At 45.1% G+C, this 288,358-nt stretch overlaps 1 protein-coding gene across 8 annotated transcripts; it reads right to left on the reverse strand.

Annotated features, from left to right (window-relative positions):
• Positions 1-4,368: 4,368 nt before the first annotated feature.
• On the reverse strand, positions 4,369-209,561 carry LOC132391118 (CRACD-like protein). 8 transcript variants are annotated; one of them, XM_059963912.1, is made up of 13 exons: positions 209,156-209,561; positions 147,048-147,137; positions 89,002-89,078; positions 80,366-80,531; positions 74,914-75,052; positions 69,544-69,705; positions 62,485-62,553; positions 56,022-56,273; positions 51,568-53,161; positions 27,018-27,059; positions 20,215-20,396; positions 11,968-12,115; positions 4,369-8,789 (listed from the first exon to the last, which is right to left on the reverse strand). In XM_059963912.1, exons 3-13 carry the CDS (start codon positions 89,063-89,065, stop codon positions 8,626-8,628), a joined length of 2,982 nt encoding a protein of 993 aa, XP_059819895.1. In that variant the 5' UTR covers positions 89,066-89,078; positions 147,048-147,137; positions 209,156-209,561; the 3' UTR covers positions 4,369-8,625. The 8 variants fall into 8 exon arrangements, with proteins under 8 accessions (XP_059819895.1, XP_059819893.1, XP_059819896.1 ...); XM_059963910.1 differs by having other exon boundaries at positions 209,087-209,561; XM_059963913.1 differs by having other exon boundaries at positions 147,041-147,137; positions 209,087-209,561.
• Positions 209,562-288,358: the final 78,797 nt, after the last annotated feature.

Raw genomic sequence — 288,358 nt, forward strand, 5'->3', positions numbered from 1 at the left:
AGGCTCTCATGGAACTCTATTGAATGTTGACAGGCCTAGATGGAGTTTCCCATAGTGGGGGAGTTTAGGACTAGAGGGCACAACCTCAGAATAGAGGGACATTCATTTGGAATGGAGATGAGGAAGAATTTCTTTAGTCAGTGGGTAGTGGATCTGTGGAATTCTTTGCCACAGGTGGCTACGGAGGCTAGGTTGTTGGGTGCATTCGAGGTCAGAGTGTGAAATGTTGTGGGGAGCAGTCAGGAGAACGGGGTTAAAAGGGAAATGGATCGGCCATGATGAAATAACGGAGCACACTCGATGGGTGGAACAATCTATTTCTGTTCTTATGTCTTATGGTCATATCTTCCATCTTTCAGCCAACTCCAGCAAAAGTAGATGGCTACTAAACTCATTGTTGTGTGTAGGGCCTTATTAGGTGTAAGTCGGCTAGAGACAAAGCACTCCAAATGAAGTAGTTCACTTGTGTGAAGTGGTGCACTAAGTGAAATGAGAACAAACTGTAGGAATGAAGGCTTTTTCACCATTTCCTTGAGGTACTTTCAATCCTTGATTTCAAACTGCAACACGGACACTGCTGCAAGGACTTCATCCTGAATTGCCCTGGAGCTGGACGACTTCTGAATCCTGTTCTGAATCAGCCATGATGCTGTGGGCCTGGAGTAACGTGTAGGTGGATGCCACTGCCGTTAGAGTAGAGTGTGCGGATATTTGTTTAGGTTTCAGAGATACAGCAGTTACAGACCCTTCTGCCCAGGGAGCCCACACCACCCAATTACTCAATGTGACCAATTAGCCTAACCCCTACACCTTTAGAACGGAGGAGGAAACAGGAGGAAGCCCACACGGACGCAGGGGGAATTTACAACGAACTTTCTGACAGCGGCAGAATTGAAGCTGAATCATTGGCGCTGTCAAGAAGAATGTGCAGACTCTGCACGGACAGCCAGGGAGCTTGGGATCGAATCTGGGCCGATGGATCTACAAGGCAGCGGCTTCACTGGCTACACTACTTTGCTGTACCTCACAGGGAGTGTGTCTAACGACAATCCAATACCCTCACAGTTATCACTGCAATTAGTATATTTTCCTTTTCATATTTATCTGTATGATAGAAAAATTCCCAAGCTGCTATAGAACTGGATCCAGTTCTCCGGATTATACCACTGCGACGGTACAGCAGTGTAGGAGATAGCGCATTCACTTTACAGTGCCAGCAATCACCCATTGAGATTCGATTCCTGCTGCTCTCTGTGAGGAGCTTGCACGGTCCTCTCCATGACTGCATGGGTTTCGTCCAGGTGATCCAGTTTCCCCCCCACACTCTAAAGATTTACAGATTAGGTCTAGGAAGTTGCGATCATGCTACGTTGGCGCTGGAAGTGAGGCAACCCTCACGGGCTGCCCCAGCACAATCCTCGAGGATTTGGCTTGACACAAACAACACGCTTCATTGTACGTTTCGATGTCTCATCTTCTTAAGCCTATCACCCCTAATGGGGAATGGGCTGCCAATAGCAGCTCGCCAGATTCCTGTCCTGGGCCAGTCTTTCAAAGTGTAGCCCATCTTCTACTAGGTTTATCCTTTCTCTTCCAGGAATGAGGTCTTTGGAGCTTCTGTCGGTGTTCCAGTATACCTTCAGATACACTGGAATATCACCGTCAAAGCTCCGGGTTTGTAAACAGGATGAGGTTGCTAGCCCCATGCCCAATCCTCTTCTTCTTGCAGCCGGGCCTGGGACCGTCCATCGTGGAGTTTTGTTTCGATGGACATGTGACAAATAAAGCTAATCTTTCATTCACTGTTTCAGCAATATTCCAGCTATGCTCCCATCTCATAACACAGGGCAGCACTGGGCTCGTCATGGCCTTGAGCTGGCCTCCCTGCATTATTGTTACAGTCACACGAGGACATTACTGAACCCTCCACCAGACTACAGGTGCATCACAACTGTCAACCATACCCAAGGAGTCTGAACCTGAGGACTAACTCATCAACAAGAGACTCCGCAGAGACCTGACCTGCTGAGTTCCTCCAGCATTTTCAAGTTTAATTTTCATTCAACCATACATGGATTTCCATGAATATGGCCAAACGAAACAGCGTTTCTCTGGGGCTAAGGTGCAAAACGCAGTACCAACAGTCATACACAGCACAAGGCATGTGCAAGATAGCAGTAAACATAGTCGCATTAAAAAAAAATTAGCCCAAGTCCATGAGTGTCACGTCCTGTAGTTTGATGGTACATGGATGTTGTCAGCTAGAACTAGTCTGCAGACGAACGCAGTCCAGCTCATCTTCCACTGAGCAAACTCTGGTGGGAAGCAGAGACAGGATGGGCTAGCCCCCAAGCCAGCATGGACGCCGTGCCACACTGCCTCTGGTTTCTCCTCGCCTGGGCGTCTGCAACAGGTGACCCTGCGGCGCGAGGCCTAGCCCGTGCTACAACCGAGGCCACACAGCTCCCCCACCGTCGGTCTTTCCGACAAACCGGACTTGCAGTATCCTACATTACCACTGTCTAACAGGGCTTGCAATCACAAGAAAAGTGTGTTCTTCGATTGCACACCATCTTCACGCCAGGACTCTGACAATTTCTGGAGCAAGCAGCAACATGATCCACATCAAGTCCAACTCTCCGCAATCAAGCAATTGTCTTATGGGTTGACCTGAAGTTCTTAATACTCGGCAGTGCCTTGCAATTGTGAAAAAAAAAGACATTTATAAAAGGCAACAGCATCTTTGGTCAGAACCGAACAGGCCACTGTGTCCGGCCACACCATTATTTTACTAGAAGAAGCATTTTATGTGTTACCTGATGACTAACTACCCCTCATCCAGGATTATTCTGATGCCCAACTGTTAAAATAGTTGAAATATAATTAACAATGCAACTCGATGTAAATTAATTAAAACATTAATAAAAATGAAGTTACCTAAAAAAAAACACATAGCTGGATCTCTCTCTTCCACCCAGGAAAGTTACCCTGATCAATGAATGGGATTGTAGGGGTAGAATAAATCCAGGGATACAGAGCACATTAAGGACAGTGTATACTCTATCCCTGTACTCAGGTGGCGGGTTCTGAGGCTGGGTACCCGGTTCAGATACACTGGAATGTGACCTTCATCTTGGACAACAGGAAGACTCCAGCCTACACTTCTTGCTGCCTCAGGAAAGCAGTCAGCTTAACGACTGACATGGTAACATAGTGGTTAGTGTAACACTATACAATGCCAGTGACTCTGGCTCATTTGCCACAACGATCCGAAAGGAGCTTGCACATTCTCCGTGACCACGTGGGTTTCCTATGGGTACTCCAGCTTCCTCCCAATTCCAGGGACGTACAGGTTCAGATGCTAATTGGTCACATGGGTATAAATGGGTGGCGTGGGCTTGCTGGGCTGAAGTGGCCTATTGCCATGCTGTATCTCTAAACAAATAAGTAAATAATAATAAATAAAAATGCTTTAGCTTTTGCCACTGCTTGTGTGTGGGAGGGGTAAGGGGGACTTTGGGGTGGGGGGGGTTCTGATGTTTCAGTCATTCATTCTTTGGGTTTTTCCTGTTTTGTGGATGTCTGTGAAGTGTAAGAATTCCAGGTTGTACATGTTCTCTGATATTAAATTAAACCATTGAACCCTCCCCACCCCTAGCATTCTCTCTTCTCCCCGTTTCCATCCAGTAGAAGACACTGAAGCTTTCAAATACATACCACCAGGCTTCAAGTCAGCTTCTATCCCGTTGTTATAAAACCCTCTTGCATGTTAAAGATGAACTTCTCACAGCCTACCTCATCACATCCTCTTACTTTGCTGTCCACCTGCACTGCACTTTCTCTGTAAGTGCAACACCGTAACATCGTTATTACTGTCTTTTCCTTTGTAACATCTCAAAGTTCTTATGCTTTGAAACTTAACCTTGGCATAATTTGAATGGCTTACCAAACTAAGTTTTTCACTGCATCTGACAATAAAATAATACCTGTGATGATACTGTAGTTCTCCTCTGGACTGTTGTCAAGCTGTATCATGTGGATACAAGCCAGCATTGTACCTGTAACCACGAGCGGATAATTACGTTCGCTATCCAAAGACACTTAATGTTTGGATGGATAACTTTGAAGTCCGATTGTACAGCTGGTGTTTTTAACGTTAGGTGGATAATTGTGTCAACACCAGCATGAAGTTCCACTGAAAACCAATATCATAATGAAGTTCGGATATTTACCAGACGCCCATCACTGCATTTTTTTGAAAACGCAGCAACAGTGAAAGTTAGGCTGAGATACCATCCAGACACAGATAAACGTAAAAAAATTATAAATCGCTGGTTTCATTACAAAGAGTGCCAACTTTAGATTAGTAAAAAATAGTCCTTTAATTTCCATCATGATTTAACAAGTAGGAAGTTCTAGCAATATAAAAGTAAGGAGAGGTAGTGTAAATTTAGCAACACAAAGGCAAAGCTGTTTAACAGTCAAGTGCAGAACACAGTGATGTTAGGTGTCCAGTTGACTGGAGATCTTTAAGCCATAACAGCTTCACTGACATCTAATTGGCAAAGTTATGTGGTTTTAAAAACATTAAGCATACACAGCACGAACCCCTATCAAGGCATTGATTCGCAAATCTCATAGCATTTCCCAGGTTTGTTATTACAGGATTTTTGAACAAATACAGTGGGACACCACTGAGTAATCCCTAATTCCCAAATGGATTAACTGGCATGGAATGCAGTGTACATTTTAACGTTAGTTGGAACTACACGTAACCATCCACACTATAAGAATGCCTCAGAGTTAAATGGCTCACATTGTTCTGCAGAACGTTTTCTCAGGTATATAGTGATCTAATAGGGAAATTGCTTTATGGAGCCCACGTATTCTCCAAGCATCAACCCTCTCTGTTTAGAATGAGTTAAGTCCTTTGTTAAACTAGCAGGCAGGGAGATCGAGGGCAACATTTTCTGGAATGTTAGATCTCTGACAAGGTCACAGCTCATCCATAACTTTACACACGTAAAATGCTGGAAGAACTCAGCAGGCCAGGCAGCAGCGATGGAAAAGACGAAGTTTCGTGCCAAGACCATTCACCTGAAGGGAGCTGGGAGTTGGGCATAGCAAGAAAATCAAACCCAGGGTTAGATGTTGCCTCACCTACCAAGTTCCTCCAGCATTTTGTGTACGTTGCTCTGGATTTCCTGCATCTGCAGATCTCCTCGTGTTTGGCATCCTTAATTTTGCAGTCCCTCATCAGGTATGTGCCTGTACTTTGTTTCAAAGACATTCAGGCCTAGTTCAGGCTTCTATCAACTGTGTGGAAGTTTATATCTTTCCACAGTGGAATGCAATTACATCAATTCCAGGTCAAATTGTCTCACTCTGGAGATTAGACCAGTCACTTCCAGTCATGAATCACTCGTGTGATGATATGCTTCCCTTGTCAGAAGCACACATCATAAAATCATTCCCCAAGAAACTCTTGGATCACAATGCCACGCCCAGTTTTGGGCCACATAGAGCTGCTAGATCTGCAGTTGCACCATTTATAGGGGGGTTCCCCTGAGAAGGCTCCCTGCTACTGCTGGGACATAAACAATGAGGATTCTTCTTAACTCACCCATCACAGTACATCACCTAAGATTGACCCAATCACTCCCCAATCTTCAACCTCCTCCCATTTCTTAAACCCCGGCCTCTGGCCCACAAAGCATTGCTCCCCAATCCCTGAGTCACAACTTCCTGATCACATGCTGAGTCTCCAATTCTCTGAATTGACTCTTTCCCATTCTTCCCAACTCACCCCCCCCCACCCCACTCCTCCCAACCCAGATACACTGCTGTAAAAACCAGTTATTTTCCATGTATGCACCATACAAGGGCCCAGCACGCAAAGTGCATACGGCCATTCACGAGCAGTCCCTGGATGATTTCCATTTATTACGGGAGGCCTATAACTAAAATGGTTTTCAGCAGTCTGCGTCGTACACTTATGGATGCCTGTTTATTTCCAGAGTACTATCCTGAAACAGGAAAATCCTCCCTGCTATTTTCCCAAAATCGCTCTGGGTCATGCGTCAATGTGGTTAGGAGTTCACAGTATGCTTCTGTACCGAGGGCTCTGTGCGCTGGTCATCTGGATAATGAAAGACCAGTCTGAGGAGGAGTTCATTGTTTCCTGATCTTTCAGGGGTATTTAGCTTCACCCTGCCAATAGCCTATTGCACACAGGAATAAAAAGGAGTAGGGTACCAAATCTCCCTCCCACCGCTTTATGACATCCTAAATCAACTCAGCGTTGTTCCACCATTGGCCTACTTGTTCCATGCTAAGTCACTGAGAGAATGGTAAAGCAAGCGCTAATATTTTTTTGTAAAAACATTGGATCGGTCAGCCTTTATCAGTTTTGTAATTTCTATCCAACATTAAAATGCTATCACAAGTTTTAACGCTGTTCTCCTCTCTGGTGGGGAAGAAAAGGTGGGTATTTTTCATACTGTAACCTCTTTACTCATGTCAGCGTTCACTAAGTAGAATCCTGACTCTTTACTTAGAAAATTGAATCAGCAGTAGGGCACCACGTTACTACAGAGTGTTCTGAGTATTTACACTTCTCAGCAATTTACAGTACCGACAGAATTCACTTGTCCATGAAATATAAGTTACATGGCGTGGCGATGAAATTACAGAGTGTGCATGATTACACAGTACTCTAAATATATACACAGGTACCTGTACATACATACAAATATGTATTGAGATAAATTATTACATCACCAGTAACCATGCAGATGGGAAGAGCAAATGTAAGCTTGCAGAGATTTTGAGAGAACAAAAGATACTACACTAAATAACTTATGATTTACAAAACAGAAGTTTCACTGCTTATTTTTTGCATTGTTACTATGTAAACAGTTTAACATTGTGTTTTAAGTGTGGTGTATATTCAGTAGGACTATTACAGTTTTAGTACATGCATGATCGGAATCTACGAACGAAAGATACATGGTTTTTGAATTACAAGTCCTTGATGATTCAGCCAAAATATTTACGTTGTTGTACTAAACATACCTGTATTACAGTGAAAGATAACTTCTGGCAATTTAACAAAATAATTTGGCAGGTATATATTTACATACTAAAGTTCGCACTCCCTATGTATATGGTAAACAATTAGAAGGATAAGACTTATAGTGCAATTGCATTCCTACAAATATTTCAACACAGACTGAGGCAATATAATTCTTTATGCAATGAGACGAAATTCTTGAAAATATCTTATACAATTTCCTTGTGTAAATAGGTGCATGCATTGTGGTTAATATTTTTGGATATATGTGAAAGCTCTCTTTAAGCCAGGGAGTAACACTGTACTTCAGCTGAAAGTGCACACAGTAAGTCAGTAGACATGTTAAATGGACGCCTTATCAGCAGGTAGGTGCAGCATCGATGGGCAAGTAGAGCCTTGGGACCCAAGGCTCCCAAAGCTTTCCATATCTGGGGGTTTATTTGCATGTGTCTGGGTCCATTATGGGCCAACTGTCTGCAATGCAGTCAGTGACTCCTGTATTAGTAAAAGAATGGGGCAGATGGTGATCTAGGCCTTGCATCGTTCACTTAATCCCCTATTCCAAGCTACTGATTGTCCAGCCAATTTGTACAGCCAGATATCTGCTTCTTACTCACTTCAGCTGGGAGAAGCTGACATGATTTTAATGTCAGCTTTAATCAGTTAAAATCACCCAATTTGTTGATTATAGAAGCAAGCAACACATCTATCCCATGTCAATCTGAATCCCAGGCCTGGAACACACCACAGGGTAACCTGTGCACGCTGAAGTAAAAATAACAACTGGTAAAAAAAAGTGAGACGCTACAAAAACCCAAATACAAATACAGCCATCACTAACCAGATAAAGTATCTACACACCTTTCCCACATCTTGATATTGTTCTGCTTTTTTAAGGAGTGGAACTATAATACAGAATGACAAATCATTACAGAGAATTAGCAAAACTTAAAAAGCTTAGAAATATATTTTGTTTTTACACACCTGATCCAAAACACTCATTCTTTTAAATGCGAGAGAACGCTTTAGAAGACATCGAGACATTTGTGGATCACTTGAACTCAGACTTTTAAAGTGTTTTTGATAAAGGGAACAGCTCCGTATCTTTTTGTCTTGTCCCATTTTGTTCATCTCACATAATCTCCTGTACATCAAACAAATTCAGCAAGAAAATAATGAGACTAATTCTCTAAGTATAGTGATCAGCTGGGAGGCATAAGGTCCACGTGTGTTTTTATACACGGTAACATCCTGCACAAGACAGGAGATGGTTACGTGGTCGCTGGATCATCCCTTCTGGAACATGTAGTCAAATCAGACAGGCCTCCATATCTCTATCCTTACAAGAGCCCGGTGTCGTATTATGCTAGATGTAGAAGACTAAAGAAAACCTAGTTTTGTTCTTAAAAAGCCAGAGTGTTAAGGACCATCTACAGTTTGTCAACATGGGATTCTACCTTTCCAACAATCAACACTGCAGACAAACTAATGCATACCCAATAGCCAGTAGCTAATAAGTTTCCATGTATAGTTTAGAAGTTTCGTGTGGCAGGCTACTTGATGATTTGTGGCATATCACTCCAAGCTTTTGCCTTCTTCTTAGCCAGTTCCATCCACGATGGCTGGTTGGAGGAAGGGGAAACTTTATCTTTGCTGTGTTGATCTCTTCCATCCTTGTCACTCGTGTTCTGTGTCATTGCCGATGAATGTTTGCTTACTATAGGAAAAAGAAGATGTTTTTTAAAAAAAAAACTCACATGCATGTGGGGAGAAATGGAATTCACATATTACACTAATTAAATTAGACTTGCAATTTTACAGTGCCTGGTCTCATTTGTGAGAAACATTTTGAAACACCTCATGAAAAAGTAAATTGCTTTGACACACGGGGCTGTTTGTCATGTGGGGTATGGATATGAACAGAAAGTTATGTAAATAATGTTATTTTAAATATCTATCAAAATAATTACCAGCCAAAAATCAATTTCCTTCCTCTGCATACAAATATTGTCCTATTTGGGCTTTAAATAAATTTTATAATTAGCAATTAATAGTCATAATCAAAATAAACTTTGAACTATGATTTCTATTATCAAAACATTGCTCAGTTTAATTATTTTTTTCTACTTTAAATACAGCACCCCTTTAATTAAGCTGTCACAGTCCTTCTTAATTAGTTCTACACTTATGTTCCAGTGCTACTTGCTACAGGCTTAAAAGGGGAGGTTTACTGCAAAGTCAATCTCCAGTCATCTGCTCAATAAATTGTGCTAAAGTTGGGAAGAGACAGAAAATTAATGTTACAAGTCCTATTATATATTATTTTGGGGTGAGGTCATTTGGATGCTGGCCACTTCAAACTACCATACTGCTACATTATGTCAGTTGTACAAGCTAACAGATTGGTCCCCATCTCAAATCAGCAGATAATTTCAAGAATCACTCGAGGATAGGAAGGGGACAGTGCATTTGCCAGGAGTTTGCACAGAGGAGTCAGTATGTTATAGCTTTCTACAGTTTGCTGTGTTAGTTGCTGGACTAGGATAAGTCCCATGTCTGCCTGCTGGTGAGGCAGAATGCTCCACAATTGGTGTCTGGGCTGTAGGAGGTGAAAAATTAGACATCTGAGCTAATCCTATTTGCCTGCAATACAACATCTGCTGGAGAACTGCTCTCATTGAATTACACTGACTCCTTGATGCACAACAGGCAATACTTAACCTTTGATAGAATAGACAGCCAGTCGGTATCTTTTTCTAAGGACGAAAATACAACTGCAGATGCTGTGAATCAAAGATCAACTGCAGATGCTGTGGATCCAGCATATTATCCCCTGCAATTTCCGCCACCTTCAACAGGACCCCATCACCAAGCACATTTTCCCCCCCCATCCCTCTCAGCTTTTCGCGGGGATTGTTCCCTCTGCGACTACCTGGTCCACACGTCCCTCCCCACAGAACCCTCACCTGGCACTTATCCCTGCATGCGCAAATGCTACACCTGTCCCCACACCTCCCCCCCCTTACCACCGTTCCGGGCCTCAGACAGTCCTTCCAGGTGAGGCAACACTTCACCTGTGAGTCTGCTGGAGTCGTCTATTGCATCTGGTGCTCCCGGTGCAGCCTCCTCTACATCGGCGAGACCCGACACAGATTGGGGGACCGCTTTGTCGAGCACCTACGCTCCTCTGTCACAATAGACAGGACCTCCCGGTTGCCACCCACTTCAACTCTGCCTCTCATTCCCATCTAGATATGTCCATACATGGCCTCCTCTACTGCCATGATGAGGCCAAACTCAGGTTGGAGGAGCAACACCTCATATACCGTCTGGGTAGTCTCCAGCCTGGTGGTATGAACATTGAATTCTCGAATTTCCAGTAATTCCCTCCCCCTCCCCCTATTCCAGGTCCCCCTCTGCCTCTCTCCCCTTTCAACTTTCTGCTTCTTTATCTCTACAGTTCTTTCATGCTTATCCCCTCCCCCTCCCCCCTTTATCTTTCCTCTGATTGGTTCACCTGGCGCCTCTAGCCCTTCCCCCTCCCCTATCTCTACTACTGGGCTTCGGCCCTCTCTCCCCCCCCCCCATTCCTGATGAAGGGTCTCGGCCCGAAACGTTGGCTACTCTTTTCTCACATATGCTGCCTGACCTGCTGAGTTCTTCCAGCGTTGTGTACGTAATCTTTTTCTAAGGGTTTGACTGTCTAATGCCAGAAGGCATGGATTTCAAGTGAGAGGGTTAAGTTCAAAGGAGATATGCTGGCAAATTGTTTTTTTTTTATAAACACAGGGAGAGGTGGGTGTCTGGAATGCACAATTGGGATAGTGGTGGTGGAGGCAAATAAGAGAGAATTTAAAAGGCTCTCAGGTAGTATCATAACACAAAGGAACAGAATTAGGCCATTCAGCCCATCTCATCTGATCTACCATTCCATCAAGGTTGATTTATTATCCGTCTCAACCCCATTCTCTTGCCTTCTTCCATGTAACCTCCAACATCTTTACTAACCAGGAACCTATCAACCTCTGCTTTAAATATACCCAGTGACTTGGCCTCCACACCCATTATAGCAATGAATTCCTCAGACTCACCACCCTCTGGCTAAATACATTGCATGCATGAATAGGTAAAGAATGAAGGGATTGTGAGGAATATTGCATAGGCAGAAGCTAAGCATTTAATTACTGGGTTAATTAGTTCAGCACTATACTGTGGGACAAAGGGCCTGTTCCTATGTTCTAGTCTTCACTTTATTGAGAACAGATGTTTCTGCTGCATGGGTCCTAATCGTTCCCTAACCTCCATCTTCTTTCCCTCCCTTTAAGACCCAAAGAACCAACTCTTTAATCAGACATTTGCTTATCCCTTTGTATTTCACAGAGTCATGGAGCACAGAAACACACCATGTGGCCCATTTAGTCTAAGCCAAACTATTAATTCGTCTAGTCCCATCGACCTGCACCTGGACCGTAGCCCTCCATACCCCTCCCATCCATGTACCTATCCAAACTTCTCTTAAATGTTGAAATCAAACTCTCATCCCCCACTTCAGCTGGCAGCCTGTTCAACACTCTCACCACCCTCTGAGTGAAGATCCTCCTCAAGTTTCCCATAAGCACACCTTTCACCCTTAATCATGACCCCCTATACCTCTAGTCTCACCAGACTTCAGTGAAAAATGCCTGCTTGCATTTACCTACTATACCCTTTGTGAATTTGCATGCCTTTATCAAATTTCCTCTCAATCTCCTACGTTCCAGGAATAATAATGTTCTAACTTATTCAACCTTTAATATACATTGTCACCTACCTCTGCTTATAGAAGAAGTTCCTTGATGGAAATTTCTACAGTTAATGTACCAAACGAACAAAAAAGTTGTTGCCTTTGTTCATACCTGTCACAGGACTGGTTTTAGGAGAAGTTTTCTTCTGAGGTTCTGACACAGATGCCTTTATTTCCAATCTATAGTCTTGGGTAGGCTTGTTAATGGTCGATGACTTAGGGTGAGTGCTTTTAGATTCAATGGGTGCATTCGTGGCATCCTGAGAAGAAAAAGAACAGTGTAATTTGCAAATACAGTTTACAATTTTGTAAGGCAACATCGCTGTACATGCTAAGCATGAAAGGAATGCATTCCGGTGTAAGGCCAATAAAGGCAACATCACTATTACTAATGAAAATTTCAAGATTGTAGTAAACAAATACTACCTTTATGATTTTAGCTGTAATAATATATCAATGTGCTAGAACTGACTAATCGTGTGACTTAATACCATCTTCAACTCAAAGAAATGCAGAAGTAGTAAATTGAATGCTTCTTTGGCAATATAATTCTGATTTTTCCCAATCAGATTTATTATCCTGATACACGACAGCGGTGTAGTGCAAAGACATAAAATCTATTAATTAGAAAATTAAATAATAGTGCAAAGGAAGGACATGGTAGCGTTCAAAAATCTGACGGCAGAGGGGACTAAGTCGTTGAGCGTCACTCCTCAGGCTCCAGTATTTCTCCCTAGAAACCAGAGGACATGTCCTGATGGTAATGGTTCCTCCTTGAGGCACTCCGTCTCGAAGATGTCTTCAATATTAGGGAGTTCTGTTCTCATGAGCCTCTTGCAATTCTAGGCATTGGAATCTCCATACCAGGCTGTGATACACCAGTCAGAATGCTCCCCAACCTACATCTATAGAAATTTGCACGTGGTGACATACCAAATAACTTCAAACTCTTAATGAAGTAGAGCTACCGATGTGCCTTCTTTGTGATTGTGTCGCTGTGCTGGGCCCAGGATAGATCCTCTGAGATGCTAACATGCAGGAGCTTGAAACTGCTCACTCTTTTTCACTCTTTCCTCAATGTGTTCACCTAATTTCTCTGCCTTGAAATCCACAATCAGCTCCTGACTCTTACCGATGTTGAGTGCAAGGTTGTTACTGTACACCACCCCAGACAGCCAATCTATCTCACCCCTCTGCACCTCATGCCCCCAAGAACAGGGATGTCAGGGCGTCTGTTGATAGTGAGGAGGAGATCCTATTACGGAGCCACATTTACCATGCTCTCCTGGTAATGAAGTCGAGGATCTAGTTACAGAAGGAGGTACAGAGGCCCAGGTTCTGAAGTCGAGGGAATGATGGGGGTGAACGTAGAGGTAGGTGACAATGTATATTAAAGGTTGAATAAGTTAGAACATTATTATTCCTGGAGCATAGGAGATTGAGAGGAAATTTGATAAAGGCATACAAAATCACGAAGGGTATAGACTGGGTAAATGCAAGCAGGCTTTTTTCACTGAAGTTTGGTGAGACTAGAGGCATAGGGGGTCATGATTAATGGTGAAAGGTGTGCTTATGGGAAACTTGAGGGGGAACTTCTTAATCAGCTCCACACATACTGTAGCAGTTCCAAAGCCAAGTGGGCAACAAGTGAGATTATGTTTGCTTTAGATCTGTTGTGGTGGTAAACAAATTGCTGTGGATCCAGGTCCTCGCTCAGGCACAAACTAATTCTAGTTATAATCAACCTCTCTAAGTACTTGATTAAAATAGATCTGTGTGCTACCAGGAGATGGTCATTGAGGCAGCTCACACTGCTCTTCTTGGGCACTGGGATAACTGTTGCCCTTTTGAAGCTGGTGGGAACCATTGACTGCGGCAGTGAGAGAGTGAAGATGTCCTTGACACTGCAGCCAGCTTGTTGGCACAAGGATCATCCTCTTAAAGGATATTCGGGCATCAGTGTCCAAAACAGAGATCACAGGGTCACCAGGTTCTGCGGGAAGTTGTTCTAGTGTATTGCTAATCTCCCTTTTGAAGTGTGCACAAAAGGCATTGAACCTGTCGGTGAGTGAAGGATCACTGTCATTTACGTTGTTAGGTTTCACCTTGTAGGAAGTAATGGCATGCAATCCCTGTCTTAGCTGTCCTGCATCCAATTTTATTTCTAGGTTCACTTGGAATTGTCTTTCGCTCTCACAGTGGCCTTCTATAAGTCACACCTGCAATGGATTACTGTGCAAAGATCTTTTTTGTTCTGTTTGTCATCTGCGCACACGAGACTTCCTTATGCACTGAATAGCAGTAATGGGAGATGACAGGAGAATCTGAAATGCAGGAAGATCAGAGCAGGAATCGCCCACCAGACCCTTCCAGCCTGCCTCACCATTCAAGGTGATCGACATGTCCTCAACTCCTCTTCGAAAGCACAAGGAATTGTGAAGTCAAGAGTTCATCTTATCGGGCCAGGGAACCCTTTAATATTCTTACAACAGTTCTCTGGAGTCGGGTGATACATGCTTTCAGGCTTTTGCATCTTATGTCCAGTGGAGGAGAGGGTGTCTGCGACAGGTGGGGTCTTTGATGATGCTGGCTGCTTTATAGAGGCAAAGAGAGATGCAGAAAGAGTCCATGGTGTGATGATATGCTGAGCTGTGTCCACAACTATCTGCCGTTTCTTGTCGTCACAGACAGCGCAGTCGTGATACTAAGTTGCGATGCATCCAGATAGGATGGTTTGCAAGGTGCAATGATAAGAATCGGCAAGGATCAATAGGGACAGGCTGCTTCCTGGATTATTGATTAGTAGCAGTCCAACAGATTTTTTCTGTGAACAAAAGTCCTCACAGACAACCGGAATGGTTTGGAAATAAATTGCAAAGACTGGGAGATAAATGGAGAGCAAACACAATCCAGGACTCAGTTACAAAACTGTGTGACAATGATTAATGTTGAGGAAATTAAGACATTGCACAAATTCTACATTAGAGTTGCCGGCAGACTGACTGCTTGGTAGGCCAATTAATTTTATTGTCCCATGTATCAAGGTATAATGTAAATCTTTCTTTTACATTACTTCCATGCTGATCATTTTGGCACATCAGTAAGCTGAGGTAATACATGGGATAAGCAATAACAATGCAAAATGGAGGGTTACAGTTACGGAGAAAATGCAGCTGCAGTGGTCAATAAGGTGCAAGGCCACAGCAAGCTAATTTTTAAGAGCAGGAGTTCATCTAATCAGAGCATAGGATATAGGAGAAGAAGTAGGCCATTTGGCCCATCGAGTCTGCTCCACAATTTCATCATGGTTGATCCAATTTTCCTCTCAGTCCCATTTTCCTGCCTTCTCCCTGCATCCCTTCATGCCCTGACCAATCAAGAATCTATCAACCTCTGCCTTAAGTACACATACAGACTTTGCCTCCACAGCTGCCTGCTGCACTGAATTCCACAGGTTCACCACTCTCTGGCTAAAGAAATTCTTCCTCATCTCCACTCTAAAAGGATGCCCCTCTATCCTAAGGCTGTGCGCTCTGGTCTTAGACTCTCCCACCAAAGGAAACATCCTCTCTCTCAAGGCCTTTCAACATTCGATAGGTTTCAATGAGGTCAGCCCTCATTCTTCTGAATTCCAGTGAATTCAGACCTAGAGCCACCAAATGCTCTTCACATGACAAGCTGTTCAATTCTGGAATCATTTTCATGAACCTACTTCGAACCTTCTCCAGTTTCAGCACATCCTTTCTAAGATAAGGGGCCCAAAACTGCTCACAATTGTCCGAGCGAGGCCTCACCAGTGCTTTATAAAGTCTCAACATTACATCCTTGCTTTTATATTCTAGTCCTCTTGAAATGAAAGCTAACATTGCATTTGCCTTCCTCACCACAGACTCAACCTGCAAATTAACCTTCAGGGAATCCTGTCCATGTATTCCCAAGTCCTTTTGCACCTCAGTTTTTTGCATTTTCTCTCCATTTAGAAAATAGTCAATCCTTTCATTTCTTCTACCAAAGAACACGTACACTTCCCAACACTGTATTCCATCCCATTCTCTCAATCTGTTTAATTCAGTCTGTAGCCTCTCTACTTCCTCAAAACTACTTGCCTCTCCATCCATCTTTTCATTGTCTGTAAACCTTGCAACAAAACCATCAATTCCATCATCCAATTTAATGACATTTAATGTTAAAAGAATCGGTCCCAACATAGACCCCCGTGGAACATCACTAGCCACCAGCAGCCAACCAGAAAAGGCTCCTGTCAATCAGCCACTGGTTTATCTACACTAGAATCATTCCTGTAATTCCATGGGCTTGTAGGTTGTTAAGCAGCCTCATGTGTGGCACCTTGTCAAAGGCCTTCTGAAAATCCAAATACACAATATCAACCGATTCTCCTTTGTCTGTCCTGCTTGTAATTTCTTCAGAGAATTCCAACAGATTTGTCAGGCAACATTTTCCCTTGAGGAAGTTATGCTGACTATGACCTATTTTATCATGTGCTTCCAAGTATTCTGAAACCACATCCTTAATAATCGATCCCAACATCTTCCCAACCACTGAGGTCAGACTGACTGGCCTATAGTTCCCTTTCTTCTGCCTCTTTCCCTGCTTAAAAAGTGGAGTGATATTTGCAATTTTCCAGTCTTCCAGAGCCATTCCAGAATCTACTGATTCTTGAAAGATCATTACTAATGCCTCCAGAATCTCTTCAGCAACCTCTTTCAGAACTCTGGGGTGTACATCATCTGGTCCACGTCAACTTATCTATCTTCAGATCTTACAGATTCCAAAGAACCTTCTCCCTGGTAACGGTAACTTGACACACTTCATGACCCCTGACACCTGGAACTTCCACCATATTCCTAGTATCTTCCACAGTGAAGACTGATGCAAAATACTTATACAGTTCATCTGCCATTTCCTTGTCCTCCATTACTACCTCTCCAGCATTATTTTGCAGCAGTCCTATATCCACACTCACTTCTTTTACACTTTATATATCTGAAGAAACTTGTGATATCACCTTTAATATTATTGGCTAGCTTACTTTTGTATTCTACCTTTACCTTCTTAATAACTTTTTTAGTTGCCTTTTGTTAATTTTTGACTAACTTCCCACTATTTTTTCTCTATTATATGCCCTTTCTTTGGCTTTTATGTTGGCTTTGAATTCTCATTAGAGACGGTTGTGTCATCTTGCCTTTAGAAAACTTCTTCCTATTGGGATGTATATATCCTGTGTCTTCCGAATTGCTTCCAGAAATTCCAGCCATTGCTGCTCTGCCGTCATCCTTGGCAGTGTTGCTTTCCCAATCAATTCCTACCAACTATTCTGTCAGGTTTCTGTAATTCCCTTTACTACACTGTAATACTGATACATCTGACTTTAGCTTTTCCTTCTAAATTTTGGCGTGAATTTGATTATGTTATGATCACATACCCCTAAGAGTTTTTTTTTACCTTAAACTCTCTAATCAATTCTGGTTCATTGCACAACACCCAATCCAGAACAGCTGATCCCCTTCTGGGCTCAACCACGAGCTGCTCTGAAAATCCATCTCATAGGCACTCTAGAAATTCTCCCTCTTGGAATCCAGCACCAATCTGATTTTCCCAATTAATCTGCAAGCTGAAATCCCCCATTGTAACATTGTCCTTTTGGCATACACCTGCTATCTCCCATTGTAATTTGCAGACCACATCCTTACTACTGTTTGTGGGTCTGTATATAATTCCCATCGAGGTCTTTTTACCCTTGCAGTTCCTTAGATCTATCCACAATGATTCAATACCTTCTGACCCTATGTCACCTTTTTCTAAAAATTTAATTAATTTTTTTTTTACCAACAGAGCAATGGTATCCCTTCTGCCTTCCTGCCTGTTCTTTCGAAACAACTTGTATCCTTGGACATTAAGCTCCCAGCTATCATCTTCTTCCAGCCATGATTCAGTGATGCAGACAACATCATATATGCCAATATACTTAACAGTGCTAACAAGTTCATCTATCTTATTCCGTATACTGAGCACATTCAAATATTAACACCTTCAGTCCTGTATTCACCCTTTTTAATTTTGTCCACCTTTAAATTGCAGCTCATGCTATTTGCCCTATTATCAGCCTCACTGCACATTGCCACTGTTTGTAACCCAACTACCTCATCTTCAGCGCTATCACTCCAGTTCCCATACCCCTGCCTATTTAATTTAAACCCACCCAGCAACTCCACTCAACCTGCCCACAAGGATACTGGACCCCCTTAATTATGAAAATTAAGTGTAAACAATTTTAAGACCTGGTTAAACCAATTGTATATAGTGTTATAGAACAATTGCAAATACTTTTAATAATTACTATCTAAATGTATGGTTTAAAGTTATTGCTGCTAGCAAGGACAAATGACCTTATGTTGGGATAGCAAACCTGTGAAAAAGCTTCCTCAGTCCTTTGGTCTTGAACAGTTTGGTCTCATTTGCCGATTGCCCCCGCCCTAGACTAGACAGCAGGTAAATGGTGAACTGAATCCATAACTTAATTTTCCCATTTTTATGTTCTATTTGTTGTGTTGTAGTAAGATTCGCAGTCTAAAGGAGACCAGTGTATTTCACAAATTGCAAAATGAGGACCACATCCCAAACAAGGTCAAGTTCACAAGATTAGCTTTCCTCGTTTGGAGGAGATGTTCCTCAAAGTGTTGGGAGTTTCCTCAAAAAGGTTGGGACTTCCCTCAAAAGATTATCATCATGTTCTCCTCATTGTGTTTGCTGCAGCAGTGATCCTTCACTGTAGATTGACATGTACTCCTGGAAATCAGGAGCATTTACACCTTATCACTTACAAGAAGCTTGTCATTCCGAAGTGAAAATTAAATCATAAAAATTGTACTGTTTATAAAATTCAGCATGTCAGAACCTGTTAGGCATTAATAATTTTCCCTGTATTTGAGAGGAACTCCTGCATGTATAGGATCCAATTTGCTCCTTTTTGACAGCCATTTTTTCCCCTCCTCTCTCTCACTGAAGTATTTCTTTGCTGCAAAACTGAGCTGTCCATTATGAGAGAAGCATCTCCTTCAGTTTAAAGTGATGGCAAAAGCGAGGTTAGTGCAATCAAATCAACGAGAAAGCAATTGTGTCTTGTTCCTACAATCAGGGCTTCTGTTTAGTTCAGGTTTATTCATCACTGGCAGATGTCGGAGAAGCAAATGACATAGAACATTACAACACAGTCCCTTTGGCCCATAATGCTGAGCCAACCTTTTATCCTGCACTAAGATCAATCTAACCCTAAAGTTTTTTGGGTGCAAAGAGTTTGTTATGTGGTTCACCCATCTAGAGACCAAAGACCACACTTTGGATTCACACTTCACTGGGATAGAATATTTCATACCAAATATTTTTCTGAGAGTAAGATTCAAATAGAATCAACTATTGGCTACCAATAATCTCCAAATTAATTGCTTTAAAGATTGAAAAAGTGTTTGTTTTTAAACAACAATTACAATGAATGATTCTTCATTTACATTGGAATAGAAATCTATTTAAGATTCTGCTGTAATATAGAAGCTGACCATAATTTTACATTTATAAGATTATCAGTGTTAAATCTGAACATCAGGTATCAAATTCTGGGATTTTGTACAATTCTTATTTATATTCATTCATTACTTTGGCTGTACACACAACAGCCACAACCTTAATGTGTGAAACTTGCTTCCTAAGCCTCTCTGACTTGCCACCTCCTTCGTTACAATGCTCCTTTGAACCCAGTTTCTTTAACCAAAGTTTTTGATCATCTGTCCTAAAGTTTCATCTGCAGCTCAGTATCAACTTTTTAAGCACACCATTATTTTAACCACATTGGGATGTTTTGCTGCATAAAAAAGGCAAATCTAAACCAAAGTGACAGTTCGCTTTAATTATGTGAAAGGTATGTTACCTAAACATAAAACAAATTCAGTACAGTTCAAAGCTATACCCTAAATTCAACGTTACAGGTCACTTATTGAATGAGCAACACATACAAAGTGCTGGAGGAACTAGGCAGTAAGGTAGCATCTATGATGGGAAATAAACAGTTGACGTTTCAGTTCAAGACTTTTCATCAGAAGTCAAATGTCTCAGCCTAAAATGTTGAATATTTATTCCTCCTCATAGATGCTGCTTGATCTGCTGAGTTCCTCCAGAGTTTAGTGTATGTTCCTCAAGATTTCCAGTATCTGCAGAATCTCATGTTATTAAAGGAAATAGAGGACAATTTGGAAATCTGGCTTTTTGCAAGATGTAATTACAATCAATACATAACACAGGATATGAAATGGGACTGAGCCACGAAGGCAACATGGTACAATGTTACCTTATCACTCTCTTGTTGCTTCTCGGTATCAGCTTTGACTTCTTTGGCTGGCATTTTAGCTTCTTTGCCAATATATTGTTCTTGGTAACCCTTCTGCTTTTGTCTTGCCATAGTCACCCAAGCTGGCACAGTGGAGTCCTCAACAGATGATCCATTATCTTTGTTGAAAGGTTGCCCTTTGTCTGCAGAAAGATGATAAAAATCAATATTTAATTATTAAGATCTTTGAAGCTTTATTTGTCACATACTCATTGAAAAATGTAGCGAAACGTGTTGTTAGCGTCAAATCAAATCGGCAAAGATTATGCCGGGAAGTCGCAAGTGTTGCCAAGCTACTAGTGCCAATATAACATGCCCTGAAATCACTAACCCTAATCTGTACACATTTTGAAATGTGGGGTGACACCAGAGCACAAGGAGGAAATCCACCTGGCCAGGGGAGAATGTGCAAACTCCTAGACAGCAGTGGGAATCGAACTCTGATCTTACTGCTGATGGAGTAGTATCATTACAACAACCATCATGCTACTGTGCTGCCCAGCTCTCAACAACTTGCACAGATTCCCAATGCACCCAATGAACAAAGGACAACACCTCACGAGATGAGGAAACGCTTAATTAGAACAGATCTTTGATATATTAATTCCAAAGTATGCTTGATTAATTTTTAACTAATTTGTTTCAGTGCTTCTTTGCTCATTAGGTTGATTCCCCAGACAAAGTGTTGGTTTCCATGGAACAGCGAAGCAGATTCTGTCCAAGCTCCCTGGAGATTAGCAAAGAACAAGGTGGCCTAATTGAAACATACAAGACCCTAAGAGATACCGACAGGATAGATGCTGAGAGGATGGTTCTTTATTATTAAATACTGAAAGACCTAGATAGAGCGGTTGCGAAGAGGATTTCTTACAGTGGAGGAGTCTAGAGGATCAGAGGGACACAGATTCAGAATGGAGGGACATCCACATAGAACAGAGATGAGGGTGAATTTCTTTAGCCAGAGGGTAGTGAATCTGTGAATTTAAAGCAAAGGTTGATAGGTTTTTAATTAATTAGTGCATCAAAGATTATGGGGAGAAGGGATAAGAATAGGATTGAGAGGGATAATAAATCAGCCATGATGCAACGGCAGAGCAGATTCATTGGGCTGAATGGCTGAATTCTGCTCCTATGTCTGATAGCTTCATGGTCTAGAAATAGACAGGATTAGCCTAAAAAAAGTCATTCATTTCATGAATGTGGTAGTTTCAACTCTGAGCGTCACTTTAAACTCTCTAGCCCTGGGTGTTGTAGCGACCAAGTCATTGAGTGAGTACAAGGCTGTTGGACTACTGGGGAGTGTATACCTTTGAGGAACGGGTGAGAAAGTTGCGATCAAGGTCATATTAGCTAGAACCTTCTTGAATGACTAGAAAATATAATTTGTCTAGCTTAATGTTGCACAGCAGAGATAATGGGAATTTCCTTGGATTTTAAGTAAATGTCGATGAAAATAACCATCATCTTAGATAAACTGTTTTTTGTTTTAAAGGGAATGGGAAGAACCAGAGGTTTTTGCAGACCTGGGTGACTTCTTCGAATTTATCTGCAAAACAGTTTAAATCTCCTTTTCTCATGTCTTTTTTTTCCCCTTTTCAAGGTGACTGAGGTCCTGTTGGAGCCAAAGATCCAGAGCTGTGCTCAAACTACGTTCTTCACGGACGGTGGGTTCTCGTTCTTCGGAACCTGCTGAACAGCCTGTGCTTTGGGATCTCCAGGAGCAGCTTGAAAGATGTGTGCCTTCGGGGGTGCAGCCCCGAGGACGACCCAGTTCACTGCTGATGTCACAGATCAAAGTGTCACGGGAGAACATCGATACATTAGGCGCTGTTGTCAGATGCCTCTGCACTCGAACAATCGCTCTCTCTCTCTTGACAGTGGAAGAGAATCTGCTGATTCTCGAGTAGGGAAAAACTCGAAATAAGTGATGCTGCAGATTGTAACATCGAAACAGTGGGTTGCTGGCCTCCCCTCTCACTGTAGCAGGAACAGCATCTTCCCCTCTCCCTCGTTAGTGAGAGAAAGGGCCTATTGAGATGTCCACTCTCGCTTCTTTTACACTTCATATATCTGAAGAAACTTTTGGTATCACCTTTAATATTATTGGCCTGCTTACTTTTGTATTCTACCTTCACCTTCTTAATAACTTTTTTAGTTACCTTTTGTTAATATTTGACTAACTTCCCACTATTTTTTCTCTATTATATGCGCTTTCTTTGGCTTTTATGTTGGTAGTTTTTGATGAACTATACATTATGGCCTCTGGGAGATTAGTATTGCTTGCACGGTGGGGGGGGGGGGCTGATGCTTTTTTTTTGCTGGAACAAGCTGGGGGAGTGTTGCTGCTTGTGCAAAGGAAGGGGGAGAAGGGCTTTGGGGTTCTAACATTTCTCTGTCATTCATTCTTTGGGGGTTTTTTCTTTGTTTCGCAGCTGTCTGCGAAGAACAATGATTTCAGGTTGTATACATTCTCTGACATTACACTGAACTGGTGAAATAAATTTTGCTGTATTCTCTGCAGACAGTTTGAAACTGAGCCCAAAATTACACACACACACACACACACCCTTCAATATTATGGATTTGGTGAGCCTGAAGGATGTTTCAATGATAATTCAATATATCATTTCATATTCACTGATGACAAATAAAGCAGCCATTTCCAGCTCACAGAACATTCCTGGTTCCTCACCAACTTACCCAGTGACAATTTGTAGGGGCTGATTAACCCATCAATCCATCTGCTTTTGGGGGGTGGGAGGAAACCACCCAGCTTCTGAAGCTGAGAAGTTGCAGCTTTACTGTCTGCACCGCTCCACTGCCAAAGTATTTGAAGATGCCTTCCAGCTTTTAAAACATTTGGGGGCTAGGTAATTTTTTCTAAATTTTTAATAACAATTATAGCTAGGATGGTGGAACTTAAACTGGTATTTCAGCAATAACAACTTTAGTTGGTATCAGATTATTTGCATAGTGTTTAAGTATGGGGTTGCTCTACCTTGTGGCAATTAATGGAAAGTCCATGCAACAGGTTCACCTGAAATACCAAATAGGGACAAATTCTACTTCCAGATCACAGCTGTATTCATATACTTCATATGACACAGAACAGTGCAGCACAGTACAGGGTCTTCGGCCAATATTGTGCTGACCAGTTTAACCTGGTCCAAGATAATCTAACGTTTCTCTTCCGCATAGCACTCTAGTTTTTTTTTCATCCATGTGCCTATCTAAGAGTCTCTTAAAAGTCCCTAATGTACCCACCTCTACAGTGCACTGCATACACTTAACACTTTCTGTATAAAAACCTATCACTGGCATCCCTCTATACTTCTCTCCGATCATCTTAAAATTATGCTTTCTTGCACTAGCCATTGCTGACCTGGGAAAATGTCTCTGGCTGCCCAGAGAAACATAGAAAAACTACAGCACAATACAGGCCCTTTGGCCCACAAAGTTGTGCCGAACATGTCCCTACCTTTGAAATTACTAGGCTTACCCAGAGCCCTCTAATTTTTTAAACTCCATGTACTTATCTAAAAGCCTCTTAAAGACTCTGTTGTAGCCGTTTCCACCACCATTGCCGGCAGCCCATCCCACGCACTCACCACTCTCTGAGTAAAAACCTTACCCCTGACATCTCCTCTGTATCCACTCCCCAGCACCTTAAACCTGTGTCCTCTTGTGGCAACCATTTCCACCCTGGGAAAAAGCCTCTGACTATCCACATGATCAATACCTCTCATCAGCTTGTACACCTCTATCAGGTCACTTCTCATCCACCATCGCGCCAAGGAGAAAAGGCTGAGTTCACTCAACCTGTTCTCATAAGGCATGCTCCCCGATCCAGGCAACATCCTTGTAAATCACCTCTGCACCCTTTCTATGGCTTCCACATCCTTACTGTAGTGAGGCGACCAGAACGGAGCTCAATACTCCAAGTGGGGTCTGACCAGGGTCCGACCAGGGTCCTATATAGCTGCAACATTACCTCTCGGCTCTTAAACTCAGTCCCATGATTGATGAAGGCCAATACAGCACACGCCTTCTTAACCACAGAGTCAACCTGCGCAGCTGCTTTGAGTGTCCTATGGACTTGGACCTCAAGATCCCTCTGATCCTCCACACTGCCAAGAGTCTTACCATTAATACTATATTCTGCCGTCATATTTGACCTACCAAAATAAACCACTTCACACTTCTCTGGGTTGAACTCCATCTGCCACTTCTCAGCCCAGTTTTGCATCCTATCAATATCCCACTGTAACCTTTGACAGCCCTCCACACTATCCACAACACTTACAACCTTTGTGTCATCAACAAACTTACTAACCCATTCCTCCACTTCCTCATCCAGGTCATTTATAAAAATCACGAAGAGTAAGGGTTCCAGAACAGATGCACAATATGACCTGTCTACAACCACTCTTTGCCTTCTGTGGGCAAGTCAGTTCTGGATCCACAAAGCAATGTCCCCTTGGATCCCATGCCTCCTTACTTTCTCAACAAGCCTTGCATGGGGCACCTTATCAAATGCCTTGCTGAAATCCACCAGCACTACATCTACTGCTCTTCCTTCATCAATGTGTTTAATCACATCCTCAAAAAATTTCAATCAAGCTCTTAAGGCACGACCTTCCCTTTACAAAGCCATGCTGACTATTCCTAATCATATTATACCTCTCCCAATGTTCATAAATCCTGCCTCTCAGGATCTTCTCCATCAACTTACCAACTACTGAGGTAAGACTCACTGGTCTATAATTTCCTGGGCTATCTCTACTCCCTTTCTTGAATAAAAGAACAACATCCGCAACCCTCCAATCCTCAGGAACCTCTCCTGTCCCCAATGATGATGCAGAGATCATTGCCAGAGGCTCAGCAATCTCTTCCGTCGCCTCCCACAGTAGTCTAGGGTACATTTCGTCTGATCCCGTCAACTTATCCAACTTGATGTTTTCCAAAAGCTCCAGCACATCCTCTTTCTTAATATCTGCATGCTCAAGCTTTTCAGTCTGCTGCAAATCATTACTACAATCACTAAGATCCTTTTGCATAGTGAATACTGAAGTAAAGTATTCATTAAGTACCTCTGCTATTTCCTCCAGTTCCATATACACTTTCTCACTGTCACACTTGATAGATCCTATTCTTTCACGTCTTATCCTCTTGTTCTTCATGTTTTTGTAGAATACCTTGGGGTTTTCCTTAATTCTGCCCGCAAAAGCCTTCTCATGGCCCCTTCTGGCTCTCCTAATTTCCTTCTTAAGCTCCTTCCTAGCAGCCTTATAATCTTCTAGATCTCTAACATTATCTAGCTCTCTGAACCTTTTGTAAGCTTTTCTTTTCTTCTTGACTAGATTAACTACAGCATTTGTACACCACAGTTCCTGTACACTACCATAACTTTCCTGTCTCATTGGAATGTACCCATACAGAACTCTACACAAATATCCCCTGAATATTTGCCACATTTTTTCCGTACTTTTCCGAGAACATCTGTTTCCAATTTAAGCCGCCAATTTCCTGCCTGATAGCTTCGTAATTCCCCTTACTCCAATTAAACGCTTTTCTAACTTGTCTGTTCCTGTCCCTCTCCAATGCTATTGTAAAGGAGGTAGAATTATGATCACTATCTACAAAATGCTCTCAAACTGAGAGATCTGACACCTGATCATCTACTACACCTCCATTAAGTGATCTCTCATTCTCCTTCGCTCCAAAGAGAAAAGCCCGACTGTGCTCAACCTTTCCTCATAAGACTTAGAACAATATTGTATGCCTCAATGGGATGACCAGTGAAGTCTCACACCATGGCCTGGTTCAATGACATAATGTTTCTGTGATTCTGTTTAATTCATCTTGAGGGATCAAAAGACTTAAAAAGCATGGCTACCATCAATGATAATTCAATGAAAGCTGCAGGTTTCACCTGCCTCCATGTTCCCAATGCACCCCTCCATCTCCCACTCCTCATGTGGTTTCACCTGCTTCTGTGTGCCAAATGCACCCCTCCCTCTCCCACTCCCACATGGTTCCATCTGCTTCCATGTTTCAAATGCAACTCTCCCTCTCCCACTGCCCACATCTCTCCACCTGTCTCCGTGTCCCAAATGCACCCCTCCCTCTCCCACTCCCCTACCTGGCTCCATCTGCTCATCATCTTTCACACCCATTTAGCCCATCAAGTGCTTTATCGTTCCCTACCTCATCTTATGCCACATCATCACACACTCCATGTATCCTTTAATAAACTTTCCTCAGAAACAAATCAGTTCCTGTTTCAAACAATGGTTTACTTCAGAGAATAGCTCTTTGTGATCACGCTTTGTATCAGTTTTGTCAGAGACTTATCTCAGTTCCTTGAATGAACTGTGCAACTTTTTTGCTGAATAATCGTTATTACTTACTGCTAAGTTTATCTGCCTTGAACTCAATTTATGTTATCTATTTTTTTTCACATGGCTTCTTAGAAATAACAAATCTGAATGCAGCAGCAGTTGACCAGATTTGAACTAATCAGACTCTTTGTGGAATGGTGTGCTTTAACGGAAATTTGCATAAGCAGAGAATTCAGTGATTTGCATCACGATAAGAACTCGTTAGTGAAAAAAAATGATTATACAGTAATTTCTTCTGAAGTGTTGATTATATAGGTGATTTCCTGGATTTTCAGTGATTTTAGATTTCCAAATTCCCCAAAGTAAATCAATTGTAAATCTGACCAGAAATTAACTAGAAAGTTAATATTCCCACATTAATACCTTCTTCACAATATCCATCTTGCAAAACTTCAACACAGTTCTCTGGAAGAAAGGAAATCAGTTTATCTAATGAATGAATAATGGCAGTGTTATAATTTGTACACATTCGGAGAGCCTTACCAATCAACCATGAGACCAAAAGTCATTTTTATTGGCGAGTGAGCAAGCTGGGCACTCTGGATATTCTGTTCAATAAAAACTGAAAGAAAGATCGGGTCAATACAAGCAAGCCTTTTCCACTGAGGGTAGGTGAGACCACACCTAGAGGTCATGGGATAAGGGTGAAAGATGAAATGTTTAAGGGGAACATGAATGGGAACTTCTCAATCAGAGAATGGCAATATCTGCCAGCAGAGGTGGCAAGTACAGGTTTGATCTCAACATTTAAGAGAAATTTGGGTAGGTATATGAACTGGGGGGAGATTGATGGGTCTAGGTGGATTAATTGTTCAGCATGGGCTAGACGGGCCTGTTTCTGTGCTGTAATATTTTATGACACTATGATTCGAAACAGACCAGTGCAAGCTCAGAGGAGTTACAGATCTGAGACAGACCATTCAGTCTATCTGCTCCATGCTGGATTTCCATAAGCCTCCTTCACCACTTTCCACTGTAAAATATCTTATTTCCTCCTACTCCTTTCTCCCTCATCTGGCTTGCCATCAGTACATCCAGAATACTCACCTTAACCACTTTGTAAGTGGTGAAATCCACTCCTCCCCCATGCCAAACGTCCATGACCACACCCCCAATCCCAGAGACAGTGAGCTGCACTGGGGGTATCAATTGTCACCCTAGGGGAACATGTAAAACAAACTCGCTGACTGGGCTGCCTGATAACTCTCCTGGACTGGGTGTTACTTCACTAGTCAGCCATCTGATAGTTGAAAACTAGCCCTTCATTACCATAATAATGCAATACTGCCTTTGTCAATGGACACGAGTGACAAAAACTAGTCAGATTTTAATAGCAGTTTAGAGTTTGTACATAATGTAGTAGATTTTCAATTCAATCACTTAACCCTGAGTTACACCAGATTAATCTCTCACGGGTTATAATGACTGTACAATTTCCCCTTTCCATTGAAACCACACAAAAATTTTCGAACACATTGGTACAAAAGACAGCTGACACCCTCCAACTTGTGAAAGAGAGAGATAAACAAATCCCAAGGATCATTCAGACTTTTACAAAAATTGCCAAAATCCACAGCTGTGAGTTTGCACCTCTTCAATGGGAAAAAATAGCTGGAAGCTCAGTGTTTTAAAGTGTCTTTTCTTCTTCTTAGTTGGCTTCCCACCATTGAGATGACTTGTTTGCAGTCTGGTTTTGGAATTAGAATTGGAATTGGTTTCTTATTTTCACATACACACAGAGGGCATTCTATTAGGTACCTCCTCTACCTTCATACGTTCATGATCTTCTACAGGTGTAGCTCATCCATTTCAAATTTCAAAGTGTTGTGCAGTAAATAATCTTCTGCATACCACTGTTATAACACATGGTTATTTGAGTTACAGTCGACTTCCTATAAGCCAGAACCAGTCTGGCCATCGACTTTTCTCATTAACAAAGTGATATTGCCCACAGAACTCCCACTTACTGGAAGTTTGTGTTGTTTCCCACACCATTCTCTGTAAGTGCTAGAAACTGTTATGCATGAAAGTCCCAGGAGACCAACAATTTCTGAGATACTCAAACCACCCCATATGGAATCAACAATCATTCCATGCCGAAGACATTTAGATCACACAAAGTTCTTCCCCATTCTGCTGTTTGGTCTGAACAACAGCTGAACCTCATGACCATGTCTGCATGCTTCTATGCATCCAGTTGCTGCCACATGATCGGCATAAATGAGCAGGTGCACCTAATAAAGTGGCCACAAAGTGTACATTGAGACAGTGAAAATCTTAGTTTTGCATGATCATTTCAAAACATAAATACATTGAAGTACAAGATAAAGGCAATAACAGAAGGCAGTGTTACAGTTACAGAGAAAGTTCAATGCAAGCAGTCAACAAGATGCAAGGGCTATGACAAGTTAGATTGCGAGGTTAAGTGTTAAATAATGTACAAGTGGGTGTTCACAAAACTTATAACAGTGGGAAGGAAACTGTCCCTGAGGTTTCTGAGACTGATGGTGCACGTTCACAATTTCAGCCTGATTTGGGGGGGGGGGGGGGAGGAGAAGAGAGAAAAGAATGTCAGGGTGGGAGGGGTGTTTGATTTTGTGTGCTCTGAGGCGACATATGGGGCCAATGGAGGGACTGCAGAATAATGGGATAGGCAGCTGGGTAGTTTGTTACACGATGGATTTGTTCTGTGTGTGTTCTCAATGCTGTCCCGAATACTGCATCTTCGCTTCAACTGCATTCCCAGGAGGCAGTAGGGAGGTTGTATTTTTCCAGGCAAGCCTTGAGCATAAGTTTGAACCTTTTTCTCTGCCTGTCATTTCCCATGACAGTGCTCAGAAGAGAAAGCTTGAGTTGGGTGTCTGAAGTTGAGCATAAGAATAACATTACCTGCCCAATAATGTCGACCTGGGAAAGGAAATGTTGCCTCACCTTATCCTTGTGAAGTTCAAAGTAAATTCATCATCAAAGCACATCTACATCACCATATACTGCTCTGAGATTCACTTTAATGCAGGCATTCACAGTGGGACAAAGAAATACAATAGAATCAATGAAAGACTAGACACAAAGATAGACAAACAACTAATGTGCAAAAGATGATAAACTGGAAAAACAAAAAAAAACAAGTAATAATAATAAATGAATTAAGTAAATGAGCAATACTGAGAACATGAATTGTAGAGTCCTTCAAAGAGAGTCCACAGGATGTGGAATCAGTTGAGTTGAACTGAGTGAAGTTATCCATGTTGCTGCAGGACCCTGATGTTTGAAGGGTAATAACTGTTCCTGAACCTTTTGATGTGAGGTCCTAAGGCTGCCATACCCCCCTCCCAATGGCAGCAGAGTGAAAAGAGCAAGTCCTGGATGATGGGGGTCCTTGTGATGCATCTTGCTTTCTTGTGGCAGGGGTCCTTGGTCATCTGTGCAGAGGGCTTCATTTGTGATGGACTCCACTGGTGTTAAAGGGTTAAAGGGTTTTGCACATAGTATCTCCATCTGAACCAACAATTTCATTCATTAATGAACCATTTTCCATTTAACCAACCAAACATTGGTTAAGGATATTAAATGGAAATATCTATATGCAGGAGTCAAGACAATATTTTTAAAAGATGCAGCTCAGTAATAAGCACTTCCGACCCAGTAAGGCCAAGCCCCACTGATTACACCCATGTGACCAATTAACCCGTCTATCTTTGATTAACTTAACTTGTCGTATGTACATTGAAACATCAATATGTATAGTGAAATGCATCATTTTGCATTATCGACCAATACAGTCCAAGGCAACCCGCAGGAGTGGCCACATTTCCAATGCCAACATCGCAGATCCAGAACTTCCTAGTCTTGACCAGTATGTCTTTGGAATGGGGGAGGACACCTGAGCACCCATAGGAAAACCACATGGTCATGGGGAGAGCATATTAATTCCTTACAGTCAGTCATCGAATTGAATCTTGGTCGCTAACTCTGTAACAGCATAACACAGACTACTAAACTACTGTGCCGTCCCTTCAATGCCAAAACTTAGGAATTTTATGGAGAAAGGAAGTGAAAGAAAACTTGGATCCATCTGGAATAAACCAGTAAGCAGTGGTAATAAAATGGGAGGCAGCAAGGATAAAGTTCAGACAGGAAGTTAGGTGCAGCTTTTGCAAATGGGAATCAATGCTAACAAGTATGAGGTGATGCATTTTGGATTGGAAAGTCAAATGGGAGCAGGACACATACTGTAAGTGGTAGGCTGCTAAGGAATGTAGATGCACAGAGACCTAGGGCTCCAATCCCATAGTTCCCTGAAAGAGGCAACACAGGTTGATAGGGTAATGGGGAAAAAAAAGCCAACAGATTGCCTGCCTTTGTAACTCAGGCAGAGAATATCCTAGCTGGAGTATTGTGTTACAAGGCACAGGAGCACAAATGGGCCATGGAGCCTGCTCCAGCATTCCATCACGCCTGAATTATTGACCTTCTCATCCCCATTCTCCTGCCTTCTCTCTATAACCTTTGACATTCTTATCAATCAAAATCCTCCACTTTAAAAATTCCTAATGACTTGGCCTGCACATCTGTTTGTGGCACTGAATTCCGCAGATTCACTACTTTCTGAATAAAGAAACTCCTCCTCATCTCTGTTCTAAATGGATGTCCCTCTGTTCTGAGGCTGTGCCTTCTGGTCCCAGACTCCCACTATAGGGAACAATCCCTCCACATCCACTCTACCTAGACTTTTCAATATTTGATAACTTTCAAGACCAATATCACAACTTTACATAACACTGGTTAGTCCACCCTTGGAGAGATATGAGCAGCTCTGGTTGCTGTACTCTCGAAAGGACGTGGTTTTGTTGAACAGAGTTCATTCACCAGGACATCGGCTGGACAGGAGCACATCAGTTATGGGGAGAGATTGGACAGACTGGGCTTGTTTACTCTGGAATGAAGGTGCTTAAGGGGTGACTCGATAGAAATATTTAAGATTGAGAAGTAAATAGAAGGTAGATAGTCAAAATCTTTTCTCCCCCCTATAGTATAAGTACAAAAATAAGAGGACAGAGGTCTAGGTCAGGAGAAAGGAGTTTCAAGGGGTTCTAAGGGGTATGATTTTTATTTTTACCTATGAGTATGGGGCACTTAAACAGGCTCTTAAACAAAGCATGGGAAGAAATGGGAATATGGGACAAGGTCAGCAAATGGGATTGGTGTAGATGAGCAAAGTGTTTAGTACGGACTGAGAGAGGGTTCAGTTTCTGTGCTGTATGAGTAACATTGAGTTACATCCACCAACAATGCCAGGGAGAACTAAAATTCAAATCTGACACCAACTACCCAGGAGACCAACAAGTATAGATTAATTGATCAAAATGTCACGAAATTGAATTAAATTGGATCTGAAAGACAGATGAAGGATTCAGCCATCTGTCTGGGAAGCCAGCAGGCATCTTTTCAGCTCCAGGTGTGGAAATGAAAAACATCTTTTCTCAGTGGAAGATCCTCACATACAACGGTGTAAAGAGAAATGGTGCTTTCTTCATTCATTTCTAGCACCACATGACTGTGAGAAAGACATCCTACATTCAAATATGTTTCCTTGCTACAGTTTAGAAAGCTCTGTCAATGCACCCTTGAGTTCTTCCAAGTGCTGGAGGTGAACACTATTCATTGGAAGCTACCTCTGCCTCCCAGTTTGAAGATCAGCTTTATTAGTCACGTGTACATTGAAGCATACAGTGAAATGCATCGCTTACGTCAGTGATGTGCTGGTAGCCGCCCGCAGGTATTGCCACACTTCCAGCAGCAGTATAGCAAGCCCACAACTTACTAAGCCTAATTCATATGTTTTTGGAATGCTGAAGGAAACCGGAGCACCCGGAGAAGACCCACGCGGGCACAGGGGAACGCACAAACGCACAAATTGAACTCCAATCTTACAACTGGTGCTGTAAAGCACTGCGCTAACTTCTATGGAACTATGCCGCCCCCTTCAGTGCAAAATGACAAGACAAATAGAGTCAAAGTGGCATTACCATTGATAGGAGTCAATATACTTGAGGGATGACCATCTCCTACAGTCCAAAGCTTTTCAAGTCAGGAATGTGACAGCATACTCTCTGCTTCACTTGAGTGCATTTGCAACCACATAAAGAACTCAGCAACAACCATTATGGAGCAAACCACTTAATTACTACCACACCCTTCCCCATAAACATTTTTTCCTTCCACCATTAGTCACTGTGTTCCCTCTCCAACATACCACTGCAATTGCCTGTTTAGGCTGGGCTGAGAGGACATTCCGAGCACTCCCCTCTTGCCACAGAGGACAAGGGCAGAGGCACTTGGTTTTCACACGCCTCCTTCTGAGTCACATGTCATCCTAGGTTGGATATAGCAGGCCTTTCATTGTTGCTGTGTTCTGGGGAAGACGGTACAAAAATCTCTGTGTGGACATCTTCAGCAGAAGGCAATTCAGAAAGACAGCGCTAAAGCATTTTTATGTCAGATGTAGGTTTACAGAGCTCCCTAATGAATGGAAATGTCCTAGGTTTCCCCAATTGTAAGGACTAATGATAACTAAGTTACATTGTTCTCTACTTGTACATTTTCAGGAGAAACATGCAGGGAGGCACTCTCCCCAGGGAAACCGACAGACAAGGCCGCACATGGGGACAGCTAATAGAGCTGCCCCCTCACAATGCCAGGGACCCAGATTTGACTCTGGTGACACCTCCGTAGAGTTTACAATTTCTCCTCAGGTTTCCTCTCACATTTCAAAGCCTAATTTAAACCTGGCCTAATCAAGAGACAATTTACGATGACTAATTAACCTACCAACCAGTACATCTTTGGACTGTAGGAGGAAACTGGAGGAAACCCACGTGGGCATGGGGAGAACATACAAGCTCTTTACAGACAGCGATAGGAAATGATCCCGGGTCGCTGTAAATCGTTGTGCAAACTGCTATGCTACCGAGCCGCTGGCAGGAGGAGGCTACTCACTCCACTGTGTCTGTGACATCTCTGTTAAAGAGCTACCTGGCTAGTTCTAGTCCCTTGCTCCTTCTGCACAGCCCTAATATTTATTTTTCTCTGTTTACATCCGTTTCCCTTCAAAAACTTAACCATAAATCTGCTTTCCAATTCCATTTCAGGTGTGGATTCAAGATCAAACCACACAGGCTAATAATAGACCATTCCTGTCTCTCCAGCTCTCCAAGGTCTTCAGTCGTTGACCCTGGTGAAAATTAAAACCATTTTTCTTTAGTTATTTAATTGAGACCCGACAGTTTTGAATATATCTGTCGATCAATTCTGTTTTCAGAACTCTATCAGCTTCTCTGATCTCCCAATCCAACAGAAATCTTTCATCTTTTGTATGTATATTTCTAATAAATCTCCATCTTCTGTACAAAGGTGGAGTGAATGTCTTAAGTTGTAATGCAGGGCTGATCACATCCATTGTGGATCTCTGGAGAAATAAAGCACAAGTGAAGTCAGTTTCTCCAAAGAGCTGTTGCCATCTGGTCTACCATGACCTGCTTGAACAGTTAACAGCTCAAAATACATAACCCCTGGTAAAGTACAACTGACTACATGTAGCCATTCCTATCTCAATAATTATGGCCAATAACCAACTCTCCATTCACGCTCCCATGATACCACCTACCTAAATTCTGAAAATTCCAGAGTAGAAATCTGTATTTGGTTCTCAGCACCAAACCTGGAAGTGTTTCACCTACCTCAGAGAAAGGTGGTGCTGATACAACTTGCAAAAGCTGGGTATTATTCACAAAAATAAACTTTACTTTTACATTAAAACATGCTGGCAGAACTCAGCAGGCCAAACAGCATCTATGGGAGGAGGTAGTGACGACATTTCCAGCTGAAACCCTTTATCAGGAGTGAAGTAACATGGGATGGTAGAGAGGGGATAAGAAGTGGGGGGAGGGATGAAGTAGAAAGCTGGGAAGTGATAGGCTGAAGGGAAATGGGCTAGGGGGAAGGTGGAGAATTATGGGAAATAAAAGAGAAAGAAAGGTAGGGCTGGGGGGAGATTATAGTGAGGGGGAAAAAGAGAGAGAAAGAGAACCAGACTAAAAATATAGACAGGGATGGGGTAAGGGGGGCAGGGGTATTAACCGAGGTCTGTGAGTTGAATGTTCATGCCGGTGAGTTGATACCCCTGCCCCCTCACTTACCCCCATCCCTATCTATAATTTTAGTCTGGTTCTCTTTCTCTCTCTTTTCCCCCCTCACTATAATCTCCCCTCAGCCCTACCTTTCTTTCTCTTTTACTTCCCATAATTCTCCACCTTCCCCCTAGCCCATTTCCCTCCAGCCTATCACATCCCAGCTCTCTACTTCATCCCTCCCCCCACTTCTTATCCCCCCTCGACCATCCCATGTTACCCTTCCTGATGAAGGGTTTCGGCCCGAAACGTCGTCACTACCTCCTCCCATAGATGCTGTCTGGCCTGCTGAGTTCTGCCAGCATTTTGTGTTTTTATTTATTTCCAGCATCTGCAGATTCACTCGTGTTGTTTACTTTTACATTTCTGACCAAATAATGCACAAAGTACTAGAACAGCACAGACAAGATGCTGGAGGAACTCAGCAGGCCAGGCAGCATCAGTGGAGAAGAGTAAACACCCAACATTTTGAGCCAAGACTCTTCATTGAGATTGAAGACTGGAGAGTCTCGGCCCAAAATGGCAACTGTTTGTTCCTCACCATAGATACTTCATGCCCCTGCTGAGTTCCCCCAGCATTTTGTGCGCGTTGTTTTGGACTTCCAGCATCTGCAGAATATCATGTGTTTATGTTGAAGTACTAGTGTGTCATGAACGAGCCTATACTATGTTGCTGGGGCCTCAGTGATTTCTAAGTTAGTGGCTGGGTGACTGTAGCTATTTGTACAATCTGGTTCCTTCTCCTTTTCGTGCCAAGTAACAGACTAAGGAAGCAACAGACTCCCCGCTGTCTGTCAGCACCTCACTGCTGACACTGTTTCTGCTTGTGCTGTGGCTCAGTTTGGAGTACGCTTGCCTCTTAGTCACAAAGTCCCCCCGCAGAGACACCAGCAGCAAACTTCAGAAAGTGAACTACATTAATGGGCGGTCATACAAATATCAAACTTGAGCACTGCAGGTGAATAAACAATATCTCATAGCATCGTTTTCTAAGAAGAACAGCAGTTTGATGTCCTGGGAAATACTCATCCTTGACCAAAGCCTGAAGACACCAGACCTGTACTGTACTGGTATGTAGGAGCTCACATGTGAAAGTTTGCTGTCACAGGACATCTGAACTTAAAAAATCTAATTCTTGTGGTTACACTGTTAGCTAGCTGTTGCAAAAACCAATGAACAAGCAAAACAAGAAATGAAACCAAGGTTAAACACAGCCATCTATTTCGGGGAATTAAGTTGTTTACATTAGGACAATTTCAAAAATCTCCCTCACGCCAATTTCATGAGAGATGCTCTGTAATTACTTCTCTCTATTAAAGTGCATATACACTCGCACACACCACAGGTACTCCCCTTCCATGATAAGTACTCAAAGTGTAGAATTGTTATGGTTATACATGAAAACAGGCGCAGTATAGAAACACACACAAAAAAAATGGAAGAACTCAGCAAGTCAGGCAGCACCAATCGAGGGGACTAAACAGTCTGGAAGGAAATAATTTGTAATTGTTTTAAGTTAAGACTCTTCACCAGGACTGATGAGGGGTCTCGGCCTGAAACATCGACTGCTTATTCCCCTCCATAGGTGCTGCCTGACCTGCTGAATTCTTCCAGCATTTTGAGTACGTTGCCCTAGTTTTCTTGCACCTCCAGAGTCCTTTGTGTTAATGGGGCAGATGATAATAAATGTGTTAGTTACCAGGTGGTGTGTGTTCCTACGTAAAACAGCCTCACTCTCCACCCTTTTCATGCGTTTTCATTTTGTTCAGGTAACTAAAAGCTGACACTTCAAGTCCCAACTGAATTATAATCAGTCCTGATACACAGGAATTGCAGCAGACAATTTTGTGTTCGGCAAAGTTCCTAAACATAGCAACACATGAATGAGCAGGTAATCTGTTACACTGACGTTGTTTGAAGGATAAGTGTTGGTCAACATATCAGGGAGAGCCCATATGCTCTCCCTCAGATAACATATGCCTATCTTTTCTGTCCATCTGAATGGACGGAGGGGTGCCTGGTTTAAAGTCCAGCAAGTTGACACCAGCCAATTCAGCATTCTCACTTTACAGCAGTGAAGTCCCTGCATACGTTATGGGTTCATGGTTTCATGAGGCGACCATTTACAGTGGATGAAGCATAGCCCAGATGGGGCAAACGAAGAGAAGTTGTCCTTGTTAATGAAAGTTAACAGCACATCTGTAACTCGTTAATGCCACATGGAAGAAACTATGTGGGAGGGAAGGGTTAGACTGATTCTGGAGTAATTAAAAGTTCAGCACAACTTTGTGGGCTGAATGGTCTACACAGTGCTATATTCTAATATTTGTCTAAAGGGTTGGAACCTAAATTTAAAGTGCTTGGGAAAAGACACAAGTTGAATGTTAGAAAAATATTTTCCTCTTTTAACATTAGTTATCATTCTTCTTGGTTCAATTTCTTAAGATGGATGGCTGTTCTGCCTCCATTTTATTTCATGCCTTATTTGTTCACTGACACTGCCATGAGTTATACTTATTAACCACAATAGTGCAGCTTAAAGCTATTTGTAAGTTGAGACACTCCAATGCTATGACAGGAGCAGACATGAAGCAAAAAAAGTGATCTTCCAAATTGATGGCTCTGCATCAGAATTCACTGTCGGGTGAATTTCACTGCATAGAAATAGAGTCATTAGATTTTCAAAAGGCAATAGGAGATGCACTTGAGCAAAAGTAAGTTGCAGAGTTATGGACAGAAAGCAAGTGAATTGGGATTAATTGCTTTCTCTTGGTGTAATTAACACTGACTCAATTGGCTAAGAAGCCTCCCTGATTCAAAAATTCTATGAATCGTCTGGCTCCAAGGCAAAAAAAGGTATTGAAATTAAAAACAGAAATTGGGAGAAATATGTAGCAGGTTAGATCTGCTGATGGAGAAACAGGGTTTATATTTCAGGTTAATTACCTTCCTAATAAAAATTTATCAACCTGAGACAATGATTTGTTTCTCTCTCCATTGGCCCTGGGAAAGCCACTGAGTATCTCCAACATTTTCTGTTTTTATTTCGGACTTCTAGCATCTGCAAAATCTAGCTCTTCAGAACACACAAATATCACTTCGCTGCCATGCCATTTGTTAAATACACAAAGTGATGTGAACACTAATGAGCAAGTAAAACACAAAATAAAATTGATAGAAATAATCTCAGGAAAATAGCAATCATCTAGTCTAGTAAATTAAATCAGGAAGAATGTCAACAATTGTTCGAAGTGCAATTACATTCATACTGACATTATTGTAGGCTTTATCGACACTGATTGAAACTATAATGTAACTGAAATCCCCTTGCATAAAGCAATTCTAACTCTAATTTGGAAAACACCATTCAGAGGAAATCATAATGCTGTGTTCTTGTAGTATGAGCTTTTCCAGTCCTGTATGTGTTAAATTCAGTTCATGCTATTGTTTCTAGTTTCTATAGCGAAGATCATTTTCACCCAGCATGAAGTACCGCTAAACGTTGGCAAATGGCCAGTGCGGACCCAAGCCACACAGGCCAGGAAGCTGCCAGTTTCAATTGCCCATCTCTGTTGAGGAGATTAATTTCAACAGATCACTAACAACATTATCATGTGCAATATAATGTTAGGTACCTTTCATTAGTACTACCTTCCCCATTTCTCTCATCCAATTTTACCTTTCTTCTGCTTTTCATTACTATTTCATCTCATTCAGATTCAGATCTGATCGGAAGCAACCAATATAAATACCGTTGAATCTTTCTCTCCACATCAGGTTTCTGAAGACAATGAACCAGCCCACGAACACTACCTCACTATCTCTCTTCCCTTTTTTGCACTACTTAATTGAATTTTTTTGTAAATTTCTTATTGTAATTTTTTTAGTGAGATGCACTGTACTGCTGCTGCAAAACAACAAAATGCATGACATATGCCAGAGATATTAAACCCAATTCCTGATATTAAACCACTGATTCTGATTTTTCACTGGTAAACAGTGCACGTTTTGAGGAAGGAGGTAAACGAATGACTGTAATAGCAAGCAGCAACAGCTTTAAAGAAAAAGGCAAACAAATATCCAAACCCATTTAAATGAAGGAAGTGCATAATTAAATTTACTTGTAGCCTGTTACAGGTGAATCATTATGATAGAGTTAAAAATTACTTCAACCATCTTTCCAAGTAATCATCATTATAATCACTTAGATTACAGATGAATTTTGAACCCTCATCAAGGTGCAGGGATTGGCTAATCTGGTTATTTTAAGAGATCAAACAGCACACTTGCAGGGAGCCTCCAATCAGTTACCCCAGCTGGTCTGTAGTTTGAACTACAGTGATTATCACAGCTAATAGTGTTGCATGGCAATTTGCATTTACACGCAGTCTCATCTGCTTTGCAAAGATACAATACGTTACCAATTATACAGCAGAGCTAAAATTGTATCATAAGAATTTTGACACCCAAGGGAACAACAGAGCTGCAGCTCCCCATGAACCCACTCATTTTCAATGCTAATCAGCAGTTAGAGGTGAGAAACAAGTTGAAAATCAATCCTCCCAAGACATGAAAGTGAGCAAACTTGCTGCCAAGTATTAACATTTTTTCGTTGTTCTACGAATCATTTTGTCCATCTGTTAACAATATTTACTTTCATTTGAACTTGCAGGATTTACAAACCACGATTATGTTTAATCAGTGAACGCTTAGCACTTGAAATTGCCAAAAGCAAAAACAGAACTCGATCCAACAATGAGCAATTTTATCTGAACACTTCCAATATTATCAGGGGCTTAAATCCAATTACATTTCTCTTCCCGTCTTTGCAATACTGGTCACATGGTTTGATTAAAAAGACATTTTGCAACAGTGTTTTTGTTTAGGAAGCAAGAACACAAATGTTACTCTGATCTTATTTCTCACAATGTCGAAGGCTGCCATTCTGCCCATTAAATCAATGTTGGCCCATTCCAAACCCACCTCCCATCTCCACCACCATCACCATTTATTTTTCCTTGCAACCTTTTCTTACTGATATGCCCAGGAACTCCTGTTCAAGACTCATTGCGCTCAGGGTCATTTATAAGGAGCAATAAAATTACCTCACACAAAATGCTGGTGGAACACAGCAGGCCAGGCAGCATCTATAGGGAGAAGCGCTGTCAAGACATTTAGGACCGAGACCCATCGTATAAAATTACCTAGCAGTTTGACTTTAAGATGTAGAGGGAATCTGAAGCACCCATGGAAACTCACTTGTTTACAGAGAAAACACGCACGCTCCCCACAGAAAACCTCAGACGTCAGGTTTGAATCGGTATCACTACCCAAGGCTGTAACTGCGTTAGCTTCACCGCTGTACCATCATCACGGAAGTAATAAAGAGTTAATCATTGTTTTGAGTAAACAACAGAATCACTTCAGCACATTCTTTACGCAAGTGATGCTGCAGATGCTGAAAATCTACATAAAATGCTGGAGGACTTCAATTGTTCAAGCAGTATCTGCAGAGGGAAATAACCAGTCGCTGTTTCAAGCCAAGACTCTTCATCAGGACTTAATCCACTTTAGGGAGCTATGGACTTGGACCCCAAGATCCCACTAGGTATCAATGCCTTTAAGGAGTCCTATACACATTCCCCTTACATTTGACTTTCCAACGTGCAACAGTACATCTTTGCCCAGATTACGCACCATGAAGGGTCTCAGCCTGAAACACCCACTGTTTATTCCCATATATAACAATTACAGCACGGAAACAGGTCATCTCGACCCTTCTAGTCCGTGCCGATGCTTCCACTCACCTAGACCCACTGGCCCGCACTCAGCCCATAACCCTCCATTCCTTTCCTACCCATATACCTATCCAATTTTACTTTAAATGACAATATCGAAACTGCCTCTACCACTTCTACTGGAAGCTCATTCCACACGGCTACCACGCTCCGAGTAAAGAAATTCCCCCTCGTGTTACCCTTAAGTTTTTGCCCCCTAACACTCAATTCATGTCCTCTTGTTTGAATCTCCCCTACTCTCAATGGAAAAAGCCTATCCATGTCAACTCTATCCCCCTCATAATTTTAAAAACTTCTATCAAGTCCCCCCTCAACCTTCTACGCTCCAAAGAATAAAGACCTAACTTGTTCAACCTTTCTCTGTAAGTCAGGTGCTGAAACCCAAGTAACATTCTAGAAAATATTCTCTGTACTCTCTCTATTTTGTTGATATCTTTCCTATAATTTGGTGACCAGAACTGTACACAATACTCCACATTTGGCCTTACCAATGCCTTGTACAATTTTAACATTACATCCCAACTCCAATACTCAATGCTCTGATTTATAAAGGCCAACATACCAAAAGCTTTCTTCACCACCCTATCCACATGAGATTCCACCTTCAGGGAACTATGCACCATTATTCCTAGACCACTCTGTTCTACTGCATTCCTCAATGTCCTACCATTTACCATGTATGTCCTATTTGGATTATTCCTACCAAAATGTAGCACCTCACACTTAACAGCATTAAACTCCATCTGCCATCTTTCAGCCCACTCTTCTAACTGGCCTAAATCTCTCCGCAAGGTTTGAAAACCTACTTCATTATCCACAACACCACCTACCTTAGTATCATCTGCATACTTACTAATCCAATTTACCAGCCCATCATCCAGATCATTAATGTATATGACAAACAACATTGGACCCAATACAGATCCCTGAGGCACACCACTAGTCACCAGTCTCCAACCTGACAAACAGTTATCCACCACTACTCTCTGGCACCTCCCATCCAGCCACTGTTGAATCCATTCCACTACTTCAATATTAATACCTAACAATTGAACCTTCCTAACTAACCTTCCATGCGGAACCTTGTCAAAGGCCTTACTGAAGTCCATATAGACAACATCCACTGCTTTACCCTCATCAATTTTCCTCGTAACCTCTTCAAAAAATTCAATAAGATTTGTCAAACATGACCTTCCACACACAAATCTATGCAGACTATTCCTAATCAGACCCTGTCTATCCAGATAATTATATATACCATCTCTAAGAATACTTTCCATTAATTTACCCACCACTGACGTCAAACTGACAGGCCTACAATTGCTAGTTTTACTCTTAGAACTCTTTTTAAACAATGGAACCACATAAGCAATACGCCAATCCTCCGGCACAGTATATTCCTAAAGTTTGCAGATGACATAACTGCAGTTGGTCATCGCTAATGATGCTAACAAAGAGAGGTAGACTGTCTTGCAGCGTAAAGTGCTTGTAACAACTTGGAGCTTAATGCTATCAATGGGAATGAGGATTGACTTCCACCAACACCCCTACCTTAGCCCCCCTACCCCCGGAAGGTAATGGCCAGGCTGGGTCTGTGCACAAGTCATTCAAATTCCTGGGGGCTCTTGTTACCAATACGTTGAAGTAGGACAAGCATGTTATGCTCATCATGAGGAAAGCCAGCAAGGATTGCTCTTACCATTCAATATTGCTGTGGAACTAACCCAGTCACAATATATTGATGCAGCTATAATGAAGATTATATTTCATTGGGTGTTTGAGGAGATTCGGTTTGTCGCCCAAAACACTCAAAAATTTCTACAAATGTAATGTAAAGAGCACTCTGATTGGCTGCATCACTGTCTGGTATGAGAGGTCCAATTGCAGAAGATCGAAGTAGGTTGCAGAAACTTTAAACTTAGTCGGCTCCATCATGGGTTCTAGCCTCCGTAGTATCCAAGACAACTTCAAGGAGCAGTGCCTCAGTAAGGATCACCACCACCTAGGACATTCCCTCTTCTCTTTGTTAGCATCCGGAAGGAGCCTGAAGGCACACACTCAACAATGCAGGAACAGCTTCTTCCCTTCTGCCATCCAATTTCTAAATGGACGTTGAACCCATCAGCATACATGCCTTTACCACCATCCTGTCTACTCATATTACCACTTTTAGGGAACTATGGACTTGGACACCAAGATCCCTCTTTGCATCAGTGCTGTTAAGGATTCCCGCAACACAGGAAAGTTCCTTCAACCCATCTAATCCATGCTGAACCATTAATCTGCCTAGTCATCTCAACTTGAACCTGGACCCATTGCCCTCCATTCCCCTCTCATCCATGTGCCTATTCAAATTTTTCTTAAATGGTGCACTCAAATCTACATCCACAGCTCGTTCCACATTCTCCCCACAGCCTGAATGAAGTTCCCCCCTTAAATATTTCACCTTTCACCATTAACCCGTGACCTCTAGTTGTAGTCTCACCCAACCTCAGCGGAAAAGGCCTGCTTGAATTTACCCTATCTATACCCCTCATGATTTTGCATTGCCTCTATTAAATCTCCCCTCAGTCTTTTACATTCAACAGAATTCTGTCCTAACATGTTCAACCTTCCCTATAACTCAGCTCACCAAGTCCGGGTAACATCCTTGCAAATTTTCTCTGCACTCTTTCAGTCTTATTTGGTTGACCAAAACAGCACACAATACTCAAATTAAAGCTCACCAATGTCTAATACAATTTCAACATAACACCTCAACTCTGGAACTCATTACATTGATTATGAAGGCCAACGTGACAAAAGCTTTTTTGTGACCCTATGATACCGCTTTCCAGGAATTATGGATCTGTATTCACAGATCCCTCTGTTCTACTGCACTCTTCAGTGTGCTATTGCTCACTGTGTAAGACCTAACCTACTTGGTCCTCCCAAAGTGCAATACCTCACACATGTCTGCGTTAAGTTCCATCTGCTGTTTTTCACCCCAGTTTTCCAGCTGGTCCAGATCCTGCTGCAAGTTTTGCTAGTCTTTCTCGCTGTCCATTACAATCTTGGTGTCAGCTGAAAATTTGCTGATCCAGTTTACCACATTATCATCCAGATCGTTGACATAGATGACAAGCAACAACAGACCCTGCACTCAGCCCTGCGATACTCCACTAGTCACAAGCCTCCAGTCAGAGAGAGACAACCATTTACTATCACTCGCTAGCTTATCCTGAGAAGCAATGTCTAATCTGATTTTTTTGCCTCATCTTGAATATCAAACAACTGAATGTTCTTGACCAACCTCCCATGCGGGATCTTGTCAAAGGTCTTGCTAAGGTACATGTAGACAACACCAACTGTCTTCCCTTCTCAACTTTCCTGGTAACTTCCTTGAAGGATTCTATAAGATTGGTTAGACAAGACCTACCACGCATAAAGCCATGTTGACTAACCCTAATCAGTCCCTGACTACCTAAATACTTATATATTCAGTACCTTAGAATACCTTTCAATAACTTCCCCAGTACTGATGTCAGGCACACTGGTCTTTAATTTCCTGGCTTATTCTTAGAGCCTTTCTTGAAGAATGGAAGAACATTAGCTATCCTCCAAATCTCTGGCACCTCACCAGTGTCTAAGCATGTATCAAATATCTCTGCTAGAGCCCCTGCAATTTTTGCACAAGCCTCGCACAGGGTCCAAGGAAACACGTTCTCAGGCACTGGGGATTTATAGACTAATTTTCCTCAAGACAGCAAACACCTCCTCCTCTGTAATCTGCATACGGTTCACGTCCTTGCAGCTGCTTTGCCACATTTCTGTGTCTGTGCCCTGAGTAAACAGAGATACATAAAATCCATTTTAGACCTCCCCCATCTCATTCAGCTCCACGTATAGATTAGCACTCTGATTTTCCAGAGAACCAATTTCTGTCCTGTGCTATCCTTTTGCTGTTAATATATCTGTAGAAGCCCTTGGGATTCTCCTTCTCCTTGTCCGCGAGAGCAACATCATGTCTTCTTTCAGCCCTCCTCAATTCCTTCTTAAATGTTCTCTTGTATTCCTGATACTCCTCAAATACCTCACTTGTTCCTACCTGCCTATACCTGTTATACTCCTTTTTCTTAACCAGGGCCTCAATAACTCTTGCAAACCAAGGCTCAACCTTTTGATTCCTGACTTTGTATCCAGGCTTAACAATATCTTTCTCCACAATCACCCAACTATCTGTTCTGGTGCTCTGGTTCCCATCCACTTGCAACTCTAGATTAACCATGCCTGTGCAGCATTAGCAAACCTTCCCACTAGGATATTAGTCCCCCCTCCAGTTCAGGTGCAACCCGTCCCATTGGAACAGGTCCAACCTTCCCTAGAAGAGAGCCCAATGATCCAAAAATCTGAAGTCTTCCCTCTTGAACATCTCCTTAGCTACGTGTTAAACTGTATGATCTTCCTACTTCTGGCCTCAGTATTACACGGCACAGGTAGCAAAGGTGGCACTGGTGAGGTATGGCAACACTTTACAAGCAGCAAACAAAATTACTGTATTAATGATTCTTTTTCTGATCTATGATCACTGCAATCCACAGCATGTAATTTCTCTTTGTGAGTTGTGCTTTTGAACCGTCTATATGACCTGGCATTTTTTGCGGTACCACGAAGGATTCAGCGAACTGAAATCTCAAGGATGCAGGTACGGCCACAGTGGCTGTTCCCGGAGTGGACTTGGTGTCGTACTGAAGCGTCAGGTAGAGAGTGAAAAACAAACTCATGTTTGGCCAAGCCTGATTAAAAGATTAAGGCATCAAGGCCAAGGGCGAAGGATGAAGTGATGTTCAACTTGCCACTCTGCAACTTGACTCAACATTGAACTGACTCTGTAACTGCGGCCTGCAGCCACTAGCACACAGCTCAGTACTGAACTGACTCCGTGGCTGTGGCCTGCAGCTATCTGGTTCCTGGACTGGTCAGAAACAAGAGCAAATCTACATATGCCAGAAATCCAGCCCACACACACAAAATGCTGGCGGGATTCAGCAGGCCGGGCAGCATCTATGGAAAAAGAGTAAGCAGTCGACATTTTGGGCTGAGGCCCTGGGTCAACTGTTTACTTTTTTTCATAGATGCTGCCTGGCCTACTGAGTTCCTCCAGCATTTTGTGTGTGTGTTCACTCGCCTCAGCATTGAACTGGCTCCATGGCAGTGGACTCACTTTCGGGGACTCATATTCTCTGTGTTACTTGTTTACTTTTTTTTAATGTGTGCATGACTTGGCTTTTTTTGCGCATTGGGTATTTGATGATCTTTGCTGCGTGAGTTTTTTTTTTAAATGGGTTCTATTGCGATTGTTTGTTTTGTGGCTGCCTGCAAGAAGACAAGTCTCAAGGTCATACACAGTATACGTACTTTGATAATAAATGTACTTTGAACTTGAACTTTGTCCTTTAACTTAGCACCTAACTCTCTGAACTCACAATGTAGGACTTTGTCACCACTCTTACCCATGTCCTTCGTACCCCTGTGGACCATGACCTCCAGCTGCTCACCTTCGCGCTTAAGAATCGATCTTAGATGTCCATGATCTTGGCACCTGGGAGGCAACTTACCATCCAGGAATTTCATCCTCATCCACATAATCTCCTGCCTGTCCCTCTAACCAAGGAATTCCCTATCACTACAGCTTGCCTCTTCACCCCCTTCCCTTCTGAGCCACAGAGCTGGACCTAGTTCCAGCGACCTAACCATGGTTTTCCTCTGCTAGAACCCCCTACCCAACAGTATCCAAAGTGATATACCTGCACTACGAGGCTGTGTGTTTATCCCCCTGCTCTACTTGCTTTACACTTACGACTTTGCGGCTAATCAAAGCTCCAATGCCGTTAACTTTGCCGATGACACCACCGTCGTAGACTGAATCAAAGGTGGTGATGAATCAGCATACAGGAGGGAGATTGAAAATCTGGCCGAGAGGTACCATAACAACCTCTCACTCAATGGCAGCAAAACCAAGGAGCTGATCATTGACTTCAGGCGAAGGAAACCAGAGGTCCATGAGCAAGTCCTCATCAGGGGATCAGAGGCGAAGAGGGTCAGGAACTTTAAATTCCTCAGTGTTAACATTTCAGAGAATTTGTTCTGGGCACAGCACAGAAGTGTAATTACAAAGAAAACATGGCAGTGCCTCCGCTTACTTAGGAGTTTGCGAAGATCCAGCACGTCATCTAAAACAGTGACGAAACTCTATCGATATGCAGCAGGAAGTATACTGACTAGTCACATCATGGCCTGGTATGGAAACACCAATGCCTGGAATGGAAAATCTTACAAAAGGTAGTGGATACAGTCCAGTCCATCACAGGTAAAGCCCTCCCAACCACTGAGCACAGCTCCACCGAGCGTTATTGCAGGAAAGCAGCATCCATCATCGGGGACCCTAACCACCCAGGTTAAGCTCTCTTTCTGCTTCTGCCATCAGGAAGGTGGTACCGGAGCCTCAGGTCTCACACCACCAGGCTCAGGAACAGTTTTTACCCCTCAGCCATCAGGCTCCTGAACCACAGGGGAGAACTTCATTCAACTTCACTTTCCCTTCACTGAACTGTTCCAACAAACTATAGAATCACTTTTGAGAGCTCATCTCATGTTCTCGATAGTTATTAATTATTTAACATTTATTATGATTATTACTACTTTCTTTTTGTATTTGCAGTTTGTTATCTTTCGCACACTGGGTGTCCATGCTGTTGGAGTAGTCTTTCAGTGATTCTATTATGGTTATTGGATTTCTTTGGTATGCCCACAAGAAAATGAATCTCAGGGTTGCATATGGTGACTTTTATGTACTTTAATAATAAATTTGCTTTGAACTTTGAATTGTGGCCCAGGTGAATCACCATAGGGGTACTCTACCGATCCTCTTTCCCCTCAGCTGACGGTCATCCAGTTACCTGTGTCCTGCACCTTGGGTGTAACTACCTCCCTGTATGTCCTGCCTATCAACTCCTCAGCTGCCAAAACGGTACAGAGTTCATCCAGTTCCAATCCAACAATGGCCCGTTAGAAGCTGCTGCTGGATGCACCTTGCAGGTGCAGTTGTCAGGGGCACTGGTGGTCTCCCTGACTTCCCACATTCTGAAAGAGGAACATTCCACTATCCTGTCTGGCATTCCCACAGGTCTAAATCTGTACTTCCAGAGAAAAGTCTTCCTATGGCCTACCCCTCTCCTTGCTGAAGCCTCAATGAGCCAAAACCTCAAATCCCCACTCTAACACTGGTCCACTCACACATTAGCCACTCTGCTTCAACTAAACTACTTCTTATTGGACCTTATCAAGTTCCTAATTATGCACAATCCAATGTCACCTTGGGAATGGTGGCATGCAAAATATGCCAACTGCCCTTGTTCACTTTTTTTTAAACCTTTTGCTCTCCCCTTATTGACTTCCCGAAGTGCAACACCTTACCTTTATTTGGTTTTTCAACCATCTGTCATTCGTCCACCCCCATCTACAACTGACCTATATTCTGCTTTATCCTTTACTGATTGACTGCACTACAGGCAGTCCCCAGGTTACGTACGAGTTCCATTCCTGAGTCCGTCTTTAAATTGGATTTGTACGCAAGTCAGAACAAGTACATCCGGTATTACTTAGTGTCAGTTAGTCAAATGTTTGACTTAGAATATAGTATATATTTTACCTTTCTATGCATATAAAACACGCAAAAAAGTATGCATTCCAATAATTAAACCACTGCGTTGTTTTCATCCAGGGCAGGGTCTTTCACATGCTCCATTATTCTCACTTTATCCATTATCCTTTAAAATTGTTCCCATCGTTGACCAACTGTAGCCTAACACTTTTCCAATGACCGATGGCGTTTCACCTCTTTCCAAATGCTTTATTATTTCCACTTTATTTTCAATCGTGATTGCTTCCCGTCAATGGAACAGAAACACTCCGGGCGGCAGGTCCCGACCTGTGCCGTCTCCTGAGGTCCACTGGATCCTAAAGACCACCACACTGAATTCCCCGGGTCCTAAACTCCACCACACTGAGACAGGCTAAATGGGACAAGAGGGGGCTGTGCTGGGTTTGGATATTTGATCCTCCACAATATTCCACATGGGGATTTAAACTGGAAGTGGCCGTGTTTTTTTTTACGAGGTCAAGTTGCGAGCTCAACATCAACCTGGCACGGATGGTACGGGAGTCACTGGATTGACATCAACTCGGCACGGGAACAGTCTGTCACTAGATCGAACTTGGGAAACTCTGTTCTCGAGCACAGCGCAGATCTCATGGTGCCACCAGCCGACCGGAATGGGGGGGGGGGGGGCAGGGTCAGGGTGAATCTTACCAAGAAAAACTTACGCCAAATACAAAGTTAAACACTCAACACAGTGTCAATGGCAACGACTTAAAATGGTGGACAGCGTTGCCATCAGCGTGGCCTAAGGTAGAAGGAGATGAGTTATACAGCTCTTGTTATATGCACATGCAGTTCATCTCTTTGAGTGAAAATGCATGAAGTTTGAAGTTAATTACATCTCCTTCTACCTTAGGCCACGAACTTATCAATCACCCCATGCTGTGGACCACTTCTGGAGGTCCAAGACACCGACTTCTACAAAGAAGGGATCTGTATGCTCCACGACCGCTGGACTAAGTGTGTAAATGGGGGAAAAGTAAATGTGCTAAGTTTTCTAAAATTGACTCCTTCTACCTTAGGCCACAAACTTATCAATCACCCCTTGTAATAAATGGCAGGAATTGATAGAACATGTTACATTTTAAGTAGAACTTAGTACAGGCTCTTCAGCCCTTAATCTTGTATCAACGTTCTAAACTATTCCAAGATCAATCTAACCCTTCCCTCCAACACAGTCCTCCATTTTTCTTTCATCCATGTGCCTATTTAAGTCTTCTAAATGTCCTTATTGTATCTGGCTCTACTACCACCCCTGGGCACCCAATCCAGTCATGTTGCACTCTGCATGAAAAAAAACTGCCTCAGAAAATCTCTGCTATACTTTCCTCCAATCACTTTAAAACTATGTCCTGTCATATTAGTCATTGCTGCCCTGGAAAAAGGCACTGGCTGACCACACTCTCATCTTATGCCCCTCTATCAAGTTGCCTCTCATCCACTTCTGCTCCGAAGCAAAAAAGCCCTCGCTTGCTCAACCACTCCTCAATAGACAGGTTTTTCTAATCCAGGCAGCTTCCTGGTAAATCTCCCCTGCATCCTCTCTAAAGCTTCCACATCCTTCCTATAACGAGGTGACCAGAAATGAACACAATACTCCAAATGTAGTCTAACCAGAGCTGTATTGAGCTGCAACTTGCCTCATGACTCTTGAACTCAATCCCTTGACTAATTAATGCCAACGTACAATGTGTCTTCTTAATCACCCTATCAACTTGTGAGGCAACTTTGACAGCTCAATGGACTGTGCTGTCTCTGTGTCTCCACACTGCCACGAATCCTGCCATTAACTTTGTACTTACCCCACCCCACCCCCCCACCACTGATGTAAGACTCACAAGTCTATGATTCTTAGGATTATCCTCATTACCTTTCTTGAACAAATAAAGCCAATCTCCAATCTTCTGGTACTACTCCTGTGGCCAGTGAGGATGCAAAGATCATCACCAATGGCTCTTCCATTTCCATCCCATCCAGCCCTGGGAACTTATCTATGTTAATGATTTTCAAATGTTCTAACACATCTTCTTGCTTAATGTCAACATGCTCCAGCATGTTATCCTGTTCTACACTGATCTCATTCATCAAGGTCCCTCTCACTGGTGAATGCTGAAGAAAACTACTTCCTCCAATTCCATTTCCTCGTTTATCCCAAATCTGTCCAATCCTCACTCTAGTCATCCTTCTGTTCTTCACATGTGTAGAACACCTTGAGATTTTCCTTATTCCTACTTGCCAAAGCCTTCTCATGTCTCTTTCTAGCTCTCCCAAGTCCTTTCTTAAGCTATTTCCTGGTTACTTCAACACTCAAGAATGGTATTTGATCCTTGCTTCCTAAACAAATATGCTTCATTCTTTCTTTCAACTAAATGTTCCACCTCTCTTGTCAACCGTGGTTCCTTCACCCTACCACCCTTTCATTGTCTCAATGGGACAAACCTATCCAGAGCCCCATGCAAGCGCTCCCTAAACAACTTCCATATTTCCTTTGTACATTTCCATGAGAATATCTGTTCCCATTTTTCTGCTTAATAACATTATAATTAGTACTCCCCCAATTAAATACTTTCCCATATCATGTGATCCTATCCTTGTCCAAGGCTGTGTTATAGGCTAGGGTGTTACGGTCACTATCTCTGAAATGCTTGCCACCAAAAGATCTGTCACCTGATCAAGTTCATCAAATTTTCTTTAAGGTATTGTAGGAAAACAGTAACGTTTGAAATAATTAAATAAAAGGAAAAAAGCTTGGGTATAAATGGGCTGGAATATCAGGACTAAAAATCACCAACTCAACTCTCAATTTAATCTTTTTTTAGTGGTTGTAACGGAAGTCTAAATCAACAGGACAACCTTGGCCCAGACTTGTTGGATGTACTCTAGGTGACAAAAAGCAACAAGATCATAAACTATTCATAATAGAAAGGAAATCAAAGGTTGTAAACGCACAATAGGCACCGGAATACAAAATACTTCTTCGTGCAGGTGGTATGGAAGTGAAGAATGTTCCACTACACCTTGTGATCTATAAATCGTTAGAGCATTGAAAATAATGTTGTACTAGAAGAACATGGGTGTTTAGGCAGAGAATGAGAAAACTGAATCGAGATCAAGGAGAGAATTTGGAAAATTGAGCTCTGAAAATTAAAGAACAAAATTCCAGATAAAAACTACACAAGCCCTTTGTTAATGTTATGTATAAATTGGATCCAAAAAGATTTCCTTACCAGAGTTTTTACCGACACTTGTTCTCTTCTCTGTGTCTTTCAATCTTTCCTGTGTGGATTTGACAGTCTTGGGTATGTCCATGGCTGTTGTGGGAGTGTTTAAATTTTGCAGAACAGGTTTTCTCGGTAAGGGTGGCCTTGCAGCAAGATTTTCTGAAGATTTAGCTTTCAGTTTCCCATCATCAATCAACCCTTCTTGTGGCTTTTTAACCTCTGTCATGTCAGCAGTAGGTTGTGATGGACATCCACTCGAATCCAAAGGGATCTCAGCACTGTGACGTTTGCCTGTCTCCTTGTGCTCAGTGTGAGAAACTTCTTTGTATTTTAAGCAGTAAGAAGTACTGCGGAGTCTAACACCAAATGCACCTCTTCCCTCTTCATCTTCCTCAGTCTTCTCTTGTCCATGTGCTTCAATCTTAGATGCAGAACTTTCAGGGAGGGACATTCCTTCATCCTTTTCCTTGTTCTCGTTTCCAGGTAACAAGCTCGCTTCCTGAGGGATGGTTTTGTATGAAACATCTGGATCTGCAGCTGGATCATCATTCTGTTTCACCCCACTGTGTCTGGACCGATTCCAAGCTGAGGAAATTGAGAATTTAAAGGAACTCTGACTATTTTTCTTAAACGAACCCTGTTGACTTAGTGTTTTTTCTTCTGATATTTTAATGTTGGCTTCCTTAAATACTGCAATATCCTTGTTTTCCAAGCTGCCACCACCAACCGTTTCCAAAACAGATGGTTCCTTTGACGTTTTAGGAGAATCGGCAGGCTGGGAGTATGTGTCAGACAACTGAGTCAATGGAATACTGCTGAAGTTTTCAGGCACCTTATCAACTGTGTCTTTGAAAATTGAGTGTTCTTCCGCATTGTCTGAACAAGCAAATGTCCCTTCTGATGTTGGCTCCATTTTTGCTTGTTTACAATATGCACATGGATCTTCTTGCAAATATTCTCCTTCTCTGCTCACTGACCCCTCAGGGACAGCTGCAGATGGTTTGTCACTGTCTATCAATAATATGTCGGTCCGAATCAAATTCTGTGTGGGACACGCAGTCTCATCACCCAAAGATGTATCGACGGGAACTGTGTCAGTGTTCACAGCAGCAGCTTCCCAAAGATTTGCACTTTTCTCTTGCTTTAATGGATCGATGACATCAAGTGAAGTGGAGTCATCAGAAATTACAACTGTAGATCCTACCTGACTGGTGCCTGGTAACACAGAAATATCAGTGACACTCTCTCCCAGCACATCCAACTCCACTGGCATGATATATTCTGCAATTTCTGATGATACAGAGTATGTTTGTAGTTGTGCATTGCCATCTAGTGCATCAGTGGCTTGCTGACCAGCAACATCCACAATAGGAAGCTCATCAGCTCCTTGTTCTATAGCATTCACAGCTTCTGGCATGATTATGGAAGGCTCAGTCTGTTGTCCCTGAGGGAGAATTGTTGTTGGACATTCTGCTCTTTGTTCCAAATCCATTTCAGGATTGGCAAATTCGGCATTGTTCTTGACGGTTTCTTGTTCATTTTCCTCCTTTAGCTCAGGAACATTATACATCGAATCACTCAGTCCTTCAGCAAGTAACCTCTGTAAAACATTGTCAAGTATTCAGAGTCAACTGCCAGCTTTTGTTTTCATTTTAGTCAGTAGCCTTTACTTTAACTTGATGACTGGACCAGAACAAGTAACAGCTGTCACTTCATTTCAAAGGCAATTTTGAGAATGAGCACAATAGGAAAGGCAAGTGATTAAGCACCAGCTGCCCACTTAATTGACATCTAGGCAGCCACCTTGAACGTGCAAGATGCAAGAAAGTTACAGGGAGTAATGGACTCTGCCCAACATATTACTAGTACATCTCTCCCCGCCATCAAAAGTTTCTGCATGAGGCACCGTATCAATAACCATCAAAGGTTTCTACCATTCAGGACATACCACCTTCTCAAAGCCACCATCAAACAGGAGGTACAGAAACCTTAAGTCTCACACCCATCAGGTTCAAGAACAGCTACTTCTCCTCAACCATTCGGTGACGACGTGGAACAAGCTGCCAGTGGAAGTAGTGGATTTCATCATTTAAGAGAATTTGGATAGGGCCTGGATGGAAGGGGTGTGAGGGACATCGTCTGAGTCAATAGGACTGGGCAGAATCATAATTCAGCACAGACTAGAAGGGCCTGTATCTCTGCTGTAACACTCAATGACTCCGTTATTGAACTGATCTACACAACCCTAATCACTACCTCAGTACAGTAACTATGACACTCAGCAAAACAACGGTGTTGCTTTTTCTCTTTGTTCTTTCTTGCATAATTTTTGTACAACTTACGCTTAGCTTGTGAATATTGTGTGTACGATGCTAGGTGCCTGTAATGCTGCTGCAAGTACGTTTTTCATTGAACCTGAGAATACCTGTGTACATGACAACAAACTTTCCTAGACTTGGATATGCATTCCTTCCCCCACTGGTGCACCATCAACAAAGAGCACCACAATCACTCGGAAATCACTTCCCAAACCTTCGATCTCCACCCATCAAGATATGGTGATACATCATCTGCTGGTTCCCTTCCAAGTTGCGCCAGGCCTGGAAATTCATCACTATCCCTTCAGAGTCACTAAGCCTAACTCTAACCCTATCGAACATCACTAGCAAAACCTCAGAATGCTGTCCACCGCTCCTCCCCAGATAGCCTGGCACAGCTTAAGCAATCTTACAAGGAGGAATTGGAAAATTTTGCTCCAGCACATTGTGCAAAGCTAATAGAGACTTAGAGGTGCTCAACTAACTACTGAGCAAAGGGGGATGAATACATTTGAACTACTGACATCACAGTTTTTGGGTTTTTTTTTAGGTTTCTCATGCTTTACAATTTCCCCTGTTTTGGGGGCTCTACCATGAAAATAAGAGCATGTGATTCACAAATAAAAATTCTCAGTTAAATTGATCAAAATCTCTGTCATACTCATTTATGAGAACAAAGGGTTGGGAGCTGAATACTTTTACAAGACACTACATGTTGCACTGAGTACAGGAGTTATGTTGTATTTTTGGAGTTCTGTGCATAGTTTTGTCCCTTCCTTTTCAGGAAAGATATGTTTCAAATGGAAAGCGTACAGAAAAGATTTATGAGGATGTTGCCGGAACTAGAGGACCCGAGTTGGGTCTTTATTGCTCTGTAGCAGTTCAAGGAAACTTATAAACATCTTCTCAAGGGCAGCTAGGGTTGGGCAATCCAATGATGCCTAGATCCTGAAAATTGTTGACTTTTTTTTTTAAACAAATGGCCTGGTTTAGAGACCTAGTGTCCTCGATGAAAAAAAATCATTAAATCACAGAACACAGGACGGTACATCACAGGAACAGGCCCTCTGGCTCACTATGTGGTGCTAAACTCCAGCACATGATGTGCCAAACTAATTAATTCAAAGACATTTAATCCATTCTGTTTGCGCACGGTCCATTGCCCTCCATTCTGTGCATATTCATGTGCCTATCTAATTGCCTCTTTTACCATATCTGCCTCCACCACCACCCCTGGCAGCACTCTCTTGCCCCACACAGCTTCCCCCTCATCTTAAAAAGATACCCTCTAGCATTAGATAGTTAGACCCTGGGAAAAAGACACCAGCTATCTACCTGTGTCTCTTGTGATTTAATAAACTCCTATCAGCTCTCTTCCCAGTAATAGAGATAGTTGTTCTTGTAAAATTTCTCACAGACTGGCAGCTAATGGTAACAGAATGCCGCATTGAGAAGATGACAATTGCATTGCGGAATCAGACTACAATGGGACATTCAGTAAAGTTCTGCGTGTCCTATTATGGAGAGGGTGTTGCAAGCCCTAGAAAGGATACATTGAAAATGAAGTAAAATAAAACTTGGGATTTCATGTTAGGCAACAAAGACATGAAACCTTGGAAGGAAGGCCTCTGTGCAAAAGAAGCTTGTGTATTCTCTGAAGAGCAATGATCTCCAGGAATCACATGAACACAGAGTATCATTAAAAGTTCATGGCCTAGAGATCTGTTTGAGCCATTGTTCCTGCTTTAAAACTGGCTTAGCAATCCCCTTTGTGTGTGCAATCTGATAGTTCCAGATCCAAATCAGTTCTAGCAGGTTTTCAGAAACCACAAGTGTTAAACGTTAAACTTACCACATCAGCCACACATTTCCCTGCTCCTTTACAGGAGCCCAGAAGTGCTTAACCCACAGTGGGAACTCTTGCTTTCTGATAAGCACAACTTTTTCCATTCACAGCTTGGAAAGGGAAACTGTCCTCTCTAGCCCTGCTCCAATACACTGCTGGGCTTCTCCCAAATCACACACATTTGCAAGCCAGTAGAAGGCTTGGAACTTAAGCCTAGAGAGAGCTACTACCTCTAGTGGAAGAGATGAAAATTTGAAAACCAAAGTCTGCTTTCTGCATAAAGTCGTAATACTTACGGAAGAGGATCTTCGTTTGGTGTGGGAGCGCTGATTCCGTGGTTTCACTGCGAGTCTGTGCCTCGCTGCTGAATTATCCAAGCAGAGGGACAACACAGGTGGAGAGTTAAAATCAATACCAGGTGAAGCATGGCTGTCAGTAGATGAGGTATAAACCAGTGGTGATGTGGGACTCCGTGACCTTGCTGTTGGCCTTGTTGTGACGACTGCAGAATGGGGACTGTTGGGTCTCGAGTAGGATCCTGGAGAAATCTGTAAATTAATAAACCAAGAGTAAGTCCTGCATTGAACATAAACCACCATTCCCAATATCAGCTCCACAATGGAGCAGCTATGAGCTCTGCTGTGTTATTCCCACATGAGAGCATGGATTTTGGTTTCAACAGTTCAGATATATACCAATCCCAACACAAGCACATAACTAGCATGTTGCTGTGACGCATTAACGTAGTAATGGTGTATTGTTGGATAGAAAGAGAAAGAAAGAAAGCAATTGGATGTATAGAAAACACTTTTCAGGGTGTCCTAAATCACTTTAGAACCAAAGAAGCAAGTCCCTGTTGCAGTCCAAGTGACATTATGTAGAAAATGGGATGTGTCATAAGTTGTAAAATTAGTCAGCTCCATCCTGTGTACTAGTTGTAATATCCAAGACAGCCTCAAGGTGCCTCAGAAAGGTTGCATCCATTATTAAGGACCCCCATCGGCCGGGTAATACCCTCTTCTCACTGTTACCATCAGAAAGAGGTACAGAAGTCTGAAGCACACACTCAGCGATTCAGGAACAGCTTTCTCCCCTCTGCCATCTGATCCCTAAATGGACATCGACCCATGAACACTACCTCACTTTTTTCTGTATTTATATTATTTGTTTTTGAACTATTTTTAATTTAACTAATTAATATACAAATATATATATATTGATTTACTTAGATTTATTTATTTTTCTCTCTATACTATCATGTATTGTATTGTGCTGCTGCCACTAAGTTAACAAATTTCACAACATATGCCGGTGATATTAAACCTGATTCTGAAATGTTAAAACAAAGGCTTCATTCATGGGTCAGCTGGTGTGGTATACTGCATCCAGTGCTCCCAATGTAGCCTTTTATATACTGGTGAGACTCGACACAGACTGGGAGACCGTTTCGCTGAACACCTACACTCAGTCCACCAGAGAAAGCAGGATCTCCCAGTGGCCACACATTTTAATTCCACATCCCATTTCCATTCTGCTATGTCTATCCATGGCCTCCTCTACAGTCAAGATGAAGCCACACTCAGGTTGAAGGAACAACACCTTGTATACCAGCTGGGTAGCCTCCAACCTGATGGCATGAACATTGACTTCTCTAACTTCTGTTAATGCCCCCCCTCCCCCTTCTTACCCCATCCCTGATGTATTTAGCTTTTTACACCGCTCCTCCTTTACTTTTCCTCTCTTTCTGCTCATCACTCTGCCTGTTCTCTATCTCCCTCTGGTACTCCCCTCCCCCTTTCTTTCTCTCTAGCCCTCCCGTCCCATGATCCTTTCCTTTCTCCAGCTCTGTATCCCTTTCACCAATCACCTTTCCGGCTCTCAGTTCCACCCCATCCCCTCCAGTCTTCTCCTATCATTTCACATTTTCCCCTCCCTCTCCTACTTTCAAATCTCTTACTATCTTTCCTTTCAGTTAGTCCTGACAAAGGGTCTCGGCCCAAAACGTCGACAGTGCTTCTCCCTATAGATGCTGCCTGGCCTGCTGCTTTCCACCAGCATTTTGTGTGTGTGTTGCTTCATTCATTACTTATCCACTTGTCCAGCCCAAGTTATAGATTTTGTGTACAATTTGACAAGCATAAAGTAATTTAAGTTAATATTTCTCCCTTAGTCAGAACCACCAGAAAAACATGAACTGAATACTGTTTATTTATTTAACTGTTCCATAATGGCTTGGGTGATAGAAAATGCAAACCAGGACTATGTATGTAGACCAAAACACACTTGTACTCAGATAAAAAAGTATGTATTATAGAAGATGGGAGTGTTTTTTTTCCTACACTCTTTAGAAGGATGCGGTCCAAATGCAGGAAATTGGGACTAGTTGGGTGGACCCCATGGTAGGTATGAACTCATTGAGTCAAAGCTCCTCTTTCCATGATGTATTGCTCTATGTTCTATTACTAAGTAGAGCACTGTCTCTCGACTGTCAATTTTGATTGATTCAAGATGATGACTCTAACAAAAATTAGCAAAGATCTATCACAGAAACAGAACTCTTAACAAGTAATTTTAACTGGGATCAAAGATTAAATAGTTCTTATTGTTGACTACTTGACCAAATATCCACTTATAAATGAGAGGTTATTTGTTGAGTGCAGGTTAGCAAATCCCAGTCGGTGAGCAGTATTTCCCATTGATTTCACTTCTGGCTTAATGGTCATTAAAATTTTATTAAACAGCAACTGCAACTTCATTTTATTTAGAGATACAAGGTGCTAACAGGCTCTTCCGGCCCGCTGGGCCTACGCCACACAATTGCACTCATGTGGTTAATTAACCTACCAATCCATACCTCTGCCAGACAAATGGCAGATGGAACTTAATGCAGGAAAGTGCAAGGTTTTCCACTTCGGTAGGATTACCCAGGGTAAGATACGCACAGTGAGCAGTACGGTGCTGAGGAGTGCTGTAGAGAAAAGGTATCTGGGAATGCATTGGAAGTGGTAGCACAGGTAGATAGGGTCCTAAAGAAAGCTTTCAGCACAGTGGCCTTCATAAATCAAAGTACTGAGTACAAGAGATGGGATGTTATGTTGAAGTTGTACAAGACATTGGTGAAGCCTAATTTGGGAGTATTGTGTGCAGTTTTGGATATCTACCCACAGGAAAGAGGTTAAAAGATTACAGGGAAAATTTACAAAGATGTTGCCAGGACTGGAGGACCCGAGTTAAATGGCATGCTTGAATAGGTGAGGGCTGCTTGGAACGTAAAAGATCGAGGGGATATTTGACCGAGGTATACAAAATTATGTGGGGTATAGATAGGGTAAATGCAACCTCGCTTTTTACACTGAGGTTGGGGGAGACTACAACTAGTGACCATGAGTTAAGCGTGAAAGGTAAAAAGTTTAAGGGGAACATGTGGGCAAAGTTTGATGGGAGGAGGCAGTTTAAATGGTTCAGCATGGACTAGATGGGTCAAAAGGCTGGTTTCTGTGCTGTACTTTTCTATGACTCCATCTTTGGAATGTAGGAGGAAACCGGAACACCCAGAGGAAACTCATGCAATCACGGGAGATTGTACAAACTTCTTACAGGCTGCGGGAAATGAACCCGGCTCGCTGGCACTGTAAGAGTATTAGCTGATCACTATATTACCATGCCACTCCAAATTCAATTAGGAAATCCTAAATACACAGTTTAATCGTAATCCCAGTTTGTCACCATGCTAATATTATCTGATGCCAAACCCAGTTCACACAGTCGCTCCAGATTACTGTGAATTTTTGGCAAAGTTGCTTACATACGGGAGGGGGGGTACTTTGGGGTTCTCACGTTTCACTGTCATTCATTCTTTGGGGTGCTCCTCTGTTTTCCTGGATGTTTGTGAAGAGGAAGCATTTCAGGATGTATATCGTATACAATTTTCTGAAATTAAATTTGACCTTAGAACCTTTTAAGTTAGTTTCAAATGAACGTAACGTCCAAACTCTCGGCCCATTAAAGTACTCAGGCATAACTCTTGGAAACTCAGTTCAATCTGAAGCAATGGGAACATAATAAGATTTGACCAGAAAAAACTCGTGGCAATAACAATCAAACAGTAATATTCTTGTAGAGGCAGGAATTGTCAAAGTAAATTCATTATCAAAATACATATACATCACCATATAGTACCGGAGTTTCATTTTCTTGCAGGTAATTACAGGAAAATTAAGAAATACAAAACAAATTATGGAAATCTATGCATAAACAAAGACTGATAGGCAATGAATATGTTATAGAAGACAAATTGTGCAAATAAATAAATAAGTACTGAGAGCATGAGTTGCAGAACCCTCAAAATTGAAAACAAAACTGAAGCTGGAAAAAGACCACAAAGTCTGGTTTTCATAAGGTTATTAACTTGAAATATTCGTGCTCTTTTTCTTGCCGCTGATGCTAGCTGACCTGCTATTTCCAACATTTTCCTCCTAAATGGATTTTTAAATCAGTTTCATGTCTGTTCTGGTAGTGTACATGGCTTTCGTGTTGGGAAATTGATGGGCAAAACATAAAGCCTGCAAAAGCCTTGTAATTGGTCGTGTGAACTAGAGGCTCTTTCTGTGCCCATTATATTCTGATTAAACTGATAAATCACATCTAAGGGCATTCATGGCCTTGTCCGTTTGATTATGATTAATAGGAAGTGCACCAGATTGACGCCTTATACAGTATTCATTTCCACGGTCAAAGGCTGCTCGCATTCACTGGGATTCGGGTAGGAGCTCCTTGAGTGAATAGGTACAATAAACAAGAAAGGAAAATGATCTCATTGACAGGGAGCTGATGGCGACATGAAGCTTTGTTCAAACCCATAATGTAACCCACTGAAGTAGAAAATCAGTAAACATATAAATTCATAGGAGCTCATTATCTGGGCTATTAATGATTAACACAGATTTTCAAAATCTTGTGAAAGGTCTCTGTGGCAGTTCCTGCCGTGCATGACTACCCATCCTTTCATCTATTCTAATGAAACAACATAAATGTTAACATACCAACTATTTAGAAAAGGTGGAACAGATAAGAGAGCAGGCAGCAAACAATGAATGGGTTTACTCTACATTCTTGGAACAGTGACATGTTTATGGACTTGCTTCTGAATTATACGAAGAGAAAATTAAATAAAGGCCATTACTCTTAGTCAGGGGTTCCCAACCTGGAGTCCAGGACTCGTTACTTAATGGCATCGATCTATGGCATTAAAAAAAGCCGGGAACCCCTGCTCTGTTAGTTCTCAACCTGCAATGTATTAATACTGGAAAAGTGTTGCTTAAGAGAGTTGTGACAGCTCAATCATTGTGCAACTTCAAACTGAAAGATTTTTTTGAATATTAATGGAGCAAAGGCTTCATAGTGCTAGGTTAAGAAAGTGGTGTCAAGATTTAAAAAGAAGAGTCAACCACAATGTTTGTAAACCATGGAGGTGACACGAGAGGCCAAGTGGAAGTAAGAATCTTTATTCTGTACTGGGGAGTTTAATATAGATAGGGAGATATAGAAATGTAAAAGTAACACTAAAATCATTCACAAGGTTCCTTTATGAGGCAGTAGATTAATAGGTCAACAGGATTGCTACCTGCGGTGTTGAGTCATTAAGCATGAGAAGAAAATTGAGGGCACAGCTGAGGGGAGTGAGACCACTCTGCACTGGAGTGTGGACAGGGCAACTGTTGGCACTGGGACAGATTCAAGAACAAAAGGAGGGACTCTTGGTAAAGAACAGATGGAATCACAGCAGGGAAAACTAAGTGTTCCTTCTGGGTCTCTGAGCTGTCGCTCCCCTAGTTCAGGGCTCCATTTGAGACAAATAAGGAAAGACAACGGTGAATCAAACCTCGGCACTGGGGGAAATTTTTGAATCTACAATTGTAGGAATCCATCTTTCAATACAGGTGCTAAATATGTGCAAGGTGTTAATGCATCTTTGTCCACTTAGTTGTCAGTGGACCAGGACGTGTGGGTGGCAAGTACATTCATATTCATATTTAGCAATTGCAATGGAAGACAAATTCACCCTCATGCCCTCTTTGCGTGCAGATAAAGCTTAACATTTGGGACCATTAGTTGAAACAATGAAGAAAAGCTACAGAGTTTATGCAAAGAAATGGGGAGGAAGTTGTCTGGTATCAATGGGCAAAAACAACCTCAAAATGCTCGGGAATCTGGCAAAGATAATATACTCAGTGAGTGTTTATCTGAATTCCCAGCATCTGTAGAATCTCCTGTGTTTAATCACATAATCAGAAGTTGTCAGCATCAATTTCAAGAGGAACAATTACAGCTTAAAAATGATATCATTCAATGCTTAATTTCAGAATAATCTCTCAATATATTTTGTAGTTCCTACCTTCCAGCAGATTAGTAATAAGCTGTCATCCCAGAACTTCATCTGATGTTGAAGCAAGTTATTTACCTTGAACCACATTCTGTCCACCTAAGTGAATCTCACAACCATACCTCTCAACCAGCAAGCTGCAATGCATTAAAATGGTGGAATTTGATTCAGCACATGAGATGGATAGTCTGTTTTCTGTAGCCCAAGGTACCAGGCTAATTTTACCTGCTTTGGAGTCTTCCATATGGCTTTCAAGCGGAAACAACTTGGGATTTCTGATTCAAATCGGATAGTTGAGAGGTATGTTCGCTGGTAATTATTTCCCCAAGTCATCTTTGGAGGGATCTCCCGAAATTGGGAGTTGTGCAAATGATTACCTGCTCTTCTTCTTCGCTGCCTGTCCCACCTAAAGTCAAAGAGCTATGATTCTTGTAATGGTCAGAGTACTGTGGGATGGAATTAGGAAAAGGTTCAGTCAAAGATGGTAAATGAAAATGGACAAAATGTTACAGAATAAAATTAAAAAACCTGCTACATTTAACAACATGATATCACTGAGAAAGAATGCATGACAGAAATTAGTTCCAAACTGATACTTCCTTTAAAAAAGAAATTTAAAAAAAACATTGTACACAATGAGTTTATTTTAAATTTTAAAGATCAAGATGAACAAGAAGGGGTTTGATTCCAAACTTGCATAGTTGTGGAAATGAGTTAAACAAAGGTGGTAGAACAATGATGGAAGAGACAACATTGTGCTTGTCTAAACAGTTAGGGTGACCCGAGGTAACAATCGCAAGCTATAAGATCAGAACACGGAGAGATGGTAGATGGTCCTTTACCAAAGGCAAAGTGAATCTGTGGGACAGGTTGGAAGCTTGTGCAGTGATAGTTTAATGCATTCTTTCCAGTGACAGCTGGAACAATTTCTAGCTGAAGTGAACATCATCTTACATAATAGGTAGGTGCAGTGCAACATCGATCAGAGCTAGAGCAGACTTCTCTGCTCTCATGTTTAAGCCCCCTTTAGATTTAAAGTTCTCAAATGGAAATCTACTTTGTACAATCTAAGCCATCCTGCTTGGCCAAGAAATTAAAGCAGTAAAAATGCTTAAACTATTCCTGATGAAGGGTCTCGGCCGGAAACGTTGACTGCTCATTTCAACGGACGCTGCCCGACCTGCTGAGTTCATCCAGCTTGTTTGTACGTGTTGATTTGACCACAGTATCTGCAGTGTACTTTGTGTAAACCATTCCTGTTGGTTCATAAAGTAATTTAGCAAATTGGAGAACTTCAAGTTCATTATACTTCTGGTGATGAAGATCATATACTATGTGAAGAACACTATTTAACTTTAGTGGAGCATTTATCTTTTGGATGACCTTACACTATTTATTCTGACATTGTTACACCACATTTTTAATACAGTAAATCTGGTAAATATAAGGTGCATACTATTTTGTTTTACTAATCTTAGTCATGTCATTTTGTTATCTTGCAAACAGACAGAAAATCTTTGACAGCAATGACAAAATATGAATTATTTTGAAACACATTAGTTTACTTTCTCAATGAAAATTAGAATATCTTTGCTGTCATTGCAATTACAGCCCTCAAAAGGCTCATAGAAAGCAGTTTCAATTATACGAAAATGCAATTAGAATTTGAACCAATGTGGAAGCAAGATTCTCACTGTCCAATGCTTGCAGAACATCTAGCAAACATTTTTATTTAGTGTTTTTTTTTTAAATGTTCTTCCCAATATGTGGAACTCTATCACCAGTTTAAGTTTTTAAGGCAAACAAAGAAAACTACAAAGGCAATCCTTATTATTGAGGGGAATAACTGGAATATTGGACACTGCTGTTGGGGAGGACAGGGCCTAATGACCGAGTCTCTGACATGGGGTCTGGCTCCATGGCTCAGAAGGGAAGGAGGGCAGTACTGATAGGGGATTTTGTACAGTCAGCCCTCCTTATCCGCGGGGGATTGGTTCCGAGATCCACTGTGGATACCAAAAATCGGGGATGCTCAAGTCCCTTATTTAACCTGTCTCAGTGTGGTGGTCTTTAGGACCCAGCGGAATGCCAGACTTTATTTAACATGGTCTGTGTGGTGGACATTAGGATCTGGCGCAGCTCTGAATCTGCAGTGTTTCTGTTCATGAAAATAATCACAATCACGATTGAAATTAAGGTGGAAGTAATAAAGCAATAAGAAAGAGGTGAAATGCCATCGTTCATTGGAAAGGAGTTAGGCTACAGCCGGTCAACAATCGGAACAATTTCAATGGAGCATGTGAAAGGCATTGCCCGATGAAAGCTACAATTACTAAGCAATGAAGTGGTTTCATTATTGAAATATATACGTCTCTTAAGTGTTTTATATGAATAGAAAGGTAAAATATGTACTATATACTAAGAAAAACGTTTGACTAACTGACGCTAAATAATACTGGATTTATCGGATGTATCTGTTCCGTCTTCAAATCTGACTTAAAGACGGACTCAGGAATGGAACTCATTCACAACCCAGGGACTGCCTGTACTTTTAAATCATCTCTAAGCTAATTATAATACCTAATACAATGCAAATGCTATGTAAATAATTGTTATACTGTTTTGTTTAGGGAATAATAACAAGAAAAATAGTCTGTACATGTTCGAACAACAAGTGCTGGAGAGAGAACTTCCAGGTTTTCCCAACCCGCAGTTAGTTGAATCCGTGCCTGCAGAATCCGCGGATAAGGAGGGCCGACTGTAGTTAGACGAGCAGATAAGAGATTCTGTGGACATGAGAAAGAAACCCTGATGGTATTTTGATTCCCAGCCACCAGGGTCAGGGACGACTTAGATCAGCAGTCTAAAGGGGGAGAGTGAGTAGCCAGAAGTCATGGTACATATTGGTATCAACGACACAGGTAGGAGATTATGAAGAATGTGTATAGGGATTTAGGTACAAAGTTGAAAAGCAGGACCTTTAGGGTAGTAATCTCTGGATTGCTGCCTGTGCCACACACCAGTGAGGATAATAACAGGATAATCTAGCAGGTGAATACAGGGCCAAGGAATTGGTGGAAAGGGCAGGGTTTCAGATATCTGGATCTCTTCTGGGGAAAGTGTGACCTGTACAAAAAGGACAATTACCCCTGACCTCGGGGGGGGGGGGCAATATCCTTACAGGCAGTTTTGTTAGAGCTGTTGGGGGAAGTTTAAACTAATTTCACAGGGGATAGGAACTGAAGTGTTAGGGTTATGATTGGGGCAGTTGGTATACAAGTGGATGCAGTATGTACTGAGACTGTAAGGAAGGACAGGCAGATGACAGGGCAAAATTGCACTTAGTGGTAAGAAATAAAGTGTAACTTGGGGGGGAAATTAAAAAAAGGTGATGAATACTGGACTGAAGGTGTTATATCTGAATGCACACAGTTTACAGAATAAGATAGATGATCCTGTAGCGCAGTTAGAGATTGGCAGGTGAGTCGTGACTGAAAGATAATCATAGTTGGGAGCTTAATATTCGAAGATACACATTGTATTGAAAGGACAGGCAGGCAGGCAGAGGGGATGGGGTGGCTCTGTTGGTAAAAATGAAATCAAGTCCCTACAGACAGATAACATAGGATTGGAAGATGTAGAATCTTTGTGGGTACTGTTAAGAAACTGCAAATTAAAAAGTCCATTAGAGGGGCAGACAGGAAATTCAGTGAACATGAAAGAGGCATCCGGATGGTACGCTGCCTCTCCGGTGCCAGGGTCAGGGATGTCTCAGGTAGTGCCCATAGTTTTCTAAAGCAGGAGAGCGAGTTGCCAGAAGTTGTGGCACATATTGGTACTAATGACTTAGGTAGTAAGAGGGAAGGCAGAATAGAGAGAGTTAGGTAGAAAGCTGAAAAGCAGGACATCCAGGATAGTAATCTGAACACTGTCTGTGCCACACACCAGTGAGGGTAATAATAGGATGATCTGGCTGAGGAACTGGTGCAGGACACAGGGGTTCAGATTTCTGGATCACTGGGATTTCTTCTGGGGAGTGTATAGCCTATACAAAAAGGACAAGTTACACTTGAACCCAAGAGGTATTAATATCCCTGGGGGTAATTTTGCTAGAGCTGTTGGTGGGGGGTATAAGCAGTAGAAGTAGTGTATATGGATTTCAGCAAGGTATTTGATAAAGTACCCCATGCAAGGCTTATTGAGAAAGTAAGGAGGCATGGGATCCAAGGGGACATTGCTTTGTGGATCCAGAATTGGCTTGCCCACAGAAGGCAAGAGGTGGTTATAAACAGGTCATATTCTGCATGGAGGTCTGTGACCAGTGGTGTGCCTCAGGGATCTGTTCTGGGACCCTTACTCTTAGCTATTTTTATAAATGACCTGGATGAGGAAGTGGAGGGATGGGTTAGTAAGTTTGCTGATGACACAAAGGTTGGAGGTGTTGTGGATAGTGTGGAGGGCTGTCAGAGGGTACAGCAGGAAATTGTTAGGATGCAAACCTGGGCTGAGAAGTGGCAGGTGGAGTTCAACCCAGATAAGTGAGGTGGTTCATTTTGGTAGGTCAAATATGATGGCAAAATATAGTATTAATGGTAAGACTCTTGGCAGTGTGGAGGATTAGAGGGATTTTGGGGTCCGAGTCCATAGGACACCCAAAGCAGTTGCGCAGGTTGACTCTGTGGTTAAGAAGGCATACGGTGTATTGGCCTTCATCAATCGTGGAATTGAATTTAGGAGCCAAGAGGTAATGTTACAGCTATATAGGACCCTGGACAGGCCCCACTTGGAGTACTGTGCTCAGTTCTGGTCACCTCACTACAGGAAGGATGTGGAAGCCATAGAAAGGGTGCAGAGGAGATTTAAAAGGATGTTGCCTGGATTGGGGAGCATGCCTTATGAGAATAGATTGAGTGAACTCGGCCTTTTCTCCTTGGAGCGAAGGAGAATGAGAGGTTACCTGATAGAGGTGTTTAAGATGATGAGAGACATTGATCATGTGGATAGTCAGAGGCTTTTTCCCAGGGCTGAAATGGTTGCCACAAGAGGACACAGGTTTAAGGTGCTGGGGAGTAGGCACAGAGGAGATGTCAGGGGTAAGTTTTTTTACTCGGAGAGTGGTGAGTGCATGGAATGGGCTGCCAGCAATGGTGGTGGAGGTGAATACGATAAGGTCTTTTAAGAGGCTTTTAGATAGGTACATGGTGCTTAGTAAAATAGAGGGCTATAGGTGAACCTAGTAATTTCTAAGGTAGGGATGTGTTCAGCACAACTTTGTGGGCCAAAGGGCCTTTATTGTGCTGTAGGTTTTCTATGTTTCTATGTATGCTTCGGAGTTTAGTAGAATGAGGGGTGATCCCTTTGAAACAAATAGAATATTGAAAGGCCTGGATAGAGGAATGTGGAGAGGATGTTTCTTATAGTCATTGAGTCTAGAACCAGAAGGCACAGCCTCAGAATAAAGGGGTGTACATTTAGAAAAGAGATGAGGAGGAATTCCTTTAGCCAGAGGGTGGTGAATCTGTGGAATTCATTACCACAGACAGATGTGGAGGCCAACATATTAATTATATTTAAAGCAGAGTTGATAGATTCTTGATTAGTTGGGTCATCAAAGGTTCTGGGGAGAAGGCAGGACAATGGGATTGAGAGGGATAATAAATCAGCCATGATAATAAATCAGCCTCAATGGGCTAAGTGGCCTAATTTTGCTCCATGTCTTATGGTCTCTTTTAACAGGCAGTGCTTATTCTATGTTCTGTGATAATGGGGATTAATTTGCTGCACAGACCAGCCATTGAGGAGATGGGAAGAGTCAATTAAGACAGCACCTGATAACAGTACCAAGACTAAGTGCCAACTTGGAACAGGGACTGTCATTAATGGGTAAAGTTGCTCAATATAAATTGATCAGTACAGGCAGTTCTGCTATAAAGTGACTCGGTTACCAAGTGATTAATAGACTAGGAGCACTATTCACATCACATGGGCTACAATGGTCATAGTGCACTTGCACTCAGGTAAACTAGTTTAAATCTACACTTTGAAGCCTGTTTGCTCATAATGAGACTTTCTATTACATGAAGTTTCTTAGGAAGTTACAAATATATTATAGCAGACATGCCTGTACATTATTATGTCTGTGTAACCAAATTACCTGTGTAATGAAAATTCTAATATGGGTTGCTCAGATAATTTGAATTTAGTTTGACAATCTTTCCCCAAAATTTGTTTCATGGTATTCAGAAATTTATCTTTAGTTTCCCCAAAACACAGAGGGCGAGCTATTTGCCGGTTTCCTGAGTTGACAACTTATTAATACATGGAAATCAAGTCAGTGCAACTTTGCAACTCACTAGCCAAGAATGATAGTCTTATGCAATATTGGGAAACAACTGATCATGCTAAACATGTAAATAAATGCCAAGACAATGTCTGGGGAAAGAAATAAAAGTGCTTGATGAAAATGAAATGGAATTAAGTAAAAGATGGGACAAAGGAATACGTGACCTGCAGGGTGAACGGATAATGAGCTTTTTTTTGTAAATTTATAAAGATATGAATAAATGTAAAAATAAGCTAGAGAAGGTCATTCAGCCGCTCCTATCTGCGCTACTATTCAGTAAGATCGTGGCTGACTAAAACATCAGAGTCCTACTGATCCATGGTGATCTTTCACATCCTTGACACCTTAAAAATAGACACACTTGGCTTCTAATGGCTGTTTAACAATTAAAGACTCTCAGAGTGAAACAAATGCCTCATCTATATCTTAAAAGGGTGACCTCTCACTTTTAAGCAATGGCCAAAGTTTAGATTCTTCCACAGGGTGAAATATCCTCTCCACCCTGTTGAGACCTCTCAGGATCTTGCATATTGCAATCAAGTCCCTGCTCACTCTTTTAAACTTCAACAGGTACAAGTCTGGACCTCTCCTAGGACAACCCACTCATTCCCGCTATCAACCCTAGAAAGTGACCTCTGAACTGTTTGCAATGCATTCACATCCTTCCTAAATGGCATTCTCCACTCTCCATTCCTAAAGGTGTGAGAGAATTCTGATTTGGATGATAGAATGAAAATTAACACATAAGCCATCTGATACATACTTCTACTAATGCTGTAAAAGGAAAACTATCAATGAGAGGTACTGGACCATGACCTGAAATTACTCAGTTTTACACCATTGTTTAAACTGTAAATGAGCACCACATCTCCTTAATGGGATGTACTTCCAATCTGCCACAATTAGACACTGTGATACAGTGGAGGGTCTACGACCAGGACTTCAGAACAGGAAATATAGCATTTGATTTTTTGAGACATGTTCCTTGAAAGTCTCATTTCATACTGGGTGTCCTGGATTGTGTTATCACTTCTGCACATGGCTGACTATTGCAATAGCTGGTTTTACTCTGATTTGACTGAGAGCCCAGTACCTTGGCTAATTGGCTACGTGCTAAAGCTTCATGGATAGGGGAGCTTTCTGGAGGACTCCTGGGCAATCCATCATCTTCAGAACTAGCACCAGTATCTTCTATCCTCTTTGCTGGTGTCGACTTCGGAGGTGGTCCCAGTTTAATATTTTGCTGTACCTTTAACTGTAACAAACATAAAACATTTTGGAATTAGATATTACGATCATCAGCAGTCTGGCCAATTGTTATGATTTCAGCCTTCTTACATGCACCTTTTCACTGGCTGCATCCAATTGTTCATTAATTAAAACTGCTCACAGTAAACAGTTTCCACGAACACCATTGCCATAGTTACCATCAGTTACTGGATCAACAGCAGTCAGAATCACAGAAAGTTCATGGGAGTGAAATAAAGGAATTTAGAGTCTTGGTTTGATCATTCTCTCTGGTTACCAGATCTATAGGTGGGCAGTTATGAAGATATGTCAGTCATAATCGAATGGCAGAACAGGCTTGATGGGTAGAATGTCCTAATTATGTTCCTGTATCCTATGGACTACACTTTGAAACAATAATAGTATGCTCGGGAAATTTCACTTTGAGCTAAGGTAGGAGCAGAACGAGATGGGGCAGCAGCTGGAGTGGAGAAGGGGCAGGCAAGGAGCTGGCAGAAGTGGTGCGGGGAGTGAACTGGGTAGGACTTCACACAGTGCATCTTTAACAAATTCCTCCAGCAACCAATTTACTTTCTGTAGGATGGGGTGGTAACTATTTTATTGAGAACTTGGCTCAGAAGATAATTCAGTTCACTGCACAAACCGCTGCTAAAACATCTCTCCAAACAGGTGTTTGCTGACTGCAGCGTACAAGAACCCTGTCAACATGGAAGTTTATTCAATATCCTTTCAAATATTCTGACATCCATGTACAGGTTTGCACAGTCATTTTGACTAGTGTAAACATGTGGCTGTGCTCTTTGAGACTTCTTTTATAAAAAATCTTTCTAAAAGCATTAGTATTACTTGTCTCATGTACATCGAAACATACACTGAAAATGTCGTTTGTATCAATGACCAACACAGTTTGAGGATGCGCCGGTGGTAGCCGGCAAGTGTCGCTTTGCTTCCTGTGCCAACATAGCATGTCCACAAATTACAAACTCGCATGTCTTTGTAATGTGGGTAGAACCGGAATACCCAGAGGAAACTCACGCAGTCACAGGGTCCCCAACCACCGGGCCGCAAAGCATGTGCTACCGGGCCGCAAGGAAACGATCTGATTTGGCGATATGAAACTATATGAATCAGCTGCACCTTTCCTCATACCCTGTCCGCCCACTGTTGAACTTGAAGGCACACGAGGTCATTACCCACTTGAGGTCATCAGTCGCCTAAACGCAGTGATACCCTAGCACCAGGGATCACTGGTTGGCCTCGGGTAACCGGCCACCTCGTGAGGCCGGCGAGAAGTGCCGATGCTACTGGCCAGGAGCGTGGACAGATGGGCGCCGCCTCTAAACCTGTTTACCACTCCGAATGTTCATGGGGAACCCAGTGCTGAAATATTCGCAGATGACCTAATTCAGGCTCAGGGTTTCGTAAGTAGCAGAGCAGCTACCTCGCTGCGATCTACTGAAAGTCATCCCTCGAGCCAAACTTTTGTCGGCCGATAGATCCTACCAATCCACAAGGGGGGGGGGGGGGAATGCGTCCTGTCACACTCCTCGCTCGGTCGGTCACTCTCTCCAGACTGCAGCCACCGCGGCCCCGATACGGGGACCTCTGGCCCTTACCTTGTCCTCTCACTGGTGTGTTGCAATGATTTTATATGTTCATACAAGGAAAATATGCGATGTGTGTTTAATATCCAAACGTTACTTAAAATGTTATGATGCTATTGACTTGTAAGTGACTTATCACTACATTCATACGAGGAAAATATGCGCTGTGTGTTTAATATTAAATTCGTTAGATAGTCCCTTTTAGAAACTTAATTGAGTGTATTAGTCACTTATAAGGGACTTATAGTTGACTTATCACCTATATTCTGGTCATGATTAACAACACACCCCACACCCCGCCCCCGTCGGCCGGTCCGTAAGAATATTGGCAATATTAAACCGGTCTGTGGTGCAAAAAAGGTTGATGACCCCTGCCTTACAGACAACAGCCAGAATGAAACCCTGATCAGTTGTGCCGTGAGGCGATGTGCTAACCATTACACTACCATGCCACCCTTAAGAGATATTGCAGGATAGGCACTGGGTGGGATGGCACTGGCCACCCTGAACTAGGTGGATTTAAGTTTGTTTTTGGTGATATACCTAAATCTTCCAAGATATCGATCTGCTTTTATTAGATGAATTATAAGAACATAGGAGAGTACAGCACAGGAACAGGCCATTCGATCCACATTGTTGCCCCGATCCAGCTAAAAGGCAAATCAAAAGCACCCAAGCACCGAAACAAAAATGATAGTAACGACATAATTTTGATACAGTGAAGGACCTTTAGTTTACCACTATATACTGCCGAGATCTGTTGTCAGTGGGTTCAAAATACTCTTGAATTAACAGTTTTCATCTGTTAGTTCTGTGCTATTAGGTAAAGTTTCAGATCTGTGGCTTACTATGAACAGACAAAAGTTCACATACAAGCTTCATGATGAGTACTTCTCGCTCTCTGCCTCTCCAGATTGGCTGATTTGAAGTGCACACTTTACTGAAGGTCGAGTCCTGTCAAGCTTAAGTAATCTTTTACTGTTATGGTCATAATTTCAGCCAAGTTCTTTATTACTTAAAATTACCCTGTTGACAAGGACAGCACTGTGCCAAAGGTCTTAGGCACCCTAGCTATATATATGTGACTAAGACTTCTGCATGGTGAGGTATGTCAACTTGTATACCTACTGAATACTTCTTCTTAATCTGTGAATATGACTTTATGTGCTGTGTGTGATCTATGTGCTGTGTTTCGCACCATGGTCCTTAAGGAATGTTGCTTTGTTTGGCTGTACACGTGGACAGTTGAATGACAATAAACTTGAACTTGCCCTGGCAAACACTGTGGTCAAAGTACCAGATGTGCCTTTGTTGTGGCCATTTTCAGATTGTGACTAAATACTTAGTGAGTTATTAACATTTTTGCTTCATTACTTGACATAAATTAAACATTTGGTACATCCCCTTGCATCCTAATTAAAACTTCAATTTAAATAATTAATCTTACTCGGTGCCTCAGCCCCTTTATCCACAGAAGAGATGTGAAAGGAACACCTGCCTCTGTCAATAGCACATTCCCAGGAGGCAAGCATTTCGTAAGTTAACTTACTGAGAAATGTTGTCAAAAGGAACATTGTCAATAGGGACAATGACAAATAATAATTGCAGTGATGCACTTGTTCTTAAAGTAGGGCAAAAGATCGAGCTTTTCTTTCTCCTGGCTTTGCTTCAATGTTCGCTCCTTTTGCTTTGTAGCTGAACAATAATGCAGGAACACAAGGGCGGCATTACTGGCAAACAGGTCTAGTGTGATAAGGATTAACATTGACATAATAATCCCAGCCCTGTTTGCTCAGGCTTACTCCACTGCTGGCCAATCACCTGGCACGTCGATACTCACAACCTTCTGCAGAGGCGCAATGTTAGCCTAGTGGTTAGCACAATGTTATTACAGCTCAGGGCGTCAGAGTTCGGAGCTTGTATGTCCTCTCAGTGACCACATGGATTGCCTTTGGATAACCCAGTTTCCTCCCACAGTCCAAAGACATACCAGTCAGTAGGTTAATTGGTATTGTGACTAGACTAGGGTTGTTGGCCCGTGCAGCTCATTAGGCCAGAAGGGTCTGTTCTACACTGTACCGCTAAACAAATAACTAATGAGATGGGCATTTGCAAGCATCCTAACATGCTGCATCACTGTGGGGTACAGAAACTGCACTGTAGCGGGCAGCAGGGCTCTGCAACGGTTAGTTAAAACTGCCCAACGTGTTACCCACACTAGTCTGCCCACCATCGATGACAGGCATACAGAAAGGTAGTTGGAAAAAAGGCCCCTAACATGAACGATCTGACCCACACTGCTTACGGATTGTTTGTCCCCCTCCCATGAAGAAGCTACGCTGCGTCCATGCCAGGACCACCAAACACAAAAGAAGTGAATTCCCCCAAGCTGTCAACAGCTCCCTCCAATCACACAACCACCACCCCCCACCACCACTACAAATACACCACCAAATGTCACTTCATGTACATACAATCCATCTATGCTTAAAACAGTTACTTGTACTTTGTGCTTAACAGGATTGCTTTTATATCCATATTTATTGTTTTTTTTTGTTTATAGTGTTCTTTACACTTCTTGTGGTTTTTAATGATGCACTGGATGCGGAGTAACAATCATTTTGTTCTCCTCTACATTTGTGTGCTGATGCACGGCACTAAACAACCTGGAATCTTGACATGCAGTGCTCTGATTGTGTGGATGGTAAAAAAAAACGCAGCATTTTTACCAAAAGTGCTAGATACAAGATTATACCTTCACACAGCTTACTAACAATGCACAGTATTGCTCAAACCAGCCTTGTGGAAACTGTTAGTAATGTGGGCCATTTCCCTCAATTCACACAATAAACTCACTCCTCCAAACTGTCACTGTCCAAGAACTTCTGATCAAAAACGCATTTGGAAATGAAAGGCCATATCGAATTGGTGTTTGAAATAACAGATGGTTTATTTTTGAAAAAAGCTGGTACACCAGAGAGTATAATGCTAAGGCAACTAGAGGAAAGTATGAGGGAGAAGTCAGAGACAAGTTCTTTACACAGACAGTGGTGGGTTGAACGTGGAACAAGGGGTGATGGTAGCTGATCTCGGTCAAAGCTGATCTACCTAAGCATGTATCTGGTGCAGCTTTTACATTCTCAGTTGACAAGATTACCGATAAAACTACATTTTAATAACAGAATGGTGGCGACAGGTAATATCAGACAGAATAATTAACCTCAGGTCCTACAGCAAATCCAATTTTCTATTGCAATAAAGTGTGCAAGCTATAACGTAATTAATAAAGTTCTTGAATCTTGGATGTCGTTGTTGCTGCTGCATTCCACATCCCTACTTCTAGGCTGCGCCTGCAGATCCCTGCTGTCACATTAACACAATCCCACATCGCTATTTACTCGTTATTAGCCCTCACTTTTCCAGCAGTAAGGACACCAGGAAAGGACGGCTTCAGGTTCTTCCTGGTTGCCTTTTGAAAAGCAGTAAACCTTACTGTTCCAACTAGCACATGGATTATGCCCACTGGGAGAGTTAAAAAAAAACATTAAATGGCATTTAGCAAGCAGATGACAATAATGCACATTAGCACATGGATATTACATGTTCATTACCTGTAAAGCTCTGATAGGTGCAGATATGCTCTCCTGAGAAAACACTCGCGCAGGCTGAACAGCTGGTTGCCCAGATGTGTCTGGGATGAAGATGCTGTCGTGTGACAGCGCTCGAGTTCCCATGACATTTCTATGAGCACTAGAAGAGGAAACAAACAAAACTGCAGAACATATGCCATAGTACTGAAAGAGTCAACAATGTCACACTGATATAATTTGTTCCATTACCAACATATTGGGTTGCCCCTGAAGCTGTAGAGTATTACGGGAAAGCGGCCTCATTAAATAATGATATCACTAAAGAATTACATAACACAAAAAAATTTCAATGAATAAATCTGAGGAAAGTAAACTGAGAAGTATGCTAGGAAAATGAAATCTCAGGGAAATTGATAATGGGAATGGTACGATTTCCTTAACGTGTAGAAAGAGCATCGTGCAAAAAAGGACAAGCTAATACAAATTATGAAAATGTTTCTGGTTCCGTTTGGTTCTGTTGGCTTCAAATGGTCTAGTTATGACTCTCGACAGAGCCAGAACTGTACCCTGCGACCTGAAGAGGGAAGCTATTCAATCTTGCAGCACAGCCAAAGGATATCGGAGGTCGCCTTTGCAGGTGTTTAATTACTCTCTCAAGGAAGCCCAGCCACCTCAGGAGTTGTGAATAGGACAAGTCATGCACAGCAAGTTCTGCAACTAATAGAATGCCAGAAAGATCTCTAAGGACTGCTGTTATCTTAGATAAACAATCATTCAGTAATTGTTGATTCCATCAGTTAGCATCTTTCCCAATATGACAAATCATTCCCAAAATGAGACAAAGTTTTTCACTCAGCTTCTGTTAATTCCAATTACATTTTGTTGTGTTAAAGTACAATCCACCTTCTCGAAGTTCCCAGCAAGCTGAGCCTACAGTGACCATCTTAAATTTACCATAAAGTAATATTGAACCTGTTTGAAAATAATGATCATACTTGAAAATAAATATCAGCACAAGTCCAGGAAGTGCTCACACTCTGCCCTTCGTGCTGCAGTTTGCACCAGGATGAAAAGAAGGTCAAAGGTTACGGGAAGATGGCGGGAGAATGGGGTTGAGATGAAAAATAAATCAGTCATGATGGAATAGTGGAGCAGACTCAATGGGTCAAATGGTCCCATTCTGCTCCCATGTCTTCTAAAATTAAATTACAATTTTTGTGATTTTCCTCTGAAAGAAAAAGATAAAAATTAGAAGCATTGTGTTTCCTCTTGGGGATATATTGATAATTGGTCTGATATTGTCCAAGGTACAGTGAAGAGCTGCGTTTTGCACGCCACCCATACAGATAATTTCAAAACAAAAGCAACAAAAATGTGGTGATACAGTTACCAAGAAAGTGCAGTGCAAGGAAAAATAAGCTGCAAACGCCATGATGAGGTGGACTGTGAGGTCAAGAATTCACCTGTAATCGTACAAGAGGTCCATTTAGCGGGATAGAAGCTGTCCTTGTGCCTGGAGATAAGCCCTTTCAATCTTCTGTTGTAGACTGGCAGTTCCCATGACGCAGGGACACTACAGCCAAGTGCAGTCACTATAAAATCACTCTGGTTGCTTTCATTGTACACTAAGGTGCTAGAACATTTGTGGAACTGCAGTGCATTGATATATGGCCGCAGAGCTGCAGCCTCAATGTCAATGATCCAGGTTTAACGCTGATAAATTAACCTATTTATCCAAAAATAGCTCAGCTTTTACTTTCCTTCACTGTACAGCCCTGAGCAGAGTGCTCCAGAATTACTCCACAGCTCACTCCAAACATTCAAATGTATTAGAATGACAGAGAGATACGTGGATCCATCATCCCTTCAATGAAGGTTACTCTTTTAATTTTTATTAATTGGGGTATCCACTAACGATTTGGTTTGTAGTGCATGGAGTTGGCACATTTTCCCCAATCCTGTGCCCCTTCTTGAGGTACTGCAGTTTCCTCCCACACCCCAGAGAGGTGTGGGTTCACAGGCTAATTAGCTATTGTAAAGGATCCAAGTGTAGGGGATAGCAGGGCAGAGGGAAAATTGACTACAGGGAAATATTAATGAGCCAAATGGCCTAATTCTGTTTCTATATGTTATGGTCGTATGGAAATGGGATTGCTCGGCAAGCATAGACTTGATGGGCTCTTGTTACATCAATAGCAAATATTTGGAAATATTGGCTTCTCTCCCTTTAAGCATACGTTAAAGAAAGATGGAATCTGCAATGATATCATGTAAATTTTTAAACAAACAGAATATATGTTATGCAATGAATAGTTACACAAATATCCAGCATTACATTTCTCCAATATTATTGAAGTATATTCTTGGCACAAGAATGTATATGTGAAACTGCTTTATCTGAACCTGCACAATTGTACAGGCATTTTTCTGCTCTGGCCTTTGGCCAAGTATTAGCAATGCCTCCCAAACAATCTCTTTTGACAAAGTGTTGCCAGGTCTCAAAGGGCTGAGTTATAGAAAGAGTTCAGGCAGGCGAGGACTTTATCCCTTCCCATACAGGAAATTGAAGGGTAACTTTATAAAATCAGGTGCAGAGATGGGATGAATTCAAAGACCTTTACCTAGAGAATCAAAACTAAAGAACTAAAGCTGTTTGTGTTAATAACTTAGATGAGTTTGCACATGATATGACTGGTGACATTGTGGATAGTTAGAAGACTGCGAAAAGATACAATGAGGTATCAATCAATTGCAGAGAGACGGGGCAGAGAAATGGCAGATGGAGTTTAATTCAGCCAAGTATGTGTTGAACTTTGGCAGGTCAAGAGTAAAGGGAAAGTTAATGGCAAGACCGTTATTAGTGGGTCCCTCTGTACTTTAACATCCACGTCCACACCTCTCTAAAAATGAGCATGCAAGTTGATAGGCTGTTAAAGGAAGGCATTTGGTAAAGTTGCCTTTATTAGTCAAGGCACTGAGTTCAAGAGTTAGAAAGCGGTGTTACAGTTTTTTAAACTCCGTATTCAATGGTGGACACACCCTTGTAGGAAGCATGTTGATTCCCTGAAGTGGCATTTTACCAGGATGTTGCCTGTATTAAAGGTAATGTGCAATACAGTGAGGTCGGTCAAACTTAAGTTGTTTTCTCCGTATTGTCAGTGGCTGAGAGGAGATTCCATAGTTTATAAAATTATGACAGGCGGAGGGGGGAGGGAGAGGGAGAGAGAAGACATCTATTATCTCTTACCCATCGAAATGTCTAATACTGGAGGGTTTGCATTTAAGGTGAGTGGAGGAAAAGTTCAAAGAGGATGTGTGGACAATTTTGTTTTGTTTTACACAGGAGTTGGGGAGGGAGTGTCTGTATTGAGCTGACAGAGGTGGTGATGGGGGAAGCATTTAGAGGCACTAAATAAGCACATGAATGAGCAGAGAATGGAGCAATGTGGATCATGCAGACAGAAGGAATTACTTTAATTAGGTGTCAATAGCTTAATTAGATAAGCATAGCATGGTAGTTTGAAGGCTCTGTTCCTGTGCTGTACTGTTCTATGTAGAGGGCAAGGCTTAAAGTGAGAGGGTAAAGACTGAAAAAAGGACCAAAGGCTAACTGAGTTTAACCCGTTGATGTTATACAGAGATGGGGCCCATTCCTCGAACCTATAATCAGAGGAACTTCACAGCAGAGGTCATTCCATTCATTAAGTCCTTAGAAACCAACAAAAGCTACTTGGGTTTCAGCCTGAAATGTCGACTGTTTATTCTTTTCCACAGATGCTGCCTGACCTGCTAAGTTCCTCCTGCATTTTGTGTGTGTTGCTTCAGATTTCCAGTATCTGCAGATTTTCTCATGTTTGTGAGAGGTAATGTTGCTTCCCAGTTCCTGACCTGTATCCTGGCAGGTTATGGCAACATATGCTCATCCTGGTGCTTTTTTTTAATGCCTTTAGGTTTCCTTTTTCCACCAGCACATCAAGTCAGAAACTTCTCAACTCGCCTTCTGCTAATCACATTAAGATCAGCTTCCCCTTCTTATTGTTAACATAAGAGATTCTGCAGATGCTGCAAATCCAGAGGAACACACATGAGACACTGGAAGAACTCAGCAGGTCAGGCAGCATCTATGGAGAAGACTTGAGCCCTGATGAAGGGTCTTGGCCCAAAGTCTCAGCTCTTATTCCTTTTCTTATGTGCTGCTTGACCTGCAGAGTTCCTCCAGCATCTTATGTGTTGCACCCCTTCTTGCTGACCTCCCTAAGGTGCTTATGTAATATTAATGCATTAAATATTCCCCCGCCTCCTTTGATCCAAAGAAAACAATCCCAGTCAAACCAACACTCCTTTTAACTAATTTTTCTCCAACCCTGGTAATATCTAGCAGTTTTAAATTATATTTTTATGATCAACATTCCTCTTTGTAGCAAATCTGAACGAAATTGCTGAGAGCCATTTAAATCTCATTAAGTTTTGCTTGAATTGTTCTCATGAGCAAGTAAGCAAGAAGTCAAACCAATAAAATTTAAAAGACAATTTTTATTACTGCATAATGATAATGTACAAATCAATGTCTGATCATTGACTGAGTGCCTTCAGATGCAATTTGTGTGGGGAAGATGGCAGACTATTTAACAAACAATTTGTAAAATGAGCTGTACCTTGGAGAAATTATATCAGTAACAGCTTGTGAAAGAAAATAAACGTCCAAAAATAATCAACTTACATACAAACCACATTTTCAGAAAATTCTCAATCAATATTTAAAGAGTTAGTGTATGAGTGTTTGATGGCGCTGGGCTTGTACTTGTTGGAGTCAAGAAGAACGAGGGGGCAATTGCATTGAAACCTATTGAATATTGAAAGGCCTAGATAGAGTTAACGTGAGAGGAAGTTTCCTATAGTGAGCGAGCCCAGGACCCAAAGGCACATCCTCAATAAAGGGACGTCTCTTTAGAACAAGGATGAGGAAGAATCTCTTTAGCCAGAGATTCACTGAATCTGTGAAATTCATTTGCCATAGATTGCAGTAGGTATATTTAAAGTGGAGATTGATAGGTTTTTGATTAGTAAGGGTGCCAAAGATTATGGGGAGAAGGTAGGACACCAGTGTTGAGAGGGATAAAGATCAGTCATGATTGTGGGCCAAATGGCCAAATTCTGTTCCTATCTGTTATTTTCATACCTCAGTGTATCTAGCATTTCTTTTCTGTAAAATGACAGAGAGATAAAGATAACTGGTGAGCCTATTGAGCTTAGCACAAAAAAAAAGAAATTTGTTATGCAGAATCCACTTACAGTCTATCAGGCTTGTTGCCAAAACTAAGGCACAGTGGAGCAGACATTGTGGTATTGTTTTCTCAAACATTTAAATAAATTATTAACGTGTACCGTCAACACAAATGGAAATCAATACCAGGAGATATAAAAATGATTTATGAGGAGGTAAAGCACAGAAGCAGCTCTCCAGGATTCCTACCTTTGCTCATCCTCAGAGTCAGGATCTGGAGCCCGTAATTCTGGGCCAGTAACATCACTTGTTGATTGACTTTGCTTCAGGCTGCTCTTTGACTGGGTTACCAATTCCTTTTTCTTCTTTTTGACAAACAGCTTCTTGAGCGATTTGAACTTTAGCCTCTTCTTTCCTAAAAAGTTCAAAAAATAATCTCAAGAGGAGGAAATCTACACAAAACAAGCAACCCCTGAACAGCTTATTGGATCATTTCAATATCTTAGAGGGAAAAGAGACTTGTATCTTGGCCATGGGATTAATTACAGTAAGAAATGCAGCACATGGGCATGTGCATTTAAAATCTGTCAACAAATACATTTAAGTGCAGCCAAGTAACTTCTTTGTACAGTATTGAATACACAGAGAGAGATGGTAGTGAGGAACGCCCTGGCAGGGGTGGTAGCAAAGGCAGGTTAGGTAGGCAAATGGATGATAGAAAAATGGAGGGTTATGTAGGAGGGAAGGGTTAGATTGATCTTAGAGTAAATAATAAGGTCAGCATACTATTATGGGCCGAACAACCTGTACTGTGCTGTAGCATTCATATCCTCCAAGAGCTCCTCATTGTGCAAATATTCATTTCCCTGAGTAAAAGAAACTAATGGTAAAGAAGCAATTTAGAGAAGGATTACAACACTAGCACCTGGAATGGGTAGGTTATGAGAAAAGGATGGACAGGCTAAGCTTGGATAAAGTGGAGGTTTGAAGTAAGGCCTTGATTGAAACATACAAGATCCTGACGTGTCTTGACAACATAGATGTGGAGATTTTATGTTTTCTCGTGTCAGAATCTAGAATTATGTGATAGCTAGTTTAAACAGTGGGGGGGGGGGGGTATCTGGAACTCTCTTCCTCAAAAGGTGGTGGCAATAGTCACTGCATATTCTGAAGGCAGAAGCAGGCTTTTTCTGGATAAGCAAGGTGGTAAAAGATTACCTTGGGTAGATGAGTGTGTGTGGTGAGGTTATAATCAGATTGCCCATGATCTTATTAAACGGAGAGCAGGCTCAAGGGGCTGAGAGGCCTACTCCTGCTTCTCGTTCATATGTTTGCAGGTTAGTGCTTTTAGCCGCTCTTTTCTCATGTTTAAAGTCTTAAAATGGAAAAGTACCATCAGAGTGCTTCCTTGCATTGACTCAAAGGCACCATTCATGATTGAACATTTTTTTAAAAAAGGGCAAAAATAAAGTGGAAGCGATACTATAGAACCAGATTAGCCTTTTAAAAATAATTGCTTTAAATGTACCCTCTGAGGTTGTGTGTGCAAATATAGTTAACAAGCTCACTCAGTACAAAGGCCCCACTTCCAAGCAGATCACCTACAGCCATACTAAATACTTACTCGGAGACACAGCACGGCAGCAAACCCTTCCAGCCCAAAGAGCCCATAACACCCATGTGGCCACATCCTCGGAATGTGCGAGGAAACCAGAGCATCTTGCATGGTGTGGTGAACTATGTGCCTGTCTGGACACGCCCCTGCTGACTGCTCCTGTGGCTCCTCCCACAGGCCCCTGTATAAAGGCGATCTGAGGCCTGACGCTCGGCCTCAGCCTCCAGGACATAGTATGATGGACACTCACTCCTGGTTCCTTCTTCCAGTCAATAAAAGCCGATATCTCGCCTTACGTCTCAGTGTGAGTTATTGATGGTGCATCACATGGTCATGGGGAGAACATTAAATAGGATACCTGGACCTGATTACTTCTGCCTCGCTCTGCTAAAGTCAAAAAAGAACCTAGAAGTGTTGGATTTTACATATCCATGTGGATCACTGGAAGGCAGGAGGTACAAGGACCTGACTGGTTCTGCTGCAGTTGTATAGGAAAGTGTTAGAGGGCAGGAACTTGATGGTGAGCAAGAAGGGTAGACTAGGGCACCTTGGAGAGAATGGTCCCTCAGAAACACTGAGAAGTGAAGAGAGGGGAAAGTAGTCTGGCGGTAGAATCTCACCGACGGTGGCAGAAATTGAGAAGGGTCATCGAATGAACGTGGAGGCTGGTGAGGGGAAAGGCCAAGAACCATAGGAACACAGTGTTCTGTCCAGTAGGAGAAAGGCTGAGAGCAGAGTACAGGAAGTAGATGAGATGAGGTCCAGAACACATGACACAGGAGCAGAATTAGGCCATTCAGTCCATCGACTCTACTGCCCCTTTCAATCATGGCTGATTTATCATCCCTCTCAACCCCATTCTCCTGTCCTCTCCCCGTAACCTTTGATGCCCTCAGTAATTAGGAACCTTTCAATCTGTGTTTTACAAACAACTCAATAACTTGGCCTCCTCAGCCATGCACGGCAATGAATTCCGCAGAACCTTTGAAAATGTGACAAAGCACAGTGATGAAGGTAGAGCAGTTGATGTAGTGTATTTGAGTTTCAGTAAGGCAGTAGGTAAGTTTCCCAATGGCAGGACCATTCAGAAAGCCGGGAGGCATAGGATCCAGGGAAATTTGGCTGCGTGGATGCAGAATTAGCTTGCATATAGAAGGCAGGGTGTGGAAGTAGATCAGGGGTTTCCCAACCTGGGGTCCACAGACCCCTTGGTTAATGGTAAGGTTCTATGGCATAAAGAAGTTTGAGAATCCCTGTAGTAGATGGAAAGTATTCTGACAATAGTGTTCTGCAGGGATCTGTTCTGGGACCTTTACTCATGATTTTTATCAATGATTTGGGTGCAGAACTGGAAGGTGGGTTATTAAGTTTACAGATGTCACGAAGGATGGTGGAGTTGCTACAGGACTCCACCACCAAGCATATCTTTCCCTCCCTACCCCCTCAGCTTTTCGCAGGGATCGTTCCCTCCGTGACTACCTGGTCCACATGTCCCTCCTCACAGAACTCCCATCCGGCACTTATCCCCTGCAAGTGCAAATGCTACACCTGTCCCCACACCTCCCTCCTTACCACCATTCTGAGCCCCAGATAGTCCTTCCAGGTGAGGCAACACTTCACCTGCGAGTCTGCTGGAGTTGTCTATTGCATCCGGTGCTCCCGGTGGGGCCTCCTCTACATCGGCGAGACCTGACACAGAATGGGGGACCACTTTGTCGAGCACCTACGCTCCTCTGTCACAATAGATAGGACCTCCCGGTTGCCACCCACTTCAATTCTGCCTCTCATTCCCATCTAGATATGTCTGTACATGGCCTCCTCTACTTCCATGATGAGGCCAAACTCAGGTTGGAGGAGCAACACCTCATCTACCGTCTGGGTAGCCTCCAGCCTGGTGGTATGAACACTGAATTCTCCAATTTCCGGTAATTCCCTCCCCCTCCCCCTATCCCAGGTCCCCCTCTGCCTCTCTCCCCTTTCAACTTTCTGCTTCTTTATCTCTACAGCTCTTTCATGCTTATCCCCTCCCCCTCCCCCCTTTATCTTTCCTCTGATTGGTTTTCCACCTGGCGCCTCTAGGCCCTAACCCCTCCCCTATCTCTACTACTGGGCTTCAGCCCTCTCTTCCTCAACCCCCCATTCCTGATGAAGGGTCTCGGCCCGAAACGTTGGCTACTCTTTTCTCACGGATGCTGCCTGACCTGCAGAGTTCTTCCAGTGTTGTGTACGTATTAGTGGAGTTGTAGATAGGGTGGGGGTGGGGGAGGGGTCATTGTAGGTTACGATGGGACATTGACTGATTGCAGAGATGGGCTGAGAATTGGCAAATGGTGTTCTACCCAGAAAAGTGTGAAGAGATTAATTTTAGAAGGTCAAATTTGCGGGCAGCATACAGGGTTAATACAGGAGTCTTAGCAGTGTGGAGGAACGCAGAGATCTTGGGGTCCACATCCATAGACACCTCAAAGTTGCTAGGCGTGTTAACAAGGCATATGGTGTGTTAGCTTTCTTTAGTCAGGAATTGTGTCAGAGAGCTGTGAGGTAAATGTTACAGCTTTATAAAACCCCGGCTAGACCAGACTTGGGTTATTATGTTCAGTTCTGGTCACCTCATCATGGAAAGTATGTGAAAGCTTTAGAGAGGATGTGGAGATTTATCAGGATACTGGTTGGACTAGAGGGCATGTTTTATGAAGATAGGGTGAGTGAGCTAGGGCTTTTCTCTTCAGAGCTAAGGAGGGTGAGAGGTGATTCCGTAGAGGTGTTTAAGATGATCAGAAGCATAGATAGAGTGGATGGCCTGAGACTTTTTCCCCCAAGGTGAAAATGGCTCATACAAGGGAGTATAATTTTAAGGTGATTGCAGGAATTCATAGAGGAGGATGTCACATGCAAGTTCTTTATGCAGAGAGTGGTCAGTGTGTGGAATTCACTTTGTTAAACAATGTGCCACCCACTGGCATCAAGGGAAAGGTTCAAGCTCCAAGGGGATGATTACCACATCGTGCATCAGCCAGGGCAGCTACTTCCTGCTGATTGCCTTGCCTACAACCTCCCTACTTGTCAAGGGTGCAGAGCAGGACACTGTGCTGGCTATTATGTGAGTGCTCGTGTAAACAAGGATAATAAGTGAAACTGAAGCTACAGTGAGGAAAATTCAAGTCTATCCATGTATCTGAAAGTAATTCACTCACCAAAAAAAAAATGAAAATAGAAAGATCAAGGAGAACATCACAATCTTTGTACCTCAAATTACAATTACACCTATCTCAGTCTTGTACTGCCAGGTCACTGATGTTATCCTATTATCCCTACCAAAATTTGCTGTGGATGTCACTTGCAGAGGTCAGAGTAATCAGGAAAATTAAATAATTGTTTAGGAGAAAGGTATGGTACCCAGGTATAGACTGTTTGATAAAAGACAAAAAATCAATTTCTCAGCTAACCACATGTCACGTCTACAAATGTCAGCGTTACCCCAAGGAGTATGGGTTGATATCAATGCTGGTTTTGCCCGTCTACACCTCGGTGATCACTTGCTTCAATTTTTGCTAACTATACTATACTCAGTGGCCACTTTATTAGGTGCAGGAGTCCAACCCGGTGTGGTCTTCTGCTGTTGTAGTCTGTCCACTACAAGGTTTGGTGTGCTGTGCATTCAAAGAAGCTCTTCTGCACACCACCGTGTGGTTATTTGAGTTACTGTCATCTTCCTGTCAGCTTGAACCAGTCTGGCCGTTTCCTCTGATCTCTCTCACTATCAAGGCATTTTCGCCCACTGAATTACCACTCAGCGGATGCTTCTTGGCTTTCCTACCAAACTCTATAATCTCTATAGACTCCTCTGCATGAAAATCCCAGGAGATCAGCAGCTTGCAAGATACTCAAATCAGCCGGACTGACACCAACACAGTTGAAGTCATTACAGCACATTTATTCCCCGTTCTGACGTTTAATCTGAATAACAACTGAACCTCTTGAACATGTTTGCATGCTTTTATGTCGTGAGGTCGCGAGTTGCTGCTGATTTGCATTAAGAGGTGTACCTATTAAAGTGGCCACTGCGCGTACGTTCCCCATGGCAGCACCAATAGTTTCATTTCGGCAAAAGTTACCGTCTCAAAGCCATGTGCCATTTGGTGCTCTGCAAATTAGGATGGATGCAATAAGGCTCAACAGGAATTACTACAGGAAACAAGTGCTGCAAGATAACATCAGCCAGGAGAAAGCAGCTTGCTTCACTGGCACCTCACCCATCACATAAACATCCCACCTTCCCATCACAGGGCCCATTGGCTGCAGTGTATATCAAAGTACGCTAAAGTTAGTTGTCTAACCTAAAGAGAGTTAAAGATTAGCTTTATTTGCCACATGCACATTGAAACATACAGTGAGATGCACCATTTGCGTCAAAGGCTAACATAGTGCCAAATATGTGGTGGGGGCAGCCCGCAAGTAGCTCCATGTTTCCAGTGCCAATACTGCATGCCCAGATCTTACTAACCCGAAATGATGTGTCTTTGGACTGTGGGAGGAAAGTGGAGCACCTGGAAGGAATCCACACAGTCACGGACAGAACATACAAACTCCCTACAGTCAGGATGCTGGTGCTGTAAAGCAGTGATCCCCAACCACCGGGCCGCAAAGCATGTGCTACTGGGCCACACGCAAACGATAGGATTTGGCGGTATGAAACAATATGAGTCAGCTGCAGTGCATATGATATCATATGCAGTGCATATCATACTGTTTCCTCGCGGCCTGGTAGCACATGCTTTGCGGCCCGGTGGTTGGAGTCCATTGCTGTAAAGCATTGTGCTAACCACTACACTAGCAGGACATCTCGCAAACACACTGCATTTACCACCAAGAATGACAGGAAGTTGAGAACAATACAATCTGCATTTTACCATCCCACCCTTGCACTATCCCAGCTAGGGAACTAAACCGTTGGTCTAACTCCAGACAACATTGGAAGTTAGCTCCAGAAAAAGGCCACATTCAGACAATACCCAACACGATATCCTGTCCTGCCACTGCTTGATAAGTGGGGAGGATACAGATTTAAGCTAAACACTTCATCCTTCAAAACACTCAGAATAAAATTAACTGTCAGTGAGTCTGGATCTAATAGCCTTTAAATGAGCAACCTCAATTAACGTACAGCCAATACCCTGATATTGTCAAACACATTCACTGTATGAGTAGAAACCTCCTTCATATAAGGCATTGCAACACTGTCTTACAATGGATTTGAATAATTTATTTAATTAATGGGGACATCACTATTATGCAAGCACATTTCCTTACTTGTGACCATTTCTAAGGATGCCAGCTATGTTGTAGATGGCATAGAATAAAGTAGTCATTGATTTATAACAGGCATTGGGAGTTCACAATTCTCAGGTTTCGTAAAGATACAGATTTTCAAGAAGACTTTGAGAACAAGCTGAACTATTTTTCTTTCCTCCTGAAGATCTTTTCAGTGGGAGAGAGCCTGGGGCTGGATGCTGCTTTTGATTCCAGTTGCTTGGTGTGGCCTGTGCAATGTAACAAGCTGATTGTGATCAAAACCTTGCAAGCTAACCAGAGGTTTGCCTCTCCTACTACTGGACTTGGAGGATTTTGCAGAGACTGTATTGATGGTACCTCTCCAGTACTTGAGGTGTCCACTGTACTTTTATCCCTACCTATTGAGCGTACGTATCAATGCTGCTCTGTGGACCAGGAGCTTGCTGAAGAGTTTGAGGTTGATTGTCAAAGAGTCTTTTTTTCCCTAGATGGCCATAGGCTGTGTTTGTACAGCAGACGGTCACAAATGTCATCACTGATGTTTCACTGAGTGATGGCTCCTAATATATGGAAAATGAAGCTTGCGAGTAGTGGATTATTAGCAGCTGTGCTGTGTGATGGAAGCTGATTGGCTGAAGCCCTTTTCTCATCTGATGGATGGTTCGTCATACCCACATTGTTGAAGGATGTCTTGGATGCAAGCACAAATTGTGAACCGTAATTCAATGAGCTGACAAAAGTTGACCAGTTTCCCCTTTATCCTGTAGGTTAACCCCAATCCAGTGGGAAGCATTAAGTTGGGGCAGCCTTGCAGTCAGGAAGACTGGAAAGAGGATGTGTGTGAGCTTTGCTTAACCCCAGTCTACACTCCATTAAATCAGGACTGCGATGTTCTGATGACACCCTGTGACTCATGCACAACAACAGCACCCCTTTACCACCAACTTGGTCCATGTCTAGACCAGAAGACATAGGACCAGGATTAGGCCATCTGCTCCATTGGGTCTGCCCTGCCATTCAGTCAGAGTTGATCTATTATTCCCTCTCAACCCCAATCTCCTGCCTTTGCCTCATAACCTTTGACACCCTCACTAATTAAGAACCTGTCAACCTTTTAATCTGACTTTGCCCTCTGGTGATAGACTCTCCCACTACTGGGAGAATACACTCTATATTCACTCTATCCAAGACCTTTCGGTATTCCACAGGTTTCAATGAGACCCCATACCTCATCCTTCTAAACTTCAGCAAGCACAAGTCCAGAGACATCAAATGCTCCTCATACGGAAACACTTCCATTCCTGGGATCATTCTTGTGAACCTCCACTGAATCCTCTCCAACAACAAAACATCCTCCCTACGATATTGGGCCCAAAACTGCACTCAATATTCCATATGTGGTCTGACCAACACCTCATGAAGCCTCAGCATCATAACCTTGCATTTATGTTCTAGTCCTCTCGAAATAAATGCTAACATTGTATTTACTTTCTTTGCTACTGACTCAACCTGAAAGTTTTAATCTTTAGGGAATCCTGCACTAGGACTCCCTTTGCACCTCCAATTTCAGAATTCTCTTCCCATTTAGAGAATAATCTATGCCTTTATTCCTTCTACCAAAGGACATGACTATACAACACACACAAAATGCTGGAGGAACTCGGCAGGCCAGGCAGCATCTATGGGGTAAAAAATACAGTCAACATTTTGAGCCAAGACCCTTCAGCAGGATTTGGCCCAAAATGTTGACTGTACTTTTTTCCACAGATGCTGCCTGGCCTGCCGAGTTCCTCCAGCATTTTGTGTGTGTTGCTTGGACCTGCAAATTTTCTCTTGTTTGTACATGATTTTACACTTCCCCACACTGTATTGCACCTGCTCATTATAATTACTTCACCACCCTTCAGCAGTTAGAATGTTTTCTATGAAAACTAAAGCAAAAGCTTGCACATTTCACAGAGATGATAAAGCTTCTTACCTGAACTATCTTCAGTGGTCCCTTCAGCGTCCTGCATCTTGGGGTCTGTCAAACCAGTAGCCATTAGGGTGTTCCCACTGGAGAAGGAAACAGAGGGTTGTTGATTTTTTCGGAATCATTGTTTTCAATATGTCGTGAAACAATAATCATGTTAAATTTAATCTTCATGCTATTATCTAGTCTTTTAAGACACTTTCTCCAAAACGTCTCTACATTCTCCCCATTTTTTCCTGAAACTGGGAATCTCTTCATGGAGAATCAAGGCCTCATCCAGTCACTACTGAGTTGCTCTGGTCAATGTATGAAGCAGTATGCTCCACGTTCAAAGGAAGTTTATTGTCAAAGTATGTGCACCTTACCATATATGACCCTGATGTTCATCTTCTTACAGGCATTAAGAGTAGAACAAAGAAATAAAATGGAATCAATGGAAAAACTACACACAAGACGGACAAGCCTCCAATTTGTAAAAGAATGTTTCTCATTATAATTTAATCACACTATAAATACATAACTTCTGACTGAACAGCAAACTTTCAGGAATTCTAATGCACTATCTGAACAGAGAAATGTAACCCAGGAGATGATGGTTTCACTGAGAAACCAGTTCCTTTTGTAAACCATAAATCCATCCAATCAATGTAACTCACTCCTCTCTGCAAGGTAGAGGCTTCAATACTTCCCAGTGCATTTTCACATTTCCTTCTGACACAGAAAGCAGCCATTCGGCCCATTAAGTCCAAGCTGGTTCATTCTATTCCACTGCTTATTTTCCTTGTAATATATTCTCCCCACTTCCCATCAATTCGACCACTCACCTCGAGTATACAAGAGGCAATTCACAGTGAATAATTAACACCGACCCACAGAGCTTTAGGACGTGGGAAGAAACCAGAACAACCAGAGGAAACCCACACGTCCACACAGAAAACGTGCAAACTCCTTAAAAACACCATCAGACTCCTATTGACAGCGTCTTGAATGGACGTCTTGTATAAGATGGACTCTTGACCATTATCAAGATTGTTATGATCTTGCACTTTATTGTTTAACTGTTTTGCATTTAGATTTTACACTTTATTCTGTACTGTTATTGTTTTATTACCTTGTTCCACCTCAATACTCTGTGTAATGATTTGATCTGTATGAACGGTATGCAAGACCAACTTTTCACTGTATCTCAGTACACGTGACAATAACTGTAACACTATATTCTGTACTCTGTCATTGGTTTTCCCTTGTACTACCTCGATGTACTAAAATGATAAAATGATGGCATACACAACAAAGCTTTTCACCGTACCTCAGTATATGTGAGAATAAACCAATTAACCAGTTAAACATCTCTGAAAGGATCACGTAGGGGTGTCAAACTCATTTTAGGTCACGGGCTGGATTGGGCAAAATGCAGCTTCATGCGGGCCAGATCAGTCGGGCGCGTGTGAACGCAGCTTTCATTGCCTCCGTTTTTTCAGCCTGTTCTCATGTGTCTCAGTCTCTGCTATAACTACAAAGTGTTTCACTTCACAAATTCCGTTTCTTATGAAGAAGACTGCTGAGCAAGCATTATTTTTATGTTTGCTATTAACTTACAATCATAGGCTTCATATCGCCGGCCCATTCATAATTAAAATACTAGATCTATCTAAAATGATCTTGCGGGCCATATCCGGCCCGCAGGCCTTGAGTTTGACACCTATGATGTACAGTAATCTATAATAAAATATTAAGCTGTTCAGATTTGGCCCTGCATTTTCATAAATTATCATCAAAACTATGTTGGAATAAATATCCCATTTACTCACAAGCCTCCACTGGACTTCCAAATCATCACTAGTTTGTGATATTGGCTGGCCTCTTCCGAATTTCTGGAACTTTTCATATTTCCAAAGATTTTCCTTTTGATTTTACTCTCAGTATCATTCAATTTTTTTTTTTAAATGCAAGGTTAAAGCCTTGAACCATTCTATTAGATGTCATAACCAACTATTGAGGTAAGCACACATAATCATCATCACTACTACCTTCACCCCACGGCTCAACGATCAGCCAATATGTTCATAACTGTGCAGATCTACAGAAATCTAACCAACACATTACTTCCTTCAGTGCGTTAAGAATAATTGAGAAGTTCCAAGTTAATCTGCTGACAGTAATTTGCAATATTACATCCCAGTGCAAGCCCTTTCTTTTGGTCCTACAGAACAGATTTAATGAAGAAGTAGACACATTTTTATTGTTGAACTGTTGAAGGATTTAGGGTTAACAGCTGCAGTGAGCTGATAAAGTACAAATAGATTTCGCCTTGCTGTACTTTTTAATTCAGAGTACACACGCTGCAAATTGCAGATAACGAGACAGAAAGAAAGTCCCAACGAGTTGAAAATCTGTTCTTAACATGAACCAAACTGAAGTGGAAGAGGATTTGAGTAGAAGAGACATCTTTCTCCAATCATCTCAGGCCCTGGTGAGACAGCATTTAGAATATCTTGTAGTGGTCTTATCTCTGCTTAAGGAAGGGTCTACTTGCAATAGAGGATTTGCAACATTTACCATACCAATTCCTAGGATGGCAGATGATATGCACAACAAATTTAGCATGTTGAGCCCAAACTCTTGAGACGGCAAGGATTCCCACGCTGGGGTCCACAGCCCCCCTCAGATAATGGTAGGGTCCTTGACATAAAAAGTGATTCGGAATTCCTGCTTTAGAGTTTAGAATAGGGGCAAACTTATCTAAACATACAAAGTTATTATGGACACGACAGAGTGGATACATGATATTTCCCTCAGCCAGGGCAATAAGATTTAGTGAAAGAAATCTGGGAGGAGACGAGAAGGAGCAAATCTTTGGAATCCATTGATAGAGGGAAGTCAAGGCTCAGGCAGTGATTTCATGACAGAAATCAATGGATTTCCGGATATTAAGAAATTTGTTAATGGTGCAGGAAATAGTGAGGCAAAAGGTAAGCCATAATGGAGAAAGGGGAAGGGGGGTCAAGTAACTTGCTCTTGCTTACATTGTATATTCATGCTTTTATGTAGAAGTACAGTATATAACATGCAACACAGTGGGATTCAAGGAAATAATCAAAAACTTAACCCTTAAGTTTAGTCCACAGCACAACTAAATGATAACAGCAACAGAACAGAAATGATAATAGCAACAACAGAAAATGAACTGCTGTTGATGCAGGTCTGTCTCCGTCAGAAATAGGCATCGTGGTTTCAAGCTCTCAATGGTCAAAAATGGAAGCTTGTGGCTTTTCCTTCTTGGCCTGGTGTGTAGTTCAAAATTTTTTTCTAATGGAGACAAAAATAAATAGATTTTCTCCACAGTTTAAATTATCCACTCCACTAATAGGAAGGTTTGCTCTCTTTAAGGTCAGCAAAACAATGCCCTGGAATAGGAGCCACTGGGAACTGGAGAGTCAATCCTCCTTCATAACAGCAGACTTCCATAGCTTTTTATCCTTTCCTTAAGAGGCGGACGATCCCATCAGAATAAAGGAAGGAAGTCTGACGCAGGGTCTCAACCAAACTGTCGACTTACTTGCCTCCACAGGGGCTGTTTGACCCACTGAGTTTTCCCAGCAACCTGGTTTTTGTTCCAGATTCCATCATGTGTGATCTTTGTCGTCGTCACCCTGAAGGCTTGACTTTGCAGCCACAACATTGAGACTACCCAGCTCTCCCCAGGAAAAGAGGGACTTTTAAAGTCACTGTTGTAGGGTACAAGGTGAGGCAGTACACCATGAAATAATGGCCTGCTTTGGGTGAAGCTGGGCAAGAAACGAGCTTTGGGGTGAGCAACTTCGATCTTCTCCAAAATTACGTGACAGATTCTGATAGAAACCCAAAGAGGGCAAAGCTGGCTTAAGCTAACAAACATTGCATCTCAAAAAGAGAATATCCAGATATAACAGATTCCACTATTACTATGGAATGTAATACAACTGACAGCACATCAGAGAAATCACCGAACTAATTGTACCCATGTTGAGGAGGAAATGACTATCGAGTAAGCAAGACTTGAACTTACTAAATATTTAATGATAAGGTGATAATTACACATCAAGCATACTACAATCCTGATTTCATAGTTAGGACTGTAGTAAGCCTGTTGAGTAATTTAATCAAAATCAAATATATTGTAAATTGGTTAAAATACATTGTGTAAATGCCATTCTAAACTGTAGTTCAAATATATTTTAACCTTTATAATGGAATTGCCAAACCAGAGGTCATGGGTTAAGGGTGAAGGGGGAAAAGTTAAAAGGGAACATTAGGGGGGGGTCTTCTTCACGCAGAGAGTGGTAGGAGTGTGGAATGAGCTGCCAGATGAAGTGGTGAATGTGGGCTCACTTTTGACATTTAAGAAAAACCTGGACAGGTATATGGATGAGAGGGGTTTGGAGGGATATGGCCCAGGTGCAGGTCAGTGGGACTAGGCAGAAAAATGGTTTGGCACAGCCAAGAAGGGCCAAAAGGCCTGTTTCTGTGCTGTTATGTTCTATGGTTCCATGGTACTAATTATGGAACCATGCAACTACACTAACACAACAACTAATACTGCACATAAACATGATTGTTCATCTGGTTAAGAGAAATAACTACATTTTAAGGGAAGTAAAAAAAAGTTCAGAAATTTTGGAATTGTTGGTTCAATTGTTTATTTTGATCTCTTTTCCTCCCTTCTGCTGAAAATCCATCTAAAATAACTGCATGAATTCTAAAACTCAAGGTGATCATTATGCACAAGTTTATTATATTGGAGTACCTGTAGATAGAAGGACACATATCCCCAATGAAGGACAAGATACAGGGACACTACAAACCTCCAGTTGTTTCACCTTGTAATAAGCTGCTACTTGACGATTCTGAAATCCTGATGGCTCAGCATCTGAACCACAAGACGTTTGCTACACTCCCTTCCAACCCACAGAGGCCCTGGCTCCCGTGCTCCCTTCCAGCTCACCAGGGTCCCAGATCTCTCACTCCAACCAAACTGAAAATGGACCCTTTTCCCAACCTCCCCATTAAATTTAACAGAATCATGGAAAAATTACAATACTTTGTACAAACTTTTTTTTTAAAAAAGTGAAAGAGTGTGTAGATATTATATCAGAATAACATCCAATTTCCCATAAAACCTGCTAGCCCAGCACTAAAGTTCCAAGTATGCCGGATTATCGAGGCTCCGTATAACATTTATTTTGCAGTATTGAGGGGAAAATAAAAACAGTGGCAGGAACAACTAAAACTTCCGTATTTATCAAGGTTTCATGGCAGATAGCCCTGTCAAAAAGCTTGTAACTACTATTTGCAGAAATATTTCATGCTATTATGAGCATTATTCAAACAACTCAATAATCCCTGCCCCAAAACTAACTTGAGGAGACCCTGTAAATGGAAACTAATGAATTTCCTATCCCAGCCAGTGGTTGCTCTTAGCTGCATGGATGCACGGCCGGGTAGTAACTGAAATGCTCCCACGCACATAGCCTCTGGAATCGGACTCAGCTAGAAAAAATTTACAAAACAGAAACATGAAAGATTTTCTTTGTTCTACTGTATTTGATTATATCCTTCAACTAATAAACAAAAAAAGTAAGTGATTTTTCAATTTTCATTCTAAGTAGTCATAGTATTCATATTACAAAAAAAAATCTTAAGTGCCACGCAGTTTTTAGGCTGCGTAAAAATTTTCTGCTTGGAGCACTAGGTGGCCTGCAGGGCCGCAAAAAAGAAAAAAAAAATTAGTGGGGACGTTGATCCTGGAACCTCTTCTCGAGCGTCACCAAAAGAACAAATATTAAATCCAGAATTTTAATTGAAAGTTAAACAATACCCAGCCAAAACTAATCACTAAATTACAAATAACTGTAGAAAGTGCAAAGAGTTATGTAGTTGAGAAATCTCGCAACAATAAATCAGTCTGGCTCTTTCACACTCCATCCAATTTTCTCTTCCAACAAAATTGATTGGATCGGATATAGCACAGGGTAAAGAAAACAGGTCATCAATTCACTGTGGTCTACTGGGCACTAAAATTAGGACTTCTGCTCCCCAGGTCTCAAGCTGAGGCTACAAAACCACTAAACATTGGTCAGACTGCGTCTTTAATAATCAGCCACCCGCCTGGTGAAAATAGTAATTGGTAAAAATGTTGAAGGGGTTCTTCAGTTCTCTGAAAACATGAATGTAAATGTCAGCAAAATACTGGATGATAAACACAGATACATGCATACACACTCAATGCCCAATTTATTTGGTACATCTGGTCACTAACGCAAATATCTAATCAGCCAATCACGTGGCAGCAACGCAATGCATAAAAGCATGCAGACACATTCAAGAGGTTCAGTTGTTGTTCAGACCAAACATCAGAACGGGGAAGAAACGTGATCTAAGTGACTTTGACCGTGGAATGGTTGTTGGTACCAGAGTATCTCAGAAACCGCCGATCTCCAGGGATTGTCATGCACAGCAATCTCTAGAGTTTACAGAGAATGGTGCGGATAAACAAAACGCGTCCAACGAACAGCATTTCTGTGCGTGAAAATGCCTTATTAATGAGAGCAGTCAGAGGAGAATAACCAGACCGGTTCAACCCAGCAGAAAAGTGATGGTAACTCAGATAACCACAAGTTACAGCAGTGGTGTGCAGAAGAGCATCTCTGAATGAACAACAGGTTGAACCTTGAGGTGGTTGGGCTCCAGAAGCAAAAGACCACAAACATAGCTGTACCTAATAAAGTGGCCACTGAGTGGTAGCTCGCTGTGCATTTCCCTCCTTTCATAGTCTTCAGCTTCCTTCTCCCCTTCTCCAGTTCATGCAGTGCACCGGTGTGTTACTGTGCACAGTCCCTAGTTGCTACTCCACAATCAGATCTAATCACCTCTATGCCCACCTGTGGTGAACTATGTGCCTGTCGGGACATGCCCCCTGCTGACTGCTCCTGCGACTCCTCCCACAGGCCCCTGTATAAAGGCGATCGAGGTCTGATCCTCTGCCTCATTCTCCAGGATGTAGTATAATGGTCACTCACTGCTGGTTCCTTCTTCAGTCAATAAAAGCCGATATCTCGCCTTACGTCTCAGAGTGAGTTATTGATGGTGCATCAATTTTATTGACTGGAAGTTTTAAAACATGGAAACAGTTTTACGTCCAGAAAGGTTGGATTTGGACCCTCAAGACCCTGAAGCAGCTCTTGCTTTTGAACTCTGGCTTGCATGCTTCCAATCATACTTGGCGGAGCTTCGTGCGACTGACCCTGCCGTTATGTACAGAATTCTCCTCTCGAGGGTCACCTCAAAAGTTTATTCCATTATCCGGGACCTGCCGCCCTACGAAGGGGCACTGGACGCCCTCAAAAGACAGTACCTGCGGCTGGTGAACACCGTCTACGCAAGACATCGTTTAGCTACCCGGCGACAGCGGCCTGGAGAATCGAGCGCCGAGTTTCTCCGAGCACTACAGACACTCATCCGAACTTGTGACTGCAAGACGCTCACGGCAGAACAACATGCGGAGCTGCTAGTACGAGACGCCTTTGTGACGGGACTGAGGTCAGTGTACATGCACCAGCGACTGCTGGAACACTCCGATCTTACCTTACGCTCGGCAATCGAGACGGCCAACGCTCTGGAAGCTGCGCTGCACTACGCCGATGCTGTCCAGTTGCACGATTCCCCACCGGTTCCGTGGACGCCTCAGACCCCGCCACCGCCAGCTCCCGCGAGCGAATTCGCCGCTGCCAGTCGAGATTCCACGAGCTCCCCGAACCCGACCACGGTGGTGGCCCGTCAGAAGCCTGTGCTTTGTTATTTCTGTGGACTTAAAAAGCACTCCCAAAAACGCTGTACAGCGCGAGAAGCGACCTGCTCTAGCTGCGGAAAGCGGGGCCATTTCGCCAAGGTCTGTAAGTCTAAACTGCGAGCGGAGTGCAGCGCTGCGGGTGAGACGTGGGGGCCGCCATCTTGCATGCCCGGATGTGGGCGGCCATCTTTGTCGGCGTCAGCACGCCCCACCCCCGACCCTCCGATGCTTACCGGGTATCCCAACGGCTCATCTCTGGCCACTGTAACCCTCGACCAAAGCGCCCCACACCAGCTTGCAAGGTCCATGATGGACATCCGGGTGGAGGGGCACAGGACTAGATGCCTGTTTGACACGGGCAGCACTAAGAGTTTCATTCACCCAGACACAGTGCAACACTGCGGACTTGCAACACGGCCAGTAAGTAGGAGGATCAATTTGGCTTCTGGGTCGCATTCCACAGACATCCTGGCGGGTTGTGTAGCGACACTGGTGGTGCAAGGCACAGAATATCTGAACTTTGCGCTACTGGTCATGCCTCAACTGTGCGCACCTGTGCTATTGGGGCTGGACTTCCAGAGCCATCTCGAAAGTGTGACTATGGCATATGACGGGCCCCTCCCACCACTCACTGTCCGGAATCCTCAGTTCTGTGGGACTTCATCACTACTGACCACACACACACAGCGACACACACATCCCATCCAGCAGGACAGCTGCGCTACCAACACCACTTGCAGTCTCTCCACTCTCCAGGTCCCTCCCCCACCGCTGTTCGCCAACCTGACCCCGACTGTAAACCAGTGGCGACTAAAAGCAGGAGGTACAGTGCGGGGGACAGGGCCTTCATTCAGTCAGAGGTGCAGCGGCTGCTCAGGGAGGGGATCATTGAGCCAAGCACAAGCCCTTGGAGGGCCCAGGTGGTCGGATGGTGGCCCCCCCCCCCCACAAACTCCTATTCTCTTTTCCCAGGAAGTCTGTCACTGGGACCACTCTACCGGTTTGGCTGACGTCCCCGGGGCCAGTGCTGCTCCGGAAACATGTGAGGAGCAATAAATACTCCCCGCAGGTCGAGAGGGTTCACCTTCTGCGTGCGAACCCCCAGTATGCTTACGTGGTCTTACCTGATGGGCGAGAGGACACGGTCTCCAACCGCGACCTGGCACCCGCAGGTGCAGCAGACCACTACCCCGAACACTCCCCGGTAACTATGAACCCTGTACCCGAGGTGACACCGTGCTCACCAGGCCCTACATGGACTCCTCATGACACTTATATACCAGGTGCCTTGCACATGCATGAGCTGGAACCAGCACAACCTCCGTCTCCTGTGCAATCACCAATGTTGCCGGCATCGGTGCAATCACAGTCAGTGCTACGTAGATCGCAGCGACAGATTCGACCACCTGATAGACTTGACCTGTAAGAAACTTCGCCACATGGGGACTCTTTCAAACAAAGGGGGGGTGAATGTGGTGAACTATGTGCCTGTCTGGACACGCCCCCTTCTGACTGCTCCTGTGGCTCCTCCCACATGCCCCTGTATAAAGGCGATCGAGGTCTGATCCTCTGCCTCATTCTCCAGGATGTAGTATGATGGTCACTCACTGCTGGTTCCTTCTTCAGTCAATAAAAGCCGATATCTCGCCTTACGTCTCAGAGTGAGTTATTGATGGTGCATCACCACCTTCACCTGCTCAATTTAAATCAGTTATTATACTGGATCATTGCGTCATGTATGTTATTTCCTCCTATCCCACTTTACTCATCTTTTTTTCTGTTCCAAATCTCTTTTCTATTTTAAGGACCAGCACCTTTTTGAAAGCCCTTCATTTTACATCCTTAACATTACAGTCAAATCATGAGGGAGAATATCTGAATGTAAGAATTAAGAACAGCATCATGGCTGATCTCATTGTATCTGCTCCAGTTTGTCTACTGCCACAGCAGATGTGATTTCTCTGGCCCTTCACTCTGCTCTGGATCATCTGAACAACAGGAACTCATATGTCAGGCTGCTGTTCACCAACTACAACTTGGAGTCCAACAGAATCATCCCATCCAAACTCATCATCAAGCTTCAAGACCTGGGCCTCTGTACCTCCCTCTGTAACTGGATACTCGACTTCCTCATCGGCAGACCTCAATCACTGACGATTGGTAACCTGTCCTCCTCGCTGATTACCAACAAAGACACTTCAAAGCTCCCTGCTCTACTCTCTATGCCCACATCGCGTGGCTAAGCGCAGCTCTAATGCCATCTTCCTATTTGCCAGTGACACTGTGCTGTTGGACGAATCATGAGTTAGCTTGCTGGAGCGAGTTAGGGCACCTGGTTGAGCGGAGTCGCAACAAAAAACTCTCGCTCAACATCAGCAAAACTGAGGAAATGATTAGTGACTTCAGGAAGGGGAAAGAGGAACCAGAAAAAATCCAGAGAGTGGAAGTTCTGTGGGCGCGAGGTCAGAGGACAACACCCAGTCTGAAAGGAAGATGACAATAACTCAAGTAACCACACATTACAACAATGGTGTACAAAAGAGCATCTCTGAATGCACAGCACATTGAGCCTTGAATAGGACAGGCAATAGCAGCAGAAGACCGCAAACATACAGGAGGCGCCTAATAAAATGGCCACTGGGTGTATAACGTATACAGTTCGAGACACAGCTCATTAAGCTGTAATAAGAGAAAAAGGAAACTAAATCTCCTAAATTCAGAGATCTTCTAAGTGTGGAAAGGTCCTCAAACAATGCACCATCCCATTAGCTGAATTTATTTAGATTCAATTCAGCTAGTTTAAGATTCCAGAAAGAGTGCAATCGTTATCAAGTGTATTAAACTACTGTTAATTTTTATCATCCGTAAACCCTAAGGGACTTTAAAATAAGATGGTGCTTTTTTATCAAAATGATACACCTATTAGTTGTGGCACTCAAAAATTATTGTGACACTTAAATGTAAGTTGGACATTAATCATCTATCCTTCTTCCAATATATATGAGGAAAATCCTATTGTTCCTCTTGGAATTCTAGGCAAATCCTACAGCTGTAAAGCACCTTTGCCTGGGGCTTGTAAGCAGTTGGGTAGGACAATCAAGAATCCACCCTGGAGACAGGAAATGTGTAATCGATGTTTCCTGAAGCTTTGAAAGTGTCATATGACTGAGTTGGGATTTAATCTGAAAATACTGGGACGAAGCCTGTTGTCGGGTGGTTGGGAGCTCCCAAGATACCCATGAATGATTGCAAAGTGTGCAGCAACACATTCAGAACTTTGCCAGTAGCTCAGTGAGGGAGCACAGGACACGCCAGGGTCAGGTGCATCTGACCTAGCACACCTGTAACCTCAACACCAAATTCAGAAGCACTCCACAACGCACACAGCTGACGGGATTAATAGTCGATACATCTGGAGCAATCATGCCCATCTGAAATGGACACCTGATCTTCAAAGGTTTAATAGAGCTTTTTGGTTATTTTCAAATACCTGTGTAACATGTTATAAATAAACTTACTAAGTTTCCCCATCCTACCCGCGATAATTTTAGTTTCTTTTATTTTACTTAAATCAGGTTTGTCTGTTTTCAGATGTCTCTGATAAAATTACCAGAGCCATTGAAAAAAAGCAAAACAGGCCTATGGCAAAACCAGTCATTAAAGGCCGGCAGAGTAATGTTGGGGATAGGGTCACAGGATGTGATGTGGAGAGCTATGCTCAACTTCCTTTCACTGAACCAAGACTTCAGGTCAATGGGAGCAACTTGATCCTCAAAGAACGATGCAGCCACAAGTCCAGCACGAGACGGATCACGTGTGACCCAAATCACCAAAGCAAAGATGACATATGTGGGTAAACGGGACTAATATAGATGAGCACAGGGCGGTACAGTGGTGTATAAGCCCTATTCTGGTAGTGTAGCAGTTAGTACCACACTTTACAACGTCAGCAATCACCGAGTCTGTAAGGAGTTTGCATGCTCTCCCCCGATGCCGTGGGTTTCCTCTGCGTGCTACAGCTTCCTCCCACGTTCTGAAGATGTACAGATTAGGGTTAGTGAGCTTTGCGTGTGATACGTTGGTGCTGGAAGCACAGCAACACCTGCAGGCTTCCCCCAGCACAATCTTCAGACTGTGTTGGTCGCTGATGCAAAATGGTGCACTTCAATGTGCGTTTGACAAATAAAGCTCATCTATACTATGGGCAGCATACACATGGTGGGCTGAAGGGCCTTTTTCTGTGGTGTATGACTCAGAATCCGATTTATTATCACTGAGAAATGTTGTGAAATCTGTTCTGTGGCAGCAATATAGTGCAAGAATAAAAAATAATAAGTTATGATTAAAAAAAATAAACAGTGCAAAAGAGGAATAGCGAAGTAGTGTACATAGGCTCATCGATTCTATGATTTTATGATATGCTTGTTAGGTGTTGTTGAGATGGTAGTCTTCTCATTATATTAAAGCAACTGGAACATGGGCCTCCAGTGTCTGTTTTAGCCACCTCAGCCACTGGAGCCAAGAAGATGGCAGGTGGGTATTATCATGCCAAGACTAGGAAACTTGGTGTATATTGTGTAACCGGACACAATAGATATTGTAGATGCTGGAAATCTTGAACAGCGTACACAGAATGATGGAGAAACTCAGCAGGCATCTTAGTTTTAGTTTCTTCTCCTTCTTTCCAGTCCTGATGAAGGATCTTGGTCCGAAAAGTTGACTGTTTATTTCCCTCCACATACAGTATGGCACCTGACCTCTAGCACCTTCTGTGTGATTGAACAAGCAGGTCTAGAAGTCCTCTTTCCTCTGTCACACCTCAGGATTTTCTGATGCTTATTTCCCTTTATGTTTCAGTTTTTAATAAAAATTCCAAGATCAAGCTCTCAAATACACAATCCTTGTCCAGTCACTGGGTAACCCATCTCATTTGGCCAGTGTTCTAACCGTTTCTTCCCACACTGTGCCAGAGGACACTGGGGCAACATCACATTGCCTTAAGGCACAAACTTCTGGACATTAGCTCAGGTGAGCAAAGTTGCATTTACTGCTAATGCTAAACTAAGATCCTCAAAAAATAATATGCATTTCACCATGTCCTTGTTGAAAAGAGCATTTAGGACATTCCTCCTTCTTAGGCAGTACCTTAAGGTCAAGGAAGATTTACACCTAGCCCAGATTTGAAGGTTCTGAGGTGGCTAATGGGGCTACTGCAAGAACCACAGAACATTCCCCAGATGGGGCAGACTGCAACAGACAAGGCAGGCAGGTGGGTAGTTTTATGAGGTTCTTCTGCTGTCTACAGCAGGTGCACGCATGTGCCCTAAATTCATGGCGTTGTGTATTTTTAATGCCAACCAAATGCTCCTTCTCTATTTTCAGCTGTCATGGGCCAGAGAGTCCCAGGACAATAAGAATGTTGCATATCTTCAAGGAAACTCAGCACATGGATATTTCTCTGTATCTGTGAAGACTGAAGTGTGAAAGTGTGCATAGTCTTGGATCTGAAATTTTAAATCCACCTCTCTGCCCACAGGTGCTGCATATAGTGAGCGTTTCCAACAGTTGCTGTTTTTATTTCAGATTTCCAGTATCTACAGTTCTTTTCCCCTTTTTCCTCAGCCTGCCTGATAACCTTATCCCATGACATAGCTTGAAATAGTGCATCTGATTTGGCAGTCTGGTGTCAGGCACACAAACAATGCAACTTACACACAGATACCAGAACCAGTGTTGTTTCCAATGGGATCTCACCTAACTTCAAGCATCCCCCCAAACACCTTACTGGACAGCAGCCAGAAAAGAACAGCAGTCCTCAAAACACATCCTTTACACAGTACAGTACATATTCTAGCTGGTGTGGAAGATACCGAAAATGAAAGGCAGAGGTTGGCAGCTCCCACACCCACTCAAGGAGAAGTGTATTCCTGGTCTTCAACAGTTTGATCCCTTGAACTACTGAAAGTTATCGTAGCATTGGAGGCAATCCAAAAGTGATTAACAAGTTTAGTTCCTGGGACGAGAGAATCATCCCATGAAGAGACGTGTACTATTTGTTTAGAATGAAGAGCGGTGACCTTATGGAAATAACAGAGATCCTGAAGAGACACAAGAAGGCAGAGGCAGATGCTGAGCCGTTTTTCACTATTGGGAAAGCTTCAAACAAGGGAACATAGTCACAAATGGCTGGTCATTCAAAACAAAGATACATGGAAATATCTGGCATTCTCCATCTCAGAGTTATGACGACTAGATCTATTTAATGTAGAGGTAGATAGATTCTTGAAAGTTGGGGGAATTGAGGGTTATGGCAAACTGGCACAGAAGAGGAGTTGGGACCATCATGCATGATGTGAAGCCATGATCACATTGAATGGGAATATCGGCTTATTAATGTCATATGTACTGACAGACAGTGAAAAGCTATTTTGCATGTCATCTACAGTGTACATTACACAATTTTACACTGAGGTACTAAAAGTACTGTGCAGGCAGACCATAAAGTAGAAGGCCATAGCAAGGTAGATTAGGAGGTCAAGAGTCCACCTTGTTATATAAGATGTCCATTCAGTGGTCTAAAAAGTGAGACAGACACTGTTTTTAGCCCAGTGGTCAGGCTCGAGAGGACAGTAGCCTATTCCTGCTCCTGCTTTCTGTCCTTGTGGAATATTAGACACTTGCCAGAAGGTCTGGTGCATCAGATGTGCAAGGAAAACAGCCAGGCTGTCGCAGAAAAGAAACTTCAGGAATAACCTCCTCCAGGAGTGAGACTCCTTGCACAACAGAGCAACATCAAAAGCTAATTAATTTCCCTCACAACATATGTTAAGCATATGTCAATCCTTGCACGAAACATTTTTATCTGCTCATGGTGCCACTCAAATGGAGAGAGACATTTTAGAAAGTATTTGTTGAGCTGTGGTCAATTCACTCATGTTTTACGTTCACTACAGGTGAATCTACACAGCAGGATTCAAGGGAATTTCAGACATTATCTAGCCTTTCTTGGCTAATTATTGGTACATTATACTAGTCTTCAGAATGACTTGGCTTGCACTAGAACTGTTATTTTGCAGATTAAATCAGTCTCTCTATTAGGAAATCTCTTACACCCCAGGTGGCTATTGATTACATCCGCCATAGGTGAGATTGTGGATACTGGGCAGGGGCAGGGGCGTCACTCGTGTACCGCTTTCCTCCTGCATTCTTTCTGCCACTCCTCTCCAGGCTCCACCATGGCCCTCGGGTTCTGGGACACCTTGCTTCCCCTCCTCTGGCACCTGCTGCTGCCGTCGGTTTGCAAGATTGTGCAGCTTCGGTAAAGAGGTTTACACATCATGCTGAAACCAAGTGTTTTCTGCCCATATCCCAGTACCTGCTTGGCTCTCATTGTATCTGCTCAGCTGCTCAAAGTTCAAGTAAGTTTTACTATCAAAGTACATAATGTCACCATATACAACCCTGAGGTTCATTTTCTTGTGGGCATACTCAAGAAATCTATGAAAATATTAACTATTAACTATATCAGAATCAATGAAAGACCACCCAAGAAGCTACTGTATAGAGAATTACCAGTATATATAACTCTGGGCACACTGTGCCAGCCACCAAACACCAAATCACCTACTTAACACAGAGAATACAGATGCTGGAACATAGAGCAACAATCTCCACACTCCAGCATCCACAATCTCTTGTGTCTCCATCATACGGTTCTACCGTGAAGTCTCCATCATACGGTTCTACCGTGAAGACTTACCTCTCTCATTTGGATGGGTACATGGATTGGAGGGGTATGGAGAGCTATTCAGGAACTAAGCAGATTAATAGATTGGCACAGACTAGAGGGGCCAAAGGGCCTGTTTCTATGTCTCTTTGACAGGCAGTGTCGAAGAGGGCTGGTCCCTACCCCAGCCCTGCTCCAAAGATGTTGCTCAAACCACAAGGCTCCTCCAGTGGACTGTTTATTGCTACCCATTTACCTTCACCCTTGCTTTAACTCTTCCCAGACTTTACCACTCACGTACAAGCTAGTGGCTAATTAACCCTACCAGTCAGATTTCTTAAAAATGTTGGAGGAAACCGAGCAAACAGGGAAATACACACAGTCACAGGGAGAATGTGAAAAGTCCATGAATAGTGGCAGAGGTGAGGATTGAACCCTAGTTACTGGAGCTAGAGGTAGCATCTCCATCTACCGTGCTCCTGCTGCCTCAAGTGGAAGAGTGCAAACAGCCAGGGGAGAGGAACTGGTGAAGGAAACTAGATCAGGCAAGGAGCTTTTCCTTATAGGGGCAGAATCAGGCCATTCCTTCATGGCTCTCAATCTCATTCTCCTGCCTTCTCCCCATAACTTTTGATCCGCTTATGAATCAAGAACCTATCACCTCTACTCTAAATATAGCCAAACCATCTGGAATGTGGTTGAAATAAACAAAAAAGGAATAAAAAAGATTGTAGATTTATGACTAGAAGGTGATACTAAGTTGATAATTGCAAACTTCTCATGATTCAATAAAGGCCTTCAAGGAAGGAAACCTGCCAGCCTTATCTAGTCTTTATCTCCAAACGCGCCAATGAGGTTGACTCTTAACCAACACTTAAGTGGTCCAGCAAGCCATTCAGTTCAGAGATCCCATTCTATCTGTACCCTTTTAAGATGCTGCTGCAGGCAAGATGGGATAGACATGACAGGAAGAATTTCAACCACTCTCTCAATGTGGTAGTCCAGGTAAACTGACTCAACAACTTTACAAGGATTTTGTATGCAGCTCCAGCACGTCAGAAGCCAGAAAAGCCAAAGCTTCTCATTCTAGTAAGGTGGTTGAAGTAGTTTCTGCACAGGATACATATGAGAGTCTTCCCTGAGGCAGCAGTGGGCAGAAAACTAGGAGGCAGGACAGAGATCTGCTGCACACGCACAAAGTACTAGCAGAATTCTGCAGAACAAGCAGCATCTCTGAGGATGCGCCCCTTGAGGATTGATGAAGGGTTTTGGCCTGAAACGTTGACTGTTCATTTCCCTCTTAGGATGCTGCCTGACCTGCTTAGTTCCTGTGCATTTTGTGTGTGCTGCTGAAAATTTACATCTGCAGAACTTTATGCTGGTGTGGTCAGAAAGACAATTTTAAAAAAAGAAATTGTGTCAGTGGAAGTTTGACCTCCATAGTGACAACAATCCAAGCAAGTGGGAGCAGCTGAAGATCTTAAGACAACAGAGCAGAAATAGGCAATTTCTTGCAAAATGATACTTTCAATCCTTCCTGCCTATGCCAGTGTATTGAAAGAGTTAATCCACTCCCCTGCAATCCCTTCTAAACATTATTGAGACCATTTCAATCACCTTTCAGAGAGTGCACTGCAATGCCGCATTCAAAGAGAAGGCTCCTCATTTTGCCTTGGGTTCTTCTGCTGATTAGTATAAATTTATTGCCTTCTTGTTACTAACTGTTCAGCCCTTATTCACATCTTGGGCATTGTTATTAAATTTCCTGAGCTGTACCTTCAAGATGCATTGCATTAGCAATGCTACTGCACACTATTGCCGTTATAACTCTCCAGCTGTCTTCCAAGGTTGACGTCAATAATTTGGGACCTACTATTAGATTGATGTTCAAAACTAGTTGTCACCTGCTGCCAATTATTGGAGTCCAGTCTCTGAAAGCATTAAGCCGTTGCATAAATCCACAGAATTAGCAAATTTTCTTTGCAGAATACCTGGCAAGTACATTTGAGAAAACCCATTAACTAAAAGATCTTTAATTAAGCACTTGAAATTAGTGTTTAAAAAAGAATTATTGGCTTTCATTTATATTGTAATTTATTGCTTGAGTTTTGCAGATCTCATGTTTGAAACTAACCTGGTATGGATCGTAGGTGATGCAGGTACCAACTAAGATTTTGTTGTTGTTGTTAAGTCAAGTCCAACTCTTCGTGGCCTCATGGACTATAGGGTCCATAGGGTTTTCATGGCAAAATACAGAAGGCCTTTCTTCCGTGGAGATACTGCTGCTGCCCAGGTTGGATTTGAACTCAGGACCATCTGCCTTGAAGTCCAGTGCTGATCCCACTACACCACCAGCCGGCCCACACCAACTAAGATAGGAACCTACTAATGCAATGACTTCTGATTTTTGTAATCCTTAAGGTGTATGAACTTAGTCAAATAGTAAATATCAGTAAACATAATATTTTTAAAAGAGTGTGATTGGCTAAGTGTGTGGCAACTCAGCTAATAACAAAGTGGCATTGCAACAAGGTGCAGCCACTATGTGAGTGGGCCAGTGCAGGAGTGGGAATCTGAGGCTTTGGCTCAAGAGGCTTCAGCGAGGAAGCACAGGTGACGAGCAGGCAAGGCTTTTGTACAGTAGTTAAATAAAAAGCCACCAAACTTCAACTAATCTAGTTAATGCAGAATCAGGTGATGTGTTGTAGGTGCATAATGCAGGAGCTGGCAGACCCCATCGCGGTTCCTGGTCACCACATCTGCAGCAGGTGTCGGCTGCTCGAGGAACTCAGTTGATGACCTGAGATCTGAGCTTCAAACACTAAAATGCATCAGGGAGGGGAGAGTTACCTGGATCCTCTGTTTCATGGGGCAGTCATACTCATTGGCTTAACTACTTGAGGGACAAGACAGTGTAACTGCAAGTGAGGCAGGTAGGAGGGTCCCAGAGTAGTGCTGGAGGAGCCTCAACCCTTGAACTTGTCCAGCTGTTGCTCCCTGTGTGGATGAAAGTGGGGACAGACTGAACTGTGGCCATGTGGTTCAGGGAACCCATCAAGAGGGGCAAGGAAGAGAAATTTAGTTCTAGTTGTAGATAGTATAATTGGGAAATAGACACAATTCTCTGTTGCAATGATTGAGAGTCCTGAAGACATTAATGTCTGCCTAGTACTCTTTAGGGCATCTCATCTGACCTGCAGAGGAAACAGGAGCGTGGGCAGTGGTGGGGGTGGGTGGGGGGTGGTAATGGGAGGAAGATCCAGTTGTTGTGGTCCACGTGGGTACCAATGACATAGGAAGAACAAGGAAAGAGGGAAAGAGCTCAGGGAATTTGAGCAGCCAGGGACTAAATTAAAATGAAGGATCAAAAATCTAATTATCTCTGGATTGTCACCAGGGCCACGTACAATTTGACACAGGGTTAATAAAATCAGAGTTACTGTAAGTGTGCACTGTGAGAGAACTGGGCTTGAATTCCTGGGGCACTGGGGAAGGAGGGAATTGTTCCGATGGGATGGGCTCCACCTGAACCATGTGATACTAGGTCTTAGCAAATCACATAACTATGATTGTGGACAGGGCTTTAAACAACAGTAGGAGTGGGTTCAATAGCTTAGAAAAGTACAAGTAAAGTAAAAGGGAAGGAGAGTGCAAGAAAGATTACTAAAGTCTCTAGAATAAAGAATAAGACAAAGTTTAAAAAGCTAAGAAGTTAACATCAGGCAACATGGAAACAAATTTGAGAAGAATGGTGAATACAGGATTGAAAATTTTATACATGCATGCATAAAATACACAAAATAAGGTAGATGTGCTTATAGTACAGTTAGAACTTGGCAGGTATGACTGAGTGACTGGCATCATTGAGTCACGGCTGAAAAAGGATCACAGCTGAGAGCTTAACATCTAAGGATATACAGTACATACTATTGAAAAGGCAGGCAGCTGGGCAGAGGAGGTGGGGTGGCTCTCCAGGTATAAAGATTAAATCATAAGACCATAAGACATAGGAGCAGAATTAGGCCATTTGGCCCACTGAGTCTGCTCCACCATTTATTCATGGCTGATTCTATCTTCCCCCCCCCCCCCCCACAGCCCCACTCTCCAGCCTTCTCCTCATGGTCTTTGATAACATGTCCAATCAGGAACCATTCAAACTCTGTCTTGAATACTCCCAATGACCTGGCCTCCACAGCTGCCTGGGGTAATAAATTCCACAAATTCACTACCCTCTAGCTAAAGAAATTTCTCCACATCTCTATCCAGCGGCTGTAACCTCTTATCCTAGACTCCCCCATCATGGGAAACATCCTTTCTATATCTACTTTGTCTAGGCCGTTCAACATTCAAAAAGTTTCAATGAGATCCTCACTCATCCTTCTAAATTGCAGTGATTATAGACCCAGGGCTATCAAACATTCCTCATATGATAACCCTTTCATTCCCAGAAGCATTCTTGTGAATCAAATCCACAGAAAGACGCAACATAGAATCAGAAGATGCAAAATCTTGTGGGTAGAGTTAAGAAACCATAAGAGCAAAGGAAGAGTTATATATAGGCCTCCAAACAGTGGCTTTTAAAAGTTAACAGAAGGCAACTAAAGCAATTAGGACAGAAAAAATTAGATATGAAGGCAAGTTAGCCAATAATATAAAACATGACAGCAAAAGTTTTCAGATACAGTATAAAAAAAGAGGAAAGGCTGGACATCAGACCACTGGAGAGGTAGCAATGGGGGACACACAAACTGCAGATGAATTGAATAAGTATCTTGTGCATGTCTTCACTGTAAAAAGCACCAGCAGTATGTCAGAAATTTGAGACTCAGGGAGCAGAAGTGGATGTAGTCACTATTACTAAGGAAAAAGTGCACGGGAAGCTGAAACATCTGAAGTTAGACAAGTCACATGGATCAGATGAACGAACCGCACAGTTCTGAAAGAGGTAGCTGGAGAGATTGGGAAGGCATTAGTAGTGATCTTTCAAGAATCACTAGAGTCTGGAATGGTTCTGGAGAACTGGAAAATCACAAATGTCACTCCATTTTCAGAAGGGAGTGAGACAAAAGATGGGAAATTATAGTCAGTTACCCTGACTTCAGTGCATTTGGTAAGATGTTAGCGTCCATTATCAAGGATGAAGTTTCAGGGCATTTGGACGCACAGCATAAAATAGGCCAAAATCAACATGGTTTCCTTAAGGGGAAATCTTGTCTGACAAATCTGTTGGAAGTCTTTGAAGAAATAACAGGCAGGATGAACAAAGCTAAACAGAAGCCCTCGAGTCTGCACAACCCAACCAAAATTAATGGGACCTAGCTACGCGTACAGAATGAAATAACTTTAATACTCAATTCCGGAAGCAGAAAGCACTAAATGCAGCAACAACGAAAATGCAGGAGGAATTCATTGGGTTGGGCCGCACTGGTCGAGATGGGGATAGATGGAAAAGGCAAAGAGCTGCGGAAGAAGGAATCGGATAAAATAAGAGAAGGAGGTGTGGAATAAGAGAGAGATGTGCAAATCGTGAGGATGGGTCAGCAGAAGAGAATGAGGGAAAACAAAGGGTTAGGGAAGGAATAAAGAAAAAGAGAGAGATTATGCTTCAAGAAGTTGGGGAAATAAAAGTTGATCATACCAGGTTGAAAACTACCAAGGTGGGGTATGAGGTGCTGCTCCTCCACCCTGCATCTGGGTTCAGTGTGGCAGTCAATGTGAAAAACTTGTCAATGAAGGAACTGAAAGGGTGGACCGGGAGGTTCTTGGCTGCGGCTGCAGACTCATGCTTTATACGTACTGCACAAAGGGACTGGTGTCAGGAGTGTATCCTTTGGAAGAGACATCAGGTCTAGAATGGATCAGCCTGGACCTCCCAGATATCTCAGGCTGCCCGTGCCATGTCTGCTGGCACTTACTGACATCCGAGTTACAAAAGGATTGAAAACAATAAACACTAAAACTGCTGGAAAACAAATAGTATAAAGCTATTCCCGGGATACCACTAAGTGCAGGTAATCAGCAATTTTTATTGCATCCTCTTATCAAGAGCCTTGCGTGGTGACAGACATTTTTTTAAATAAGTGTTTATAAATATGCAGTTATGGCAACCCATGTTGTTTTACTTGAATAGTCCCAAGATGACTCAAGGGAGGTGTGGGCCCATACATCCACTGGCTTGCTTCAATAGCGCAATATAAATGTTGGAATTTCTCCAGCAGTGTACTTACAGGAGGCAACAATGTAACCTATTGTGTCCATGGCAGCCCAAAATAAACCAGATTAATCCAACTTTCCTGTTCTTGGTGCCTCAGTCAGCAAGTTAGCCAAGGCAATGAGCTTTCCATTTTCACCAATACTTCCACTAGTCTTTTCTCTACCCAGTCTGCATTATCTAGAAAACTAACTGCTGCTTCATCCAAGCTTAGGATGTCAGCACACATCACACGCAAGAGGCCGGAGGAACGCAGCAGGTCAGGCAGAATCTATGGAGGGAAATGACTTCATCGGGCCTCCAGGTCAGGGGTTCCCAACCTGGGGTCCATGGACCCCTTGCTTAATGGCATTGGTTCATGGCGTAAAAAATGGTTGGGAACCCCTGCTCAGGAGAACATGTGGTCAAAGAACCAGAGATCATCTGAGATCACAGAAAGGGAGTAGAGAGCAAGAGGATCCCACTAAGCTCCTATCAAAAAGAGCAGGAAAACTTCTTCAGGGTAGGCACACATCGAGGCGACTTCACAGTAGAGCAGGGAAACAGAAACGCAAGAGGTTCAGCAGATGCTGGAATTCTAGAGCAACACAGGCAAAATGCTGGAGGAAAAGTCCTGATGAAGACTCTTGACCTGAACTGCCAATAGTTCATTCCCCCTCCATTGAGGCTTCCTGACCTGCTAAACTCTTCCAGCATTTTGTGCGCGTTGCTCCAGATTTCCAGCTTCTGCAGACAGTCTCTCTCACTCTCTGCGGTGTCCCCATTAAACCACATTGCCTTTTGGCTCAACAAGTCAATGCCAGCTAGTAGGGCAAATCCATTTCCTACTCATTTTCTCTCTAACCTATTCACTTTGCATTTCCATCAATTCTATCCAACTTCTACCACTCACTTACACATGGGGGGGGGGGGGGGCAATTCACAGTGGCCAGATAACTTAGCAACCTGCCACTTTGACATGAGAGGAAACCACCATGCAGTACAAGGAGAAAATGCAAAGCCACGCGAACAGCACCAGAGGTGAATAGAAAACCATGAGATCATAAGACACAGGCCATTTAGCCCATTGAATATGCTCTGCCATTCTGTGCATAATCACAGTTAGTTCAAAGTTCAAAGCAAATTTCTTAAACCTGCATATCAAACAAAACAGCATAATCAAAATACTATTGCACACACAAATATAACGTTCAACCGCAATTATTTGCCCCAAAAAAAATTACAGAAGAACATTCTTATAAGTTTCTTGCTCTTCTGTAATTACATCCTGTTAAGTCAGCATAAATACAACCCAGTTTGCTTCTGGCCATTGGATTACTAAACCATGTCTTATAGGTTTTGACAGCTCCACTTTACACAGACGGCAGTGATTTGAGTTTACAGACTGTGCTCGCAACAAAAATATGCAGACATTGCCAATTTGTTCTTACCAGGGTAAGTATCGCTAGTCTTATCAGATTGTTCTAGACTAAATTAAAGCAAAAGATCTTCAGAAAGAATATTCAAGTAAATTTTAACAATGTGTACTGAGCAGTCAATCGATAAGAGTTTATCGTGCAGCTTTGGCGAAGCACAGCTCTGATGATATTGCAAAAATCACATTTTACGCACTCTGAGCACTGTGTGAGAGAGGGATAAAAAGGCCATTAGGGAAAGTTCATGCACTCATAATGCATTACGCACCCAAGTTGTGACATTTTATCCCATTCACAGTTCACTGACCTCCCATCAGCTTGCAGATAGCGGTAGAATCTGGCCACGTTAGCGCCCGACACAAGCCCTTGCGAGATCGAAACAAAAAGCTGGCAACAGTGAACTGCAATGTGGCTCAGCAAGGGTTCACAAAAGCAAGGACTCCCGCCTGCTTTCTGTAATTAGCAGCCAGATTAGCTTACTGTTCCCTTCAGATGAGAGAGGCAAAGCTCCAACACCACCCCCCCCCCCCCACCACCACATCCAAAATGAGCTTTAAAATCTTACTTTTAGATCTCCCTATCAAGATCCTCCCCATTTTCCGGCTACATTATAAGCAGGAGTAATTTTGTTGATGAATAGGCCCATTAGATGCCAATCTTTTGCTGAGTAAATTGCTTTCCCCTTCAACCATCGACTGAACAATTTTCTGTTGGCTCCTTTTGTTTGGGCGATACGATGTGACTTTTGGTATCTCTATTTCCTGTTTATTTGGATACAGTATTTCCAAGCAAATCTAATCTCCTATTGATGCTATGGGCAACACTATTCCCATTCTCAAACTAAACAAGGTCGGCTTAACACTAAGAACACAGCTTTCAAATAAATCTGCCTTCACTGTATTTTTCTGTTTTGCTGGATAAACATTGCAACTTGCAGTGTGCTGGGGGGGAAATTTTTTAAATCTATCGCCACAGCTTATGTTTACAGCTGTACTCCTTAATACTGCACAGCTAATGTCATCTTTTCCCCGAGCTGAAACAGTGTTTTTCACTTTATGTTATTGGAAAAGCAAAAGAAAAAAATCAGAGGCAGGTGCATTTCAGAGTCCCGAGGCATAAAAACAGAAAATGCTGAAAAAGATTCAAGGTGTTGGGCAGAACCTTGAGGAAAATGAAACAAAGTTAGCATTTTTTTTAAAAAAGTACAGTCCCTTGGAATCAAGGGTGGAGTACTCCCACTCCAACTTCTCACATAACTGAGGAGGGTCCCACAGCCTCTCCACAAAGGTGGAGATTTATGACAGCTTGGGAGGTGACACACAAAGAGTATGGAGATAATTTACAAGGATGTTTCTGGGACTCAAGGACATGTTAAGGTTGAATACATCAGGAATTTATTCCCTTGATTGTAAGAGACTCAGGTGGGGGGGGTGGGGTTGCTGCAGAAGTATTTGATGCTGGTACACAAAATTATGAGGAGTACAGATAGGGTAAATGCAAGCACTGAGGTTGGGTGAGACTAGAACTAGAGATCATAGGTTAAGGGTGAAAGGTGAAGGGGAAACTGAGGGGGAACTTCACTCAGTGTGGTGAGTGTGCAGAATGGGCTGCCAGTGGATGTGGTGACTGCAGATTCAATTACAACATTTAAGAGAAGTTTGGATAAGTACATAGATGGGAGGGATATGGAGGGCCATGGTCCAGGTATGGAGTCAATGGGACTAAGCAGAATAACAGTTCAGTATGGACTAGATGGGCCAAAGGGCCTGATTCTGTGCAGTAGTGTTCTATAACTCTATATCTTGGTGCTTTCTTTGACTCCTTGTTCCCAACGCATTTCCATGTGCTCCGCTTCCACAGTGAGAGGTCTTCGGCTACAGATTCCATTGAGCTGTTTGAGGATCTCATCTATCAAGGAGCTCTGAAAATCTTACTACTTTTCCACTATCCACCTGGTCTTCTCTTCAGAATCAGATCAGTTTTATTATCACTGACATATGTTGTGAAATTTGTTGTTTTGCAGCAGCAATACAGGCAATACAAAACAAATGTATATTAATGTACAAGTTACAATGAGATATATATTCATTAAAAATTAAATAAGTAGTGCAAAAAGGGAGAAAAATAGTATGGTAGTGTTCATAGACCATTCAGAAATTTGTTCCTTAAATGTTGAGCGTGTGTCTTCAGGTTCCTAAACCTCCTCTCTGATGGTGGTAAAGAGAAGGGGACATGTCCTGCGTGTCACAACAGAGTTCAGAAGAGCATTTCTGTTCTTGGGAGTCTGACCAACCATTGACGTGGCCTTGTCAAATTTCTACGTAAATGATGCTTCCTGGCACTTCACTGTGTTATGACAACAGAGCATGGAGAGCAAGGAGTCTTTTCCACCCTTGGCCAAGGACAACTGGTGCTTCTCCCTCTGGGACGCGAGGCAAGGTTTTGTCAGTGTCGGTGAAGATATCCTCTGTAAACTCAGCCATTGCTTCCAGGGATGGAGCAGGTGCACCGATGACAGTGACGTACCGGTTCAGCATGAGAGTCAACCAGGTCATCAGTAGTTCACTCATCCCATGGGGCGGGTGTCATGAGCTCATTCTCAGTAACAAAGCTCACCACATTCCTTTTCCAGTTTACCTTCCCTGACGGAGATCACGCACCTACTGCATTGTTATCAGAGCTGGTCATCTCTTGCTCATGGTGGGTGGTAACATCAGGGTCAAAGTTCATGGAGTACGGGAGTGAAAAGATGTTTGACTTTGTTGTCATTGGGACTGTCCATGACAGACTTGGTGCTTCGGGTCACCATCTTCACTTCAAGGTGGGCTCACACACAGCTGCCTTGTACTCTGCCCCTTCCTCACTAACTCCCCACTCTTCTGATCCCTCACCTTTAATCATTCCCTCTCCTTCAGCGTCTTACATCAAGCCACCTACCACCCTCGCTCAGACCTTTTCAGAAAATCGAAAGAGGGTGATAGACTCAGCCAGCTCCATCGTGGGCTGGCTACCCTTGGAGGGGAGGGCACTAGTGTCCCCTCCATCAAGAATATCTTCAAAACTTAATGCCCCCAAAAGGCAGCGTGCATCATGAAGGACCCAACACCACATAGGACATGCCCTCCTCTCATTACTAATGTCAAGGAACAGGTGCAGGAGTTTGAAGACACACACTCAACATTTTAGAAACAGCTTCTTCATCTCCACCATCAGTGTATATACATACACTGAATTGCTTAATGTAATTTATAGTACATTTCATGCATTGAACTGCACTGCTGTCACAAAACAACACATTTCACATATACTGTATGTCAGTGATAATAAACCTGATTCTGATTAATAAACTCGTCTCGAGCTTTCAGCCAAATGATAGTATCGATTTTAACAGACATTTTGACGACAGCCTCTGCCATCTTCATCAGGGATTAAGTCTAGGTATGTCTAGTCTGGTGGTATTTATACCCCCATCGTCTAATCCTCCTGATTGGATGAGGACTAACCAATCAGGTTTCTGCTGACCCACCCTGTTTAAAATCTATTTTCAGTTCTTACTTGGAACGAGACCTTCAGCTTTGTTAAAATTCTTTTTCTCTAGTTTTATTTCAATGGCTTCCTTCATCATGTGGTCCCAAAAGCCACTGGCGCATCACAGTAACCTTGTGCCGTCAAAGACAATCCTATGGTCATTGTGAATGCAATGTTCTGCTACTGTCGATTTCTCTGGGTAACACAAATGTCCTGTGCTCCCTGATGTGGGGTTCCACTGTGTGCCTTGTATGGTCAATATACGCTGCTCTGCATTCACAGCGAATCCTGTAAACACCAGCCATCTTGAGTCCCAAGTCATCTTTGATCCACGTAAGCTGTGATTTGTGCTTCCTTACAGGATTGCGGATGGTATTAATCCAGAGTTTCTTCAGGACTCTCCAGAAATCGTGGAAATATAGGGAAGACAGGCAGCAGGGAGAGGTTCCTCCTCATTGTCAGGTTTCCTGGTTGTTCTGTCAGCCCTTTTAAGGTCCCAATTGATTTCCTTCACCTTGTAGCCATTCTGAAGGAACATTGTAACATAATCGTCTTTACTTCCTTAAGACGACTCTCCAGGTCCAAAATAGTTTTTGCAAGGTTAATTAAAGTAGAAAGAACTGTTCTATATTGGGAGACATGATGGTGCCTGTTATTGTTGAGGTACAAGTCCGTGTGAGTGGGTTTCTGATAGACGCTACGTCCGAGGCTACCGTCTGGTTTCCGTCGCATTAGAATGTCCAAGAACGGGAGGCAACCATTCTTCTCCATCTCCATCATAAATTGAATACGTGGATTATGCTGTTCAGATGGTCATAGAACTGTTGGGAGTCACTACCACCTCTCTTCCCCATATTTCCACAGTTTCTTGAAAGATCGCCAGGATCTTGAAGAAATACCAGATTAATACCATCCACAAACCCGTAAGGAGGCTCAAATCACAGCTTAAGCACAGGAGGTGGAGCTGTATGGGTTACCTGGAGAAATCGGCAGCAGAACATTCCATTTGCAAAGGTAATAGGATCAACTTCCACGGCACAAAACTACTGTGCCACGCCAATGGCTTTTGGGACTGCCTGGTGAAGGAAGCCATTGAGATAAAACCAGAGGAAAAGAATTTTAACAAAGACAAAGATCTCACTTTAAATAAGAACTGGAATTCGATTGTAAACAAGGTGGGACAGTGGAAACCTGAATGGATGAGGATTGAGCAATCAGAAGGGACAGACAAGCATCAACCCTGATGAAGATGGAAAAGTTTGTCATCAAAACATTGGTTAAAATCGATACCCGTACCTGGAGGGAAGCCTGAGAAGACTTTATCATCATACATGCTAGGAAAGCACAAAATCCTTTTCCGATTCTGATTACCAACATCTACAATATCCCTTCCTTCTTTTGCATGCTAGTACATTTGAGGCCTTTCTCCCTTGAGCTGACCAACCAGCTCCTCCCGCAGACCCTCTGCTATCCAGCTTCTACACCAGCACCCCTGAAACTCACATAGTCTTCCAAATGCTCTCAAGAACCCCCCCCCCCCCCAATTCTCCAGCCCCTAGAAAGACCCTGTGCAGTATAGTTGAGCAAGGTTACCTCAGCTGTGGCTGGGATCCAGGTCGGCTGATAGGAGTAGTCTTGAATCAGTGGGCAGGCATTGTGGCAAAGTATGGAGGCTTCAATGCACAGGATCAGAAGAGGCTAAAGAGGGTCGTAAGACTCAGCTAGCTCAATCATGGCCACAAATTTCCTCACGAGAGGGCACCCTCAAAAGGTGGCACCTCAAGAAGGCAGCATCCACCATTAAGGGCCCTCATCTTCAGATGAAATATGGCCTCTGGTGCACCTTCTTCATGATTATATTGGTACATTGGTCCCAGGTCAGATCCTGAGATGTTAACATTCAGGAACTTGAAGCTGCTCACCTTTTCGCCCACTGACCCCTCAATAAGGACTGATGTGTGTTCTCCTGATTTCCCTTTCCTGAAGTCACAATCAGGTCCTTGGTCTTACTAATGTTGAGTGTGAGATTAATGCTGTATCACCACTCAACCATCTGATCTACCTCACTCTTGTAAAACTACTCATCACAGTCTAAGGTTCTAACTAACAAAAGTGGTGTCATAGATGGTATTTCAGCATTTGGGTCTGGATCCTCAGGATCTGACTAGGGCGTTGTGCAGGAATACAAGCCATGGTACATAGGGGGTTACATTCATTCATCTGGCCTATTGTCCAGCCAGTCAGACTCCCACGCAATCCCATTAAACAAGTGAAGCAATCGGACAACCAGGGAGAAGCCTATCCAGCTTCTCCTTACAATACTAGCCCTCCAGTCCCAGTAACATCCTAATAAATCTGTTCCCTGATCCCTCTTCAATTCAATGAAATCCTGCACTGGGAATAAACGTCTGGTTATTAAGAGCAGATATAGATTTACCTGGCAACAATAAAATGTCCAACTGAAAGGGTCAATTGACTAAATCAACATTTTATTTTTAAATCAGTGAGTTACTTTCCACCCTCCTATAAAGAGCTCAAACTAAGAACAGAAACTGTTGCCCAACGGCAATCAATCTCAGTAAACACTATCGCTGTTAAATGCACAGATTTTCAACCCCTACCTCCACCGCATTTTCCTTTAGCGCGATTCATTTACCTTTTAAGATAATGTCCAAAATAATGCAAATCGGCTGTACAAAAAAAAACAAAATTACTTCAGCCCTTCTGAAAGCCTAAAGGCAAATAGACTGACAGACCCTGTCCTTGTCAGAGGATGTTTTTGACTAAGGGAGCAGTATTTGAAATCTCCAGGCAAACTACAGTGCAACCAAATCCTGGAAGGTGTGTATATTGAGCACACACAGAATGAATCAGCTGCGCCCAGCGTAAAAATTAATGGAATGTTCCTCCCAGCAGCGGATTTGAAGTGAATAAAATAATGAGTCGCGGTGCACAATCAGACAGTCCACATGACTGTAATACATAAATTGTAATCTTCTAGCAGAAAGCTAGCAAGCCTTGTCAGTTCTTCTGGCTTTTAGTTATAACCTCATCTGCTATGCAGTTAGAAACATTTCAGCAGGCAGCACACCCTAACACTAGTGTCAAATAAGCAACTGTTTAAATCAACACTCTGAAATGCAGGAGGCCACTGACGCTGCCAAAGTATTGAGGAGTCAAATCAGGAATCAAGTTGGCAGCATAAAGACTTGTATTCCCTCTTCTTTGTGCGGCCCCTCACCCACCCTGACTCAAAATGACATTCGACAATATACTCACTGGGGATATGTGTCATGCTGGTGATGGTTTTGAAACAGAACTGCGTGGACCACTTCAGTTTAAATATTGGCAGGAAGATGACATCCAACAGAAAGTGCAGGCTGCAACACTTTTTTTTAATATACAAATCGCCTTGGGTTTTATACAATGCCTTTTCAAAATATGGAAATGCAGCGCAGGATTCAGATTTAATCAGAAACAAATAGAGAAGCTGGCATTTGAAATACAAGACCTGTGCTTATGGGCACTGATGCTTCACAGGGCTCACATAACATGGATTGCTAATTTGCAATGTGAGAACAACCTCCATCATTTCTGGAAATGCCTTTAGTAGTTAGCCTAATTAAAAGAGATGCCACCACTACGCGCACTGTGTTCAACCCATAGCATGTTACTCAATGCCTTTTCATTCCCATGTACTCAGATGATCCTCAGCAAAATAAAGACTCATTATGCAAATTACCTGTCATCATCTCACAGCTTTTTCTTCCATTGCCTCCAATTTCATTCTCCCGTTCCTCAGTGTCTGTGTTAACCCTCCCACCCGCTCCATACTGTCATATGCAATTGCCAGCTGCCTTATTACAACAAGAGTGACAATCACCATCTAGTAAATGGAGCAATTTCTCGCTCACTACCGGTGGCCCCTTTTACCAACAACACGATGTCTAAATTCCATGAAGGAGTAGATTTGATGAGGGATTTCTAGTTAATATTTACAACTCGGAAATATTCACACTGTGGCTATTTTATGAGGCACCGTCATGCACCTAACAAAGCGGCCGCTGAGGGTACATTCGTGGCCTGCTGCTGCGGCCCATCCAGTCTGAGGTTCAACATGCTCTTCAGCACACTACTGCTGGAATGCGTGGTTATTTGAGTTACTGTCACCCTCCTGGCAGCTGGAACCAGTGTGGTCATCCTCCTGTGACCTCCTTCATTAACAACCCACAGAACTGCCGCTCACTGGATGTTCTCTTTTCCTTCTCACACCGCTCTTGTAACACTCGAAATGCGTGAAAATCCCAGGTGATTAGCAATTTCTGAGGTACCACCCTGTCTGGCACCAACAATTATTCCATGGAAAAAGTCACTTAATCACTTATCTTCCCCATCTGATGCTTAGTCTGAAAAATAACCGAAACTCCTGGCCACATCTGCAAGCATTAAGTTGCTGCCACATGATGGACTTGTTAGATATTTGCATTAACAAGCAGGTGTTCAGGTGCACCCAATAAAATGGCTACTGAGTGAATGAGTGCCAAACTTTTCCCGGCGTTCAGTTCCTGCAGAGAATCCAAGTCCAAAATTTAAACAAATGTAAATGTACAATGGCAGATGTAGACCAAGGCTAAGGGGAGACAAACCACACTCGAAATGCTACAGGGTGAACACAGTGCGACACAAGCAAGCTACAGCAGTCTCTTGTGTCGTGTTTATATCATCGGAACCATCAACACCACAGTCACAGTGGGTAAAGTGCATGTTATACTGCAACTGCCTTGGATTAAAGAAAGGCAAACACAAAACATGCTGGAATTTCTGCTTCTGTCACCTCCTCACAGACCCAAGGTGAAAATGCAACTACTTAAAAGCCAGGACTGAGGTGAACCCCCAACAATGCAAAAGCCTATTTAAACTGGCCATAAAGAATGCCATTTATAGAATGAAAGAGCGGGTTTGCACTTACATGGAACGCCTTGGTGATGGCAACTTAAATGAAATAGGTAATGAAATAGCTTTGAGGGATCATCAATGATTCAGGTTCAGTTATTTCATGCACATGGAAACATACAGTGAAGGTGCCATTTGAGTTAGTAACCAGCATAACTCAAGTGTGTGCGACGACAAGTGTCGCCACAAAATAACATGGGGAAACACAACAGAAAATGCACAGAAAGCTCACACTGCAATATGATAAATAACACAATAACCTCCCATCCCCAGATCAGAAAAGTTTCCATCGAGGTGTCATAGGAACTTGGGTCCGTGCGAGAGGGTAGTAGGTTATTTGCACTTGCATCAGCAGGCATCTCACTCAGCCCGAGCAATTGCTGAAGTATCTGGTTGGGGTCTTAATCCCACACACCAGACTCAGTAGTTTGTTCATGTTGCCACTGAGCAGAGACAACTGGTCAAAGAGGATATTTCCACAGACAGAAAAAAAATACAATGCCTGAAAAGTTTACTGCAAATAATTTTCTTAAAAAAAAGATTACACACTTATTTCCAGAGTGAAACACAGTAGCAACTTGTTGCAGAGTTTCTGACTTATTTATTGACTACAATATGAAGGAGGCCATTCAACCCACATGGTCCAGCCTTGCTCCCTGCAGAATAATTCCACAAGTCCTGCTCTTCGTCTCGGTATCCCAATTAGTTAATGTTAGTTACACTGCTGGCAATCAGAGCAACAGTGAAGGTCCTCCATCCCTGATGGTGTTCAAGGCCCACTTCATCATCTCAATAGCTTCATCTCAATTTTCACTACTGTCAGTCATTCAAAGTCCCGGGTGCAGGCTAAGGAATACCGTCACACTCAGATGTAGAAGGATTCTTCATTGCCGTTTCCATAACAATTTTGTTTTGCCAGGCAGGGTTGTCAGCCCTGAGCTGAACCCCTGAACCTGGAGAACCCATGGACCATTCTTAGTCTGTCCTCTACCCTTTGACCTGTTTGGTATGGATGACCCTGACTGAAGATCCAAAGCCTAAAGCCCTGACTCCAGCCAGTATAGCTCTCTGGATCACAGAGATACACAGCCTCCAAATCACGACAAAGTTGTTCTCCTCTTGGAGGATTACTCTAGCACCCTGCAACTTATTCTTTCTCACAACTTGCCTGTGTCGTTTGAGTCTTGGCCAACATCATCATTATGTGCTGTGCCGTTTGACGTGGCCACTCACGGTCATTGACCATAATCGTTCTTGGCAAACTTTTCTACAGAAGTGGTTTGCCATTGCCTTCTTCTGGGCAGTGTCTTTACAAGACGGGTGACCCCAGCCATTGAGGCTGTCTGCCTGGCATCAGTGGTCACGTAAGCAGGACTTGTGATCTGCAGCAGCTGTTCATATGACAATCCACCACCTGCTCCCATGGCTTCACGTGCCCCTGATCTGGGGGGCGGGGGGGTGGGGTTGCTAAGCAGGTGCTTCACCTTGCCCAAAAGTGACCTGCAGGTTACCAGAGGGAAGGAGTGCCGTGCACTCCCTTGGTAGGGACGCATCTTCACCCTGTCACCCAGACTTCCCTACACCAGGGGAACTTCGAGCTGCTACTTAACCTGCACATCATAGAGGAAACCAGAGCATCTTATGCAAACTCCTCAGGCACCGAACCAGGATCAGGCTCGATCCAGGTTTGTTTTGTGTCACTCTAAAAACAAATTGTTCTTATTTCCAATTTCCACATTACCAGTCCCCTCGTTCCCTGTTTTCTTCCAAAATAGTCTGAGAGTAACCAATGTCTTCACGTCATAGCACCGGATTGGGACCCGACCCACAATATATCCACCCAATTCCCTATTGTGATCCTCAACCCTAAGCACCACCCCATTCCCCAAGCTTCAGTCATGCTTCCCCACTCCCAAATTTTGTACAAGGGCAGATAATTACTTTCAACCCCTGACCACAGCAGAGATTTCATCATGCCCTGAGCCATCCGCCATCCTTTCCTGCTGCTCACTCCCAACCCCATGGTTCTAGCAACACATTTTTACTCCCTAGGACTTGCGTTATGTAGACAGTTCGACCAAACTTAGAATATTGTGTTCAGCTCTGGGCACCTCAATATAGGAAGGATGTGGAGATTTACCAGAGTGTTGCCTGGATTGGAGAGCAAGACTTAGGAGGACAGGTTGAGAGATCTAAGGGTTTTCTCTTAGGAGATAGGGAAGATAAGAGGTGACTTTATAGACATCTACAGGACGACAAGCTGCATAGATTGAGTGGAAAGCCAGAAACCCTTTCCCAGGGTGGAATTGGCTAATACAAGGGGGCATAATATTAAAGTGATTGGAAGGAAGTACAGGGGGTTGTCAGTGGCAAGTTTCTTTTCAAACATGGCAGATGGAGAGGCAATCTAACAGGGGTGTATAAAATTATGAGGGGCATGAAAAGATTGAATACACTCAGCCTTTCTCCACTCTAAGAGTTAAGAATCAAGAACAAGAGGACACAGAGTTAAGGTGAGATGGGAAAGATTTAAAAGAGGAACTTGAGGTACAACTTTTGTAAAAAAAAATGAAGTGTGGTAATCAACTGTCAGAGGAAGTAGCTGAGGCAGGTAAAATGACAACTTTTAAGAGACAGTTGGGATAAGTACGTGGATTGGAACGATTCAGAAGATTATGAGCCAAATGGGACTAGCTTGGACGGGGCACCTTGGTCAGAATGGAACATCTGTGCTGAAGGGCCTGTTGATGCACCATCAATAACTCTCGGAGACTGGAAGTGAACGATAGGCTCCGAGAGTTATTGATGGTGCATCAATTTTATTAACAGCAAAAGGGAGCGCGACATCTCGGAGACTGAGGGAGGAGCAATGCCCCAATCGCCTTTATACAGGGGTCTGTGGGAGGAGCCACAGGAGCAGTCAGCAGAGGGGCATGTCCAGACAGGTATACATAGTTTACCACACCTATGCTGTAAAATTCTACGACAAAAGCCAATATGAAGAGAAGAAAGAGGGGCATTTTAGGAAATTTGCTTCTTGGAGGAGGGAGAGGTGCCCATGGATGTAGAGAATAAAACAGAAGGGAGAAAATTGGCAGGAAAGTGAAATCAGGTTAAGGATCTGAGCATGCTGCCATTTATTGTCCATCCCTAAGGGCACTTGCTTAGGCGCCATGTCACCTTCTTGAACTTTTTCAAATGAAAGGCACTCCCATGGTACTGCTGGGAGTTCCAGGATTTGAACCCAGCATCGATAACAGTAACATTACCACTCCACTACTCCGAGAACCAGGCTCCCAACCATCGACCCCCACAAGTGCCCTTCAACATAATGTGTACCTCAATAAACACCAAGTACACTGCAGACGCTGGGGTCAACGCAACACACTGGAGGAACTCAGCAGGTCGAGCAGCATCCGTGGAAACGAGCAGTCAACGTTTCAGGCCGAGAACCTTCGTCAGGACTGAAGAGGGAGGGGGCAGGAGCCCTATAAAGAAGGTGGGGGGAGGGTGAAAGGTGCCAGGTGAAAAACCAATCAGAGGAAAGATCAAGGGGTGGGGGAGGGGAAGCAGGGAGGGGATAGGCAGGAGAGGTGAAGGAGGAACGTAAGGGGAAAGCATTATGGGTAACAGAAGGTGGTGGAATCATGAGAGAGGTGATCGGCAGCTGGAGGAGGAGGCAGAATGAAACTGGGATGGGGGAAGGGAGGGGGAGGGAATTACCAGAAGTTGAAGAATTCAATGTTCATGCCAAAAATAAAGTTCAAAATACCTCAATAAATTTCCTCCTCAGCCTTCTCTGCTCCAAGGAAAACCAGCCCAGTACATCTGGTCTCTCCTCAGAGTTGAAACACATACAGTAGCTCTGTATCCCAAGTTTATCCTTATACACCTTTCTCCATCCAGCTTGGCCATTTGAACCTTTATATGATTCACCTTCACTAAGGCTTTATAACCCACGTGCAGAACAAGGATCAAGAAAAGAATATTTCCTTCCTGTTGAGAAAGAGCTCCCTGCTGTAATATTGCAGTTTAACATCAGTGAAAAGAACTCTGAAGTAATGTGAAGGTAAGTGTGTAATCTATTTGTTGCCGGGAGATTCCCAGGCAGCAGGTCAGCACAGTATCGGCTAAATGTCGGAGCCCAGCAAGGGCACAGAAACCACTGTGACATTTCACCCATTCAGCAGGTGTCCCCTTTGAAGTTTGTACAACAAAAAAAATGCTGCACAAAGAATAAACACACAGCAGTTAAAATAAGCAAAGACAAAGCCAAAGCTCAGATTCAGATCCACTTATTTATCAAAACATTCAGCGAAATGCACTGTTTGCATTAACAAGCAGCACAGCCCAAGGATGTTCTGGGAACAGCCCACAGCACATTCCAACAGCAGCACTGCATGCCCACAATGCTTGGCCAAACAACACAGGAAGCAACAAGCAACAAAACAGACTCCTTTCCTCACTCCCAACCACTCACCCATACCAGCAGTCCTCCAACCCCAGAACAAGCCTCCAATGAACCATGCAGTACAACAGTTCTGTACAGTCTGGGATCAGCCCCATCTTCAAGGAAAATTGGCTGTCCCTGCAAGGCTGGTATGGGACATTAATTGTCCCATTAAACCAACAGTAGTTGTAGGATGGAGTTGGGTACCTCTGGAACAGCCATGGTTCTATACAAGGGAATGGGTGAAGACATCACCAACCTGTTCACCCTGTAGTCCATGTGACTGGGAGAAGTGTTGTGGAGGTTGTGGGTGAAGCCTTGAAATGGGAACACCTTGGAGTCCAGCTAACACGTGGGTCCTCTCGCAGAGGAACACCTGCAGCTATCTACCACACGCTGTTTCTCTGGCCCTTTTCCAGAGATGTCCAAAGAGAGTGATGGGCAACTGGGCTGCAGCTGGCAGACCTGTAATACCTGGAGATGGTCCAGGGGACTTGCGACTACCACAAGGAGCAACCTAAACCGTGACTGCAGTCACCCTGGTCAGATCATCACCTAGAGACTAAACCCCTGCTCTGGAAGGTCTATTCCACAACCAGTCAGGTAGCCAAAGCTGAAGCCCTTGAACCGCCCCTACTTGCCCAGCCATACATTGGATGCACAAGGATTTATATAATACGGGACACTTCCAACTGTAACAGCACATACTTTGAGAATGCAGTGATAGGACTTGAGGGACTGAATTACTGAGCCGACTCGGACTTTGCTCAGTGGCATATAGAGGAATGAGGGCCAATCTTGCAGAGCTGTATAAAGTCATGAGGGGCATAGATAGGGTGCTGCTCTCAGACTTCCCATTGCTGGGGAAATCAAGAACCAGAGGGCAGAGGTTTAGGGCAAGGGGAGGAGATATTCAATAGGAACATGGAGGGACAATCTTTTCACCCAGAGAATGGTTTGTTTGTGGAATGAGCTGCCAGTAGAAGTGGCTGGTGCAGGTATACAACATTTTAAAAAAGCATTTGGACAGTCTCGTGGATAAGGAAAGGTTTCGAGCTGGGGCTCCCAGCCTTTTCTATGCTATGGACCAATGCCATTAGCAAGGGGTCTGTGGACCCCAGGTTGGGAGCCCCTGGTTTCGAGGGATTTGAGCCAAAATCAGATAAATGGGACTAGCTTAGCTGAGCAGATTATGTGGCATGGACCAACTGGACCAGAGGGTTTCTATGCTGTGCTTTCTTAAAAAAAATTCAGAAACAGATGACTAGAAGATTCTATGTTACAATTTTCTTAATAATCAGTTTCTAAATTCAAAGTAATTTCTTATCCAAGTACATCGATGTCATCATATACAGCCGAGATTCATTTTCTTGCGGACATACTCAATAAATCCAATAACCATAATAGCTTCAAAGAAGGACCACATCAACTTGGGTTTTTAACCAATGTGCAATAGACAGCAAATGGTGCAAATACAAAAACAGAGATAGAATATATATTGCTTGTTTATTTATTTGTTAAGAACATGAGATGAAGAGTCATTTTAAGTCATAGGTCATGGAGACATTTCAATGATGGGGCAAGTGAAGTTGAGTGAAATTATCCCTTTTGGTTCAAGAACCTGATGGTCGAGGGGTACTAACCATTCCTAAACCTGCTGGTGTGAGTGCTGAGGCTCCTGCACCTTCTTCCCAATGGCAACAGCATGAAGAGAGCATGGCCTGAGTGGTGGGAGCACCTAATGATGGATGCTGCTTTCCTGTGCCAATGTTTTGATGTGAGGAGGGCCTGTTTAACATTATTTAAGTAACATTTATTTCAGATCATTTTCTTTGCAGGAAACAGACAGACATATCTGTCACCCTGTAACAAAGTGGAACAGTAAAAGATGGCACATATGAGTAAACAGAAGCAGGAGTTGGCCACCGGGGCCCCTCAAGCCTGTCCCTCCACTCTGTATAAACATGGCTGACCTATACAAGTTCAAGCCCCCATCACTCTCCATTACTCCAATCTTTCAGATTTTCATTTACCTCTACCTTGAATATCAGGTGGGATGCAGAGAATTCTAGAGATTCACCATCTTCTGAGAAAGAACTACCCTGGTATAAGTTAATTAACAGAGTAGTTAAGAGCACTGTGACTATGGGGTCCTTTGAACTGCAGTCCCCACCCTGCCTCACTCTCAGATGCTACAGCAGGTGTTGGTTACAGAGGGAGAGCTGGGAGGAAGTGCATCCACCCCCCTGATTTCAAGTCAAGTCACTTTTATTGTCATTTCGACCATAACTGCTGGTACAGTACATAATAAAAATGAGACAACGTTTTTCAGGACCATGGTGATACATGACACAGTATAAAAACTAGACTGAACTACGTAATAATAAAAAAACAGAGAAAGCTACACTAGACTACAGACCTACACTGGACTGCATAAAGTGCACAAAAACAGTGCAGGCATTACAATAAATAATAAACAAGACAATAGGGCAGTAAGTTCAGGCTCTGGGTATTGAGGAGTCTGATGGCTTGGGGGAAGAAACTGTTACATAGTCTGGTCGTGAGAGCCTGAATGCTTCGGTGCCTTTTCCCAGACGGCAGGAGGGAGAAGAGTTTGTATGAGGGGTGCGTGGGGTCCTTCATAATGCTGTTTGCTTTGCCGATGCAGCGTGTAGTGTAAATGTCAGTGATGGCAGGAAGATTGACCCCGATGATCTTCTCAGCTGACCTCACTATCCGCTGCAGGGTCTTGCGATCCGAGAAGGTACAATTTCCAAACCAGGCAGTGATGCAGCTGCTCAGGATGCTCCCAATACAACCCCTGTAAAATGTGATGAGGATGAGGGGTGGGAGATGGGCTTTCTGCAGCTTTAGGGGAGGGGAAAGTATTTTTCCTGAGTGGAAGACAAGACCAAGTAGCTTTTTGAGGAATAACACTGGTTTGATTCCCCCCCCCCCAAATGTCCTAGAGTATTGCCCTGAGAATCTACTTTTGAATGTAATCACAAATATTTAGAATGCTGCAGTAGTTTCAAAAAACAGTGAGGTTCAGAAGCAAACAACTGATGACATATCCCATCCTATCATTTGATAGTCAGTTCAATTACAGGAGACAATCTAGTACAATGAGTCACTGCCATTTACAGGATCTTCTGTTACACACTGGAGTATGTTCCGTCCCCGCCCACAAGCCTATCCACTATAGGCCGCACTCACTCCGCGTCCTCCATTGTCGGAATACAATGTTAGCAACCCAGCCACAATTAACTTGCTTCTTAAATTTCCACAAACGTTCGATGTTTCTGCAAACTGTTTCCCAAACAGTGTTTCTGAAGATAATCCGCCTATAGTAACAAGTGTAGATACATTATTAGATCCGATTATTGTACAGTTGACACGGAGTGCTACTTTTGAATGGTAAAACGGCCAGGGATCGCTTCAGTCAAGCCAAATACTGAGGTAAGAAAATATACTACATAGGAAGATGCCTCGTGGCTAACTTCACTCACCTCAAACCTGATCTGATTCCACAATCTATGGGCTCACTTTCAAGAACTCTACAACTCATGTTCTTGGTATTATTTATTTGCATGGTTTGCCTTTTTACACATTGGCTACTTCTTTGTGTGTAGTCTTTCAATTATTCTAATCTATTTCTCTATTCTGTGAATGCCTGCAAGAAAATGAATCTCTAGGCAATATACGGTGACATAAATGTACTTTGATAATAAATTTACTTTGAACTTTCAGTTGAGTCCATATCAACTCTTGAAGCATTCCCTTCCTTTCATTTCCATAGTCAATTCCCTGTAACCCTTGCCCTGCACATCATCTCTCCCAATTGTCCTACCATTCACCTCTGTCAACGATAATTTACGTTGGCTAATTAGCTTACCCATCAGCACATATTTGGGACGTAGGAAGAAATGTGAGCACATAATTCTCTTCCAGCAGGATCTAGTTTCTTCACTATTATTCTCTGGGTGACCTGCCCCGCAATGGAGGAGGAGAAAATATTTCATAACTAATTAATGACCTTCATCCACAAGCATGAAATTAAACACTACAGCAGCGAATGCTACAGCATAACTAGTGCTTTATTCTCTCTGTTTATTCACTGCAGCTCTTTGTCAACAGATAAACAGAATGGAAGGAGCTAGTGGTCAAGCTTCCCTCTCCCCATTTAACAAATCTAAAGGGGGTTTCTTCTTTTTTCTTTGTTACCGTGTACGTAATCAAAATGGCTTCTTTGTCTTGTTAAAAGCAGGAATGCTTCTTTGTTGCGAGAGAGTGCTGGAAGCTTGTTTGGGTTAAAATTTATTGATAATGAGAATTGTATTCCTTTGTAAACCTATTGGGATTAATGTTGTTCTGACTCTGTAAGCTATTGTTGGCGGGCTTTTGGGCAGATCGGCGTGAGGGGGTGAGAGAGAGAGGACGCGATGCTGTAAACTGGGTGAGGAACAGACCCCAAGCGGGGGTCCGAGGCCAGGAGGTACTCCAAGGAGAGGGGATGAAGCTTGACCACTCGGAGGGTCCTGAGCTGCGAGTCGAGGAGTTCGGAGGGGGTCAAATGGTGGCCAGAAGACTTCAGTAATTGAGCTCCAACAGTTGTGCACGAAGTGGTTTGGACTTTGATAAGTTTGGCGCCTTTTCTTTATTATTTTCTTCATATATACTGTATTGTTATTAATCACTTAGTTATAGTAACCTTTATAAATTGTACTCATTTAATCGCTTATGGTGTACAGTCTGTTTTTGGGCGAGGCGGGGACATCACACAGCATCCACACCAGCTGATTACCCAGTTTGGCGGGGCTGAAGGCTGCTCCCCCCAGACGAGAACGAGCTGAGCGAGCCTGAGGCGACCCAGGGGTTACACAAATCTCAAAGGTAAATATTGGCTGTGTAAGAGGCCCAATAAACAAGAAAAAACATGTTTTCTATCCCAGTTCTGATGAAGAGTCCCAGACGTGAAACGTTAACTATTTCCCTTTCTACAGTTCAAGTCAACTTTTATTGTCATTTCAACCATAACTGCTGGTACAGTGCATAGTAAAAATGAGACAATGTTTTTACTATGTACTGTACCAGCAGTCATGCTCAAAATGACAATAAAAGTTGATTTGACTTGAACTGTAGAAAGGGAAATAGTTAACGTTTCACGTCTAGGTCTCTTCATCAGAACTGCTGCTTGACCTGCTGAAAATTTCCAGTCTTTTCTGGTTTTATTTCCAATTTCTGCCATCTGCAATTCTTTACTCCCCCAGTAAGGTTGCCCAGTAATAAGGCTCCAAATGCTAACAGAATCACATAGCATAGAAACACACTTTTCAGCCTAACTAATCCACGCGAACCAAAATTCCCATTTAGGTAGTCCCACATCCCTCTAAGCTTTTCCTAACTATGTACCTGTCCAAGGGTCTTTTCAATGTTGTTAATGAACCTACCTGAGCCTCTTCCTCTGGAAGTTCATTCCACTGACATTACACTCCAGAACTGCCCCAAAGAGAAAAATGGTTTAATTTTATTCCAGCCAATGGAGAACATCAATTAAAGCTGGCATAAAATCTTTTTGACAGTTCCTAGCTAAACATTATTTTGGGTTATGGCAAACATAACCATTCATAGAAATCATATGTCAAAAAGAAGTGCTTCAGGCACATTCAGGAGACGAACACAAGGGGTGGCAGACTATGCAATTATACATTCACTGTTGGCATTCTCTTTTCATTGGAGAGAAACAAGTGTTAATTGAAGATCATTTGGTGCACACACACACTTAGTGGTCACTTTATTAGGTACACCTGTTTATGTTTGCTCATTAATGCAAATATCTAATCAGCCATTCATATTGGAGCAACTCAATGCTTGGAGACATTGTCAAGAGGTTCAGTTGTTGTTCAGACCAAATGTTAGAATGGGGAAGAAATGTGATCTAAGTGACTTTGACCGTGGAATGATTGTTGGTGCCAGATGGGATGGATTGAGCATCTCAGACTGTTGATCAGCTGGATATTCATGCACAACAGTGTCTAGAGTTTTCAGACAATGGTGTAAAAAAACAGGTAAAAAATGCATTGAGCTGTTGTTGTATGGGCAATGACACCTGGTTAATGACAGAGGAGAGAGGAGAACGGCCAGATTGGTTCAAGCTGACAGGAAGGCGACAGTAACTCAAATAATTATGTGTTACAACAGTAACATGTAGAACAGCATGTCCGAACATACAACACATCAAACCTTTAACTGGATGGTCTACAGCAGCAGAAGACCAGGGTTTCGCTCCTGTATCTAATAAAATGGCCATTCTGGATATTTTGAAGATATTACGAGTGAAGAAAAAACTATATTACTTTCATCTCTTAGCTGTGATGTCGGAGGATCAGACGCTATTTATCTAAAATACCACATAGGTTGAAAACTAGAAAATGAAAAATAAATTGGAAACTGCTGCCAATGTTGTGCTTGCTAGACAAATGAAAATAATCATCATTGATATTTTGCGTACAAGCATTTGTTAAAATCTGAGTGCTGTCAAGAACTGTCTCATCTTATTTATTAATATAAAAACCAAAAATAGTCTACATGTCAGGCAGCATCTGTGGAAAGCAAAACACAGTTAGCACGTCAGGTTGAAGGACCTTCATCAGAACAAGGAAATTTTACCTCACAAATTAAGTTTGTGTCACTTTCCACACTTGCTGACTGTTTCCAATAGTTCCCATTTTAATTCAGATTTCCAGTATCTGCAGTACTTTATTTTCATTCATTAGATACATATATGAATGCACTCACTGTACAGTAATAAATTACTCTGCCTTCTGCCACTACATCCACAATTCATTTATTTATAAAGATTTTGCTACAAAGGTGTGCTGTACAAACAAGAGCATGCAATGCAGAATTATGGAATACATAATTAATTTGAATTGTGAGATGTTTCTTTATAATTTGCTGATGACTTCATGCCTCTTTGAGCAAGATTGCCTATTAAATCTAATTAGTGTAGAAACGGGAAGATTTTTTTTTACATCCACTGGAGACTTCACACTGATCCCATGACAGCCATGAGAGCAAAGAATTTCATTCCAGCATGCAAAGATTGGATCCCAGTGCTAGTTGCTGAGTTATTAGAATGGTGTCCTTAAGTCATGTAACCCAAGCTAGACACAAACTCTCTTGTTTAATTGATTTAGATTGAATTAATATAGTCAATCTAATTTTAATTTGTACTGAGGTTTCTACAATGATTGCATGTTTCACTTGGTTTAAAATCAAGGGAAGGCACTCCAGATACCATCCTGTCTTTTTTTCCCACATGAACAGAAGAGGGGAAATAATTCCACCTTCCACATCTGCTATTATGCATATTCCTTCTCATTTCATCCCAAACTATTTTACTCTTTATTCACAAACTGCACCTTTTCCTGGAGTTTACATACTTTTCCAAGATTTGGGGGAAGTGAGCTCTAAGCCACAGATTGGGTCCAGTTTCTGTTTTGAGCAAGAATTTGTGGAGGCAACTCTCACAGTTGCAGCCAATTATGCTCCTTTCTTCTTTAAATTCCAACCCCATGGAACACTGTCTATCCATCTCCCACCTAGCTATATTCCTGCTCTCTTTCCCCAAAGCATGACTGCTGTAATGGCAGGGTTCCTCCTAACGTTCCCTCTAAGATGTGCTCACACGCATCTTTTGCTACTAGTGCCCAAGGAATTTAAACTGCACACAAAAGGTTGTCACCCTCTCCCTCATTGGTATGTTAAGTATATTTCACGATCGTACACAATCACATTTCCTTTTCTGGTTTCTGATGCAGATAGTGTTGACAACATGGAGTTTGCAATGATTTGTCTGCAAATTTTAGAAGTGGCTTATTTATACTGTTTTTATTGAAGAAATTATTGATTCAGTATGTGGCATTCCAAAGAAGCAAAGGGCGTGAAGCGCAAAAGATTTGCTAGTTCATTTAAAGTGGAATGGCTTAATGAACCAGTACAACCTCCTACACTGAAAGCTCATGAGGTCAGGAACGTGCACCTACGAGAAATATTTATGTACATTACGGAAACTGATGCTACCTGAGTGTATTGTTGCAATGCAAAAGTTGCTGGAGGATTTGCAAGTGGGAAGAAATGAAATGATATTTGGAAGCTTGACTTTTTAAAAGCATCATTTAGCAGGCAAGTCACATGTGGACGGTGTGCAAAGCCTCCAGTGAGAAAATCCTTTATTACCCGCTACAAAGTATGTTTTGTGAGAGTTTAAATTAATGAGAGCAAAATAGCTGAAGCCCAGAGGAGATCAAAGTTCTTATTGACAGTGTTTTGTTAGCTATTAATATGAATACCTCTATATACGTATACAATTCAGTGCACACATGTTGTCATCACTGGACAAAAAAAATTGCAAAACTTACACACACTGGTCATTATAAATTAGAGGGAATTTTGCCATTCCTCTGACTCCACCAGAGTACAGTGGCCTAGAAATCAGATTGCATAGGTCTTGATGAAGGGTCTCAGCCTGAAACATCAGCTGTTTAAAACTCTCCTTAGATGCTGCCTGATCTGTTCAGCATTTTGTGTGGGTTGCCCTGGATTTCCAGCATCTGCAGAATCTCTTGTGTTTATGGATTGTATAGGTCTTGCTCATTTCAGTGCTCTATATATCCCAGAGTGAAACCGCATTGTCATTTCTCAGTTAGAATCAAAATCATAATCATACAACAAAGAAGCAGACTGTGACTGTCAGACATCTGTTGACACCAGTCCAACACAAATCCCATTGATTCACCCCCATTCCAAGCAACTTCCCCCAGATCCCCCAAGGATGTTGCCTGGATTGGGGAGCATGCCTTATGAGAATAGATTGAGTGAACTGGGTCTTTTCTCCTGGGAGTGACGGAGGATGAGAGGTGACCTGATAGAGGTGTATAAGATGATGAGAGGCATTGATCATGTGGATAGTCAGAGGCTTTTTCCCAAGGCTGAAATGGTTGCCACAAGAGGACACAGGTTTAAGGTGCTGGGGAGTAGGTACAGAGGAGATGTCAGGGGTAAGTTTTTTTACTCAGAGAGTGGTGAGTGCGTGGAATGGGCTGCCAGCAACGGTGGTGGAGACCGATACAATAGGGTCTTTTAAGAGACTTTTGGATAGGTACATGGAGCTTAGTAAAATAGAGGGCTATGGGTAAGTCTAGTAATTTCTAAGGTAAGAACACGTTCAGCACAACTTTGTGGGCCAAAGGGCCTGTACTGTGCTGTAGTTTTTCTATGTTTCTATCCCACTACTACACTGGGAACAATTAACAGAGGCAATTAAGCCAACACCTTGCACACTTTGGGGAGAGAGGAAACCTGAACATCCAAATATAAAATCACACAGTCACAACGAGAACATGAAAACTCCACTCCGACAGCACTCACTGAACCTGGGTTCCAGCGCTGCCTCTCAAAAGTCCAACCTTACGTCCTCATCGTGAGATGCGGAAACAGGTAAGGCCAGTCAATAGGGTTCTGGTGAAACTGTACAGGTTAGTCCCCTGTACAGTGGATGCAGTGGATTGCAGAAGCATTGATGAACTCCAACCTGCCATCGATTTCCAAGGGCGATGAATATGGGAGGTCATCGAAGGCCTATGTTCCACTTAAGGAGCTAAGGGCCCAACTTGAACATGATTAGACATTCCTGAAGGGTTTTTGATGCACTTGTTCACTTCTAATGTACATCAAATATTCCAACAGGAGAGAAATTAAACCAATTTCATCTGGGTATGACCATCATGGGGGACTGCTAGAATACAAAAGATGTAAATATGCAGCAGTGAACTGGGTCTTTGCCAAGACCAGTGCATAAATATGTTGCATGTTTGGTACTGCCCATCCCAACATCATAGGCAGGCACATGGGGTAATATGGATGGGCAGAATGGGAGCATGGACGATGGGCCAAAGAGCACGTTCCTGCGCTGATCATCGTCCCAGCAAAGTGACACCTCCCCAAGGCCTCTGATACAGGCCTAGATCTTCACCCAACCCTATTCCATCCTGCACAATTAAAAACAGATAAGCTGGCCATTAAATTCCGGACTTGATTGAGTCAGAAAAATGTCCGAGCAGGGCCCTGGCTGCTGTCTCATTTTTATTCTCCAACCTCCAGCCTAAGCACTTGCATAATTCCCTTCCTGATGGTCTGCTCTGGATCCATATTGTACATAGCTGCTGTGGTATGCCAATGTTGACCTCAGCGGCTTTGTGGTGAACTATGTGCCTGTCGGGACACGCCCCTGCTGACTGCTCCTGTGGCTCCTCCCACAGGCCCCTGTATAAAGGAGACCTGCGGCCTGACACTCGGCCTCAGTCTCCAGGACCTTGTATGATAGACACTCACTCCTGGTTCCTTCTTCCAGTCAATAAAAGCCGATATCTCGCCTACGTCTCAGTGTGAGTTATTGATGGTGCATCAATTTTATTGACTGGAAGTTTTAAAACATGGAACCCGTTTTGCGTCCGGACCGGTTGGATTTGGACCCTCAAGACCCTGACGCAGCTCTCGCTTTTGAACACTGGCTTGCATGCTTCCAATCGTACTTGGCGGAGCTTCGTGCGACTGAACCCGCCGTTATGCACAGAATCCTACTCTCGAGGGTAACCCCCAAAGTTTACTCCTTTATCCGGGACCTGCCGACCTACGAAGGGGCACTGGACGCCCTCAAACGACAGTACCTGCGGCCGGTGAACACCGTCTACGCAAGACATCGCTTAGCTACCCGGCAACAGCGGCCTGGCGAATCGTGCGCTGAGTTTCTCCGAGCACTACAGACACTCGTCCGAGCTTGTGACTGCAAGACGCTCACGGCAGAACAGCATGCGGAGCTGCTGGTGCGAGACGCCTTTGTGACGGGACTGAGGTCAGTGTACATGCGCCAGCGGCTGCTGGAGAACTCGGATCTTACCTTGAGCTCGGCGATAGAGAAGGCCAACGCTCTAGAAGCTGCGCGACATAACGCCGACGCTGTCCAGTCGCGCGATTCCCCGCCGGTTTCGTGGACGCCTCAGACCCCGCCACCGCCGGCTCCCGGGAGCGAATTCGCCAACGCCGCCGCCAGTTGCCATTCCACGAGCTCCCCGACCCAGACCACGGCTGTGGCCCGTAAGCAACTCGTGCTTTGTTATTTCTGTGGCCAAAAGAAACATCCTCGACAACGCTGTCCAGCGCGAGAAGCGACCTGCTCCAGCTGCGGAAAGCGGGGCCACTTCGCCAAGGTCTGTAAGTCTCAACCTCGAGCGGAGTGCAGCGCTGCGGGTGAAACGTGGGGGCCGCCATCTTGCATGCCGGGATGTGGGCGGCCATCTTTGTCGACGTCAGCACGCCCCGCCCCCGATCCTCGGATGCTGACCGGGTACCCCGGATGTGAGCGGCCATCTTTGTCGGCGTCAGCATGCCCCGCCCCCGACCCTCCGATGCTGACCGGGTACCCCGACGGCGATCCAACTCTGGCCACTGTGACTCTCGACCAAAGCGCCCCACACCAGCTTGCAAGATCCATGATGGACATCCAGGTGGAGGGGCATTGGACTGGATGCCTGTTTGACACGGGCAGCACTGGGAGTTTTATTCACCCGGACACAGTGCAACGCTGCGGACTTGCAACGCGGCCGGTCAGTCGGAGGTTCCATTTGGCCTCTGGGTCGCAGTCCGCAGACATCCGGGCGGGTTGTGTAGCGACTTTGGTGGTGCAAGGCACAGTATATCGGGACTTTGAACTGCTGGTCATGCCTAATCTGTGTGCACCTGTGCTATTGGGGCTGGACTTCCAGAGCCATCTCGAAAGTGTGACTATGGTATACGACGGGCCCCTCCCACCACTCACTGTCAAGAATCCTCAGTTTTGTGGGACTTCTTCACATACCCCGCTACTGACCACACACACACACGGACACACACATCCCATCCAGAACCAGGCCAACAGCTGCGCTACCGACACTTGCAGCCTCTCCACTCTCAAGATCCCTTCCCCACCGCTGTTCGCCAACCTGACCCCCGACTGTAAACCTGTGGCAACCAAAAGCAGGAGGTACAGCGCGGGGGACCGGGCCTTCATTCGGTCGGAGGTGCAGCGGCTGCTCAGGGAGGGGATCATTGAGCCGAGCACAAGCCCTTGGAGGGCCCAGGTGGTTGTTGTTCGGACTGGGCAGAAAAATAGGATGGTGGTGGACTATAGTCAAACCATCAATAGGTTTACGCAGCTTGACGCATACCCCCTACCCCGCATCGCGGATATGGTCAACCAGATTGCTCAGTATAAGGTGTACTCGACAATAGATCTGAAATCCGCTTATCACCAGCTCCCCATCTGCCCAGAGGACCGCCCCTACACCGCCTTCGAGGCGGGCGGCCGGCTCTATCACTTCCTGCGCGTCCCTTTCGGTGTCACGAATGGTGTCTCTGTCTTCCAGAGGGAAATGGACCGGATGGTGGACCAGTACCAACTGCAGGCCACATTTCCCTATCTGGATAACATCACCATCTGTGGTCATGACAGGCCAGATCACGACGCCAACCTCCAACGGTTTCTCCAAGTGGCCGCAGCTCTGAACCTTACTTATAACAGGGACAAGTGTGTTTTTGGTACCACCCGCCTTGCTATACTTGGGTATGTCGTGGAAAACGGGGTTATTGGGCCTGATCCCGAACGTATGCGCCCCCTGTTAGAGCTCCCTCTTCCCACCACTCTCAAGGCCCTCAGACGGTGCCTGGGGTTTTTTTCCTATTACGCCCAATGGGTCCCCCATTACGCAGACAAGGCTCGCCCCCTGGTCAAGTCTACCTCGTTTCCCCTCTCTGCTGAGGCCTGCGCGGCCTTCAACTGCATTAAAGCGGACATTGCCAAAGCTACGATGCATGCAGTGGACGAGACCGCTCCCTTCCAAGTGGAGTGTGATGCCTCCGATTTCGCTCTGGCTGCTACCCTTAATCAGGAAGGCAGACCAGTAGCATTCTTTTCTCGCACCCTCCAAGGCTCTGAAATTCGGCACTCCGCGGTGGAGAAAGAAGCCCAGGCCATAGTGGAGGCTGTTAGGCACTGGAGGCACTATCTTGCTGGCAAAAGATTCACTGTGCTGACCGACCAGCGCTCGGTTGCGTTTCTGTTCAGCAACCAACAGCGGGGCAAGATCAAAAATGATAAGATTTTGCGGTGGAGGATAGAACTCTCCACCTACACCTATGATATCCTGTACCGGCCTGGCAGACTCAATGAGCCCCCTGATGCCCTATCCCGGGGAACATGTGCTAGCACACAGCTCGACCAGCTGTACGCCCTTCATGCACAACTTTGCCATCCGGGGGTCACCCGATTTTACCATTTTGTGAAAGCTCGGAACCTGCCGTACTCCCTGGAGGACATCAGGACGATGACCAGGGACTGCCAAATTTGTGCCGAGTGCAAACCGCACTTCTACTGTCCTGACAAGGCACAACTTGTCAAGGCCACCCGCCCTTTTGAACGCCTGAGTGTTGACTTTAAGGGCCCCCTTCCCTCCACTGACCGCAATGTCTATTTTCTCAGTGTTATTGACGAGTTCTCACGGTTCCCCTTTGCCATCCCCTGCCCCGACACCACTGCCACGTCCGTCATAAAAGCCCTGCGCCAGCTCTTCACTCTGTTCGGGTATCCCTGCTATATCCACAGTGATAGAGGGTCCTCCTTTATGAGTGAGGAGCTGCGCCAGTACTTGCTAGCTAGGGGCATTGCTACCAGTCGGACCACGAGTTATAATCCCCGGGGTAATGGCCAGGTAGAGCGGGAGAATGCCACAGTGTGGAAGGCCACACTTTTAGCCCTTAAGTCCAAAGGGTTGCCGGTCTCTCGATGGCAGGAGGTCCTCCCTGAGGCACTGCACTCTATCCGCTCTCTGTTATGTACGTCCACCAATGCCACCCCTCACGAACGCCTATTCTCTTTTCCCAGGAAGTCTGTCACTGGGACCACCCTACCAGTTTGGCTGACGTCCCCGGGGCCAGTGCTGCTCCGGAAACATGTGAGGAGCAATAAATACTCCCCGCTGGTGGAGAGGGTTCACCTTCTCCATGCGAACCCCCAGTATGCTTACGTGGTCTTACCTGATGGGCGGGAGGACACGGTCTCCATCCGCGACCTGGCACCCGCAGGTGCAGCAGACCACTACCCTGAAGGCTCTCCGGTAACTGTGAACCCTGCACCAGAGGTGACACCGTACGCACCAGGCCCTACACAGACTCCTCACGACACTTGTATACCGGGCGTTTCGTACGCGTTTATACCAGGCGCCTCGCACATGCATGAGGGATCACCGGCGCCTAGTGGGCAAGAACACGCGCAACCCCCGTCCCCTGTGCAATCGCCAATGTTGCCGGCACCTATGGGGTCACAGCCGGTGCTACGTAGATCGCAGCGACAGATTCGACCGCCTGATCGGCTTGACTTGTAAGAACCTTCGCTACATGAGGACTTTTTCAAACGAAGGGGGGGTGAATGTGGTGAACTATGTGCCTGTCGGGACACGCCCCTGCTGACTGCTCCTGTGGCTCCTCCCACAGGCCCCTGTATAAAGGAGACCTGCGGCCTGACACTCGGCCTCAGTCTCCAGGACCTTGTATGATAGACACTCACTCCTGGTTCCTTCTTCCAGTCAATAAAAGCCGATATCTCGCCTACGTCTCAGTGTGAGTTATTGATGGTGCATCAGGCTTTTAACTCATTGTTCCTTGCAAATTACATTTTTCCTTTTTATTCCCCTGACCATGAGGAAAACAAGTACTTTAAAAGCATCTCCTTTCATTTAGCATTACAAACTTTGCCGCCCACCTTTTAACCTTTAAGCAGAGGGAAAGAGATTTAGCCATTTTAGGTGTAATCCCTTTCCGTCCCACTGGGAAAATAATCCCTTTAACAGTTGATATGGAATGAGGTGGATTAATAAAGGAAGGTGGGGGGGGGGAGAAAGAGTTCCTTTGGATTTTTTTTTAAGTTTTAATAACATTGCAAACATGGCAGTGACATTTCCTTTGATTACACTTTCTGTTCAAACAGTAATTACACTCTTTAAGAACTGCTTATTAGTAATATCCATCAAGGGAAATCTCCCAACTAAATCCATGTTAATAATTAGAGGAAATTATCCCCATGGAGGAAGAAGAGACCATGTTAGAGCGCGTGCATACTTAAAAGCAGACTGAGCAGAGGCTCAGACATTGCTGTTAGATCAGCAAAGTCATTATTCTCTCTCAATAGAGACACTAGTCTTCTGGAGACTCCAGGAAATTGCAGTCCGACAGTGCTCTGTTCCTTCAGGAGCTCTGATTTAACAGCATTTCTCTGCTGTGATACTCACCCAGCAGTATAGAAACACAGAAAACCTACAGCACAATACAGGCCCTTCGGCCCACAAAGAATATGTCCTTACGTGAGAAATTAGGCTCACCCATAGCCCTTTATTTTTCTAAGCTCCATGTACCTGTCCGAAAGTCTCTTAAAAGACCCTATTGTATCCACCTCCACCACCGTAGCCGGCAGCCCATTCCACGCACTCACCACTCTCTGTGTAAGAAACTTACCCCTAACAAGATCTCTGTACCTACTCCCCAGCACCTTAAACCTGTGTCCTCTTGTAGCAACCATTTCAGCCCTGGGGAAAAAGCCTCCGACTATCCACACAATCAATGCCCCTCATGTTCACTGAACACATCTTAAACTTCTGCGACTGTTCAGTTCCGGTCACCTCATTACAGAAAGGATGTGGATTCTATACAGAGAGCACAGAGGAGATTTACAAGGATGTTGCCTGAACCGGAGAACATGGAGAGATTGAATGAACTTGGCCTATTCTCCTTGGAGTGATAGAGGATGAGAGGTGACCTGATAGAGGTGTACAAGACGATGAGAGGTATTGATCATGTGGATAGCCAGAGGCATTTTTTTCCCAGGGCTGAAATGGCTAACACAAGGGGGCAAAGTTTTAAGGTGCTTGGAAGTAGGTACAAGGAGGAGGACACAGAGAGTAGTGGGCGTGTGGAATGCACTGCCAGAAAAGGTGGTAGAGGCAGATACAATAGGGTCTTTTAAGGGACTCTTAGATAGGCACTTGGAGTTTAGTAAAGTAGAGGGCTATGCAGCAGGGAAATTCTAGGCGGCTTCTAGAGTAGGTTACATCGTCGACACGACACTCTGGGTGAAAGGCTTGTAATGTGCTGTAGATTTTCTATGTTTCTACGATCCAAATACAATCTCATTCTTCAGAATTTAATGATTTCTGCATCTCTAAATTGAAAAAAAATTTTGAGATGCTCTTTATTTTTTATCTTCCTTTGTCCTCTTTTAATTTTGTCTTTATTTTCCTGTTATTTCTGTCTAAAAGCTTTGTATTAAATAATTAAAACGTATGCTTCTCACTCAGAATCTGTAAGATTCTTCAGGCTCTCTGGACATGTTATCACTTTGTTTGTCCATAGGTTACACATTTGTCAGGATTGTAAAACCAGTCTGATATATACACTGAATATGCAGCTCATAAAGTTGCTGTTGCTTATGTTTAACTGGAATATTTACATTTCTACACGTCTTGACATCAAGATAGGACATAGAACAGTACAGCACAATATGGACCCTCTAGCCTATAATGTTAAGCTGCCCGATATAAACCTACTCTGCGATCGGTTGAATCCTTCCATCCTATATCCTGCTGTTTTTCTTACTTCCATGTGCCTATCTACAAATCTCTTAGATGTCCTTAATGTATCAGTCTCTGTCAGCACTCGCTGCAATCTATCCCTGGCACACACTGCTCTCTGTGTAAAAAACCTACCTCTGACATCTCCTTTAATCTTTCATGCACTCACCTTCAGCAAAAGCACTCTGGTATTGGCCATTGTCACCTGAGGAAAATGTACTGGCTGGATGTACAAAATCTATTTACAGTTAGTAACTCCTTGAATTCTAGCCATTGCTCTGATGTAGGTAATGCACATATATTTATTCATTTATTTAGGGCTACAGCACAGAATAAGCCTTTCCGGCCATTCAAGCCACACCACCCAGTAACCCCCGACAACACCCTGTTTAGCCGTAACCTAATCACAGGATTATTTACAATGGCCAATTAACCTACTAACTGGTACATATTTGGACTGTGAGAGGAAACCAGAGCACCCAGAAGAAATCCATGCACTCCACTGTACAAACACCCTACAAAGGCTGCCAAGATTGAACTTTGACGCCCCGAGCTGTAACAGCATCACGCTAACTGCTTGGCTACAGCGCTGCCCTAATAAACGTGGGAAGCCCCATTATTTTCTACAGATGCCAAAAGGCAGAGGAAGACAGGCCAAAAAACCAGCGGTTATTATGGAGATAGAACATGTATACAAAGTTCGAGTGGTTAATTTGTTTGGGTTTCATTGGAAGGGTTGAGCCACACATTGACAATAAGGAGCAAGAATGTGATACAATAAGCAAGACTAGAGAACACAATCTCAGGATAGAAGGAAGTCCATTTATAACAGAGATAAGGAGGAATCTCTTTAGCCAGAGAGTGGTGATTCTGTGGAATTCATTACCACAGACTGCTGTGGAGGCCAAGTGTTTGGGTATATTTAAGGCAGAGGTTAACAGGTTCTTGATTGATTAGGGCACAATGGGATATGGGAGAAGGCAGGAAATTGGGACTCTGGAGGGAAATGGATCAGCCATGATGAAATGGTGCAGCAGACTTGATGGGCCACAAAGCTTAATTCTGCTTCTATATCTTATGGTCAAAGTAAGGAGGTATATTAATGAAACCAGCATTTCTGACAATGGAGGAATCACAAGGCCTGAATATGGCACGATAGGCGGCACGGTAGTGTAGTGGTTAGCACAACCAGCAACCCGGGTTCAATTCCTGCTGCTGCCTGTAAGGAGTTTGTTTGTTCTCCGTGACCATGGGGGTTTCCTCTGGGTGCTCCGGTTTCTTCCCACATTCCAAAGACATACTGGTTGGTAGGTTAATTAGTCATTGTAAATTGTCCTGTGACTAGGCTAGGGTTAAATTGGGAGTTGCTGGGCAGCACAGCCAGAAGGGCTGGAAGGGCCCACTCCACACCGTATCTCAATAAATAATATGTACCCCAAGCTCTCACCAGCAGCAAAGCAGGGTGTGCTATAGCTTCTAACTAATTTTTCCAAGCTCCTTAACTACGTATAATGCCATAGAATTGAAATTTGTTGATGTGGTTCTGTTGCTCATAGAGGAAAAGCAATGAACCAATAACTACAAATCCTCACCCAGGAGCGATCCCAGACTCCACTGATGGCCAGAATGAACATGACTGAATGTCCTCTTGTGTTTTACATTTCACATTTCTGTGAATCAGCATATAACTTTCACACAGCAGGTTTGAATAAAGTACATGGTGAATAATGAGTGTTGATGGTGGAGTAAATACTGTCCAGGAATCCAGGGATGCCTGTCCTCGTCTCCTTTGAAAGATCTTTTAGTCCCAGTTGAGGAACATTGGTAACGCAATCTTTTTTATTACCATGTACGCCAAGAAAAATGTGACAAAGACAACGCACAGAGAACGCTGGAGGAACTCAGCAGGTCAGAGGGAAATAAACAGTTGCCGTTTCACACAAAGACCCTTTATCAGGTCTGGAAAGGAAAGGTGCAGAAGCCAGAATAAAGTGGGAGGAACATTTTCAGTGAAAACACTTGTTTGTATTCCATCTAGGCACAGTATGCCCATGGAATGGTGGGAATGGTAACGTAGTGGGTGGTAGAGTAAAGTTCACAAAGTACTTCACAATGCCATTGGTCCAGGTTCAATTCCCGCTGCTATCTTTAAGGAGTCTGTATGTTCTGCCCATGACTGTGTGGGTTTCTTCCCACCTTCCAAAGATGTACTGGTTAGGTTAGTGAGTGGTGGGCATACTATGTTGACACTGGAAGCATGGCAACACTCGTGGGCTAATTCCAGCTCATCCTCGGAACAGGTTGGTTGTTGATGTAAATCGATGCATTTCAATGCATTTTGTACGTTTCAAAGTACACGCAACAAGTAAAGCTAATCTCTTTAAACCGACCATGCCGCACACAAGTACATAAGTTTGTGAAAAGAAAACAGGATGCAGAACACAGCATACCGTGTAGCACCTATGGAGAGAGTGCAAGGTCAACTGGGAGATCAAGAGCAGGGAAGGGAACATACAGGGACAGAGAGACTCATTAAAGTGCGACCTAAACGAAAGCACTTCCAAAAGTGCAGCATTCCCATTGTAGCTTACTAAGCACCAGCCCATGTTATGATGCTCAAATCTCTGCACTGACACTGGAAAACGGTGATTAAGCATACTTGGTGTATTAGAACATAGAACATTACTGCACAGTACAGACCCTTTAGCCCATGAACTTTTAACCTACTCTAACGATCAACCTCCCCCTACCCTCCTACATAGTTCTACATTTTTCTATCATCCGTGTGCCTGTCCAACAGTTTCTTAACCGTCCCTGATGTATCTACCTCTATCACCACCTTGGCAGGGTGATCCAAACACCCACCACTCTCTTGCATTAAAAAACTGACCTCTGACATCCCCCCCCCCCACATACTTTCCAACTTTCCTCCAACCACCTTAAAATTATGCTCCCTCGTATTAGTCATTTCCATCCTGGGGGGGAAAAAATCTCTGGCTGTCCATTTGATCTATGCCTCTATATAGGAAAGAGTACAACAAAAATTTGTATGATTACTTATTTCACAAAATTACAATTTTCAACATTATACATTCATAAATCTTACTGTAAGAATGTGTAAATTTTTCCTGATACACATTATGTTTTTGGCAAAGCCTTAGAGAGCAGTTCTGCCTCTGTGCCCCGGTGATATTTCCCTGCCTCCACTTTGCATTGCCTAATCACAGGCTAGCATCAACTCCAAGGTGACTGGAGTGGATTGTCATGCTTTCTGTCTTGCGCACCTCCACTCCCCACGCAAAGGGTTCAAGCTGAGGTGTGGGGTGGGGACACATTTGCCTTGCAAAGGGCAAATGGAGTTTCCAGAGCCGGCTCCCTCAAAGTTCAAAGTAAACTTATCGCCAAACCACGTATCTGCCACCAGACGCCGCCTTGCCATTCATTTTCCTGCAGGCATTCACCGTAGGATGCAGAAGTACGACAGAATCAGTTAAAAACTACACACAAAGACCGACAAACAATGTGCAAAAGAAGACAAACGTGTAAATAAAATTAAATAATTCTGAGAAAGTGAGCTGTGGAGAGCTTGAAAGTAAGGCTGCAAAATCAGTTCAGAATTGAGGTGAGTGAAGTTATCCACACCGGTTCGGAAGGCCAATGGTTGAAGGATAAAAACTGTTTCTGAACCAGGTGGTGGACGCTTGAAGATTCACCTGCCTTTATATGAAGTACAGGCAGTCCCCAACTTACAAACATCCGATTTACGAACAACTTGTACTTACAAACAGCCTGCCATAAAGCCTATTGTAATGCAATCCCCGAGGAACATTTGGGACATTGAGATTGTCTTTTAGTTTTTTAAAAAATTAGGTTAATTTTTATTTGTTATATTTTCTCACAGAATTGTAATCTTTGAAACGTTGCTTTTGCTGCCTAGGAATATTTCTTGTGTACTTCCCCATGCCCCGTTCAAAGAAACATGCCAATTGTTATTACCATTTATAAGGAACAACTCCTCTGACTTGCTTATTATCTGCATGAAGGCTGTGATTTGCTTGCGAGAATGTTCACTTTCCAAGCCTGAAAGATTCTGTGTTTCAAGACCATCCAGTCCATAATTGATAGGAACACAATTAGACCTTTCAGCCCATTGAGTCTGCTCCACCATTTCATCATGGCTGATCTATCTCCTTCTCAAACGCATTCTCCTGCCTTCTCCCGTAATCTTTCACGCCCTGACTAATCAAGAACCTATCAACCTCTCCGTTAAATACACCCAATGACTTGGTCTCCACAGCAGTCAGCAGCACCTACAGGTTCACCACCACCTGGTTAAAGAAATTCCTCCTCCTCCCTTTTCTAAAGGAACTCCCTTCTACTCTGAGGCTATACCCTCCAGTCCTGGACTCAGCAACTATAGGGACCATCTTCTCCACATCCACTCTATCTAGGCCTTTCAATGTTCAATAGCTCTGAATGAGATTCAGCCCACCCCACCCCCATTCTTCTAAACTCCAGCAAGTACAGAGTCATCAAACACTCCTCATACGTGTGTTCATCCCTGGAATCATTCTTGTAAACCTCCTCTAGAACATCCATTTTTTTTTTTGGAAATCCCATTCTGGAATCTTTTGTACTTTAAAAATGCTTTGCTATATTTTATAATTTAAATACTCTCGAGAGTTTTTTTTAGTAGCAAATTGATTATGCGATTTTTTAAAAATGCTTCACTCATAAATAAAGTTTACAACGTTAATACCGCTTAACGCATCTGATAGTCTCACAACGATTTACCCACATATACAAACTAGGAGCAAAATTTTGAGCTCCAGAGAAAGTAACAATATGAAGCACAGAAATGTGTTAATACAAATCAGGAGTACGATGTATTGTGCTCCATTCGTCAAATACTTCCAGTAGACGGACAAGTTTAATTAAAGCTGGAAAGAGCCATTAGTTTGTCCATTGTCGTATGAAATGATAGTATGTGATTATTGCTAGTTTCTTTGTTCCTCTAGACTTGTCAAACCTTCGCATTTTGGAAATGGGAAACATTCGCCACCATCGTAAACAAAAAATAATTAGTATAAACACCACTACAGATTAGCTCTCGGACCACATGACCGTTCAACAACGGCATCTGTTTCCAAATCACTGAATGGAGCAGATCTACGCCACATAAATTAGCTGCGAGTGTATTACATAAATATCTGTCTTACCCCTTACCAGATTCTGAATGGTTTACTTTGATTGGGTCCAAATGCCACACGAGGCGCGATCCTTTCTGGTCTACAAACCTCTTCACATGCTCCCCACCTGAAAAGGAATAGAGTAATGGATCAGCGTTCAGCCCTCGATAACGCTCCGGAGTAACAAGTCCAGCGTGAGAAGTGCCCGCACGCGGCTCCTCCGCTGCGGAGCGGGACAAAGCTGCCCCTGACAGCGAGCGCAGCCTACAACGCCCGAAACCCCGCGCCAAATGATCCCGTCGGAAGGAAAACCATTACTATCCCAGTGTTGCTAAGGAACAGGACGTTTCGAACCTGAATTCTTAGATAAGTTTGCTGTTACCCGGGACTGTGCCGTCTGTCTCGTTGCATTCACATACAACGCAAAGAGATCTCGGCAGCAACAACTGTAAAGTTCCAACTAAGCACAAGTAGTTTTCTCGTTGGACAGATAAAGGTCTTGGTTACCACGGGCTAATTAGTTGGTCTCTTTTCTGAAAATCCAGATTGCACCAGATGATTCAAGCTCCCAAAGGACCTCTCGGACGGACAAGCTGTTCCCTTCCAGTTCGTAGCATTGACAACCACGTTAAGCATTTTTAATTAGTGTTTTCATATTGTCATCTTACGGCAGAGAAGTTCATTCAGGAATCGCAATTATTCTTCATTTCCACAGATGACGGAAATTTTTCATTCAATTGCGCCGCAAAAATAAAGGAAAGCGGGGGATGCCCACCAACAGAACCTCTTTCCAATGGTGATCTCCAAACAACACAAAGAAGTATTTCAAAATATAACAGGCTGCATATTAGTATACATGGGGGTGAATGGCTGGAGGATTGGATGGCTTAAAACAATTTTAGCGTTGCTTACTGGAGTGAAAACCTACCAAATATTTCATTTCGATAAACTACAAGGCGTCGTTTAATTGAAAAATTAGCCCTGGAAGAAGCTACAAAAGTGTGTAATTAAAAAATTCAAATCATGAACGTTTTGCCCATTTTAATTGCACATATGATGAAAAGCACGGTTATTGGCCACGTGTCTCTGGCGTTCTCTTTTTAATTGTCTATATATATGTAAATTAGACATCTAGTAAGAACTGTGGATGGTTTCAAGTGTCTTTGTTCAATTTAAAATGACGCAAACAATATGTGCTGTTGATGCAAGTGAATGTCTGATCCATTTATTAACATGGCTCATATTAAATGGTATTGAAAAATATTACGTGAAATTTTGTATTAATGCAAATGTAAAACAGTTTAATTAGATCAATTTAACATATCGTTTGGGTGCAAAAATTGATTGCATGTAAAGATTTTGCTTCTACTATCCTACAGCTCTTTGATCAGAATGGAGCGCTTTCCATTTCCGATGCTCAGAACCACCATTAAGAATAATTGGGTTCGGGAAAGCACAACTGAGGACAATGAAGCTCCCTCCCCTGCGCTCCAATAACAATCCGCGGCTGCCGAATCATCACACGTGGCCAACACCAGCCAGAGTGGGGGTAGGGAACTCTTTTTCATCTTCAATTCAGATAAATTAATCTCCCTTTTCTTATAGGGAATGGTTCCTGTTCACTGTGTCCACTAAACATCACAAATTGTCAATGACTAACTAATATCAAACGTGGTTAATAATTTTTTTCTCTCCCCAATGAAAATTAAATGGTATATTCTAGGCATATCAGTCAACACTGGCCTCTGAGCAGTTCTGACCACACTGGCTGCTCTCCGTAGAGCAAATATCCACTCACTTATTCCAAGCTTCCTTTATTTCTAATCTATATGTTTAGGCTTTGGCGCGCCAAGCTAGAAGTAGTAAGATTTATTCAAACGTACCCTAATTCACAGTATAGCACAGACAGAATCGTAAATCACAATGGGATCTTTATAGCAAAGTATTTAGAGCCAGCACCTCCACCCATCTTTCCATCCAACATTGGCCTGGATACTAAACAAATTAAAACTCCCTTAAAAATTAATAGAGCCATTCTGTTTCGCCGTGTATGAAAGCAGACTTGATGAGGTTATTTAATATGTTGTTCTAAATTATTTAGACTTCACTTTGATTTACTTGGGCTGGAACTTATAAAGCTAAAAAAATTAAAAGCAGCACTGGAATCAGTCCAGAGGAGACGGACCAAGCTAGTATTTGAGATGAGAGGGTTGCACTATCAAGGGAGGATAAACAGCTTGTTCTTGTATTCCTTGAAGTTTAGAAGAATGAGAGATGACTCTGTTCCGACACAAGACCCTAAAGGGGATATTTTGGGTAGATTTTTAAGATGTTTTCAACAGTGATGAACCACAGACAAGGGGACATCAGAAGTTTAGTGGCCAGTCATTTAAAATTGGGGAGTGTAGAAATTTATTTTCTCAGAGCATACTGAATCTTTGGAATCCTCTGCCCGAGGGTGGTATAGGCCAGATCATATAGAAAGAGAGAGCGATGGCTATATATACGTGAGGTTTTATGGGTAAGCAACACAAAGGAATAGTTGAGAGCAGCTTATATTAGCTGTGATGATTTTGGCTGGTGGGCATGCTCGAGGGGGAGAGTGTGTATTTTTTGTGGCAATGTTTTAAAGCGGTATGGCACAGGAGGTTGGAAGGCATTGGCTGGGCTCTGTTGGGGCTTGGGTCAAGTTTTGTGACCCCTGCTGGTCCCTTGCTGGCAGGATTCTGTCATGGTGAGCCACAAAGCTTCACCAAGTCTGTGATCACCATCGCAAACCCAGTTACACAGATCCCACTTTATTCTCCCTTCATCCGAACTCTCCCAGATCCTACCACCCATCTACACAGAGCAGAGAACACAGACAGAGCAATAAGCCCTTTGGCCCACCTGCTTATGCCGACCATGATGCCAAATGTAACTAATCCCATCTGCTGGCTCAGGGTCTATTATCTCCCCTTAACTGTCTGTTCTTGGGCCTCTGCAGTGCAGCTAACGTGTCCCGTTTCCCACTTACGAGTCTTCCCATCTCCTCACCCCCCCCCCCCCAACAGAACCGGTTCGGCTCAGTGAGTTCCTCCAGCAGATTGCCAGTGTCTGTTATTGGTGGCCCTGAACCTATATCTCTTGCGACAACTACGTGCATCTTACCTCTTCCAGCTTCCTTACAAACAGGCTTTAATTTTTCCACTGCCAGTAATTCTCCTGGTTTAGATCTTCTCATCACGTCACTTATCTCAGTAGAAAACAGTTTCCATTCATGTATGAGGAAATCTGCAGATGCTGGAAATTCAAGAAACAGATCCCGCTGTCCCACTGATCTGCCAGTGGCCACACATTTTAATTCCACTCCCATTCTGATATGTCTATCCACGGCCTCTTCGACTGTCAAGATGAAGCCACACTCAGGTTGGAGGAACAACACCTTATATTCCGTCTGGGTAGCCTCCGACCTGATGGCATGAACATTGACTTCTCTAACTTCCATTAATGCCCCTCCTCCCCTTCTTACCCCATCCCTTATTTATTTATTTATTCCCCATCCTTTTTTTTCTCTCCCTGCCCCTCTCACAATCACTCTTTGCCTGTCCTCCATCTCTGGTGCTCCCCTCCCCCTTTCTTTCTCCTAGACCTCCCGTCCCATGATCCTTTCCCTTCTCCAGCTCTGTATCACTTTCGCCAATCACCTTTCCAGCTCTTAGCTTCATCCCACCCCCTCCGGTCTTCTCCTATCATTTCACATTTCCCCCTCCCCCCACTACTTTCAAATCTCTTACTATCTTTCCTTTCAGTTAGTCCTGATGAAGGGTCTCGGCCCGAAACATCGACAGTGTTTCTTCCTTTAGATGCTGTCTGGCCTGCTGTGTCCACCAGCATTTTGTGTCCATTTAGGGATGATTTCCTCTTCAGATTTATTTATTTATCATGTATACATTGCAACATTGTGGTGAACTTCATATACCTGTCTGGACACGCCCCTTGCTGACTGCTCCTGTGGCTCCTCCCACAGGCCCCTGTATAAAGGCGATCTGAGGCCTGACGCTCGGCCTCAGTCTCCAGGACATAGTATGATGGACACTCACTCCTGGTTCCTTCTTCCAGTCAATAAAAGCCGATATCTCGCCTTACGTCTCAGTGTGAGTTATTGATGGTGCATCAAACATATAGTGAAGTGTGGTGTTTGTGTTAACAGCCAGTTAAGGATGTGCTGGGTGAAGCCTGTAACTGTCACCACTTGATCAAAATCTCTTCCTTTTTACACGAGTGCAAAAGCAAACTATAAGACTGACTGTTAACGGTTCTCCAAATAACATGACGTTGGAAATCATGTTAGGCATTGAATACATCTTTCCTTTTCAACCCCTTGTCACTTTTTTTTTTTAAATGCTGTATCATCAAACCAGATTAAATTATTTCAGGCTAAACAAAGTCATTCACAATATATGCAAACATAAATTAAAGGAGTAGAGTCGCTGACTTCTTAACATAGTTTTACAGTCTGATGATCGGCTTGACTAAACAAATCACTGTGGAACATTCAAAATAAATGTCCGAAGTGAAGGAAGTCATGCATACAACACCACCACAAAATTCAGCGAAGGGCAAACTGTGCAGGACCATTTCTTCCAAAGCTTGATGCAGAAGATTTTTAAAGGTATTCCCTAACCTTGTCCATGCTGTGGACATGAGTGGAATTATCCAAAAACAGATGATCCATTTAAATGAAGTGCTCGTGCTCTGATGCCACATACCCCAGTGAATGCACAGTTTGTTGTTTATTGATCCTTGATACAGTGAGTGTTCTATGCAGAGTGTGCCCACAGGAAAAGAAATCTCAGGGTTGTATGTGGTGACATGTATGAAATCTGATAATAAATTTCACTTTGACTTCAATTCGACAGGGCCATAAAATATGGAACACAGCGCTGCACAGGCACTTTCTCTCGAAGCCATCTTCATTTTGCTAAGTACGTCACCTACATTTAAAAGGTTTTGCCTTTGTTCAAATGCTCCCCCCACACACACACACACACACACACACACTTTCATTTTCGCATTGTATCTTGACAGCACTGCTCAATGAGAAGTGTCCTCACATTAAATATTGGGGAGACCAGAGCTTTTATGTTTGACTCTTGTACCCATGAGTTTAGTCAACCCTCAGCTTTAATTTTGATCTGCAGGTGAATACCTGATGCAATATCTAACAAAAAGACCACTCACTCATTTCCTCCTTTGCGTACTGCCCCTGCTTCAGTCCATCTTTTACTAAAACCCTCATGCATACTTTTCATACTTTGGAATTTAAATATTTCATTTTTTTCCCTTGGGAATGCAAATAAGAAAATGAATCTCAGAGTAGTAAATGGTGACATATACATAACGTTGATAATAAATTTATTTTGAACTTCAAAGTTTATTTGAACTTTGAACATTTCAGTGCTCCCTGACTAGCCAAGCATCTTCCAATCTCTTTAATCATAAGACCATAAGATATAGAAGAAGTAGGCCATTCAGCCCATCGAGTCTGTTTCACCATTCAATCACGGGCTGATACACTTCATCCAGTCATCCCCACTCTCCTGTTTTCACCCCGTACCCTTGATGCCCTGAATCTCACTTTATATACTCATTTCCTCTGAACCCCATTCATTCATATTCTTGCTACCTGGCCACCTACATTACAAACTTCAAACGCTCATCCTCTTAGTAGACAGTCCTTCAAGACCTCATCCCTCCCTACTTACAACCTCCTCCAGTTCTAGAACAGACTGAGCCTCCAACTCGGTCCTCTTGTGCATCCTCGGTTTCTTCTCTCTCTCTATTGGCAGCAATGCATTCAGCTGTCGACAACCTTCATTCTGGAGTCCTCTCCACTTCCCTGCCTTCTCCGGAAAGTACAACCTCCGGAAATCCATCTCACATGTGAAGTGGCAATTCTGGACCAAACCCGAATCACTAAGGATGCTGGGCAGGGCTTAAGTGCTACCAAAACTGAAACCAAGTGGCACAGGTGACAAAAAGGCTTCGCTCCCAGAAGGACTCAATGCCTGCTATACTCACTTCCATAAGACTGTAAGATACAGGAGCCATATCATCATGGCTGATCCATTTCCCTCTCAGCCCCAACCTCCTGCCTTCTCTCTGTATTCCTTCATGCCCTGATCAATCAAGAATCTATCAATCTCTGCCTTAAAGATACCCAATAACTTGGCCACCACAGCTGCCTGTGAATTAATTCGAACTGAATGGACTTCATTTCTTATAACCTTCACATACATGAGGAGTAAAAATCTTTATGTTATATCTCCATCTAAATGTGCCATGTGCAATCATAGTTATTGATAATAATTTATAATAAACAGAATAGTCAATGTAATATAGAGTACACTCAAGTCAGCGTGAGTTCATCAGTCTGATGGCCTGGTGGAGGAAGCTGTCCCGGAGCCTGTTGGTCCTGGCTTTTATGCTGCGGTACCGCTTCCTGGATGGTAGTAGCTGGAATAGATTGTGGCTGGGATGACTCGGGTCCCCAATGATCCTGTAGGCCCTTTTTACACACCCGTCCTTGTAAATGTCTTGAATCATGGGAAGTTCACAACTGGGTTGTCCACACCACACTCTGCAGAATCCTACGATTAAGGGAGGTACAGTTCACATACCAGCTAGTGATGCAGCCAGTCAGGATGATCTCAGTTGCATCCCTGTAGAAAGTTCTTAGGACTTGGGGGCTCGTACCAAACTTCCTCAACCGTCTGAGGTGTAAAAGGAGCTGTTTTGCCTTTTTCACCACGCGGCTGGTGTATACAGACCAATCTTTTTTACTGAATTTTTCTAAGACAAATACATAGTGATCACAATACTACAAAGGGAGTGGGATTACATTGTTGGCAATTAACACATGTGAGTAGAAACTATAAGTAACACCAATATAATTGACCTCCCAAACTCTTAATATAGACAAGATACAAGGAAATAAAAAGATGAAAAAAATAAACCCCAAATTGAAAAATCAAAAACAAAGTAAACTAAACAGAACTAAAACTAAACTAAACAAAGCTGGGCTGTTCTATTATAATGTCATCAACTCTGCTCCTCCACTCAAATTAATAAATAACATAAAGGAATCGGAAAAGGTCAAATTACATTCTATGAAAGTATTGGATAAAAGGCCTCCAAGTTTCTTCAAATTTAACTGAGGGATCAAAGGTACCTCTTTCAATTTTTTCTAAGTTTAAACAGGATATGGTTTGGGAAAATCATTGTGAAGTAGTTGGAGGATTCATCTCTTTCCAATTCAATAAAATAGATTTTCTAGCCAGTAAAGTAGCAAATGCAATCATCCGCCGAGCTGAAGAGGGCAGATCAATCATTGGTAAACCAAAAGTTGCAGTGATAGGGTGAGGTTGTAAATCAATGTGCAAAACTGCAGAGAATGTATCAAAAATATCTTTCCAATATTTTTCCAAAACAGAGCAAGACCAAAACATATGAGTCAGAGAGGCTACCTCAGAATGACATCTATCGCAGATTGGGTTTATATGAGAGTAAAAATTTATCTTTAGACATATCAGCCCTATGCACCACTTTAAACTGAATCAACATATGTTTAACACAAATAGTAGAACAGCATTCTCACATAAGCATCCTTCTCCAGATGTCTAAGGATGGTACGTAGAGCAGTGGCTGTTGTGTCATCTGTCGATCGGTTGTGTCAGTAGGCAAATTGTAGGGGGTCCAGACTGGGTGGTGGCAAGCTGCAAATGTAATCCTTGACCAGTTAAAAAAAGTTAAAGTCTGTTCCGAGCCTTATAGGCTCATCAGGCCGGTGCTTATGCCGGTTTCCGTGGCGTGAAGCGACTGAGAGTACGAGACTCCCTCCCCGGATAGGACGCCAGTCTATCGCGAGGTTAACCCCCAGCATTTTGCTGGTACCCATTTTGGGTATCCAGCTGGGTGGACTGGAGCAGTGTGTGGTTAAGTGCCTTGCTCAAGGACACAACACGCTGCATCGGCTGTGGAACTCATGACCTTCAGATCACTAATCCAACGCTTTAACCACTTGGCCATGTGCCACAATGCTTGACCAGCCTCTCAATGAATTTGCTTGTTATTAAGCTGAGCGGCAATGAATTCCACAGATACATCACACTCTGGCAAAAGAAATTCCTCCTCATCTGCATTCTAAAACAACACCCCTCTAATCTGTGACCTCTAATCTTAAAGTTCCCCCACTATAGAAAACACCTTCTCCACATCCACTCTATCAAGGCCTTTCACCAATTGAAAGGTTTCAATGAGATTCCCCCTTGTTCTTCTGAGTTCCAGTGGGTAGAGGACAAGAGCCATCAGACACTCCTCATATGACAAGCTTTTCAATCCCAGAACCTCCTTTGAACATTCCCCAATGTCAGCACACCTGTTTTTAGAGAAGGGGCCCAAAACTGCTCACAATCCTCCAAGTGAGGCCTCACCAGTGCTTTATAAAGCCTCAACATTACGTTCTTGCTTTTGTATTCTAGTCATCTTTTATCTTTGACCAGCTAAACATGGAGGCACCTTCACGAACTCCCACAGCACCCGATGACCCAATGATCTCACGCTCTGAGGCTAATGTAAGAGCATCCTTCAGGAGGGTGAACTCAATATAAGCATCTGACCCAGACAGGGTACCTGGCCCAGTACTAGAGACCTGTGCTGATCAACTGACTGCAGTGCTCTCACTTCAGCAGTTTGAGGTACTCACCCACTTCAATCAAGCTTCAATTATACCATATTCTTCAAGCAGAACATGGTAACCTGCCTCAGGGACTATCATCCAGCAGCACTCACTGTGATAAACTGCTTTGAGAGGTTGGTGATGAAAAATATAAACTCCTGCACGAGAAATTACTGGGATCCACTCAAATTTACCTATCAACACAACACCTCCACAGCAGGTGCCATTTCATTGGCTCATCACTCAATTCTGGAACATCTCGACTGCAAAGGTAGAACACTGGGATGTTCTTCATTGACTACAGCTCAGCTTTCAATACCATCATCCCCTCAAAACTAATCAATAAGCTTCAAGGCCTTGGCCTCAATACCTCCCTGCACAACTGGACCCTGGACTTCCACATCTGCAGACCCCAGTGAGTGATTTTGGAATGGCAACAACATCTCCTCCATCAGCACAGGTACATCACAAGTGTGCATGCTTAGCTCCCTGCTCTACTTGCTTTACATTTATGACTGAGGCTTAGCACAACTCCAATGCCATATTTAAGTTTGACGATGACACTTCTGTCAAAGGCGACAAATCAGCATGTAGGAGGGAGAGTGAAAACCTGGCTGAGAGATGCCACAACAACAACCTTTCACTTAGTGTCAACAAGACTAAGATTATTGAATTCAGGAGGAAACCAAAGGTCCATGAGCCAGTTTTCATTGGGAGATCAGAGATAGAGATGGTCAGAAACTTTAAGTTCCTTGGTGTTATCATTTCAGAGGATTTGTCCTGGGTCCAGGACGCAAGTGCCTTTATGAAGAAAGCACAGCAGTGCCTCTATTTTCTTTGAAGTTTGCGAAGGTTCAATGTGACACCCAAAACGTTGACAAACTTCCATAGATGTGTGGTGGAGAGCATATTGACTGGTTGCATTACAACCTGGTCTGGCAACACCAATGCCCTTGAACAGAAAAATCTAATACAGCCCATCCATTGGGTAGATGGAGCTCATCAGCCCAGGAAGGCAGTCCATCTAAGAGAGGGAAAACTCTGATTTCAAACCTCCGCTGCCTTGCGGCCATACCCACTCACGGGAAAGGCTTCGGGAGTAAACCCTGAGGACAAATCCGGAGCTGGAGTCCCTAAGGCAGTCCGACATTGCCTTCAACCTCGTTCTGACAACTCCTGCGAGGACACTGGTGACAAGCTGTATCGGCCCTTGCCCTTCCCTTGAACAACACTGGTGTCGTGGAGAGGGGAGACTCGCTGTATGGGCAACTGCCAGTCTTCCAAACAACCTTGTCCAGGCCTGCACCCTGGAAACTTTTCCAGGTGCAGATTCATGGTCTCACAAGACTAACAGATGCCACCACCCAATCCATCATGGGTAAAGCCCTCCCTGCTGTTTAGTATTTCTACACGAGGTTCTGGAACAGTTATTACCCCTCAGCCATCAGGATCTTGAACCATAGAAGGTAACTTCACTCATCCTATCACTGAACTGTTCCCACTCACTTTCAAAGACTCTTCACTTCGTTATTTATTATTATTTTTCTTTCTTTTTGCACTTGCACAGTTAAATGTTGTCTTTTGCACACTGGCTGTTTCCCCTTTCTGCTATGTGCAGTCTTTCATTGATTCTATTCTGTCCTGTTTACTCCTGTTTACTGTGAATGCCTACAAGAAGATGAACCTGAGGGTTGTTTATGGTGACATACATGTGCTTTGATAATAAATTGACTTTGAACTTCTCTTAATACAATCATTTATTAATCAGACTTTGATCTCCTGCCATCATATCTCCTCTTCTGATCCCATGATAACTGTTCATCTGATTATGTAGTGAAGTTATTGCAGACATTTTACATACTTAATGCATTCAGCATAAATTGTTTCTTAAAAGTAATAAACGCTGGGCAGGCTTACTGGGTAGGAATGCAACTATTGAAAGAACAAAGGGACACTCAGAGATAAGGTAGAGCCTCCTGTTGCCCAAATGACCCCACCACAGACATCAAGTCATTGTCTTCTAGACTCTCACAATCCTTATTTCTTCTGGGGAGCTTGCCTCCAGAGCTCCCAGTCTCAGAATCCTCCAAATTTCCACAGCCCAAGGATCCATAAGCAAGTGTCATGGTAGATCCATTATTTGTGTCTCTATCATAGATATTCCCATTGTTCTGTCCACCCTCCCTAATTCTCTGCAACTTAAAATGTATTTCTGGAGATTCAAGAGAGTGCAGATGCTGGAATGTGGAATAAAAGCCAAACTGCTGGAGGACTCTGCAAATCAAACAGTATCTGTGGAGGGAAACAGGCCCAGTCAGCAACTCGGGTCATGAACCTTCACCTTGACTGAGCAAATGGACAGATGGATCAGGTGAAGAGTCTCAACCCCAAGCATCAGCTGTCTATTTCCCTTCACAGATGCTTCCTGACCCACTGAGTACCTACAGCAATTTGACTTTATCTTTTCCCAATTCTGATGAAAGATCAGCCACCTAGAACACTGACACTAACTTTCTTTCCACGGATAACGTTCTACTTGCTCAGTATATCTGGAGCCTGCAACCAACTATCTACTGGGAAACTCAGCAGGTTGATGTCTGGGTCAAACCCTCCATCAGGACTGGTCATCAATTCCTTTCACCCCCACAGACACTGTCCAACCTGTTGAATTCCTCCTGCAGATTGTTGCTGTTCCGGTTTCCACCAGCTCAGTCTCTTGGGTTTCCAATATCTGGGTTCCTGATAAGAGTTTCTCTGGTGTCAAATGTGTGGAATTTTAATACACTCAGTGGCCCCTTTGTTAGTTTCCTCCTGCACCTAATAAAGTGGCCAGTGAGTGCATGCTCATGGCCTTCTGATGCTTGAGCTCATCTACTTCATGATTCGATGTGTTGTACATTCGGAGATGCTCTTCAGCACACCACTGTGTGAAATGTGGTTATATCAGTCTCTGTTGCCTTCCTGTCTGCTTTAACTAGTCTGGCCATTCTTCTCTGACCATCCTCATTAACAAGGTTTTTTTGCCCACAGAACTGCCACTCACTTTTTTGTTGTTTTTTTGCACCATTCTCTTCAATCTCTAGAGACTTGTCGTGCCTGAAAATCCCAGGAGATCAGCAATTTCTGAGATACTCAAACCACCCCATCTGGCACCAACAATCATTCCATGGTCAGTCATTTAGATCACATTTCTTCCCCACTCTGATGTTTGGTCTGAACAACAACTGAACCTCTGGACCATTCTTCCATGCACTGACTTGCTACCACATGATTAGCTGATTAAATATTTGCATTAATGAGGTGTATAGGCGTACATAATAAAATAGCCACTGAGTGTATTTTCTCTTTATGTTGAGCAATGGCTTCAGAAGCAGTTGGGCTTTGCTTTAGTGCCTTGGATAATGACAACTTGAACTGAATTTATGGTTTTCAATATCATTTGCAGTGAAACGTCCAACAGCTTAACATGTGATCTCGAACTATAGTTAAATTTAATCCAGTTAGGATTGAGATTTGGCTCTCTAGAATCATATTAAAGTGTTGTGGAGAAATTAATCATTACCTGGGGTATCAGTACCAAGGTACAGTCTTTAAATCTTCAGGGAACAAATGATGGCTGCAGTACTTCCTTATCTTAATTGGTGGATGTATTGGAACACATAATGAAAAATGGTGCCAGTGATTGAAACCTGTCTTTTTGGGATTGTGATTCTGGCAGAAATAAAGAATTCAAATTGGTGGGTCTAGTAATCATTTGCACTTAAGAGTGAAGTTTAAAAAAAACTTTATCAAGAGTAACATCTGCACCACATTCAAAACAGCAAGCATTGTGCAGATGAAAATGCATTAACACAATAATCACTTTGCAAACTTCTCTGCGCGAGTTAATGTGAGTTAATGCGATCTTGGTGTGAGAACTGTACATGCCTCAGCAGTGCTTTGTGTGCACCCAATGTACCCCAAATTCACATCTGGCAAAAAATTACATGATTGTCACTGTTCCCCTTCAGACTTTATTAATGTCAAAAGCTCAATCAGAGCATTCCTTTAAGGGTCAGGGAGAACTCTCCTTCAGTCACAAGCAGAGCCATGGACAACTTGCTGCAAAACAAATTTCAAGTGTGCTGACCCAATTTGGGGTCCCAATCACCAGGACCCCTCCCCACCCTCTGGTGGAGAGAAATGCCAGAAGAAATCGTGCACAGAACAGTAGCGCAATGGTTAGCGCAACACTTCACACTGTCAGCTGCAGATCGGGGTTCAATTCCTGCCGCAGTCTGTAAGGAGTTTGTTACACGCTCTCACTGTGACTGCTGTGGTGAACTATGTGCCTGTCGGGACACGCCCCTGCTGACTGCTCCTGTGGCTCCTCCCACAGGCCCCTGTATAAAGGAGATCTGCGGCCTGACGCTCGGCCTCAGTCTCCAAGACATTGTATGATAGACACTCACTCCTGGTTCCTTCTTCCAGTCAATAAAAGCCGATATCTCGCCTTACGTCTCAGTGTGAGTTATTGATGGTGCATCAACTGCATTGGTTTCCTTCGTGTGCTCTGGTTTCCTCCCACATTCCAAAGACACACGGTTAGGGTTAGTGAGTTGTTGGCATGCTATGTTGCCGCTACAAGCATGGCGAGACTGGCCAGCTGCACAGCACAATCCTTGCTGATTTGATTTGGTGCAAGTGATGCGTTTCACTGTCCGTTCTAATGTATATGTAACAAATAATCCTAATCCAATCTAGTCTAGAGAAAAGGGAAACATTTGCCATCTTTATCACCAGCAACGAGTGAAAAACCAGGAGAACATCTGGCAAAGGAAGTAGTGCCAAACACCTTCTCCATCCATGTCTACAAAAAGACACCCTCCAGTCAAGATCTCCTTTTGGATCTATGTTTTCTCTTCCACAAGTTGCCCTCTCAAATCCAAATTCCACAAAAGCCACTTTTCACACATGCTTACAACTCTCTCATAATTGTTGCCCTCACTTCTCACAAGCCTTGCCTCCAGATCTTCACCAGGTGACCATGCTGATGTGTCACATTAGGGAATATGTTCAAAGCTTTCCTTGCAGAAGTCCAACATTCCTTCTAACACCACAGAATGTTTAGACTAATATGATTCAAAGTGGAGAAGGAGCTAATCTCCAGAACCTCAAGGCCATAAGCTGGGAGCCCAAAGGCACCAAAAGGAGCCCATCACCATATAAGTAATCCACCTCATCAACCACCTCCATCTTAGGACCCACAAAACCGGAGCGGAAGCGAGCTGATCTCAGCTGCCTATGAAAGAAGAGTGCCATATGTACCAGGCACTTTGCTCCTTTCTGCTCCATGGCAGAGAGGACAAAAGGGTTTCTGGGCAAAGTGAAGGCCTTTCTAATTGTGATCAATGGGAATCTTTTCTTCATATTTGGAATGGGGATTCTGTGGCAGTCAGGCTCTCAAATCTGCCAGCCTTCACGGAAAGTCTTTGTCTCCTTCCAGGTATCTGCCTTACCATCTCCTGCCACGTGGACAAGCAGCCATTTCAAAAGGTAGCCTCCATGTGTTGTTCAAAGCCATTTAATGTTACCATTCATGGTGTTCAAGTGGACAAGTAGTCTTTTCAAAAAGGTGCTGTTCAAAGCCCTCTTATGTTACCATTCATTTCAAGAGGACTAAAATATTAAAACTAACATGTAATGTTGTAACGCTGAGGCCTTACAAGGCATTGGTCAGACTACACTTGGAGTATCGTGAGCAGTTTAGGGTCCCTTATCTAACAAAAGACTTAATAGCATTGGAGAGGGTCCAGAGGATGATCCCAGGAAGGCAAGGGTTAACATACGAGGACTGCTTAATGGCACTAGGCCTGTACTCACTGGAGTTTAGAAGGATGATGGGGACATCATTGAAAATGCTCACTTCTCACTGCTGCCATCAGATAGAAGATACAAGTGCCTAGGACTCATACCACCAGGTTCAAGAACATTTACTACCCCTCAACCATCAAGCTCTTGAACAAAAGGGGATAACTACACTCACTTCCATTGAGATGTTCCCACAACCAATGATCTCACTTCTCCTTGGTGAACAGAAAACTCCAGCTGGCTGAATCTGAGGTGAGGAAGACCCAGCCAGAGTCAACCCACGTAAAGCTGTGGGACCCAATAATATACCAGGTCGGGTCCTGAAAGAAAGACTGTGGAGCCCAGCTGAAAGATATACCTAACATGTCTCTGGAACAATTCACTGTCCACTTGGTTTTCAAGGTGGCGACCATCATTCCAGTGCCAAAGAAGGTGACAGTTATCTGCCTAAATGACTATCGTCCTGCGACATTAATGTCAACCATTATGAAATGCTTTGAGTGGTTGGCACGGAACACACTAAACCCTTTCTCCTGGCTACACTGGACTCTCCAGTTCACTTATTGCTTGAATTGGTCCATTGATGATACAATAGCCTCTGCCCTTCACTCCGTCTGTCCCACCAAGGAAATGGGGTTTCATATGTCAGACTGCTGTTTATAGACTCCAGTTCAGAGTTCAACACCACCATAGCCCAGAAACTAGAGGGAAAACTGTCACTTCTGGGTCTCAGCACCTCCCTCTGCAATTGAATACTGAACTTCTTAACAGTGAGGCCACAGTCAGTCCATGAGGGCAGCAGCATCTTTTGTCCCATTACGCTGAGCACTGGCCCTCCCCAAGGCTGTGTGCTCAGCCCGATGCTGTTCACACTGCTGACGCACGACTGCTTCCAGCTCAAACTGTGTCATCAAGTTTGCAGAGGACACAACACTGGTTGGCCTTATTGAGTACCATGACGAGACAGAGTATAGAGAAGAAGTAGAGTGGCTGGTGGATTGGTGTGAGAAGAACAAGCCAAGCCCGAACATGGAGAAGACAAAGGAAATCATCGCGGACTTCAAGAAAGTGCAGATGAACATCCCCCTCTGCAAACTCTCTCTACAGCTCCTCCATAGAGAGAGTTCCTGGGAGCTCACATCACGGATGACCTTCCTGAACAAAAAGGCACAGCAGTGTCTCTACTTTCTAAGATTAAGGCAAGCAATGCTCCTTGACCCCATCTTTAACTGTGTTTTACAGGAGCACCATTGACAGCATCCTGACAAGTTGCAGCTCCATATGGTATAGAAGCAGCTGATCTTTGAACCACAAGTCCCTACAAAAGCCTGTGAGAACTGTTGAGAGGATCATAGGTGTCTCCCTACTATCCATCAGGGTCATTTCTTCTTCTTCTTCTTACTTCATGTACAGAGCCCTTAGAATGGTTAAGGATCTCACCCATCCATCCAGCATCCCCTATTACTTTCTTCCATCGGGCAGGAGACCCCAATGCATTAAAAACAAGAACGGTCAGGATGAGAAACAGTTTCTTCCCCCAGGCCATCAGGCCTCTGAACTACCTGCAGCACTGTATTTGAAATGTCACTAGTTTATCTGTTCTGTACCCTACAATATTTTATATTAATGCACTTTAGTTTGCTATTTATGTGCTTCATCAGTAGATTTTATCCTCACTTCTGTAAGTTAGTGTTACATGTATTACAGTGCTTTACACCTTAGTTTGAAGAAACAATGCCTCATTTCCATATACATTGTATGGTTACATATATCATACACATGTATGTAGCTAAATGACAATAATCTTGACTTGACTTTAAAGACTATCTTGTCATTTCATGTTCTCATTTTTATTGCTATTTATTTATATTTGCATTTGCACAGTTTATTGTCTTCTGCACTCTGGCTGATCTTTAATTGATCCTGTTATACTTACTGTGCTATAGATTTTCTGAGAATGCCCTCAGGAAAATTAATTTCAGGGTTGTTCTTTGATAATAACATTTACTTTGAACTCTGAAACCTATTGAATATTGAAAAGCTTAGTTACAGTGGACATGTAGAGAGGATGTCTCCTACAGTCTAGGACCAGATGGCACAGCCTCAAAATACAAGGATGTCCCTTTAGAACAGAGATAAGGAGGATACCTTTTTAGCCAGAGGGTAGTGAGTCTGTGGAATTATTTGCCATGGATGGCTGTGGAGGACAAGTCATTAGGTATATTTAAAGCAGAAACGATAAGTTCTTGATTAACAAAGATGTCAAAGGATACAGGAAGAAGGCAGAAGAATGGGGTTGAGGGGGATAATAAATCATCCATGATTGAATGGTGGAGCAGACTCGATGGACCAAATGGCCTAATTCTGCTCCTGTGTCTTATAGTCTCTTCCCTCGTGAAAGACACTGCCCCGTCATCGTCACACACACCCATTTCTTGCTAACATTCTCTGGTGGTGTGGTGCTTTTAAGAGTGGCTTTCAGAGATCAGAGCCAAATAGAAAGTTGTTCTTAAACAGGGAAATTTGACCTCTAACACCTCTTGCATATTGTGGTGTTATCAACAGCCAGCTACTACCTTTTGTGGAATGGGTATGAACAAATGTTGCATTTCTTGTTAGAAATAGCTTTCTAATATAGCAGCAGCAAGATTATTACCACTGGTTTAATGCTGGAGATACCATGCGGAAGAACTTCAAGGCTAATATCCCAGGAATTCATAAGCAGGAATTTGGAAGTGTTCCAGTCCAAACAGCAGAAAAGATAAAGATAAATTCCTGAATGTCCACTGCAGGGAAAAGAATGCTCTACATTTTTTAAAAATTCCAACATTTTAAACTCCTCAGGGAAAATGATTTTTCTCCCAAGTACTTCAGGCATCAACTTGCCCATGAGGTTGTGAAAACAATGTTCTTAAAAATGAAACATCAGATTAACTTGTGTTTAATGCAAACTCACATAACCGAACATAGAACTATATAATACAGGAACAGGCCCTTTGGCCGACAATAACTGTGCCAACCATGATGCAAAATTTAATTAATCCAAACTATCTGCATGTGGTCTGTGTCCATACATTCCCTGCCTCTCTAAAATCTTCTTAAACAAGCATTTAATATTTCAATAATCTTGTGAGTATGTTGATTAAGCATTTTTTGTTTGTTTAAATCATTCACTAGGGGTTACATACAAAAATAATTGATTTGCATCCATTACAATGCTACCACATGATACATACGCATCTTGCTTGAAGTAATAATGAACCATGTTAGACTTGCATTTCAGACACCCATGTCTTCCTTTTGATTAGTTTAATGTTTTGGAGTTACAAAACATAACAATTGCCGTTCTATCTTCCTCCACTAACTCCCTGGCAGTGCATTGCAGGCACTGGCATACAGCCAAGCCTCCGGAATGCAGCCACTCCGGTGAACAGGGTTTGCAAGGAGGTGCATGGCGTGCTTGGCTTCGTCCATCAGGGAACTGGGAGATCACATTGGCCACATTTGCAGTGCCGTGTGCTGTTCTGATTGCCACACTGTAGGAAGGCCGAGGCGGCTTGGGAGAGGGCGCAGAACTGGAGTGCATTAGAGTGCATTAACTATAAGGACAGGCTAGACACACTGGGATTGCTTCTGGTGGTGCAGCAGAGGCTGAGGGGCAACTTGATAGAAGCATATAAAGTTATGAGAGGCACTGACGGGGTAAATAGGGAGAGCCTTTATCCCAGAGGGAAAACGTCAAATGCGTAACCTTAAGATGAAAGGGGGAAGTTAAAAGAGATGCGTAAGGCAAGTTTCTACCACTCTCCCTACTAACTATCCACCTACAATGAGCAGAATATGCTGCCTGGGGTGGTGGCAGAATTACATAGGATAGGAATATGGTGCTGGAAAATGGGATTAGTTTAGATTGGCAATACAGTCAGCACAGACATGATGGGCTGAAAGGCCTGTTCCTCTCTAGTACCGTTCCATACTTTTTGAGATATGGGGGTAACAGACACCCCAGGCCTAGCAAGCCCGCGTTACCCCAATACATCCATGTGACCAATTAACCCTTGGGATGCGGGATGGGGAGAACAAACTAACTCCTTACAGGAGCAGTAAGGATTGAACCCAGTTTGCTGGCACTGTAACGTGCCCCCCTATATAGAGTACATGTTCTATCGTTCCTCTCAGCTCCTTCTTCACCAGGGTCTTGGAGCTCTCTCTATCCCTCCTTTCTTCTGAAGCATGTGTGGCGTGTAGCCAAAGAGTAGAAATCCGTCCATAGCAAACTGCAGCCATTGTAATGCACAACACTTTGTTTTTTGAAAGATTGCAGTGCGTCCTCCTCCCCACCCCCCCATAAGATTAATCGATGGTCTCATCTGCCAGTACATTATGTGTAATATTGTCTCAGATGTATCCAGACGGGAAATATCACCGCAATTCTGCTTGCTACGTGGTGCATCCCATCTTCTTATTTATGACCCGGCTGGCACAAAAGCCATTTGGAATCAACGACATGGAAATGGCTGATGGGATGTGCATGGGTAGCCTGCTCTTAGATCTATTCACATCCCCGTAGACTAGGATAATACCTGCCACTAACCTTTTATTTGGCATATTTTTAAATAAATTTGCTGGTTGGACTGTAAATGTATGCCTTCAGTGCTTTTTATTTTTACCAGTCTCTTTGAATTCTGGATTTTCATGTCTGAGCTGATCGGCTGCTGAATACCTGTGTGAGGTCATAATTGAAAGGCTTCCAGTCCGGTTAGGAAATCAGACTTGTTCATGTTCCAGGCAAAGTGTGTATCTAATACCAAATGTAACTGATCAAAGTGCTACTGTATTTGAAATCGCCAGAGCTGAGAACAAATAACTCGATTAGTAATTCAAGAGTCATTATTTGTTGTGATATATTTGTACTGACATATGGCGTTGGAGTCTAGTTATTGACAATGAAGTCATGCACCCGTCTGAGCCAGAATCTCAGATGCTTTAAACTGGGAGTATTTGTGTAACTGAACACCTTGCTACCTTCCACTAATCTGAAGCATTTCCCTAGTTTTGTTACAAGCTCAAAAAGGTCCGTTTTGCTAAGCTTAGTAACGGACGGGTTAAAAAGTGCTTGTATCAAAATGCAGTTCAACAGTGGAGAGCCCATTTAAAAGAAAGTTTCCCAACCAGGCCAGAGTTTAGTGTGGATTTAATCGTAGAATCGTACAGTAAAGAATCAGTGCTTTTGGCCTAATAAACTAATCTCTGTCTTTAACTCTGTGTTAGTTACTCACTCACTGGGCTTCTGTACATTTCTCGGATTAGATTTGATGTGCTTTATTCATCATACGTACATTGAAACATACTGTGAAACCTAATCAGCAACGATAATGCTGGAGGCAGACCACAAGTGCGGCTACGACAGAGCATGCCCACAGCTTACTAACCATAACCCTAACCGTACATTCTCTTGGAATGCAGGAAGGAACTGGAGCACCCACATTGACGTGGGGAGAACTCCTTACAGACAGTGGCAGGAATATAATCCCAACCAGTGATTGCTGTGTTGTAAAGCAGTTGTGCTAACCCCTGGAGGAACTCAGCAGGCCAGGTAGCATCTAGGAAAAGAGTACAGTCAACGTTTTGGGCCGAAACCCTTTTGTACTTTTTTTCCCATTGATGCTGCCTGGCCTGCTGAGTTCTTCCAGCATTGTGTGTGTGTGTTGCTCAGATTTCCAGCATCTGCAGATTTTCTCTTGCTTGTGCAAACCACTATGCTACTGCAACAAAGAGGCACCAGAATGTCAGGGGTAAGTTGTTGTCGTTGTTGTTGGGTTTTTTTTTATATAACGCAGAGGGTGGTGAGTGTGTGGACTGGGCTGCCGGCGACAGTGGTGGAGGTGGATACGATAGGGTGTTTTAAGAGACTCCTGGACAGGTACATGGAGCTCAGAAAAATAGAGGGCTATGGGTAACCCTAGGCAATTTCTAAGGTAAGGACATGTTTGGCACAGTTTTGTGGGCTGAAGGGCCTGTATTGTGCTGTAGGTTTTCTATGTAATTTCCCTACGAGGAGGCCCTGGACTCTGATTTCACAGTATACTACAGCAGGATTACACATTCCAACCAACCTTGGTTATGAAATTAATTTCAAACCTCCAATTATTTTTAAACATCTGGTATCAAAGATTATTCTGAATACAGTTCACATGCATGTACACTTAGAGACTAGAGAATCTGCAGATGCTAGAAATCTTGAGCAACACATACAAAAAAAACTGGAGGAACTCAGCTGGTCAAGCAGCATCTACAGAGGGAAATGAACAGTGGAGTGGAGAAAGAGACATGGCATCTTCACACGGCACTGATGATCCTGGGGATACTGATGAAGGGACTCAAATGTTTATTTCCCTTCAATTGAGAGTGCCTGACCTGTCGAGATCCCCCAGCACTTGGTGTGACTTACTTAGGGACACTGAACATTTACCAACTTAGTATTCACCCAAGTAGACAATAGGTGCAGAAGTAGACCATTCGGCCCCTCGAGTCTGCACCGCCATTCTGAGATCATGGCTGATCATTCACTATCAATACCCAGTCCCTGCCTTGTCCCCATATCCCTCGATTCCCCTATCCATCAGATATCTATCTAGCTCCTTCTTGAAAGCATCCAGAGAATTGGCCTCCACCGTCTTCCGAGGCAGTGCATTCCACACCTGCACAACTCTCTGGGAAGCTCTTCCTCAACTGACCTCTTATTCTCAATCCATGCCCTCTGGTACTGCCATAGTAGCTGCCATAGCTCAAAAGATTTTCATAGAAAATAAATAAGAGGAAAGATTACTGCTTAAAAAGAAATCTGGCTCAGATGGTGGGACATTAGACAAGGTCCATTTGTACCCTAAACTGCAAAATGCAATTATGCATGTGCAACATTGGGTGACTTGGGTAGGAGAGTCACTTGCTATCTTATCACTTCTTTCCCACACAATCCTCAAATCCCCTCATTGATTCAGTTATGCAGATCAGAACAAGCCATTCCAGCCCTTTAGGCTACGTTCCCCCGCCCCCATCCACCCTACAACCCTGATTAACCCTCGCTTAATCACAGGACAACTTACCATGAACAGATAACCTACCCAGTGCATCTTTGGACCGTGAGAGGAAACTGGAGCACCGAGGGAAACCCACGGATTCCACAGGGAGGTCGTACAGAGACTCCTTACAGAACAGCACCAGAATTGAACTCTGAACCCTGGAACACCCCACATTGTGCTAACCTCTATGCTACCGTGGTGCCCTTATGTAAAAATGCTTTCCTCTTTTGGCTTTTCAACAGAAAATGGCTGTTCCCTACTTAATCAAAATCTTACATATTTAGAGGGAAGAATTTTTTGTTCCAGTGGAAATAGAACCAAGTTTATTAGCAAACATCACCAGGAATCTATTGCTTTAGTGTATCTTGTGCTTCACACCAGTGTACTTATTCATTACAATTAACATTTCAAATAATAATTGTTATCGAGCCAACCTTCTGGATAAATTCATCATTGTCTTTTGTCTTGAGTCCTGAAGAAGGGTTTCGACCCGAAACGTTGACTGTTTACTCTTCTCCATAGGTGCTGCCTGACCTGCTGAGTTCCTCCAGCACTTTGTGTGTGGTGCTTTGGATTCCCAGCAGCTGCAGAATCGCTTGCCCTGCATGATTCTCTATACAAAGCCATTTCTCTGCCTCTGCTTGCACTTCTCAGCAACGCAGTGTCTACATATCCGTATCTCTCTGTTCCAGTACACCTAGAACTCCTATCATCAAGGAGATACACCACAAGATCAAAATAAAACTGCAGATCCCGAAAATCCGAAGAAAAGGAAACAAAAAAACTGGGAAAACTCAGTATCAGCAGATCAGGCAGCATCAGTTAGTGATTCAAAGTGAAAACCATTCAGAGCTAAGGAAAATGTATTCAGGATGACAGGGAAAATGGGTGGAACAAAGGGAGATTTGTGATAAGATAAAACAACTAAGATGCTGTTTATCTCGATAATGGATTGCTGATGTTATAAACTCTAATTATGTGATTATTGGACTGTAGTTTACATTGCATTTCTTCAGTTTTCTGTGTTTTCTTTCCTGTTGCCCATTAGGAGGTTGGGGTTCTGGGTGGGCGATATGTTAGGTTTTCGGTGAGGGAGGGGGTGGGGGTTTGGGGTTTTTGATGCTCTATCTGCCTTTTTCCCCGTGGGTGACTTGTTAGTTTTTTTTTTTTTACGGGGGAGTTTGCAAGTTTTCTTTTTCCTTTTCATGTAGGAAGGGAGGGATGATGTTTTTTTTCTTTTAATGGCTCCCATGGTTTTTCTGTTCTCTCTGGCTATCTAGATAAGTCAAATATCAAAGTTGTTTAGTTCATACATACTTTGACAATAAAATGAACCTTTGAATTCATCTTACAGATGCTGGCCCACTGGGATATGGCCAGCAGGCTAGAATATACACATGAAAGAAAGAAAAGACCAGAATGGCAGGAAAACATAACCACAAGAGATTCTGCAGATGCTGGAAATCCAGAACAAGACACACAAAATGCTGGAGGAACTCAACCATGGAGTATCTGGACAGTGAAGGTGCATACATCAGGATGCTGTTTATCGACTACAACTTGGCATTTAATACTATTGTAGCGCCTCATTTCCTAGCGTATCCGAACCGACTCACAATTAGATAGCCTACGGGGGTTTGCGAGCACAGAGCTTTGGAGCCTCCGCGACATGGGGGGCCGGTTGACAGAGGCTTAAAAGTGAGGCTGAAGTTTTCGAATAAAGTTTTTCCTTCGACTGCAGTTACCGACTCCGTGTCGTAATTTTAGCGCTGCTTGTAGCACACCGCTACAATTGGTGACCCCGACGGTCCAAACGATTTTTGGACCAGAAATGACCGACGCCGCCTCTGTTCATGCGGTTTCGTTGAAACTGCCGGGTTTCTGGACACAGCGCCCGGACCTATGGTTCCAGCAAGCCGAAGCCCAATTCCACGTTCGCCGGATCACCTCAGAAGACACCCGCTACTACTACGTGGTGGGCTCCCTCGACCAGGACACAGCGGCCCAGGTCGCGGAGTTCGTACAGTCGCCCCCGGCAGACGGCAAGTACACGGAATTCAAAGCCCTGCTCCTCAGGACTTTCGGACTCTCACGGCGCGAGCGGGCTGCCCGTTTACTGCACCTGGATGGCTTGGGAGACAGACCTCCATCGGCTTTAATGAATGAGATGTTGTCTCTGGCCGAGGGACACACAGGCCTCATGTTTGAGCAGGCATTCCTGGAGCAGCTGCCCGAGGACATACGCCTGCTGCTGTCCGACGCGGATTTCAGTGACCCCCGGAAGGTGGCAGCCCGGGCGGACTTGCTGTGGAACGCCAAAAAGGTGAGCGGGGCGTCCATCGCACAGATCTCCCAGCCACGCTCCCGGCAGCAAACCAGTCCAGGCCCGGCCGCAGAGCCCACTAACCCCCGGCCCAATGACCACTGGTGCTTCTACCACCAGCGGTGGGGCGCAGAAGCCCGCCGTTGCCGCCCGCCCTGCAAGTTCCCGGGAAACGCCAGGGCCAGCCGCCGCTGATGGCTACGGCGGCTGGCCATCAGGATAGCCTCCTGTATGTGTGGGATAGAAGGTCGGGACGCCGGTTTTTGGTCGATACTGGGGCTGAGATCAGCGTTTTACCTCCGACGAGTTACGACACCCGCAGCAGGGCACCGGGTCCCCCCCTGAGGGCCGTGAATGGCAGCACAGTAAGGACCTATGGCACCCGTCAGGTGCAGCTACTGTTCGGCCCCAGCCAGTTCACGTGGGACTTCACACTGGCCGCCGTAGCCCAACCGCTTCTGGGTGCGGATTTTTTGCGAGCTCACAGCCTGCTGGTTGACCTGCCCAGGAAGAGACTGGTACACGCCGAGACCTTTCAGACGTTCTCCCTGGGCGCGGCCCAGTTGCCAGCCCCTCACCTCGGCTCCATCACGCTGTCCGACAACGATTTCACCAGGGTCCTGGCGGAGTTCCCATCGGTTCTGGCACCGCAGTTCACAGCAGCCATGCCCAGGCACGGCGTACAGCACCACATCCCGACACAGGGACCACCCCTCCATGCCCGTGCTCGGCGGCTTCCCCCGGACAAGCTCCGACTGGCGAAGGAGGAGTTCCAGAGAATGGAGGAATTGGGGATCATCCGGCGGTCCGACAGCCCCTGGGCTTCCCCCCTGCACATGGTGCCCAAAGCGACGGGGGGCTGGAGACCGTGCGGCGACTACCGCAGGCTGAACGAGGCTACCACACCGGACCGCTACCCTGTGCCGCACATTCAGGACTTTGCGGCAAACCTGCACGGCGCCCGGATCTTCTCCAAGGTCGACCTTGTCCGAGGGTACCATCAAATCCCGATGCATCCTGACGACGTCCCCAAAACGGCTCTCATCACCCAGTTTGGCCTCTTCGAGTTCCTCCGCATGCCGTTCGGCCTGAAGAATACCGCACAGACGTTCCAGCGGTTAATGGACGCGGTGGGACGGGACCTGGACTTCGCGTTCATCTATTTGGATGACATCCTCATAGCCAGCGGCAGTCGTCAGGAGCATCTGTCCCACCTCCGTCAACTCTGCGCCCGACTGAGTGAGTACGGTCTTACAATCAACCCTGCCAAATGCCAGTTCGGACTTGATACCATTGACTTCCTGGGCCACAGGATTACTAAAGACGGGGCAACCCCTCTGCCCGCTAAGGTAGATGCGGTCCGCCACTTCCCCCGACCCACCACGATCAAAGGCCTTCAGGAATTCGTAGGTATGGTCAATTTCTACCGCCGCTTCCTCCCTTCAGCTGCCCGAATCATGCGCCCCCTGTTCGCCCTGATGTCGGGTCCGAGCAAGAACATTACCTGGGACGAGGAGTCCGCCGCCGCTTTCGTTCAAACGAAGGAAGCTTTGGCTGACGCCGCAATGCTAGTACATCCCAGAATGGACACCCCTACCGCCCTCACAGTGGACGCATCAAACACGGCAGTCGGTGGGGTGCTGGAGCAGCTCATCGCAGGTCGCTGGCAACCCCTGGCGTTTTTCAGCAAACACCTGCGGCCACCCGAGCTCAAGTACAGTGCTTTTGACCGGGAACTGTTGGCGCTCTACCTGGCAATCCGGCATTTCAGGTACTTCCTAGAAGGTCGGCCCTTCACCGCGTTCACGGACCACAAACCGCTTACCTTTGCGTTTACGAAAGCGTCCGACCCCTGGTCATCCCGCCAGCAACGCCACCTGTCCTACATCTCTGAATACACAACGGATGTCCGGCACGTCTCGGGTAAGGACAATGTCGTGGCGGATGCGCTCTCTCGCCCTACCGTTCATGCCCTTTCCCAAGGGGTAGACTTTGAGGCACTGGCAGAGGCACAGCAGGTAGATGAGGAGATTCCGAGTTACAGGACTGCGGTCTCTGGTTTGCAGCTCCAGGACTTCCCCGTGGGCCCAGGTGAGAGGACCCTACTCTGTGACGTCGCCACCGGCCGGCCCCGTCCGGTCGTCCCCGCAGCCTGGCGGCGACGTGTTTTCGACTCCATTCATAACTTGGCGCATCCCTCCATCCGGACAACTGTCCGGCTGGTTTCCAGCAGGTTCGTTTGGCACGGTCTCCGCAAACAGGTCAGTGAATGGGCCAGAACGTGCATGCACTGCCAGACGGCCAAGGTTCAGCGGCACACCAAAGCCCCACCGCAGCAGTTCCATCCCGCCCACCGGCGTTTCGACCACATTCATGTGGATATCGTGGGCCCCCTGCCAGTGTCGCGCGGAGCGCGGCACCTCCTGACTATCGTGGACCGGTTCACAAGATGGCCAGAGGCGGTCCCGCTCACCGACACCACCTCCGAATCTTGCGCCCGAGCCCTGCTCGCCACCTGGATATCCCGCTTTGGTGTACCAGCCCACATTACCTCCGACAGAGGCGCCCAGTTCACCTCCAGCCTGTGGTCAGCTACGGCCAGCCTTTTGGGGACTCAGCTGCACCACACCACTGCCTACCACCCACAGTCGAACGGGCTAGTGGAGCGTTTCCACCGTCACCTGAAGTCGGCCCTCATGGCCCGCCTGCGGGGAGCCAACTGGGCGGACGAGCTTCCCTGGGTCCTTCTCGGCATCCGCACAGCGCCCAAGGACGACCTGCACGCCTCGTCGGCCGAGTTGGTATACGGCGCGCCCCTGGCCGTCCCCGGGGAGTTCCTACCAGCCCCGAGGGGGCAAGAGGAAGAACCCGCTGCAGTCCTGGGCAGACTTCGCGAGAAGCTCGGTAACCTGGCCCCCATACCCACTTCACAGCATGGGCGGCACCCGACCTGCGTACCCAAAGACCTACGGAACTGTAAGTTTGTGTTTGTACGAAGGGGCGGGCATCGGCCACCGCTGCAGCGGCCATACGAGGGGCCGTTTACGGTGCTCCGGAACAACGGGTCCACGTTCGTGCTGGACGTTGGGGGGAAGGAGGAGGTTTTCACGGTGGACCGCCTCAAGCCGGCCCATGTGGACCTGGCGCAACCGGCCGAGTTTCCGGCGCCTCGGCGCAGAGGCCGACCTCCCAAGCAGGTTCTGGCCCAGGCTGTGGACATTGGGGGGTGTATCGCCGGTTCTGGGGGGGGGGTTATGTAGCGCCTCATTTCCTAGCGTATCCGAACCGACTCACAATTAGATAGCCTACGGGGGTTTGCGAGCACAGAGCTTTGGAGCCTCTTCGCCATGGGGGGCCGGTTGACAGAGGCTTAAAAGTGAGGCTGAAGTTTTCGAATAAAGTTTTTCCTTCGACTGCAGCTACCGACTCCGTGTCGTAATTTTAGCGCTGCTTGTAGCACACCGCTACACTATCATCCCCTCAAAAACTAATCCATAAGCTTTAAGACCTTGGCCATAATAGCTCCTTGTGCAATTGGATTTCTCAATTTTCTCACTGCCAAGTTCAAAGTAAATTATTGTCAAAGTACTGACAGTAAATGTCACCTGAGATATATTTTCTTGCAGGCATACTCAATGAATCCAATAACCATGATAGAATCAATGAAAGACTGCACCCAAATGGATGGTCAACCATTGTGCAAAAGACAACAAACCATGCAAATATAAAAGGAAAAATAATGAATAAATAAATAAGCAAGCAAGCAATGAATATCGAGAACATGAGATGAAGAGTCATTGAAAGTGAGTCCATAGGTTATGGAAACAGTTCAATGATGGGGCGAGTGAAGTTGAGTAAAGTTATCCCTACCAGTTCAAGTGCCTGATGGTTGAGGGGTAATAACTGTTTCTGAACCTGGTAGCGTGGGTCTGAGGCTCCTGTATGGCCTTCCTGATGGTATAATCGAGAAGAGAGTATGGTCTGGCTGGTGGGGGTCCTTGACGATAGATGCTGCTTTTTTGCAACAATACTCCGTGTAGATGTGCTCAATGGTGGGAGGGCTTCGCCTATGATAGACTGAGCTCTATCCACTACTTATTGTAGATTTTTCTGATTAAAGGGCATTGGTGTTTCCATACCAAACTGTGATGCAGCCAGTTAAAATACTCTCCACCACACATCTAAAGAAATTTGTCAAAGTTTTAGATGTCATGCCGAATTTCTAAGGAAGTAGAGGCATTGCTGTGCTTTCTATGTAATAGCACTAGTGTACTGGGCCCGGAACAGATTGTCTGAAATAATAACATTGAGGAATTTAAAGTTGCTGACCCTCTCCACCTCTGATCCCCTAAAGAGGACTGGCTCATGGACCTCTGGTTTCCTCCTTCTGAAGTTAATAATCAGTTCCTTACTTTTACTGACATTGAGTAAAACGTTGTTGTTGTGGCACTATTTAGCCAGATTTTCAGTCTCCCTTTTCTATGTTGATTTGTCACCAAAAAAAACCCCATAAGACCATAAGATATTGGAGCAGAATTTGGCCATTTAGCTCATCGAGTCTGCTCCATCATTTCATCACTGCTGAACCAATTTTCCTCTCAGCCCCAGTCTCTTGTCTTTTCCTTGTATCCCTTCATACCCTGATGAATCAAGAATTTATCAACCTTTGCCCTAAATATAAAGACTTAGCCTCCACATCGGCCTGTGGCAAAGAATTCAACTGATTCACCACTGTCTAGCTAAAGAAATTCCCCCTCATCTCCACTCTAAAAGGATGCCCCTCAATTCTGAGGCTGGGCCTTCTGGTCTTGGACTCTCCCACCATAGGAAACATTATCTCCACATCCACCCCATCAAGGCCTTTCACCGTTCAATAGTTTTCAATGAGTTCACCCCTCATTCTTCAGAATTCTAGTGAAGACAGACCCAGAACCATCAAATGCTCTTCATATGACAAGCCATTAAATCCTACAATCATTTTCATGAACTTCCTTTGAATCCTCTCCAGTTTCTAAAATAAGGGGCCTAAAACTGCTCACAATTGTCCAAGTGAGGCCTCACCAGTGCTTTATAAAGTCTCAACATTACATCCTTGCTGTATACTCTAGCCCTCTTGAAATAAAAGCTAACACTGCATTTGTTTTCCTCACCATAGGCTCAACCTGCAAATTAACCTTTAAGGAATCCTGCACAAGGACTCTCAAGTCCATTTGCATCTCCATTTTTTTTTTTAGTTTCTTCATTTAGAAAACAGTCAACTACTATTTTTTCTACTAACCCTAATGCCCATACACTTCCCAACACTGTATTCCATCTGCCATTTCTCCACACATGCTCCTAATCTGTCTAAATCCTTCTGTAGCCTCTCTACTTCCTGAAAACTACCTAACTCTCCAGCTTTCTTCATATCACCTGCAAACTTTGCAACAAAGCTAACAATTCCATCATCCAAATCATTGACATATAACATAAAAAGAATCAGTCCGAAAACAAACCCCTGTGTAACAACATTAGTCAACAGCAGCCAACCAGAAAAGGCTCCCTTTATTCCCAATCTTTGCGTTTTGACAATTAGCTACTGCTTTATCCATGCTGGAATCTGTCCTGCAATATCATGGGCTCGTAGCTTAATTAGCCCTATGTGTGTCAGAGGCCTTCTGAGAACACAAGTACATGACATCAACTGATTCTCCTTTGTCTATCCTGCTTGATACTGTTTCAAAGAATTCCAACAGGTTTGTCAGGCAAGATTTTCCCTTGCTGATCATGGCCTATTTTTTCAGGCACCTCCAAGTACCCTGAGACCTCATCCTTAATAAGCAACTCCAACATCTTCCCAACAATTGAGGTCAGACTAACTAGACTGTAGTTTCCTTCTTCTGCTTCTCTCCCTTCTTGAAGAGTGGAGTGACATTTGCAGATTTCCAGTCTTCCAGAACTGTTCCAAATTCTAGTATTTCTCAAAAGATTATTACTAATACCTCCACAATCCTTCAGCCTCCTCTTTCAAAACCCTGGGGTGTAGACCATCTGGTCCAGGAGACTTATCTACCTTCAGGCCTTTCAGTTTCCCAAGAACCTACTCCCTAGTTATGGTAACCTTCACATACTTTGTGACCCCTGGCACCTGGAAAGTCCACCATACTGCTGGTCTTCCACAGTGAAGGCTGGCTGAAAATACTTGTTCAGTTCATTCCCCATTTCCTTGTCCCCCATCACTACCTCTCCAGCATCATTTTCAGCAATCTAATATACACTCTCACCTCTCTTTTACACTTGATGTATCTGAAGAAACTTTTGGCATCCTCTTTAATATTATTGGTTAGCGTACTTTCACATTCTATCTTTAACTTCTTTGTAACTTTTTTAGCTGCCCTCTGTTGGTTTTTAAAAGCTTCCCAATCCTCTAACTTCTCACTAATTTTTGCTCAATTATAAGCCATCTCTTTGGCTTTTATGTTGGCTTTGACTTTTCTTGTTAGCAACAGTTATGTCATTTTTCCTGTAAAATACTTTTTGCATGTCTACTGTGCCTTCCGAATTGCTTCCAGAAATTCCAACCATTGCTGCTCTGCCATCATCCCTGCCAGTGTTCTTTTCCTATCAATTCTGGCCAATTCCTTTCATGCCTGTGCAATTCCCCTCACCAGGCTGAGTGAACTCTGCCTTTTCTCCTTGGAGCAACTGAAGATGAGAGGTGACCTGATAGAGGTGTATATGATGATGAGAGACATTGACTGTGTGGATAGTCTGAGGGTTTTTCCCAGGGCTGAAATGGCTAACACAAGACGGCACAGTTTTAAGGTGTTTGGAAGTAGGTACAGAGAAGATGTCAAGGGTAAGTTGTTTTTTTTTTAAAATGCAGATAGTAGTGAGTGTGTGGAATGGTGGAATGGGCTGCTGGTGACAGTGGTGGAGACGGATACAATAAGGTGTTTTAAGAGACTTTTTGGATAGGCACATAGAGCTTAGAAAAATGGAGGGCTATGGGTGACCCTAGATAATTTCTAAAGTAAGTACATGTTCAGCACAGCATTGTGGACCAAAGGCCTGTATTGTGCTGTACATTGAGCATGTCGTACAACTCTAAGTTAAATAAACTTGGGTTTTCTCTTTGGAGGGAAGGAGGATAAAAGTGGCTTGATAGAATTGGACAAGATGTTAAGGGGCATTTTCCCAGGGTGGAAATGGCTCATGCAAGGGGGTATAACCTTGAAATGTCAGAGGTAGTTTTTTTAAAACGCAGAGTGGTAGGTGCATGGAATGTACAGGGGAGGTGGTAGAGACAGATACATTAGGGACATCTAAGAGACTTGGACAGGCACATGAATGAAAGAAAAATGGAGGGATATATAGGAGGGAAGGGCTAGAATGAAGTTGATCGTTTCCTGTTTGGTCAGGGCATCAAAGGATATGGTGAGAAGACAGGTGTATGGGGTTGAGTGGAATCCAGGATCAGCCATGACAGAATGTCAGAGCAGACTCGATGGGCTGAACAGCCTAATTCTGCTCCTGTGTCTAAAGGTCTGATGAAGGGAAGGGTTAGATTGATCTTGGAGTAGGTTAATAGGCCAGCACAACATCGCTTGGTCCATCCTGTCGCACACAGCAATCCCATTCCTGCAATGACTGCTTATTTCCTATTACCACCACATTCTCATTACCCCCCTCCCCAGCACACAGATTTTACCACTTACTTCTAAGCTGGGGTAATTGAAATAGCCAATTAGTCCATCAGATCATGCTTTTCGGATGTGGAAACAGACCAGAGCACTCAGGAGGAAACCCACACATTTACAGGTAGAAACTTCCACAGAGCGAGGCCAAGGACAGGATTGAACCAGGACAACTGAGAGGCAGCAGCTCCACAAGCTGCACCACTCTGTTGCCAAGGGATAAGGGTCAACCTGTAGAAGCAAACACGGCATTGGATTCATAGCTCTCCCAACAGACAATGCACCACTTATTGAGTGTTATAATAGGACTGTTAGCCTAGCTCTTTATGAAAGAGCTTCTGAAGCAATTTTTAAATGCACAAATTTCAGAGAGGGAGGCAACCAAGGCAGTGACAGCCTGAAAAATGAATGCACTATGCTAATTACTATTAATCAAAGAAGAATTGTACTCAGGTATTTTGCTTTTTTTAAAAAAAATATAGTAAATCTACAAATCCGCAAATCCAGGAACAAAGATTTCACAGAACAATCGTTTGTATTAAAATAGGTTTTTTATGAGAAGTACCATTGGCTTGGTTCAGCTGAAAAACAGTATTTAGTTTCAGCTGAATGGTACATATAGTGAGTGTAGTGTATTGAGTTCACCAAAGCATGGTTGAAACACCAGCAAACATTACACAGGAGCAAATTCTCAAAGTGCCTCCAACTTTGTTTGATAATCAGAGGAAACGTGAAAAAATAGATTATTTGTGCAGCATTACTACACGTCAGTTAAATTTAAAACTTCTTGTTGTTTAGTAAGCGGCAAGCTAATCCCACATTGAATACATTTACATGGAGCACTGTCACAAGAAAGCAGCGTCCATCGTAAAGACCTCCACAACCCATCAAGCCCTCTTCTCACTACTACTATTGGATAGAAGATACGGAACCCTCAGATGTCCAACCACCAGCTTCAGGAACAGTCATTACCCTACAACCATCAGGCTTCTGAATCAGTGTGGATAATTTCATTCGCCACTGTGATTCGCTACAACCTCCAGACTTCACTTTCAAAGACTTTACAATTCACCTTCTCAATATTATTCTTATTTGGACAGTGTATCTTCTTTGTTTATGCATAGCTTTTCATAAAATTCCATGTACTATCATATGCTTTGGAACACGAGCTGCAAGATCAAGGTTCAATTCCCACTGCAGCCCAAGGCATTTGAACATTCTCCCCATGATCACGTGGGTTTCCTTCAAGTGCTCCAATTTCCTCCCGCCTTCCAAAGATGTTTAAGGTAGGGTTAGTATATAGCAGGCTTGCTATGTTGGAGCTGGAAATGTGGTGCCACTGATGTACTGCACTGTGTTGGACATCAACACAAGCTACACATTTCACTATATGTTTTGGTGTAAGTATGACAAATAAGGCTAAACTTTAACCTCTCTTTTCCTGCAAATGCCTGCAAAAAAATAAATCTCAAGGTAATATATAGTAACATACATACCTTGAACTTTGTGATAGTGGCAGAATGTAAACCCTTTTTTGACTAGATGTCATAAACCCATTGTGGCCAAATAATTTATTATAGGAAGGAATCAACCCTAATGTTGCTGTTAGTTCCTTTCAACTCCAATGATGCTAGGCCTTTAGACTACTCTGATGCTCCTCTTCACACACTTATATATAAAAATCTAAGCCAGTATGCCAATGCAGTTCTGAGGGTATTGCCATTCATCTGCATCTCCATCTGCTCTCTCAAATGGGCGCAAAAGACTTTTAAAACCTGGTGATATATCATCAATACCATAGAGCTCACACACAGGCCCTTCAGCCCAACTCATCCATGCTGATCAATTGGCTCCACTCATCTAAACCGGCTTGCCTGTATTTGGCCCATATCCTTCTGAACCTTTCCATTCCTTGTAATTCTCCAAAAGTTTCTTAAATGTTGTAACTGAAGCCACCTCTACCATTTCCTCTGACAGCTCGTTCCACATACACTTCACCTTCTGTGTGAAAGTGTCGTCCCCTCTCTTTAGCAGGCGTGGTTCCAAGGGTAGTCGTAGCCGAAGGGTGGTAGTGGGGACGAGCTCCCACTGCTAAACAAATGCTCTTCATGGCGTGTGCCTCAAACAACCTCTGACAACTAAGTCCAACTCCAGGCCTTCACGTGTGGCATAGTTCTTACGCCCAGCAGAGCTGTTCTCACTGACAGGAGAAGGGGCAAAGGCGGGTCACTGACGCCTTAAAACCAGTTGCTCCGGGTAGATGGGGCTCATTAACCACGGATGGTAGCTCATCTAGGAGAGGGAAAACTACAATTTGGAGTATTGTGTACAGTTCTGGTGACCGAATTATAGGAAAGATATCAACAAAATAGAGAGAGTACAGAGGAGATTTACTAGAATGTCACCTAAGTTACAGAGAAAGCTTGAACAAGTTAGGTCTTTATTCTTTGAAGCATAGAAAGTTGAGGGCGGTCTTACATAGAACATAAAATAGTACAGCATATCACAGGCCCTTCGGCCCACAATGTTATGCCGACCCTCAAATCCTGCCTCCCATATAACCCCTCACCTTAAATTCCTCCATATACCTGTCTAGTAGTCTCTTAAACTTCACTAGTGTATCTGCCTCCACCACTGACTCAGGCAGTGCATTCCACACACCAACCACTCTCTGAGTAAAAAAACCTTCCTCTAATATCCCCCTTGAACTTCCCTCCCCTTACCTTAAAGCCATGTCCTCTTGTACTGAGCAGTGGTGCCTTGGGGAAGAGGCGCTGGCTGTCCACTCTGTCTATTCCTCTTAATATCTTGTACACCTCTATCATGTCTCCTCTCATCCTCCTTCTCTCCAAAGAGTAAAGCCCTAGCTCCCTTAATCTCTGATCATAATCCATACTCTCTAAACCAGGCAGCATCCTGGTAAATCTCCTCTGTAACCTTTCCAATGCTTCCACATCCTTCCTATACTGAGGCAACCAGAACTGGACACAGTACTCCAAGTGTGGCCTGAGCAGAGTTTTATAGAGTTGCATCATTACATCGCGCCTCTTAAACTCTATCCCTCCACTTATGAAAGCTAACACCCCATAAACGTTAACTACCCTACCTACCTGTGAGGCAACTTTCAGGGATCTGTGGACATGTACCCCCAGATCCCTCTGCTCCTCCACACCACCAAGTATCCTGCCATTTACTTTGTACTCTGCCTTGGAGTTTGTCCTTCCAAAGTGTACCACCTCACACTTCTCTGGATTGAACTCCATCTGCCACTTCTCAGCCCATTTCTGCATTCTATCAATATCTCTCTGCAATCTTCGACAATCCTCTACACTATCTACAACACCACCAACCTTTGTGTCATCTGCAAACTTGCCAACCCATCCTTCTACCCCCACATCCAAGTCGTTAATAAAAATCATGAAGAGTAGAGGTCCCAGAACAGATCCTTGTGGGACACCACTAGTCACAACCCTCCAATCCAAATGTACTCCCTCCACCACAACCCTCTACCTTCTGCAGGCAAGCCAATTCTGAATCCACCTGGCCAAACTTCCCTGGATCCAAAGCCTTCTGACTTTCTGAATAAGCCTACTGTGTAGAACCTTGTCAAATGCCTTACTAAAATCCATGTAGATCACATCCACTGCACTACCCTCATCTATATGCCTAGTCACCTCCTCAAAGAACTCTATCAGGCTTGTTAGACATGATCTGCCCTTCACAAAGCCATACTGACTGTCCCTGATCAGACCATGATTCTCTAAATGCCCATGGATCCTATCTCTAAGAATCTTTTCCAACAGCTTTCCCACCACAGACATAAGGTTCACTAGTCTATAATTACCTGGACTATCCCTACTATCTTTTTCTGAACAAGGGGACAACTTTCGCCTCCCTCCAATCCTCCAGCACCATTCCAGTGGACAACGAGGACATAAAGATCCTAGCCAGAGGTCCATCAATTTCTTCCCTTGCCTCGTGGAGCAGCCTGGGGAATATTCCGTCAGGCGCCGGGGACTTATCCGTCCTAATGTATTTTAACAACTCCAACACCTCCTCTTCCTTAACATCAACATGCTCCAGAACATCAACCTCATTCATATTGTCCTCACTGTCATCAAGTTCCCTCTCAGTGGTGAATACCGAAGAGAAGTATACTTGATAGAGGAATTTAAAATTATGAGGGGGATAGATAGAGTTGACGTGGATAAGTTGAGAGTAAGGGAGATTCAAACAAGAGGACATGAATTGAGAGTTAAGGGACAAAAATTTAGGGGTAACACAAGGAGGAACTTCTTTACTCAGAGAGTGGTAGCTGTGTGGAACGAGTTTCCAGTAGAAGTGGTGGAGGCAGGTTCAAGACCGTCTTTTAAAAAAAATTGGATAGGTATATGAACAGGAAAGGAATGGAGGGTTATGGTCTGATGCAGGTGTGATTAAGCGTTCGGCACGGACTAGAAGGGCCAAGATGGCCTGTTTCCGTGCTGTAATTGTTATATGGCTAATTTCAAACTTCCGCTGACTTGCGGCTATACCCGCACACAGGAAAGGCTTTGGGAGTAAACCCGAAGGGAAAAATCCGCAGTCAGAGTCCTGAAGGTGGCTAACTGCTGTACCCAGCACCGGCACGGCAACTCCTGCGATGCCGCTGGCACCAAACTGTATCGACTTTCGTCGTTCCTTTGGACCTGTCATCAGCATTGAGAGAGGGGGGTCCCACTGCATGGGCAACAGACGGATCTCCACATCAACTCTGCCCTGGCCTGTGCCCTGGAGAAGCCACTCCCAGTGACTACCAGAGGCGCAGTACCCATGGTCGACCACGACCAATGGAGGTCACAATCTTTAGCAGGCGTCAATGATAGCGAAGATTATCACAGATAACAGGTGAAAATCAGCCAAGAAGTGGAAAGTGGATTTTGGTACAAATAAATATGAAATTATGTATTTTGGGAAGTATATACCAGTAGGACTTGTACTACGAATGATAGGACACTAGGGAGTGTAATGGAACAGAAGGAATTCTGAGTACAAGTGTAGATAGGGTGGTGAAGAGAGGTATTTAGCACACTGGTCTTTAATTGGTGCATTGTGTTGGCACATTGGTTTCAGATGGAGTACTGTGTACAGAATCATTCACTTTTACAGGAAAGACATATTTAAACTGGAATGAATGCAGAAAAGATTGACAATGATATTGCCAGGATTAGAATACCTGAGCCATAGGGAGAAGTTGACATGACTAGGTCTTTATTCCTTGGAACTTAAGGAGAAAGAGGGACAACAGGAATATTTAAAATTATGAGAGGCAAAGATAAGGGGGATGATAACAATCTTTTCACCAGGATAGGGGAATCCAAAACTAGGGAGCAAACATTTAGGGCAAGTGGGAAAGGTTTAAAAGGAACCTTTTTCCCCAGAGGTTGGATAATATGAGGAAGTTGTTGAAATGGTTACAATATCATTTACCAAGTACATGCACAGGTACATGGGGGGATGACACAGGGAACTGGGACGAGCTGGGTGAACAATGTAATCAATCTAGGCTGGTTGAGCAAGTCCTGTATCTGTGTTGCATTGTTCAGACTTGCCATAAACCTGTACTCTGGTTTTGACTCCCCAACCCTGGGTATAGATTGTGACGGTTTACTTTATCTATACTCATGACTACAAATCTACCCGATAACTTTATCTCAAATTAGATTACTTGCTCGGCATTAAATTGGCAGTTTCTGTAGGTATTGGCCTTGGTTACATAGAATAGTAAAGCCCACCACGTTGTGTCAACCTGTATAAACCTACTCCATGATCAAGCAAACTGTAACGCATAACTCTGCATTTTCTTTTACATTCATGTGTCTTTCTGAGAGCCTACATCCCAATTGTATCAGCCTCTATCACATCCCTGGCAGTCTGTTCCAGGCACTTGCCTCTCTATATAGAGAAAAAAAATCACAATCTTCCTTAAACTTTTCACCACTCACTTTAGAAGGATGTTGTCAGGTATGGGACATTGCCACCAAGGCAAAAAATAAGGCATTTGCATCTTATGTAACTATCAAATCTCCTCTCATCCTCCTTTGCCCCAAAGAGAAAGCCCTAGATTGCTTAAGCTGTCTTCATAATATTGGTTCTCTAATCCAGCTAGCATCCTGGTAATCTCCACTGCACCTTTTCTAATTTCCACATCCTTCCTTTAATGAGGAGACCAGAAATGAACACAATATTCCAAGTGTGGTCTAACCAGAGTTTTATACAGCTGCCACAATACCTCGTGACTCTTGAACTTAGTCTCCTGACTATGAAGGCCAACACACCACTTGTCTTCTTTATCACCTTATCAACTTGCGTAGTCTTTGTTCCTCATGTTAAAGCAGAGTCTACAATCTAAATGTACATTACTAGTCATAATATCCTTTGGGTAACGTCAAAATGACACAAATGATGCTGAATGGTGTGGAAATCTTTTTTTAAATCTTGGAAATGCATCACTGTTCTTTCTTTGGAACTGAGCAGACTTCTGGTACAAACATAAAATTCTGCAGATATAGATGCCACAGAGACAAAATGCTGGAGGAACTCAGCAAGAGAGCAATAAGCAATTAACATTTCAGCCCGAGCCCCTTCATCAGGAGTATAGAGGAAGGGGGAAGAAGTCAGAATAAGAAGGTGGGTTCCGGGAAGTACAAACTGGAAAGTGAAAGGTAAAACAAGGGGCGGGGGAAGGTAGGTGAGTGTGGGTGGGGGAGGAGGGGATTGAAGGATGAAGAGAGAAGCTGGGAGGTGATAGGTGGAAGTCAAGAGCAAATGAAGGAGGAATCTGACTGGAGAGGAGAGTGGAACATGAGAGCAAGGGAAGAAGGGGCACCAGAGGGAAGTATGGCAGATGGGGAGAAGGTGTAAGAGAGGAGCCAGAATGGATAGAGAAAGAGGGGAAGGGGGGGAGAAACTACCAGAAGTTAAGAGAAATCAATGATTTCTTATGCTCCCTGTTCAACTGCACTAGTACCCACATCATGAGGATGCAGTGATTCAAGAAAGTAGTTCCTAATCATCCTGATGGAACTGGATATTTAGAGAATTGTGAAAAATGGGGCAGTGAAGAAAAATAACAAAGGTAGAAGATTAGTCAGGATGTTTTTGAATGTCAAAGCAGCCTTAATGTGTCTGACAGCCTCTTTCACCACATATTTTATGCTTGTGTGTTTCAAGGGGAATCAAGGCTAAACAATAAATATTGCCTTTGTCTGTAGCATCCATAATACATGAAACCAACAAATAAAACAGAAAATTACTATGGATTCATTGGAACCATTTTCAAAATCATATGTTTATAGAATTAATTTCGGGTTCTTAAGCTCCAAGGCTATCTGCTTTGTCTGTCCAGAGTGTCAGCTTTAATCTAGTTTCAATTCACACTGTGGACTTTGAACCCACAAAGTTGATCATTGTCATGATGCACCTGAAATATCAGATTAGATATTGTGATAGCATTATCCATTAATGGTTCCGTAACAAACTGGTGATGCATTATTGAGCTGTATAGCACTCTGTTGTTATAACTGATTTTCACATATCTCAGCATATCTCTGCTGTTGAAGTCCTACCCGAAAACCACTAGTGATTTGCTACTTGTGGCAATTTAGTCATTTGTATCAAAATATATAAATGTGGATTGTCCACATAAATGTCAGCGTTTCCAAAAAAAAAAAAAATTGCTCTGAAATGTAATGCTTAAAGCAGGGGTTCCCAACCTTTTTTATGTCATGTACCAACACCAGTAAACAAGGGGCCCATGGACCTCAGGTTGAGTACATCTGTAAGTCAGGTTAATATTGAATATTTAATCATAATAGCTTTAGAAAAATGACAAGAGAAAAAAAATAGCCCTAGTTAAGTTAAAAGTAAATTTATTATCAAAGTACTATATGACACCATATAATATCTTGAGATTAGTTTTCTTGCAGGCAATCAAAGTAAAATAAGAAATCAATGAAAAATTACACAAAGTCCGAAGAAAATTTATTATCAAAGTACATTTATGTCACAATTACAACCCTGAGATTCATTTTGTGAACATACAAAATGAATCCGTAATGGAATGATAATGATAATGAAAAACTGCACCAACATGGGCATTCAATCAGTTTGCAAAATACATTAAACTGTGCAAATACAAGAAGAGTCCTTTTAAGACTGACAAACAACCAATGCGCAAAAGAAAACTGTGCAAATGCAATAAATAAATAATGCTGTGAACATGAGTTATAGAGGAAGGGTTCTGAAGAAGTGTCTCAGCCCAAAATATCAACTGTTCATTCATCTCCACATATGCTGCCTAACCTTCTGAGTTCCTCCAGTATTTTGCATTTCCAGCAACCGCAGAATTTCTCATGTTTTATGAGTTATAGAGTCTTTGATAGAGAGTCCATTGATTGTGGAAACAGTTCAGTGTTGAATGAAGTCATACCCTTTCGTTCAAGAGCCTGACAGTTGAGGGGCAACTGTTCCTGAACAAGGTTGTGTGGGACCCAAAGTTTTTGTCCTTCCTGATGGCAGTAGTGAGAAGAGAGCACAGCCTGAACAGTGGTTAGCCCAAGGTAATGAGCATAGAACACTGAATATAGAAAGTACAGACCCTTTGGCCCACAATGCTATGCTAACTCTTTAATCAACTCAAAGATCAATCTAATCCTTCCCTCCCACATGGCCCATTTTTCTTTCATCCATTCAATCTCTTAAATATCAGTTAATGACATATGGAAAATTCATAACACAAACTTAATAATTGCTAAAATTGCTCACCCACAGCCAAAGGCTCAAGTGCTAATGAGCACAATCAGTCTATAAATATAATTAACCTTATTAATGCTGTCTTAATTGTTAATGGTGGGGAATAATTTCCACTGCATTGTCATGATGACACATTCATGCTGCCCACGTGTGTCAGGTATTGAAACTGTCATTATCTTGCCTGCAGGGGTGGACCAGCTGGACTCAAAGTCTTTAGGGATGGCCGTCAATCATTCTGCAGCAATGAGGCATATTGGCAAGCAAGAGCTGGCAGAGCTGAATGCCATTACACCACTCAATATCCAGCCCAGATACGGGTGCTTGCAATTCACTGAAGGGTGTACTTTGGCAGACTAAGGTGAGGTTGGGTTGCCATCAACAACGCCCTGAAAAGCCGTACTTTCAGCTCTCAGAAATTTTCACGTGTACAGTGATAGGCATACACAACAAAAACGGAGCGAGGAAGTGCTGAGAGCAGCCTGCAAATGTTGCCATGCTCCCAGCGGCAATGCCCACAATCTACTGACCCCAACCCTAAAAAGAAAATCACTATATGATAAAATCTGTGTTATTGCAATGAACAACAAAAGCACACATGAAAGAACAACTACTAAAAGTGTAAAGGGAGAGATGAAATTAGTTTGTAGGTACAGACATTAGATGGTTGAATTTAATAATATGATTGGAGCCCTTCAAACCTGGAGGGAGCCTGGTACTATCTCAGCTTAGCATGAATTCTTGGAAATCCTTCTGGCCAATACTGATTTAATTAATTTCCTACTTGTGCAGTGGAAGATTATTGCAACAAAGTGCACACCTCTCTGGACAATCTTACACCACTGAATCTAGTTATAACCAATGGTATCTCTGAAGCATTGGAATTCAGAGCGATCTAGCCTGGGAACTGGATTACACCAATAAACTGTAACCAGGCAACCGTACATTTGTCTATGTGACAGCCTTTTGTCAGCATTAGAAAGATAAACTCCTCGCAGAACAACCACACAAATGTTCTTGAACATCAGCCAAATACATAGAACCCTAATTAAACAAGCGGCATGCTTCACTTGTCCGAACGGAGGTGGAGTCTTGGTGGCTGGATTTAAGTACATCCGACTAGGGAACTTATGGAAGAGATGCCCAGAGAGGAGTGCTGCCAACTGGCACATTCCAGGCTCCAGGAGTACTGAGGCTTGGTGCAGCCACCACAAGGGCTTCATGGGAGGGAGGACCACAGAACAAGGTTCTTCAGCTGCAAGGCAGGGCTGAGGGAGCTCCTCAATTCTAGTAGTAGTGTACCACCCCAAAGGGGCCACATTGAGTGGCGACAGTCCTATTGGTTTTAAATAATGTAACAGAACATTAAGTAACACATTGACTAGGAATGTAAGAATGAAAAGCATTGCATGGTTTGTTCTTGTAATTTTTTTCATTATTATGAATAAAGATTATTTTCATCTACACAAAGAAAATTGCCTTAGGTGAAAGGAATAAACCTCACAGTGAAAGACGAGAAACACGCTAGAGAGAAGAAGGGTGCCAGGGGGAGGTGATGGGCAAGTAAGAAAAGGGAAGTGGCCAGAGTGGGGAACAGAAGGAGAACAGGGAGGGAATTTTTTTTTTTTTAAACTGGAAGGAGAAATCGACGTTCATGCCATCAGGTTGGAGGGTACCCGAATCAAATACAAGGCATTGCTCCCCCACCCCAAGAGTGGCCTAGCTGTGGCACAAGAGGAGGCCACGAATCCACACGTCAGAACAGGAGTTAAGATCGTCAGCCACAAGGAAATTCCACTTTTGTCGGATGGAGCAGAGGTGCTTGACAAATTGATCCCTCAATTTGCAGCAGGTCTCACAACAGATCCGTAGGTGAAGTGTTGCCTGACCTGGAAGGACAGTCTGGGGTCCTGAATGGAGGTGAATGGGCAGTCATAGCATTTGACCACTTGCAGGGATATATGCCGAGAGAGATCAGTGGGGAGGGATGGATGGACAAGGAATCATGGAGGACATGATCCCAGTGGAGGGTGGGAGGTAAGGATATGCTTGGTAGTGGGACCCTGTTGAAGATGGCAGAAGTTGTGGAGAATGATGTGTTGGATCCAAAAGACTCATGAGGTGGTAGGTAAGGTTGAGAGGAACACTACCCCTGTTAAGCTGCCGGGGAAATGGGGTGAACATGAATGTCTGGGAAATGGAGGAGATGTAGGTGAGGTCAGCATCAATGGTGGCAGAAGGGAAACTCTGTTTTTGAAGGAGGAGTACGTTTCTGGTGTCCTGGAAAGGAAAGCCTCATCCTGGGAACAGATGGAGCGGAGAAAAAGGAAAGGCATTTTTGCAGCGCAATTGAGTTGACTGCACAAGCAATAATCAATTCCTCTAACTTTTAGTAATATCGCTCCCTCCCCTTCTCTTTATCCATTCCCCATTCTGTACCCCCCTCTTCTCTTCTCCCATTATTTCTGTCTGGTGCCCTTCTTCCTTCCCTTTGTCCCATGGTCCACTATCCTCTCCAATCAGTTTCCTTCTTTATCTATTTACCTCTTCCACCTACAACCTCGCAGCTTCTCACTTCATCCTACATCCCCTCCTCCCCCGCCCATACTCACCTAGTTTCACCTTTCAGCTTTCACCTCCCTCCCCTGCCTCCCCTCCTTTTCCTGACTTCTTCCCTCTTCCTTTCCACTGCTGATGAAGGGTCTCGGTCCAAAATGTCAACTGTTTATTCCTCTCTATAGATGCTGCCTGACCCACTGAGTTCCTCCAGCATTGTGTGTGTGTGGGGCTCTGGATTTCCAGCAGAATCCCTTGTCTTTGTATCAGAAATCTGCTCAAAGGAGCAGTGATACATTTCCAAATAAAAAAGGATTTCCACAACTCAGCACCTCTTATGACACTTTGGCACCACTCAAAGGGTTTTATGACCAATAATGTGCATTTACAGTGTAGACTCTGCTTTAACATGAGGAACAGAGACAACACAAGCTGATAAGGTGATAAAAAAGACAGGTGGTGTGTTGGCCTTCATAGTCAAGAGATTGAGTTCAAGAGTCATGAAGTATTGTAGCAGCTGTATAAAGCTCTGGCTGGACCACACTTGAAATATTGTGCTCAGTTCTGGTCTCCTCATTATAGGAAGGATGTGGAAGCTTTAGAAAAGGTGCAGAGGAGATTTACCAGAATGCCACCTGGATTAGGGACCCAGTTTTATGAAGATAGGTTGAGCAAGCTAAGGCTTTGGAGCTAAAGAGGATGAGATGCAAATGCCTTTTTTTCTTTTGCCATGTCCAACAACCGAGGGCATCCTTTTAAAGTGAGTGGTGGAAAGTTTAGGGAAGATGTCTGTGATTTTTTTTTTAATATATAGAGTGGCAGGTGCCTGGAACACACTAACAGGGAAGGTGATAGAGACTGATACAAATGGGATGTTTCAGAGACTCTCAGAAAGACACATGGTGGTAAGGATCCCTTTTCTTGAGATCTCTGTCTCCTCCGGAGACAAACGGTCTATTGACATATTTTATAAGCTTACTGATTCCCATGACCATCCCGATTTTCCCTCTTTGCACTCTGTTTCCTGTAAAAAAAAAAGCTGCACCCTTTGCTCAGTTTCTTCGTTTCTGCAGCATCTGATCCCAGGATTCAGGTTTCCTTTCCAGGACATTAGAGAGGTCCTCCTTCAAAGAATGGGGTTTCCCTTCCTCTACCAATGATGTGGCCCTCACCCTCATCTCCTCCATTTCCTGTATATTTGCATTCACTTCATCTTTGATGCTGCCTCCTCTACACTGGTGAGGCAAGACATAAACTGGGGGACCACTTTGTCGAGCATCTCCACTCCATCCACCAAAAGTGGAATTTCCCAGTGGTCAGCCATTTTAATTCCTATTCCCATTCTAACATATCACTTGTGTCATGTTAAGGCCACATTGAGGCAACATCTCATGCCCCATTTGGGGACATTCCAACCTGAAGGCATGAACATCAATTTCTCCTTCAGGTAAAAAAAAAACCTTTTCCTCTTCCCCATTTTTCAATTCACTACTTTGGCCTCTTACCTGTTCTCACCTGCCCATCACCTCCACTTTGGAGGGACCACTGCATAAGACTGGAAAAAAGCCGACAAAAGTTGTAAAGTCAGCCAGTGCTGTCACGGGCTCTTCCTCCCCAACATCCACAATACCTTCAAACAGCAATGCCAGAAGGTGGCAGGATCTATCATTAAGGACCCCCATTACCCAGGACATGTCCTCTTCTCATTTGATACCATCAACGAGGTGCCTGAAGACACACACAATGTTTCAGGAGCAGCTTCTTCCCCTCCGCCATCAGATTCCTGAATGGGTAATGAACTCCAACACTTCCTCCATATCTTTCCTCTCTTTTTGCACTATTCATTGATCTTTTATATATAACTTACTGTAATTTATAGTTTTTATTACTTTGTATTGCAATAGACTGCTGCCGTAAAACAACAAATTTCATTACATAATCTGGTGATATTAAACCTGACTTTGATTCTGATTCTGAAATAGGAAGGCATTTGCTCACACAAAAGATAAGGGAGCTTTAAAATTCTCTGTTGAAGAACACAGTGGAAGGTCAGTCACTGGGTATATTTAAAAAAAAGGGAAAGACTGATAGATATTTTAGCTGTTAAGGAAATCAAGGGACATAGGTTAGTGCAGGAGAAGATAACTAGTTAAAAGTTCAGCCATGGTTTTATTGAATGGGGGAGCAGATACAAGACACCAAATGCACTTCTCTGGGTTCTATTTATGGTATTGCTTTAATGCAAATTACTTGCAGACATATTTGATTTGTATGTGAAATAAAATAGTGACCCACCACAAACAGACCCTTGATTTACATCCTAAGGCAGATTTATGGGCAAAGAAGGTTAATTGATGTATTGCTTCATCAAAGAATTACAGTCGGCCCTCTTTATCCACGGGTTCCGCATATGCGGATTCAACGAACCGCGGATCGGGAAAACCCAGAAGTTCTCTCTCCAGCACTCATTGTTTGAGCATGTACAGACTATTTTTTCTTGTCATTATTCCCTAAACAATACAGTATAACAACAATTTACATAGCATTTACACTGTATTAGGTATTATAAGTAATCTAGAGATAATTTAAAAGTACAGGCAGTCCCAGGGTTATGAACGAGTTCCGTTCCTGAATCCATCTTTAAGTCGGATTTGAAGTCGGAACAGGTACATCCGGTATTATTTAGTGTCAGTTAGTCAAACATTTGTCTTAGTATATAGTATATATTTTACCTTTCTATGGATATATAACACTTAAGAAACATATGTACTTCAATAACTAAATCACTGTGTTGCTTAGTAATAATTGCAGCTTTCATTGGGGCAGGGCCTTTCACATGCTCCATGAAAATTGTTCCGATCGCAGACCGACTGTAGCCTAACGCTTTTCCAATGACGGATGGTGTTTCACCTCTTTCCGATCGCTTTATTACTTCCACTTTATTTTCCAATCGTGACCGTTATTATTTTCATGAACAGAAACACCGCGGATTCAGAGCTGCGCCAGGTCCTAAAGTCCACCACACAGACAGGTTAAAAAGGGGACTTGAGCATCCGCGTTTTTTGGTATCCGCTGGGGGTCCTGGAACCAATCCCCCACGGATAAGGAGGGCCGACTGTACAGTCAGCCAGAGGTGGGCTGAAGCATCCCCATTTTTGAACTGACATTTGCTATGCGCAGGCAAGGAATGAAACCTCTTCCCCAGCTACCTCTATCCTCCACATTACCCCAAATATTATCAGTGTTACTAAACTCCTGAAGCAATAACACCATGAATCAGCTCTGCTTTCTCAATCCCCATACCTTAAGCAAAGAGCATTTGCTGATGACACCTACCAAATATTAACAATGCTAAGTATTTTCTTCCTTTTGTAAGATCCTGGCTTTCATCTGATTTTTAATACTTTCTTGGGAGAAGGACTTTGTTTAAACATTCATTATTCACCAGTTTTCTGCTGTTCAATGCTGCTTAGAGAAAGATAATTCATTGGTCAATAAAGCATTGTATTTGCATTGTTTATCATTTGTCAAACTTAAGTCCTATTACTTTCACTTAAAGCAAATGTTGAGACAAAGTTCAACACATTACTAAATCATGCATTTAGCATTATTGACTAAAGGACAATTTTTTAGGTGATTATCTTTACGCAACTTGATAAAATTTCATTGAAAACTACAGTTCAATGCTTCAAATTGCTTGAGTGGCTTAATTACAAAAACTGTTAAAAGAATATGTCTCACATATGTCACAAAAAGGATCACACAAACCAGGAGATGTATGCCTGCTTCCAATGTGTCTAGACCAGTGATGGCCAACCTTTTACATTCCATATGTGAATTTTTAATGCACGAGTTCAGATGCGCCATACAACTCTTGTACCCCCATTCAATTCTTGTAAAAATGTTAATATACATATATTTAGCATTTTTACATGATATATTGATTTAATATATAACCATTACTTACCTTAATGAGACTTTTAACAAATATATTTTGTCTTCTTTTGATTTCTTCCTTTTTCTTAATCAAATATTCTTTTCGTAACTCAGACCCAAGCACTAGCTTCAGTTTTCCTACTATTTCAGTCTGATGTTGTGTTTTATAGTGTCTATTAAGATCATGTCTTCTGTTATGTGAGAAAGTGTTTTCACAAACAATGTACAACAGTTTTCCTGACGGACCCACTATAAATAAAAACTCATTTTCCCACTGTTCATTGAATTCACGCTTACTATCACTTTCTGCTTTTCTTTTGCTCACTTTCTTTTGCACTGTGATAGGTAACTGAATGTAAAATCAAGGCTTAATTTTCAAAAAAGTACAGAATTGCAAATGTTTACAAAGGATGAACAAAGCACAACTCTGTAGCGCATGAGTGTCAGTTGTGAACTGACAGGCAAAAACCTGTGACGCCTCAGGGTCAAACAAGTGTCAAACGTGTATTGAACAGTGATGGAACGACTGCAGAACAAAAGTCCTTCTTTCCTAATTTGACTCATTGAACATTTTTTAAAAATTGAAAACAGATTAATGTGAAAGAAGATAACACTCGCCAAAAGATATGCACAAAATAATAAATTTTTTAAGTTTTAGATTTACTCTCAGTAAAATCCATTTCTAGCTCTAAGCTACTTGAATTCCTGTTATAGATTTTTTTCTACAAATCGGTTTTCGGGTAATACTTTTTGCATTGAGTAGGCTTACTTTTTTATTATTATCACTGGGGTGCAATGCGCCACTTCTAATCATCCAATGTGCCATTTTTGGGGTGTGTGCCACAGGTTGGCCACCCCTGGTCTAGACAGTTCTATGCATTACTCTTGTTTGGACAGCTGGGACAATCCTTAGTTACTCATTCTAAGAATTGCCCAAATCTAGCTACCACATTCTTAGTTTATCTCATTCCATGCTCTGGAGTCACAGGTGAGAGCAAATGTCGAAATATGGACGGGCGGACGGACACACACGGACACACACCGTCTCTCCCCCCCCCCCCCCCACCCCCACCACCTCACCAGGACAGACAATTTGTGGAGGAAATGGAATGCTGATACTTTCGGTCAAGACCCTGCAATAGGATTGAGACCAGAGAGGAAAGACAGAGTATATAAAACTGAGAGGGTGAGGGGGAGGGGTGGGGCAGAGGCTGGTATGTGATAGATGAAACCAGATATAGAGTGGATGAGTCGGTTGGGGAGGAAGGGATAGGGACCCTGGGGTTGGGAAGGGAGTGTTGAGATGCATGCTAGTAAGAAATTGATGAATACATAAGTTTAAAAAACAGATGGAGCCTGGTGAGAGAGTGGAGGGGGAAGGCTAGGTCCAGAGGCCTTGGGGAGAGATGAATGAGGTGAACAAAGGGACCCAGGTTGGGCTGATACAAGTAGGAATTTAAAAAAAACACAAGAGGTGAGGGTTAACTGAAACCAAGATCCGCCAAAAGTGGAATTTCCTGGTGACTCACCATTTTAATTCCCATTCCATTGTTTTGGTCCACGACCTCCTCTTTTGCCATGATGAGCCCACACTCAGGATGGAGGAGCAACACCCCATTCTGACTAGGTCACCTCCAACATGATGGAATGAACATTGATTTCTCCTTCTGGTAACCTCCCCCCCCCCACTTCCCTCTTCTTATATTCCCTAATCTGGCCTCTTACCTCTTCTCAGTTGCCTCTCACCTCCCACCGGTCCTCCTCCTCCTCCTTCCCTTCCTCCCATGGTCCACTCTCCTATCAGATTCCTTCTTCTCCAGCCCTTGACCTTTCCCACCCACCTGGCTTCAGCTGTCACCTCCCAGCTAGTCCTCTCCCTCTCCCCTCCTTGTTGTCCTGCTGCCTTCCTCCTTCCCTTCCAGTGCTGAGGACGGGTCTCGGCTAAAACGTCAACCATTTACTCATTTCCACAGATGCTGCCTGACCTGATGTGCTCCTCCACCAGCATTCTGTGCGTCATACCCTGCCCTTTCTCATTCAGAACCCATCTACCTTTTGGCCTTTATTTCAGAAAACATTAATGTCAGGTTTATTCCACTAGCACCTTTCTTAAGGAAGCACCATCTCCACCCACTGTCTCCCCTGCCATGTCTAGTTAGGACACTGGTCCTTATTTTGTTGCACCTGTGTACTTTGCTCCCTGTTCAGCTCATTGCACTAATCCTTTTTAAGGAGCAGCCGCATGACTATTTTTTTCATAACAGTTGTCACGTTTGTATCTTAGCAACCAGAATTATATATAATTGTCTGACCAGAGTAATAAATGTGTCTGTGATTAGGTCTGATTTAATTTCCACACTTTCTGCAGAACCATTCAACACTTGTGTCTTTATTTACTGCTGCTCTCAATGTTAAGTGATGACTCCAACATATTTCCACATCTCCTTAAATAATACCCTTTACTGGCTGTGAGCGTCACAGTGTGTACCCTATCTTTTACAAATTGGCAATACCTTTCTGCTGCTATTTTTCTTTCCCCACACATTTGCAGAACTCTCTCACTCACTGCAAGCGTGCTATCTTCTTCACTTGCTCTTCCTTCGGCCAATTTAAACTTCTTAAAATCTTAAATAACTTATAAACATTAAGATTAGCAGACCCTGCATCAAGCCCACTAGTTGCATTGGAAATCAGAAATTCCTTTGATAAGCCCTTCTTATTTTTTTGTCAGCTGTTTTATATTTTATGCAAGTTCAATTCTCACTCAAACATATACATGTTGAAACTTCGTTCCTTCAAAGCCAAGGAGCCAAATGCAGTATACAGTATTCAGTCACACATGGTTACGACAACACAGACAGTCACAAAATAATATTACCACAACTCCCTGAGTGGCATGGCCTGGAGTTTGGTCACCTACATATGGGAAAGGTGTAAATAAGGATGAAAAAAAAAACAGAGAAAATTTACAAGGATGTTGCCAATTCTAGAAGACCTGCATTATAAGGAGAGAATGAATAGGTTAGGACTGTATTCTTTAAAATGTAGAAGATTGAGAGGAAAGTTGATAGAGGTATACAAAATTATGAGGGACATAGATAGGGTAAATGCAAGCAGACTTTTTCTATTGAGGTTGGATGGGACTACAACCAGACGTCATAGGTTAAGAGTGAAAGTTGAAAAGTTTAAAGGGAACATGGAGAGGAAACTTCTTCACTCAGAGGTCGTGAGAGTGTAGGGTGAGCTGCCGGCACAAGTGGTGCATGCAAGCTTGATTTCAATGTTTAAGAGAAGTTTGGATAGGTACATGGATGCTAGGGGTACGGAGGGGTATGGAGGGCTATGGTCCCAGTGTCGGTTGTCGGCAGTTTAAATGGATCAGTACGGACTAGATAACCAAAGGAAATGTTTCTGTGCTGTAATTTTCTATTACCCTATCATTCTATGATGGTGCATGGGATGTCATTTTTTTTTTTAAGATTGACAGGTCATCTACCATCACGTAAAACTTTCCACAGACCACAAGAGTTGTCAGCTGCTCATTGAAAAGCTGCTTGGGAAGAATCTTCTCTTCTGGCCTGTTGATATTTCACCATATAACAATCACAGCATGGAAACAGGCCATCTCGGCCCTCCTAGTCCGTGCCGAACTCTTAATCTCACCTAGTCCCACCTACCCGCACTCAGCCCATAACACTCCACCCCTTTCCTGTCCATATACCTATCCAATTTTACCTTAAATGACACAACTGAACTGGCCTCTACTACTTCTACAGGAAGCTCATTCCACACAGCTATCACTTTCTGAGTAAAGAAATACCCCCTTGTGTTTCCCTTAAACTTCTGCCCCCTAACTCTCAAATCATGTCCTCTCGTTTGAATCTCCCCTACTCTCAATGGAAACAGCCTATTCACGTCAACTCTATCTATCCCTCTCAAAATTTTAAATACCTCGATCAAATCCCCCCTCAACCTTCTACGCTCCAATGAATAGAGACCGAACTTGTTCAACCTTTCTCTGTAACTTAAGTGCTGAAACCCAGGGAACATCCTAGTAAATCGTCTCTGCACTCTCTCTAATTTATTGATATCTTTCCTATAATTCGGTGACCAGAACTGCACACAATATTCTAAATTTGGCCTTACCAATGCCTTGTACAATTTTAACATTACATCCCAACTTCTGTACTCAATGCTTTGATTTATAAAGGCCAGCATTCCAAAAGCCTTCTTCACCACCCTATCTACATGAGACTCCACCTTCAGGGAGTTATGCACTGTTATTCCTAGATTTCTCTGTTCCTCTGCATTCCTCAATGCCCTACCATTTACTCTGTATGTTCTATTTGGATTATTCCTGCCAAAATGTAGAACCTCACACTTCTCAGCATTAAACTCTATCTGCCAACGTTCAGCCCATTCTTCTAACCGGCATAAATCTCCCTGCAAGCTTTGAAAACCCACCTCATTATCCACAACACCTCCTGCCTTAGTATCATCGGCATACTTACTAATCCAATTTACCACCCCATCATCCAGATCATTTATGTATATTACAAACAACATTGGGCCCAAAACAGATCCCTGAGGCACCCCGCTAGTCACCGGCCTCCATCCCGATAAACGATTATCCACCACTACTCTCTGGCATCTCCCATCTAGCCACTGTTGAATCCATTTTATTACTCCAGCATTAATACCTAACGACTGAACCTTCTTAACTAACCTTCCATGTGGAACTTTGTGAAAGGCTTTGCTGAAGTCCATATAGACTACATCCACTGCCTTACCCTCGTCAACATTCCTCGTAACTTCTTCAAAAAATTCAATAAGGTTTGTCAAACATGACCTTCCACGCACAAATCCATACTGGCTACTCCTAATCAGATCCTGTCTATCCAGATAATTATTAATACTATCTCTAAGAATACTTTCCATTAATTTACCCACCACTGATGTCAAACTGACAGGTTTATAATTGCTAGGCTTACTTCTAGAACCCTTTTTAAACAATGGAACCACATGAGCAATATGCCAATCCTCCGGCACAATCCCCGTTTCTAATGACATCTTAAAGATCTCCGTCAGAGCTCCTGCTATCTCTACACAAACTTCCCTCAAGGTCCTGGGGAATATCCTGTCAGGACCCGGAGATTTATCCACTTTTAAATTTCTTAAAAGCGCCAGTACTTCCACCTCTTTAATTGTCATAGGTTCCATAACTTCCTTACTTGTTTCCCACACCTTACATTTGGTTTATGTTGTTTCCAAAGAAAACTATTGTCTTCGTACTGTGCTGTCACTCATTTACATTTCAACATCCTTTCTAAATACAGACATCATTTTCTGATTCCAATCAGCCAGTAACTTCCTCATGTTTTGTACAAATAATTCTTAATTCATAAGTACAAATAATTCTTACAAATGTAATTTCCAGTACGCAAGTATAAAGGAGAATCAAATAATTGTTACTCCAGATCTGATGCAGCATATAGAAAACACACTAAGGTACGACCATAAGATACAGAATTAGGCCATTTGGCCCATCGAGTCTGCTCTGCCATTTCATCATGGCTCATCCACTTTTCCTCTCAGCCCCAATTTCCTGCCTTCTCCTCATATCACCACATGCCCTGACCAATCAAGAATCTATCAAGCTCTGCCTTAAATATATATAAAGAATTGGCCTCCACGGCTGGCTGTGGCAAATAATTCCATAGATTCATCAATCTCTGGCTAAAGAAATTCCTCATCATCTCCGTTCTAAAAAGACTCCCCTCTATTCTGGGGCTGTGTTCTCTGGTCTTACTCTCCCACTGTAGGAACCATCCTCTCCACATGCACTCTATCAAAGCCTTTCACCGTTTGATAGGCTTCTGTGAGGTAATCCCTCATTCTTCTGAATTCTAGTGAATACAGGCCCAGAGCCAAACACTCTTCACATAACAAGTCATTTAATCCTGGAATCATTAATCATAAAGAATACAATGATAAAAGAACACACAATATAAATACACATGATAGCTTATATACATAGATTAATTATACGTATATAAAGTGACGCTAGGTAGATACAGGAGGTGACACTGATAGGAAATGATAATGTAACTCTGGTTGGCAGAGTGGAGATGCTGATCAGCCTTACTGCTTGGGGAAAGTATCTGTTTTTAAGTCAGATAGTCCTGGTGTGGATGCTACATTGCCTCCAAGTGGGAGGAACAGGCCAGGAGAGGGGCAGATAATATTCTTGTCCTTTTCTGGCACTAAGTAGCAACTTGCATTAAAAAAATTAGAAACATTATTTAAATAGCACATTAAATGTGGCAAAGTGTCCCAAGGAAGTTAAAACCAAGGGAATACCTAGTCCCAGGAAACAGAGTAAACAACAGAGATCACGATAGGTCCTGGTAATATGCTGGCAGAGCTGAAGTTCATCACAGACTAGATGGGCCAAAGGGCCTGCTTCTGTGCTGTAGAGTTCTATGACTAATTAATGATTTATGTTTTTGGTATAATACTCCAAAGATATTGTAACTTATGAAGTTTCTTCACCCCATAATGAACAATCCTTGGTGCTATGAAAGAGACAGAGAAATAGTCAGTAATTATGTTTCAAGAAGCTGTTAATAACAAGAAGCACCAACCTTCAACCCATTTCTACTGCAACCTATATTGATATTTTAAGAGCCTTCAGCTACCTTCAGTGAGATCATAAATGGTAACTAAAATCACAGGGGTGCAGCTGTGTCAACAAGATCATTATCCATTAGGTTGACGGTGGCACTGTGTTGACAAAGATGTGCTGAAACCATAGACCGCCAGCACTGCAGGTACTGTGGCTGCAGAAAATGTTCCCATTCGGCCAAAACAAAGCATCAAAGAACATGGTGGCCCTTCTGAAAACAGGTGAGGAGGACTCCTTTGGAAGAGGGTGACCTTGCTGTTGCTCACCTAGACCATGAGGCACAGGAGCAGTACTAGGTCATTTTACCCATCAAGTCTCTCTTGGCTGATTTATTATCCTGCTCAACCCCAATCTCCTGCCTTCTCCCTGTAATCACTGCACAAGGCTTCAAATCAGCTTAAGGTCACCTTGCTCTTCTCATGTCTCCCTTAGTCCACAGTCAAAGCAGAGAGTTCGAAAGGGCAGTTAAAAGGTCAGTTTTCCAGTGCAGGAATGATTGGAATTAGCCTTACTTGCCACTGGTACAATGAAACATTGAACCAGCAGTCAAATGTGTCATTTACATCAACGACTAACGCTGCTCAAGGATCATGCTGGGGGCAACCACTTCTAGCACCAACAGAGCATGCTCAAAATTCACTAACCTGAACCCTAGCTGTATGTCTTCGGAATCTGGGAGGAAATCAGAGCACCCAGAGCAAATCTGCGTGGTCACAGGCAGAACGTACAAACTCCTTACAGACAATGACAGGAGTTGAAAATGCAATCAGTGATCACTGGTGCTGTAAAGCGATGCATTAGTCATTATGCTTCCATGCCACCCATGAAGCAGAGAGTGATCCATCCAACAGCCTGTCACAATTCATCTGCCAGGAACAGAGTTAACTCATGTCTTCAAGCTCCATCAAACTAAAGTCACCAACAGCATTATCACCTGAGCACCACTATCTTTTCCTCACTTCCACCTGGATGGATAAAGCCACAACCACTTACATAAAAGAATAGAAATTTTGAAGATAAAGATAAGCTTCATTTGTCACACGTATATCAAAACACGCAGTGAAATGTGTCACTATGAGGATCGTGCTGGGCTGCCCACAAGTGCCACCATTCTTCCAACACCAACAGAGCATGCCCACAACTCACAACCCCCTACCACTACATCTTCAGAATGCTGACTACATTTTCCCTCAGGACTGCTTTCCCACGAATAAAACCGTGGCCCATCAGACTGTAACCTCAATTCCACACGTCTGACTACCCATGGTGAACCTTCCCCCTGCCGATTTCCAAGAATCCACCTCAAAAAGAGGAATATTCTGCCTCCAGCACACTTTGAGGAAGAGAGTTCCAAAGATTTTCAACTCACTGTGAGGGAAAATTTCACCTCATCGCTGCCCTGAATCAGCAACCCCTTGATTTTAAACTATGTCTAGTTTTAGACTCCCTATAAAGACATAGGCCACCCTATAAAGAACCTTCTGGATCTTGTATGTTTCATTTGCTGAGTCTCCTGTATAGAATCATAGAACGTGACAGCACAGAAACAGACCCTTCAGCCCATCTAGTCTGTGCCAAACTACTATTCTGCCTAGTCCGATTGACCTGTACCAGGATTACATTTACATCTCTATAAACCTGTACCAGCCAGAACTAAGCTAGATTTTTATTACCTTAGCTCAAGACCTAATTGCTAATAAAATTAAAAATCATCATTTCAGCTACTTGAAGCACTTTAGTTTGACAGAGGTTCTTGAGCTCTGGATCACAGCCAGAGATTTTACATTGAAAATAATTAGTAAAAGCTTTATAATTTAAGAATTTTTCATTTTGCACAATATTTGACCAGAATGCAACCCTCCTGGTAAATCAAGGAACATTAAGTGGCTACAGCAAAGCTGAGAAAGTAGAAAACTGTCGCAAAAAATCTAGATAAATTCAAACTGAGCTCAACTATTATTGCCCCTTTAGTCTCCTCTCATTCACCAACAAAGTTATCAAAGTGACATTTACTCACTAATAATCTGCTCACCATGCCTACTGGTTCGTAATCCTGGAATGCTCAAGTTAAAAGCATGATAAGAGTGCCTCACCACAGGAAGATTATTAAAGGGAAAACAAATCTGCTTTTAAAAAAACATGAACAGAAGTTGCTGAATCGTTCAACTCAAACCCAAAAAGCTGAAACTCACTGTCGGCTTGAATGTCTGAGTATTGATACCTCAGGGTCTGCGGTGATTCAAGAAGGCAGCTCATCACCATCTTCTCAAGGGCAACTAGGGATGGGCAATAAATGCTGGCTTACCTGGCAATGCCCACATCCCGCAAATGAATATATTTTAAAAACAACACCTTGTCTGTGACTTCTTGCTGTGGAAATGGCAATGTTTTCCTTTAAAATGAAGGTATTGTGGCTTAATTTAAAGGAGTTGGGAAGTATGGGAGGAAGATGTCACAGGTAAGAGTTTTCTTTACACAGAGAGTGGTGGCTGTATGGAATGTGCTGCCGTGACAGAGACAGATTCATTATGGATTCCCAAGCTTTCTTATGCCATCGACCAATACTGTTAAGCAATAAGTCCATGGATGCCAGGTTGGGAACCCCTGCATTAGGGGCATTCAAGAAACTCTTAGATAGGCATATGGATGAAAGAAATGTGGTGTGCTGTATAGGGCAGAAGGGTTAGATGGTTAAAAAGTCGTCACAACATCATGAACCAAAGGACCTGTACTATGGACTGGACTGCTTGATTTTCTAAATATTATAGTTTATAGTGTTTGATTTACCCCATATACCACCTAAACTGATAAATACCACAGGAGATACATCACGGCCACAGTAATGTCAATGGACAGAATCCCACAGGAAAAGAAATTGTGTTAATTCCATGACATTGTTATAATGGAACCACCACCTTTAAAGACTGAGGTCATGTTTTTCCTTTAGTGTTCCAGTTCTACTGTGCTAATTGAACAGTAGATAAAACAACAAACAAAAATCCATGTCCCTAATTGGCTGATACAATTCCAATGAAACTGCCTTACCCATTGTCAATGCTCATGTCTGCATTTGTATCTTCATTTTGTTGTCAAATTCTCCCAATTATTTGCTCCATCGCAGTCAAGTGTCCTTTCAGTGCTACAAGCTTTTTTGACTGACTTCAGTGCTGATTTCTGGTGCTGTCTGTGTGCACATTATCCTTATGACTGTGCAGGTTGCTTTCCCTCCATATCCAACTGGTGGGTTAATTCACCACTTACTTGCTCTTGGTGTGTGAGTGAGTGTTAGATTCTTGGGGGAGTTGATGGGAATGTGGGGAGAGCAAAATGAGATTGCTATAAATGGGTACTTGATGGCCAACACAGACTTACCATCCAAAGGACCTATTTCCAACCTATATGATAGTATTTAAAAGAAATCTTGTTTCTTAAAGTCAATTCAGCTTATAAAACATTGAAAGGCCTATATAGAGTGAACTCAGAGAGGACAGCACGGGGATCTCGGGCCAGGAGACACAGCCTCAGCATAGAAAGACATCTCTTTAGAACAGAGATGGAAAGGAATTTCTTTAGCCAGAGGGTGGAAAATCTGTGGAATTCGTTGCCACAGACAGCTATGGAAGTCAAGTTATTAAGGATATTTAAAGTGGAGGTTGATAGGTTCTTGATTGGTAAAGATGTCAAAGATTATGGGTAGAAGGTAGAAAAATGTGTTTGAGAGGGAAAATAAAATCAACCATGAAGGAATGAGAGAGCAGGCTCGATGTGCCAAATGGCCTAATTTGTTCCTATGTCTTCAATTAAGATTTTTGGAACTAGGCAATCAATCGTATTGCTCCAGTTTAAATTAGTTAAATAACATTATTGGAAAAGGAAGTTCTCATTTGAGGACTGATGACTACAGGTGGGATGAGATGTGAGGGAGTGTTTGAGGTATGATTTTAATCTCTGGGGTTTGGTATATATTCTGCTTTCAAATGGGCATTTTCAAATTAGAGTCTGAATGAGCATTTTATCCATGCAGCAACATCTCTCAAAGAGGTACTAACACGATAAACTAAAGCATGAAATGGGGTAAAACGCCTTAACTGAACAGTACAGAAACTCTGTATTGATATTGATACACTAGTACTACTCATTTAAGATGTCAGGCTTAAAGTTTACATATATCCTTACCCGAGTTGGCCTCTTTCTGATTCCAGGCACAACGATATGGTTGACACTCATCTGTCCTACAAAATGGTCTGGCAAACCATTTACTTCAAGAGATAACAAGGGACAGACATGAAATGTTGGCTTTGCCAGTAACAGCCACATGCTACAAGTGAATAACTTCGGGGAGAGACTGGAGGCCATGATAGATTGGAATGGTTAATTATAGGAAGTTAATCCCTTGATGCACCATCAATAACTCACACTGAGACGTAGGCGAGATATCGGCTTTTATTGACTGGAAGAAGGAACCAGGAGTGAGTGTCTATCATACAAGGTCCTGGAGACTGAGGCCGATCTTCAGGCCGCAGGTCTCCTTTATACAGGGGCCTGTGGGAGGAGCCACAGGAGCAGTCAGCAGGGGCGTGTCCCGACAGGCACATAGTTCACCACATCCCTGCATCTGCACTTAACTAGAATATGTCTGAGATTGACGCAGACTGCCTCAGAAACCACGTCCCATCCTTCACTGCATAGGAAAATGTACCTTTTTTCTACCAAAGTCAATTGGCTCAAAAGTTATGTAAGCCTTCATTGTGGAACTTCACCTTCCTTAGAGAGCTGATGTTGACTGAGCTGTTAAAGCAGTCTAGATACCGATGACATAAACGGCAAGGTGTCATCGGGGATTTTGCACGTGCCACACACAACAAATCACCCTGGATTCCCAGGATGTGGCCTTCTGCTCTTTTCTATAAACAACAACAGGAAAACGCAAACTGCTGGCTGCTCTGAATGCCAGTTCTATGTTTAGTGACAGTGAGCCTAAGGATTACTAAACTTAGAATATAGCTGCTACTCCACGTAAGTTAAATATTTACTGTGGTCATTTAGTAATAAAGCTCACAGGCCAAGAACATGTATGTAGTGAAAGCAGAGCACTTGGGTACAATTTTCCTCCTGCATGATCTTTTTATGACTTCTATGGATTCATTGCTGATAAATATTACCAATTAATAAATACTAAGCCTATATACTTGTTTTAAAAGTTGCAAAAGAAAAACTTCAGAAAAGAACTTTTTGCACTTTAGTGCAAAATAATGTAATCTCATTTTTATATCTCATTCAGCCCATCATAATGCCAGCTCTCATAGCAATCCATTTTCCCACTTACTTCCCCGAAACCCAGGGGTTCCCAACCTGGGGTCCACAGACCCCTCAGTTAATGGTAGGGATCCATGGCATAAAAAAGGTTGGGAACCCCCGCTGTAACTTATTCTCTCCTCCAGTTCTTCTACCACCATCTTCACTAGGAATAATGCAGTGGCCAATTAACCCACCAATCAGCATGACTCTGCGATGTGGGAAGAAACTAGACCTCTTACGGGAGACCCACAGAGCTGCAAAGAGAATGCATAAACTGCACACAACCAGCACTGGAGATTGGGACTGAACATGGGTCACAGGAGAGTGGCCTTTAAAGTTGAGTTCGGACAGTAGACGTTCACTCTGATTTTAATATCAGAGCATTGAAAGATTAGGAACATTTCTTCAATTATGAGGGACATAGGTAAGGCAAATGTAAGCAGGCATGTTTCCACAGAGGTCGAGTGAGATTAGAACTACAGGTCACAGGTTAAAGGTGAAAGGTGAAATGTTTATGGGGAACATCTTCACTCAGAGGGTGGTGATAGTTTGTAATGAGCTGCCAGTGGAAGTGGTGGATGCAGGTTTGATTTCAGCAGAAGCTGAAATTTAGATAGGTACATGGTTGGGAGAGGTATGGTCTGGGTGAAGGTCGATGTGGCTAGGCAGATTAATAATTTGATATGGACTAGATGGGCCAAGGGGCCTGTTTCTGTGCTCTATGACTCTGATCTTGCTCACAAGAGATGCTGCACAAGTTGGAGACCCAGAGCAGTACACACAACATGCTGACCCGCTGAGCTCCTCCTAGTTCTTCACTTCAGAAGTGTGACGATCCACATGGGTCTGCCAGCATGCATGCTGCCACCTGTTCCTGCATGGAGGCTGTGGCCCACCCCTCCATTCACAGAACAGTGCTCCTGGAGCCCCACAGTGCCTGCCAATTCTCCAGATCATGGGGATACAAAATCTGCTCAATGAATTGAGGCCTGATTACAAGCACGTGCAAAGATTCAGTTAAGTTTAAACGTTCATTAACTTTCTATCTGTGCTTTTTGTTCTTTTTAAAAACAATTAACTCATTAAAAAAAATGGATGGCTTTGTGATGCACGATAAGTAGAGTTACTCATAAATATAAAATATGAGACTGCGCATGCCGGAAATCCAGAGCAACACACACACACAATACTGGAGGATTCCAGCAAGTCAGGCAGCATCTAGGGGAAAAAAGCAGCTGATGTTTCAGGCTGTTTAGGACTGCTGAAGGGTTTCGGCTCAAGAGGACAAAAACATCAAAGCAAGGAGGTAATGCTGAAGCTTTACAAGGCATTGACCAGTACTTGGAGTACTGAGAGCAAAGCTGGGCCTCTTACCTAAGAAAGGATGCACTGCCATTGGACCTGGAGGTTCTCCAGGGTGATTCCGGGAATGAAAGAATTAATATACGAGTCGCTGGAGTTTAGAAGACTAAGGGGGAGAATGTCAATGAACCCTACCAAATCTAGAAAAGCCAAGATAGAGTGGATGTGGGGAGGATGTTCCCTATAGTGGGGAATCTAGAACAAGGAATGGCCTCAGAATACAAGGACATCCCTTTACAACAGCAACAAGGAGGAATTTCTTCAGATTGAAGGTGGTTCAGCAGTGGAATTCATTGCCACAGAAGGCTGTGGAGGCCATCATTGGGTATATTTAAAGTGGAGTTTGATAAGTTCTTGATTAGTCAGGGTGTCAAAAGTTACAGGGAGAAGGCAGGAAAATGGGATTTAGAGGGATTAAAAAAATCAGCCATGATGGAATGGCAGAGCAGATTCCATGTGCCAAATGGCCTATATTTACACCGGTGTCATCACTTGAGTTCCTCTGGGGGGGGGGGGGGTGTTGCAGTGGCAATGCTCCCTCACAGAACCAGAGACCTCGTTCAATCCTGACCTTGGGTGCTGTCTGTGTGGAGTTAGCACAATCTCCCTGGAACTGTGGGGGCTTCCTTCGAGTGCTCCAGTTTCCTCCCACATAACTATTCATTCCGGCTGGCAAGGCCATTGACTTGGGAGGTAACTTGCCCTTGGCGTGTAGGAGAGTTGATGGGAATATGAAGAATAGAAATGGGATTAGTCTAGTATTTGTGTAAGTGAGTGTCTGATGATCAGGTAAGGGCCTGTCTCCATACTGTCTGATTGTGTAAAAAAAAACTTTCCCCAAATTGCTTCTGAGTCATTTTCAATTTTCATAGATACATTCACACTCAACTTCAAAGGCAAGCTGACAGCAGTGAGCCTGGGGGCAGAGCCACACCAGCCTTGGAAGATTCAGGCATTCTCCTACACACCAGGGGCAATTCACAGTGGCCAATGATCCTCCCAACCTGGGCAAATTGTCACGCGGGAGGAAACCCTCACAGTTAAAAGGAGAACAGGCTAACTCCACACAGTCAGTCCCAGAGGGAAGCAGCTAATTGCAGCACACACAAAATGCCAAGGAACTCAGCAGGTCAGGCAACATCTATGAAGGGAAAAAGGCAATCAATGTTTAAGACTGATGAAGGGTCTTAGTCTGAAACTTAAAATGTTCATTCCTCTCTATAGTCGCTGCCTGACTTGCTGAATTCCTGTGTGTGTTCGCTTTGCTGATTTGAGACCCTGCCCCGTCCTGCTCTTTGGTGAATTGGGAGTTGGTCTCCCAACATTGAGACTACGCCCAGGAAGGTACCGTTGCTCTTTAGAAATCGGCATCCTTTTGCAATACATTATAAATGACTACAAAAGCACTTCATTAACTGTAATGCGTCTTGGAACGTCACGCGTCCACAACACAACCAACGCCCTCTGATAAACCGTACCGGCGCTTTGTACAACAAAGTCAGCTTTGGGTGACTGAACCCCTCCGGTGATCCAGTCATCGAGACCCGGGTAGCTACAGCCTATGCATCAGCGATCCTACGACACGGAAAGAATAATACATCTTTCCTTGACGACCTCAGCGAGGAAAGTTTAACACGCACCCCACATCATTGCAAACACTAGAGGTTAGCGGACCGAGAAAACTCAAGAATTATCTACATCTCATTAAATGCTCGTTTGCCAAGAGAAACGGAGCGAGTTATGTGTTCTACCCCTCCGCACTCGACTAACTCTACTGAACAACATCAGAGACCTTGTACCTTGGAAAGAATTTGCTCGCGTCTTGATTAACTTCTGAACAGACAGAACTTCTGAGGCGGACGACTGACCTGCGCCGTTACTTCTCCTTGTAGACCCTTCCCTGCCGAGCGGTGTCCATTGGACTCGGACAATCACCGCACTCAGTTGTTCAACGACTCCGTTTGTGTCTGCACTTTACACCACGGAGGGCGGAGCCAGTGCTCGGGGTAGGCCCTCCTACACCGGAGTCGCCGGCAGCTCGTCTCACCTGTGCGGGGAGGTGTGCAGCCAGCAAGAAAATTGTTAAAGTCAGCATTAGAGATGGCTGTTTCTCATTTTAGAACACCTGGTCGTTTCCGCTCGGCACTATTTTTAATCTATTTAATATATATTTACTACAATTGATTTACTTATTTCTTCTCCTTCTATATTACCATGTATTGTACTGTGCTGCTGCTAAGTTAACAAATTTCACGACACATGCCGGTGATAATAAACCCGATTCTGATTCGGAGCTGATTCTGATAATTAAGAATTTCTCGAGTTTAATCTGACTCCAAATATCTTAAAGGAAAAGCCCGTTGTATATTGCTCATTCGGTGCTCCCGCCGAGAATGTCCGAGTATTCTTCGGAAAAATAGGGATTATAAATGACATGCGAGGGGTTTGCCGAACGGGACGCAGGTAATTGGGAAACAGTGTTATTGTGTACAGAATTGTTAGATAGTGCCCGGAACGTCAAGTGGTGCAACTGATCCCTCTAACATCAAGTCTAACAGGAGGCGGATCAAATGCCTGCAACTAACATGACTTCACTGTGGAAGCAGTCTGACAGAGATGTCAACCAAATTCTGGAGACAACCGCGAAGGGAGCGGTCGATAGGAAGCTACAAGCCACCACGACAATCATGGTCAGCATCGCAGCTGAACGGTTCGGAGAAGAGGAGAAAGGCTCCCCCTTACTCGAAGAACCAAGGAGCGTTGAGGATCCACGACATCAGGCAGGAGATGAAAGCGCTGAAGTCCCAGCACAAGGAGGCAGGAGAAGACGCGCGTCGGCTTGGCCCGGCTGATGTGCAAAGAAGATCTTCAAAGTGGGAAACTGGCCTGTTCGCAGGAAGGCACAGATCAACATCTGAAGAAGATTTGCAGTGATCCTGAAAGAGAGCGGGAGGTGGGAGAGTGCAACACCCTGACAGACCCCCCCCCTCTGTGGTGAACTATGTGCCTGTCGGGACATGCCCCCTGCTGACTGCTCCTGTGGCTCCTCCCACATGCCCCTGTATAAAGGCGATCGAGGTCTGATCCTCTGCCTCAGTCTCCAGGACATAGTATGATAGACACTCACTGCTGGTTCCTTCTTCCAGTCAATAAAAGCCGATATCTCGCCTTACGTCTCAGAGTGAGTTATTGATGGTGCATCACCCCCGCCCCACCCCGAACCGGATGTGCAGTTCGACCTGTCGGAGTTGCCGCTATAGGAAGGCAGAGAGGTCGTCCGCAAAGCAGGGGCAAGCTCGGCTCCTGGACCAAGCAGCACCTTGTACAAAGTGTGCAAGAACTGCCCCAAGCTCCTGCTGCGTCTGTGGAAGATCCTGCAGATCTTCTGGAGAAAGGGGAAGACCCCAGAACAGTGGAGAGTGGCTGAAGGGGTATGGATCCCGAAGGAGGAAAACGCCACTCAGCTGGACCAATTCCGTATCATCTCCCTGCTGTGTGTCGAGGCAAAGATCTTCTTCAGCCCCGTTTCCAATCGGCTGTGCGCCTACCTAGCAAAGAACACGTGTATCGATACATCAGTCCAGAAGGGGGGCATTTCAGGGATGCCGGGCTGTCTGGAGCACACCAGTGTGGTGACACAGCTTATCAGGGAGGCCAGAGAGACAAGGGCAACCTGTCAGTGTTGTGGCTTGACCTGGCAAATGCATATGGCTCCATTCCGCACAAGCTGGTGCAGCTCACACTGACCAAACATCCACGTCCCCAGCAGGATCAGAGACCTTATCGCTGATTATTACAGCAACGTCAGGATGAGGGTCTCTTCAGGAGCAATTACATCAGGCTAGCACAAGGTGGAGATTGGCATCATCACAGGGTGCACTATCTCAGTGACACTGTTCTCCCTAGCCATGAACATGCTAAGTCTGCTGAAACAGAGTGCAGAGGGCCCAGAATGAACTCCGCACAACAGCAACCACCCATCAGGGCATTCATGGACGGCCTCACAGTCACCACAGAATCAGCCCCAGGCTGCCGGTAGATTCTGCACGGGCTCGAAAAGCTGGTGGGGTGGGCCCGGATGTGTTTCAAACCAGCCAAATCAAGATCAATGATGCTGAGGAAAGGCAAGATGGAAAACGAGTTCCGGTTCAGCATCACAGGCACAACCATCACAGAAAAGCCAGTCAAGAGCTTAAGTAAGGTTTTTGACAGCTCTGTAAGGGACACGACATTCATTCAGGCAACCTACACCGAGTTGGATGGCTGGCTGAAATCCATGGACAAGTCTGGCCTACCTGGGAAGTTCAAAGCCTGGGTGTATCAGCATGGCATTCTTCCCAGAATCCTGTGCCCCCCCCCCCCATCTATGCAGTTGTGATCTCGACAGTAGAAACCTTAGAGAGGAGGGTCAGCAAGCACCTCAGGAGATGGCTGGGGCTGCCAGCATCGCACTCTATGGACACCACAACAAACTGCAACTGCTCTTCAAATCCTTGGAGGAGGAATTCAAGGTAACAAGAGCCAGAGAAGTGGTACAGTACAGGGACTCGAGTGATTTCGGAGGTGGCTAGAGCAGGGATCCAAGTGAGGACTGGCAGGAAGTGGAGGGCAGAGGATGCTGTTCAGGAAGCAGAGGAAAGTCTGTGTCACAGGAGGCTGGTGGGAGTGGTCACATGAGGCTGAGCTGGGCCTCATCCTTCCCAACTCCCCAAATGGACACCGTCAGAGGGAAGGAAAGGTGCCGCCTAGTTCAGGAGGAGGTGAGAGCAGCAGTGGAGGAGACGAGAACCTGCAAGGTGGTGGGAATGAAGCAACAGGGATTTTGGACAAGATGGGAGAATGCGGTTGAGAGGAAAGTGACCTGGGCTGAGCTTTGGAAAGCCGAGCCACACTGCATCCAATTTCTCATCCAGGCAGTGTATGATGTGCTTCCAAGCCCATCAAACCTGCACACATGGGGCAAAGCAGAGTCGTCAGCGTGTCCATTGTGTTCCAAGCGAGGAACCCTGGAGCACATCCTCAGCAGCTGCACAAGGGCACTTGGTGAGGGACGGTGCCGATGGAGGCATGATCAGGTCCTGAAGACCATCAGCGCAGAAGTGGAGTGGGTGAAGTGGTCCCAACCCTCCAAGCAGACCATTGCTTTTGTCAGAGCAGGGGAGCACCCAATACCCGACAAAAGAACATCGGCAGGTTTCCTGACCTCTGCAAGGGACTGGCAGCTGTTGGTGGACTTCGAAAGGCAGCTGAGGTTCCCCGTCCATATCGCAGCCACCACCCTGTGACCAGACATTGTCCTTGTGTCTGAGTCTACTAAGCAGGTGGTGATGCTGGAGCTGACAGTCCCATGGGAAGATCACTTGGAAGAGGCCTTTGAGAGGAAGCTATCTAAGTATGCAGGATTGGTCAGCAACTGCCAGCAGGCTGGATGGAGAGCGAGGTGTCTCCCAGTGGAAGTTGGTTGTAGGGGATTCGCAGCCCGTTCCTTAGCCAGAGAGAGCCTACAGCAATTTGAGCATCGAGGGAGAGAGGAAGAGGAGAGCCATCCGCAGTACCACGGATGTGGCAGAGAGGGCCTCAAGGTGGCTGTGGCTTAAGAGAGGGGAGCCATGGAGTCATGTGTAGCTAGCCATCTGGACACAAGCTGGGGTCTGATCAGCCCCGGCTGGGTCACCTGGAGAAGGGTGTATGATGTTGTAAGACCCGAAACACCCGATAATTCCAAGAAGATCACTGAAGATGAGTCCAGAGGCATCAGTAGATGTATGTGCACAGTTAGGGGAGATGAATTCACGAGATAAAAGGTCATTGCTTCAGTTATAGAGGACGATGATGTGACTACATCTGGACTGTTATGTACAGTACTAGCCTCTCAATTTGAAGGAGAATGCCAATGTGGTTCATAGACATTGTACAGGATTAATAGGCTTGAGGACCAGAACTATAGGGATAGGTCAGCCCTTTGTTCCCTGGAGCATAGGAGAATGAGAGGAGGTTTGATAGGTTTATACAAAATTATAAGGGGTATAAATAGGGTAAATGGAAGCAGGCTTTTTCCTCTTAAGTTGGGTGACACTAGAACTAGAGGTTATAGGTTAAGGGTGAAAGGTGAAATGTTTCAGGGGAACATGAGGGGGAACGTCTTCACTCAGAGGATGATGAGAGTGTCGAATGAGCTGCCGGTGATTGATGCAGGTAAGGATTTCAATACTTCAAAGAAATTTGGATAGGTACACAGATGGGAGGGGCATGGAGAGCTATGGTCCTGGTGCAGGTTGAATGGACTAGGCAGAGTGATAGTTCAGCATGGATTAGATGGGCCAAAATGCCTGTTTCTGTGCTGTAGTGGTCTATCATTCTATTCTATTCTAATAGCTGGAATGTATAGTTTGTATTGGCAGGTCAGATGTACCTGCTGGAGTTTAGACAAGCAAAAGACTGTGATTTTAGAAAACTGGAGCAGGAGCCTTTAAACTTGCCCTGCCATTCAATATGATTAATTGATCTACCTCAGCCTTCAGCTCTTCCCTGTGCCTAATCCTCAGTTCCCAGATGCTTCAAAAATCAGCAACCAACACTTGGAATACTCCCAAAGATCTAACCTCCCTAACTCTCTGAGATAGAGAATTTGAGAGATTTGCTACCCTCTTTGAGCAAAAACTTTTGCACGGCTACATCTTGAATGACTAACACAAGAAAATAAGAGCTTGAACTAGACAGACACATCCATCAAGCCTGCCTTGCCATACAGTGTGATCAAGGCCGATTCTCTGCTGTGCCTGCCCCTATAACACAACTCCTTGATCTTTCAAATATTTATCCATCACCACCTTAATGTGTTAAATATATCTAATGATCTGGTCTCCACCATCCTTGGAGGCAGTGAATTCTGGGCTATCGCCTTATTAGAAACAATTTCCACACATCCCAGTTTTCAATGACCGGTGGCTTATTTTTTACGTATAGACACACAACATAGAATATTACAGCACAGTACAGGCCTTTTGACACATAACATTGCGTCAATCTTTGAACTTGCTCTAAGATAAACCATACGTTACCCTCCATTTTCTATTATCTATATGCCTACCTACAACTTTATTCGATGCCCCAAAATGTCCCGTTGTTTGAGACTCTCACACTAGTGAAAGCATCTCAACATTGATGCTGCCCAGTCCCTTTTAGGACCTTGCTGGAAGATCTCAGTAGGTCCAGCGCTCTCTGTGGAGGCAAAGAGATGGTTGACATTTCAGACCATGACCTTGCATCAGGACTCAGAGTGTGTCGAGGGAAGATGGCTATCAGAAAGAGGTGGGGAGGGACAGTGCGATGGTAGTTGGCAGTTGATAGGTGGAACCAGGTGACATAGGGGATAATGGATAGATGGAACCAGGTGAGGCAGAGGGAGGTTAGAGACAAAGTGATGAGTGATAGATGGAAACAGATATGGAATAAAAAATAGACAGATAGATCCAGATGGTGGGGTGGGGGGGGGGGGCGGGTGGCGTGGAACGTAGAGACAAAGGTTGGAAGGTGATAAGTGGATTCAAATTCTCCACTACCAGTCTGAGGTCATACATAAACTAGAAGGTTTTCAGCATCCATCTGACTTGAAGGGCAATGGATGTGCGCAATGGATCGAGCCTGGGTGCAGGTAGGAGATCCTGGGATGCCCAATCATCAAGATCCCCCTCTCAGCATCACCGGTGTAGTCCAAAGGAAAGTGAAACAATACGTTAGGCATCAGATTGACTGCAAGAGCTGACAAAAGGATGTTCAGTTACGTCCAGCCACCTTAGGGGGCTCCACTCTAGACATTCTGTCTGAGTTTACTCCCGTAGCCTTCGTCTCTCCCTAGGCTGCGCACAAGGCAGTGGGGCTATTTACCCATAGCTGGGGATCTGGCTCATGGGCGCCAGGGCGTGTCCACACACTAGTGAGCCTGCATGCTACGTGTGCAGGAGTCAGACCTCCTCCCCAATCTCTGTAGTTCAGCCTGAGTCGGAAAGAAGCAGTTTCCATGTGTCATCAGTGAGGAGGCACTACATGAGGCTTGCTACTGGAGAGGCTATGTACTGGCAGGGAAAGACTTACACATTCAGCTCTCCTTTTCACAAGACTGCTAGCCAGTGGTAGAAGCAGAAAGCGAGAGTGATAAACACTACCTACTACACTACTACAAGACAGTACTTTGTATTCCATCGGGGTAGCCTACAGCCCAATTGTATGAAATCCTATTATATCATATATATACATAGTATGAAGCCCACACCTCCAGTCTCCAGCTAGTTCCACCTGCCCGTTATTCCCCATTTCCCCGTACCACCCATCACCAACCAGCCTCCGTCTCTAAATACCCCTTCCCCCTCCTGGCTCTATCTGCCTATCACCCCTCCTCACCTGCCACATAACAGCCCCTCCCCCTCACTTCTTTATACTGGCTACCTTCCCTCTGTTCCCTCTATCAAGACACAGGGTCACAACCTGAAATATGGTCCATTCGTTTGCCCCCAAGGATGCTGCTTGGTCTTTTGAGTTCCTCCAGCAGTTGCTCTAATTTTTGCTCCAGATTCCAGCATCTGTGGTTTCTTGCGTTTCTCTTTTGTTTTGAATAATTCTCCTAAGCTCATGAAGTACAAATCCAAACTGTTTGTACTTGTTCACCTGATCGTAAATCTCTGCCATCGCAGTGAATCTCTTTTGTACTGCTTCCAATATCACTTTTTTCGGTGAGGTGACAAAATCTGGGCACAGTTATCCAGGTGTGGCCTCATCCACACCCTATACAACTACTAAAACTGCTCTACACTCCAAATCCTTCCTATTAAAGGTCAACATGTTGTTTGCCTTCTTAACTACTTGTTGGACCTGCCTACTAACTTCTTGTGATTCATGCACTAAGAATATCCCGATCCTTCTGAACTTGTACTCTCTCCCCGTTTGGATAATAATCTGCATGACCTCATTCAATTCCATTTGCCAGGTTTTCACCCATTGTCCTCATCATAAAGTGTCCTTCTAACCATTTCCATATTATCAGCAAACTTGGAAACTTTCTGTTCCCTCCTCCGGGTAATTAATATAAGCAGTAAACAACTAAGGGCCAAGGGTCAAGCCTTGGGTAATCTATTACTTCAGCTTGTAAAGAATCCATTCATACCAACTTTTTGTTTTCTGTGCACCAACCTGTTCTCAATCCAATTCCTTAACTTGAAACATCTCCTCATTTGAAATTTTCTCCTTAAATTAAAAAAAAACAATATCTATCCTGTTTCCCTCAATTTCAATCATTTACTTCTGATTCAAAGAACACAAACCCAATCTGCTTAGCTTCTCTTGATATGACATACAAGATCCCGAGGGATTTTGTTGGGGTGGATATGGAGAAGAAGTTTCATCTTGCGGAAAAAATTTAGCACTGGGGGTTGTTAAGAATAAGGTGAAATACACTAGATACTGGAGCATCTCAAAGGTTCAGGTAGCTTCTATGGAGGGAAACAGTCAACATTTCAGATCAAGACCCTTCATCTGGGCTCCACTTTCATCTGTAGATACTGCCTGGCCTGCTGAGTCCATCAGCATCTTCTGTGCTGCTCCAGATTCTAGTACCTGCAGTCTCTGTGTCTCTGCTTTGAAAATCAAGTGTTGCCCATTGAAGACTGAGATGAAGAGAAGCTCTTACTCACAGTGCTCATGAGTCTTTGGATTTCTCTTCCTCAAAGAATGGTGGAAGCAAAGTTCATGGAGTCTTTTTAAAGCAAAGGCAAGGACTCTTGGTAAGCGAATGGTGTAAAATTATCACTGATTGACAAGAATGCACATTTCAGTTGACAAACTGAAAGTCAATTTTATATATGCAAGGTCATGTATGTAGAAATGCAAACTTACGGCAGAATCCCAGGCACAGAACACCATAAGTAGCATTGACATAAAAACACAGATCATGTGTTATTTTTACAAGTAAAAAAACACATTAGAACAAAAGAAGTCAATTTTAGAGCAAAGTGAACGGTGTCATCAGTTGGTTCTACTAAACTGTAAAGGTGATTAGGGTTTTGCTGGTCAGTTCAAGAACTGAACGGATAAAGGGAAATAGATGTTCGTGAACCCAGGTCTGCTAATGAGGATATCTATTCAGTTGTAGGAGGTACAGAGGCCTAGATCTTGGAGTTTGATGATGAGTTTGGGTGGGATGATTGTGTTAAATGCTAAGCTTTAATCAATGAACAGTAGCCGGACTTACAGTACATACAAGTTCCTGTTGTCCAGGTGTTCCAGAGCAGAGTGAAGAGCTGGAGAAATCACATCTGCTGTTGATCTGTTGTGACAGTAGACAAAATGGAGCAGATACAATGAGATCAGACATGACACTGTTCTTAAATCCTACATTCATGCGTCTTCCATGATGATTTGACCAGAATGTTATGGGTGAAAAATGAGTGGCTTTCAGACAGGATGCCTCCCCAGCATCCATGACACGTTCAAGAGGTGATGCTTCAGAAAGGCAGCATCCATCATTAAGGACCCCAAACACTCAGGACATGCCCTGTTCTCATTGCTTCAAGTGGACAATGATCCCATGAATATTACCTCAGTATTTTCCCTCTCTTTTTTTGCACTACTTATTTAATATAATTTTACTTTTTATGTATACTTACCATAAGAAGAAGAAAGCCTTTAGCTCTGGGTGGAGTCACCGGGACGCCGTCATGACGACGTTTTTTTAAGAAGGCTTTCTTGTTTTTCTGAGGCTGAGCTGCGAGCTGGACGCTCAACCCAGCATGGATGGAAAGCGTGCAAGGGAGCCGGCTGGATTTAAACTCGGGAGCCTTTGCTCCAAAGTCCAGCACTGATGCCACTATGCCACCAGCCGGCTACTTAACATAACTTATGATCTTTATTATTACAATACTGTACAGAAGTCTAGGTGCATTATATACCTACTGTGCCAAAGACTTTTGCACAGCACTGTAGTCATTTTATGTATTGCGCTGTACTGTTGCCACATAAAACACACACATTTCATGACGTATGTGAGTGATGATAAACCTGATTCTCATATGGGTCTCAATTGTGGACTGAGAGTGGAAAGGGGGCAGGGAGAGTGGAATCATGGTTGGGAAAAGGGGACGTGGGATGGGAGGGAGTGGGAAGCACCAGAGAGACATTCCGTAATAATCAATAAACCAATTGTTTGGAATCAAATAACCTTACCTGGTGTCTCAGAGCTGGGTGTGTCTACACCAACACCACCCCCACCCCGCCCCAGGCACCCCTTTTCTGCCACCTGTCCCACACCCCCACTGTGGCGCAACACCCTCGCCATTCCCAACATCCTTTGCTCTTGCCATATTTACAAAGCTCTCCGCTCCATGTGGACGAAGGGTTTCGACCCAAAATTTTGACTGCTTCTTTCAATGGATGCTGCCCGACCTGCTGAGTTCATCCAGCTTTCTTGTACATCTTGAAGGTAATTGTTTCATGCACAAAATTATTAAAAATATTATGCTAGACTGTCCCCTCCCATTATAGTTGCTGTTGAAATCGATGGCAGATATGAAGCCAATCGCAGCGTTGGAACCTGGTAATAGACACGGTTGTCGGCAGTCGTTCAACTCCAGCAGTCCATGGAGGACCCAGCTCCATCACATCAGACTGTGCTCTGACTACGGACGATTCACCCTGTGAGCTTCACACCTGCTGTACATAAGCTGTAATTGTAATGTGAATGGATTTTGTGTTTTGACTTGGCTCCATGCCCAAGGTACCTCATTACATAGGTGCAAATATTCCAAATTCCAAAATCCAAACAATTTGGATCAGCAGGGCAGCAGTGTGAGGAGCAAGTTTTTTTTTAATTTCTCAGGTGCCTTCAATACCACACAGCCCTCATTGCTGGGGGAGAAGCTCTGTTCAATACAGGTTGGCACTTGGATAATGGACTAGCTGATTGGCAGACCTCAGTTGGTGTGGCTTCAGACCTGTGTGTCAGACATGGCTATAAGCAGCACTGGGGCCCAATGGCCCCCTTCCTGTTTACCTTGTATACCTCAGACTTCAGATACAACACTGAGGCATGTCATCTGCAGAAATTCTCTGATGATTCAGCAATAGTTGGGTGTATAAAGAGAGGATGGGAGGATGAATACAGGACCCTGGTGGAGGACTGTCAAATGGTGCAAGCTGAATCATCTGCAGCTCAACAGCAGTAAGACAAAGGAGATGGTGATGGACGACTGAGGAAGACTAAGCCTGCACTGCTCCCTGTTACTATTGATGGTGAGGACGTGGATGTGGCAACATCCTACAAGAACCTGGGGGTGCACCTGGATGACAGACTTGAGTGGAGCATCAACACAAAGGCTGTGGACAAAGCTCAGAGTCATCTGTACTTCCTGAGAAAACTGAGGTCCTTTAGAGTATAACGACCTCTCCTTCACATGTTCTACCTGTCTGCTATCGCCAGTGTAATCTTCTGTGGTGGTGTGCTGGGGCAATGGCATTAACATGGGTTAACATGCTCAATAAACTAATTAGAAAGGCTGGCTCTGTTATAAAGAGGCAAATTGGCCACACTGGAGGCTGCAGTAGAACAAAGGACCCTATGGAAAATCCTGGCAATTCTAGACAATGTTTCTCACCCTCTGCATGCCACCTTGACTGAACAGAGGAACACTTTTAGTAATAGACTAAGACAACTACTTTGCTCCAAAGAGCGCAATATGAGGTCATTCTTACCCTCAGCTATTAGGCTCTATAATGAGTCAACCTACAGATGGGGGAGTGATGATCCCCTCCTCTCAGACTGCTTGAAGTAACCTATTTTTTATTCTTTCTTACTTCTCTTCTAATACTTGTATATCTGTGCACTTGTAATGCTACTGTGATACTGTAATTTCCTTTGGAATCAATAAAGTATCTAACTATTTAGGTAAAATTTAGAGGTGATAGAGGGGAGCTATAGACAAGTAGTCACACCGGGACCTCGGGAGACAGATAAGTGGGTCACAGTCAGGAGAGGGAAGGGTAAGAGTCAGATACTAGAGACTACCCCAGTGGCTGACCCCTTAACAATAAGTACTCCTGTTTGAGTACTGTTGGGAGGGAACAGCCTACCTGGGGAAGCAACAGTGGCTGTGCCTCTGGCACAGAGTCTGGCCCTGTGGCTCAGAAGGGTAGGGAAAGGAAGAGGATGGCAGCCGTAACAGGGGACTCTATAGTTAGGGAGTCAGACAGGCAATTCTTTGGATGCAGAAAAGAGACACAGATGGTAGTTTGCCTCCCAGGTGCCAGGGTATGGGATGTTTCTAATCGTATCCATGATATCCTGAAGTGGGAAGGTGAACAGCCACAGGCCGTGGTACATATTGGTACCAACGACATAGGTAGGAAAAGGGAGGAAGTCCTGAAAACAGACTACAGGGAGTTAGGAAGGAAGTTGAGAAGCAGGACCTCAAAAGTAGTAATCTAGGGATTGCTGCCTGTGCCATGTGACAATGAGTATTGGAATAGAATGAGGTGGAGGATAAATGCTTGGCTGAGGGATTGGAGCAGGGGGCAGGGATTCAGATTTCTGGATCATTGGGACTTCTTTTGGGGCAGGCTGACCTATACAATAAGGATGGGTTGCATCTGAATCCAAGGGGACCAATATCCTGGCAGGGAAGTTTGCTTAGGCTATTGGGGAGAGTTTAAACTAGAATAGCTGGGGGGTGGGAACCAAACTGAGGAAGGGGTGGTTGGCTCACAACTCGAGAAAGCTTATACACAATGTGAGAGGAGGGATAGGCAGGTGATAGAGAAGGGATACTCTCAGACTGATGGTTTGAAATGTGTCTATTTTAATGCAAGAAGCATAATGAACAAAGCGTGGATCAGTACTTGGAGCTATGATGTTGTGGCCATTACAGAGACATGGATGGCTCAGGGGCAGGAATGGCTACTTCAAGTGCCAGGCTTTAGATGTTTCAGAAAAGACAGGGAGGGAGGCAAAAGAAGCGGTAGGGAGGAGCGTGGCACTGTTGATCAGAGATAGTGTCACAGCGCAGAAAAGGAGGAAATCATGGAGGATTGTCTACGGAGTCTCTGTGGGTAAAAGTTAGGAATAGGTAGGAGTCCATAACTCTACTGGGTGTTTTTTATATGTCTCCTAATAGTAACAAGGACATCGAGGAGCAGATAGGGAGACAGATTCTGGAAAGGTGTAATAACAGGGTCATTGTGGTGGGAGATTTTAATTTCCCCGATACTGATTGGCATCTTCCTAAAGCAAGGGGTTTAGATGGGGTGGAGTTTGTTAGGTGTGTTCAAAGAAAGTTTCCTGACACAATATGTAGATAATCCTACAAGAGGAGAGGCTGTACTTGATCTGGTATTGGGAAATGAACCTGGTCAGGTGTCAGGTCTCTCAGTGGGAGAGCATTTTGGAGATAGAATTGTGATCACTAACTCCTTTACCATAACATTGGAGAGGGATAGGAACAGACAAGTTAGGAAAGCATTTAAGGAGAAATATGAAGCTATCAGGCAGGAATTTGGAAGTGTAAATTGGAAACAGATGTTCTCAGGGAAATGTACGGCAGAAATGTGGCAAATGTTCAGGGGATATTTGGGTGACGTTCTGCATAGGTATGTTCCAATGAGACAGGGAAAGGATGATACAGTACAGGAAGCATGGTGTACAAGGCAGTTGAAAATCTAGTCAAGAAAAGAAAAGCTTATGAAAGGTTCAAAAAACTAGGTAATGATAGAGATCTAGAAAATTATAAGGCTAGCAGGAGGGAGCTTAGGAATGAAATTAGGAGAGCAGAAGGGGCCCTGAGACCGGTTTAAGGAAAACACCAAGGCATTCTACACGTATGTGTAGAGCAAGAGGATAAGACGTGAGAGAATAGGACCAATCAAGAATGACAGTGAAAATGTGTGTTTGGAACTGTAGGAGATAGCAAAGGTACTTAATGAATACTTTGCTTCAGTATTCACTATGGAAAAGGATCTTGGTGATTGTAGTGATGACTTGCAGCAGACTGAAAAGCTTCAACATGTAGACATTAAGGAAGAGAATGTGCTGGAGCCTTTGGAAAGCATCAAATTGGATGTCACCAGGACTGGATGAGATATACCCCAGGCTACTGTGGGAAATGGGGGAGGAGATTTCTGATCCTCTGGCAATGATCACTGCATCGTCAATGGGGACAGGAGAGGTTCTGGAGGATTGGTGGGTTGCAGATGTTGTTCCTTTATTCAAGAAAGGAGCAGAGATAGCCCAGGAAATTATAGAACAGTGAGTCTTACTTCAGTGGTTGGTAAGTTGATGGAGAAGATCCTGAAAGGCAAGATTTATGAACATTTGGAGAGGCATAATATGATTAGGAATAGTCAGCATGGCTTTGTCAAGGGCAGATTGTGCTTTATGAGCCTGATTGAATTTTTTGAGTATGTGTCTAAACACATTGATGAAGGTAGAGCAGTAGATGTAGTGTATATGGATTTCAGCAAGGCATTTGATAAGGTACCCCATGCAAGGCTTATTGAGGAAGTAAGGAGGTATGGGATCCAAGGGGACCTTGCTTTGTGGATCCAGAATTGGCTTGCCCACAGAAGGCAAAGAGAGGTTATAGATGGGTCATATTCTGCATGGCATTGGTGACTAGTGGTGTGCCTCAGGGACCTGATCTGGGACCTCTTCTCTTTGTGATTTTTATGAATGGCCTGTATGAGGAAGTGGAAGGATGGGTTAGTAAATTTGTTGATGATGAAAAGGTTGGAGGTGATGTGTATAGTGTGGAGGGCTGTCAGAGGTTACAGCGGGACATTGATAAGGATGCAAAACTGGGCTGAGAAGTGGCAGATAGAGTTCAAGAGATAGTTCAGTTTGGTAGGTCAAATATGATGGCAGAATATAGTATTAATGTTATGACTCTTGGTAGTGTGGAGGATCAGAGGGATCTTGGGGTCCAAGTCCATAGGACACTCAAACCTGCTGTGCAGGTTGACCGTCTGGTTAAGGCATATGGTGCATTGCCCTTCATCAATCGTGGGATTGAGCTGAGAAGTAATGTTACAGCTTGGTCAGATCCCACTTGGAGTACTGTGCTTAGTTCTGGTTACCTCACTTACAGGAAGGATGTGGAAACTATAGAAAAGGTGCAGAGAAGATTTACAAGGATATTGCCTGGATTGGAGAGCATGCCCTGTGAGAATAGGTTGAGTGAACTCGGCCTTTTCTCCTTGGAGTGGCGGAGGATGAGAGGTGACCTGATAGAGGTGCATAAGATGATGATAGGTATTGATCGTGTGGATAGTCAGAGGCTTTTTCCCAAAGCTGAAATGGCTAACACAAGAGGGCACAATTTTAAGATGCTTGGAAGTAGGTACAGAGGAGATGTCAGGGGTAAGTTTTTTTACACAGAGAGTGCTGAGTGTGTGGAATGAGCTGCCAGCAATGGTGGTGGAGGCGGATACAATAGGGTGTTTTAAGAGACTACTGGATAGGTACATGGAGCTTTAAAAAAATAGAGGTCTATCGGTAACCCTCGGTAATTTCTAAAGTATGTACAGGTTCAGCACAGCATTGTGGGCTGAAGGGCCTGTATTGTGCTGTAGGTTTTCTATGTTTCTATATTTATCGATCTACTTCTGTCCCCAAGCATTTTGGATAAGGGATGCTCAACATGTAGTAATTTTTATGGCTTGCTCTGCCATAAAAAACAAATAATTTCATGACATACGTCACTGATAATAAAGCTGATTCTGATTCAAATCCTCCCGCAGGACAAAGGCAGCAAGAACACTGCCACCTGCAGGGCTCCCTATGTGGGATCCCACAGAGTCAGATTTGGCCCTGAAGCTTGAAAGGTGTTCAGCTGAGGCTGAAGTCTAATTTTCTAGAGTCGCCTGCCTGATTTGGAAATATTGTAAGACCATAAGATATAGGAGCAGAATTAGGCCACACAAGTCTGCTCTGCTATTTCATCATGGCTGAACCAATTTTCCTCTTGGCCCTAATCTCCTGCCTTCTCCCCATATCCCTAATGCCCTGAACAATCAAGACTCTATCAATCACTCCCTTAACTATACATAAAGACTTGTCTTCCTCAGCTGCCCATGACAACAAATTCCACAGATTCACCACTCTCTGGCAAAAGAAATTCCTCCTTATCCCCATTCTAAATGAATGCCTCTCTATTCAGAGGGGGTGTCCTTTGGTCTTCAACTCTCCCATCATTGGAAACAATCTCTCCACATCCACACCATCAATGCCTTTCACCATTCAATAGGTTTTAATGAGGTCACTCCTCATTCTTTTGAATTCTGGTGAATACAGGCCCAGAGTCATCAAATGCTCTTCATATGACAAACCATTCAATCCTGGAATAATTTTCGTGAATCTCCTTTGAATCCTCTCCAGTTTCAGCATATCCTTTCTAAGATAAGGGACCCAAAACTGCTCACAATACTCCAAGTGAGGCCTCACCAGTGTTTTAAAAAGTCTCAACATTACATCCTTGTTTTTATATTCTAGTCCTCTTGAAATGAATGCTAACATTGCATTTGCCTTCCTCACCACAGACTCAACCTGCAAATTAACATTTAGGGAATCCTGCACAAGGACTCCCAAGTATTCTATATTTTCTCTCCATCTAGAAAATAGTCAACCCTTTCATTTCTTCTACCAAAGTGCATGACCATACATTTCCTGACACTGTATTCCTCCTGCATATCTTTGTCCATACTCCTAATCTAAGTTCTTCTGTAGCCTCTCTACTTCTTCAAAACTACCTGCCCTTCCACATATCTTTATATCATCTGCAATTTTGCAACAAAGGCATCAATTCCAACATCCAACTCATTGACACACAATGTAAAAAGAATCGATCCCAACACATACCCCTTTGGAACACGAGACATCACCAGCAGCTAATCAGAAAAGGCTTCTTTTATTTGCCTCCTGACAATCAGCCACCGCTTTATCCTTGCTACAATCGATCCTGTAATACCATGTGTTCGTAGCTTGTTAAGCAGCCACATGTGTGGCTCACTGTCAAAGGCCTTCTGAAAATCCAAGTACACATCAATCAATTCATCTTTGTCTATCTTGCTTGATATTTCTTCAAATACTTCCAGCAGATTTGTCAGGCAAAGTTTTTCCTTGGGGAAACCATGCCTGCTGGCTATGGCCTGTTTTATCATATGTCTCCAAGTACCCTGAGACCCTACCCTTAATAATTGATTCCAACATCCTTCCAACCACTGAGGTCAGACTAATTGGCCTATAGTTTCCTTTCTTCTGTCTCTCTCCCTTCTTGAAAAGTGGAGGGATATTTGCAATTTTCCAATTCTCCGGGGCCATAACAGAATCTAGTGATTCTTTGAAGATCATTACTAATGCTCCCACCATCTCTTCCAAAACCCTGAGGTGTACACCATCTGGTGCAGGTGACTTAACTACTTTCAGAGCTTCTAGTTTTCCAAGAACCTTCTGTCTAGTAATGGGAACTTCACACACTTCATGACCCCTGACACCTGGAACTTCCACCATACTACCGGTGTCTTCCACAGTGAAGACTGATGCAAAATTCTTATTCAGTTCATCTGCCATTTCATTGTTCCCCATTCCTACCTCTCCGTCATCATTTTCCAGTGGTCCAAAATCCACACTCACCTCTCTTTCACACTTTACATATCTGAAGAAACTTTTGGTATCCTTTTTAATATTATTGACTAGCTTACATCTTTACATCCAGTATTCCATCTTTACCTTCTTAATGACTTTTAAGTTGCCTTCTGTTGGTTTTTAAAAGCTTCCCAATCATCTAATTTTCCACTAATTCTTGATCTATTATATACCTTCTCTTCGGCTTTTATGTGCTGCTTCTTGGATTTCAGGGTGAAGTGTGCAATGATTACTTTCCCCTAAGGGTTCTTTTACCTTAAGCTCTCTAATCAATTCCGGTTCATTGCACAACACCCAATCCAGAATAACTGATCCTCTAGTGGGCTTTACCATGAGCTGCTCTAAAAAGCCATCTCATAGGCACTCTGGAAACATCTCCCCCTGGAATTCTGCACCAAATTGATTTTCCCAATCTACCTGCAAATTGAAATCCCCCAAGACTTGTAACATTGCCCTTTTGGCATCTACTTTCTATCTCCTGTTGTAATTTATAGACCAAATCCTTACTACTGTTTGGGGGTCTGTATACAACTCCATTCAGGGTCTTTTTACCCTTGCAGTTCCTTAGCTCTATTCACAATTCTATCACACCTTCCAACCCTATGTCACCTTTTTCTAATGATTTGATTTAATTTAATTTTTTACCAATAGAGCAACGCTGCGTATTCTGCCTTGCTGCCTGTCTTTTCATTACAACGTGTATCCTTGGACATTAAGCTCCCAGCTGTAATCTTCTTTCAGCCATGGTTCAGTGGTGCCTTCAACACATATGCCTATCTGTAACTGTGCTGCAAGTTCATCTACCTCATTCCATATACTGTGTGCTTTCAAATATAACAACTTCAGTCCTGTATTCATGCTCTTCGATTTTGTCTGCCTTTTTATGTTGCAACTCATCCTGTCAACTGCAATTTTACTGTATCTCAGCTGTCATTGCTGGGTTTAAGTCCTGGAGCTCCCTGCCCAACAGCACTGCGGGAGAACCTTCAACAAAAAGATTGCAACAGTTCAGGTAGTTCAGCACTGTCTTCAGAAGGGCAACAATTGCTGCCCCTTTGTCCCAAAATGAGTATATATATTTTTTTTTAAAAGGGCTTTTGGATTCAGTATTGCTATGGGATTGACATAGTTAACATTATTGTGTTACCATTGACAGCTCTGAGCACCTTCTCCCTAACAATTAACATTTAAAACAAGCCAGTTCAGTTGTACAAAATAAACAGATGACTGCTTCCGTTAGGTAGTGGAAAGTCCTTAAATAACTCCAACGTTATTACTTACTCTTGTTTATCAAACTTCTGCTGTCAGAGCATAAGATGGAAAGATTAATAAGAGCAAGCCCAATGGAATATGCAATAGTAAAATGGGACTTCCAATCTACCCTGTCCTATGGTGTTAATGTCAGTGGTTTCCCCCACACAGAAAGATCCCTTCTTGTCTATGGCATTAGAGAGAGAGAGAGAGAGAGAGTTAATACCAGGTTTTTCTCAATAGGGAGCTATGAACGAAAAATCAGCAAACAAGTGCCATTGGTATAGACTGAATCTGTTCTTTTTCCAATGCTAAAAAAATTAAATATGTAAAAAATGAAACAGAAAGGCCCTTATATATGATATACTCTCAATGGCCACTTTATTAGGTACAAGTGGCCAGTGAAGGTATGTTCATGGTCTTCTGCTGCTGTAGTCCATCCACTTCAAGGTTTGATGTGTTGTGTGTTCAGAGATGCTCTTCCACACACCGCTGCTGTAACACGTGGTTATTTGACTTACTGTCGCCTTCCTGTCAGCTTGAACTGGTCTGGCCATTGTCCTCTGAAATCTCTCATTAACAAGGCATTTTTGCCCATAGAACTACTATTCACTGGATACTTCTTTTGTGTTTTTCACACCAGTCTCTGTAAACTTTGGAGGCTGTTGTGTACAAAGATCTCTAGGGATCAGCAGTTTCTGAGATACTCAAACCACCCCATCTGGCACCAACAATCATTCCATTGTCAAAGTCACTTAGATCACGTTTCTTCCCCATTCTGATGTTTGGTCTAGACAACAACTGAACCCCCTGACCATGTATGCAAGCTTTTATGCATTGAATTGCTGCCACATAAATGACTGATTAGATATTTGCATTAGCCAAGCGGGAGTACAGGTGTATCTAATAAAGTGGCCACTGAGTGTAGATTTGGCTCAGGTTGCTTTGCCGATAAAATGGCAATGAGGAGTAAGATTCTTTATACTCAGGGCTCCAGAAGGCAACGTTAGGTCCTTTGTAAAGCGAAAGGGAGGAGACCACTAATGGGATAGAATTCAAGCTTCACCACTTTTCTAGCAAGTTTTGGTACTGAATATTCCAATACCAGAAATACCATTCATGAAACCTGTTCCAATATGCATTACCCCTCCTTTAGAGTCATAGAAAACTGCAGCACTTAAACAGGAGCTTTAGTCCATCTACATCATGCTGACCTATTAATCCGCCTGGTCCCATCAACCTGCACCTAGACCATATCCCTCCATACCCCTTCCATCTATGTACCTGTCCAAATATCTCTTAAATGTTGAAATCAAACCCTAACTTACAGTAAATGTTGAAATCAAAATCAAACTTTATGAACTGTATTCTATTCTAACTGTATTCAAGAAAGAGTTAGATAGAGTTCTTAAAGATAGTGGAGTCAGGGGATAAGGCAGGAGCGAGGTACTGATTGTGGATGATCAGCCACGATCACAGTGAATGGCGGTGCTGGCTTGAAGGGCCAAATGGCCTACTCCTGCACCTATTGTCTATTGTATGACGGTCTCCATTTCTATATATGCCATTCCTGGGATAGTTGACTACCAATGTTAACTTTGTATCAATGGGTACAAAGTGTTTTCCTGCTTGATTCTATAGTCTTAATGAAGGGTCTTGAATTTCCAGCATCTGAGAATCTCTCATGTTTCTATTTATCAATGGGCTTTGATTGGACATAGCCTAAAATTGTACATAGAACTCTCATAAGTATCTCTCAATAATGTGATGTGACACCTTTCATTGCAGAACAACATTTTACTTCACATGCAAAGATGAAGTTAGTTAGATGTTAGTATACCAGCATCTGTGTACAATGCTACACAAATAAGTTACTTGTTGACCATTTGGTGGGGGAGATATTTAAAATGCTGGTTTCCTAACATCAATTTATCTAACCTGGTAATTTCTACCCCCAACCCCCCACTGCCACTTCCCTCTTTTTCCCTTCAACGTTCTAGTCACCTTTTCACCCCTTCTCTTTTCCTCAGCTACCCAACACCTCCATCTGGCTCCTCCCCTCCTTCCCTTTCTTACATTTTCCACCAATTTTTCCTATTAGTTTCCTTCTTCTTCAACCCTTTACCTCTTTTATCTATCCCATCCCAGCTTCTCACTGCACCCCCCCCCCCCGCCACCCAACTTCCCTCTCAACTGGCTTCACCTAACACCTGCCAGCTTGTACACCCCCTCCCCAACCTTCTTACTTTCACTACTGCCCCTTCCTTTAGTCCTGATGAAGGTCACAGCCTTCAACGGGATCCCACTACCAAACACATTTTTCCCTCCGCCCTTTCTGCTTTCCGCAGAGATCGCTCCCTACGCGCCTCCCTTGTCCACTCGACCCCCCCAACCCTTCCCACCGATCTCCCTCCTGGCACTTATCCTTGTAAGCAGAACAAGTGCTACACCTGCCCTTACACTTTCTTCCTCACCACCATTCAGGGCCCCAGACAGTCCTTCCAGGTGAGGCGACACTTCACCTTGTGAGTCGGCTGGTGTGGCATACTGTGTCCGGTGCTCCCGGTGTGGCCTTTTATATATTGGTGAGACCCGACGCAGACTGGGAGACCGTTTCGCTGAACACCTACGCTCGGTCCGCCAGAGAAAGCAGGATCTCCCAGTGGCCACACAATTTAATTCCACATCCCATTCCCATTCTGATATGTCTATCCTTTCCCTTCTCCAGCTGGGTATGACTTTCACCAATCACCTTTCCAGCGTTTAGCTTCATCCCACCCCCTCCGGTCTTCTCCTATCATTTCTCACTTCCCCCTCCCCCCCCCCCACTACTTTCAAATCTCTTACTATCTTTCCTTTCAGTTAGTCCTGACAAAGGGTCTCGGCCCAAAATATCAACAGCACTTCTCCTTATAGATACTGCCTGGCCTGCTGTGTTCCACCAGCATTTTGTGTGTTTGAATTTCCAGCATCTGCAGATTTCCTCGTGAAGACTCTGTGCAGTAGTTGAAGTCTACCCTGAACTCACTGGGGCTCCTGTTACCACCTTCCCCTGAAACTTACCAGGATCACTATTCCCACCTGCTCTGAAACTCATTGGTAGCTGCTGCACCCAGTTATCTTCAAAATTCACCAGTGCCCCCGTTTCCACATTCCCTTAAATCTCTCCTGGAACACCATTCCTACCCACCCTTTAAATCTTAGACACAAGAGGTACTGCAGATGCTGGAAACCTAGAGCAATACGTGGGAATAAACAGTCGACGTCTCATCAGGACCTGGCCTGAAACATCGACTGTTTATTACCATCCATAGATGCTGCCTGACCTGCTGAGCTCCTCCAGCATATTGCGTGTATTTCCCTTTAAATTTAACAGGTTTGTTGCAAAAAAAGTAATACTGCACAGCATCTAAAAAATGGTGAATTTTAGAGTGTATTGGATTATTAACTGGAATAATATCTGGTACTCCAGAAAATCTGTTGTTCACACCAAAATCCCAAGGATTCTAGATTGCTAGATTTATACTTGCATATCCACAGGAAACTAGTTGGAAAAGCTTCTTATAGGTACCAAGTGACTTGATAAGGAAGTCTAGAGTAGATAGAAAAAATGCTGGAAATAAAGCAAACAGCTTTGGCAGAATTCCAGGTGGAAGAGAGTGGTAACAATAGAAATGAAATAAAATATCCAGTGTAGCCAGGAGCTTAAATTTTAACAACTTTTGTAATAAACAGCTACACAATACATACACGATACTGGAGAAATTCAGCAACACAGGCAGCATTTGTAGAGGGAATAAACGTTTTATATTTCAGGGCTGAGATCCTTCATCAGGGAGAGTCAGTGGATGTAGCGTACCTGGACTTTCAGAAAGCCTTTGATAAGGTCCTACATAGGAGATTAGTGGGCAAAATTAGAGGACATGGTATTGGGGGTAGGGTACTAACATGGATAGAAAATTGGTTGGCAGACAGGAAACAGAGTAGGGATTAATGGGTCCCTTTCAGAATGGCAGGCAGTGACTAGTGGGGTACTACAAGGCTCGGTGCTGGGACGACCGCAGCTATTTGCAATATACATTACTGATTTAGATGAAGGGATTAAAAGTAACATTAGCAAATTTGCAGATGACACGAAGCTGGGTGACAGTGTGAAATATGAGGAGGATGTTAGGAGAATGCAGGGTGACTTGGACAGGTTGGGTGAATGGGCACATGCAGTTTAATGTGCATAAATGTGAGGTTATCCACTTTGGTGGCAAGAACAGGAAGGCAGATTACTATCTGAATGGTGTCAAATTAGGAAAAGGGGAAGTGCAACGAGATCTAGGTGTCCTTGTTCATTAGTCACTGAAAGTAAGCATGCAGGTACAGCAGGCAGTGAAGAAAGCTAATGGCATGTTGGCCTGCATAACAAGGGGAGTTGAGTATAGGAGCAGAGGTCCCTTTGCAGTTGTACAGGGCCCTAATAAGACCACACCTGGAGTATTGTGTTCAGTTTTGGTCTCCAAATTTGAGGAAGGACATTCTTGCTATTGAGGGAGTGCAGCGTAGGTTCATGACTTTGATTCCAGGGATGGCGGGACTGTCATATGTTGAAAGATTGGAGCGACTGGGCTTGTATACACTGGAATTTAGAAGGATGAGAGGGGATCTGATTGAAACATATAAAATTATTAAGGCATTGGACACGCTAGAGGCAGGAAATATGTTCCTGATGTTGGGGCAGTCCAGAACCAGAGGCCACAGTTTAAGAATAAGGGGTAGGCCATTTAGAACAGAGTTAAGGAAATTACCCCATTAATGGCCTCCTCCCTTTCACTCTCCAAAAAACCTAATATTGTCTTTAAAAGCCCTAGCAATAAAGAATCTCTTTCTCTGCTTCCACTTCAGTTGGCAGAGCAACCCGAGCCATTTCTATGTACCATGAGTAACTGCTAACATATTATATATATCCTTGTTTTGGATTTCCACAGCAAAGAAAATTGTTATTCAACATCTACCCATAGTGCAGGCAATTACAATGCTGACTGCAGAGAGAGAAAATTGGCCCAGGTCAATAGTGCTGAAATTGAACCCAAGTCACTAGTATTGTAAAGCATTGTGCTACCATACCATGGATAGGTACATGGATGGTGGGGTATGGTCCTTGTGCAAGACGATAGGACTAGGCAGATTAATAGTTTGGCACAGACTAGACAGGCTGAGGACCTATTTCTGTGTTGTAATGTTCTGTGGCTCAATAAGAAGTTCAACTCAATACTGGTGCAATGGAAAACTTGCTTGCATCTGGCAGCAACACAGAGAATATAAATTATACAAGAGTGAAGATGGAAAGAGAGAGAAAGGGCATACATATAAGATGAAGGATCCCAACTTGAAACATTGGCCATTCACTAAGCTCCAGAGATGCTCGCTAATCTTCTGAACTCCTCCAACATCTTCTGCATTGCTCTTGATTCTAACATCTGCAGTCTCTTGAGTCTCAAGTCTATTTTGGGGCATTTTCATGGAACGTTTAAGCTGCCTGTATTCCTGAAATGTATGATATGGATCTTGAGCAAAAATGGTTTGTCTAGCATAACCTTGGACAAATTTGTAATGTTATATGTGGGAATGTATAATTATTAACTTCACCATATCTTAGCAAGTATCTTTGAAGGACCTTCCCTTATAGCATCAGAACTGGTCACTGAGGAAAACCACCAATCAATTAATCCCTTGGAAGCAATATAATTAAAAGAAATGTGAAACCGTGGGCTACTTCAACGTATTAATCTGTGGAGCTGATTCTGTTTTTCCATTAATATTTTTTGATATAGACTACAATAAACTTGAGGACTTCTGAAACTGAGCTACACTGATCTAACTGTAGCAGAATTATGAGGGTTGCCATTTGTATTATACACTTTTTTCCATATCATGTCTAGAGGATCAAATTGCTTTCTTCGAGCATGAAAACAAGTATTTGACAAAGAGTTACTTTTGCTGCATGAGAGATAATGCAGTTTGTAAATCAAATGCAGATAATCCTAACTATGCTGTTTCACAATAGTCAAATGAGAAGTTTTGTATGCCACCAGTGACTTCTAACAACATAGAACATTACGCATATTTCAGGCCCTTTGACCCACATTATTGTGCCAAACTTTTAATCTATTCTAAGATCAATCTAACTCTTCCCTCTTACAAAGCCTTCCATTTTTCTATTATGTCTCCTAGTTCAGTATTTCCAAAGCAAAGGAAATTGTTTCTTAATATCTATCCCAACAAATCTATTTGCTGTTTTAAACACTTTGCATTGATTATCATTCAGCCTCACAAGTGCTGGGGGAAAGAAGCCAAATTTATATGCTAAAGTAAATTTGCAATGCATAATTGCAACTTGCAGCAAAGGCTGGTTAAATAAAAATGTCCAGCATGCTATCATAATTTTGGTGTCCGGTACTTGTGAGATGAATTTTGTAAGTGGATATCACGAGTTGAATGTAACTAGCAGTAAATGAGGCTATGCCTGCATCTCTTAAAGGGACTGTGCTCTATGAAACCAGCTGGTGGTGGAAGTCATTTCTAAGCAATGGAACCCTTGCTGGACAGGGCAAGATTGAGGGAGGGTGCCATGGCTTGGGTGGAAATGGAAAGCGTGATATTTTTATGCCCAGGTTCCGGAAGATAGCACTGGAACACATTGTAAAGTAAGTGGAAGGAAACTGTTAAGGGGGTCTAAGTCAAGCCAAAAGAACCCAAGATATGGAAGACTTTTAGTCACTTCTTTTAAATAATAAAAAATTGTGAGGACCAGCAAATCTCATCTCCTAATAATTACGCTTGTACGGTTCAACTTTACTCATCAAACAACAATCTTCATCAATCACACTCATACTATTTGTACTCCACCACATCCCAACAAATCCCATATTTACAGCCATACCTCAAAACAATCACTAGTATATTCACCTAAGGCAAGAAGAGCATGCAGACCTATTTGTAATACGCTTTGCACAATTGGAGTTCTCTTCAGAGAGAAGGTGACACATGTGCTTCTGACTGTTGGAGGCTAATACCATGACTATTGGTTTACTGGCTCAGACAGAGTGTTATCCTTTACTGGAATGACTCACACCTTTGCAACACACACAAAATGCTGGAGGAACACAGCAGGAAAGGCAGCAACTGTAGAAAATGTACAGTCGACATTTCAGATGTGCTAGTGACGCTGCAGAGATTATTCAATAACAGAGGAGGGTGGGAACAGACACCCTGGTGAGTATCAGGGTAGCATGGGGTTAAAGATCCCCGTGAGTTTCAGGGTAGTGTGGGGATAGTGGTCCCAGTGAGTTTCAGGGTAGGATGGGGATAGTGGTCCCAGTGTGTTTCAGGGTAGTGTGGGGATAGTGGTCCCAGTGAGTTTCAGGGTAGTGTGGGGATTGTGTTCACAGTGAGTTGCAGGGTAGTGTGCGGATAGTGGTGCCAGTGTGTTTCAGGGTAGTGAGGGGATAGTGTTCACAGTGATTTTCAGGGTAGTGCGGGGATAGTGTTCACAGTGAGTTTCAGGGTAGCGTGGGGATAGTGGTCCCAGTGTGTTTCAGGGTAGTGTGGGGATAGTGTTCACAGTGTGTTTCAGGGTAGTGTGGGGACAGTGTTCACAGCGAGTTTCAGGGTAGTGTGGGGATAGTGGTCACAGTGAGTTTCAGGGTAGCGTGGGGATAGTGGTCCCAGTTTGTTTCAGGGTAGTGTGGGGATAGTGGTCCCACTGTGTTTCAGGGTAGTGTGGGGATAGTGGTCCCAGTGTGTTTCCGGGTAGTGTGGGGATAGTGTTCACAGTGAGTTTCAGGGTAGTGTGGGGATAGTGGTCCCAGTGTGTTTCCGGGTAGTGTGGGGATAGTGTTCACAGTGAGTTTCAGGGTAGTGTGGGGATAGTGGTCCCAGTGTGTTTCAGGGTAGTGTGGGGATAGTGGTCACAGTGAGTTTCAGGGTAGTGTGGGGATAGTGGTCACAGTGAGTTTTAGGGTAGTGTGGGGATAGTGGTCCCAGTGAGTTTCAGGGTAGTGTGGGGATAGTGTTCACAATGAGTTTCAGGGTAGTGTGGGGATAGTGTTCACAGTGAGTTTCAGGGTAGTGCGGGGATAGTGGTCACAGTGAGTTTCAGGGTAGCGTGGGGATTGTGGTCACAGTGAGTTTCAGGGTAGTGTGGGGATAGTGGTCCCAGTGTGTTTCAGGGTAGTGTGGGGATAGTGGTCACAGTGAGTTTCAGGGTAGCGTGGGGATTGTGGTCACAGTGTGTTTCAGGGTAGTGTGGGGATAGTGGTCACAGTGAGTTTCAGGGTAGTGCGGGGATAGTGGTCACAGTGTGTTTCAGGGTAGTGTGGGGATAGTGGTCTCAGTGAGTTTCAAGGTAGTGTGGAGATTGTGTTCACAGTGAGTTTCAGGGTAGTGTGGGGATAGTGGTCCCAGTGTGTTTCAGGGTAGTGTGGGGATAGTGGTCCCAGTGAGTTTCAGGGTAGTGTGGGGATAGTGGTCCCAGTGTGTTTCAGGGTAGTGTGGGGATAGTGGTCACAGTGAGTTTCAGGGTAGCGTGGGGATTGTGGTCACAGTGAGTTTCAGGGTAGTGTGGGGATAGTGGTCACAGTGAGTTTCAGGGTAGTGCGGGGATAGTGGTCACAGTGTGTTTCAGGGTAGTGTGGGGATAGTGGTCTCAGTAAGTTTCAGGGTAGTGTGGGGATAGTGGTCCCAGTGTGTTTCAGGGTAGTGTGGGGATAGTGGTCACAGTGAGTTTCAGGGTAGTGCGGGGATAGTGGTCACAGTGTGTTTCAGGGTAGTGTGGGGATAGTGGTCTCAGTGAGTTTCAAGGTAGTGTGGAGATTGTGTTCACAGTGAGTTTCAGGGTAGTGTGGGGATAGTGGTCCCAGTGTGTTTCAGGGTAGTGTGGGGATAGTGGTCCCAGTAAGTTTCAGGGTAGTGTGGGGATAGTGGTCCCAGTGTGTTTCAGGGTAGTGTGGGGATAGTGGTCACAGTGACTTTCAGGGTAGCGTGGGGATAGTGGTCCCAGTGTGTTTCAGGGTAGTGTGGGGATTGTGTTCACAGTGAGTTTCAGGGTAGTGTGGGGATTGTGTTCACAGTGAGTTTCAGGGTAGTGTGGGGATAGTGGTCACAGTGAGTTTCAGGGTAGTGTGTGGATAGTGGTCCCAGTGTGTTTCAGGGTAGTGTGGGGATAGTGGTCCCAGTGTGTTTCAGGGTAGTGTGGGGATAGAGGTCACAGTCAGTTTCAGGGTAGTGTGTGGATAGTGGTCCCAGTGTTTCAGGGTAGCGTGGGGATAGTGGTCACAGTGAGTTTCAGGGTAGTGTGGGGATAGTGGTCCCAGTGTGTTTCAGGGTAGTGTGGGGATAGTGGTGACAGTGAGTTTCAGGGTAGCGTGGGGATAGTGGTCCCAGTGTGTTTCAGGGTAGTGTGAGGATAGTGTTCACAGTGAGTTTCAGGGTAGTGTGGGGATAGTGGTCACAGTGTGCTTCAAGGTAGTGTGGGGATTGTGTGCACAGTGAGTTTCAGGGTAGTGTGGGGATAGTGGTCACAGTGAGTTTCAGGGTAGTGTGAGGATAGTGGTCCCAGTGAGTTTCAGGGTAGCGTGGGGATAGTGGTCCCAGTGTGCTTCAAGGTAGTGTGGGGATTGTGTTCACAGTGAGTTTCAGGGTAGTGTGGGGATAGTGGTCTCAGTGAGTTTCAAGGTAGTGTGGAGATTGTGTTCACAGTGAGTTTCAGGGTAGTGTGGGGATAGTGGTCCCAGTGTGTTTCAGGGTAGTGTGGGGATAGTGGTCCCAGTAAGTTTCAGGGTAGTGTGGGGATAGTGGTCCCAGTGTGTTTCAGGGTAGTGTGGGGATAGTGGTCACAGTGAGTTTCAGGGTAGCGTGGGGAAAGTGGTCCCAGTGTGTTTCAGGGTAGTGTGGGGATTGTGTTCACAGTGAGTTTCAGGGTAGTGTGGGGATTGTGTTCACAGTGAGTTTCAGGGTAGTGTGGGGATAGTGGTCACAGTGAGTTTCAGGGTAGTGTGTGGATAGTGGTCCCAGTGTGTTTCAGGGTAGTGTGGGGATAGTGGTCACAGTGAGTTTCAGGGTAGTGTGTGGATAGTGGTCCCAGTGTGTTTCAGGGTAGTGTGGGGATAGTGGTCCCAGTGTGTTTCAGGGTAGTGTGGGGATAGTGGTCCCAGTGTGTTTCAGGGTAGTGTGGGGATAGTGGTCCCAGTGTGTTTCAGGGTAGTGTGCGGATAGTGGTCCCAGTGTTTCAGGGTAGCGTGGGGATAGTGGTCACAGTGAGTTTCAGGGTAGTGTGGGGATAGTGGTCCCAGTGTGTTTCAGGGTAGTGTGGGGATAGTGGTGACAGTGAGTTTCAGGATAGCGTGGGGATAGTGGTCCCAGTGTGTTTCAGGGTAGTGTGAGGATAGTGTTCACAGTGAGTTTCAGGGTAGTGTGGGGATAGTGGTCACAGTGAGTTTCAGGGTAGTGTGGGGATAGTGGTCACAGTGAGATTCAGGGTAGTGTGGGGATAGTGTACCCAGTGTGTTTCAGGGTAGTGTGGGCATAGTGGTCACAGTGAGTTTCAGGGTAGCGTGGGGATAGTGGTCCCAGTGTGCTTCAAGGTAGTGTGGGGATTGTGTTCACAGTGAGTTTCAGGGTAGTGTGGGGATAGTGGTCACAGTGAGTTTCAGGGTAGCGTGGGGATTGTGGTCACAGTGAGTTTCAGGGTAGTGTGGGGATAGTGGTCACAGTGAGTTTCAGGGTAGTGTGGGGATAGTGGTCACAGTCAGTTTCAGGGTAGTGTGGGGATAGTGGTGCCAGTGAGTTTCAGGGTAGTGTGGGGATAGTGGTCCCAGTGAGTTTCAGGGTAGCGTGGGGATAGTGGTCCCAGTGTGCTTCAAGGTAGTGTGGGGATTGTGTTCACAGTGAGTTTCAGGGTAGTGTGGGGATAGTGGTCACAGTGAGTTTCAGGGTAGCGTGGGGATAGTGGTCCCAGTGTGCTTCAAGGTAGTGTGGGGATTGTGTTCACAGTGAGTTTCAGGGTAGTGTGGGGATAGTGGTCACAGTGAGTTTCAGGGTAGCGTGGGGATTGTGGTCACAGTGAGTTTCAGGGTAGTGTGGGGATAGTGGTCACAGTGAGTTTCAGGGTAGTGCGGGGATAGTGGTCACAGTGTGTTTCAGGGTAGTGTGGGGATAGTGGTCACAGTGAGTTTCAGGGTAGTGTGGGGATAGTGGTCTCAGTGAGTTTCAAGGTAGTGTGGAGATTGTGTTCACAGTGAGTTTCAGGGTAGTGTGGGGATAGTGGTCCCAGTGTGTTTCAGGGTAGTGTGGGGATAGTGGTCCCAGTGAGTTTCAGGGTAGTGTGGGGATAGTGGTCCCAGTGTGTTTCAGGGTAGTGTGGGGATAGTGGTCACAGTGAGTTTCAGGGTAGCGTGGGGATAGTGGTCCCAGTGTGCTTCAAGGTAGTGTGGGGATTGTGTTCACAGTGAGTTTCAGGGTAGTGTGGGGATAGTGGTCACAGTGAGTTTCAGGGTAGCGTGGGGATAGTGGTCCCAGTGTGCTTCAAGGTAGTGTGGGGATTGTGTTCACAGTGAGTTTCAGGGTAGTGTGGGGATAGTGGTCACAGTGAGTTTCAGGGTAGCGTGGGGATTGTGGTCACAGTGAGTTTCAGGGTAGTGTGGGGATAGTGGTCACAGTGAGTTTCAGGGTAGTGTGGGGATAGTGGTGCCAGTGAGTTTCAGGGTAGTGTGGGGATAGTGGTCACAGTGAGTTTCAGGGTAGCGTGGGGATAGTGGTCCCAGTGTGCTTCAAGGTAGTGTGGGGATTGTGTTCACAGTGAGTTTCAGGGTAGTGTGGGGATAGTGGTCACAGTGAGTTTCAGGGTAGTGTGGGGATAGTGGTCCCAGTGTGCTTCAAGGTAGTGTGGGGATTGTGTTCACAGTGAGTTTCAGGGTAGTGGGGATAGTGGTCACAGTGAGTTTCAGGGTAGTGTGGGGATAGTGGTCCCAGTGTGTTTCAGGGTAGTGTGGGGATAGTGGTCACAGTGAGTTTCAGGGTAGCGTGGAGATAGTGGTCCCAGTGTGTTTCAGGGTAGTGTGGGGATAGTGGTCACAGTGAGTTTCAGGGTAGCGTGGGGATTGTGGTCACAGTGAGTTTCAGGGTAGTGTGGGGATAGTGGTCACAGTGAGTTTCAGGGTAGTGTGGGGATAGTGGTCACAGTCAGTTTCAGGGTAGTGTGGGGATAGTGGTGCCAGTGAGTTTCAGGGTAGTGTGGGGATAGTGGTCCCAGTGAGTTTCAGGGTAGCGTGGGGATAGTGGTCCCAGTGTGCTTCAAGGTAGTGTGGGGATTGTGTTCACAGTGAGTTTCAGGGTAGTGTGGGGATAGTGGTCACAGTGAGTTTCAGGGTAGCGTGGGGATAGTGGTCCCAGTGTGCTTCAAGGTAGTGTGGGGATTGTGTTCACAGTGAGTTTCAGGGTAGTGTGGGGATAGTGGTCACAGTGAGTTTCAGGGTAGCGTGGGGATTGTGGTCACAGTGAGTTTCAGGGTAGTGTGGGGATAGTGGTCACAGTGAGTTTCAGGGTAGTGCGGGGATAGTGGTCACAGTGTGTTTCAGGGTAGTGTGGGGATAGTGGTCACAGTGAGTTTCAGGGTAGTGTGGGGATAGTGGTCTCAGTGAGTTTCAAGGTAGTGTGGAGATTGTGTTCACAGTGAGTTTCAGGGTAGTGTGGGGATAGTGGTCCCAGTGTGTTTCAGGGTAGTGTGGGGATAGTGGTCCCAGTGAGTTTCAGGGTAGTGTGGGGATAGTGGTCCCAGTGTGTTTCAGGGTAGTGTGGGGATAGTGGTCACAGTGAGTTTCAAGGTAGCGTGGGGATAGTGGTCCCAGTGTGCTTCAAGGTAGTGTGGGGATTGTGTTCACAGTGAGTTTCAGGGTAGTGTGGGGATAGTGGTCACAGTGAGTTTCAGGGTAGCGTGGGGATAGTGGTCCCAGTGTGCTTCAAGGTAGTGTGGGGATTGTGTTCACAGTGAGTTTCAGGGTAGTGTGGGGATAGTGGTCACAGTGAGTTTCAGGGTAGCGTGGGGATTGTGGTCACAGTGAGTTTCAGGGAAGTGTGGGGATAGTGGTCACAGTGAGTTTCAGGGTAGTGTGGGGATAGTGGTGCCAGTGAGTTTCAGGGTAGTGTGGGGATAGTGGTCACAGTGAGTTTCAGGGTAGCGTGGGGATAGTGGTCCCAGTGTGCTTCAAGGTAGTGTGGGGATTGTGTTCACAGTGAGTTTCAGGGTAGTGTGGGGATAGTGGTCACAGTGAGTTTCAGGGTAGTGTGGGGATAGTGGTCCCAGTGTGCTTCAAGGTAGTGTGGGGATTGTGTTCACAGTGAGTTTCAGGGTAGTGTGGGGATAGTGGTCACAGTGAGTTTCAGGGTAGCGTGGGGATTGTGGTCACAGTGAGTTTCAGGGTAGTGTGGGGATAGTGGTCACAGTGAGTTTCAGGGTAGTGCGGGGATAGTGGTCACAGTGTGTTGCAGGGTAGTGTGGGGATAGTGGTCTCAGTGAGTTTCAAGGTAGTGTGGAGATTGTGTTCACAGTGAGTTTCAGGGTAGTGTGGGGATAGTGGTCCCAGTGTGTTTCATGGTAGTGTGGGGATAGTGGTCCCAGTGAGTTTCAGGGTAGTGTGGGGATAGTGGTCCCAGTGTGTTTCAGGGTAGTGTGGGGATAGTGGTCACAGTGAGTTTCAGGGTAGCGTGGAGATAGTGGTCCCAGTGTGTTTCAGGGTAGTGTGGGGATTGTGTTCACAGTGAGTTTCAGGGTAGTGTGGGGATTGTGTTCACAGTGAGTTTCAGGGTAGTGTGGGGATAGTGGTCACAGTGAGTTTCAGGGTAGTGTGTGGATAATGGTCCCAGTGTGTTTCAGGGTAGTGTGGGGATAGTGGTCCCAGTGTGTTTCAGGGTAGTGTGGGGATAGTGGTCACAGTGAGTTTCAGGGTAGTGTGTGGATAGTGGTCCCAGTGTTTCAGGGTAGCGTGGGGATAGTGGTCACAGTGAGTTTCAGGGTAGTGTGGGGATAGTGGTCCCAGTGTGTTTCAGGGTAGTGTGGGGATAGTGGTGACAGTGAGTTTCAGGGTAGCGTGGGGATTGTGGTCACAGTGAGTTTCAGGGTAGTGTGGGGATAGTGGTCCCAGTGTGTTTCAGGGTAGTGTGGGGATAGTGGTCCCAGTGTGTTTCAGGGTAGTGTGGGGATAGTGGTGACAGTGAGTTTCAGGGTAGCGTGGGGATAGTGGTCCCAGTGTGTTTCAGGGTAGTGTGGGGATTGTGTTCACAGTGAGTTTCAGGGTAGTGTGGGGATTGTGTTCACAGTGAGTTTCAGGGTAGTGTGGGGATAGTGGTCACAGTGAGTTTCAGGGTAGCGTGGGGATTGTGGTCACAGTGAGTTTCAGGGTAGTGTGGGGATAGTGGTCCCAGTGTGCTTCAAGGTAGTGTGGGGATTGTGTTCACAGTGAGTTTCAGGGTAGTGTGGGGATAGTGGTCCCAGTGTGTTTCAGGGTAGTGTGGGGATAGTGGTCACAGTGAGTTTCAAGGTAGCGTGGGGATAGTGGTCCCAGTGTGCTTCAAGGTAGTGTGGGGATTGTGTTCACAGTGAGTTTCAGGGTAGTGTGGGGATAGTGGTCACAGTGAGTTTCAGGGTAGTGTGGGGATAGTGGTCCCAGTGTGTTTCAGGGTAGTGTGGGGATAGTGGTCCCAGTGTGTTTCAGGGTAGTGTGGGGATAGTGGAGACAGTGAGTTTCAGGGTAGCGTGGGGATAGTGGTCCCAGTGTGTTTCAGGGTAGTGTGGGGATTGTGTTCACAGTGAGTTTCAGGGTAGTGTGGGGATAGTGGTGACAGTGAGTTTCAGGGTAGCGTGGGGATAGTGGTCACAGTGAGTTTCAGGGTAGTGTGGGGATAGTGGTCACAGTGAGTTTCAGGGTAGTGTGGGGATTGTGTTCACAGTGAGTTTCAGGGTAGTGTGGGGATAGTGGTCACAGTGAGTTTCAGGGTAGTGTGGGGATAGTGTTCCCATTGTGTTTCAGGGTAGTGTGGGGATTGTGTTCACAGTGAGTTTCAGGGTAGCGTGGGGATTGTGGTCACAGTGAGTTTCAGGGTAGTGTGGGGATAGTGGTCACAGTGAGTTTCAGGGTAGTGTGGGGATAGTGTTCCCAGTGTGTTTCAGGGTAGTGTGGGGATAGTGGTCACAGTGAGTTTCAGGGTAGCGTGGGGATAGTGGTCCCAGTGTGCTTCACGGTAGTCTGGGGATTGTGTTCACAGTGAGTTTCAGGGTAGTGTGGGGATTGTGTTCACAGTGAGTTTCAGGGTAGTGTGGGGATAGTGGTCACATTGAGTTTCAGGGTAGCGTGGGGATAGTGGTCCCAGTGTGCTTCAAGGTAGTGTGGGGATTGTGTTCACAGTGAGTTTCAGGGTAGTGTGGGGATAGTGGTCACAGTGAGTTTCAGGGTAGCGTGGGGATAGTGGTCCCAGTGTGCTTCAAGGTAGTGTGGGGATTGTGTTCACAGTGAGTTTCAGGGTAGTGTGGGGATAGTGGTCACAGTGAGTTTCAGGGTAGTGTGGGGATAGTTGTCCCAGTGTGTTTCAGGGTAGTGTGGGGATAGTGGTGACAGTGAGTTTCAGGGTAGCGTGGGGATAGTGGTCCCAGTGTGTTTCAGGGTAGTGTGGGGATTGTGTTCACAGTGAGTTTCAGGGTAGCGTGGGGATTGTGGTCACAGTGAGTTTCAGGGTAGTGTGGGGATAGTGGTCACTGTGAGTTTCAGGGTAGTGTGGGGATAGTGTTCCCAGTGTGTTTCAGGGTAGTGTGGGGATAGTGGTCACAGTGAGTTTCAGGGTAGCGTGGGGATAGTGGTCCCAGTGTGCTTCAAGGTAGTGTGGGGATTGTGTTCACAGTGAGTTTCAGGGTAGTGTGGGGATTGTGTTCACAGTGATATCAGGGTAGTGTGGGGATAGTGGCCACAGTGAGTTTCAGGGTAGCGTGGGGATAGTGGTCCCAGTGTGCTTCAAGGTAGTGTGGGGATTGTGTTCACAGTGAGTTTCAGGGTAGCGTGGGGATTGTGGTCACAGTGAGTTTCAGGGTAGCGTGGGGATTGTGGTCACAGTGAGTTTCAGGGTAGTGTGGGGATAGTGGTCACAGTGAGTTTCAGGGTAGTGCGGGGATAGTGGTCACAGTGTGTTTCAGGGTAGTGTGGGGATAGTGGTCTCAGTGAGTTTCAAGGTAGTGTGGAGATTGTGTTCACAGTGAGTTTTAGGGTAGTGTGGGGATAGTGGTCCCAGTGTGTTTCAGGGTAGTGTGGGGATAGTGGTCACAGTGAGTTTCAGGGTAGCGTGGGGATAGTGGTCCCAGTGTGTTTCAGGGTAGTGTGGGGATTGTGTTCACAGTGAGTTTCAGGGTAGTGTGGGGATTGTGTTCACAGTGAGTTTCAGGGTAGCGTGGGGATAGTGGTCCCAGTGTGCTTCAAGGTAGTGTGGGGATTGTGTTCACAGTGAGTTTCAGGGTAGCGTGGGGATTGTGGTCACAGTGAGTTTCAGGGTAGCGTGGGGATTGTGGTCACAGTGAGTTTCAGGGTAGTGTGGGGATAGTGGTCACAGTGAGTTTCAGGGTAGTGCGGGGATAGTGGTCACAGTGTGTTTCAGGGTAGTGTGGGTATAGTGGTCTCAGTGAGTTTCAAGGTAGTGTGGAGATTGTGTTCACAGTGAGTTTTAGGGTAGTGTGGGGATAGTGGTCCCAGTGTGTTTCAGGGTAGTGTGGGGATAGTGGTCACAGTGAGTTTCAGGGTAGCGTGGGGATAGTGGTCCCAGTGTGTTTCAGGGTAGTGTGGGGATTGTGTTCACAGTGAGTTTCAGGGTAGTGTGGGGATTGTGTTCACAGTGAGTTTCAGGGTAGTGTGGGGATAGTGGTCACAGTGAGTTTCAGGGTAGTGTGTGGATAGTGGTCCCAGTGTGTTTCAGGGTAGTGTGGGGATAGTGGTCCCAGTGTGCTTCAGGGTAGTGTGGGGATAGTGGTCACAGTGAGTTTCAGGGTAGTGTGTGGATAGTGGTCCCAGTGTTTCAGGGTAGCGTGGGGATAGTGGTCACAGTGAGTTTCAGGGTAGTGTGGGGATAGTGGTCCCAGTGTGTTTCAGGGTAGTGTGGGGATAGTGGACACAGTGAGTTTCAGGGTAGCCTGGGGATAGTGGTCCCAGTGTGCTTCAAGGTAGGGTGGGGATTGTGTTCACAGTCAGTTTCAGGGTAGTGTGGGGATAGTGGTCACAGTGAGTTTCAGGGTAGTGTGGGGATAGTGGTCCCAGTGTGTTTCAGGGTAGTGTGGGGATAGTGGTCCCAGTGTGCTTCAAGGTAGTGTGGGGATTGTGTTCACAGTCAGTTTCAGGGTAGTGTGGGGATAGTGGTCACAGTGAGTTTCAGGGTAGTGTGGGGATAGTGGTCCCAGTGTGTTTCAGGGTAGTGTGGGGATAGTGGTCCCAGTGTGTTTCAGGGTAGTGTGGGGATAGTGGTGACAGTGAGTTTCAGGGTAGCGTGGGGATAGTGTTCCCAGTGTGTTTCAGGGTAGTGTGGGGATAGTGGTCCCAGTGTGTTTCAGGGTAGTGTGGGGATTGTGTTCACAGTGAGTTTCAGGGTAGTGTGGGGATTGTGTTCACAGTGAGTTTCAGGGTAGCGTGGGGATAGTGGTCCCAGTGTGCTTCAAGGTAGTGTGGGGATTGTGTTCACAGTGAGTTTCAGGGTAGCGTGGGGATTGTGGTCACAGTGAGTTTCAGGGTAGCGTGGGGATTGTGGTCACAGTGAGTTTCAGGGTAGTGTGGGGATAGTGGTCACAGTGAGTTTCAGGGTAGTGCGGGGATAGTGGTCACAGTGTGTTTCAGGGTAGTGTGGGTATAGTGGTCTCAGTGAGTTTCAAGGTAGTGTGGAGATTGTGTTCACAGTGAGTTTTAGGGTAGTGTGGGGATAGTGGTCCCAGTGTGTTTCAGGGTAGTGTGGGGATAGTGGTCACAGTGAGTTTCAGGGTAGCGTGGGGATAGTGGTCCCAGTGTGTTTCAGGGTAGTGTGGGGATTGTGTTCACAGTGAGTTTCAGGGTAGTGTGGGGATTGTGTTCACAGTGAGTTTCAGGGTAGTGTGGGGATAGTGGTCACAGTGAGTTTCAGGGTAGTGTGTGGATAGTGGTCCCAGTGTGTTTCAGGGTAGTGTGGGGATAGTGGTCCCAGTGTGCTTCAGGGTAGTGTGGGGATAGTGGTCACAGTGAGTTTCAGGGTAGTGTGTGGATAGTGGTCCCAGTGTTTCAGGGTAGCGTGGGGATAGTGGTCACAGTGAGTTTCAGGGTAGTGTGGGGATAGTGGTCCCAGTGTGTTTCAGGGTAGTGTGGGGATAGTGGACACAGTGAGTTTCAGGGTAGCCTGGGGATAGTGGTCCCAGTGTGCTTCAAGGTAGTGTGGGGATTGTGTTCACAGTCAGTTTCAGGGTAGTGTGGGGATAGTGGTCACAGTGAGTTTCAGGGTAGTGTGGGGATAGTGGTCCCAGTGTGTTTCAGGGTAGTGTGGGGATAGTGGTCCCAGTGTGTTTCAGGGTAGTGTGGGGATAGTGGTGACAGTGAGTTTCAGGGTAGCGTGGGGATAGTGTTCCCAGTGTGTTTCAGGGTAGTGTGGGGATAGTGGTCCCAGTGTGTTTCAGGGTAGTGTGGGGATAGTGGTCACAGTGAGTTTCAGGGTAGTGTGTGGATAGTGGTCCCAGTGTTTCAGGGTAGCGTGGGGATAGTGGTCACAGTGAGTTTCAGGGTAGTGTGGGGATAGTGGTCCCAGTGTGTTTCAGGGTAGTGTGGGGATAGTGGTGACAGTGAGTTTCAGGGTAGCGTGGGGATAGTGGTCCCAATGTGTTTCAGGGTAGTGTGGGGATTGTGTTCACAGTGTGTTTCAGGGTAGAGTGGAGATAGTGGTCACAGTGAGTTTCAGGGTAGTGTGGGGATAGTGGTCACAGTGAGTTTCAGGGTAGTGTGGGGATAGTGTTCCCAGTGTGTTTCAGGGTAGTGTGGGGATAGTGGTCACAGTGAGTTTCAGGGTAGCGTGGGGATAGTGGTCCCAGTGTGCTTCAAGGTAGTGTGGGGATTGTGTTCACAGTGAGTTTCAGGGTAGTGTGGGGATAGTGGTCACAGTGAGTTTCAGGGTAGCGTGGGGATAGTGGTCCCAGTGTTCTTCAAGGTAGTGTGGGGATTGTGTTCACAGTGAGTTTCAGGGTAGTGTGGGGATAGTGGTCACAGTGAGTTTCAGGGTAGTGTGGGGATAGTGGTCCCAGTGTGTTTCAGGGTAGTGTGGGGATAGTGGTCCCAGTGTGTTTCAGGGTAGTGTGGGGATAGTGGTGACAGTGAGTTTCAGGGTAGCGTGGGGATAGTGGTTCCAGTGTGTTTCAGGGTAGTGTGGGGATTGTGTTCACAGTGAGTTGCAGGGTAGCGTGGGGATTGTGGTCACAGTGAGTTTCAGGGTAGTGTGGGGATAGTGGTCACAGTGAGTTTCAGGGTAGTGTGGGGATAGTGTTCCCAGTGTGTTTCAGGGTAGTGTGGGGATAGTGGTCACAGTGAGTTTCAGGGTAGCGTGGGGATAGAGGTCCCAGTGTGCTTCAAGGTAGTGTGGGGATTGTGTTCACAGTGAGTTTCAGGGTAGTGTGGGGATAGTGGTCACAGTGAGTTTCAGGGTAGCGTGGGGATAGTGGTCCCAGTGTGCTTCAAGGTAGTGTGGGGATTGTGTTCACAGTGAGTTTCAGGGTAGTGTGGGGATAGTGGTCACAGTGAGTTTCAGGGTAGCGTGGGGATTGTGGTCACAGTGAGTTTCAGGGTAGTGTGGGGATAGTGGTCACAGTGAGTTTCAGGGTAGTGTGGGGATAGTGGTGCCAGTGAGTTTCAGGGTAGTGTGGGGATAGTGGTCACAGTGAGTTTCAGGGTAGCGTGGGGATAGTGGTCCCAGTGTGCTTCAAGGTAGTGTGGGGATTGTGTTCACAGTGAGTTTCAGGGTAGTGTGGGGATAGTGGTCCCAGTGTGTTTCAGGGTAGTGTGGGGATAGTGGTCACAGTGAGTTTCAGGGTAGCGTGGGGATAGTGGTCCCAGTGTGTTTCAGGGTAGTGTGGGGATTGTGTTCACAGTGAGTTTCAGGGTAGTGTGGGGATTGTGTTCACAGTGAGTTTCAGGGTAGTGTGGGGATAGTGGTCACAGTGAGTTTCAGGGTAGTGTGTGGATAGTGGTCCCAGTGTGTTTCAGGGTAGTGTGGGGATAGTGGTCCCAGTGTGTTTCAGGGTAGTGTGTGGATAGTGGTCCCAGTGTTTCAGGGTAGCGTGGGGATAGTGGTCACAGTGAGTTTCAGGGTAGTGTGGGGATAGTGGTCCCAGTGTGTTTCAGGGTAGTGTGGGGATAGTGGTGACAGTGAGTTTCAGGGTAGCGAGGGGATTGTGGTCACAGTGAGTTTCAGGGTAGTGTGGGGATAGTGGTCCCAGTGTGTTTCAGGGTAGTGTGGGGTTAGTGGTCACAGTGAGTTTCAGGGTAGCGTGGGGATAGTGGTCCCAGTGTGCTTCAAGGTAGTGTGGGGATTGTGTTCACAGTGAGTTTCAGGGTAGTGTGGGGATAGTGGTCACAGTGAGTTTCAGGGTAGCGTGGGGATAGTGGTCACAGTGTGTTTCAAGGTAGTGTGGGGATTGTGTTCACAGTGAGTTTCAGGGTAGTGTGGGGATAGTGGTCACAGTGAGTTTCAGGGTAGCGTGTCGATAGTGGTCCCAGTGTGCTTCAAGGTAGTGTGGGGATTGTGTTCACAGTGAGTTTCAAGGTAGTGTGCGGATAGTGGTCACAGTGAGTTTCAGGGTAGCGTGGGGATTGTGGTCACAGTGAGTTTCAGGGTAGTGTGGGGATAGTGGTCACAGTGAGTTTCAGGGTAGTGTGGGGATAGTGGTGCCAGTGAGTTTCAGGGTAGTGTGGGGATAGTGGTCACAGTGAGTTTCAGGGTAGCGTGGGGATAGTGGTCCCAGTGTGTTTCAGGGTAGTGTGGGGATTGTGTTCACAGTGAGTTTCAGGGTAGTGTGGGGATTGTGTTCACAGTGAGTTTCAGGGTAGTGTGGGGATAGTGGTCACAGTGAGTTTCAGGGTAGTGTGTGGATAGTGGTCCCAGTGTGTTTCAGGGTAGTGTGGGGATAGTGGTCCCAGTGTGTTTCAGGGTAGTGTGGGGATTGTGTTCACAGTGAGTTTCAGGGTAGTGTGGGGATAGTGGTCACAGTGAGTTTCAGGGTAGCGTGGGGATTGTGGTCACAGTGAGTTTCAGGGTAGTGTGGGGATAGTGGTCACAGTGAGTTTCAGGGTAGTGTGGGGATAGTGGTGCCAGTGAGTTTCAGGGTAGTGTGGGGATAGTGGTCACAGTGAGTTTCAGGGTAGCGTGGGGATAGTGGTCCCAGTGTGCTTCAAGGTAGTGTGGGGATTGTGTTCACAGTGAGTTTCAGGGTAGTGTGGGGATAGTGGTCCCAGTGTGTTTCAGGGTAGTGTGGGGATAGTGGTCACAGTGAGTTTCAGGGTAGCGTGGGGATAGTGGTCCCAGTGTGCTTCAAGGTAGTGTGGGGATAGTGTTCACAGTGAGTTTCAGGGTAGTGTGGGGATAGTGGTCCCAGTGTGCTTCAAGGTAGTGTGGGGATAGTGTTCACAGTGAGTTTCAGGGTAGTGTGGGGATAGTGGTCCCAGTGTGCTTCAAGGTAGTGTGGGGATTGTGTTCACAGTGAGTTTCAGGGTAGTGTGGGGATTGTGTTCACAGTGAGTTTCAGGGTAGTGTGGGGATAGTGGTCACAGTGAGTTTCAGGGTAGTGTGTGGATAGTGGTCCCAGTGTGTTTCAGGGTAGTGTGGGGATAGTGGTCCCAGTGTGTTTCAGGGTAGTGTGTGGATAGTGGTCCTAGTGTTTCAGGGTAGCGTGGGGATAGTGGTCACAGTGAGCTTCAGGGTAGTGTGGGGATAGTGGTCCCAGTGTGTTTCAGGGTAGTGTGGGGATAGTGGTGACAGTGAGTTTCAGGGTAGCGTGGGGATTGTGGTCACAGTGAGTTTCAGGGTAGTGTGGGGATAGTGGTCCCAGTGTGTTTCAGGGTAGTGTGGGGTTAGTGGTCACAGTGAGTTTCAGGGTAGCGTGGGGATAGTGGTCCCAGTGTGCTTCAAGGTAGTGTGGGGATTGTGTTCACAGTGAGTTTCAGGGTAGTGTGGGGATAGTGGTCACAGTGAGTTTCAGGGTAGCGTGGGGATAGTGGTCCCAGTGTGCTTCAAGGTAGTGTGGGGATTGTGTTCACAGTGAGTTTCAGGGTAGTGTGCGGATAGTGGTCACAGTGAGTTTCAGGGTAGCGTGGGGATTGTGGTCACAGTGAGTTTCAGGGTAGTGTGGGGATAGTGGTCACAGTGAGTTTCAGGGTAGTGTGGGGATAGTGGTGCCAGTGAGTTTCAGGGTAGTGTGGGGATAGTGGTCACAGTGAGTTTCAGGGTAGCGTGGGGATAGTGGTCCCAGTGTGTTTCAGGGTAGTGTGGGGATTGTGTTCACAGTGAGTTTCAGGGTAGTGTGGGGATTGTGTTCACAGTGAGTTTCAGGGTAGTGTGGGGATAGTGGTCACAGTGAGTTTCAGGGTAGTGTGTGGATAGTGGTCCCAGTGTGTTTCAGGGTAGTGTGGGGATAGTGGTCCCAGTGTGTTTCAGGGTAGTGTGTGGATAGTGGTCCCAGTGTTTCAGGGTAGCGTGGGGATAGTGGTCACAGTGAGTTTCAGAGTAGTGTGGGGATAGTGGTCCCAGTGTGTTTCAGGGTAGTGTGGGGATAGTGGTGACAGTGAGTTTCAGGGTAGCGTGGGGATTGTGGTCACAGTGAGTTTCAGGGTAGTGTGGGGATAGTGGTCCCAGTGTGTTTCAGGCTAGTGTGGGGATAGTGGTCACAGTGAGTTTCAGGGTAGCGTGGGGATAGTGGTCCCAGTGTGCTTCAAGGTAGTGTGGGGATTGTGTTCACAGTGAGTTTCAGGGTAGTGTGGGGATAGTGGTCACAGTGAGTTTCAGGGTAGCGTGGGGATAGTGGTCCCAGTGTGCTTCAAGGTAGTGTGGGGATTGTGTTCACAGTGAGTTTCAGGGTAGTGTGCGGATAGTGGTCACAGTGAGTTTCAGGGTAGCGTGGGGATTGCGGTCACAGTGAGTTTCAGGGTAGTGTGGGGATAGTGGTCACAGTGAGTTTCAGGGTAGTGTGGGGATAGTGGTCCCAGTGTGCTTCAAGGTAGTGTGGGGATTGTGTTCACAGTGAGTTTCAGGGTAGCGTGGGGATTGCGGTCACAGTGAGTTTCAGGGTAGTGTGGGGATAGTGGTCACAGTGAGTTTCAGGGTAGTGTGGGGATAGTGGTGCCAGTGAGTTTCAGGGTAGTGTGGGGATAGTGGTCACAGTGAGTTTCAGGGTAGCGTGGGGAGAGTGGTCCCAGTGTGCTTCAAGGTAGTGTGGGGATTGTGTTCACAGTGAGTTTCAGGGTAGTGTGGGGATAGTGGTCACAGTGAGTTTCAGGGTAGCGTGGGGAGAGTGGTCCCAGTGTGCTTCAAGGTAGTGTGGGGATTGTGTTCACAGTGAGTTTCAGGGTAGTGTGGGGATAGTGGTCCCAGTGTGTTTCAGGGTAGTGTGGGGATAGTGGTGACAGTGAGTTTCAGGGTAGCGTGGGGATAGTGGTCCCAGTGTGTTTCAGGGTAGTGTGTGGATTGTGTTCACAGTGAGTTTCAGGGTAGCGTGGGGATTGTGTTCACAGTGAGTTTCAGGGTAGCGTGGGGATTGTGGTCACAGTGAGTTTCAGGGTAGTGTGGGGATAGTGGTCCCAGTGTGTTTCAGGGTAGTGTGGGGATAGTGGTCCCAGTGAGTTTCAGGGTAGTGTGGGGATAGTGGTCCCAGTGTGTTTCAGGGTAGTGTGGGGATAGTGGTCCCAGTGAGTTTCAGGGTAGTGTGGGGATAGTGGTCCCAGTGTGTTTCAGGGTAGTGTGGGGATAGTGGTCACAGTGAGTTTCAGGGTAGCGTGGGGATAGTGGTCCCAGTGTGCTTCAAGGTAGTGTGGGGATTGTGTTCACAGTGAGTTTCAGGGTAGCGTGGGGATTGTGGTCACAGTGAGTTTCAGGGTAGTGTGGGGATAGTGGTCCCAGTGTGTTTCAGGGTAGTGTGGGGATAGTGGTCCCAGTGAGTTTCAGGGTAGTGTGGGGATAGTGGTCCCAGTGTGTTTCAGGGTAGTGTGGGGATAGTGGTCCCAGTGAGTTTCAGGGTAGTGTGGGGATAGTGGTCCCAGTGTGTTTCAGGGTAGTGTGGGGATAGTGGTCACAGTGAGTTTCAGGGTAGCGTAGGGATAGTGGTCCCAGTGTGTTTCAGGGTAGTGTGGGGATTGTGTTCACAGTGAGTTTCAGGGTAGTGTGGGGATAGTGGTCACAGTGAGTTTCAGGGTAGTGTGTGGATAGTGGTCACAGTGAGTTTCAGGGTAGCGTAGGGATAGTGGTCCCAGTGTGTTTCAGGGTAGTGTGGGGATAGTGGTCACAGTGAGTTTCAGGGTAGCGTAGGGATAGTGGTCCCAGTGTGTTTCAGGGTAGTGTGGGGATTGTGTTCACAGTGAGTTTCAGGGTAGTGTGTGGATAGTGGTCCCAGTGTGTTTCAGGGTAGTGTGGGGATAGTGGTCCCAGTGTGTTTCAGGGTAGTGTGGGGATAGTGGTCACAGTGAGTTTCAGGGTAGTGTGTGGATAGTGGTCCCAGTGTTTCAGGGTAGCGTGGTGATAGTGGTCACAGTGAGTTTCAGGGTAGTGTTGGGATAGTGGTCTCAGTGTGTTTCAGGGTAGTGTGGGGATAGTGGTGACAGTGAGTTTCAAGGTAGCGTGGGGATTGTGGTCACAGTGAGTTTCAGGGTAGTGTGGGGATAGTGGTCCCAGTGTGTTTCAGGGTAGTGTGGGGATAGTGGTCACAGTGAGTTTCAGGGTAGCGTGGGGATAGTGGTCCCAGTGTGCTTCAAGGTAGTGTTTGGGTTTGTGTTCACAGTGAGTTTCAGGGTAGTGTGGGGATAGTGGTCACAGTGAATTTCAGGGTAGCGTGGGGATAGTGGTCCCAGTGTGCTTCAAGGTAGTGTGGGGATTGTGTTCACAGTGAGTTTCAGGGTAGTGTGCGGATAGTGGTCACAGTGAGTTTCAGGGTAGCGTGGGGATTGTGGTCACAGTGAGTTTCAGGGTAGTGTGGGGATAGTGGTCACAGTGAGTTTCAGGGTAGTGTGGGGATAGTGGTGCCAGTGAGTTTCAGGGTAGTGTGGGGATAGTGGTCACAGTGAGTTTCAGGGTAGCGTGGGGATAGTGGACCCAGTGTGCTTCAAGGTAGTGTGGGGATTGTGTTCACAGTGAGTTTCAGGGTAGTGTGGGGATAGTGGTCACAGTGAGTTTCAGGGTAGCGTGGGGATAGTGGTCCCAGTGTGCTTCAAGGTAGTGTGGGGATTGTGTTCACAGTGAGTTTCAGGGTAGTGTGGGGATAGTGGTCACAGTGAGTTTCAGGGTAGTGTGGGGATAGTGGTCCCAGTGAGTTTCAGGGTAGTGTGGGGATAGTGGTCACAGTGAGTTTCAGGGTAGCGTGGGGATAGTGGTCCCAGTGTGTTTCAGGGTAGTGTGGGGATTGTGTTCACAGTGAGTTTCAGGGTAGTGTGGGGATTGTGTTCACAGTGAGTTTCAGGGTAGTGTGGGGATAGTGGTCACAGTGAGTTTCAGGGTAGTGTGTGGATAGTGGTCCCAGTGTGTTTCAGGGTAGTGTGGGGATAGTGGTCCCAGTGTGTTTCAGGGTAGTGTGTGGATAGTGGTCCCAGTGTTTCAGGGTAGCGTGGGGATAGTGGTCACAGTGAGTTTCAGGGTAGTGTGGGGATAGTGGTCCCAGTGTGTTTCAGGGTAGTGTGGGGATAGTGGTGACAGTGAGTTTCAGGGTAGCGTGGGGATTGTGGTCACAGTGAGTTTCAGGGTAGTGTGGGGATAGTGGTCCCAGTGTGTTTCAGGGTAGTGTGGGGATAGTGGTCACAGTGAGTTTCAGGGTAGCGTGGGGATAGTGGTCCCAGTGTGCTTCAAGGTAGTGTGGGGATTGTGTTCACAGTGAGTTTCAGGGTAGTGTGGGGATAGTGGTCACAGTGAGTTTCAGGGTAGCGTGGGGATAGTGGTCCCAGTGTGCTTCAAGGTAGTGTGGGGATTGTGTTCACAGTGAGTTTCAGGGTAGTGTGCGGATAGTGGTCACAGTGAGTTTCAGGGTAGCGTGGGGATTGTGGTCACAGTGAGTTTCAGGGTAGTGTGGGGATAGTGGTCACAGTGAGTTTCAGGGTAGTGTGGGGATAGTGGTGCCAGTGAGTTTCAGGGTAGTGTGGGGATAGTGGTCACAGTGAGTTTCAGGGTAGCGTGGGGATAGTGGTCCCAGTGTGTTTCAGGGTAGTGTGGGGATTGTGTTCACAGTGAGTTTCAGGGTAGTGTGGGGATTGTGTTCACAGTGAGTTTCAGGGTAGTGTGGGGATAGTGGTCACAGTCAGTTTCAGGGTAGTGTGTGGATAGTGGTCCCAGTGTGTTTCAGGGTAGTGTGGGGATAGTGGTCCCAGTGTGTTTCAGGGTAGTGTGTGGATAGTGGTCCCAGTGTTTCAGGGTAGCGTGGGGATAGTGGTCACAGTGAGTTTCAGGGTAGTGTGGGGATAGTGGTCCCAGTGTGTTTCAGGGTAGTGTGGGGATAGTGGTGACAGTGAGTTTCAGGGTAGCGTGGGGATTGTGGTCACAGTGAGTTTCAGGGTAGTGTGGGGATAGTGGTCACAGTGAGTTTCAGGGTAGTGTGGGGATAGTGGTGCCAGTGAGTTTCAGGGTAGTGTGGGGATAGTGGTCACAGTGAGTTTCAGGGTAGCGTGGGGATAGTGGTCCCAGTGTGTTTCAGGGTAGTGTGGGGATTGTGTTCACAGTGAGTTTCAGGGTAGTGTGGGGATTGTGTTCACAGTGAGTTTCAGGGTAGTGTGGGGATAGTGGTCACAGTCAGTTTCAGGGTAGTGTGTGGATAGTGGTCCCAGTGTGTTTCAGGGTAGTGTGGGGATAGTGGTCCCAGTGTGTTTCAGGGTAGTGTGTGGATAGTGGTCCCAGTGTTTCAGGGTAGCGTGGGGATAGTGGTCACAGTGAGTTTCAGGGTAGTGTGGGGATAGTGGTCCCAGTGTGTTTCAGGGTAGTGTGGGGATAGTGGTGACAGTGAGTTTCAGGGTAGCGTGGGGATTGTGGTCACAGTGAGTTTCAGGGTAGTGTGGGGATAGTGGTCCCAGTGTGGTTCAGGCTAGTGTGGGGATAGTGGTCACAGTGAGTTTCAGGGTAGCGTGGGGATAGTGGTCCCAGTGTGCTTCAAGGTAGTGTGGGGATTGTGTTCACAGTGAGTTTCAGGGTAGTGTGGGGATAGTGGTCACAGTGAGTTTCAGGGTAGCGTGGGGATAGTGGTCCCAGTGTGCTTCAAGGTAGTGTGGGGATTGTGTTCACAGTGAGTTTCAGGGTAGTGTGCGGATAGTGGTCACAGTGAGTTTCAGGGTAGCGTGGGGATTGTGGTCACAGTGAGTTTCAGGGTAGTGTGGGGATAGTGGTCACAGTGAGTTTCAGGGTAGTGTGGGGATAGTGGTGCCAGTGAGTTTCAGGGTAGTGTGGGGATAGTGGTCACAGTGAGTTTCAGGGTAGCGTGGGGATAGTGGTCCCAGTGTGTTTCAGGGTAGTGTGGGGATTGTGTTCACAGTGAGTTTCAGGGTAGTGTGGGGATTGTGTTCACAGTGAGTTTCAGGGTAGTGTGGGGATAGTGGTCACAGTGAGTTTCAGGGTAGTGTGTGGATAGTCGTCCCAGTGTGTTTCAGGGTAGTGTGGGGATAGTGGTCCCAGTGTGTTTCAGGGTAGTGTGTGGATAGTGGTCCCAGTGTTTCAGGGTAGCGTGGGGATAGTGGTCACAGTGAGTTTCAGGGTAGTGTGGGGATAGTGGTCCCAGTGTGTTTCAGGGTAGTGTGGGGATAGTGGTGACAGTGAGTTTCAGGGTAGCGTGGGGATTGTGGTCACAGTGAGTTTCAGGGTAGTGTGGGGATAGTGGTCCCAGTGTGTTTCAGGCTAGTGTGGGGATAGTGGTCACAGTGAGTTTCAGGGTAGCGTGGGGATAGTGGTCCCAGTGTGCTTCAAGGTAGTGTGGGGATTGTGTTCACAGTGAGTTTCAGGGTAGTGTGGGGATAGTGGTCACAGTGAGTTTCAGGGTAGCGTGGGGATAGTGGTCCCAGTGTGCTTCAAGGTAGTGTGGGGATTGTGTTCACAGTGAGTTTCAGGGTAGTGTGCGGATAGTGGTCACAGTGAGTTTCAGGGTAGCGTGGGGATTGTGGTCACAGTGAGTTTCAGGGTAGTGTGGGGATAGTGGTCACAGTGAGTTTCAGGGTAGTGTGGGGATAGTGGTGCCAGTGAGTTTCAGGGTAGTGTGGGGATAGTGGTCACAGTGAGTTTCAGGGTAGCGTGGGGATAGTGGTCCCAGTGTGCTTCAAGGTAGTGTGGGGATTGTGTTCACAGTGAGTTTCAGGGTAGTGTGGGGATAGTGGTCACAGTGAGTTTCAGGGTAGCGTGGGGATAGTGGTCCCAGTGTGTTTCAGGGTAGTGTGGGGATAGTGGTCCCAGTGAGTTTCAGGGTAGTGTGGGGATAGTGGTCCCAGTGTGTTTCAGGGTAGTGTGGGGATAGTGGTGACAGTGAGTTTCAGGGTAGCGTGGGGATAGTGGTCCCAGTGTGTTTCAGGGTAGTGTGTGGATTGTGTTCACAGTGAGTTTCAGGGTAGCGTGGGGATTGTGGTCACAGTGAGTTTCAGGGTAGTGTGGGGATAGTGGTCACAGTGAGTTTCAGGGTAGTGTGGGGATAGTGTTCCCAGTGTGTTTCAGGGTAGTGTGGGGATAGTGGTCACAGTGAGTTTCAGGGTAGCGTGGGGATAGTGGTCCCAGTGTGCTTCAAGGTAGTGTGGGGATTGTGTTCACAGTGAGTTTCAGGGTAGTGTGGGGATAGTGGTCACAGTGAGTTTCAGGGTAGCTTGGGGATAGTGGTCCCAGTGTGCTTCAAGGTAGTGTGGGGATTGTGTTCACAGTGAGTTTCAGGGTAGTGTGGGGATAGTGGTCACAGTGAGTTTCAGGGTAGCGTGGGGATTGTGGTCACAGTGAGTTTCAGGGTAGTGTGGGGATAGTGGTCACAGTGAGTTTCAGGGTAGTGTGGGGATAGTGGTGCCAGTGAGATTCAGGGTAGTGTGGGGATAGTGGTCACAGTGAGTTTCAGGGTAGCGTGGGGATAGTGGTCCCAGTGTGCTTCAAGGTAGTGTGGGGATTGTGTTCACAGTGAGTTTCAGGGTAGTGTGGGGATAGTGGTCACAGTGAGTTTCAGGGTAGCGTGGGGATAGTGGTCCCAGTGTGCTTCAAGGTAGTGTGGGGATTGTGTTCACAGTGAGTTTCAGGGTAGTGTGCGGATAGTGGTCACAGTGAGTTTCAGGGTAGCGTGGGGATTGTGGTCACAGTGAGTTTCAGGGTAGTGTGGGGATAGTGGTCACAGTGAGTTTCAGGGTAGTGTGGGGATAGTGGTCCCAGTGTGTTTCAGGGTAGTGTGGGGATAGTGGTCACAGTGAGTTTCAGGGTAGTGTGGGGATAGTGGTGCCAGTGAGTTTCAGGGTAGTGTGGGGATAGTGGTCACAGTGAGTTTCAGGGTAGCGTGGGGATAGTGGTCCCAGTGTGCTTCAAGGTAGTGTGGGGATTGTGTTCACAGTGAGTTTCAGGGTAGTGTGGGGATAGTGGTCACAGTGAGTTTCAGGGTAGCGTGGGGATAGTGGTCCCAGTGTGTTTCAGGGTAGTGTGGGGATAGTGGTCCCAGTGAGTTTCAGGGTAGTGTGGGGATAGTGGTCCCAGTGTGTTTCAGGGTAGTGTGGGGATAGTGGTGACAGTGAGTTTCAGGGTAGCGTGGGGATAGTGGTCCCAGTGTGTTTCAGGGTAGTGTGTGGATTGTGTTCACAGTGAGTTTCAGGGTAGCGTGGGGATTGTGGTCACAGTGAGTTTCAGGGTAGTGTGGGGATAGTGGTCACAGTGAGTTTCAGGGTAGTGTGGGGATAGTGTTCCCAGTGTGTTTCAGGGTAGTGTGGGGATAGTGGTCACAGTGAGTTTCAGGGTAGCGTGGGGATAGTGGTCCCAGTGTGCTTCAAGGTAGTGTGGGGATTGTGTTCACAGTGAGTTTCAGGGTAGTGTGGGGATAGTGGTCACAGTGAGTTTCAGGGTAGCTTGGGGATAGTGGTCCCAGTGTGCTTCAAGGTAGTGTGGGGATTGTGTTCACAGTGAGTTTCAGGGTAGTGTGGGGATAGTGGTCACAGTGAGTTTCAGGGTAGCGTGGGGATTGTGGTCACAGTGAGTTTCAGGGTAGTGTGGGGATAGTGGTCACAGTGAGTTTCAGGGTAGTGTGGGGATAGTGGTGCCAGTGAGATTCAGGGTAGTGTGGGGATAGTGGTCACAGTGAGTTTCAGGGTAGCGTGGGGATAGTGGTCCCAGTGTGCTTCAAGGTAGTGTGGGGATTGTGTTCACAGTGAGTTTCAGGGTAGTGTGGGGATAGTGATCACAGTGAGTTTCAGGGTAGTGTGGGGATAGTGGTCCCAGTGTGTTTCAGGGTAGTGTGGGGATAGTGGTCCCAGTGAGTTTCAGGGTAGTGTGGGGATAGTGGTCCCAGTGAGTTTCAGGGTAGTGTGGGGATAGTGGTCCCAGTGAGTTTCAGGGTAGTGTGGGGATAGTGGTCCCAGTGTGTTTCAGGGTAGTGTGGGGATAGTGGTCCCAGTGTGTTTCAGGGTAGTGTTTGGGTTTGTGTTCACAGTGAGTTTCAGGGTAGTGTGGGGATAGTGGTCACAGTGAGTTTCAGGGTAGCGTGGGGATAGTGGTCCCAGTGTGCTTCAAGGTAGTGTTTGGGTTTGTGTTCACAGTGAGTTTCAGGGTAGTGTGGGGATAGTGGTCCCAGTGTGTTTCAGGGTAGTGTTTGGGTTTGTGTTCACAGTGAGTTTCAGGGTAGTGTGGGGATAGTGGTCACAGTGAGTTTCAGGGTAGCGTGGGGATAGTGGTCCCAGTGTGCTTCAAGGTAGTGTTTGGGTTTGTGTTCACAGTGAGTTTCAGGGTAGTGTGGGGATAGTGGTCACAGTGAATTTCAGGGTAGCGTGGGGATAGTGGTCCCAGTGTGCTTCAAGGTAGTGTGGGGATTGTGTTCACAGTGAGTTTCAGGGTAGTGTGCGGATAGTGGTCACAGTGAGTTTCAGGGTAGCGTGGGGATTGTGGTCACAGTGAGTTTCAGGGTAGTGTGGGGATAGTGGTCACAGTGAGTTTCAGGGTAGTGTGGGGATAGTGGTGCCAGTGAGTTTCAGGGTAGTATGGGGATAGTGGTCACAGTGAGTTTCAGGGTAGCGTGGGGATAGTGGTCCCAGTGTGCTTCAAGGTAGTGTGGGGATTGTGTTCACAGTGAGTTTCAGGGTAGTGTGGGGATAGTGGTCACAGTGAGTTTCAGGGTAGCGTGGGGATAGTGGTCCCAGTGTGCTTCAAGGTAGTGTGGGGATGGTATTCACAGTGAGTTTCAGGGTAGTGTGGGGATAGTGGTCACAGTGAGTTTCAGGGTAGTGTGGGGATAGTGGTCACAGTGAGTTTCAGGGTAGCGTGGGGATAGTGGTCCCAGTGTGCTTCAAGGTAGTGTGGGGATTGTGTTCACAGTGAGTTTCAGGGTAGTGTGCGGATAGTGGTCACAGTGAGTTTCAGGGTAGCGTGGGGATTGTGGTCACAGTGAGTTTCAGGGTAGTGTGGGGATAGTGGTCACAGTGAGTTTCAGGGTAGTGTGGGGATAGTGGTGCCAGTGAGTTTCAGGGTAGTGTGGGGATAGTGGTCACAGTGAGTTTCAGGGTAGCGTGGGGATAGTGGTCCCAGTGTGTTTCAGGGTAGTGTGGGGATTGTGTTCACAGTGAGTTTCAGGGTAGTGTGGGGATTGTGTTCACAGTGAGTTTCAGGGTAGTGTGGGGATAGTGGTCACAGTGAGTTTCAGGGTAGTGTGTGGATAGTGGTCCCAGTGTGTTTCAGGGTAGTGTGGGGATAGTGGTCCCAGTGTGTTTCAGGGTAGTGTGTGGATAGTGGTCCCAGTGTTTCAGGGTAGCGTGGGGATAGTGGTCACAGTGAGTTTCAGGGTAGTGTGGGGATAGTGGTCCCAGTGTGTTTCAGGGTAGTGTGGGGATAGTGGTGACAGTGAGTTTCAGGGTAGCGTGGGGATTGTGGTCACAGTGAGTTTCAGGGTAGTGTGGGGATAGTGGTCCCAGTGTGTTTCAGGCTAGTGTGGGGATAGTGGTCACAGTGAGTTTCAGGGTAGCGTGGGGATAGTGGTCCCAGTGTGCTTCAAGGTAGTGTGGGGATTGTGTTCACAGTGAGTTTCAGGGTAGTGTGGGGATAGTGGTCACAGTGAGTTTCAGGGTAGCGTGGGGATAGTGGTCCCAGTGTGCTTCAAGGTAGTGTGGGGATTGTGTTCACAGTGAGTTTCAGGGTAGTGTGCGGATAGTGGTCACAGTGAGTTTCAGGGTAGCGTGGGGATTGTGGTCACAGTGAGTTTCAGGGTAGTGTGGGGATAGTGGTCACAGTGAGTTTCAGGGTAGTGTGGGGATAGTGGTCCCAGTGAGTTTCAGGGTAGTGTGGGGATAGTGGTCACAGTGAGTTTCAGGGTAGCGTGGGGATAGTGGTCCCAGTGTGCTTCAAGGTAGTGTGGGGATTGTGTTCACAGTGAGTTTCAGGGTAGTGTGGGGATAGTGGTCACAGTGAGTTTCAGGGTAGCGTGGGGATAGTGGTCCCAGTGTGTTTCAGGGTAGTGTGGGGATAGTGGTCCCAGTGAGTTTCAGGGTAGTGTGGGGATAGTGGTCCCAGTGTGTTTCAGGGTAGTGTGGGGATAGTGGTGACAGTGAGTTTCAGGGTAGCGTGGGGATAGTGGTCCCAGTGTGTTTCAGGGTAGTGTGTGGATTGTGTTCACAGTGAGTTTCAGGGTAGCGTGGGGATTGTGGTCACAGTGAGTTTCAGGGTAGTGTGGGGATAGTGGTCACAGTGAGTTTCAGGGTAGTGTGGGGATAGTGTTCCCAGTGTGTTTCAGGGTAGTGTGGGGATAGTGGTCACAGTGAGTTTCAGGGTAGCGTGGGGATAGTGGTCCCAGTGTGCTTCAAGGTAGTGTGGGGATTGTGTTCACAGTGAGTTTCAGGGTAGTGTGGGGATAGTGGTCACAGTGAGTTTCAGGGTAGCTTGGGGATAGTGGTCCCAGTGTGCTTCAAGGTAGTGTGGGGATTGTGTTCACAGTGAGTTTCAGGGTAGTGTGGGGATAGTGGTCACAGTGAGTTTCAGGGTAGCGTGGGGATTGTGGTCACAGTGAGTTTCAGGGTAGTGTGGGGATAGTGGTCACAGTGAGTTTCAGGGTAGTGTGGGGATAGTGGTGCCAGTGAGATTCAGGGTAGTGTGGGGATAGTGGTCACAGTGAGTTTCAGGGTAGCGTGGGGATAGTGGTCCCAGTGTGCTTCAAGGTAGTGTGGGGATTGTGTTCACAGTGAGTTTCAGGGTAGTGTGGGGATAGTGATCACAGTGAGTTTCAGGGTAGTGTGGGGATAGTGGTCCCAGTGTGTTTCAGGGTAGTGTGGGGATAGTGGTCCCAGTGAGTTTCAGGGTAGTGTGGGGATAGTGGTCCCAGTGAGTTTCAGGGTAGTGTGGGGATAGTGGTCCCAGTGAGTTTCAGGGTAGTGTGGGGATAGTGGTCCCAGTGTGTTTCAGGGTAGTGTGGGGATTGTGGTCACAGTGAGTTTCAGGGTAGTGTGGGGATAGTGGTCACAGTGAGTTTCAGGGTAGTGTGGGGATAGTGTTCCCAGTGTGTTTCAGGGTAGTGTGGGGATAGTGGTCACAGTGAGTTTCAGGGTAGCGTGGGGATAGTGGTCTCAGTGTGTTTCAGGGTAGTGTGGGGATAGTGGTGACAGTGAGTTTCAGGGTAGCGTGGGGATTGTGGTCACAGTGAGTTTCAGGGTAGTGTGGGGATAGTGATCCCATTGTGTTTCAGGGTAGTGTGGGGATAGTGGTCACAGTGAGTTTCAGGGTAGCGTGGGGATAGTGGTCCCAGTGTGCTTCAAGGTAGTGTTTGGGTTTGTGTTCACAGTGAGTTTCAGGGTAGTGTGGGGATAGTGGTCACAGTGAATTTCAGGGTAGCGTGGGGATAGTGGTCCCAGTGTGCTTCAAGGTAGTGTGGGGATTGTGTTCACAGTGAGTTTCAGGGTAGTGTGCGGATAGTGGTCACAGTGAGTTTCAGGGTAGCGTGGGGATTGTGGTCACAGTGAGTTTCAGGGTAGTGTGGGGATAGTGGTCACAGTGAGTTTCAGGGTAGTGTGGGGATAGTGGTGCCAGTGAGTTTCAGGGTAGTATGGGGATAGTGGTCACAGTGAGTTTCAGGGTAGCGTGGGGATAGTGGTCCCAGTGTGCTTCAAGGTAGTGTGGGGATTGTGTTCACAGTGAGTTTCAGGGTAGTGTGGGGATAGTGGTCACAGTGAGTTTCAGGGTAGCGTGGGGATAGTGGTCCCAGTGTGCTTCAAGGTAGTGTGGGGATTGTGTTCACAGTGAGTTTCAGGGTAGTGTGGGGATAGTGGTCACAGTGAGTTTCAGGGTAGTGTGGGGATAGTGGTCCCAGTGAGTTTCAGGGTAGTGTGGGGATAGTGGTCACAGTGAGTTTCAGGGTAGCGTGGGGATAGTGGTCCCAGTGTGTTTCAGGGTAGTGTGGGGATTGTGTTCACAGTGAGTTTCAGCGTAGTGTGGGGATTGTGTTCACAGTCAGTTTCAGGGTCGTGTGGGGATAGTGGTCACAGTGAGTTTCAGGGTAGTGTGGGGATAGTGGTCCCAGTGTGTTTCAGGGTAGTGTGGGGATAGTGGTCCCAGTGTGTTTCAGGGTAGTGTGGGGATAGTGGTGACAGTGAGTTTCAGGGTAGCGTGGGGATAGTGGTCCCAGTGTGTTTCAGGGTAGTGTGGGGATAGTGGTCCCAGTGTGTTTCAGGGTAGTGTGGGGATAGTGGTCACAGTGAGTTTCAGGGTAGTGTGTGGATAGTGGTCCCAGTGTTTCAGGGTAGCGTGGGGATAGTGGTCACAGTGAGTTTCAGGGTAGTGTGGGGATAGTGGTCCCAGTGTGTTTCAGGGTAGTGTGGGGATAGTGGTGACAGTGAGTTTCAGGGTAGCGTGGGGATAGTGGTCCCAATGTGTTTCAGGGTAGTGTGGGGATTGTGTTCACAGTGTGTTTCAGGGTAGAGTGGAGATAGTGGTCACAGTGAGTTTCAGGGTAGTGTGGGGATAGTGGTCACAGTGAGTTTCAGGGTAGTGTGGGGATAGTGTTCCCAGTGTGTTTCAGGGTAGTGTGGGGATAGTGGTCACAGTGAGTTTCAGGGTAGCGTGGGGATAGTGGTCCCAGTGTGCTTCAAGGTAGTGTGGGGATTGTGTTCACAGTGAGTTTCAGGGTAGTGTGGGGATAGTGGTCACAGTGAGTTTCAGGGTAGCGTGGGGATAGTGGTCCCAGTGTTCTTCAAGGTAGTGTGGGGATTGTGTTCACAGTGAGTTTCAGGGTAGTGTGGGGATAGTGGTCACAGTGAGTTTCAGGGTAGTATGGGGATAGTGGTCCCAGTGTGTTTCAGGGTAGTGTGGGGATAGTGGTCCCAGTGTGTTTCAGGGTAGTGTGGGGATAGTGGTGACAGTGAGTTTCAGGGTAGCGTGGGGATAGTGGTTCCAGTGTGTTTCAGGGTAGTGTGGGGATTGTGTTCACAGTGAGTTGCAGGGTAGCGTGGGGATTGTGGTCACAGTGAGTTTCAGGGTAGTGTGGGGATAGTGGTCACAGTGAGTTTCAGGGTAGTGTGGGGATAGTGTTCCCAGTGTGTTTCAGGGTAGTGTGGGGATAGTGGTCACAGTGAGTTTCAGGGTAGCGTGGGGATAGTGGTCCCAGTGTGCTTCAAGGTAGTGTGGGGATTGTGTTCACAGTGAGTTTCAGGGTAGTGTGGGGATAGTGGTCACAGTGAGTTTCAGGGTAGCGTGGGGATAGTGGTCCCAGTGTGCTTCAAGGTAGTGTGGGGATTGTGTTCACAGTGAGTTTCAGGGTAGTGTGGGGATAGTGGTCACAGTGAGTTTCAGGGTAGCGTGGGGATTGTGGTCACAGTGAGTTTCAGGGTAGTGTGGGGATAGTGGTCACAGTGAGTTTCAGGGTAGTGTGGGGATAGTGTTCCCAGTGTGTTTCAGGGTAGTGTGGGGATAGTGGTCACAGTGAGTTTCAGGGTAGCGTGGGGATAGTGGTCCCAGTGTGCTTCAAGGTAGTGTGGGGATTGTGTTCACAGTGAGTTTCAGGGTAGTGTGGGGATAGTGGTCCCAGTGTCTTTCAGGGTAGTGTGGGGATAGTGGTCACAGTGAGTTTCAGGCTAGCGTGGGGATAGTGGTCCCAGTGTGTTTCAGGGTAGTGTGGGGATTGTGTTCACAGTGAGTTTCAGGGTAGTGTGGGGATTGTGTTCACAGTGAGTTTCAGGGTAGTGTGGGGATAGTGGTCCCAGTGTGTTTCAGGGTAGTGTGGGGATAGTGGTCCCAGTGTGTTTCAGGGTAGTGTGTGGATAGTGGTCCCAGTGTTTCAGGGTAGCGTGGGGATAGTGGTCACAGTGAGATTCAGGGTAGTGTGGGGATAGTGGTCACAGTGAATTTCAGGGTAGCGTGGGGATAGTGGTCCCAGTGTGCTTCAAGGTAGTGTGGGGATTGTGTTCACAGTGAGTTTCAGGGTAGTGTGCGGATACTGGTCACAGTGAGTTTCAGGGTAGCGTGGGGATTGTGGTCACAGTGAGTTTCAGGGTAGTGTGGGGATAGTGGTCACAGTGAGTTTCAGGGTAGTGTGGGGATAGTGGTGCCAGTGAGTTTCAGGGTAGTGTGGGGATAGTGGTCACAGTGAGTTTCAGGGTAGCGTGGGGATAGTGGTCCCAGTGTGCTTCAAGGTAGTGTGGGGATTGTGTTCACAGTGAGTTTCAGGGTAGTGTGGGGATAGTGGTCACAGTGAGTTTCAGGGTAGCGTGGGGATAGTGGTCCCAGTGTGCTTCAAGGTAGTGTGGGGATTGTGTTCACAGTGAGTTTCAGGGTAGTGTGGGGATAGTGGTCACAGTGAGTTTCAGGGTAGTGTGGGGATAGTGGTCCCAGTGAGTTTCAGGGTAGTGTGGGGATAGTGGTCACAGTGAGTTTCAGGGTAGCGTGGGGATAGTGGTCCCAGTGTGTTTCAGGGTAGTGTGGGGATTGTGTTCACAGTGAGTTTCAGGGTAGTGTGGGGATTGTGTTCACAGTCAGTTTCAGGGTAGTGTGGGGATAGTGGTCACAGTGAGTTTCAGGGTAGTGTGGGGATAGTGGTCCCAGTGTGTTTCAGGGTAGTGTGGGGATAGTGGTCCCAGTGTGTTTCAGGGTAGTGTGGGGATAGTGGTGACAGTGAGTTTCAGGGTAGCGTGGGGATAGTGGTCCCAGTGTGTTTCAGGGTAGTGTGGGGATAGTGGTCCCAGTGTGTTTCAGGGTAGTGTGGGGATAGTGGTCACAGTGAGTTTCAGGGTAGTGTGTGGATAGTGGTCCCAGTGTTTCAGGGTAGCGTGGGGATAGTGGTCACAGTGAGTTTCAGGGTAGTGTGGGGATAGTGGTCCCAGTGTGTTTCAGGGTAGTGTGGGGATAGTGGTGACAGTGAGTTTCAGGGTAGCGTGGGGATAGTGGTCCCAATGTGTTTCAGGGTAGTGTGGGGATTGTGTTCACAGTGTGTTTCAGGGTAGAGTGGAGATAGTGGTCACAGTGAGTTTCAGGGTAGTGTGGGGATAGTGGTCACAGTGAGTTTCAGGGTAGTGTGGGGATAGTGTTCCCAGTGTGTTTCAGGGTAGTGTGGGGATAGTGGTCACAGTGAGTTTCAGGGTAGCGTGGGGATAGTGGTCCCAGTGTGCTTCAAGGTAGTGCGGGGATTGTGTTCACAGTGAGTTTCAGGGTAGTGTGGGGATAGTGGTCACAGTGAGTTTCAGGGTAGCGTGGGGATAGTGGTCCCAGTGTGCTTCAAGGTAGTGTGGGGATTGTGTTCACAGTGAGTTTCAGGGTAGTGTGGGGATAGTGGTCACAGTGAGTTTCAGGGTAGCGTGGGGATAGTGGTCCCAGTGTTCTTCAAGGTAGTGTGGGGATTGTGTTCACGGTGTGTTTCCGGGTAGTGTGGGGATTGTGTTCACAGTGAGTTTCAGGGTAGTGTGGGGATAGTGGTCACAGTGAGTTTCAGGGTAGTGTGGGGATAGTGGTCCCAGTGTGTTTCAGGGTAGTGTGGGGATAGTGGTCCCAGTGTGTTTCAGGGTAGTGTGGGGATAGTGGTGACAGTGAGTTTCAGGGTAGCGTGGGGATAGTGGTTCCAGTGTGTTTCAGGGTAGTGTGGGGATTGTGTTCACAGTGAGTTGCAGGGTAGCGTGGGGATTGTGGTCACAGTGAGTTTCAGGGTAGTGTGGGGATAGTGGTCACAGTGAGTTTCAGGGTAGTGTGGGGATAGTGTTCCCAGTGTGTTTCAGGGTAGTGTGGGGATAGTGGTCACAGTGAGTTTCAGGGTAGCGTGGGGATAGTGGTCCCAGTGTGCTTCAAGGTAGTGTGGGGATTGTGTTCACAGTGAGTTTCAGGGTAGTGTGGGGATAGTGGTCACAGTGAGTTTCAGGGTAGCGTGGGGATAGTGGTCCCAGTGTGCTTCAAGGTAGTGTGGGGATTGTGTTCACAGTGAGTTTCAGGTAGTGTGGGGATAGTGGTCACAGTGAGTTTCAGGGTAGCGTGGGGATTGTGGTCACAGTGAGTTTCAGGGTAGCGTGGGGATTGTGGTCACACTGAGTTTCAGGGTAGTGTGGGGATAGTGGTGCCAGTGAGTTTCAGGGTAGTGTGGGGATAGTGGTCACAGTGAGTTTCAGGGTAGCGTGGGGATAGTGGTCCCAGTGTGCTTCAAGGTAGTGTGGGGATTGTGTTCACAGTGAGTTTCAGGGTAGTGTGGGGATAGTGGTCCCAGTGTGTTTCAGGGTAGTGTGGGGATAGTGGTCACAGTGAGTTTCAGGGTAGCGTGGGGATAGTGGTCCCAGTGTGTTTCAGGGTAGTGTGGGGATTGTGTTCACAGTGAGTTTCAGGGTAGTGTGGGGATTGAGTTCACAGTGAGTTTCAGGGTAGTGTGGGGATAGTGGTCACAGTGAGTTTCAGGGTAGTGTGTGGATAGTGGTCCCAGTGTGTTTCAGGGTAGTGTGGGGATAGTGGTCCCAGTGTGTTTCAGGGTAGTGTGTGGATAGTGGTCCCAGTGTTTCAGGGTAGCGTGGGGATAGTGGTCACAGTGAGTTTCAGGGTAGTGTGGGGATAGTGGTCCCAGTGTGTTTCAGGGTAGTGTGGGGATAGTGGTGACAGTGAGTTTCAGGGTAGCGTGGGGATTGTGGTCACAGTGAGTTTCAGGGTAGTGTGGGGATAGTGGTCCCAGTGTGTTTCAGGGTAGTGTGGGGATAGTGGTCACAGTGAGTTTCAGGGTAGCGTGGGGATAGTGGTCCCAGTGTGCTTCAAGGTAGTGTGGGGATTGTGTTCACAGTGAGTTTCAGGGTAGTGTGGGGATAGTGGTCACAGTGAGTTTCAGGGTAGCGTGGGGATAGTGGTCCCAGTGTGCTTCAAGGTAGTGTGGGGATTGTGTTCACAGTGAGTTTCAGGGTAGTGTGCGGATAGTGGTCACAGTGAGTTTCAGGGTAGCGTGGGGATTGTGGTCACAGTGAGTTTCAGGGTAGTGTGGGGATAGTGGTCACAGTGAGTTTCAGGGTAGTGTGGGGATAGTGGTGCCAGTGAGTTTCAGGGTAGTGTGGGGATAGTGGTCACAGTGATTTTCAGGGTAGCGTGGGGATAGTGGTCCCAGTGTGTTTCAGGGTAGTGTGGGGATTGTGTTCACAGTGAGTTTCAGGGTAGTGTGGGGATTGTGTTCACAGTGAGTTTCAGGGTAGTGTGGGGATAGTGGTCACAGTGAGTTTCAGGGTAGTGTGTGGATAGTGGTCCCAGTGTGTTTCAGGGTAGTGTGGGGATAGTGGTCCCAGTGTGTTTCAGGGTAGTGTGTGGATAGTGGTCCCAGTGTTTCAGGGTAGCGTGGGGATAGTGGTCACAGTGAGTTTCAGGGTAGTGTGGGGATAGTGGTCCCAGTGTGTTTCAGGGTAGTGTGGGGATAGTGGTGACAGTGAGTTTCAGGGTAGCGTGGGGATTGTGGTCACAGTGAGTTTCAGGATAGTGTGGGGATAGTGGTCCCAGTGTGTTTCAGGCTAGTGTGGGGATAGTGGTCACAGTGAGTTTCAGGGTAGCGTGGGGATAGTGGTCCCAGTGTGCTTCAAGGTAGTGTGGGGATTGTGTTCACAGTGAGTTTCAGGGTAGTGTGGGGATAGTGGTCACAGTGAGTTTCAGGGTAGCGTGGGGATAGTGGTCCCAGTGTGCTTCAAGGTAGTGTGGGGATTGTGTTCACAGTGAGTTTCAGGGTAGTGTGCGGATAGTGGTCACAGTGAGTTTCAGGGTAGCGTGGGGATTGTGGTCACAGTGAGTTTCAGGGTAGTGTGGGGATAGTGGTCACAGTGAGTTTCAGGGTAGTGTGGGGATAGTGGTCACAGTGAGTTTCAGGGTAGTGTGGGGATAGTGGTGCCAGTGAGTTTCAGGGTAGCGTGGGGATAGTGGTCCCAGTGTGCTTCAAGGTAGTGTGGGGATAGTGTTCCCAGTGTGTTTCAGCGTAGCGTGGGGATAGTGGACACAGTGAGTTTCAGGGTAGTGTGGGGATAGTGGTCCCAGTGTGTTTCAGGGTAGTGTGGGGATAGTGGTCTCAGTGAGTTTCAGGGTAGTGAGGGGATAGTGGTCACAGTGAGTTTCAGGGTAGCGTGGGGATAGTGGTCCCAGTGTGCTTCAAGGTAGTGTGGGGATTGTGTTCACAGTGAGTTTCAGGGTAGTGTGGGGATAGTGGTCACAGTGAGTTTCAGGGTAGCGTGGGGATAGTGGTCCCAGTGTGTTTCAGGGTAGTGTGGGGATAGTGGTCCCAGTGAGTTTCAGGGTAGTGTGGGGATAGTGGTCCCAGTGTGTTTCAGGGTAGTGTGGGGATAGTGGTGACAGTGTGTTTCAGGGTAGCGTGGGGATAGTGGTCCCAGTGTGTTTCAGGGTAGTGTGTGGATTGTGTTCACAGTGAGTTTCAGGGTAGCGTGGGGATTGTGGTCACAGTGAGTTTCAGGGTAGTGTGGGGATAGTGGTCACAGTGAGTTTCAGGGTAGTGTGGGGATAGTGTTCCCAGTGTGTTTCAGGGTAGTGTGGGGATAGTGGTCACAGTGAGTTTCAGGGTAGCGTGGGGATAGTGGTCCCAGTGTGCTTCAAGGTAGTGTGGGGATTGTGTTCACAGTGAGTTTCAGGGTAGTGTGGGGATAGTGGTCACAGTGAGTTTCAGGGTAGCTTGGGGATAGTGGTCCCAGTGTGCTTCAAGGTAGTGTGGGGATTGTGTTCACAGTGAGTTTCAGGGTAGTGTGGGGATAGTGGTCACAGTGAGTTTCAGGGTAGCGTGGGGATTGTGGTCACAGTGAGTTTCAGGGTAGTGTGGGGATAGTGGTCACAGTGAGTTTCAGGGTAGTGTGGGGATAGTGGTGCCAGTGAGATTCAGGGTAGTGTGGGGATAGTGGTCACAGTGAGTTTCAGGGTAGCGTGGGGATAGTGGTCCCAGTGTGCTTCAAGGTAGTGTGGGGATTGTGTTCACAGTGAGTTTCAGGGTAGTGTGGGGATAGTGGTCACAGTGAGTTTCAGGGTAGCGTGGGGATAGTGGTCCCAGTGTGCTTCAAGGTAGTGTGGGGATTGTGTTCACAGTGAGTTTCAGGGTAGTGTGGGGATAGTGGTCACAGTGTGTTTCAGGGTAGTGTGGGGATAGTGGTCCCAGTGAGTTTCAGGGTAGTGTGGGGATAGTGGTCCCAGTGTGTTTCAGGGTAGTGTGGGGATAGTGGTCCCAGTGAGTTTCAGGGTAGTGTGGGGATAGTGGTCCCAGTGTGTTTCAGGGTAGTGTGGGGATAGTGGTCACAGTGAGTTTCAGGGTAGCGTGGGGATAGTGGTCCCAGTGTGTTTCAGGGTAGTGTGGGGATTGTGTTCACAGTGAGTTTCAGGGTAGTGTGGGGATAGTGGTCACAGTGAGTTTCAGGGTAGTGTGTGGATAGTGGTCCCAGTGTGTTTCAGGGTAGTGTGGGGATAGTGGTCCCAGTGTGTTTCAGGGTAGTGTGGGGATAGTGGTCACAGTGAGTTTCAGGGTAGTGTGTGGATAGTGGTCCCAGTGTTTCAGGGTAGCGTGGTGATAGTGGTCACAGTGTGTTTCAGGGTAGTGTGGGGATAGTGGTCTCAGTGTGTTTCAGGGTAGTGTGGGGATAGTGGTGACAGTGAGTTTCAGGGTAGTGTGGGGATAGTGGTCACAGTGAGTTTCAGGGTAGTGTGGGGATAGTGGTCACAGTGAGTTTCAGGGTAGTGTGGGGATAGTGGTCCCAGTGTGTTTCAGGGTAGTGTGGGGATAGTGGTCCCAGTGTGTTTCAGGGTAGTGTGGGGATAGTGGTCACAGTGTGTTTCAGGGTAGTGTGGGGATAGTGGTCCCAGTGTGTTTCAGGGTAGTGTGGGGATAGTGGTCCCAGTGTGTTTCAGGGTAGTGTCGGGATAGTGGTCCCAGTGTGTTTCAGGGTAGTGTGGGGATAGTGGTCCCAGTGTGTTTCAGGGTAGTGTGGGGATAGTGGTCCCAGTGTGTTTCAGGGTAGTGTGGGGATAGTGGTCACAGTGTGTTTCAGGGTAGCGTGGTGATAGTGGTCACAGTGAGTTTCAGGGTAGTGTGGGGATAGTGGTCACAGTGTGTTTCAGGGTAGTGTGGGGATAGTGGTCCCAGTGTGTTTCAGGGTAGTGTGGGGATAGTGGTCACAGTGAGTTTCAGGGTAGCGTGGGGATAGTGGTCCCAGTGTGCTTCAAGGTAGTGTGGGGATAGTGGTCACAGTGAGTTTCAGGGTAGCGTGGGGATAGTGGTCCCAGTGTGTTTCAGGGTAGTGTGGGGATAGTGGTCCCAGTGAGTTTCAGGGTAGTGTGGGGATAGTGGTCCCAGTGTGTTTCAGGGTAGTGTGGGGATAGTGGTGACAGTGTGTTTCAGGGTAGCGTGGGGATAGTGGTCCCAGTGTGCTTCAAGGTAGTGTGGGGATTGTGTTCACAGTGAGTTTCAGGGTAGTGTGGGGATAGTGGTCACAGTGAGTTTCAGGGTAGCGTGGGGATAGTGGTCCCAGTGTGTTTCAGGGTAGTGTGGGGATAGTGGTCCCAGTGAGTTTCAGGGTAGTGTGGGGATAGTGGTCCCAGTGTGTTTCAGGGTAGTGTGGGGATAGTGGTGACAGTGTGTTTCAGGGTAGCGTGGGGATAGTGGTCCCAGTGTGTTTCAGGGTAGTGTGTGGATTGTGTTCACAGTGAGTTTCAGGGTAGCGTGGGGATTGTGGTCACAGTGAGTTTCAGGGTAGTGTGGGGATAGTGGTCACAGTGAGTTTCAGGGTAGTGTGGGGATAGTGTTCCCAGTGTGTTTCAGGGTAGTGTGGGGATAGTGGTCACAGTGAGTTTCAGGGTAGCGTGGGGATAGTGGTCCCAGTGTGCTTCAAGGTAGTGTGGGGATTGTGTTCACAGTGAGTTTCAGGGTAGTGTGGGGATAGTGGTCACAGTGAGTTTCAGGGTAGCTTGGGGATAGTGGTCCCAGTGTGCTTCAAGGTAGTGTGGGGATTGTGTTCACAGTGAGTTTCAGGGTAGTGTGGGGATAGTGGTCACAGTGAGTTTCAGGGTAGCGTGGGGATTGTGGTCACAGTGAGTTTCAGGGTAGTGTGGGGATAGTGGTCACAGTGAGTTTCAGGGTAGTGTGGGGATAGTGGTGCCAGTGAGATTCAGGGTAGTGTGGGGATAGTGGTCACAGTGAGTTTCAGGGTAGCGTGGGGATAGTGGTCCCAGTGTGCTTCAAGGTAGTGTGGGGATTGTGTTCACAGTGAGTTTCAGGGTAGTGTGGGGATAGTGGTCACAGTGAGTTTCAGGGTAGCGTGGGGATAGTGGTCCCAGTGTGCTTCAAGGTAGTGTGGGGATTGTGTTCACAGTGAGTTTCAGGGTAGTGTCGGGATAGTGGTCACAGTGTGTTTCAGGGTAGTGTGGGGATAGTGGTCCCAGTGAGTTTCAGGGTAGTGTGGGGATAGTGGTCCCAGTGTGTTTCAGGGTAGTGTGGGGATAGTGGTCCCAGTGAGTTTCAGGGTAGTGTGGGGATAGTGGTCCCAGTGTGTTTCAGGGTAGTGTGGGGATAGTGGTCACAGTGAGTTTCAGGGTAGCGTGGGGATAGTGGTCCCAGTGTGTTTCAGGGTAGTGTGGGGATTGTGTTCACAGTGAGTTTCAGGGTAGTGTGGGGATAGTGGTCACAGTGAGTTTCAGGGTAGTGTGTGGATAGTGGTCCCAGTGTGTTTCAGGGTAGTGTGGGGATAGTGGTCCCAGTGTGTTTCAGGGTAGTGTGGGGATAGTGGTCACAGTGAGTTTCAGGGTAGTGTGTGGATAGTGGTCCCAGTGTTTCAGGGTAGCGTGGTGATAGTGGTCACAGTGAGTTTCAGGGTAGTGTGGGGATAGTGGTCTCAGTGTGTTTCAGGGTAGTGTGGGGATAGTGGTGACAGTGAGTTTCAGGGTAGCGTGGGGATTGTGGTCACAGTGAGTTTCAGGGTAGTGTGGGGATAGTGGTCCCAGTGTGTTTCAGGGTAGTGTGGGGATAGTGGTCACAGTGAATTTCAGGGTAGCGTGGGGATAGTGGTCCCAGTGTGCTTCAAGGTAGTGTGTGGATTGTGTTCACAGTGAGTTTCAGGGTAGTGTGCGGATAGTGGTCACAGTGAGTTTCAGGGTAGCGTGGGGATTGTGGTCACAGTGATTTTCAGGGTAGTGTGGGGATAGTGGTCACAGTGAGTTTCAGGGTAGTGTGGGGATAGTGGTGCCAGTGAGTTTCAGGGTAGTGTGGGGATAGTGGTCACAGTGAGTTTCAGGGTAGCGTGGGGATAGTGGTCCCAGTGTGCTTCAAGGTAGTGTGGGGATTGTGTTCACAGTGAGTTTCAGGGTAGTGTGGGGATAGTGGTCACAGTGAGTTTCAGGGTAGCGTGGGGATAGTGGTCCCAGTGTGCTTCAAGGTAGTGTGGGGATTGTGTTCACAGTGAGTTTCAGGGTAGTGTGGGGATAGTGGTCACAGTGAGTTTCAGGGTAGTGTGGGGATAGTGGTCCCAGTGAGTTTCAGGGTAGTGTGGGGATAGTGGTCACAGTGAGTTTCAGGGTAGCGTGGGGATAGTGGTCCCAGTGTGTTTCAGGGTAGTGTGGGGATTGTGTTCACAGTGAGTTTCAGGGTAGTGTGGGGATTGTGTTCACAGTGAGTTTCAGGGTAGTGTGGGGATAGTGGTCACAGTGAGTTTCAGGGTAGTGTGTGGATAGTGGTCCCAGTGTGTTTCAGGGTAGTGTGGGGATAGTGGTCCCAGTGTGTTTCAGGGTAGTGTGTGGATAGTGGTCCCAGTGTTTCAGGGTAGCGTGGGGATAGTGGTCACAGTGAGTTTCAGGGTAGTGTGGGGATAGTGGTCCCAGTGTGTTTCAGGGAAGTGTGGGGATAGTGGTGACAGTGAGTTTCAGGGTAGCGTGGGGATTGTGGTCACAGTGAGTTTCAGGGTAGTGTGGGGATAGTGGTCCCAGTGTGTTTCAGGGTAGTGTGGGGAGAGTGGTCACAGTGAGTTTCAGGGTAGCGTGGGGATAGTGGTCCCAGTGTGCTTCAAGGTAGTGTGGGGATTGTGTTCACAGTGAGTTTCAGGGTAGTGTGGGGATAGTGGTCACAGTGAGTTTCAGGGTAGCGTGGGGATAGTGGTCCCAGTGTGCTTCAAGGTAGTGTGGGGATTGTGTTCACAGTGAGTTTCAGGGTAGTGTGCGGATAGTGGTCACAGTGAGTTTCAGGGTAGCGTGGGGATTGTGGTCACAGTGAGTTTCAGGGTAGTGTGGGGATAGTGGTCACAGTGAGTTTCAGGGTAGTGTGGGGATAGTGGTGCCAGTGAGTTTCAGGGTAGTGTGGGGATAGTGGTCACAGTGAGTTTCAGGGTAGCGTGGGGATAGTGGTCCCAGTGTGTTTCAGGGTAGTGTGGGGATTGTGTTCACAGTGAGTTTCAGGGTAGTGTGGGGATTGTGTTCACAGTGAGTTTCAGGGTAGTGTGGGGATAGTGGTCACAGTGAGTTTCAGGGTAGTGTGTGGATAGTGGTCCCAGTGTGTTTCAGGGTAGTGTGGGGATAGTGGTCCCAGTGTGTTTCAGGGTAGTGTGTGGATAGTGGTCCCAGTGTTTCAGGGTAGCGTGGGGATAGTGGTCAAAGTGAGTTTCAGGGTAGTGTGGGGATAGTGGTCCCAGTGTGTTTCAGGGTAGTGTGGGGATAGTGGTGACAGTGAGTTTCAGGGTAGCGTGGGGATTGTGGTCACAGTGAGTTTCAGGGTAGTGTGGGGATAGTGGTCCCAGTGTGTTTCAGGCTAGTGTGGGGATAGTGGTCACAGTGAGTTTCAGGGTAGCGTGGGGATAGTGGTCCCAGTGTGCTTCAAGGTAGTGTGGGGATTGTGTTCTCAGTGAGTTTCAGGGTAGTGTGGGGATAGTGGTCACAGTGAGTTTCAGGGTAGCGTGGGGATAGTGGTCCCAGTGTGCTTCAAGGTAGTGTGGGGATTGTGTTCACAGTGAGTTTCAGGGTAGTGTGCGGATAGTGGTCACAGTGAGTTTCAGGGTAGCGTGGGGATTGTGGTCACAGTGAGTTTCAGGGTAGTGTGGGGATAGTGGTCACAGTGAGTTTCAGGGTAGTGTGGGGATAGTGGTGCCAGTGAGTTTCAGGGTAGTGTGGGGATAGTGGTCACAGTGAGTTTCAGGGTAGCGTGGGGATAGTGGTCCCAGTGTGTTTCAGGGTAGTGTGGGGATTGTGTTCACAGTGAGTTTCAGGGTAGTGTGGGGATTGTGTTCACAGTGAGTTTCAGGGTAGTGTGGGGATAGTGGTCACAGTGAGTTTCAGGGTAGTGTGTGGATAGTGGTCCCAGTGTGTTTCAGGGTAGTGTGGGGATAGTGGTCCCAGTGTGTTTCAGGGTAGTGTGTGGATAGTGGTCCCAGTGTTTCAGGGTAGCGTGGGGATAGTGGTCACAGTGAGTTTCAGGGTAGTGTGGGGATAGTGGTCCCAGTGTGTTTCAGGGTAGTGTGGGGATAGTGGTGACAGTGAGTTTCAGGGTAGCGTGGGGATTGTGGTCACAGTGAGTTTCAGGGTAGTGTGGGGATAGTGGTCCCAGTGTGTTTCAGGCTAGTGTGGGGATAGTGGTCACAGTGAGTTTCAGGGTAGCGTGGGGATAGTGGTCCCAGTGTGCTTCAAGGTAGTGTGGGGATTGTGTTCACAGTGAGTTTCAGGGTAGTGTGGGGATAGTGGTCACAGTGAGTTTCAGGGTAGCGTGGGGATAGTGGTCCCAGTGTGCTTCAAGGTAGTGTGGGGATTGTGTTCACAGTGAGTTTCAGGGTAGTGTGCGGATAGTGGTCACAGTGAGTTTCAGGGTAGCGTGGGGATTGTGGTCACAGTGAGTTTCAGGGTAGTGTGGGGATAGTGGTCACAGTGAGTTTCAGGGTAGTCTGGGGATAGTGGTCACAGTGAGTTTCAGGGTAGTGTGGGGATAGTGGTGCCAGTGAGTTTCAGGGTAGTGTGGGGATAGTGGTCACAGTGAGTTTCAGGGTAGCGTGGGGATAGTGGTCCCAGTGTGCTTCAAGGTAGTGTGGGGATTGTGTTCACAGTGAGTTTCAGGGTAGTGTGGGGATAGTGGTCACAGTGAGTTTCAGGGTAGCGTGGGGATAGTGGTCCCAGTGTGTTTCAGGGTAGTGTGGGGATAGTGGTCCCAGTGAGTTTCAGGGTAGTGTGGGGATAGTGGTCCCAGTGTGTTTCAGGGTAGTGTGGGGATAGTGGTGACAGTGAGTTTCAGGGTAGCGTGGGGATAGTGGTCCCAGTGTGTTTCAGGGTAGTGTGTGGATTGTGTTCACAGTGAGTTTCAGGGTAGCGTGGGGATTGTGGTCACAGTGAGTTTCAGGGTAGTGTGGGGATAGTGGTCACAGTGAGTTTCAGGGTAGTGTGGGGATAGTGTTCCCAGTGTGTTTCAGGGTAGTGTGGGGATAGTGGTCACAGTGAGTTTCAGGGTAGCGTGGGGATAGTGGTCCCAGTGTGCTTCAAGGTAGTGTGGGGATTGTGTTCACAGTGAGTTTCAGGGTAGTGTGGGGATAGTGGTCACAGTGAGTTTCAGGGTAGCTTGGGGATAGTGGTCCCAGTGTGCTTCAAGGTAGTGTGGGGATTGTGTTCACAGTGAGTTTCAGGGTAGTGTGGGGATAGTGGTCACAGTGAGTTTCAGGGTAGCGTGGGGATTGTGGTCACAGTGAGTTTCAGGGTAGTGTGGGGATAGTGGTCACAGTGAGTTTCAGGGTAGTGTGGGGATAGTGGTGCCAGTGAGATTCAGGGTAGTGTGGGGATAGTGGTCACATTGAGTTTCAGGGTAGCGTGGGGATAGTGGTCCCAGTGTGCTTCAAGGTAGTGTGGGGATTGTGTTCACAGTGAGTTTCAGGGTAGTGTGGGGATAGTGGTCACAGTGAGTTTCAGGGTAGCGTGGGGATAGTGGTCCCAGTGTGCTTCAAGGTAGTGTGGGGATTGTGGTCACAGTGAGTTTCAGGGTAGTGTGGGGATAGTGATCACAGTGAGTTTCAGGGTAGTGTGGGGATAGTGGTCCCAGTGTGTTTCAGGGTAGTGTGGGGATAGTGGTCCCAGTGAGTTTCAGGGTAGTGTGGGGATAGTGTTCCCAGTGAGTTTCAGGGTAGTGTGGGGATAGTGGTCCCAGTGAGTTTCAGGGTAGTGTGGGGATAGTGGTCCCAGTGTGTTTCAGGGTAGTGTGGGGATAGTGGTCACAGTGAGTTTCAGGGTAGCGTGGGGATAGTGGTCCCAGTGTGTTTCAGGGTAGTGTGGGGATTGTGTTCACAGTGAGTTTCAGGGTAGTGTGGGGATAGTGGTCACAGTGAGTTTCAGGGTAGTGTGTGGATAGTGGTCCCAGTGTGTTTCAGGGTAGTGTGGGGATAGTGGTCCCAGTGTGTTTCAGGGTAGTGTGGGGATAGTGGTCACAGTGAGTTTCAGGGTAGTGTGTGGATAGTGGTCCCAGTGTTTCAGGGTAGCGTGGTGATAGTGGTCACAGTGAGTTTCCGGGTAGTGTGGGGATAGTGGTCTCAGTGTGTTTCAGGGTAGTGTGGGGATAGTGGTGACAGTGAGTTTCAGGGTAGCGTGGGGATTGTGGTCACAGTGAGTTTCAGGGTAGTGTGGGGATAGTGATCCCAGTGTGTTTCAGGGTAGTGTGGGGATAGTGGTCACAGTGAGTTTCAGGGTAGCGTGGGGATAGTGGTCCCAGTGTGCTTCAAGGTAGTGTTTGGGTTTGTGTTCACAGTGAGTTTCAGGGTAGTGTGGGGATAGTGGTCACAGTGAATTTCAGGGTAGCGTGGGGATAGTGGTCCCAGTGTGCTTCAAGGTAGTGTGGGGATTGTGTTCACAGTGAGTTTCAGGGTAGTGTGCGGATAGTGGTCACAGTGAGTTTCAGGGTAGCGTGGGGATTGTGGTCACAGTGAGTTTCAGGGTAGTGTGGGGATAGTGGTCACAGTGAGTTTCAGGGTAGAGTGGGGATAGTGGTGCCAGTGAGTTTCAGGGTAGTGTGGGGATAGTGGTCACAGTGAGTTTCAGGGTAGCGTGGGGATAGTGGTCCCAGTGTGCTTCAAGGTAGTGTGGGGATTGTGTTCACAGTGAGTTTCAGGGTAGTGTGGGGATAGTGGTCACAGTGAGTTTCAGGGTAGCGTGGGGATAGTGGTCCCAGTGTGCTTCAAGGTAGTGTGGGGATTGTGTTCACAGTGAGTTTCAGGGTAGTGTGGGGATAGTGGTCACAGTGAGTTTCAGGGTAGTGTGGGGATAGTGGTCCCAGTGTGCTTCAGGGTAGTGTGGGGATAGTGTTCACAGTGAGTTTCAGGGTAGCGTGGGGATAGTGGTCCCAGTGTGTTTCAGGGTAGTGTGGGGATTGTGTTCACAGTGAGTTTCAGGGTAGTGTGGGGATTGTGTTCACAGTGAGTTTCAGGGTAGTGTGGGGATAGTGGTCACAGTGAGTTTCAGGGTAGTGTGTGGATAGTGGTCCCAGTGTGTTTCAGGGTAGTGTGGGGATAGTGGTCCCAGTGTGTTTCAGGGTAGTGTGTGGATAGTGGTCCCAGTGTTTCAGGGTAGCGTGGGGATAGTGGTCACAGTGAGTTTCAGGGTAGTGTGGGGATAGTGGTCCCAGTGTGTTTCAGGGTAGTGTGGGGATAGTGGTGACAGTGAGTTTCAGGGTAGCGTGGGGATTGTGGTCACAGTGAGTTTCAGGGTAGTGTGGGGATAGTGGTCCCAGTGTGTTTCAGGGTAGTGTGGGGATAGTGGTCACAGTGAGTTTCAGGGTAGCGTGGGGATAGTGGTCCCAGTGTGCTTCAAGGTAGTGTGGGGATTGTGTTCACAGTGAGTTTCAGGGTAGTGTGGGGATAGTGGTCACAGTGAGTTTCAGGGTAGCGTGGGGATAGTGGTCACAGTGTGCTTCAAGTTAGTGTGGGGATTGTGTTCACAGTGAGTTTCAGGGTAGTGTGCGGATAGTGGTCACAGTGAGTTTCAGGGTAGCGTGGGGATTGTGGTCACAGTGAGTTTCAGGGTAGTGTGGGGATAGTGGTCACAGTGAGTTTCAGGGTAGTGTGGGGATAGTGGTGCCAGTGAGTTTCAGGGTAGTGTGGGGATAGTGGTCACAGTGAGTTTCAGGGTAGCGTGGGGATAGTGGTCCCAGTGTGTTTCAGGGTAGTGTGGGGATTGTGTTCACAGTGAGTTTCAGGGTAGTGTGGGGATTGTGTTCACAGTGAGTTTCAGGGTAGTGTGGGGATAGTGGTCACAGTGAGTTTCAGGGTAGTGTGGGGATAGTGGTCACAGTGAGTTTCAGGGTAGCGTGGGGATAGTGGTCCCAGTGTGCTTCAAGGTAGTGTGGGGATTGTGTTCACAGTGAGTTTCAGGGTAGTGTGCGGATAGTGGTCACAGTGAGTTTCAGGGTAGCGTGGGGATTGTGGTCACAGTGAGTTTCAGGGTAGTGTGGGGATAGTGGTCACAGTGAGTTTCAGGGTAGTGTGGGGATAGTGGTGCCAGTGAGTTTCAGGGTAGTGTGGGGATAGTGGTCACAGTGAGTTTCAGGGTAGCGTGGGGATAGTGGACCCAGTGTGCTTCAAGGTAGTGTGGGGATTGTGTTCACAGTGAGTTTCAAGGTAGTGTGGGGATAGTGGTCACAGTGAGTTTCAGGGTAGCGTGGGGATAGTGGTCCCAGTGTGTTTCAGGGTAGTGTGGGTATAGTGGTCCCAGTGATTTTCAGGGTAGTGTGGGGATAGTGGTCCCAGTGTGTTTCAGGGTAGTGTGGGGATAGTGGTGACAGTGAGTTTCAGGGTAGCGTGGGGATAGTGGTCCCAGTGTGTTTCAGGGTAGTGTGTGGATTGTGTTCACAGTGAGTTTCAGGGTAGCGTGGGGATTGTGGTCACAGTGAGTTTCAGGGTAGTGTGGGGATAGTGGTCACAGTGAGTTTCAGGGTAGTGTGGGGATAGTGTTCCCAGTGTGTTTCAGGCTAGTGTGGGGATAGTGGTCACAGTGAGTTTCAGGGTAGCGTGGGGATAGTGGTCCCAGTGTGCTTCAAGGTAGTGTGGGGATTGTGTTCACAGTGAGTTTCAGGGTAGTGTGGGGATAGTGGTCACAGTGAGTTTCAGGGTAGCTTGGGGATAGTGGTCCCAGTGTGCTTCAAGGTAGTGTGGGGATTGTGTTCACAGTGAGTTTCAGGGTAGTGTGGGGATAGTGGTCACAGTGAGTTTCAGGGTAGCGTGGGGATTGTGGTCACAGTGAGTTTCAGGGTAGTGTGGGGATAGTGGTCACAGTGAGTTTCAGGGTAGTGTGGGGATAGTGGTGCCAGTGAGATTCAGGGTAGTGTGGGGATAGTGGTCACAGTGAGTTTCAGGGTAGCGTGGGGATAGTGGTCCCAGTGTGCTTCAAGGTAGTGTGGGGATTGTGTTCACAGTGAGTTTCAGGGTAGTGTGGGGATAGTGGTCACAGTGAGTTTCAGGGTAGCGTGGGGATAGTGGTCCCAGTGTGCTTCAAGGTAGTGTGGGGATTGTGTTCACAGTGAGTTTCAGGGTAGTGTGGGGATAGTGGTCACAGTGAGTTTCAGGGTAGTGCGGGGATAGTGGTCACAGTGTGTTTCAGGGTAGTGTGGGGATAGTGGTCTCAGTGAGTTTCAAGGTAGTGTGGAGATTGTGTTCACAGTGAGTTTCAGGGTAGTGTGGGGATAGTGGTCCCAGTGTGTTTCAGGGTAGTGTGGGGATAGTGGTCACAGTGAGTTTCAGGGTAGTGTTGGGATAGTGTTCCCAGTGTGTTTCAGGGTAGTGTGGGGATAGTGGTCACAGTGAGTTTCAGGGTAGCGTGGGGATAGTGGTCCCAGTGTGCTTCAAGGTAGTGTGGGGATTGTGTTCACAGTGAGTTTCAGGGTAGTGTGGGGATAGTGGTCACAGTGAGTTTCAGGGTAGCTTGGGGATAGTGGTCCCAGTGTGCTTCAAGGTAGTGTGGGGATTGTGTTCACAGTGAGTTTCAGGGTAGTGTGGGGATAGTGGTCCCAGTGTTTCAGGGTAGCGTGGGGATAGTGGTCACAGTGAGTTTCAGGGTAGTGTGGGGATAGTGGTCCCAGTGTGTATCAGGGTAGTGTGGGGATAGTGGTGCCAGTGAGTTTCAGGGTAGTGTGGGGATAGTGGTCACAGTGAGTTTCAGGGTAGCGTGGGGATAGTGGTCCCAGTGTGCTTCAAGGTAGTGTGGGGATTGTGTTCACAGTGAGTTTCAGGGTAGTGTGGGGATAGTGGTCACAGTGAGTTTCAGGGTAGCGTGGGGATAGTGGTCCCAGTGTGCTTCAAGGTAGAGTGGGGATTGTGTTCACAGTGAGTTTCAGGGTAGTGTGGGGATAGTGGTCACAGTGAGTTTCAGGGTAGCGTGGGGATTGTGGTCACAGTGAGTTTCAGGGTAGTGTGGGGATAGTGGTCACAGTGAGTTTCAGGGTAGTGCGGGGATAGTGGTCACAGTGTGTTTCAGGGTAGTGTGGGGATAGTGGTCTCACTGAGTTTCAAGGTAGTGTGGAGATTGTGTTCACAGTGAGTTTCAGGGTAGTGTGGGGATAGTGGTCCCAGTGTGTTTCAGGGTAGTGTGGGGATAGTGGTCCCAGTGAGTTTCAGGGTAGTGTGGGGATAGTGGTCCCAGTGTGTTTCAGGGTAGTGTGGGGATAGTGGTCACAGTGAGTTTCAGGGTATTGTGTGGATAGTGGTCCCAGTGTTTCAGGGTAGCGTGGGGATAGTGGTCACAGTGAGTTTCAGGGTAGTGTGGGGATAGTGGTCCCAGTGTGTTTCAGGGTAGTGTGGGGATAGTGGTGACAGTGAGTTTCAGGGTAGCGTGGGGATAGTGGTCCCAGTGTGTTTCAGGGTAGTGTGTGGATTGTGTTCACAGTGAGTTTCAGGGTAGCGTGGGGATTGTGGTCACAGTGAGTTTCAGGGTAGTGTGGGGATAGTGGTCACAGTGAGTTTCAGGGTAGTGTGGGGATAGTGTTCCCAGTGTGTTTCAGGGTAGTGTGGGGATAGTGGTCACAGTGAGTTTCAGGGTAGCGTGGGGATAGTGGTCCCAGTGTGCTTCAAGGTAGTGTGGGGATTGTGTTCACAGTGAGTTTCAGGGTAGTGTGGGGATAGTGGTCACAGTGAGTTTCAGGGTAGCTTGGGGATAGTGGTCCCAGTGTGCTTCAAGGTAGTGTGGGGATTGTGTTCACAGTGAGTTTCAGGGTAGTGTGGGGATAGTGGTCACAGTGAGTTTCAGGGTAGCGTGGGGATTGTGGTCACAGTGAGTTTCAGGGTAGTGTGGGGATAGTGGTCACAGTGAGTTTCAGGGTAGTGTGGGGATAGTGGTGCCAGTGAGTTTCAGGGTAGTGTGGGGATAGTGGTCACAGTGAGTTTCAGGGTAGCGTGGGGATAGTGGTCCCAGTGTGCTTCAAGGTAGTGTGGGGATTGTGTTCACAGTGAGTTTCAGGGTAGTGTGGGGATAGTGGTCACAGTGAGTTTCAGGGTAGCGTGGGGATAGTGGTCCCAGTGTGCTTCAAGGTAGTGTGGGGATTGTGGTCACAGTGAGTTTCAGGGTAGTGTGGGGATAGTGGTCCCAGTGTGTTTCAGGGTAGTGTGGGGATAGTGGTCCCAGTGAGTTTCAGGTAGTGTGGGGATAGTGGTCCCAGTGTGTTTCAGGGTAGTGTGGGGATAGTGGTCACAGTGAGTTTCAGGGTAGCGTGGGGATAGTGGTCCCAGTGTGTTTCAGGGTAGTGTGGGGATTGTGTTCACAGTGTGTTTCAGGGTAGTGTGGGGATAGTGGTCTCAGTGTGTTTCAGGGTAGTGTGGGGATAGTGGTGACAGTGAGTTTCAGGGTAGCGTGGGGATTGTGGTCACAGTGAGTTTCAGGGTAGTGTGGGGATAGTGGTCCCAGTGTGTTTCAGGGTAGTGTGGGGATAGTGGTCACAGTGAGTTTCAGGGTAGCCTGGGGATAGTGGTCCCAGTGTGCTTCAAGGTAGTGTGGGGATTGTGTTCACAGTGAGTTTCAGGGTAGTGTGGGGATAGTCGTCACAGTGAGTTTCAGGGTAGCGTGGGGATAGTGGTCCCAGTGTGCTTCAAGGTAGTGTGGGGATTGTGTTCACAGTGAGTTTCAGGGTAGTGTGCGGATAGTGGTCACAGTGAGTTTCAGGGTAGCGTGGGGATTGTGGTCACAGTGAGTTTCAGGGTAGTGTGGGGATAGTGGTCACAGTGAGTTTCAGGGTAGTGTGGGGATAGTGGTCACAGTGAGTTTCAGGGTAGTGTGGGGATAGTGGTGCCAGTGAGTTTCAGGGTAGTGTGGGGATAGTGGTCACAGTGAGTTTCAGGGTAGCGTGGGGATAGTGGTCCCAGTGTGCTTCAAGGTAGTGTGGGGATTGTGTTCACAGTGAGTTTCAGGGTAGTGTGGGGATAGTGGTCACAGTGAGTTTCAGGGTAGCGTGGGGATAGTGGTCCCAGTGTGCTTCAAGGTAGTGTGGGGATTGTGTTCACAGTGAGTTTCAGGGTAGTGTGGGGATAGTGGTCACAGTGAGTTTCAGGGTAGCGTGGGGATTGTGGTCACAGTGAGTTTCAGGGTAGTGTGGGGATAGTGGTCACAGTGAGTTTCAGGGTAGTGCGGGGATAGTGGTCACAGTGTGTTTCAGGGTAGTGTGGGGATAGTGGTCTCACTGAGTTTCAAGGTAGTGTGGAGATTGTGTTCACAGTGAGTTTCAGGGTAGTGTGGGGTTAGTGGTCCCAGTGTGTTTCAGGGTAGTGTTGGGATAGTGGTCCCAGTGAGTTTCAGGGTAGTGTGGGGATAGTGGTCCCAGTGTGTTTCAGGGTAGTGTGGGGATAGTGGTCACAGTGAGTTTCAGGGTATTGTGTGGATAGTGGTCCCAGTGTTTCAGGGTAGCGTGGGGATAGTGGTCACAGTGAGTTTCAGGGTAGTGTGGGGATAGTGGTCCCTGTGTGTTTCAGGGTAGTGTGGGGATAGTGGTGACAGTGAGTTTCTTGGTAGCGTGGGGATAGTGGTCCCAGTGTGTTTCAGGGTAGTGTGGGGATAGTGGTCACAGTGAGTTTCAGGGTAGCGTGGGGATTGTGGTCACAGTGAGTTTCAGGGTAGTGTGGGGATAGTGGTCACAGTGAGTTTCAGGGTAGTGTGGGGATAGTGGTCACAGCGAGTTTCAGGGTAGTGTGGGGATAGTGGTGCCAGTGAGTTTCAGGGTAGTGTGGGGATACTGGTCACAGTGAGTTTCAGGGTAGCGTGGGGATAGTGGTCCCAGTGTGCTTCAAGGTAGTGTGGGGATTGTGTTCACAGTGAGTTTTAGGGTAGTGTGGGGATAGTGGTGACAGTGAGTTTCAGGGTAGCGTGGGGATAGTGGTCCCAGTGTGCTTCAAGGTAGTGTGGGGATTGTGTTCACAGTGAGTTTCAGGGTAGTGTGGGGATAGTGGTCACAGTGAGTTTCAGGGTAGCGTGGGGATAGTGGTCCCAGTGTGCTTCAAGGTAGTCTGGGGATTGTGTTCACAGTGAGTTTCAGGGTAGTGTGGGGATAGTGGTCACAGTGAGTTTCAGGGTAGTGTGTGGATAGTGGTCCCAGTGTGTTTCAGGGTAGTGTGGGGATAGTGGTCCCAGTGTGTTTCAGAGTAGTGTGGGGATAGTGGTCACAGTGAGTTTCAGGGTAGTGTGTGGATAGTGGTCCCAGTGTTTCAGGGTAGCGTGGTGATAGTGGTCACAGTGAGTTTCAGGGTAGTGTGGGGATAGTGGTCTCAGTGTGTTTCAGGGTAGTGTGGGGATAGTGGTGACAGTGAGTTTCAGAGTAGCGTGGGGATTGTGGTCACAGTGAGTTTCAGGGTAGTGTGGGGATAGTGGTCCCAGTGTGTTTCAGGGTAGTGTGGGGATAGTGGTCACAGTGAATTTCAGGGTAGCGTGGGGATAGTGGTCCCAGTGTGCTTCAAGGTAGTGTTTGGGTTTGTGTTCACAGTGAGTTTCAGGGTAGTGTGGGGATAGTGGTCACAGTGAATTTCAGGGTAGCGTGGGGATAGTGGTCCCAGTGTGCTTCAAGGTAGTGTGGGGATTGTGTTCACAGTGAGTTTCAGTGTAGTGTTCGGATAGTGGTCACAGTGAGTTTCAGGGTAGCGTGGGGATTGTGGTCACAGTGAGTTTCAGGGTAGTGTGGGGATAGTGGTCACAGTGAGTTTCAGGGTAGTGTGGGGATAGTGGTGCCAGTGAGTTTCAGCGTAGTGTGGGGATAGTGGTCACAGTGAGTTTCAGGGTAGCGTGGGGATTGTGGTCCCAGTGTGCTTCAAGGTAGTGTGGGGCTTGTGTTCACAGTGAGTTTCAGGGTAGTGTGGGGATAGTGGTCACAGTGAGTTTCAGGGTAGCGTGGGGATAGTGGTCCCAGTGTGCTTCAAGGTAGTGTGGGGATTGTGTTCACAGTGAGTTTCAGGGTAGTGTGGGAATAGTGGTCACAGTGAGTTTCAGGGTAGCGTGGGGATAGTGGTCCCAGTGTGCTTCAAGGTAGTGTGGGGATTGTGTTCACAGTGAGTTTCAGGGTAGTGTGGGGATAGTGATCACAGTGAGTTTCAGGGTAGTGTGGGGATAGTGGTCCCAGTGAGTTTCAGGGTAGTGTGGGTATAGTGGTCCCAGTGTGTTTCAGGGTAGTGTGTGGATTGTGTTCACAGTGAGTTTCAGGGTAGCGTGGGGATTGTGGTCACAGTGAGTTTCAGGGTAGTGTGGGGATAGTGGTCACAGTGAGTTTCAGGGTAGTGTGGGGATAGTGTTCCCAGTGTGTTTCAGGGTAGTGTGGGGATAGTGGTCACAGTGAGTTTCAGGGTAGCGTGGGGATAGTGGTCCCAGTGTGCTTCAAGGTAGTGTGGGGATTGTGTTCACAGTGAGTTTCAGGGTAGTGTGGGGATAGTGGTCACAGTGAGTTTCAGGGTAGCTTGGGGATAGTGGTCCCAGTGTGCTTCAAGGTAGTGTGGGGATTGTGTTCACAGTGAGTTTCAGGGTAGTGTGGGGATAGTGGTCACAGTGAGTTTCAGGGTAGCGTGGGGATTGTGGTCACAGTGAGTTTCAGGGTAGTGTGGGGATAGTGGTCACAGTGAGTTTCAGGGTAGTGTGGGGATAGTGGTGCCAGTGAGTTTCAGGGTAGTGTGGGGATAGTGGTCACAGTGAGTTTCAGGGTAGCGTGGGGATAGTGGTCCCAGTGTGCTTCAAGGTAGTGTGGGGATTGTGTTCACAGTGAGTTTCAGGGTAGTGTGGGGATAGTGGTCACAGTGAGTTTCAGGGTAGCGTGGGGATAGTGGTCCCAGTGTGCTTCAAGGTAGTGTGGGGATTGTGGTCACAGTGAGTTTCAGGGTAGTGTGGGGATAGTGGTCACAGTGAGTTTCAGGGTAGTGCGGGGATAGTGGTCACAGTGTGTTTCAGGGTAGTGTGGGGATAGTGGTCTCAGTGAGTTTCAAGGTAGTGTGGAGATTGTGTTCACAGTGAGTTTCAGGGTAGTGTGGGGATAGTGGTCCCAGTGTGTTTCAGGGTAGTGTGGGGATAGTGGTCCCAGTGAGTTTCAGGGTAGTGTGGGGATAGTGGTCCCAGTGTGTTTCAGGGTAGTGTGGGGATAGTGGTGACAGTGAGTTTCAGGGTAGTGTGCGGATAGTGGTCACAGTGAGTTTCAGGGTAGCGTGGGGATAGTGGTCCCAGTGTGTTTCAGGGTAGTGTGGGGATTGTGTTCACAGTGAGTTTCAGGGTAGTGTGGGGATAGTGGTCTCAGTGTGTTTCAGGGTAGTGTGGGGATAGTGGTGACAGTGAGTTTCAGGGTAGCGTGGGGATTGTGGTCACAGTGAGTTTCAGGGTAGTGTGGGGATAGTGGTCCCAGTGTGTTTCAGGGTAGTGTGGGGATAGTGGTCACAGTGAGTTTCAGGGTAGCGTGGGGATAGTGGTCCCAGTGTGCTTCAAGGTAGTGTGGGGATTGTGTTCACAGTGAGTTTCAGGGTAGTGTGGGGATAGTCGTCACAGTGAGTTTCAGGGTAGCGTGGGGATAGTGGTCCCAGTGTGCTTCAAGGTAGTGTGGGGATTGTGTTCACAGTGAGTTTCAGGGTAGTGTGCGGATAGGGGTCACAGTGAGTTTCAGGGTAGCGTGGGGATTGTGGTCACAGTGAGTTTCAGGGTAGTGTGGGGATAGTGGTCACAGTGAGTTTCAGGGTAGTGTGGGGATAGTGGTCACAGTGAGTTTCAGGGTAGTGTGGGGATAGTGGTGCCAGTGAGTTTCAGGGTAGTGTGGGGATAGTGGTCACAGTGAGTTTCAGGGTAGCGTGGGGATAGTGGTCCCAGTGTGCTTCAAGGTAGTGTGGGGATTGTGTTCACAGTGAGTTTCAGGGTAGTGTGGGGATAGTGGTCACAGTGAGTTTCAGGGTAGCGTGGGGATAGTGGTCCCAGTGTGCTTCAAGGTAGTGTGGGGATTGTGTTCACAGTGAGTTTCAGGGTAGTGTGGGGATAGTGGTCACAGTGAGTTTCAGGGTAGCGTGGGGATTGTGGTCACAGTGAGTTTCAGGGTAGTGTGGGGATAGTGGTCACAGTGAGTTTCAGGGTAGTGCGGGGATAGTGGTCACAGTGTGTTTCAGGGTAGTGTGGGGATAGTGGTCTCACTGAGTTTCAAGGTAGTGTGGAGATTGTGTTCACAGTGAGTTTCAGGGTAGTGTGGGGATAGTGGTCCCAGTGTGTTTCAGGGTAGTGTGGGGATAGTGGTCCCAGTGAGTTTCAGGGTAGTGTGGGGATAGTGGTCCCAGTGTGTTTCAGGGTAGTGTGGGGATAGTGGTCACAGTGAGTTTCAGGGTATTGTGTGGATAGTGGTCCCAGTGTTTCAGGGTAGCGTGGGGATAGTGGTCACAGTGAGTTTCAGGGTAGTGTGGGGATAGTGGTCCCTGTGTGTTTCAGGGTAGTGTGGGGATAGTGGTGACAGTGAGTTTCTTGGTAGCGTGGGGATAGTGGTCCCAGTGTGTTTCAGGGTAGTGTGTGGATTGTGTTCACAGTGAGTTTCAGGGTAGAGTGGGGATAGTGGTCACAGTGAGTTTCAGGGTAGCGTGGGGATTGTGGTCACAGTGAGTTTCAGGGTAGTGTGGGGATAGTGGTCACAGTGAGTTTCAGGGTAGTGTGGGGATAGTGGTCACAGCGAGTTTCAGGGTAGTGTGGGGATAGTGGTGCCAGTGAGTTTCAGGGTAGTGTGGGGATACTGGTCACAGTGAGTTTCAGGGTAGCGTGGGGATAGTGGTCCCAGTGTGCTTCAAGGTAGTGTGGGGATTGTGTTCACAGTGAGTTTTAGGGTAGTGTGGGGATAGTGGTCACAGTGAGTTTCAGGGTAGCGTGGGGATAGTGGTCCCAGTGTGCTTCAAGGTAGTGTGGGGATTGTGTTCACAGTGAGTTTCAGGGTAGTGTGGGGATAGTGGTCACAGTGAGTTTCAGGGTAGCCTGGGGATAGTGGTCCCAGTGTGCTTCAAGGTAGTCTGGGGATTGTGTTCACAGTGAGTTTCAGGGTAGTGTGGGGATAGTGGTCACAGTGAGTTTCAGGGTAGTGTGTGGATAGTGGTCCCAGTGTGTTTCAGGGTAGTGTGGGGATAGTGGTCCCAGTGTGTTTCAGAGTAGTGTGGGGATAGTGGTCACAGTGAGTTTCAGGGTAGTGTGTGGATAGTGGTCCCAGTGTTTCAGGGTAGCGTGGTGATAGTGGTCACAGTGAGTTTCAGGGTAGTGTGGGGATAGTGGTCTCAGTGTGTTTCAGGGTAGTGTGGGGATAGTGGTGACAGTGAGTTTCAGGGTAGCGTGGGGATTGTGGTCACAGTGAGTTTCAGGGTAGTGTGGGGATAGTGGTCCCAGTGTGTTTCAGGGTAGTGTGGGGATAGTGGTCACAGTGAATTTCAGGGTAGCGTGGGGATAGTGGTCCCAGTGTGCTTCAAGGTAGTGTTTGGGTTTGTGTTCACAGTGAGTTTCAGGGTAGTGTGGGGATAGTGGTCACAGTGAATTTCAGGGTAGCGTGGGGATAGTGGTCCCAGTGTGCTTCAAGGTAGTGTGGGGATTGTGTTCACAGTGAGTTTCAGTGTAGTGTTCGGATAGTGGTCACAGTGAGTTTCAGGGTAGCGTGGGGATTGTGGTCACAGTGAGTTTCAGGGTAGTGTGGGGATAGTGGTCACAGTGAGTTTCAGGGTAGTGTGGGGATAGTGGTGCCAGTGAGTTTCAGGGTAGTGTGGGGATAGTGGTCACAGTGAGTTTCAGGGTAGCGTGGGGATAGTGGTCCCAGTGTGCTTCAAGGTAGTGTGGGGCTTGTGTTCACAGTGAGTTT

This window comes from Hypanus sabinus, chromosome 3, assembly GCF_030144855.1.
Source record: "Hypanus sabinus isolate sHypSab1 chromosome 3, sHypSab1.hap1, whole genome shotgun sequence".
In the NCBI taxonomy this organism is placed as follows: domain Eukaryota; kingdom Metazoa; phylum Chordata; class Chondrichthyes; order Myliobatiformes; family Dasyatidae; genus Hypanus; species Hypanus sabinus.

Excerpts from the sequence above, each read along its gene's own strand:
- LOC132391118 (XM_059963912.1), bottom strand. The coding sequence starts at position 89,065 with ATGGCTACTGGTTTGACAGACCCCAAGATGCAGGACGCTGAAGGGACC. Across the intron at positions 69,706-74,913 it reads CACCTATCAGAGCTTTACAG|TTAAAGGTACAGCAAAATAT; the intron begins GTAATGAACATG and ends TGTTTGTTACAG. Across the intron at positions 8,790-11,967 it reads TAAAACCAGTCCTGTGACAG|TAAGCAAACATTCATCGGCA; the intron begins GTATGAACAAAG and ends TTTTTCCTATAG.